The sequence below is a fragment of the Phaenicophaeus curvirostris genome, chromosome 8, assembly GCF_032191515.1.
Source record: "Phaenicophaeus curvirostris isolate KB17595 chromosome 8, BPBGC_Pcur_1.0, whole genome shotgun sequence".
NCBI classification, from domain to species: Eukaryota; Metazoa; Chordata; class Aves; order Cuculiformes; family Cuculidae; genus Phaenicophaeus; species Phaenicophaeus curvirostris.
In genome coordinates, this window is record NC_091399.1 from 20,159,610 (window position 1) to 20,393,683 (window position 234,074).

At 51.3% G+C, this 234,074-nt stretch overlaps 1 protein-coding gene across 2 annotated transcripts; it reads left to right on the forward strand.

The window, feature by feature from the left end:
* The first annotated feature begins 68,016 nt into the window (after window positions 1-68,016).
* Window positions 68,017-198,613, forward strand: PBX1 (PBX homeobox 1). 2 transcript variants are annotated; one of them, XM_069862719.1, is made up of 9 exons: window positions 68,017-68,231; window positions 70,599-70,672; window positions 169,496-169,740; window positions 172,725-172,915; window positions 173,814-173,949; window positions 177,522-177,681; window positions 185,019-185,131; window positions 186,628-186,717; window positions 193,901-198,613. In XM_069862719.1, exons 1-9 carry the CDS (start codon window positions 68,041-68,043, stop codon window positions 193,991-193,993), a joined length of 1,293 nt encoding a protein of 430 aa, XP_069718820.1. In that variant the 5' UTR covers window positions 68,017-68,040; the 3' UTR covers window positions 193,994-198,613. The 2 variants fall into 2 exon arrangements, with proteins under 2 accessions (XP_069718820.1, XP_069718821.1); XM_069862720.1 differs by lacking the exon at window positions 185,019-185,131 and having other exon boundaries at window positions 68,018-68,231.
* The last annotated feature ends 35,461 nt before the right edge of the window (window positions 198,614-234,074 follow it).

Sequence of the window (234,074 nt, forward strand, 5' to 3'; positions counted from 1 at the left end):
GGATGTTCTGCCTGGGGACTGCCCTGAGAGGAGTCAAGACTCCCCTCACCCTCCTGCCTTCCCCTGCAGCCTTTCTACCAAGCCCTGAGAAGCCACCAGCTGGGCTGGAAAGTGTTTATTTTTCTTCTCAACTTCGCCCACTGGTTGGGTTGGAGAAGGTGGCGGTGGCATCACCATGGGGTTGCACCCTGGGTGAAGCCAGCAAGCTGAACTCAGCTTCTCAAGAGGTGCCCAAGGATGAGATAAGCCTAGACATGCTGTGAAATTCTGAGGGCAAAGCTGAACATCGCTGGCTGACCTCCAGCAAGCAGACACCTCATGTATTCCCCGTGTGTTGGAGGGAATTCACTCTTGGTTCCAGCACCATCTATTTTTCCCACCTAGATATGTCATGAAGCAGTGAGATCTTATCCTGGTCACATCTCCTCTTGCAAGACCATTCTGGTACCAAATAATAATGTCCCTGCTGTTTATTGTCCCTCCTGCTTTGCTTAGGAGGCCAGCGCAAGTCACGGTCGAGAATTTCTGCACTTCTACTGAGAAATCTTGGGTAACCACAATTTGTGCAACGCGGCATTCAATCCTTGCTGGGTGGACCACGACCATCCCTTTCCATTTCTCCAGCCTTAACGGGCACGGTGGTTTATTGACAGATTAATTGAGACAGTGAAAGGGCTGATGGCCCAGAGCTCGCAGTGCGCCAGCAGATCTGGAGATCTTCTATCACACATGTTTGTCCTTGGAAAAAAGACAATTGACTCAGTAAATTGCTTAATCTCTGGCATGCTGGGTACCAGTGCTGCCCTTTCTGCTAGAGCCTGGGCCTTTTTCTAATTCCCAAGTATTCAGTGCTGCCTGGGCTCTGCTGTTGGAGCCATCGGCAGCATAGTGGGAGCTCGAGGTTGGCTGGAGATGCCGCGCTGTGGACAGGGATTGGGGTGAGAGCTCGGTGCCAGCGCTGCTCCTGAACCAGCTCCCACCCAGGGGATCAAACCTCTCCTACCTGGTGCTGCGGGGCACAGGAATGTAGATTTAGTGTCTCTTGGAGACAAGGCGCTGGGTCAGCTGGGTCTGGGATCCGATTCGGAAGATCTGGGGGCTATCCAGCCCTGGGGTGGTGCCTAGGGTGGAGGAGATGTTAGCAGGCATGAGCTGCATCCAAAAGAGGATGACAGATCGCTGATTTGGGCTGTGATTTCCTGTTAATTAACACCAGATCTGCACATTACCCGGCCACCCCATGGGAGGAATTGGGTCTGAGTAAAGGGGGAGCACATGATCGCATTTTTGCCAAATTACCCGGCTCGTACAATATGGTGCACATCTGGCTCCCCGCCAGTGGCAGGAACACAAAACAATACCTGATTCAGCAGAAAGTCTTCCTGCCCCCTTTGGAGATCTTGTGAAGCAGCAGAAAGAGTTTATATCTGTTCAGCGCTCTGCATTGTTTTCAGACTTGGACTGGGTGCCGTAAAATTGGATTTACGGTCTTGGCAAAGCACGGCCAGAGGAGCACAGCCTCTTGTGCCAGTGCAGTTGAAAACTAGATGAGGAGATGGGTCCAAAACCAAGTCTTCCTGACTTTCCATCCAGACATGATCTTTGTTGCCTACTTCCATCTGTTGTTGAAGCCTGGTGATCCTCGGAGGAGCTGGGCGTGCTGCTGAGATCCCGAAACAGGGATGCTCAGTCACGTTCTAGTTAAAGGGCTCTAACAGTCAGCCAGGGGACTTGTGAAAATGTTACCACAGGGTCTCCTGTTTATTCTTGCACTCTCCGTACACAGCTCGCACATTAAAAGATGGCATTTTTTTAGCTGCCAGTGCTGCTGTCTGAAGAATCCAGCTGTTTTCTTTCTCCCTCTGAAATCATGACATTTATAACCAGCGTTTAGTGGAAAGCCTCCTCAGCGATGTGCTCTGCCCTAGTAATCAGAGATGCCGAGTGGGCCTGTGGGGATGCTGGTGGGTGCGTTCCCTCCACCTCCTTCAGCCTGGGCTCCCCCAGCCAGGCTGGCTCTCTGGCCGCTGTGCTGAGAACAAGCTCCTGCCCTGGGCAATTCTCCACCCACAAAGCACGCTGCCAGCCGGGGGGCAACTGGCTCTCGCTTGTCTTGCCAGGGTCATGAAAATCACCCTGAGATTTGCAGTCACCTGAGCAATCTGGACTCTCCTCCCCTTCTCCGTGCACCCCTCTGTCAGGGGAAGGAGGCAGGGAGACCAGCTTGGTTTCCTGGTGCTGCCTGTCTCCTCTCTTCACGCCTGCTTGGAAGTTCCCAAGGGAAGGCAGAGGCTGCCAGGGTTTTCTCTGTCTGGGCATGGTGGTCAGGAGGAGGTGGCTGGGATTAAATCTCTGATGTGGAGTGTTGGGTGTTTCCTGATCTTCCTGTCTTCCAGAGGAAAAACAACCTATCTCCATTCCAGCTCTCCCTAGCCCCCCTCTAAGCCCCCTTCGAGAGCAGCATCTTTGCTCCCCCCTTGCATCAGGCCAAGGAAGAGTCCTTACATTTTATGCATGTAGAAATTCACCTTTTTACACCTGTAAAATGGGTGGGGCTCAGGCTGAGGGAAGCGGCGAGGATGCAGAAGGTGGGCTTGGAAGAAATAAAGCCACATGGTACTAGCAGCAGGTTGGTTACTGATGAACCATCCGATGTGCAGCAGAGAATCTGCATAAAACATTCCTTGTGGAGCTTGGATAGCCAGTTCCAGCCCAGATAACAGTCTGACAGTCGCTGAGGAAGGATGCCTTTAACCTTCACAGAACTGAGAGGACAGCAGAGAAATGAGACAACCAGTGGTGTCATAAAATTCACAGCCTCAGAGGTCTGGAAGCATTTTGCCCTGTGGTAAGTTCTCTGCAAAGGAGGGAAAGTATGCAAAATGTTAGGAGGAAGCTGTCTGGTGGGCTGGGGACATCTCTCCATGAGAACTGAGGAAGCCCCTTGCAGAAGGAGATCTTTGCAGAAGTGGTGGTCCCGCAGAAGTGGAGATGCTATTGCTGCCAGATACTCTGTGGTGCACAAATGTTACGGGTTTAGAGAAAGACCACTCAGCAGAGGTGCTGTGAGACCATAACACAGCAGCCCAGCCCCTCAGGATCACACCCGCCAGCTCTGCCAGGTCTGCCAGGGTGGCTGCTCACTAATGTGAGATTTAAACCTTTTGGAACAACCGTTTATATCACAGAAAGGGTATCTGGAGGCACATTCTGGGTCCGTGCATCAGGCTACGTGTTTATGGTTCTGTTCTGCCTGGTGATCCCTGCTCAGCCTGGTCTGCAAAGGATCTGTGTGAGTTCTGACTCGCTCCCCAGGGGCCTGTTCACAGATCGTGGTGGCAGAAGAGGTGCCAGTTCAGGCGGGTATGTGGTGCAAAGAGGCTGCAAGGGACCAGGAGCACAGTAAAACACGCCTCGCCCTCCCATTGCACCCAGTGAGTTCCTCCCCACTTGCTTTTGCGGCAGCTTTACCATCCACGCTGTCTCTTGTGCACAACCCTATAGTTTTCTTCACTCTGCCTCCTCCGGTTTGGTGGAACGGGAAACCCACAACAATACTTGGGAAACCCCAGTTTGTTGTGAGTTGTAGTGCAAACATCGATGCTTTCCTTGCAGCAGAGGTTTCACTGGGTTTAACACACCAAGATAACTTGACAACCAGCAAGAAACGCTCAAATGTGTGCTCAAAGGCTTTTGCCTTCTTCAGTCTTCACAGCTTTTTTTGTTTGCCAAACCACATCTTGGGTCTGTGCCTCAAAGCAGAACTCACCAGGGCTCACGCTGAACGTGCTGTATTTGCAGCCACAGGTTCCAGCCAGGCTTGTCCCGCAGGGCCCTGGGGAGGTGGCATCTGGCTGTCCCCAGGGTGAGCTGCTTCCCACCAGCGCCTGTGGAAGACAACGCTTCGGAGACCGTCTTGTGACACCGAGACACCAAAAACAAACGAGGAGGATCGGCTCTTCATCTGGAATGAAAATAAAGCTGGTGAAAGGATGGATGTTTTCTCTTTTGCCTTGAGGTTAGAAAACAGCAGGATATCCTTGCTTGAAGAAAATCCACATGGCCACCAGTATGACTTGTGCAGGCTTTGCTGCCTTGAAGTCAGCCTGGAAACAGAGTTTTGCGGTGGATACAATTTCCATGGTTTCTGGCTGCAGCTTTTCCTCGTGCCTGGTTTGCAGCTAAAGCGAAATTCTTGCCGCATTTGCACAAGCTTGGAAGGTGGTGTTCATGCAAACAGCGTCATGGAGCTGGAAGAAATTAATACTGGTTTATCTCTACAGCTTTACATGTGGCAGGATGAAAATGCCCACAGGGGCAAGAGTTTGCAGAAGCAGCTGTAGCTGGAACCCTTGTTTTTGTCCAGGCACCTGAGCCCACAGAGTCTTTAAGAAGTAAGTGATCCTCTGACCAGTGGCCCCACAGCCTGCAGAAGGATCTTTGCCCATCTAGCTTATTAATAAGCATCTTCTCCAAGTAACCGAGATGTATTGAGTTGGGACTCCCCCAGTGTGAGCAGCCAGAGATAGCTTTGACTTTTCCTTTTCTTTAATTTACCTTGTGGGGCTGTGGGAAATGAGCAATCCTTCTGGCTGTCAGTATTGCCAGTGGTGCTACCATCGCCATGACAAGGAGAGGGGGGGCAGTGGGGAGCTGGAGAAACCAGCCACCCTGGGACCAGCGTCTCAGCCTCACACCCAACCAGAGCTGACGTGTCCAGGGTGACGAGACTCGAGTCAACGGCATTATTGCAACTCCCTCCCAGAAAATGTCATTCAACTCTTTCCCCTTCCCAACTTTTCCAGGCAGATTTTATTTATCCTTCCTCAGTCCTTCTCTCTCCTCTCCCTGCCTGCAGTCTCCTCCTGGGGGCTCAGCTACCTTGCAGGGGGGGCTTCTCTTTACGTCTTGCTTCTTGGCAGAGGAAATCTCCACATTCACAGAATGCTAATTGTAGTGGGGAGGAGGGTGGCTGTGCTGATCTGCACCCCTGTCTCTTCCACCACCCTCTCCTTTCCCTTGCAGCCCAGGCTTTCACCACAGATGGTGGTTTTGGGGTGGACTGGCCTTGGTGGTATCATATTATGGTTGGACTCGATGATCCAGTGGGTGTCTTCCAACCTGGTTATTCTATGATTCTATGATTCTATATTATCTCATCCCATGCTTTCAGGGCAGGAAGAAAGCAACTTGGGCTGCCAGGTGGCCAGGGAGGGAAGGGCATCACCTGTATCTCAATTAAGTGATAATGAAGTGATAAAGCACATCTCAGCTTGGTGTGGCTGCAATGAGGTAGATGAGAAGGTGATATAAGGAGTTCTCAGCCTCTCACTAATTCTTTGTGCTCCCTTCCTCTTTCTTAGGATGTTGAGGGGTGCTCTGAGGGCGTTCATTGTCCTAGGAACTCTTTTTCCACACCGCGCTGAAGGCCTTAGGGCAGCAGAGCTGTTGAGACCCATGGCCAAGACTTTCCTGCTTGAAGATCGGAAACCGTGAGTGGTTGTGCAAGAGTTTTGGGGCAGCTCAGGTTTGGCTTTGTCTGATAAGCAATAGCATCAACAGCAATGAACACACAGAAGGTTTCTTCCTATTGCATCTCTCTCTAGCAATGCCAAGGAGGGATCCTTTCACACAAGCTCACATCTCACTTTGTGTTGTGTAACTGCGTTTTCTGGGATTCCTGTGCTGCAGATCCAGGCAGCTGCTGGATCAAATGGGCGTGTGCTTTGTGTTTTACTCCTTCTGCCAAAGCAGAGATTGACCCCATTTTGGGGATGGGGGCAAGAGAAAGGATGGAAGGTGCCGCAGGGGCGGTGTTGCTACTGATCCAGGCTGGGACGGGCAGGAACCCAGTGGAGAGAATGAAAGAGGCTCCTTGGTGTTCCAGCACAGCTTGGTCAGGGGCTGGGGAAGCAGAAAGGCAGGGTGGACCCCCTGATTTGCCAGATCAGCTCTAGGATAAGGTTGCTGTTGATTCCTGCAGGCAGGACTCGATGATCTGGTGGGTCTCTTCCAACCTGGTTATTCTATAGGCTCTGAAGTAGAGAGTCCATTCCCAAAACCTTGTGGCCCAGGTGGCTTCAGGCACCCCATCTGATAATTCCTGAGGGAAAAGGCGATGCGAGTTTTGTGTGTTTCACAGTTTTGTGGTTGCTACAGCTGGGTCGCTCCTGCCTCGCGTCCTGCGCGTGGTGGGAGGCTCCGTCCTGCTGCTGTTCGTCTCCAGTACGTTCCATTTATCATGGGCAAGAAGCTTCAAACCCAAACCATCTTAAGTGATCTACAAAAGACAGTGATAAGTACCTTCCCCCATCATTACGGCTCCATTTTATCACGGTGGTGATAGCAATAATGGTGGTTGTAACCCCCATCAAGTCCACTTAACATGGTTCATTTTCAAAAGTCACTCAATGCCTCCTGACAGTCCGGCCGGGCGGTATGAAAAGATCATTTAACCCTGATGATCCGAGGGAGCCGGCAAGTGGGAAAAGGAGCCCCGGCAGCCAGAGAGGAGCCGGTGTGGGGTGGGCAGGGGAAGACCATTGATTTTATGACAAGGGGCAAAACCACTGTCAGCGTGGAGCGGTGCGGATCGGGGGGACGTTTCAATTAGTGCTGGCGGGAGAAATCCCAGGGAAGACAGAAAAGCCTGGGCTGCCTTGCCTGTTATTTCTTTTTAACGGTGAAAAATGAACCCAAAATTAGAATCCTTATTAACAATTAGCGTAATTAAAGGCGACACGTTATAATTTCAGCAGAAAGGCGCTTTATGATGATACGGTGGCCTGAGATAATTACACACAGCGCTTGGCTGAGGCGAGCGGTAAATGGACGGCGTGGTGGCCCACCTGCCACTCACACAGCCCTGCTATTATCCTGCCTGATGCTGTTCTGGTCCTGCCTTGTCGTTAAAAGTAAAGCCATCCCCTTGCCACCTCGGAGGCGTTTAGAAATTGCTCCTAAATTGCGTTTGGTTTTAAAGGATGGGGTGAAGCACGAGTGCTCTGGCTCGCTGCAGAGGTGCGCGGAGCCCCACGCGTGGTCGCAGCCATCCAGGCTGTGTCCATAGCCAGGTTTGTGGTCACGGAGGAGACCCCATAGCAGAGATGATCCTCTCATCTGCCTCACGCACCCGTGTCAGACCCATAGCTCTGACTTACCACTGCAAGGCATCCATCCATCGCACCCATGTCATATCTCAACCCCAGCGCCGCTCTTTGCGTGCGCTGTTCCTCTCCACAATGAAAGGGCTGAGGCTGGGGGGCTATGGGCTGCCCCCCACTTCCCCGGGGCTGCTGCTAAGGACGTTTCGGGGACCATAGCCCAGCAGCTGCCGCCTGCGATGGGGGGAGTTACCTGCGCTTTGAAAGCAAAGTCGCTCGCATTTGGCAAACGAACAGCACACACTCTCGCTTTCTTGGTTAGCTTATCTGAATAATTACATGAGTGAAGCTATCCCAGAGTGTCTTGGAATATGCAGAAATACATTCCATCTGTGTTTGCCACGGCATCAAAGTCAAAGAGGTCTCACTAATATTGGAATTCGGGATGGTGGAAGAAACACTAAACATCAGAATCATGCGCTGCCAAAACAACCCATTTGGGTTTAGGTTCAAAAGCTTGAATTTTGAGGGCTTTTTTGGGATTTGAGATCGTTTTGGATTACAGTTTACATAAGACAATGTGAACCTTGAAAGCGTTTAGCTAGAAGCAGAGCTGTCAATTCTGTGGCAAAGAAGCGCTTTGATCACTGGGAAAGGAGTTTTTTTGAGTTTTCCCTCCTCTGAGGATCTAGAAGTTGCCGGGGAGTTTTTCTTCACATTTGGAGCAAAGTCAGGAGAGTGACTTTTTTTGCAGTCCCTGCCCCTCTGGTCACCTTCTCTGGAGGATAAACAGAGGGGTTCTCAGGCTCCTGAGCGCGGGGGGGGAGTGGGACCGTGCTGGGCTGGAGTGGTTTGCTCCCAGTGGAAGGCAGTTACTGGCAATTTACAGCATGTTCGAGGAAGTCCCTCGGAAGAGGGTTTAAGAGTCGTTGAGTCAACATGAAACGATATATCAGTTAATGAAGTTTAATAGCACTGAATAAGAACTGCACTGCGGCTCTGGGATCCTCTTGCAAATGCAGTTACGGTCTGAAAAAGAGAGGCTGGAAAAGCAGTCCCTTGCTCCTGTCCATATGTTGTTCCCTCCGTGCTTTGCAACTCAGATGCCTTTAATCGCCAGCCAGTCCCACAGAGGTGATAACAGGAGCTGGCTGGCATCTCTTCTGCTCCTGCAGCATCAGCAGGAAGATGAGTCCTGGGCATTTCAGAAGAGTGAGTCAGGCCTTTCCCAGATTAGCTCCAAAACCAGCTTTTCAACAGTAAGGCCTAGGGAGGAGCTCTGCTCTCCTTTCCAATTCCTCTGGTCTTTGAGCTCTTCAGGAAAGGAACTTTGGAAAAACCGAGATTTTCCCCAAACACATGCCCTCAGGAATGAAGACCCTGGCATTCTGGACAGGGGTAGCAATTTCTTGTGGAAAAACTAAAGATGTCTTGGGATGCCTGTAAGACAAGAGAGTGGGGGGTTGGGAGGGGAGAAAAATGAGAGAAGACAAAAAAGCTGCACGAGTGTTCCCAGGATGGCAGATCCTTTTTCTACATCACACAGCCATGCCCTGGGTCATCGTATGGGACTGCTGACCGCTGAGCTGGTGGCACCACCTGCACTGGGAGAGCAGAGATGAGCCCTGGGCTTTGAGCTTCCTAATAGCTTGTTTGTTGTGTTTGGGTTTTGGCTTTTTTTTTTTTTTCCCCCAATTTTTCCCTTTAGTTTAGAAAAAGAGGTTGTGGGATTTGCTGCACGGCAGAGCTGTGCAGGAGAGAGTTCATGTGCCCCTCTTGCTCCTGCAGCCCTGGGGCAGGGGGGGCAGATCCTGCCATGAGAGCAGGGGGCAGCGATGACAGGAACAGCTCGTGGTCCATGCAGGATGGGGGTATGGAATCGCTGTCTGGTGACAGGTTGTGCCAAACCCATGGTGCTCCCACGTGCTGAGCAAAGAGGGCACCTGGGGGCTGCAAAGGCAGGAGCTGCCCTGCAGCCATGGAGTGGTGGGAGATTTAGGGGTTGTGTGAGATGCCTTTTTCAGGGGCCCATTATTCAGCACATCTAAATGAGACCTTAGAGGAGCTCAGCTGTTTGTCATGGTAAGCACCTCAGCACACATTTACGCCTAGGATGGTGCACAGTGATGCACCCATAAGGTGCTTGGGAAGGAGCAAGGAACAGAGCAAATCTTCCAGGTGATGCTCTAAGAGCCACTCAGCCTGCTTTTTCAGAGGTGTGCGTGTTGGTGGGAATTGCTGGGGGAGGGAAGGGCTCTCCTCGAAGCACCAGCCATCCTTGGAGCACCTCTAGCTGCAGAGAGGAGGGGGATATCTCACCCCTCTCCAACGGCTCCGTTGCATCTGGCTTCTCCAAGTCTCACTGCCCCTGCTCACCTCCTGCTCTGCCGGCGTGCTGCTTACTGTGACAGGGAAGCAGGCGTTGCAGTCCTGTGTGTCTTTAGAAAATCTTGACCCAGTTTTCTCTGGAGCACTCGCAGGCAGTGCATTTAACGAGAGCTGTGTCCCTGCCAAGCTCCGTCGTGCCGCTCTGCCAGCCTGGGCAGCGCCTGCCTGGAGAAAACGCTGCAAGAATTTGTCTGTCCTGAGGAGGGCATCGTCTCTCCCAGCCTGGCCTCTGCTCTAGGAGACTGGGCTATTCTTGCAAGAAATGCAATCAAAAATACCACCCCTAGGCAGGTCTGTTGGGGGTGTGGGAAAGGAATGATGCGTTTTTTGCATTGAAAGCATCTGAGACTCAAGTGAGTGCAGGTGCAGGGGACTCTTCCCAAAGTCCATAGCTTGTCCCTGACATGTTTCTTTGGTCGCTCTGCGCTCCCATGAGCTGCCTTGGAGGGAACGCTGTGCCTGGCTCATCATATCTCGCTGCTGCCATTCAGTGCTGGGGAGGGTGGTCATTGATGGTGACAAAGCGAGTCCCCGTGTGCTGCGTCCCTGCTTGGGAGACGCTGGCTGAGCAGGTGCTTGCGGGGCAAAGGTGTTCCCAGGAGGTGCCAAACCCCAGGGGAGGGCAGTATCGGAGCATTTCCACACCCGTGGCATGTGGGTCGGGGCAGCACCTGCTCCAGCATGTCCCTGTGCCCTGCACTGTCCCCTCTCCTCCCCAGGACAGGAGACACCTCCAAGGTCGCGTGGTCACCACCTCTAACCCCCTTGTTCTTGGGCAATATCCTCTCCATGAACGCTGGCTGTGGCTGAGAGGTGTTGCAGAAACTGGGGGGCAGAGTCAGTGCCTCGCACCCCCTTCATTCCCCAGCCCGTGGTGGGAGGTAGGCAGCGGGTTCCTCAGAGCGGGCACCCCCAGGGACGGGGTCAGCACCTCCAGTGAGCATCACCGCTGCAAACTGGTACCAGTCTGGAAGGGCAGGTGGAAAATCCAGCAGGGCTGAAGGCCCTGGATGTGTTTTTCTGGTGCTGCGCAGGGTGGGAGGAGTGCGTTGGAGATGAAGGAGGCTGCGGCACATCCAGCACCTCGGCAGTTTCAGGCGCACGCGTGTATCGGAGGGGGCACATACCCCTTGGCGCTCTCAAAGTTCAAATATTTAGAATAAATTATGCCTGACCCTTTCCCCCTCTCTTCCCTTCCCTCTCTCGCCTTCCCCAGTGCCAGTTCCCAGTAACCCAGGTCCAATAATTTGGTTGTAATAAAATGTGACTGCTGGGGCTATTTTTACGGAGCTGGCACTCATTTGCATGCCGGCTCTGTGTGGGGCCCCAGGCAATCTTTTTTTCCCTTCTCTCTTCCCCCTCCTCTTCCCCCCCACTTCCCCCACCCCGCTGGCATCCCTCTGATCAGAAGTGACAACAGAAACGCAGCCGTATTTCCCGGAGATTTACCGAGTTAGACGATGAAAGCTCAGAGGAACAGTAACAATAGGAGGGGGGACGCGGAGGGAAGAGGTGGGGGGAAGTTCCTCAACTGATCGTTTTCAAATGTCAGCTCTGCTCTGGGGGGCTCTGGCAGTTCTGGGAGCGAGCCCGTGGCTTACGGCGACGATGGGAGGCGTGCGGATGGAAGAGGCCAGCTCGTCCTCCGAGACTGGAGAGCTTTTGGCCCTTCTTGGTAGCTCCGTGGGGTTTTGTCTGTGACCCAGTGCTGGGGCTGCCCCCTGTGCCCTTGGGTGCCTCGAGGGGTGCTGCCCCTCTGCCTCCAGGTCCTGCATCCCCCGAGCAGCCCGGGAGCAGCTCCTTGCTCCGGAGCTCTCGCCTCCATCACCCTCCGTGCCTCTGGGGACTAGATGGTGGTGAGAACAAGGTTGGGACATGGCAACAGCAGAGGCCACAGGAGTGAGAGCGGTTGAATTTTTTCTTTTTTTTGTGATCACTTCTCTCCCAGCCTGAACAACTCCCTGCTAAAAGTAGGCTTGGGAAACAAGCGCTGCTCTTCCTGATGCCCAAGGCATCTCGGAGCGGGGCTTCAGGGTGCCAAGGAGGTGCCAAGAGTCTCCTTAAACTGCCCCTGATAGGCTGTGGCAGGTCAGATTGGGTAACTTGGATTGGGAAAGTGGTACGGGGAGGGTGGTCCCGAAGTGGATGTTGTGTCCAGGTACGGCACCAAGCCCTCCCCAGCTCCTTGGGGAGCAGCAGGAGTGAGGTGTGATTGCAATGTGCTCTCCTTTCACCCCACCGGCTGCATGTGGATGCCCAAGACCCTCATTCCAGCTGTTTTATCAAGGGGCTCTGCTGGCAGCGGGGATAAGCAGGACCCTCCCAGCTGGGGTCTGTAATGCAGGGTGCTTGGTTACCCCTGTCCTCCCACCTGTCCTCGCTCCCCCCCTCTGCTCCCTCTCTCTCTTTCTCTGTTTCTCTCCTCAGCGCCACTGTCAAGCAACTTGATCACCTGCCAGCCCATATTGATTTTTGCTTCCCAATCTCCAAGCTGGATGGAAGGAAAAGATTAAAAACAGTTTGTCAGTTTGAAGTTGAATAAGAATTCAGCACAAGGGACATCTCGGCAGCTTGCGGTGGGGGGGTGGGTGGGCAGTGAGGTAGAAAGGGTCAAGGCCAAAGCTGGTATCGGGGGAGAGTGTAATCCCTTTGCACCCTCTGCTCCGGTGATGCCCCTGTGGTGGCTCAATCCATCGTGTCTAATGCATCTCAATGACCTCCTGGCTGCTGGTGGGGATCTGCCTTCATCCCTTGCCCTCTGTCTCTGGGCATCCCATGTGTGATGCTCTGGGGGTCCTGGCACGCCTCACTGAGGCATCTCGGCCACCTCTCACTCCTTGTCTCCCCACTGCTCCACCAGCAGTGCCCAGCCCGGAGCTCCTGTCCCCACGTGTCCCCGCTGCCGGAGCCATTAGTATTCATGTGGTGGGTCCCCTGCTGTCCTTGTCAAGACTGAGTGGGCAGACTAAGGAAATTTGCCCTTCAAAAAATGAGAATCATTTGAGTCAGGGAAGCTCTTCCCTCGTGCGTGTGGTTTCCTTGCCAGCCCGAGGGATGACGAATGGTTCACAGCCATCCCTATGCAACGAGAAAGGGCTGTTCGGTTCCGAATTGGCAGGTGGCACCGAGTGCGAACAAGGGTTGTGTGCAGGCTGGGAGCAGAGCTCTGTTGAATTTGGGCAGCGTGAAGGGGGTGGTGCACGCTTGCCTGGTGTGTGATGCTCCACAGAGGATGCTCAGAGGCAAGGGGGAGCCTCGCAGGTTGGTTCCTTGGTTGGGCTCAGCTTGCCAAAATTCCCCAGCAGAGCTGCTGAGCCCGAGGCTTTGGGAGAGAGGGATGCCAGCCAAGGCTGGAGATGCCGTCCTCAGTGGATGTCCCTGCAATCGTGACCTGCACTTCTGCCATGGTTGAGAGTTTCTTGTCCTGTCATTGCTTTTCCCCCACTGTCTCCCTGTTTCTATAAGGGAGGACAAGACATCTTCAGGCTCAGGACTTTCCTTCGTTGCTGCTACTGTCTCTGGCCAGTATCCAGTAAGGATCTGCTGAGATATATTTGCCTACATAAAAAAGTAGGGTGGATTTACTTCCATTTATATCTGCAGGTGTATTTCCTTATCTAAATAATAGATGGTTATGTCCTCAGCCAGGGTACGCTGGCAGAGTTCCTCCAAGGTCAGCAGAGCTGTGCTGGCTGACATCCAGAGGAGAGGACCTGGTCGTTCCAAGAAATAGCAGCGTGTTGGCTGCTTAGGATGAGGGAGGAAAGGAAAGTGGCCCTATTTTTGGAGGGTTTGGAAGGTCTGGATTGCAGCTCCTGCCTCTATCCTGGGAGACGTGGGACAAATTATCTCAGCCACACGTGGGGTCTGGAACTGCTGTTGGAGGACCACCACTGGGGAGAGACTGGCACCTCCTGAGGGCTCTTCTGGGCCATGTGAAAGACAGCGGTGCTGTCAGCAGATGACCTTGGTCTTTTGATACTCTGCTTTGCTCTCTGGCAAAATCAAGGTGTTCTTTGAAGAACGTGGAATTGTGGTGCTGAGGACAAGCTCTCCGCTCTTTCCATCTCTTTCCTTCAACCCTGGATCCATCATCCACTTCCTCCCTGACGTGATACATACCTGAGGAACTTATTTCCTCCCATACCTCCACCAAACTAACAGCTCCGTTAAGGTCAATGACCAGCGGAGGCTTGAACACAGCTAGAGGAGAGGTACTTGATCTGCAGGATGTTGTATCCTCTTACCATCTAAAGGCTTTTTGCGGGGGGGATTATTCTCATTCCTTGCTGAACAAACAGGAGGTGCCATCTGGGGCTGGTGGGTAGGCAGATCTAGGTGAAGACTTCCAGGGCACAATGGTTCCAAAGCTTTCATGTTTCCCCCGCACACCAGAGCCCAGCCGTGGCGCAGGAGAGCTGCTCCAGCTGTATTCTCCCTGCTGTGTGGCTCCATGCTGATGTTCCCCCCTGTCTCAGCAACACACAGAGCTCGGGGAAACCCACGCTGTCTCTGCAGCTGCTGCAATGCCAGATGAGCTGATTTACCTTCTGAAACCCAGACCTCTGTCTTGCCTGCCCCCACGTTTCCCTGCAAGGGGCCTGGCGTGTCGGAGCTGCTGCTGGTTTGCTCTCCTGGGGTGCCTCTCGAAGCCGCGTGCGTGGCTGTCGGGGCACCAGGTGAGCACATCAAGTGATGTGCGCTGACAGGTTGAGGAATCCCTTGACTGAGGGAGCTGTGGGGCATTGATAGCTAAGTGTGCTCATGTCTGGGAAGAGGCAGGTGGGCTTGCTGCTGGGCTTGGCCACCCACCACTCCTCTGCATGAAACCAGGGTGGGCTGGCTAATGTCCAGGAGTGGCTGGGTGATGGTGGCTGGGCTTGGACTGAGCCAGGGATCAGGGCAGTGTGACCTACCGTAGCCCCAGTGCTGGAAGATGAAGGTAGCATGATGCAGCATTGCATCGGAAGGGTTGGCTTGTCCTCTCCAGTAAGGTAAACCCCAAAAAGCCGGGGCTGGTCATGGTGGATGGAGCCTATGCCTCCCCTTCTCCCCAGGCTGAGAGCGAGGCGCTCTCGGGGAGCGGTGGGCAGGAGACGCCAGAACAAGTGAAGCACAAGAGGCTCACAGGGAAAGGTCATGGAGAGTTTTAAGTGGAAATGTCAATGTTGTTCTGTCAAAAGGACAACAGAGCCAATGCGCAAGCGAAGAAGTGGCTGCTGCCGCGGCAGGATCACCAGCTCTGCTTTGCCCAGGCACTGGGGAAAGGGCTTGGTTGTGGTTGGTCCTCTCTAGCTGTCACCTCCCCAGCCTTGCGCTCCCTTCTCCTCCCTCTCCTTCCTTATTTTCCCAGTGCACATCTGTGCTCTCTTTCCAGCACCGTCCGTTTTGGCACCGAGGATGCTGTGGGGAGGTGGGGGAGCAAAGGGGAAATCCTGCATTTGCCAGTACGGGGCCGTGGAGTTGCTGCATGGCCATCACCAGCTCTGGAGCCTGCCTTTTCTTTTTTTTTTTTTTTTTTTATTCCCCAGCCTTAATTACTGAATTTCCATATCATCAATTCCCTGCAAGTCAGCACTTGACAGGGAAGGCTGTGGCTACTGTCCTTGCTGCTGCCATCAGAGAGCACCCGCTCTGTCCAGGGGACAGCTCTCAAAACGTTATTTTTATCTCTGTCTCATAAAGCCTGTTCTGTATAAATATATTTTAATTAATTAATAAATGGGACATAATGAATTCTGGCAGGGTGACATTTGAGCATAAAGCCAGGCTCAAACAGATCCTGACATGTGTTAGCTGGGAAAACACAACACACCCTCATGTGCACCGCACACACACATATACATACATACATATATATTTCTTTACTCCTCGGGACCATTAAGCAATGTAGGAGATGGGTTGTGGGGGTTACTTTTAGGAAGTGGAGGTGAGAGCTGCAAGCAGTGGTTCTGCTGAAAACCACACAGGCAGTCCCCTGGGTCACCTCTGTCCTGAGAGGGAGAGCAGGAGGGAATAGGTTTTTTTCCTCTCAGAGAATGATGAGTTATCTCCAAAGAATGGGGCTTGCTGGAAACACCTTGTCTCATCCAGCCTGTGCTCTGAAGGGTCCAGTAGCCCTGCTGCAGGTTGGAGTAGGAGGGAACTTGACTTTCTGGGAATACTTGGCATATGAGTCTTGGGCTCCCACTGGCTTGTGGTCAATCTTCAGTGCAAGCCAGAAATACAACCCTGTGGAGCCACATTTGCCTGGGTAGGCGATGATGCTGTGCTGCACTGAATGTTGGGTTTTTCCCCCCTAAAATAATGTTTTTCAAAACAATGCAAGTAAAGAGGTCACAGCAGGGCTGTACTAGGGCTCTCTGGCAGCCCCAGCATTGATGGGAGCTTCCTCTGGATCGGAGGAGTGGAGGTGCAACCCTGTTTTAGACGGAGGATTGGAGGCTTGAAGGACCAAGGATGATCCTGTGGTGGGTCAGGGTGATGTTTCTGACCTGACTTGCACCCGATGGGGAGGACATTGCAAGGAGTCCTGTGCTCACGGGGAGGGCTGACAGAGCTGGCACCTTCTGGGACATACTGGAGTAGTGAAAACTTAACCCATTTCCTTCTAAGACCTCTGTGCAGCTGAAAGTTGCTTTCCTGCTCAAAGCCAGTGGCAGATCTACTCTTATGTAGCTGGGATCCAAGTTTTGATCCAGATTTGGACTCTTGTTTCTCAAAGGCTGTCGTGACAGGGAGGGGGTTGAGTGCCCTTCCCTGGAGGGCTTTAAGGGACGGGTGGACGAGGTGCTGAGGGACATGGGTTAGTGATTGATGGGAATGGTTGGACTCGATCTGGTGGGTCTCTTCCAACCCAGTGATTCTATGATTCTATGACTTGTGTTGGATTCTCAGTACATTCCACTAGAGGAAGAGTAAGGTCCAATGGTGAACGTTGCCCGTCTTAGGAAGGGCGAAGCTTTCTGTTTTTAAGCTTGGAGATGTGATTTTATGGCTCCAATCTGCTGTAGCTCGAGGAAGGACAAGTCAGAAAATTATGTTGGTACCGACCGCATGTGCTCTAGATGAAAAGATTCCACCCATATATATTACAGCGAGTGTGTGTGAAGGTAACTGCAGCACGGACAAATCCTTCAGCTGCACAGAAGTGTTTCCCAAAGACCTGTAAGCCCGATAAAGCATTCCCCTGCTCTGCAAACGGCTGCTTCTGCAAGCCCTTGGCAGACCTCCCTTTTTGTGCAGCTGCCCTCGGTTGTTGCTTGCAATGGTGCCCACCGGCTTCTCCTTCCCCTGCCTCAGTCCCTGGCTGCCGGGGGACCCAGTGGGCAGAGCTCCACTCTCTGCCTCAAGCTTTGCAGAGGCAGCACGGCTTTTCTCCATCATGCGTTATCCCAGCATCGTGCCTGCATCCCGATCTGCCTTTGGGTGATTTTGGGAGATGAAAGGGCACAGCCAGGGCACTTTGACCTATTCTAGTTGCATATATATATGTATTTGATAAATACGAAGGGCTTGCTGTTTGGCTTTAGTTATGAGCTTTGGCTGCTGGAATGATCATGTGGCAGCGGATTTGAGGCTGGTCTCCATGCGGGAGGGGGTGGGTGGGTGGATTGGAGGATTTTAGTGTGTTTTTCTCTGTGGAATGGGTCAATATTCCTCCCCTCTCCCTCGAGTAGCTAATAATATAGTGGTTGGCTCTTCTTCGCCCAGCAGGGTTATTGTCATCCTTGCTAAAGTTTGACATTTTACACTTTAACTAAGCATAGCCTTGGGCAAGGAGCTGCTAAGAGACACATTTCCTTATTAAAAGAAGATGTCACCAAAAGAGCAAGTCAACAAATATGCTACTGCCCAGAAACAGCCATGTGGCTGGGAGAGCTGAGGAGGGCGGTGAGCAGAGCTGGCGTGGGTGATCGGCTGCGGAGGAGACAGCCTGAGCTATCTGGGGACACGCGGTGCCTTCATCCTCCGCTCCCAGAGCGGGCACCGTACTCTGTGCCCCATACATGTAGCACCTATAGCGATGAGGGTCTGGGGACCTCATGCAACGTGAACCGTCACCACCATTGTCTGTTAGCTACAGGGCGTTCATCTGGGTGTCTGTGCACGCAGGGGTTTTGTGTCTGAAAACATTTTCAAGGATTTTTCTCAATATTGTGGTTGCAAAATGCCAGACACACACAGAAAGCTGGAGGCAATTGCTTTTTTTATATATATGTATATAGTCTGAGCATGCCTGGTAATGTGCCTTTTCCCTATGCTGCTGACAATGGGGTTTTTGCTCCCCTTTATAGAGTTTAAGTATAATACAGTTAATAGCAGTTAGTGATGTCAGTGCTCTTTGGTATAGCAAATCTCTGGTGTGAGATAATCTTAGTTAATGATCAGCATAAAACAGATAGAGGTCAGTATTTTAGCGTTGCTATAAATCCCACATTTACAGTGATAGAGTTGGAAGGAGGTGATCCCATTAACCTTTTCACTGTATCGATAGGGTATGTGTCCTGCCATGGTCAGCTGGGGTGGAGGAGCAGTGTGGTTCAGCCCTGCAAACCTGCTGCCATCCTCCTCGGGCTCGTGGTCTTTCGTGAGGCTCAGTGGGGCTCAGGTTCACGTCCACGAGGTGGCTGCCCCATCTCCTGTTGCAGCCCCACTCGAGGTGGCACCACGGGATGAGTGGGAGAGCAGTGCCTGCCAGACCAGGATGGGAGGAGAGATGCTGGCAGGTTCTACCCCTTGCTTTGGGAAGGACAGTACAATAGGCACACAAGCCAAGCACTGTGGGAGAGCCCCACTGCTGTCAAAGCCTCTGGGAGAGCTCTAAACCACCGTCCTGGTTGGCAGTCCCTGTGGATTTTGGCGAGGAGGCGCTGGATGTCACCAGCTGTGAATCCACCCTGGTGCAGGGCTCAGGTAACCTGCGCGAAGAGGTGTCATGAAGGGGAAAAATAAGATAAAAAAAGTCAATGAAGTGTTAAAATCAAGAATCAAATTGCGTAAAAGTCAGGAAAGAAAACATTTAAAACTCCTACAGGAATCTTGAATGGGTGAAGCCTGTATTTGTGTTTTCCCTGTGTGTCGGTGCTGCTCCTTTCATCTGCGTCACGGGCAGTACCTGGGGTAACCCCTGCTGCTCCCCACACTGCTGCACACCTGGAGTAGCTCCAGGTTATCTCAACAGAGCCAGGAGATGAGGCTGCCCTCCAGCCTCGCTGCAGAGACACTGGCTTTGGGATTGCTTGCCAAGCCTTGGATGCATGTTCCCAGTGCATTTCAGAGAGTTCCTGGCCTCAGGGAAGAGCTTCTTCCTGAAAATCTCCCAAGGTTTGATCTGAAGGGGTGCATGTGTGCCCCCTTGGGAAGTCTTGACAGCTGGCATTAAAAGAAAAATATCCTGGCATGGTTCATGTGCCTTCAGTGCCCTCCACCTGCACGGCGAGCACAGGGACTGGGTGTCAGTTTTCCTGCTGTCAGGATAGTTTGGCTTCTCAGCCTCAAGTTTTAGAGTAAACCAGCGGGGCGGTGGGAGATGGCGTGAGTGGGCGATGTGTTTCTGGAGAGACAGCGCGTCTCAGGAGGAGCATCCATGCTCCCAGTTCCCAGAGCCACTGGCCACTGCCACCTTGGGGAGGGTTTTGGGGGAGAATAGAGAAGCCCAGTACAGGAATGGTAGCAGAGGATCCACAACAGGCTGCCTGCAGCGCTGTCTTCTCGCAAAGCCTCCCTCCCTGCTTCTTCATCCTCTCTTCTCCTAGACCGTATTAACAGCAAGGATTTGTCTTGCACCATTACTCAGAGACCCAGGGTTTCCTGCACTTCAAACCACACCTTCTCCCCGATGTCCTTGATTAGTTGCCTTGGTTGTAGGGGAGCGTTAATTTGATCAGTGTTAGAAATCAGTGCGGTGCTGGAACCTTTTTCCCTGTCTTTCAACTGAATGGATAGAGAGGGCAGAAATAAAGGCTCCCTCGGGTTCTGGTTCATATGTCACCATGAAGTGCATTAATGAATCACTGGTCCCAGAGCACATTTGCGGCTTGTTACTAGCAGATAATCCTGCACTGTGACCCAATTGCTACTTGGCTGCCCAAGAGGAGATCTTTCTCCAGGGCCCTGAGGAGCAAAGACGGGCTGGGCTGGAAGTTGCCTTCGGCTTTGGAGCTGAAGCTGATGCGTTCATTAGGGAGGTTTTTTCCTGGCTAGTCCTTTGGTCTGTTTTGTTGGGGTTTTTTTTTCTTTTTTTTTTCTTTTTTTCTTTTCTTTTAAATGGAGAAAACTTGGAAAAATAGCCCCAGAGAACTTGCTACCATATAGCAAAAAAAAAAAATCCTTGCCACCGGAGGATGTCTTGTGTCTTACTGTATTGCTTTACTGGATATCTCATGCCTTTGATAAGCTACGGAAAGGTGCCCTGATGTTCCCAGTTGCTTCAGGCCTCTTTGGCACAGGGAGATGGGGTTGGCACATAGAGGAAGACCCCAGGCACAGGGAGGAGGTAAGAGCTTCTGCAGCAGGAGGGGTGGTGACTGTGCTGGGGCAAGGAGACCACAGGATGTGTCAAGACCAGAGGTGCTGAGGGGCCATCAGCAACTGCAGCACAGCTGCACCCACCTCTCTCAAGCTGGCCCTGGGCTCTTTTACTTGGTAGGGATGTGCTGTGCATCATGCCACGAGGCTGGCAGCACATGCCCAGGCAGCAGCGCTCTGCTCTCAGGGAGCTGCCAGATAATTCAAGGCAGGCGATGCTCTTACTCCCCACCCTCCAAAAAACAGCCATGCACACGCTCTAAAAAAGGAGACAACATTTTCAGCTAAGGCACGTTTCTAATCCTGTAATTAGATGTTTTTATCTGGCTCCTTATTTCGCTGGGAAGGATGATGTTATCTCTGGCCCTAGCAGGGAGATCTGGGTGCATTTCCCAGACCTCAGCCGCCTTCTCTAACCTTGAGCAAGGTCACTTCAGCTCCTCTCACCCCAGTGTCCTGCCTGAGAAAAAAAAACAACAAAAAAACAAACCAAAAAAAGATGTGTATGCTTTATTTCACCCCCTCCTCATCCCTCTGGGCCAACCCACAGCTCTGCAGCTCCTGCACTCCAGTGGCCACGGCTTGGAGCAAGATTCTCCAGCCTCAAGACCTTCCTCCAGCCACACTCCTCAGCAGGGGCAGGGCAGGCAAATCCTTCTCCAGTCTTCAGAGAGGTGCCCTCTTAAAGGAGACTCTTACTCTACTAAAACTAGAGGAGCCCCAAGGAGATAGAGGTGCGCAACTCCAGATTTGCTACCTGGCAGATAAGTTAATATTTTCTTTTATAAGAAGCATCTTTATGAGCATTTTCTCCGTGCGTAACAGCTCAGTGGAAGTGACTGTGCAGGTCAGGAAAGTCACCAGGAGTCAGCAAATACGAGCACCCCTTATTTATTGGAAAGTTTATCTCTGCATTAAATTTTTGCTGAAGAGGGTTTCATTGGGCCCACAAGACTGGTATAAACGGGGGAGGTGGAACAGTGTTTTTCGCAACCCCAGAGCTAATTTCTTGCTCTGTTTTTTTGTTCCTGTTGTTTGCACGCTGGGGCTGCCAAACACATTGAGAGAGAAGCCCGTATTCAAGTCAGATATTTTTTTTTATTTCCTGCATTTGAACAGGCCAGAATTTATATTGCTCAGGTCTCCTTAAATTAGTCCAAGAGGATTTCATTTTACAGGCCTGCTTGACTGGGATCCTTTTGGCACGATGGGCTCAGCTTTGTATACAACTGAGATTCATATTTTATGTGTGTATAAAAATCCCAGCCATGAATCTAGCGGCTTAAAACTTCACCTTCATTCTTTACAGCTCAATTCAGAGCACTCTGCACATTTCCAGCCACTTGGTCTTGTAGGCAGCTGAGCTCAGGAAAGTGTCAGGAGGTGGGGAAGATAATTCCAAAGGGCTGCTTTGCTCTCCTTGTTCACCCAAGGTTGCCTGAGAGAGCTCTGAAAGCTTGTGGTTACAGCAGGTATCCAGTTTATGATGATGCCCTTCCTCTGTTTTGAGTCCAGTTCCAAATTTGAAGTGAGATAACCCTGGGAATTAGGGTTATGGCACCAAAGTAAGGCTGTGGGGAACCAGGCTCTGCCTCTGTCTTTGCTGTACTGGAGAATGCATGGAGAATATCTGGGGCTGTGGTTCTCCATTGCCGTTTGTAGCAAATATCTTCTGATTGACTGTGGTTCACCAAGGCTGGATGTAGGTGTTGCAGCAATGTAGACAGTGATCTGCAAATTCCAAGTGCCAAATTCAGATCTGGGTCGAGAGGGCAGCTTTAACATCCTGGTGGGGAACAGTGAGGTTCTCTGCTACCCAGAGTTGTGGAGGGCTGGGAAAAATGAAGGTGCAGAGGATACGGATGGTGGGAAATACCAGACCAAGCTATTTGGGTGGTCGTGCATGGACCCAGCCTAAGTGCTGCCAGGCTGGTCCCAGCAGGGCTGCTTGGTTTGGGCTCAAGGTGAGCTGTGTACAGTCAGACTGTGCCCAGCTAAGACCCCCTCCTGCCATGCGGAGCCCCGGGGAGGCTGTGCCGGAGATAACACAGCGGCTGGGCTGTTGGCAGCTGCATCTGGCCCTGCACGGGTGGCCCTGGTCCCCATTTCTCTGCGTTACTGGTTCCTGGATCCACGTGGAGGGTGTCTCTGCCTTTCCCCTGCGTGCGTGCAGTGGTGCGGCAGGACCAGGCTTGAGTGGTGGCTCACACTTGGAATTACGTGGCACAGCCAACTGGATGGTGTGGGGATGCCAAAATTACTTCTGTGTGAGGACAGTGAGGATCCTGCAGGGTCCTCTGTGGTGTAGCGATGCTCTGAGTCTGCCTCTGTATGGAATCATAGGGTGCTATGGGATGTTGCTCCACAGCTCTTGCTGCTGCAATTAGCGGAGATGTGTCCTCATCAGTCATTCTCTTAGAGGTTTTCCTCTTGGCTGTGACTTCCAACAGGGTTCAGCAGAAATGAATTTTAAAGAAGACAGAATTTAAGAATATGGATGTCCAAATGTTGGGTTTCACTTCAGGCTTCTTGGCAACACCTGGCTGGCAAGCACGTTTGTGATTCTGCGCTGCCTTCCAGAGTTAACGTGGTTTGGCTTGGTAGGTGTGAATTCCCCCCTGCTCCTGTCAGCCTCAGCAGACTCATCCTGGCCCCGAGAGAACAGCAAAGGAAACTGGAACAGGGCAAGGGTTGGGGAGCGAGCCTGGGCAGCAAGTCTTCGCCTTGCTGGTGCAGGATGGCCGTAGCGTGAGCATCGCTGCCCCGTGCTCTGGGAGCACCAGCCGAGCAGGGCTGCATCGTGCTCACTCCTGGCAGCCTGGAGCATTTTCCCAATGTGAGTGAATCGCGCTCCTGTTTCAGTTGTGAGTCCGAAGCACATCCACTCCCTCCCAACCCATGTTTGGCTTTCCAGTGGTTGGGTTTTATCGAGCAGTTCTTTATTGGATTTATCATGCCAGTTGTTAAAGCTTCCAGCTGCTTAAATTTACTTTCTTGTTTTCTCATTTTCTCATCTGTCTTTTCTGTGTTCTTTACAACAAAATCCACACGGCCCTCTATATCATTAACTCCACGGGCAAGTTAATCAAATTTACTGTCAGGCACAGCTATAGCTGTTGGAATGTTTCTAATTTCTTCAGAGGGGGATATTGGGCTGTCGAAGAATCAGCCAGCACCTCCATGTCTGCTGGCTTTCTTTGTAATGTCCCCTGGAGTCACTGTGGTTCCCAAGCCAGCTCAGATGCTCCGTTTCCCACTGTGGTCTCTCTTATTTCTCCTTGCCACCTGCAAATTTTGAGCTGGGTTTTTGGGATCTTCTGTAGGTGCCGCATCTCTGCTGGGGTGATCCAGAGGACCACCCAAACATAAGACAAAGTCTTGTGTGAGAAGGCTGGAGGTTTATCTAGTAGGGGGACATCCTTTAGGGGTAGAGAGAGGCTCTCCAGCCCTCATCCCAGCCAGCACTTGCTGTGCAAGAGGTTGCATGGGAAGCATCACTGAAAAATCTCCGTGGCGTCCTTGGGAAGTGGGCCACATCACTGCCTTGGAGGCTACACGGCAATAAAGATGTTTATGGGCTCTCTAGCCACGTTTATTGGTCACAGCGGGATCTGGAGTTGGAACAGAGACTTGAGTGTCGCGAGCACTCCGCTGCGGTGTGACTGTTTGGCTTTTGCCTGCCCTCAGCGTTCAAAGCACATGCTCTGGGGCAAGGACTGGAGAGGGTCTCATGGCACAGAGGGGACCCTTGTCGAGGTGCCGATCAGAGTGACCTCGTGGTGCTTCTGCAGACTGCGTGGCCCCGGGGGTGGCTGCTGGTGTCGGAGCGAAAACGCCCTCCTGCGCCAAAGCCAAGCTCGACGCCGATACATGTCGTGCTGTTGCGTGCACACGGCATGGAGCTGCGGCTGGCATGCCGCCGTCTCAAAGATGCTCGAGAGCCTTACAAACGTACCTGAGGCAGCAGGCAAGGAAGAGGCTGTAATTAACCCACATCTGCAAACGCCTTCCAGCTTGGGAGCAGGGTGGTGGGACTGTGCGAGACTGGTCAGGCGCTTTCTCTATTTTATCTGGGGGTGACCACGTTGCTGGATACGCGCAGCCCTCGGTGACCCAGCTGGCTGGGCTGCAGCACGGCTTTGCCTCCAGCCTCCTTGAGAGCAGCCGTCGAGGGCTGGTCCCCGAGCCCCAGCTCTTGGAAAAAGAATCAAAGCTCTGAGTGCATGGGCTGTAGTTCTTGAGGGGGGTTGAGGCACCTGTGCAAATGTGGAAATAAACCAGCGTGCACGCAGCGAGGACGTGAGGCCTTGGTGCATCTCGTACGTGCGCGTGTTCAGGGTACGAGAGAGCCGGTGTGTGCAGCGGGAGTGACGTCCAGGGCTCAGCTCCCAAATCACCGGGGGCTGGTGGGGAAGGGAGGAGTAGAGGAGGAACGAGAGAGGGGCTGAGAGCGGGTGAAGGAAAAGGAGGAAGGAGGGAGGATGGGGGAGCGCGGGAGAGCGGGCAAGGGGAGGAGGGAAGAGGAGAGAAGTAAACAGGAATGAAATTGCAGGTAAAAATAAAGCTGAAGAAGCCCAGGTGGAATTCATGCAAAGTCTCCTCATCAACACTGCGACTCCCTCCTGTCACGGGAACTGTCATCCGGGCTCGGCTCGTAATGAAAGGGAAAATATTTTATTCAGATTTATTAATTTGAAAATGAAGCCCGCCTGTCGAGAGGGGGACAGTTCTTCTCAATCTGTCATCGTTGAACCACACGCTCCTGACACCGGGATTCATTTGTCTTGTCGGCTCTGACAGTCGGATTCTCCCAGAGCTGTTCCTGGTGGATCGCCCTGGGATTTTAAACCGGATGAAACACATTCCGACAAGGAACAGCCTCTTTATTAATGCAAATTACACGAGGAGGAAAGAGCGTGAGGGAGGGAGAGAGGGAGGGGAGGGTGACGCCAGCAGACGCTCTGGTTCCTCTCCCTGTATCAGTCATTTGTTATTTACATTTATACACATTTTTCAGGTTTAATAAAAGGAGACTGGGATTTTTGGTGACATTTATGGACGGATTGTTTAAAAAAAAATAATAGTGCCGTCACCACAAATGTATGCAAAAATACACACATATATATTCATATACGTGTGCGCGAGCCCCGTCTCTTGTGGGCAGAGCCAGCTCCAGCCAGGGCGAGTGCGTGTGTTCGCCTGGGGTGTGGGAGAGGTGGCTGTGAGCTGGGAAGGAGACCTGTGGCAGGTGGCATCAGTCCGGTGAGGTGGATAACGCTGGGGCTGTGACATCTCCTGGGGTCCCCTCCCTGGTCCCTGGCAGGGTGAGCAGCCGGAGAGGTCTCGCCTGGGAGTGCTGCCTGCGCTGGGGTGTGTCTGTGGGGCAGGGGGTGATGGCAAGAGAGTCCTCCTCCCTGCACCCTCGCATCTGTGCGGGATGTCTGAAGGGATGCCCCTCCAATTTCTGCTGCTACTCTTCAATGGGGAGGATAATGCACCTTAAAACCCAGCATCTTCCAAACCCACCTACTGCTCTGCCCTCACACGGGTGGTGTCAGGGCCGTGAGGCTGTTTTAACTTCCAAGCCATAGCTGCCCCTGTGGAGCTCAGCTCTGCTAACGGGGGCTGGCACCAGCCCCTCCCTGAGTCCCCTCGGCTCATCAGCGCAGCGTAAAACAAATGCCAGAGCTGGGAGTATGGAGAGCCGGAATGTATGTGTCTAATGATGTCTCCACAGTCTATAGAATGAATATTTAATAGCGCTTGTCAGCAAGATCTTATAGAGGGATTTCTTTCCTAAAATGCTCGTTAACTCTTGTGATTTCCGTGGCGGCGTCGGTGTTTCTGGTGGCCTCGTGCTGGTTTCTCACCTGGGTTCACCTCCTTGGGCCCCTTCCTCAGCCACAGCTTGGCAGAGGTCACGGTCACTACCCTCAGCAGCCCCGTCCCCAGCCAAGTGTGAGGCTGAGGATGAGCAAGTTGGAGCTGGTGGGCGCCCTCCGCCCCAGGAACAGACGTACCCCCCGTTTTAGGGTCCCAAAGCCTCTAACATGACCTTATGTGTTGTGCAGCTTCACGTGAGTCCAAGGCTCTCGCTCCCAAATTTCCCCACCCTGCTAAAGCTCTGTTGAAGAGATGTTCAGGCTTGACTTGAAGGCTGCTGGTGATGGAGAATCTACCACGTCATTAGGCAAATTGTTCTGCTGGTTAATTAGCTTCACTTTTAATGTGCTTGGAGCAATGAGAACAGTAATTCATGGTAGGAACAGGGACATGCAGCGAGGGCCTGGAGAGGTGTGGGAGGGTGGAAAGCCAGAGAAAAAGGATACAAAATTAGAGCAGAGACATTTTCCAGTGATTCTTTGATCTGTGAGAGGGACAATGAGAAAAGAGAGGAGGAAAAAGAAGAGAAAAATGGAGAGAAGCGAAGGAAACACTTCAGAGGGACCAATGTTATTTTTGAATTTGGGTTGTGTTTTGTGAATGCTATTTATGTCAGAAAACTAAAGAGTAGGAATGCCAAAATGCCATTTGGTAACATCTTGAAATGCACCCTTCCACTTTTCATTCTGAAATGGCAAGTTTTAAATTTTAAATCTTGATGTAAAACCTCTTTTTATAAAAAGGAAAAAAAGGGTGGGGTGGAGGGAGGTGAGGCTTGACGCTTGTACCTTCCCCGAAGATTTTCCCGGAGTTAGTTGGTTCTTCTCAGCTTTTCTACCCCTACCTTGATATCAGGCAGGTGCCAGCTCAAAGAGGAGACCATAGCAAAAGGGTCTTAGATTCTGCAGGCTTCCTTCTCCAGACAGACCCATAAGTTGTTCTGAGAGCAAATTCAGTGTTAAGTCTCGTTATGCAGGAGCATTAGCCCAACATGGGTGGCCACAGAAACAGAGACCTCGCTGGCTAGACAGCACGGTGGCTCGTTGGAGCTGTGCCTCGTCTGTGCCTCCTGGGACTGAGGTCCAGAAACAGAGTGTGTGTGTTGGGGGGAAACATTTGCTGAGATGTCTGTAGATGAACGTCCCCAAGAGCTGCTTGCTTGCGGGGGTGAGGAAACCCCCAGCTGGGGAGATGTTTCTGCACTTTGGTGGATGCAGATGCCACAAGCCATGGACATACCTGCACCCACCTGGCAGAGGTGAAAGGGACATGGCCCTAAGAGCAACATTGGGAGCACCTTGAGGAGCCGGCTGGAGTCCTGGCCCAAACCCCAGCCCGGTCAAAGCCTCTCTAGATACTTCTCTCAAGAAACTTCCCACCTGGTCTATGGGGACTGTATGAAAAATCACTTCTGTCCTTGAATTCCCATTTCCTTGCAAACCTGTGGCTAGGGCTCAGCCCTGGTGTAATAGTCATCTGCTTGCAGCAATCTCAACACCCCTCCCCAAACCTACTTATAAAATAATGTACCTTGCACCAATTTTATCTGTGACATTGCATTAGAAAAAAAAAATCCATTAAAAGAAATAAAAGCAGGTGCTGCCTGGTGCTGAAAACACTCCTTCACTCTCATTCTCTCCTCTTCGTTCTCCCTCTCCTTCACTCCCGGTGTTTGCTAGTTTGTATGATTAATTTTATCAATTTTCCTGACCTGCTTTGCCACTGAAATAAATATGACAGCTGCAGTGCTGCCTCAATTCGTTCTCTTGCCAAGTGAGCTGCTGAGATGTGTTTTCTTGTTGATCGCAGACTTTGGTAAATATCAAGTAAATAGACTGAAGAGGATTCATTTCAGCAGCTTGGATTGTCAGGACTTCAGCCTGAGAGCACATCCTTCACCAGGAAGACAAAGGGAGAAGGAAAGCTCCTGTCCCTCCCCAAAAAAGCAATCAGGAAATTCTTGTGGTGCACCACACCACTGTCAGCCCAGCCCATAATTAGTGGTGTCAGCAGATGTCTTGGAGGAGACTCCTGAAGTCCAGGTTCCAAAAAAGGAGCCCTGTGGCCAGGCAGCCGCTGTGATGTGTGTGAATCAGGGTGGCAGCAGAGACCAATGTGTGGGGCACTGCCATTCTGGTCCTTTCCTGCACCGCAGTAGCATCACGGAAATGGTCCATCATCAGCTCTCCTGTCATCTTGGTATTGTCTTGGTATTGTGTCGGGTTCACAAAAGGCAGGTCTTGCCAAACTAACCTGATCCCCTTCTATGACAAAGTGACTCGGCTGCTGTATGAGGGAAAGGCTGTGGATGGATCTTCCTGGACTTCAGCAAAGCCTTTGACACAGTTTCTCCCAGCATTCTGCTTCGGAAACTGTCACCTCTGGCCTGGACAGGCGCACACTCTCCTGGGTGGAAAACTGGTTGGCTGGAGGGCCCAGAGAGTGGTGGGAGATGGAGTTAACTCCAGCTGGAGGCCAGGGACAAGTGGTGTCCCCAGGGCTCAGTGCTGGGTCCAGCCCTGTTCAAGGTCTTTATCAATGACCCGGATGAAGGCATCGAGTGCACCCTTAGTGAGTTTGCAGACGACACTAAGCTGGGTGGAAGTGTGGATCTGCTGGAGGGTAGGGAGGCTCCAAAGGGATCTGAACAGGCTGGATCCGTGGGCTGAGATCAATGGGATGAGGTTTAACAAGGCCAAATGCCGGGTCCTGCACTTGGGGCACAACAACCCTGAGCAGCTCCAGACTAGGAGAAGTCTGGCTGGAAACTGCCTGGAGGAGAGGGACCTGGGGGTGTTGGTTGACAGCGACTGACCATGAGCCAGCAGGGGCCCAGGTGGCCAAGAAGGCCAATGGCATCTTGGCTTGGATCAGAAACGGTGTGACCAGCAGGTCCAGGGAGGTTCTTCTCCCTCTGTACTTGGCACTGGTGAGACCGCTCCTCGAATCCTGTGTTCAGTTCTGGCCCCTCACCACAAGAAGGATGTTGAGGCTCTGGAGCGAGTCCAGAGAAGAGCAACGAAGCTGGTGAGGGGGCTGGAGAACAAGAGGAGCGGCTGAGAGAGCTGGGGGTGTTTAGCCTGGAGAAGAGGAGGCTGAGGGGAGACCTCATTGCTCTCTGCAACTCCCTGAGAGGAGGTTGTGGAGAGGAGGGAGCTGGGCTCTTCTCCCAAGTGACAGGGGACAGGACAAGAGGGAATGGCCTCAAGCTCTGCCAGGAGCTTGCCATTTAGGCTGGACGTTAGGAAAGAATTTTTCCCAGAAAGGGTCATTGGTCCCTGGCAGAGGCTGCCCAGGGAGGGGGTTGAGTCCCCTTCCCTGGAGGGGTTTAAGGGACGAGTGGACGAGGTGCTGAGGGACATGGGTTAGTGATTGATGGGAATGGTTGGACTCGATGATCCGGTGGGTCTCTTCCAACCTGGTTACTCTATGATTCGTGTCCCAGCGTGGAAGAGAGACATCTCAGCAGACAGTAGTTCACTGGGCCATGGGAGCACCAAATTCATGGCCAGTGCTGGTGACCCAAGAAGGGAGTGTTGATGACTTTGACAGCCGGTGTTGCACCCCGTATTCAAACGAATCACCTGTGTCTGGTACAGCAGGGGAGTAGCATCCCCTACCTTCCTCATGACTCCTCCTGCATGGTTTTGGTTTGATGGTGATGTTCACCATCTGCTTGCCTGTTTTCTTTCACCGTGGCTGACCTCTAGAAGCACTCCTGCCACAGAACTGCATGCAGACCTCACACTTGGAAATTGTTGCCCAAATACCTGATTTTTCAGTTCCACCTCTCCCAGTGAAATTCAGCCACGAGTGAGCTGAAGGCCTCATAGCTTGCAAGGAGTGTCTCCAGATCGCCTTTGGTGAGGCTGCTCAAACTCTGCTGTGAGCGTAGCATCCAAATTAGCACATTCTCCATCCAGGTGCAGGTTTGAGTATGGTCAAGGCAAGACTTCCAGTCCATGCAGATGTTATAGGTCAGTAGATATCCGACAGAGCCGAGCACCCTGCATGGGGACATCTAAGTCCCAGGCAGAGGACCTATTTCTGGGCTGGTGCTGATCTTGCACGAGGTTTCTTGTAGATGGTGCAAGTTGCTGGGCTGCTGGGCAGCATTTGAAGGCAAGGCTCAAGCTCTCTTGAAATCTAGAGGACTTGCGTTGTTGGTGTGTGGTTATGCACATAGGGGATTTAAACCATTAGGATACAAATATCATTGCTCAGTGTTGGCCTTTCAGGTAGCAGTACCTCTAACAATGGTGGGTCTTTGTCTTCAGGACCTTCAGGTGCCTTTCAGACACGTCTTGGAATCTTCCTGCCTTTCTTAAAGCAGGCAGAAGCTGAAATCCAGCAGCTGCATCTCTGCTGCATGGTGGCTGTGCTTTTAGGGGATCAAAAAGTCAGGGCCAGAGTATCCAACTAGCACACAGTGTTGAGGGTGGGACACAGGAATCCTTTCTGGAGCAAGTCTTGGTCGCGATGTGGACAGGAGTGGTACTGCTGGGGCAGCTCTCAAGCACTCTGTGCTCTGCCCTCCTACACGAGGGGCTTTGATCTGGATCGTTGGGTGTATTTAAGGCTATGCCTATGGAATTAAATCAAGCAGTGCTGAAGAGTGCTGAGCATGTTTTATTTACTAGTATAAAAATATTTAGTAACGTAGTCTGAGCATCCAACTGTCTAAAAGTCCCTCAGTGTGTTCTGGTGTCCTGAGAAGATGCTCTCAGTGTTACCAGCCGAAGCCTCCAGTGTGCCTACTTTTCCCTGAGAAAACATGAGATTTTTAATTTCATTCAATTCAGGGACGTTGGAGAAAAAGCCAGAGGTAGTTTTGTGCCTTTGCAGATGTTAACCTTTGGATCCAGGCATTTGGCTCTCCCACGCTTTTCTCAGCAGCTGCGTGAGTTTGTACACAAGCTTTATTTCTAGAAATAAAATCTTTTTGTTGATTTCTACAAGAACTCTGTACCTTTAAAGACTTTGAATGAAGAATGTCATCTTGAAGATTTTGCAGTCTAATCGAAGATAAACAGTTGCTGGTGTTCATGATCCAGTTAACTGGCAAACAGTAATTACTGGTACAACCCCGCGGCCAAGCCCTCTGTACCTGCAGATCTTCACAAAGCTGCCTTCAGCTGGCATATACAAACAAGGGGAGAGAGTAGAAAAAATAGAATCTTCCAGCCTCCAGAACCAAAAAGATAATTTGTAAATGTGACCCAGATAAGCGCGGCGCAGGGTGGCTTCCTTGAGTCAGCAGAGAGCCTCGAGCACCAGCTCCTGCGAGCTCCTCCACCCAGGGTGCGGGAGAAGCCTGCAAAGGCTGGGTGGCTGCTGCACCCCATTGTCCCCCAAAACTGCCACAGCCCCCAGTGTGGTTGTGCAGTGCTGAGCCAAAGCTCAGCAGCTTCAGACAAGGGAGGAGGAAGAGAAAGGGAACACCATGAAATACCTGTGAGGATAAAACCAAAGACTCAGGGCTCCCCTGCTGCCTCTGCCCCGATTTCTTGCAGCTTGACTGTGCACCCATAGATTTACCTTTTGGAATTCCTGTATTACCATTACTAAGGGGATAATTTCTGTTAACGAGTTACTGTTGGAAGTTGCAGCAGTCCAGGTCTTCTCATCAGAAAGAAGATCCAGCTGGCTGCAGGGTCCCCAAGGGCCATGCGGGAACTCCTCTCTCCTGGTGTTTGAGGTCTGATGGACCACTCTTTTGGGGAGTGGAAGCTCTCCTGCCAGGAGTAGTTGGACTTAGGTGGGCTGAGTTGTTTCATGTATTGCAATATTGTCATCCTTGACCGTGTATTTAATTCAGCCAGCTTTGGTGCTGCCCAGAGCACAGCCACGTAGGCCAGGAGGTGACCCCAGTGGATACAGGGGAGCCAAGAGCTTGCACTCACCATCCCTGCACCAAAGGTCTCCAACTGGTTCCAGCTCCAAGTTTTCCCAGACACCACAAGTTCCCGGGGTCGCTTTTGGCCATCGGTAGAGCTGCCCAAGGGGTAGTAGTGCCACAGCGTGGTGCTTCCCAACAAAATCTTGGTCCAACAGCATCCATCCCACTGCTGATCCAACCGTTGGCTGGTGGGAGGTGCAAGCACAAGTGCCTGGGAGCATCACCAGGGATCAGAGGGCAGCAACACTCCCATGCTTCCCACCAAGATGATCAGAAGCTCGTCTCTGTTGACTGGGCGTATTTTTTACTGATGCAGATCACCTTGGTCCAGCAAGGAGTTCACGCAGCAGTCACTCATCATCAATTCAGATATCCCCCTCCCCTCTTCTCAAGGACTTCTGAGAGCAAAAGGCTTGTGGCTACAAAGATTTACACCCCCTTGGCAAGGGTTAACCTCATCTGGCAGCCACTATTGTCTCAGGACAACTTGTCAGTCTGTGAGAATGTGCTGTAATGGATTTGAAGTGGATTGCTCAGCCCACGGAGAGGGTGATGCTGTATTTATTGAATAGACATTAAAAAGAACATTTCTCAATTTCTCAGCACTGAACTTGAGGTCAATGGATCTTTTTGGCACTGACATGCTGAGTCAACTCCTAGCTTAAAGCTTTTAGAAGGACTAGGGTTAGATGAAAGGATTAGACTCCGTCTTTAGCGTTTCCCTGGCAAAATTGTTGGGTGCTAAATCATTTATGTTGCTTTGCGGTGCTTTGCTTGGCCTCTTCCCTGTTACCTTGGAAAAGAAAAAAAATATTCCTTTTTTTGGGTTGAAATGACACAAGTTGATTATTTCCACTGTGCTGCACAGATGAGGTGGTTACAAGGCGTTTTGGACTCCTAACGCTGCTGGGCAGTTGCTGAAAGGGTGGTAAAGCCCTTTCCACTGGAGAAAAAAGCGGCTCTGCAGAGAGTTGTGGTGCCACCCAAACCACCTGATGCTGGGAGGGCACGGGGCTCACCGAGTGCTAACAAATTCCTTGTGCACCAGCGAGACGGCTTTTTAAATAATTAGCAATTGATTCCAGCAGCCCTGACAGCAGTCGCTGGCTTGGCAGTCAGTCGGGAGCTGATGCCGGTGGGAGCACAGGCGAGGGCTTCGCTCCAGGCACCGTTCCCTCTGCATCAAAGGGATTTGTGCCCACGCGGTGGGCAGCACTGGGGAACCGTCGGAGAGTTTTGGAGTTTAGGGGATGTGGTTATGCTCTGCTGGCTGTTACAGCAGGGTAAATCCGGAGCAACGCACTGACTGCGAGAGATGTTTTCATAGATGCTGACCTCCTTGGTGTCAGACACATCGCTCCCGTTCCCTGTGGCTTATGACAATTTTGTTAAGGTACATCGGTGTCACGCTGAGGGCTGCGCTGGACAGGCGGGTTTAGACAAGCCTGTCTAGCCTGAGACCAAGCCTTGGGAAATGCATTTGTGGGAAGAATACCGACCGCAGAATGAGTGGTGAGCGATGAGAAACTGTTGCCGTGTTTCTGCTGCGCCTCCTTCGTCAGTCCCGCTGGCTGCTGGGCATCGAGGCATGGCTCCCACATCCATCCCAGACCCTCTTGAGAGGAGCTGGACTACACAGAATCTCCTCTGGCAAAAGAGGAGGAAGGCATCCTTCCTCCAAAGCGCTACCTGCACCTGCATCTCTCCCGCAGCTTCCCCGGGGTCTGCGGATCCCCATTCCGCAGCCCTTTCTCAGGACGAATCCCCGCTGCAGCCAGCACTTCCCTGCAGTTTCAGACCTTCTAGTAGCGGTGCAACAAATAAAATGCAATCCGCCTGTATCATAAAGTCCAATAAAAATGAAACTGAACATCCACTTTGCAGACAGCAAGTACACTGTAAATTTATGAGATCATATCTCGTGGAGGACAGGGTAGTTAAGGGGGGAAGGAAGGGGCTGGCAAAAATGGGAGAGAGCGGCCAAGGGGTAGTAAATATGTTTTCAATAATGAAGAGGCCCGATTACCCTCTTTGCAATAAAAACGTGCACAAGGCAGAGCTGCTGTAAAAATTACTCCTGAGCAGCCTAGCGTATTTGCACCTTGTCATCTTGTCAGCTCCATGCAAATTTGCACGGCACCCACAGTTGTGCGGCGCGGGGCTGCCGGGGACCAGCCCCCCCTCCCACAAAAGCCATTTCATTTACAGCCCCCGTCACCCCGGTCCTGTCCACCACCCTGCAAAACACACTGATTTGCCCGTAACCGTAGCAACCAGCGTGGTTGCAGGGATGGAAAGGAGGATTGCCAGGGTGCCACGTGTCCTGGGATTCTCCCCAGGCAGGCAAGGGTGGTGGGAAGCACAACAGGGTTTGGGATGTGGCTCCAACAGGCTCCACAGTGCTTGGCTTTCTCCAGGCAGGAGCCCTGGCCACAACCTAATGCCCTGAACCCATTGCTAGGAGGCATTTCTCTTTTTTGGGGTTCCTTACGCCTCCTCTCTGAGACTCAGGGTACCACGTGCTGCCTGGGACACACCAATAGCACTGGGTGAAATTGGGCTTCATTTATTTAATGTAAAATTCAAGCATTTTATTTTCTCTCAGCAAAGGGCTTAGGCCTCACCTCTTTAAGTATGGGTTTAAACTGATTTAAGCGAGGTGATGTAAACAGCACAGGAGCAGCTTCAAGTTGTCTGAGAATCTGCCTGTGCTGTCCTCAAATAAACCACTGCTGGACCCAGAAGAAAGCAATTACACACGAGCTTAATCGAGCTGATTTAACAAAGCTGCAGTAATTAAACCTCATGCACTTCAGGTTGGGGATTCAGCTCTGAGTGCTATCAGGATCCTGCTTCTGGAGGTAAATCATTTTGGTACGAGCAGCTGAGTGGATTTAAACCAGTCTCACTGGGGGTAATTCTCCCTTCTCCCCTGTCTTTTGGCTTAGACGTCGCCCTTGCAGGTGCTGGCGGGGTTAGCAAGGATTTCTCTTGCAGAGCAAAACCAGAGCAGGGTAGAACTCTAAGGTGCATCACCTGGAGGTGTTTAAGGGACGGGTGGACGAGGTGCTGAGGGACATGGGTTAGTGATTGATGGGAATGGTTGGACTCGATGATCTGGTGGGTCTTTTCCAACCTAGTGATTCTATGTGTCAAGGGTACGTGTTTGCATGGAGGCTAGAAAATGGGAGGGGATCAGGCATGCTGGGGGTCTCCAGGTGGTGGTTAAAAGGGAAAACACCAGGGCAATTACCTCAAGGGTGGGTCTCCAGTGCAGCAGCTTTAGTGAGAAGCTGGCAGCACCTTTAAATTAACATGGGATAACCATCTCCATCACCAAGGGTGGAAGAATAGCCAGTGAAAAGCCTGTCTCTGGTGGTAACTCCTTGCAGGAGAAGCTGGCTAGGAGTGTAGAAGGAGACCTGTTAGAGTTGCTGGGAATTACTGAAGTGGTGCTGAGGAGCAGGAAGGATGCAGAGAACACTGGAGCTCTGGGCAGAGGTGGGGACTCCAGCGCAGGCTGATGGTGCACAGGTAAGACCTCGTGGGAAGCTGCTCTTTGCGGGGAAAAAGTGGTTCATGAGAGCCAGTGAACACTCCTTGTGTGCACAGTTCGGACTGTGGTGTTGCAGGAGAAAGAAGGCATAGAGAAAGAGCTTGGATCTGAGAAACAAACCTGAGGGAAATGAAAAGTAGGTCAGGCCATGGGGATCAAGTAAAGAAGTGCATCGTGCACATGCAGAGACAAGATCAGATAAGCCAAGGCACCTGGTGAGATGCAATTAGCAGGGGACATCAAGTGTAACGAGAGATCGCCCTAGCAGTACATCAGCAGTTGCAGAAGGACCACAGAGCTGTTGGTTTGGTACTCGGGGACAGGGAAAGCGTTCAGCAGATGATGCCAAAGAAGTGGCATCACATTTATTTTCCCCCAGGAAGGTCAGTCACGATCCTAGTTAAGTATTGGAAAAGGGATACACCCATCTTTAAAACAGGAGAAAAGGAGGAATGGGATGATTATGCAACTTTCAGACCAACTGCACTTCCCAGAAAATTTCTGGGAGCTGTAATCAAGCTTGTGAAAATCTAGGAGAAAACAAGGGATTGAGAACAGGTAACACAGGTGACTTCAAAGCAAATTGCTTCCACCCAGTAGGATCTCCTTGTGTTACTGAGCAGCAGGTTTCGTGGAGGGAAGGCAAACAGCAGAAGACAAATGTCTTGAGTTTATCAGGTGTGGTAGACAGGGTAGTCTCATAAGTGGGGTAGAATTGCCTAGATGAAATGCTAAAGGTTGCAGAAGTGGCCAGGAATTCACACTCAGAGGGCACCTACCAGAGGTTTATTGTTGTGCTGAAAGGAGTAGTCGAGTGAGTGTGCACAGCGTGGCTGGCATCTGGTGATACTCTGTGTTTTCATTAACAGCTCCGGGTGGTGGAATGGGGCTATGCTTGTTTCCAGATGAAACCAGCTTAGGTGAGAGGGCCAGTGTGCTGGAGAACAGGGCTGGCATGCAAAATAACTCTAATAAATTGGAGATGTGGTCTGGGTCAAAAAAGGCTTGACTGGAACAAGGATTGTTTGGGGCTTTTAGAAATAATCTTGGTGGGTGGTTTGTTCTGGCAAACGCAGGGGCATAGTTGCTGTTTCCATCCAGGTGAGTAGAATGAGATAAGGGTCTTAAATAAAGTCATTATATAGACTGAAATAAATATTTAAAATGTGGCTGGGAAAAATTACGCTGTATGGAGTGAGAATGGACACTGTCAGTTGGCAAACAGGACGAGGAAGGTGGCTCGGGTAATCCGCCTGCTCCCTCCTCCCTTGGGAAGGACAGGAGACCACAGCTCAGTCAAATGGTGAAAGGTTTGCAGCCCATGCAAGGAGATGTTCTTAATGCTTTGTCCTCCTAAGCTGACAAAACTCACTGCAAGGTCATACAGAAGTACAGAAGATAGTGCCTTGATTTAAGGCTGCAAAAGCTCAAGGTGGGGCAAGATCTGATGGTTACACAAACAAATATGGTAAAATTAACCATGGTTAAGGCGTGGGGTTCTCCCCTTCCCCATTTTGACCTTGTGTAGAGGAGGCCCATCAAAGTTGATGTGAGATACTGTAATATAAACGAAAGGACCCGAGGGAATGGCAGGGGAGGTTTTTGGTTGGATATTGGGAAAAGGTTCTTCATCCAGAGCGTGGTGGAGCACTGAAACAACCCCCCAGGGTAGCAGTCACAGTGCCAAGCCTGGCAATACTCAAGAAGCATTTGGACAATACCCTCAGATATATGGTATGAGTTTTGGGGTTGTCCTGTGCAGGGACAGGAGTTGGTCTTGATGATCCTTATGGGTCCCTTCCAAGTCAGATCATTCTGTGATTACATGGTTAAAACTAGAGCTGGTAAAGAGAGTGACTGTACCATTGCAGAGACGTTAACAGCAGAGAGCCTCAGAGACGTATCCAAAGTTGCAGAGTTATTAAGAAACCTGCACTTCACAAATACTGCACCATACTCTGAAACTTGTAGAGATGTCATGGAGACAAACCACTCCGATCAGGTGCTGGTGTCTGTGTGCTGGTCCTGTCTCAGCTGAAAAAAGGCTGCAAATTTACATCATGAAAACAGCTGTCGCAATATAGAGACTGACAGACCTTGGAGGTGTAGCTTTAGGATGCTGAAATTTGGAGAGAAAATCTGCCTGGCCCTTCTTGTGGTGATAGGATGAGGGGGAATGGGTATAAGCTGGAGAGGGGCAGATTTAGACTAAACATTAGGAAGAATTTCTTCACCGTGAGGGTGTGAGGCAATGGCACAGGCTGCCCAGGGAAGCTGTGGCTGCCCCATCCCTGGAGGGGTTCAAGGCCAGGTTGGATGGGGCTTGGAGCAACCAGATCCAGTGGGAGGTTCCTGCTTGTGGCAGGGGGGTGGAACTGGGTGATCTTTAAGGTCCCCTCCAACCCAAACCATTCTATGGTTTTGTCTTCAGGAGAAGGAGGTCACAGCAGGTTACTGAGGTTCAAGGACAGCTTCATAATGGGCCATGCTGGTGTGAGGGCTGCATCCCTGCGGGGACACAGATCTCCAGCACAGCCTTGGCCTGGTCCCCTGGTGTTTTTCAGTCCCCTTGCCTGAGCAGAAAAGGGCTCTTGCCTCTGCCTTGGAGGTAAAAAAGGACCTGGTGTGAAGACCATCCCTGTGGCTGCACCCAAACCAGAGGGGTCTCAGCTGCTTCTGGGGCTTTTAGATCTTGCTGTGCTGAATGGAGGGAGCGTCAGCCTGAGCTGGAGCTGCAAACCCTGCGTTATGGGAGAGCCTGGAGTAGCAGTTTTCACCGAGACACAATTATGCCTGTTGCAGGGAGAATATTTAATTTCAAAGCCCGATAGATCAAATGCAGCTGGGGGGCGGAGCTGTGTCTTATCTCTCGCCTTGTCCAGAAGTTTGAACAGCAGAACAAATGATTTGATCATGTTTTCTATTGTGCTTCTCCCCCTCCCTCCTATCAGGGAGCTATAAACCACAGATAATCTACAATTCTCCCTGTCTAATTTGGTTCCCGGCCACCTGAACGCCATCGCCTTGCGGAGAAAATGCCCTCCATCTTCTCGGCTCTTCCCGAGACGCTCGGAGAAGCGGGGCACACGCCGGCTGCCTTTGCAGCTGGCTGCTGAGTCCTGAGACTGGAGTTTTCCCCGAGGTAATAATTTACTGGGATGCTAATTGGGCCGTCCACAGAGTGAATTAAAAGGACGTTCTTCCATCGGCTTGGGAGCTGTGGGAATCCTGTGGCTGTGCCCAAAGGGTAGGGGGGATCTCACGGAGAAGTAACTGGAGCCTGGGAGCCTGTTTGCAAGGAAATTAAACTAAAAATGTGTAGAAAAACAGCCGTTGGGCTTCACATTTCAGACTCAGAGTGGTATCCAGTAGGTCTGAAAAGCTGTTTAACACTTGAGTGCTGGCAGGCTGCAGAATCTTATTTTCACTAAAATATTAGCTTTTGTTTCCCATTCACTATAACAAAATTAAATGGAAAAGTGACCATTTACAATGTGCTTGATTCAATCCAACTAAAAACTGACTGCAAACACCCACTGCTGGGCAAACCATCTCTTTCCTTGTTCCTTTCCCTCTGCTTCTTTCAAAACATGTATTTCCAATAGGTTTAATCCTGCAAAGCTTGTTTTGCTGTGAGGGGAAGGGGAAAAAATATAAAACCAACCAAAACCTCAAGAACTTTAAAATCAATAATTTATATTGTCTGGAAAAAAAATATATAAATAGATATGATTTTTTTTTTCATAAAGCTCAACACTTTTGATGAAAAGATGTCAACCATGTCCTGCTCCCCAAGGAAGCTCCCTCTGTGGGCGATGCTGCAGCAGCGATACTCCGGCTTCACTCCACGGCCACGTCCTGTGGGTCAGCCCCACACAGGGGGCATTGACCCTGCAGGAGCTGCTGAGGCTTCCAGGCTGTGCAACTTTTAGATTAAATCTTCTCTTTTATTATTTTTTTCTTTCCTGGAAAAAAAAATAACTATTAAAAAGGAATCACAGAAGTCGTTCTTCTTTATCTGAAGCAGTGGGACGGTCTGGTAGCCTGAGAGGTGGTATTGGCGTGGGGTGCAAGGGGTTGTGCACGTGCAGGGCAAAGGGATGGATGTGTCCGCACCAAATGAAAATTTTCATCATGTGTTTTTATAGGTAAAAGCTGCAAACGTGCTTTTACCTCTCTGCCTCCACCAGAGCTCTCGCTGTGCAGCAGGATGGAGCCCAGAGGTAAGGACTCCAGTGGGTCTTCTCCCTCCCTGGTTGCAGGCAGCCCTGGCAAAATTTGTGATGGCTCCAAATGTTGCGTTTGGTGGGACCAAACCAGGTGCTGATGTCCTGGGGTGAGATGGGGGCTGATCAGAGACACCCACGCGCTGCTAGTGTTGCTGGGGACAGCAGGCAGGGCAATGTGGGGTGACAGCAGCCTGTCTCCCAGCTGTGTGCTGTCCTGCAGGCACACTAGTTTTGACTCTTTAGCCAAAATTTAACAGACTCGTACAGAATACACTGAGTTTCCCACCCCAGCACCTGGGGTGGACGCTGCTAAAGCAGCTGTTTGCTAGGCGGTGAGGGAAAATTTTGAATTTTAATCCCATTTAAAGGTCTGGAAAACGCTTCTACTTAGCATTTTGATTTCAAAGTTGCCATCAGAGTGGGCATAAAATGCTACAGAGATGCTTTGATTTCGCTGTATTGACATGTCCTTAGTGCAAGCTCAGGGTCAAAGGGAGAAGCGATGTGGCTGTGAAATCTTGCCTTCAAAATTCCCTGCTTTTGTGGAAGATCTGGTGTTTGCAGGGGGCAAGAAAACTGTTGGAGCACTTTGCAGTGCGGAGCGGAGGCTCAGCAAGCTGAAGCAAAACAGTTGGTGTTGGTGGCAGAAGGTTTGGTCCTTTAAAAGGTTTATAGGTTTGTTGGTACTGAAGAAAAAAGTTGGTGCGTTTTCCTGATCTATTGTTGTTCTCCCCTCCAAGAGGCGTTTCCTCCGTGTGACGATGTGATAGTTTGGGCTGAGGCTGTGCTCACCGTACCAGAGCTCCTCCGCAGTGTAACGGCTGATTGTGGGTCACAGCAGGCTGGATGTGAAATACAGGCTTACCCCTGTGATCGCCAGTGCAATTTTTCCCCAAGTTATTGGGGTGTCTGGGTGCCCCAGAACTCTTTAAAATGCTTGTCACCCGCTCTGGGGACAGCACGAGGCCCTGGAGGTGGCAGTGATAGGGCAGACTGGATGGTGCCTCAGCTCCAAGATGTCTATGACAACTCTGCAAAGCTGAGTTATGTGGAGTCGTCATGTTAACGTACAGTCAGTGAGAAAGATAGGAGAAATACCGCCACGCAGAGATCCATATTTTTCCCCACTGAGTAAAATACTGTGTAATTTTATCTAGTTACTATAAAACAGTTTATACTCCTTGTTTATGAAAAAAAGAGGGGGGAGAACATATTTCACTTCCTCTGTTGACAGGCTATGGAGGAAAAATAGATGGTTTCTTCTGCATTTAATATTTCAAACCAAGTAGACCCAAAAGAAAAGGGAGCAATTAACCACAAGTACCAGCAATGTGTTCCTTGTGTTTCTTCTCTCTGGATTCAGCTATGAAGAATCAGTTTGGCACAAACTTATTTACAGAGACGTTAAATCTTTCAGTAATAATTTTCCAAGCTAGGAAAGCAGCTGCTGCGTTCACCTTTCAAACTACAGACCTCTGCAATGAGACCTGCATCTCGCATTTAGTCAGGATTTAAATCCGTTACACTCAGGCAGTTAGAAACAGTTAGGAAATGATTAGCAGATATCTGACCATATGTTGGAGAAAGCTTAGACACATACACGGGGAAGTAAATTTTATAAGCCCAACAAAACCCAAAAGTGGGACCGAAAGGCAAAAAAGGCGTTGACTGTGGTGCAGGTTCTCTGTACCTAAGAACAAGCAGACGTGTGCTTGTACACACAAAGGTGTGCAGGGCTACGTATTTTCTCACTTCCACTGTTAATTCCATGCTAAACCACTTGGCTCCAGTGACAAGAGGAGCGATACCTGAGCATCCATCTCGCCCGTGTCTCCTGAATCACCTTGCAGTTGCGGCTTAGGCTCTTTTCACATAAACAGCACGGAAGTAAACAGCAAGTAAGACCAGAGGTAGCTGAATCCGCAGCAGGAATCCAGCAAGGATGCAGAGCTTCTTGCCTGTCACCTCCTCCTCTGCATAGCCTGCACCCAGGCTGACAGCATCCTCTGACTAACTCTTCTAGACTGGATTTCTCCAAGGGAGGACCAGCGCTTAATTTGCCTGACTCTGCTCTCTGCGGGAGCTCTCATCCATGCCAGCTTGAGTCCTAGCAAAAACCCATCATCATTAGTCCTCGAAAGGAACAGCTCGGATATTCTCCACCCCCGTTCCTGCAGGCTGGGATGTACTGTGCGTTCCCACAGACCGAAATTCCCCTGGTAGGCTCAATTACAGCAATCAGCCTTCACGCTCTTTCCAGTGGAGCTTCTGCCTCTGTGAGGCCACCGTGGTGGGGCCAGAAGGAGCAGCTTTCCCACAGGTGTTGGGAGAGGTGACACCGCAAATTCAGCTTCATGAGACGTGCAAGCAGGACTCTGTGGGGTGGGCGTGCAAAGTGGCACATGGGGCTGACAGCCTTGTCTCTAGGGTTGCCCTAACGAGAGCCATTTGGGATGAACCCTGGCTCTGTCCTCTAACGAGGCGGTTACAGCAGAGAGCAGAGCTCTCTTTCGGTGGTGCAAAGCAGGGCTGGAGTGGGGAGAATCAGGCCAGTGTACATTTCTCTTTGCTAACACATTGGCAGCCTCTCAGTGAATAAACCACTAGAAAACAAATCTGGAGCAGCCCTCGGCTGCAGTGGCCAGACCTCGTCTGTTAACTGGGCTGAAGAGCACCAGCTGCTCTGCTCCTGCCCCGGGGAAGAGAGGCCCTTCTGCTGCAGTCTGGGGACTAGAAATGAGCCTGAACCAACCCCTGCAAACTGGGATGGCTTTTGGACTCCAGCTCTGGATCCAAGTCCAAATTTCATGGCTTTACATGCTGCCTGAACCAATGTCTTGGCTCCAAATACCTCCCCACTCTAAAGGGGCAAATAATATGGTGGTGAGAACCTTATTTTTCTGTCCATGACTCTATACGATGTTGACTTTGGGGTGTTCTGACTTGGGTATTGCTGTCCTGGCATTATAAATCCCCTTTTCACCCTTCTAGCAGTGGGTGCTGACCTGGCAAAGTGACCTGCATGTTTTCGCGTAGCAAGTTGGGGATGGGTGGCTTATGGTGCTTGACCCATGGGTGCTTCCCTGTGCCAGGATGCGTTGAAAGAAGAGCTGTCCTCAAGGCAGGCAAAGTCTCCCTCACACAGGGATGGGAAATCAAGGCAGCGGAAGAGCAATGTGCAGGGTAGGTGATGCTGGAGGTCCTGTCCCAGGATGGGCTTGGCAAGAGGGGGAATGAGGACAGAAGAGGGAACGTGTTGTTTTGGCTCTTGCAAGGCATTAACTAACACTTTTTCAGAAAAGGACCAGGCCTGGAAAAGCTCTCACTCTTCCTGTGCTTTCTAGTAGCATCTGTGGAGCAGCAGTGTAATGTCAGTACTTACACACCAGCTGCGGTCAAGGAGGGCTCTGTCTGCTGGGTAAAAAAAAAAAGAGATATCCTGATTGTAAATGGGAAAGATGTGGTAGCAGGAATTTATTTTCCCATTTTTGTCCCACTTTGCCTAACTTCACCAGTATTTTGTAGTTCAAAGAGGTGTCGTCCAACCTTGCTGTAGGTTGAAATACTTCTTTTCTCCAAATGGGAAGCGTTGGGTTAACTGCTCACAGTAGCTGCAGGGGTCTCCAGCCCTCACTGGCCTGGGGACCCTGATCAGAAGCAACAAACGTTCAGGGTGTTGCAAGGCTCCTGCCCTTTGTGAGTGGCTGAGGGCACAGTTGTCCCTAGACAAGAGGATGCAGGGGCACTGATCTGCAGCAGAGGAAATATTGCAGATGTTTTGCAAAATCTCAGGAGTGGTGGAGGAGATGGGTCAGCCAAAATCCTGAGCAGTCCCGAGCAACATCTCTGAGGTCCCAGTGTGACCCTGAAGCAATCGCACTAGGTGGGCTCATCCTTTGAGCATACTTCCAGAGTGAATTGTTGCTCCGCTCTCACCCTGCTGCTGTCTCCCACCTCTTTTCTCCTCCTAGGATTCCCTCCCTGAAGCCGCCTCAACCTGCTGTGGCACCTTCTGTCAAACGCTTCACACGTTTGTCACCAAAATGTTTTGGCAGCAGCAGCATCTCTAGGTTTTGACATAATCCCGACAGGAGACTTTCTCAATTATTACTAATGGAACATTATGCTCCTCTTTGGGAACTCCTGCATGAATAAAAAGGGTCATTAATGACATCTGCGCAGAGCCCGGAAATTATTAGTCAATGCTGATACAGTTTTATTTTATTTTTTTTTAATTTTTACATATATATTTTCTTAAGCTCCTGTTAATTTCCCACTTTGCCTCCCACCCCCTTCTCCAAAGTCTCCCATGCAAGCTGGAGGTGAGCTGGGTTATTGCCAATGTTCTTGCTTTTGTGCAGGTAAATGCTATTCCCCTCCCACCTTTCCTTCCCTTTTATTCCCTTTTGGCTTCTTTAAAGCTTGTAGCTCTTGTTTCAGTCCCAGGAGATCCCATCACACCTTCCTCTGGGCTTGATTTTATTGCCAGTCAAGCTCAAATACTTCTTGGACTTGGAGAAATCAATATTGCCCTGGTCCTAGCAAGACAGTGGCGGAGGAGTAGTAGGACCGTGCCCTGTGGCCGTCAGGGTGGCCTGTGCACCCTCCTGTGCAGGGTGCTCGTGGCACACAAGAGATGCTGGGAGGAGGTCTGGAGGTGTCCCCAGGTGCCACATAGCATCATACAGCAGGGAAACTCAGATTGGATCATTTTGGAGGAATTTCTGGACAGCAAACTATTGTTTCTTCTGTTCTTCTGCCAGGTATTCCATTCCCTCTCCTTGGTACCCCTAAAAATGGCCCAAAGAAAACTGCTTTTTTTTTTTTTTCTCCTCCTCCTTTCAGATTAATGTAGCAATTTGAGAAACTGCTATTTTGCCAGAGAGCAGACCCAGGCAGTGAGCTCTTTCCCTGGTGGAAAGCAGAGAGCTCATTTCTAGCTGGGAAGATGTGAGCCCCCCACCACTCCTGGCCAGTGGCTACTGTAGTTTGAGGGATTGACTGCCAGCATGTCCCCGTGAGCACTCGGGACTTAAGCAGCACCTCGCCGGGTGCTTCTTTTCCTTCACCCAAGGAGATGAGAGCCACAGAAAGGCACTGTCTAAAACGTAGAAAGGTTTGGAGGAAGGGAAGAGCCTGCCTTAAGGCCAGCTCTCCTCCCTGCTGGCAACTGTCTTCTCTCAAATAAGTCATCTTCTGACCCAGGTCCATCTACTAATGAACCATTACTGGGAAGACCGAGAGACTTGGCTGTCACCTCCCTGTGACAGCGCCCTACAGAGATGTGAAAAAAAAGGTCTCTGCCCTGAACCATGTCAAATAGGTCTGCAAGTTATGACTGCTGAGGAGTTGATTGCTGCAGGGCTGTGCGTGGTGGATTGGGGGTTGCATCTGTCCCATGTTGATGATAACATCTGGGTGTAAGTCCTGGGATGGTGGCAGTGTCAATGGCACATCCTACAGGACAGAACCTTGAGGTCACCCCTTGGAGGTGTGGGGCTTTCTTTTCCCCCCAAAGAGGGAAGGGAGAGGTTTGGGTTGATGGCTACTAGGCTTTCAGAGTGATCTCTTGTGGCCTGTGGAACAGGAGAAAAGCTGATATCTTCAGTGAGTCAAAGCTTGTTTCTATTTTCTGGGTTGGTATCAGCCAAATAAGCTGCAGGGAAGTTGAAGAGAGCGTTGTTCCATACCCAGCAGGGAGGATCTCTGCTGTGATGAGGATCTCTTGATGCCCATCGTTGTAGTGAGCATCTCTAATGCTCTTAGATCCAAGACTTCTCCCCAAGCCATAGTCTGTAAGTGGAGGAGAAGTGGCTGCTGGGGGACTTGGCTTGCTCAGCAAGGCAAGGGCACCACCTGTGGTGAGGAGGTTGGCCTGGGTGGGAGCTGTGCCTGTTCTCCCACAGGACACCCAGGCCCATCGCAGAGCTGCTGCGTGTCCCCGGAGAAGGTCAAGCAGGGATTGACCGGTCACGATTCTAACCTGGCACTTGGGGTAAAATGTCAAGGCAGTAACTCTAAAAAGAAAACTGCTAAACAAGAAATAGACTCTTTTTTTTTAAAAAAAAAAAAAAAGTCCCTTGGAGAAAACATATTTCAACCCCTTTTTGATTTATGACCTACTATAGGATATTGAGACGTTATTTACAATCGATATATGCTCCTGCAAGACTCCCGCTGGAGCCATAGACCCTGCCTGTTAGAGTGGAGCCTGGTCAGCCTGCTCCACTGGAAGTGCCAGCCATGTCCTGCTGGAACAGGCTATAAAGCTGGACGCAGCTGTATATCTTTCAGAAAATGGACCTGGTTACACATGTCTTTGGGCAGCTGACACAAGGATATAGTTTAGGGCTAAGAAGGCAGTTCAGTAGCAGAAATCAGCATTCCTCAACCTTGCCAATAATGAAATCTCTTGCGCAACATAGAGAGCTCCATGGCCTTAAAGGTGCAAAATGGAGTTGTTCAGTTGACTTATAATGGAATTCGGCCAATTTTGAAGCAAGTGCTGGATTTTATTCTGGGATTTTATCTTTAAAGGGGGATTTGCAAACACTTTCGGGGGGGAAAAATTCATTCAGTGTAAAATTGCGTCCTGGCTGAATTCCAGTTTGGGTAATTACATTCTCTTTCTGTAGTGGCTGCAGGACAAAGGGCCATTCATCATGCTCCAAAGTGCTGCAAAGGGCTCCCGTGTTCCACCGGAGAAGTGCCTGCGTTTGAATCCAAGCGAGAAAGTTTTCTCCCCGTGCTTGAGGCCACTCCAGAGAGCAGTGGAGCTTGGCGCTGCTTTAGGATCCTTTTGGGTGAGATCTAGGGGCAAGAACCTTGTCATGTGCCACTCAGACTTCAGCAAATCTGGGTAAGTAGGGCGCTCAGTAAAATAGGTTCCTTCCAGAATCTCGTGGCTCACAATTTACCCCGAGGACACGCTTGGCTTTGTAGAGTTCTGCTGGAGCTCCAGGGGATCTTGCTGGAGCAGAGGAGCTGGATTTCCTCTCCGCAAACCTGCCACTTTGGAAATGCCTGTAGGCAAGAGGTTGGGTCACATCCAGCTGAGCAGGACTCAAGGACATAGTGTGCATTTGGAAGTGATGCTGGGGAGACTGAAAGGATGCGAGCGCTCCGCTTTCCTCCTCTCAAGTCTCCATACAGCCAGAGAAGAAACATTTCCCACCCTTCCTCCACCTCAAATACTAGACTACAGCTTTCAGCAGAAGCAATTTAGCAGCAAAGCAGCAGAACGTTGCTTCCTTATCTCCCTGGTAGCTCTTCATGCAACCTCTCTCTGTGTGTTGAGGCAGAGTGAGGTCCCATCGCGGCAGCCCCGGTGCTCAGGTAGAGACCACGCAAGGAGGAAGCAGCAGCAGCTCCATGGAGCGAGGTTGTGTGTCTGCATGTCACCCACCAGCTGACCTGCCAGGGAGCATCCTTGGCCTATGTGCCTTGAAAGTGTCCCTTTAAAGCAATTTGTAGACTGTTATCCTGTATCATTAACCTAATTAGTGTAATTGCTGCCATTTATGTAATGAGTATAAATACTGGAGGAATCCCATAATTAGAAGATGTAATTAGGTAATTAATAGATGACATGGTAACAAAAATCGAGGGGAAACTTTGCAAGGTGGACAGTGCGTGTGTTTATCCGTGTGTGCACGTGGCTATTCAGACACACTGGTCCTGCTGGGGTCTGTTGCAAACCTGCTCTGTGGTTGCCTTCAGGCTGGAGCCCCTCTGTATTGCACTGGCAATGTAAAGGGACCTTCATGTGACATGAAAAGGCTCTCTTGGATCTCTACAGGTCTTGCAGAGGGGCCCTGGAAAACCAGATTTGCTTAGGAGGAAGAGCAGAGCTGTGGCCATTGTCTTGTCGTACAGACACTCTTTGCTCTCAGATCCTGGGAGAAGCAAAGTGAATTGGTGAATTGAACAAAGATCCGAGACCTTCTGCAGCCCTAGTCTGGAAGGTGGCTTCGCGTCATTCGTCCCATGGTACCTGTTTGCTACAGTCGGTGCTGGAATAGCATGAAAGCCAGCTCCTGCACATAAAACAAGTGTCTGACTGGAGGGACGAGAAGGAGCCCCAGTGTTGTGCTCAGCTGCAAGGTAAAGTCCCGTTCTAGTTCTCTTGTGAATTTGGCTTAGAAAAGTGATCGGAGCTGGAGATTGTGTTTGTGCTGTGGGGAGCTGATGAGGTTCCTGCTGCACCCAAGGAGCGTTTCTTTCAAAGGTTTGTGAGTATTTTGGCTGGACCCTTTCTAGGCGTTGAAATGATGACTTTTTCCTGGTGCTCTTTGTCTCTTGCTCCTCAAAGCTGTTTGCACTTCTAGAGGACTTACATGTTGAGATGCATCAGATTAAAACAAGTAGCAGCTAAGGAAAGTGCGTTTTTTTGCTGTTGAGGGTTGTTTGGATTCCCAGTTGGCACCCACCGGGAGGAGCCCTTACAGCTGGCTTTGTGGCAGGAGGAGAAATCTCTGCTTCTCATGGACACACACCCCTCTCCAACCCTGCTAAGCAGTGACTGGCTGACGGGACCATCAGGGTTGAATTTGCACAAGTTTTCTCCTTCCAATATTAATTTATAAGGAAGAAACTGGCTTCAAAATGCCAGTAGGACCAGCCAGGCCAACTCTGACCCATGTGACAAAAGACATCTTTCAGTCACCAGACTTCATCTCCCCAAATCAAATCTCCTGTCCTATTCTTCAAAAAAAAAACCCAAAAGGCTTTGCATCCTCCCACAAAGCAGCTTCCTTCGGCACCCTGTGAGGCACTGCAGAGCGGCTGAAGCTCTCGGTTTTCTTTCTGGCTGTCTCTGGAGGGGCCCCTCTCCTCCGGCCATTCCCCCAGGAACTGCAGGGGGACTCTGTGGAGGAGCCGGATCCCTTTTCCCTCTGACCCTCCTACCCACTCATTGACTCCTAAGAAGACCCAGTGATCTTTAAGTGAACCACCTCTATGACTGAGGGATGAGCTGCTCCTTTGGAACAGTTGGACTCGATGATCTGGTAGGTCTCTTCCAACCTGGCTATTCTATGATTCTATGATTCTATGATTCTACTCTTGCTGGGACATATTGGTGACGGTGATAACTACCTGTAGCCTTGAAGATGCGAGTCATGCAGCAGCCTCGTACTGGCAGGATGGAGACCTGGGGCCACCAGCCTGGGGAACGTATTTCTGGGAAGGTCTGTCTGATGCTGAGCGCTGCTTTTGTCCTGCTGCATGCCAAAAGGAGAAACGTAACTCAGAGGTAGCGTTTGTGGATTTTAGGTGGGGTAAAAGGGGGAAATGAGCAGCCAGTATCTTGGCTGTGGGATGTCTCTTCTGCAGAGGACTCTGGGCTCTCTGAATGCCATGCTGAGTAATCCAGATGGCTTATTTTGAAGAACCCATTGACCTTGTGGCTTTTACTCTTGGAAATACTCCTTTTTGGAATATATCCTCTCCAAAAGTTGAGCTGCTTTGCACCCCTTGGAGGAGCACTGCAGCCAGCAAGAAGTGACCCCAAGACCTGCAGTGCTGGAGATGCTGGCAGAGAGGAGAGGTCAGGGGGGACCTTGTGCAGGGACTGGGTGGCCAAAGGCTGCTGAGTGCCCAGGACCAGCAGCTAGAGGGAGATACGACCTCACGCTGAGGGCCAGCCTCGTCTATGCCATGGATTCCTGACGTGATGCCAAAGAAAATAATCCTCTGGCTTTCTAGTGTTTAGAGTCCACATAAAGAACAGCCGTAGCGCAGCCTTCGTTACAGAGCATAAGTAATTCTCGAGATGAAAGACTTCTAAAATGGCTCCTGCTGGAATTTCTGCCAAAGTATTTCTTAGCTCCTGTCTTCATGGGAAGTTTTATCAGGTGTGTCACGACCTGCATACTCAGGTCCAGTTCTGCCAGGAAGGCTCTGTCTAGACATTTAATTCCAGTATAAAAAGGGCCCTTTTTTCCTTTAGCTTAAATTCACTTGCAAATGTCCTTTACAAAGCCAGGGCTTGCCTCATCAGTGCAAGAGCCTCCTGGTTTTAGCACGATGTTCAGGTTTGTTTGAATTCCCACCCGAGACTGCATTAAAGCCCACCCTGCCCCAAAGCCAGGGGCTTTGCTCCTGCCTTGGCCCTGGCTCAGGGGAGCGGGGCTGGGTTGGGTTTGGCAGCTGGGCTGGAAGCGGCTCTTCATGCCCAACAGAAGCACATGGTCTTGCAGGGCACTTCTGCCGCCCCTCAGCTTAACGCTGCTCTCTTCCTCCCTGCTTCCCAGCCCCTCGTCCCCATCCTCCCACCCCAATGGGATGTAACCTACGGGGCACTGTTCAGCAGAGCCTCTTGTTTCATTTAGAAATCTGGTTTGAGGATTTGCCCACCAAGGCCAAACTTTGCATGCAGCAAGCTCTGAATCCCAAATGATCCCAGCTTCAAAACTTGCTTTGAGGCCTTGCAGACTCTTGAGATCAGCCCATTGGCTTTGCAGAGCTGAGTGGAGGTCCTACAGCTCCTGCCCTGCAGTCACAGAGAGCGGCTTCTAGATGCTGGCTCTCTGAGTTATGGCCTATGAGGAGCATCTGCCTCCCTCTGGTCTGGACCATCACATGGATGAAGATCACAGCTGTTTCTACAGATCTGAATACTCTCCCTTTGCCTTCACCAGGCACCTAGCATTGATGTATTCTTGAAGCCACGTCCAAACTACCTTAACACAGGCTTCCACCTTGAGTGCAGAGCAACCATACTTTGTCACTTGCTCTCCTTTTATGGTGAAAGCCCTTTTTGCTGTGTCTCTGTCTCTCCTTCAAGGTCTAACTCTGCCCGAGTCCTGCCAAGTTTCATTTTGTTCACTTTGTTCCAAGTTTCATTTTATTTCTTCATTTTCGGATGTGTATTCCTTTGCTGATCTCTCCCCCGTCTAATCTTTTTCCTTGGTAGTCATGATGCTGTCTGAACACCCTTTTCCTATTAAACATGGCTCTAGGTTCAAAGTCTTGCTTGAATGGTTGTCCCACCTGCATTTCACACTCTAAAGAAAAAAAATTTGATATTTCCTCTGTGTTCACGTCCTTAAGCTCTTCAGTCATGCTAATAGTGTTGTAGTTCTGGCTTAGCTTTGTGCATCTTCTCCAGTGGATTTGATTTATCCATCCACAATCAATCTGAAGTTGTCTTCTAGACAAAGCTGTGGCTAAAGAGGTGTGTGAGGAAAGCCCCCAGAGTGCCTTGGGTGTAAGGAGCCAGTTGGGAGCAGTTGTCTGGAGGAGGAAGGGGGAGTGCAAAGCTTTAATGAGGACCAGTTAATTATGTTCCTTTTTAAGATTTGTCCTAGTTCAAAACAAAATGTATCTGAGGAAGTTGTGGCTTGTGTTTGGTGAGAGGATCCCAATGCTGCCTTTTGTTTTCCTCCTATCTCTGTCTAGAAATTTATTGGAAGTCAGGTTACCAGGAGAGCGTTACCAAATAATTACCTTGTGCTACCTCATCGTAACCTTTGCAAGAAAGTGTTTAGTTAGAGAAACCGTGTGAACTAGTCATTAACATCTTACAGGTCAGAGTTACAGATGTTGGATTGTGATAAAATATGTATTTCTTCCTATTTCTTAGGAAAACAGGCTTATGAGAGTAAGATTTATGACGATCTTAATTAGTTATTTCCTAGCTTTCAAAATGTTTGGGTTTGAGAGATGATATGATAGATAATTAACTTGTAGTCACACAGTGACTTTTAAAATGAAATGTTTGTTCTCAAAATATTATTTATCTCAATATGCATCGTACATATGCTGTAGTACATACACACACGTATATAAACACACGCACACGCAGCGCTGCAGCGTTCCCCCCACGAGCCCCAGGAGTAAGGAGCATGGGCAGTGCTCTCATGTCGAGTATCATCCCGGGACCCGTATCAGGCTGAGCAGAGGGTCTAGCAGTTTTTGGGAAGCCCTCCATACCACTAAGCTCCAGGGACACCTGCTAGTAACACGGTGCCACAAAGAGATGGGAGATTGTGAGTTTTGGGGTTTTTTTTTTGCTGAACTAGTAAACTCTAAATGAAAGGAACTGTATCCCTCACTGCTGCATCCCTCAGGGCCAGAGCGAGCTGGAGAGAAACTCCAGGGAAGGCAGAGGGCAGGTTTGCCTTGACCCCAAAGGATGCTGGATGTGGTCCCTGATGCTGTGGCTGCTGTGATGCCTCATTGCTGCTGGGGGCAGTGCTGCTGCAGGAGGAGACAGGTCACCTGGAAGTTGATTTATTTTTTTCTTTCCCTTTCTTTTGCATTTTTCATCAAAGCTTTATAAATAACAGACAAAACCCCTGGGGAAAAGCCTCCCAACCAGCTGCCTGTTGCAAATACTCCAGGAAATGGGAGGTGGGGGGAAGAAGGAAGGAAGGCTAAATTTGGTGGCTTTTATTTTTGACAAGGGCTATTTCAATCTGTTATAAGCCCATGTAAAAATGAAACAAAAATCAGAGCCATGAGAAACTTCAGCCAGTTGGAGTTTGTCGAGCCGAGTGCTCGCTCCAACCAGCCCAGTACAGACGTGGCATCTGCACCGGCCCCAGCGCTGGGAGAGGACTGCTTGGACACGGCCAAGGCCGAATTGTTGTAGGGACAGGGAGCTCAGGGACAGAGATGAAGCAATGCTTTTTCAAGGCCTCACAAGATTTCTCTAGCAAAGCCAAGAGCAGCTTAAAATTTTCCAAAGCAACCGAAGGATGCAACTGTGAGCCCTCGCTTTTCTGCAGGGCTGTTGTATTCGGCTCCCCGGTGCAGCATGTGAAGTTTAGGTTCAAAAGAAAAACAAGCAAACAGCCAAGCAAAAAGCAACCCTCTGCTTTTATTTCAATATTAAAAAAATTCCATGAGACCCTTTTCCTCCTGACTGGCCCTTGCTAAATCTTGCTGTTTGCAACACCTGAAGTCAAGGCGTATAAAATTACTTGGCAGCATCCCTCTAACGCTCCCCTGGCACTCTTTGGAGATCGCGAGTGTTAACCTTGGTGTCCGGGCCATGTGCCAGGATTAGTAATTACATTCGGCCTCTATAAATTAGCCCCATGATCACAGCCGGGGAGCTGTAGCGTCACCTTATTTAGGCTGGACATTAGGAAAAAAAATTTCACAGAAAGGGTCATTGGGCACTGGCAGAGGCTGCCCAGGGAGGGGGTTGAGTCACCTTCCCTGGAGGGGTTTAAGGGACGGGTGGACGAGGCGCTGAGGGACATGGGTTAGTGATTGATGGGAATGGTTGGACTCGATGACGCTGTGGGTCTCTTCCAACCTGGTTATTCTATGATTCCCTCCCAGCTGCGTGGTGCACGATGCCCAATACACTCCGCTCTGGCCCTGGTTGCATCTTGGTGTATGGGGACGTGTGGAGGACGGGCACAAGGTGCAACGTGGACTTGCTCGTGCTGATGCTCCATTGAATTGCTCTGGGGCTATAGGTGCTGTACGACAGCTCTGGTTCTCAATGCTCCTGCTCCTGCATTTGGAAAAGGGAGAACTGAGAGGGCAGAGCTGAGTCAGACCAGGCTCCATACCCCAACAGGGTGACCTGATAAATTGCCACCAGTCAGCTGAACCTCAGTAACAGCCTCTCAGCTCGCAGCTAAAATTAGCTGAAATGGCATGAAGAGAATTGCTGAAACCTCCATGAAAGTGATTTAAGCCGAAGCACGTGACCTTGCATTTGTCACGGACTGAAGCGCGCCCAGGCCTGCGAGCGCAGCCCAGGTGAAGCCCCACAGCGTGTTAAGCCATGTGGGTTCGAGCTGTAACTAGCTCAGCAGTTGGGTCGCATCTTCTACCGGTGACTGGTCCCGCTGTTCCCCAGCACCGATCCAGGTTAACTCTTTCTGCTGGGATCCCGCTTAAAAAGGTCTTCAGCTGGTGTCTGTTTATATCTGAAGGGGACCTCAGTGTGCAGGAAGGGTTAATTTAAGATTAGGTTCAACATCTTGACTAATCGTGCTGTATTTCCCAGCGCAGATGACAAGCTAACCCTGTCTATTTATGTCTGAGCTGGGATGGAGTGTGTCTACCTGGAAAAAATCGATGATATAGCAAACAGGGTTGGAAGATCTAAGCAGGAGAAGGTGTGGTGGCACATTCCAGACTGTCTTGTCATTGTCCCTTTCTGAGGTTGGACACTAAGGGCTGTGGGATCACTGTCCCTCCTCTTTGGAGAATCCAGCTGCCCTGGAGTACGTGCCCTTCCCAGGCTGGCATCGCAAGCTGCGACTCCTGGGGTTGCTTGTGGTGGAGCAGCTCCACCTTTGCACGGCTGTTCTGTGTGTGGGAAAGGATTTCAAGAAACAATTGACCAAATGAAACCTCCATAATGCTTCTAAATACTCAAACACATTAGCTATGCCTGCCCAGCTCAGAGATAAATTAGAGCTATTATCACTAGAGCCCAGACAAACAAGCCGAGGGCTCTCTCCAAACAAGCCATTCACTCAAGAGACTGGATTTACAAGGGTCAGGGAAGCAGCATAAGCTGCAGGCACCTGCTTTCTTCTGAAACCTCTGTAGTCTGGCTATATTAACTGGTGCAGAAAGAGGGTAGAGATCACAGCTCTGCTCTTTGGGATCTGAGGAGTTGCTTCCATGAAGGGACTGCAACACTGAGCTGGCGTTTCACTCTCTATGTCCATTATCCAAGCTGGAAGTCAGACTCTGATCCATTTTGCTTTTCTCCCAACATGATGGTTGGGAAATTGAGATGCTGGAGCACATCAGGGATGCCAAGGCTGCTTCGCCCTTGGATTTCTGTTTCTGTTTCCAAGAAGAGATAGAGAGCTGAGTTGGTGATAAGGTGGCGCTGAGAGGGAGGTCAGTTCAAATCAGCATCTTGGGCATCAGGGAAACTGCCTGAAAGGGTAAACAGAAGCCAGAGCATGTGTTTTAGTCTTGGTTTTGTGTGGCAGCTAAAGGAAGGAAGGAAGGAGCAGATGTAGAGACTAAAAGGAGTAAAGAAAAAAAAAAAAGAAAAAAGAAAGAGCTCGTTATTCTGCTTCCCTGGCTGTATTGGGCAGTCAGTGCAGGCAGCGTGGCAGCAGCATCGTGCTGGGGGTGTGTGGTGGAGGCTGGGGCTCAGAACCCAGCTGAGGTGGGGCGTCTGGAGAAGGGCAACGATCAGCACAGGGTTTCAGCCTTGGTGGAACTTGTAGCTGGAACTTGGTGGAGGCGGGGGCTCTGCAGCACCAAGACCCTCACCCGCTCTCCTAGCAGCTCAGGCCAGCATCACCCACGGAGGCTGTGATGGAGGGTGTTGTTCTCCTCCGAGAGATGCTCTTGAACCCAAAAACTTGATGCTGAACCAGAGTGTCGCTTTCTGGAAGACATCCAGTGTCTGCGCACGACCTCTGACTGATGATGAGTTTGCCATTTCCCTTGGTAACGGGACCTGGTGATTAACTGCCCTCACTGTTCAAAATTGTCTTTTATTTCCTATTCAAGGTTCCCTCACTCAGTGTTGTCAACTCACACTATTTATTTTGGGTTTTGCTGCTTACTGTGCCTTTTACCTGCGAGCCTAACGAACATGCCAATCTCAGCTATTTTCACTCTGTGAGTATCTGGGATCAAGTCACGACAAAGATTTTCTTTGACTGCTGAGCAGACAGAGCCCTTTCAGTCTTTTGCAGGGTTGAGCACAGGCAAAGCAGAAGCGCTGCTCACCACTGCCTTGAGCATCTCCCAGTGCGTGGGATTTTATTTAAAGCCCCAGCCTCTGGATTCACACCATTACAAGGACCGTCCACTTTATTTTTGCAAAGACCTGAAAACGTGACCCAAAAGACAAAGAAAAATAATAACAACTTTGGGATTATTTTTTTTAATGCATCAAGAGTTTTGTGATGTTTTGGTTTATTGCAAGCAGAAGGGGTGGTGAGTCCTGGCTTCGTAACTAATTAGCAAAGCTGCAGACTTGCTGGGGAGGCGTCACGGGGCCCAAGGGGTCTTCTCCCATGTGTCTGTGTGGTTGGTTCCTGCAGAAATTGACCCAAAATTCCCACAGCTCTTCCATTTGTACAGTACCAGAGTAATTTAGTTTCTTTATGCCTCTCTTTATATTTCTTCCCAAGAAAACCCTTATTTGTGAAGTTGGATATAGAGCAATTGTAGCTTTGATGGCTGAACTCCAGCTGGTTTTCTGTTAATTTGAAACTTCAGCAAGCACTACTGATTGCAGCCTACTCCTCTTAAGTTTCTCTAAGTTTCAGTGAAGCTCTGCCTCATTCACCACTTCCAGGCTTTGGGATTTGGGTACCGTTACCTGCCATTTCTGCTTCTAAAAGGATTCTGGAGGCTGGGAGTTTGGCGGCGTGCTTCCAGCTACTGTTATCCCTTCCATAGAAGAAACAAGCTCATGGTCAGCTCCTGAAATGCTTGCACGTTATTTATTATTATTATTGTTATTGTTGTTATTATTAAAAGCTGCAGCAAATTGGAGTCAATGTCTTAGGGGCTAGGAGGAAAAAAGAGGGAAGGGTATTTGTGTACATGCCCAGGTTCACGTGGCATCTTACAGTGTGAAAGACCCGCTGGTAGCATATGCCCATGGCTAGTGTGTTTGCTTCTCAGTTATCATTTAGGGCTTAAATGAGGGTGTCAACAAAACATTCTGTGATGGGCATGTAAGACAGCGGTGACCTGTGTTTTATGAAATGAGCAGAGGAGGCAGGTTGTGTCCATCTGGCACAGCCTGATGAACCATGGACAGGCTGCTTTGTCCCAGTTTTCAGAGAGAGAGATGCTTGAAGATGCCCAGCTCTGCTCTCACCCTGGTACCCAGGTGCTAAGGGACAGGAGAGAGACTGCTTCAGGCTCAGCTCCTTGTAAAATTATCTTGCTAACTTATGTGATGGTCAGGGAGAAGTTTGTGTTCAGATGTTGGTGAATTAATGAATCAGAAGATAAAGAATCAAACTAATATTGTATATTTTCTGAAAATCAGATACAGGCTTGGCTTTCATTTACTGTGTGGGTAATTGAGAGGTTTTCCTCGCACAGATCAGAACTCCAGCTAGTGAAACCCTGTAAGAAAGAGTCTATGCCTCGGGCAGGAGGCAGGCAGACAGACAGAGGGAAACAGAAGCAGCGACTGCTATTTCAGCACATTTACAGGAGCCAAAGAACACTGCAGGGCCAGCCCTGGGAACCCCAGGCCACGGAACTGGCCTCCTTCATCCCGCAGTAACGCTCTTAAACACTGACCAAGACATGTTTGTTCACGTGTTGCCCCTGGAGTCACTGGCTGAAAAGCACTTTATGAAGCAATAGAAACACAATGTGCTATTATTTTTTAGGCTATAGCCATTCACAGATTTTCTCTGCAAAATGGATACACTCCCTCTTTTTCTGCGTTAGCTGTTTGTGCTTGCCTGCTATTCCCTGCCCATTCAGCATCTAGCAAAATGAGATGCTGATCTTGTCCAGGGAGGTAAAATAGTGCAAATTACCCTCATCTGGAAACCCTTTGGGTCTGAACCTGAGTGCTGCGCTTCTGTTGTAGCTCCGTGTCCAAACCCGTGGAGCTAATGACCTGAAACTGCAGGGAAGTTTGGACACGGGCTGCAACCGAATCTCCCCGTAATGCACTTCTCAGTGGATTAGGAGAAGCTTCCCTGGCAAACTGGGAAGGAGTCCAAGCTGGGGAGCTGGTGTGATAGGAACTGACAGGGCTGGAAATTTGATTTCTGACTCTTTGTGTGTGTATTTCTTGTGAAAGAAGAAGAGGGAGAGGGAGCCAGGAGTACTTTGAATCCTGCAATCATTAAAACCAATTCCACTTTTCCTGCCCCTGCCCACCTCCTGATATGTGTGTGAAACAATCTTTACAGCTACACAGCCATCAGATGGTATCGACCGGGTGGTGGAAATTGCTATTGACTGCTGCTGGTGCTGCTCTCTGCACTTCCGTGGCTTTTAAAGCGACACTCTTCAGGTGATTTCACTTTGCACATGATACAGCCTGGGAAGCTGAGCCTCAAACAGACCTGAGAGAGCATGTGTGGGATTTGTGTGTGCGACAAACACCGTAACTCACTCCTCTTTAGCCAGGGGGGGGGGTGTCACAGCAAGTGAGAGGAGACTTTCACTCCAGAAACAGTTGCCTAATGGGAAAATTCCAAAATTTGATTTTTGTTTTTAGTCTTTAGTCCATCACAAAGGGATTTTTGTGTTCCAGCACAGATTTTTCCTGCTGCAATTCCAGTACCAAGCCAAGACCATTCTTCTGCTCTTATGAAAGATCCATCTGGACCTACACTGGCTGAGGACTAGATATATTGATTTCTTGTTTTAAAGAGGACCTCTGATTCCACATTAACGAATTCTCTCTCATGTGCTCTGGGTCCCAAAGAAAAAAAACAGGAAATAATAATATTTGCCTTTTAATGCAAGTGTTTTGCGCAGCATGAAGAACTCCTTTCATCATGAAGCCTGAGAACAGGGCTCTGGCTCAGGACTGTAAGACATTTTATTTCCTCTGAGGCAATTGAATTGATGGTATTTTGTTATTCCAGCGCTTGGGGTTGGAGTTAAGGGCTGGTGAAGGGAGATGATAAGAAAACTGTGTAAAAGCTAGGGTGAGAGTCTGATCACAGCTCCATAGAGTAAATCTAGTGCCGTGCGGTTCTCATATCACTGGTATCTTTGGGGTTTCTGGTGTAGAGAAAGACCCGTGGCTTGAATGGATTCGGCTTAACCGTGTCCACACAGTGAGGGTTACTCTAGCCTGTTGCTGGAATGACTCCCTTTTATAACGTGACACAAAATGCAGGTATGTCTCCACCACTGTGAACCAAACTTTGCTCCCGGTGAAGTTCCCTCCTGTTGTTGCGCGGCTCCATCCCTGCACAGACAAACCGTGCGTGGTGCAGTGAAGGTCCCTGTCCTGCACGAGAGGAAGATGTGTGGGGGCTGTTTTCTTCCAGAACAGGCTGTGCTGGCAGAGCCTCCCGGGAGCTGTTTTCTTCTGGGGTTATGAGAGGAATGGATGTTGCTACTTCTCGTGAAGCTCTGCCTCTGCTCCTCCTCCAGTCATACCTGTGATTTTAGCTGCATGGCTGTGCCCATGAGCAGCACCTGGCTAGATTTGTTCAGAGCACCTGTGTAAGGAGACTCCTTTCTTCCTATCTGGAATAGTGACTGCCTAAAGCTTCCAAACCAACCCCTTACCTCAAATGCAAATAACCACTGCTATTAGCTCTGAGCGGTCCCTGGCAGCCTTGATTCCAGGTTGCAGGACTGACAAGCTGCTGAGGTTTCAGGATATGTGCCTGTTGTTTCCCCACCCTCCAGCCCAAGCCCTGGGAGCTGCTCTCCCTGGTTTATGTTGAGCCTTGGGGTTCACATGGTGAATTTGACCCTTCTCAGCCTGGCTCTGACTCAGATGAATGGGAGCAAATCCAAAAGGCTGTGTCTCCCTTTGCCTCTCCTCTCTCTGCTCGTGGCAGTCGGCTCCCATTTCTCTTCTCCAACCCAGATTCTGGGAGCCCAGTACTGCCTGTTCAATGGGGCAATGGGAACCTGAGATGATTCTTCTCCCTGCTCCTCCCTGGGCTCTGCCAGTACCTTTCTCTCTGTCCTAATTCTTGTAACGCTTTGAACCAGACTATCCAACCAGGGACAGAACAGTCAGCTGGAGGAAGGGGCTGAGCAGCCTGGAACACAGGAGGAGTTTCAGCTCATTTATTTGGGGCCAGGATAATAGGAGCCGAGTGGGGTCTTTCCAGACCAGGCCTTGAAATTCAGGCTCCTGTGCACACTCATGCCAGGTCTTAACATTGAGTAAATTAATACTGCTTCAATTAATTGTTACCTTTTGAGGGTTTTTGACAGTACGGCACTGGGGGAAAAGCACCATGTCAGAGTTGTCGGTAGCTTTTTGAGTTTTACATATCCTTTTGTCTTCCCCATTGCCGCGACCACAGCACCCTCATCATTTTTCCAGCCCTCTGGCAAATATCTTCTGGCCCTTTCCCAAAGATCCCCATCCCTTGGACAAAACTGACTTTTGCACTCATTGAATGGAGGCTGGAAAGTTTAAAACTGCTGCTAAATAGAGCAGTCTGGGAGGCTGTGAGCTTGTTCCAGAGCAGTGTCTAAGACATCCGCCTCCTTTGGCTCAACAGAACCTTCTTCCAAAGCTGCAGTCCCAGTGAACTTGACTTCCCATTCTCAGGGCTGCGTCTTTCCCTCCCTAGAGGATGCTGAGCTGCGCTAGTGGGGTTGGTGGGCACCCATTGAATGTGAGTGCGAGGTGGCTTTGAGCTCACTGAAGGATGCAAACAGTTTTTGCTCCGCAGGATGCACTCATTCAGAGTTAGTGATGATCTTTCTGGCTTCCCTGCTGGAGAACAGGGCCGAGGGTGGGCAACCTGCTCCCCTAGCCCAGCTTCCATCTCCACGTATCCCACAGTAACTAGGTGCTGCTGGAGTATAGATGTGCCCTTATCAAACAAGCAGCCTTTGATAGTTTCTTTTTCTTCCGGGCTTAACCTGCCTAAGTCTTTTCGGGGTGAGATACGATATGCAACTTGACAGCAATTCTAGGTGAGATTTTTTCCTCCTGGGAAAGCGCGGTAAGAAATTAAGCTTTGCAGGTTTCCTGCCCAGTCAACCAGGGAAAGAAAAGTCCTTGGTGAACTTGAGTTGGGTCTGGGGGCAGGAGAGCTGCTGCTGTGGATTGTGCTTATACTCTCTGCAGCGCTGCCTCCTTACTCACAAGTGAGAAGCAAGTGGTTTTGACACCTCTTTATGACCTGGGAGCCACAGGGAAGTGGTAGTGACTGGTGTTCTGGAAAGACAAGGTCATTGACAAGGATAGTGCAAACATCTATGGTTCATCTGGCTGTATGGGAACCCAAATATTTCCAATTCATAGGTATTAAAGCGAACATCCTAGCTGTAGGTTGCTGGTTATTTGTAGCTTGGTGCTTCCCAAGGTGGTGTGAAATACAGGAATACTAATGGGAAAGCTCTTGATAAGAGCAATAGTGAAAATAGATGTCTGTCTGTGAAGCCTATCTGTCCTACAACCTTCAGGGCCTGCCAGGGGACGTGTTTCCTGGGCTGTGAAGAACCAATATGGGACACAATCATATATCAGCGGTTATATCGATCACTGTCTCAGACCCATTCAGTCAAGGACACCAGCACCTTTCCGAGAGGAGGTGTCACTCTTGCTCTGGGAGCCTGGGGAGCATGTTGAATGCATGGCAGGGACTGCGTGCAAGGAGAAGTGACTCCTTTTTTAAGGAAATGTTGGGTCCATGCTCAAACCAATTAGGAGAATGGAGCTGAGCAAAGTACAGGAGGGACCAGACTGATAATAAGCAAAGTGCTCAAATATGGCAAGTTGGGGAAGAAGCCAAATGAAAATGAAATGAAAGGCTAAGGTCCAACTTCAGCAGTTGTGTAGAAAGAATGGGACAGCTGATAACAGGAAAGCCTGCAGGAACACTGGGTCAAAACCCCTGTGAGAGGGATTGGAGGAATCTGTGAACAAGCCAACGGGGAGATTTTATTGAAAAGCAAGTCAGCAAATTGGAGCTGTTGGCTTGCTTAATGCCATAGAGACCCGAGTCTCTCGTTGTGACATCTTTGCTTTGTGGTGTTGGCCAGCTTGCGAGGTGCATGGGATGATAGGGTCCTAGGCAGCTAGAGTCCTCTTGGCAGACCCTTGCATGGAGGGACAATTCCCACCAACTCTATGCTGCAGAGGAGCAGAAGGTGTTTGCTCTAATCCCTTGATTCAGGGCTGGTGAGAACTGTCTTTGGTAAAGCTTTAACCTCCTCTTTATGGGGGTGAAATCAGAAACCTGTAGCCAAGACACTTTGATCTAAGCCTTTCTGAACTTTGGAAATCTGTGGAAAGCTTAAGAGATGAAAACCAACTCCTGCCTGCAGATAAACTCCTTAAAGACTGCTTGAAGGTAGATGATCTGATGACCCTCAAACCATGAGTCTGCATCTGAGCCACAAAGTCATTCTAGATACCTATAGTTCACACGAGTCAGTAGGGATTTCTTTCAGAGACCTTATTATCAAGGTAGATATTACACGATCACCTTTGTGTGAGAACCTCAGCTCTTGCTAGTGGTTCACAGGGATAAAGGCCTTTTTCTTCTTGTCCCTCCATTTCTCCTTGTGTAAAAGAAGGCGAGGGACATACCGTCTTGGTAACTCCTCTGCAAATGGGCTTACTACAAAAGCGAACCCCTACTGCTGGGTAATGAAGAGGACGTCTCATTTGGAGGTCTGACCTGTGAGATCTCATGGAGAAGCTGTGGAATACACTCATGTAATCGTCCCTCTACTGTGGCTTTCTCTTTTTAAAATTGCTGTGCAGAATGTGAGACACACTAGATAAAAGTGAATTTAACGGCTATTTTGTATCCTTTGAGGAACATCAGTATTGGCTGAAAGAGGGAAAAAGACCTTTTTTGTTGAGTCTGGAATGGACCTGTTTTTATTGGAGGATTCTATGACTGCTTTTGTTGATATTTCCTCTGATAGCTTTTACCTGACTTGTTTTCAAAATCCTTGTTGGATTTTTTGTCAGTCTTCCAAAACTGCATTTCCTTGCTGAAATTCAAGTTTGGGGTCTGGAAAAATATCCAAAATGGTTTTGCGGATGGCTTGCTGCGATGAAGAAGTCCCAGAAACAGGACATTCTATAAGGGAAGTCACCTGTTTGTTTCCAAGAGGGCAGAGAATTTCTTTTAAACAATGTCATTTTCTTTTCAGTTATAGATTTTTTTTGTGGAAAAAAAAAAAGATGCAGCAGTCTCTAAGAAAGAGCACATGATCACAATTAAAGGATGTGTTGTGCTGTATCAGAAGGTAGCATTTAAACTGGGGAAAGACTGAATATTGACTATAACTCATTGTAATTATACCATCTATTTCAAACATGTAAATATGTTTGGTGGCACTTAGATGTTTATGTCAGCTATTGGGAAAAGTCATTTTCCTTTTTGACAAACTTCTGCTGGTAAGAACTTTGTTACTGGCATTTGAATAAGAAACAAACAGCAAGTTTTTGCAACAGATTTTTGCACGAACAGAAGTTGATCCCCTCCCTCCTCTGGCTGTAATATTATACCCATGTTCAGGTTGTTTCTGATAATTTTGTGAATAGGAAACATTAATAAGCCATGCATTAATTAAAATGTGCATTTCATAACAGAATACGCCATGACCATGGAAAAGTCAGTGTGCTGCAGGGGATTGAACGTGAGGTTGGGAATGGAAACCCATGTCTGTCTCTCCCACTGCCTGGCCAGTTCCTCCCACCTCCCTTAACTGGGATCAGCACTATCGAGCTCTTTTTAAAAGGGCTTTGAGATCTACAGACTGAGTTTGCTCCAGAAGACCCAGGTACTTTGCTGAAGCCTAAGACACAAACCTGCAAAGAAACCTGAATGCTGATTTAACCTGGCATCGTGAGTGAAGCTGTGTCTCTGCTAAAATTGATGAGAAAGCTCCCTTCGCTTCTGGAGACTGGGATCCTTCGCCAGGGGAAATCATTCTAAGCCTATTTCCCTTCCCTTTGACATTTTCTGTCTTAGCAAAAGCCAAAGGAGTAAGGAAGAAGGTTAATGACTAAACTGACAAACAAACAATCAGTTCAAAGCAGCAACACAACATTTCTGGGCAAATGTAAGTCTCCTCTAAAAACAGGTTAGTGACATCCACTCTGGTGCACTTCAACCCAAGAGAGACATCCGCGTGGATCTCACTGTGTTGTGGGAAATAAGCAGGGCTTTGTTTGTCCTGTGGAATACGTTAGAGGAAAACTGCAGAAGAGGGAGGGAGATTAATTTGGTCGTGGTGAACAGAGAAGGCCGTTAGCCCAGAGGTATCCCAGATGAAGACCCTCCGACAGGGTTGGTACAGCTCCGTGCACTGTCTGACTCTGGGATGGCAGGTTTTGGACAGCAAAAGGAAAGAGTCCATGGGTCTCCTCTGCAAAAAGAAAACGCTTAAGGAGTCACAAGACCGGGGACAGCTTTTTATCCCACTGCAGCGTGAGCATGAGCGGCAGTGATGGGGAGATGCTTCCCTCGTGCTGAGGGAAATAAGGGTGTGTTTGGCCTTTGTCTGAAAGGGCTCCGCTTCGCCACAGTAATGGTGCATTAGCAACAGCTTGATTTTCATTTAATAAATAAGAGGAATTATGCTGTGATGGAGCCAAGATTTTAAACAAGAGGCTCCCATAAACATTTTCTTCAGGAATCTCTGATAAACCAAAGATAGCGCTAAACGTACTTGGAGGGAGTGGGGACGCCAGACTTGGAATCCGTCCATCTGCTTCACCATTGAAACAAAACCACTTTATAACAACCACAGAGGAGAGGAAGCGATGCAGCTTGGCACATACACTTATGCTATGTGTGGTGGAAATGTTTATTCTTTATTTCAGAAAGATTTAGTGGGTGTAGGGGTAATAGAGCATAGCGCTCGCTTGTGTCTTGGGGAAGGAGGGGTGATGGCGTTTGGGTTTTAAGGGAGTCTTGTGTCAGCTCCCATGGGGAATATTTTCGGTAATACCTATTTCAATCTCATGCACTTGGAAGGCTGGAGGAGACAGAGGAATGAAATGTGCTTTTCAGGAGAGGAGGTGTAAAGGCCCCAGGATTAGTTATCTCTGGCAGGAAGGATTTTACAGACTCCAGCAGACAGCAGTGGCAGAACCCTGGCTGTTTCTGCATTGTCCTGATGCTTGGAGGGACCAAGGACCAGTCTGGGATGTCTCCCTTGGAGCAGCTCGGATCGCTCTGACCTTCTCCTTGTGAGATGCTGCCGAGGGCTCACCCGAGACAACTCGCCTCACCCCATTTGTGTCTTCTCTCCTGCCCAGGCCAGCTCCCAAAAGGGTCTTCTGCCCCCTGACCCATCTCGCATCTGCCTGAGGAATGCCATTGGGACATGGGAAACAGGGGAAGGATGTGCAACGCAAGAGTCTGTGTGGTCAGCAGGCCACCACAGTGTGGTCCCCAATGTCCCTGTCCGTCCCCCTGGCAGCCACTGCTCCGTTTTCCACTGTGCACGTTCAGCTCTGCTGCTCAGCCTCTCGTTGGAGCCGCTCCAAATCAAACCTGAAAGGCCCTGGACTGACCTCTGGGGATGGGGGAGTCCCTGCCGGGGTTGTCTAGACTCGGTGTGTGAGCAAGCAAGCAACGGGATGAATAAGTGTCTGAAAGTTCAGATCTTTGGAGAGGAGTCCCTTGGCTCCTTGTTTCTTGGATAAAGTTCCACTTTTTGGGTAGCCATGGAGATAAAGGATATTTTTTCTATTTTTCTTTTCCTTTTCAAAAAAGTGAAAAAAATATATAGATACATCTTGGGTGAGAAAGCAGAAACCTTTGAAAAATTTTGGCAAATCAAGAAACGCAAAGAATGTGTTGAGTGAAACATTTCATAGAGACGAAAATCAAAACATCTCACTTCGCCTCCAACCACTTTAAAACATTTTAATGGTTCAAAAGGAAATTTCAAAATGAAAAGTCATGTTTTGCGTAAAACACTGGAAAGTGTTTCATTAAAAAGGAAGAGTGGAAGCAAAACAATTGCCTTTTTTTTTTTTTTCTTTCCAATCAACGGGATGGCTCTTTCCCCAACCTGTGCTGAGGTCAGGGACCAAGGCTGGACCTGTCTTCTCCTGTGGCATGAGGGGCCTGGAGCTGACAGCCCTCAGACCTGAGGAAGGCACAGGCTGATTAAATCATCTCCCACGCAGGAAATTCTGATATCATCATCACTGCCTTTGATTTACTCTTTTTAAAATACAAGTTTGCAGGCAAGTCCGGTCCCAGCGCCGTCCCTGCTTACCAGCTCATGGCTTCAGGGATTTCTTTGGCCATGGGACAGTCTCAGACCCTGAGGAGAACGCCGAGAGGGGCTGGGGAAATGCTTCCCCTCCGGGATGCCATAACCTGTAGATCTGCGCGGCAGTCTTGGTGGCCTTGGGACCTCTGCGAGCTCCTCCGGCAGGTGTGGGATGTGACACCACCAGCCTGCGTGATGTCCTTGGTCGGGTCCTGCTTGTTGGTCAAGAAAAGGAGAAAGGGCACAGCTCTGAGAGGGCACCAGGGGCTGAGGGGAGCCTGCAGGATGGCTGGAAGGCTGAAGGGAAAAGCTTTGAGAGGGCAAGAGGGGGCTGCAGGGTGGTGGGAAGGCTGAGAGGACCCCGAGGGTGGCAGGAAAGCTGAGGGGCACAGGTCTGAGGGCATGTGGGGCTGAGCAGAGCCTGCGGGGTGGCAAGGGGGGCTCAGGGGGCAACGAGGGGCTGGAATGTGGCAGGAGGGCTGAGGTGGGGAACATGGGACTGAGCAGAGCCTGTGGGGTGGCTGAGAGGAGTCTGAGGGAGGAGTGGGGGGCTGAAGGGCAGCAGGAAGGCTGAAGGGAACAGCTCCAAGGGGGCAACAGGGGGCTGAGGGGCACAGGGGTATGTACTGGGACCCGTGCTGTTTAATATCTTCATCAATGATCTAGGCAAGCGAGATCGAGTGCACCCTCAACAAGTTTGCAGATGACACCAAGTTGAGTGGGGCAGGTGCCACACTGGAAGGATGGGATGTCACCCAGAGGGACCTGGACAGGCTGGAGAAGTGGGGCTATGAGAATCTCATGAGGTTCAACAAGGCCAAGTGCAAGGTCCTACACCTGGGTTAGGGCAATCCCCAGTACTCAGTGGGGGATGATGTGATTGAGAGCTGCCCTGCAGAGAAGGACTTGGGGGTGCTGGTCGATGAGAAGCTCAACATGAGCCAGCAGTGTGCGCACAGCCCAGAAAGCCAACTGTGTCCTGGGCTGCATCAAAAGCAGCGTGGCCAGCAGGGCGAGGGAGTTGATTCTGCCCCTCTATTCCTCTCTTGTGAGACCTCATCTGGAGTGCTGTGTCCAGTTCTGGAACCCTCAACATAAGAAGGTGATGGAGCTGTTGGAACAGGTCCAGAGGAGGCCACAAAGATGATCAGAGGGCTGGAGAACCTCTGCTATGAGGACAGGCTGAGAGAGTTGGGGTTGTTCAGCCTGGAGAAGGCTTTGAGGAGATCTTATAGCGACCTTCCAGTAGCTGAAGGGGCTGCAAGAAAGCTGGGGAGGGGCTGTTCACAAAGGCTTGTGGTGACAGGACGAGGGGCAATGGGGATAAACTGGAGAGGGGCAGGTTGTGATCCCTGGAAGGGACCTCAAAGCCCACCCAGTCCCACCCCGGCCGGGGTGGGACTGGGTGGGCTTTGAGGTCCCTTCCAGCCCAAACCATTCCATGATTCTGCGGGGGCCACCTGGGGCTGGGGGACACAGCTCAGAGCCCTCACGGCGACCGGGCGCGCGGCCCCTTTAAGGCCGGGGCGGCCCCGTCCGCCGCTCTGAACCCGGAGATTGACGGGCGGGCGGGGCGGGGGCCGCCATACCGCGGGGAGGAGGGGGCGTGGCCAACGCGAGGCTCAGCCAATGGAGCGAGGGGGCGGGCGTTGGGGGGCGGGGCCAAGCGCGAGGCGCAGCCAATGGAACGAGGGGGCGGGCGCGGGGGGGCGTGGCCAAGCGCGGCGGCTCGCAATGGCGCGGGGGCGGGCCGAGGGGGGCGTGGCCAAGGCGAGGCTCAGCCAATGGAGCGAGCGGGCGGGCCTAAGGGGCGGAGCCAACTCGAGGCGCAGCCAATGGAGCGAGAGGGCGGGCGTGGGGGGCGGGGCCAGCGCGGCGGCAGCCAATAGCGCGCGGGGGCGGGCCGAGGCGGCTGCCCCTTCCTCCCGTCCTCGCCCCCCCCCCCACCCCTCCCCGGGCCCCGCCGCGCCAGTTCGGGGCGTCCGGAGCCGAACAAAAGGCCCGGCGGACGCGGGGCGGGGGGCGCCGGGTGCTGAGCGAGCCCCGAGGCGGCGGCGGTGGCGGCGCTGGAGGGAAAGTTCGGAGCTGCTCGGTTCCCCCCACCCCGCCCACCGGCGCTGCCCTCGGCGCGGCGGGCGCCGCCTCCCCCCGAGCCCCGGCCCCTGCCCGCCGCCTCCCGGGCGCGGGGCTCGGCTCGCCCGGCGTTCGCAGCCGCCGCCGTTTCCCCTCCCTTCCCCGGAACCCCCTCCTCCTCCCTCTTCGCCTCACTCCTCCCTCCCTGCTCCTCCTCCACTCTCTCCCTCCTCCCTCCTCCTCCAGCAGCCAAAGGGATTTTTTTCCCCCTTTCTTTTCTCTCTCTCTCTCTTCTTTTTTTTTTGGGGGGGTATTTTTTCCCTCCTCCTCCTCCTCTTCCTCCCCGCCGCGGAGCCGGGCGCCAGCGTGAAGGATAAATAAAAAGCGAGGAGGAAGAGGCTGGGGAGGAGGAGGAGGAGGAGTGGTGGTAGCAGCAGCAGCGGCAGCAGCAGCAGCAGCGGGGGGGAGGAAAGAAGAAGAAGAAAGCGAGCAAGAAAAGCGGTCGCGGAGGCAGGCGGGCAGCCCGGGCGCTGGCGGGGGCCGGCGATGGACGAGCAGCCGCGGCTGATGCACTCGCACGGCGGGGTGGGGATGCCGGGGCACCCGGGCCTGTCCCAGCACATGCCGGACGGGCCGGGCGGGGCGGAGGGGGAGGCCGGCAGGAAGCAGGACATCGGGGACATCTTACAGCAGATCATGACCATCACGGACCAGAGCCTGGACGAGGCGCAGGCCAGGTGAGAGCTCCGGGGGGCTCGGGGAAGCGCCCCCTCCCCGCCCCGGCCCGGCCTTTGTTGTGCGGGGCCGGGGGCTCCTGCTCCCGAGGAGCTGGGGGGGGTGGGGGGGAAGGGGAGGCCGGGATCCTTTTCTTTCCCCTTTTCTCCCAAGCCTCTTGGCTCTTCCCCCCTCGCTCCAGCCTCATCCCCGCCCCCGGGGGTCCCAAACTCAGCTCGGCCTGGTTTTCCGTCTCTTTTGGGAAGGTTCTTGGAGCGGGGGGCTCCGCTTTGTGCCTCTCACCCAAACTGCTGCTCCATTTTTCTTAGGGAGCTTAATACTCTTCTTTTTTTTTTTTTTGTTTTAGGGCCCTGTAGTGTTCTTTAAGGTCGTGGTTTTTCACGCTTGGAGGACGCACGTAGAAGCTTTCTTCTTTTTCTTTGTTTTCCTTAATTGCGGAGGTATTTAAAAAGGAAAATAATAATTAAAAAAACCCTCTGTAGAAGCCGGTGACCGCATCGCCCCCGGCCGCAGGGAGAGCAAACCGACCGCTCACCCTCCAAGCAAAAGTTTAAGGAGGGAAGGAAAAAAAAAAAAGAAATCCCCGAATTGAAAGCGCGGTTGGAGGGATCAAACCAAATAAAAAGTTGCCTCGAAGGGCCTGGGGAGCGGTTGGGATCCTCTCTGGGCTGCAGAGCCGCGAGGTGCGGTGCCCCCCCCCCCCACCCCAGCTGGGGCAGAATCGCTGGAATACATTGTTCTGGGGAAAAACCGCCCCAAAACTCGCTCAGTGAGAACTTGGAGAAGGAGAGAGGCGCCCCCCAAACCGCAGCTCGCGCCTCCCCAGCTCGGAGGTGGCTCCCGCGTACTGAAGAGGCTTCTCGCCGGGCTCCTCGCCTTCATTTTCTGATGTTCTTGCAGGGACAGGGTAGCTGGGAGGAGGAGGAGGAGGAGGTGAGCATCGCTTTCTCCTCGGGCAGCCGGGGGGATCCGCTCTCGGAAAGTTGCAGGAATTGTGTGTGTTCCTGCGTGGATCATCCAGTCTAGCTTAATCAAATCAGTAAAGCCACAGCAGAGCTAGGAGAAAGCTTTGACTTTTGCCTTGCTGGGCTATTTCAGCCTCTTCCTCACAATAGTTTGGATTTTTTTATTTTTTTTTTCTAGTTTTTATTATTATTTTTAATTCTGAGCTGCCAACCACGCCGTATTTATCGACGATGTTTGTCTGTGCGTTTCCTCCATCCATCCTCCCGTCGCACGGTTGTTTTGCTGCCTCTTCTCTTTTTGAAAAAATGAAGTTTTGGGAGGATGCAACGTGCCGGGTTTATGTGTGAGAGGGCCCCTCCAGCATATGTCCGTGATTTGTGTCTGGACCCATCTGGGTGTGCTGATAAAGGGATGCTGTGGTGCTGCAAGGGTATATACCTTTGAGAGAATTCATCAGATAGATAAATCTTATTAACATGTGGGTGGTGGGGTAAGTAGTGTGAATGTTTGCCAGATGTTCACATTGTCTTCCGCGTGTAATTTTGGTTGGTAAACAGAAATCCCGTACGCGGTGCTGATAGCAACAGCCCTTTATCCAACTAAACCCTTGGCTAAATGATCGTATGGCTGAAGAGGAAAAATAAAATCATAGTTTCTCTATGGTGTGTTTTAAACCCAGCCAGTTGAAGCCACCAACACCCCCAGCCCCAAGCTCTTTCTTTTCCTCAAAACCCACAGTCGAGTGGGAAAAGGAAGGTGTGGAATAGCCCTCCCTTCCCAGGAGCAGCCAGCCAGGTTTTTAAATGCTGTCCCAATTTTAGAGAACTGTATTTTAGCACCTGCCCGTAAGCTGGGTGTAAGGGGCACGGAGGCAGAGGGAAGGATTCCTCTCCCCATGCGTGTGTTTCCGCGCTCCGAGTTGGGCACTGAGATTCCCCAAATTGACAGCTCTAACCAGGGGATGTTTCCAGCGCTGGGACAAAGGGGGGTTATTCCCCCTTTGCCTTGCAGGATGAGCCTAATAAGGCACGTCTGGGTTTAATATCGGAGGTGGGGGATGGAGGGAGCCCAGCGCTCGCTCTTTATTGAATAAGACAGTTGAACCCAGCTTGGCTCCCGAAAGCTGCTGGCTTCAGCTCGGCGCGTCGCCTGGCTCGCGCCGGCGGTGGGAGCTGCTCGGTGGCAAAGGCAATTTCCAAGCCGTTCCTAAATTGGCGTAATTCATCTCCTCTGCCCTAGGTAGGTGGCTGTTGGCAGCGCGTCCGCTCAGGTCCGAGCAGGGATGGCTGAGGAGGCCCCAACGCGTCCCCCGTGCCACCCGCGCAGCAGCCAGCGTGGGTCTGGGAAGTTGTTCCTCGTGGTGACATCCTAACCTCACCCTCCCCTCTTTGCTTTCTTTCCAGGAAACACGCTTTAAACTGCCACAGAATGAAGCCAGCCCTTTTCAATGTCTTGTGTGAAATCAAAGAGAAAACAGGTAGGAAATAAGTGCTATTGTTTCTGTATTATTTTTCTTTTTGCTCTTTGAAGGTTTTATTTCACCGAGTTTGTGGCCCCCTCTCCCCCTGTAGCAGTATTTAAATGGGGAGGTATAACTTGCTGGTATTAAATGCTTCTGGCAGTGGACTTGCATGATGCGGTTTGTGTCTGGAAGGAGAAAATATTGTGGTTTAATTTCTATTGTATAGCCTCTTTTTATTTTTTTTTTTTGTGGAGAAGAGAAAATCAAAACCCTTGCAATTTCTTGCTTGCTCTGGTTTCTTCTTTAAGACATGGCACTGCTTGGGAAAAAAAAAATAAAATCTGAGTACGGAGTTTGGCGGGGGGACCCAAGAAAATGAAATTGTGCAATTTTTCTGCTATTGCTGTTCAGGTGAATGTACAGTTTTCTTACTTTTTCTTTAAAGAAAGGGTTAAAATGCTCTCATCTGCCAATCATCCAGGCTAGCTCACATAAGAGCGAGTTGTCAGTTGCCTTTAGTGAAAGCAATATATTAGATTGTTAGTTACTTTAGGGTACTGTTGTTTTATGGCACGGGGTGTTCTCAGGCTTCTAAAGAAGCTAATGGCATGAGAGCGTTGGTTCTGCCGTTTCCCACTTTCCAGACCTCCTACCATGTACTAACACACTTATAACACATCCCAGGGGGGCATTTAAATTTTAAAAGCAACAATTAAAAAATAGCAGTCATCAATCAAGGGTGATCTTAAACAACAGATGCTCAGGGAAGGACATTTAGCAACATGCACTGCTTATTTATTTGTTGGAATCTTTTTTTTTTTTTTTTAATTAAAATAATGGGGGGAATGATGGAAATTTGGTGCCGGGGGTGGGTATTTGTCTCTGCTGTGGGTTTCTGAGCCAACCAGAGTTATCAGCGGGCTTTTCCATGCCGATCCAGCTGCCGTGTTTCAGCACGCTGCAAAGTACTTGACTTCTCCCCCCCTCCCCTTTTACAACAAGGACTGTAACAGTCAATAATTCATATCTAAACCATATAAGCAAGGGCATGACATGAATGAAAGCGACAATAAATACGATTGCACACCCAGTTGATATACATTGATAGTTACACATAAAAGGGGAACAGCTTTCAGAAACCTGAATATGGGTCTTTCTTTTTTTTTTTCCTTCTTTCTTAAAAATATATATATATATGTATATATATAAAGTCTCTTAATGTGAGCAGCTGATTGGAAATACAATTACTGGACTCTTGCTATATATATAAAGTGACTAAAGGGGCCCTTTGTTAAGCGTTGTTTGTGCAGTGTGTAGCCCAGACAAAGCACCTACCGATGGCATTCGGCTCTCAGAACTCCTCACGGCTGCATGGCCGGGTCTGACCTTCCCAGGGAGTCCTTTCTTACGGAGTTACCATCATATCAAGCAGTGGGTTCAGTATGGGAACCTTTGTAGAGTTCACGTCGTGTAATGTGAGTCTGCCTAGAGATAAATTTTGTGGGTGGTTTTGTAGCCTTTCCCTGGGTGCCACCCCAAAAAAAAAAAAAAAGAAAAAGGAGCCACCAAGTTCTTTTCCTGCCTCCCTCCATTTATTTTGTGTGAGCCAAAGAAAATGTTTGCCTTTTCTTTGCCTGTATTTGATGCTACGTGTGTTGTTCATGGGGGTTACTTTTTGACAGGAGTATTGATTAATTCTGATTTGGCTTTGCTATCGGTGCAGTCACAAAGTTAGGACGTGAGGAATCTACTCGATCCGAGCCTGGTGGGAAATCCCTGTGACCTGGGAAAGATGGGGAGCTGTATATATTGGTGGTGCCTGGGTGTGAGAATTCCTCTCCGCTAAGTAAAATTGAGCAAGATGCTGTAGGGAAACATATGCTGCTGAAAATAAAGGATATTCAGGGGTGGGCTGGGGCTGTCTTATATTTTAAAATTGTATTTGTTGCTCTTGTGCATGAGCCGCTTGACTATGGGGCCGCTGTACAGAGGTCTCCGAAGAGGGTGAGTTGGGATGGATTTTGGAGTGTTGTTTATCTACCCTCGGATAGGTTTACAGTGAATTATTTTACTTTGCAATTCAAAGCCCTCCTCCCCTCTTCCCTGTCTGCATCCCCAAAAGTCACACTTCGTAAGGAACCAAACGGCCAGATGGCTCTGGTTTATTTTCTTTGATTTTTATTATTTTTTTTTTTTTCAATTCTTGCTTTCCGACCCAGTGCTCGGAGGGAGCCAGCCTTGTTTTTCTGGGGCCGAGGTTACCGCCTGCTTCTGTTTGCTTTCCCCTTCCTTGTGGGCAGCGGCGTTAAAGTTGAGCCAACTTCTCTCTTCCCACTTTCCATTTTGCTTCCCAGCTTTTTGCATGTGTTGCCTTTGAAATCCTAATGATTGTTTGTGGTCACTGGTGGGTGTTTGAAAGTGTGTGTGTGTACATCTTCCCCCCGGCGTTATGATGTGCAGAAATGTGCGTTCGGTTACCCCGCTGCCTGATTTAAGTGACTCCAGAGCCTTACGGAGACTTTACCACAGTCTCTCACAACATTATGGCTAATATTTCATAGCGTTAACGTTGTCTCGAGCAAACCCAAAGTGTCCATAAAGTTCTTAGGAAAAGAGGCTGTCTGTATTGGCCAAAGAGTTCCCTTTTGTGCTTGGGCTCTTCAGTTATTTTTTAAAGCATTTATAAACACTTTTAAAAATAATAATAATGGTGATAAAAGCTCAGTAGGTTGTCTTTTGTCTGCAGCCTGGAGATGGGGTGACGTCTGCTTAACAGTAGCAGAAGTTGAGAGGTTTGATCCAAGCAGAAACATGTAGGGGGAGGAAAAAATTGCCGCTTAAATATCCCTATAAGTTGTCGGCGTTCATTTGGTGCGTTTTCACTTGCTGTTGGTCGCTTTGTTGAGAGGGAAGGGGCAGGACTGCCTTCAAATGGCTGGCTGCCTTTTTGGAATAATAATTATGGAAATGGGAGGCATTGTTGTTCTAAATACAATCGATTCTTCCATCAATAGGGATCGAAATCGGAAATTGCTCTGCTGATTTATAAAAGTTTGAAGGCAGGGGTAGGGGCTCTGTCTTTATGGCCTTTCCCTCCCTTTTTTTTTTTTCTCCTCTCTGTATGTTTTTTTTTTTTAAAGCTGCTCTCTGCATGAGCAGAATAGCTAAGCAGAAGAAGCAGGCAAGGCGTACACAGACGTGGGGTCCTTGGATGGCAAACTGGAAAATATCTGCTGTCAAAATGCAGCAGCATCTATTTCAGCTGTGAGCCTTCCCCAACTCCCATCTCGTTCGGCGGGGAGAGGCTGAGCGCAGGATATATGACCATTTAATCTGATTCCTCCTCCTTAAGAGCTTTTCCCATCGTTTCACTTTCTCTGCTCTTTTGGGGGAGGTGAGGCCATCAGGCAAATCCGACTCCTTGAAAAGGCCCTGACTTGGTATCTGAAATCCCCCGATTTTTATTTTTCTTCCCCCCCCCGGCTTCACCCTTGTGTGTAGAGGGAATTGAGGTCTAAAAGGAAACTGTGCATACCACCAGTGGGGGGGATTTACGAAGTGAAATATTTATAGACAGCCCTGATTAGCCGTGCAATTGTTGAATAATGGGTTTGTGGCTTTTTTTTTTTTTAATTTTAGAACATAATAGCTGTATAAGGTGCCTTTCCCCGTGCATTATCTTCACCAAACTTAACTCAAATCAGGTCTTTGGAGGAGGTAGGATTTTTCCCCTTCTTTTCTTCCTTAACACCCCTTTGTTCTCTCCAGCTCTGTGTTCAATTAACACCCCCATCGCAGAATGGTAGTCTTTTTTTTTTTTTTTTTAATGTCTGTTACTGTATTTCACTTCTGACACCTCTCTTATTATTCTTGCCTGCTATTTCTCTTTAATATAGCAATTACGATATAGGGTTTCGTTCTTTCTTCCTCCCTCCCTTTTCTTCCCCCCTCTCCCCACTAGAGCCCCACCGAAAGCAGCATGGGGAGAGGGGCAGCCGTGGTGTGTGCAGTGCTGCTGGTTTTGGGGTGCAGGGCAGAGCTGTAAGTGGGGTGGGAAGCCCAAGGCCCCTCGGATGACGTGTTCCGTGGGGTGGGATGGGGTGACCTGCTTTCTTTCGCCCCGACCCTTCTCTAGGGTTTCAAACCCTGCCCCCTCCCTCTTACCCCCTGTTTCCACCGAGGCTTCCTAAGGCGCGGGGGAGAGTTAAACACCTCGATTTCAATTTCAAGGCAGTTCTAGCACCTAAGGTTTCCTTCTATGCTTCTGCAATAACTCATAAGCAAAGTGCTGGGTCTCCAGCCCCGGAGGATCGGGGTCCCTCACCCGGCTGCTCTCCCTCCTGCCCTTCAAAGGAGAGGACGCATTTGCTTTGCTTTTTCTCTTCCCCCCCTCCAGTTGAAAGGCTTTGAAGGCAGAGGTGATGCTTCTTTCTCCTAGCCTGGCAGGGTTTTCCAGGTCGCTGGTGTGGCTGCTTCGGGGGGGAACGAAACCTTTTGGGAGAACAGGGCCTCCAGCACTGCCTAAGGAAGCCTCTTTGCAGCTCAACATTTAATTGCTTCCAGAAACCTGATGCCTTCAAGGGGAAGGAGGGAAAGGAACATTCGAGGGGCTGGAAGGTAGGGATGTTTTGGGAGGGAAGGTTGCATCTGGGAGACCTTGGCTTGGTGGAGAGCTGTCCTGCTGCAAGAGGAGTGGACGCCTCTGGGGACTGGCTGGGAGAGGATGGAAACCAGTCACCCTGGGGGCAAGAGCTGTGTGTCCCAGTGGTTGGGAGGAGCAGCAGCCTTCTCCAGAGCACAGAGTTTTCAGGGTTGGACCTGTGACGCTGCAGTGAGTCCTTTCTGTGGGCTTTCCTCTTCCAGCACAGTGCTGCCCACTGGGGATCTGCTTGGAATGGATGGCTTTGGAGGAGAGTTTTCTTTTTCCTTTTTAATTTTGTATTTTCTTCCTCTCCCCTGGTAGCATGTGGTTGGAGCTCTTTGAACGGAGCAGGCTTAATTAGTTTAATCAAAATTGGCCTTCTGCAATACTCCAGGGGAGGAGGTGGGAAGCATGGGGCTGCCAGCAGGCTCTTCCTCCACCTCCTCCCCCTCTGCGAAGGAACCAGGTCCTGCTTTGCCATGGTGTTTCTGCTCCTGAGGGACTCCCCGTGGTTTGGGGCGTACAGGGATAAGCCTGTTTAATTTTTGTTTCAAGGTTTGTTTTCTGTAGGTGCTTGATGTCGGGTAAATTTTGCTGTGATCGCAGCGGACCGGGAGGATGCTCTTGGAGGGTCTGCTGGGTCTCATCGCTCGCTGCCCCGTCCGTTTGATCCTGGGGGATGCGTGACCCCCAGGTCCCATGCTCCAAGTGTCCCAGCCTATTGCCTGCACCATCCTCCCCGGCTTTTGGGTGCCGGTGGCTGTTGGACGCGTGTGTCCAAGGGGAAGGAGGGTGTTGAGGAGGTGCTGTGCTGACAGCTTGCTCTATGGATGCTGCTGATGGCACCAGGCAAGGCACAGAGAAGGAGTTCAATTAACGCATGCCAGAAAAGTATATTAACTAGATGTGTGCATAAATAACGCAGCTCCCTGGAGCGTCCCCTTCCATGAAGGTTAGGTGTCCTCCCTGCTGCCACGGGTCTCCCTCGGGTCCATCTCCTCTTGCCTCTGCGTGGTCTTGGCAGCAGTCAAAGTGTTGTGGGTGAGTCCAGGGAAAGCGATCATGTTATCAGGCCTTGTAGCTCCAAATGAGAAACTCGGAAGATCTTTCAGGCCTAAATTTCTCCAGGGAAAAATGGTTCAAGTTCCCTTATTTGAGACCTGCAAAGGGATTTCCCCCTTGGAGCGCTGACTGTCTGTAAGCAGAGCTTTGCTAAACGATCTCAAATGTTAGATTTATTCCTGCTAGCAGGCTCTCGTGCTGTGTGCTGGCCCTGCGTTTGAGGGCAGCGGCTGTAAACAAAACACAGAGAAACTCTGAGACAATTTCATCACGGCTTCTTTTTTTTCCCCGTCACAAGGAAATTACTGCATGCAGCAATTCTTTAGGGGAGCAGGGTAGTGGTTTAAATGTAAACAGTTTCTTTTGCAGTGAGATACACTAGACTATGCTGCTGTTGGGGCTTCTGCTGAATCAGAGCTGGGGATTTTGATGGAGAGAAAGGAGAAAAGTGGGATTCCTCCTCTGCCTTTGGTTCAGTATCTCATTTCCCAATTCCTCCGTCGATCCGGGAGTTGCTGCCTTCTCTGCTAATGAAGCTCTGCAGAGGGTTGTGTGATCTCTTGGAAATGTGCTGTTAAGCATTTTACTCTGCGTTTTCCGTACTGGCTTTAGAGTCAGGGTGCTCTGGGAGGCAGGAGAGCTATTCGCTCTGTCATCTATGAACTAGGGGGATGGCTTGCCACGTTTGCAGCTGGTGCAAAATACCAGGTGGGAGCAGGGGGTGAGTTTGTGCCCAGAGATGTGATATTTTATTTTTTCCACCTTTTATGTTGTCATCCCCCACCTTGTGTTCCTGGGGCAGTTTTCCTACACAGTTTCATCCTCCTGGTGACGCGTGCTTTGCTTTCTTTTGAGGATGTCTGTGAGGCAGACAGGCTGCGTAGTGCTGGCTCTGCAGACCCCAGAGCAGGATGCCCCTGCCGGGCTCCAAGCCTTTCGGCTGAGCCTTTGGGCTTTAGGGTGCAGGGCCGGGAGAAGCGATGCTGCAGGGATGTGCACTGTACAACGCGTAGCGCAGGGGAACTCGATACTGGGCTGGGGTTTGGAAGGAGGTAATGTGATTTACAGCAATGGATCTGGTTAATAATCTCCAGCAGCTTCTGTATACTCAGGGGCTGCTTGTATTCCCAGCCAGGTGTTTGCAGACCGGATCAATATGGCCCTATTTGCGTGGGGCTGTCCATAATCTAATAAACCAGCCTCATTCTGCATCCTTCGCTGTCCCCAAGCATCCAACCCAGTCCAGTCAGACTGGCGAGTGTTCCCTGTGGTGAGTGAAGCTGTCGGTGAGTGGTGCCTGGCCCCAGGACAACCGGCCTGGGGTTGCACGTGGCATGGGTACCGGCTGCCTTGCCGTCCCCGTGCCAGCGTCCCTGCCTTTTGGGCTCTCTGGTCATTTGCCACGTGGTCCTTTGCCAGGCTGTCACCTTCCTGGTGTGCTCCAGAGGCACCGGGATCAGGGCTTTTCCAGTGAGATGCTTCCTCTCACCATGTTCCTTTTGGGCAGCATCTGCTGGGAACATTGTTTGAAACCAAAACTGATGGTTTGGAGGGCTGGCTGGTTGGTGGCTTCTCCTGAAAACTGTCTGGGAGGTGTTGCATCCCATGGAGACTTAAATAATACAAGCTGGTGGGCAAGATAGGGATAAATTACAGAAAGCTGTGGTCTGAGGAGGCTGCGGGCTGAATACATTAAAGTGTGGTGTTGTCAGGCCGGGGAGGGACTCGGGCGATGCTTTCTCTCTGGGTGCTGTGGGATTGATTGGGCTGGAATTGGTTTGCAACTGTGTCGATTTAAAAAAAAAAAAAAAAAAAGCACTAAAGAATCAAATCTCTTCGCCTTGTGTTTGTGAGCCCTGCCCTGTACTTTTTTTTTTTTTCCTCCAAGCTGGAGCAGGAGGCCACCTTTACCAGCTCCTTTTCCTGGCAGAGCAGGAGAGGTGGCAGGAGAACCAGCAGCCTGGTGGAGATGATGGCTTCCAAGGAGCGATATTGCTGCTGCTGCTGCTTCTTGGGGTTTCAGGGAGGTCGCCAGCATGGGTAACAAACCTCCTTGGATACCTTGAGCAAGCTGGATGTTGTCCCTGTCCTCTCCCTGTGCAGCCTTTTATTTATAGGAGAAGCCTTACCCAAAATAGCTTTTTTGCTTGGCCTAAGCTGACGGGCTGTTGGTGTTGACCCCCCTCCCCCTTTTTTAAATGTACTGATACATTGAAAGCCCTTGGAACAGCCAGCGCTGTGAGGAGCCGCACTAATCTGAAATGATAACTTTGCCATTTTACTTCAGCCTCGCGGAGCTGCCTTTGCAAGTGGGATCAGCGTGTCTTAATGCTGGTGGCTGCGTTTTTGTCTCGCCTGAGTGCAAGCCCAGAAACTCGGTTCATCCCTTCCACAGCCCATTTTCGGTTTCACAGGCAGCGTTTTGTAACGCCACATTTGGCCCAGCCTGGCTGCGCTGCCCGTCCTCGTTATCGGAAGAGGAAAATCAAGTTTCTCTCCTGGTTTGATAACATTTTCAAATTCCAGAATGCTGTTGTTTAGCAAAATTAGCAGTGACAGGCCAACGGGCAAAAATTCTAGTTGTGAAGTGTTCAACGCTGATCGCTGCTGTTTTCCCAGCTCCAGTGGTCCCGATCCTGGATGTGTCTCTGCCACATGGGGATTTTTTTCTCTCTTAATTCAGTATGGCCGTTTCCTTTGACATTTGATATTTACGTGGCTGGAGCCAAAATGAAAGTGAATCTGCCCATAACTCTCTGAAATGTGCCTTTAATTTCAACATTAATGTTTCAAAACCCAAGGTGCTGGTGGGTGTATGTTTGCTTGTTTACACACATCCTTCCCCACCTCCCCCTCCCTTGGAGTGATTCTCTGATGAAACATTAAGAATGATACAATACCTGGAGTTTCTGGGTAGATCTGTTTCTGGCTTTAAGCTTTGAGCTTGGCGTTTTAACTCAGTCTCTAATTTTAAAAGGCTGCAAGTGTTTTAACTTGGTCTTTTTCGTTTGGGAAGGGAAGTTTACATGCAAAATTATTATTGCAAGAATGGGATTATTGGAAATGTCTAGGCAAAAGGCACAGTTCAGAGTGAAAAAGAAATGAGTTGGAAGGAGTCACAGCCATCAATTCTGACTTTGTAGCACAGGACACAGCCTCTCCAGTATGTTTTGTGTTGAGCTTGTACTTTCCAGGAGAGCGTTTGGCTTTGTGTAGGGAAGTAGCAGGCAGTGGGATGTTCTCCACCACTCTGGGAGAGATGGTATTTTGAAGGGAGCTTTGCAAAGGGTCGGCTATTTACTTCTGATATGAATTTGTGAAGCTTTTGGCTGCCACGTTCTCTTGTGCGTGTGCCTGCTGAGAGCGAGGAGCCTTCCGTGGCCCTTCTCCCAGTGCCATTGCCCATCTAGGGAGAGCAGGTGGCAGGAATGGTGGTTTGGGGGAATGTATTATTGCCCTGGAAAATCTTGGCTGTTAGATCTGGTCAGCAGATGTGACGTGTTGATCTGTATCGGTGGTGGGAAGGAGCGCGGCAATATACCTCACTGATGGAGAAAAACCTGAGGAGCAGTTCCCTGATTTACACTTTCAGCAATGTGAAATGAAGCTGTCTGAAGCTCTTTGCTCAGCAAGCTCTTAGCTGACTGCTGCTTCTTCCCTACTTCATGCAGATATTTCCAAAGAGGTTGTTTCTCGGCTCTGTCGCTGGGTTGGCAGAGGTGGCTGGGAGGGCACAGACCCCTTAAATGCATCTGGAGGCACAAAGCGTCAAACACAGGAGCAGGGAGCGAGCAGCATCCGCTGTAGCTCGCTCCAAAGCCCCGATGCAATTCTGTCCCCAAGCGGCTGAAAAGGTCATTTAGCACAATAGCAAACATTTCATTTATTATTTTTGTTAACTCCCTCAAATAGTCAAATTAGCATCCTTCCTCTGTGACAGGAGCTTCTGGAGGGGGCGTCCTGAGCAGGATTAGCAGTAGGAGCGCCTAGACCCGGGCTGTTCCTGTCCCGAAGGTCCCTGGCTGCTATTTGCACATCCCGGGGCCTGCCTGCAGCTGGCATTTCCCCCGTTCAGTGGAATTTACTTACCGCCTGGTGAGGGCATCGGGTAACATTTGCGCACCTGGGCTGCTTAAGCTGTGGAGGGGCTGGGGGGATGCGGTGGAGAAGGTCAGGGGCCTCTGCTTGCCTAATGGGCAGGAGGGAGCTGGAAGAGCAGCTGTTGGGTGCTGTGCCCTCTGCCAAGGCAGCGAGCAGGAGGAAAACGATGTTATGGTACCTGTACAACCATCTGGACCCTGCTCAGATTCCTCGTGTGGCTGATGGATCAGTTGGGCAGTGGGTGCTTGGTTGTTTTTATTGTGGAAAAGGGGTGCTGTGCTTCCCTTCAGATGCGTTTGCAGTGTGTGCTTGGGAGGTGCTCAGCGTGATTTCTCCTTACAGATGGCTCTCCTGCATCCGGGTCTAAAAAGCTGTGGGTCCTCACCTGTGGGCTCTCACCTGTGGGCTCTTGGGGGCAGGATGATACGCAGCAGCACGATGGCGTGGCGGGAGGGTTAGGGAGACTATCCCAGGGGCAAAGGGGAGGCAGCCAGGCTATTGTCACCACCCCTGGGTAGTGATGCTCTCATCCTTTGGGTAGCTTTTTCCAAGGATCTCCTTGGCCTCTTGGCTATCACATGAACACCTCCTCCTGCTGCGCTGACACTGGTGCGGACTCTCATCCTTGTCAGCGATTGCCCTCACAGGCTCCCTGGGGGAAGCCTGACCCTGTGGCTCCCTGGAGGGCTCTCGTAGGCAAAGTGAGGAGCGTGGAGGAGACCTAAATGAAGAACAAATAAGAACCATAATGGGAAATGGGAATCAGATTTAGGAAGCAGATGAGACAACTCTTTGGAAGGGATGGGGGGGGGGGAGGTGTTTGCTTTAATCAATCCTCTTTGATTTGGGGCAATAATAAAGTGGATTGTTTTCTTTTACCTTCTCTTCCCTTGGCCCTGTCTCCTTCCCTCTGTTCCTCTTATTTGCTGTTTTCAAAACAGCCCTGGATCCAGTAGCACCAGCATCTCCTCCTTGAGCTCCCACCTTCTGCAGACGGGATCGCTGGCCAATCCAGCAGGCATCTTGTCTGTTTTTTTCCCTTCTTCTGTCAGGGGCTCGGTGCCTGGAGTGAGGCTGCCTTGGCCGGGCTGCTTGGAATGGGTCCCTCCCACTGCCAGAGGAGCTTTTTGGCCTCTCTGGAGCAAGCGGTGGAGCAAACTCCTGCAAACAGGTCGAGGGTTTCTCTGTGGAGTAGGTTTGTCCTGGCGTGCTCTGCTGTGTCATTTAGAGGCTGTCCCCAGGGACTGACCGTGCTTGGAGGAGATCAGAGTTTCTCTGTTGGTGGTCTTGGTCAGTGCGTCCAAGGTGCACAAGTTACTTCCTCACGTGCACCCCTCTGGGAGATGGTGGTGGCTGGAAGGAAGGACCCTGCCTTCCCAGCCTCTGTGGATGGGTTGTTTCCGTGTGGAAATGCGCTTCCTTGCTCCCTCTCTTCTCCCTGATCATTGTCTTGGAGCTCAGCAGGCAGGTCATGGGAGGGCTGGGGCTGTCCATAGCTGTGGGTCAACGAAACCAAGCCTGTCATCCTTTCCACTTCCAAAAGTCCTGGAAGTGAGTAATCTTCCCATGCAGAGGGGCAGACTGGGGCTGGGATCAGTGGTTCCCATGACCATCTCTGCAGCTTTCTGTCTGCTGTGCTGGGCACCGTGCGAGGGCTGAAGTTTCGCCACCTTGAAGTGGAACGTGTGCCCAGCTGGGGGGTCTCCCCGGTGCCTTCTGTGGCCGGGCTGCTCCAGCACGCTAGGCTGTTTGGTTGTGTCGCAGGCAGAGCTCGCTCATACAGAGTGGTTTTCCTGTTTGCTGGTGGCTGGTAGAGGGTCAAGGGGTCTGGGGTAACCTCTGGCATGTTGTAGCGGATTGCTTTCAGGTGCCTTCCTGGCTTTTGTAAACAATTTAATCTCTGTTTTTACATAGGATTCCCTATCCTGGAGACTAAGATCACTTTGTTGGGATGTGCTGGGAAGCGTGTTGAACAGCCCCCGGTGTGGCCTTTGGATTTCCAGCTGCTCGTGCCTCAGGCAGAGGCTTTCAAAGGGCAGAGCCAGAGCTGTGTTCCCCGCTGGCCCTCAGGCTGTGGGCCCCCTCCCGCGCTCAGCGGGTGATGCTGCTGCAGTGTGGTGGGTGGTTTGTCCAGGGCGCCTGCACCTCCAGCGCGCAGCAGCTCTCCTGTGACGCTGTGGAATCGCACGTACAATTGCAATCACTTTCTCCTGTGGCTTGGCACACCTCGCGCTTGGGCTTTGCCAAGAGTCCTCGACAGAAGCTGCATCTGATCCCAGTGTGGGCATCTTAGCTGGTTTGCAAGAGCCATTTGGGAGATGGTTTGTGGTGGCTTTGCTGCCCAGGAGGGACTGATTTAGTTAACGTTTGCCACAAGGCTTTTCAGTCACAAACTGGTTTGGCTTTGCTTTGAAGAGCAGAGTGAAGCAAAGGAGCCAAGCATGCCCTGCGGTGGCTTTTCCAGGTCCCAGAGGTTGGCGTGAGGGAAATTGCCTCCATTGCGGTGCAGACTGAGCCTCCTCCCTTGTTCAGCGCAGCAGAAATTGTGGTTGAAAGCTTTCACCCTGGCCATCGTCTCCCCTGGCTCATGCAGGTGGGTGTCAGGGAACCACAGGGGCGCTTTGACGCCCTGGCCCTGGATGCATCCCAAAGCTCCCCATCCTGCGCTGCATTTCATCTTCCTGTGCTTCCAGAGAGGTCTGTGCGTCAGATACTTCTTACTGCTGCCAGCAAGCTTCCCTTTAATCGTGCCATGGTGGTGCTGCTTTTTATATTTTATTAGGAAATTCCCATTTGGTTGCTTTAGAAAGCAAGCCCTTGTGGCTGGCCCCTGGCCCGCCGCTAACAGATTTGTTTGAGAAAAGGCTGTGCTGGCATCCTACTTTATTGAACATGCCTCCTGGGAAGGCGGTTTGAATATCCTTCTGTCTCCTCGGAGCAGGGAGCTCTCTGGACTGCCTGCCGCCGTGGGGATGGGGAATGCTCTCCTCTCCCTCCCACCCCTTCCCCTTGTCCAAGCCTCCCTTGTCTTTTTTTTTTTTTTTCCAGTTTTTTTCTTTTTTTTTTGGAGGAGAGAGAGTGCTATGCATGGTGTGCCCCGCTCCATGCGGCTTTTCTCTTTCCCCACGGAGTTCATCCAAAGTTCGTATCCAGACATGAACAAAGTAGCTCAGACCTTTTCCTGACTCCTCACCCTTTGTCCTCATCACTTAGTGACAGACAGGAATCAAATGCCACAGACAGGCTGACGGGACAGGGCTGTGTGAAAGTCCTTGGGAGAGGAGGAGGAGTGGAACACTGCTGGGTAGATGGGGAGTCATGTTTGAACTCTTCTTCCTCTCCCCGGGTAAAGAACAGAGCTGCTTTTGCTTTGAAGGGCAGAGGGGAGTGAAGCTTGCTTTTTTTTTTTTTTTTATTTGGCAGAAACCGGATAAATTTTCAGCAACAATGGCCATAGGGAAGAAGAACCGGATGGAGTTAGACTTAGTGTTTAGCACTGGGTGTGCCTCCCATCGGGAGCAGGGGAAGGAAGGGGCTATGGGCTGTTAGATCAGAGGAACCGAGGCTGCTGGTCTGTCAGCATCTCCTCTCTGCTGGAACAGAGGCTGCACAGTAGGAAAGAGGGAGTACCTGGTCCCAGTCCCCATCTGTTTATAAGGGCTGTGTTGTCCTGGCCTGGTCTCCTGTCTCTCCAAGAAAGGTGGCTTGGTCTGGTGCTGATGTGGTCCTGCCTTTCACCTGGCTTCGGGGCTCTCCACTGGGTGGTGGATGGATCCCCACTGAGGGTGCTGGGCAGCGGGGTTTGATCCCGGAGGGCTCCCTGTGTCGGTGGGCAGCGCGTGCAGGCTGCTTTAGCTGGGCAGATGCCTGGGTTGGGATTCTTGCTGCTACCAAAAGCTGGGGAGGGACTGTTTCCTGAGCTGGTGTTCGGGGTGCTTAGGAGACTTGGTTCAGCCTGTCGGGAAGGGAAAGGAGCAATTTAGCCTGTTTGTTTGTTAGCACTTGTCTAACTCATTCAGCTGTCAGAACTGAGATGACTCTTGATGGGTATTTATCCCTCTTCCAGATGTCCTCTCTACCGTTCACCTTCTTTCCTTTTTAAATGAAAATAATGACAACTGAAATGTCTGGAAGTCCCAGATGAGGAAAGGATGGTTAGCACCTCATGGCAGAGATCTTGTGGGTGCTTTTGTGGAATCTGGGTTGGCTGTAGCACCGAGTTTGTCAGGACATCGAGCCTCCAGGAAGAGGTCTTAGTGGAAGAGTATGGTGACCCTTTCCCTGGGGCTGCTCCTCAGTAGATGCTCTTGATCCTGTGGGGGTGTGGTGGGCAAGGGCTCTGCTTTATTCAGTCTTGGATCTTCTCATGATCAAATGCCTTGCATCTCTCTCTGGAAAGCAAGGACCTTCCCTGTGATTTCCTGAGGGGATCGTCCTGGTGCAGACGAGCGGATGCAGTCTCCCATAACAAGTTCTCTGTTAAAGCCTCTGGAGCAAGCTCCAGGGATGTTGTGCGAGGCAGGGCTGGGGACTGCGCCTGCTTGGGGCCACCCTGTTGGCAGGATGATGTGGATATCCCTTGTGTGGACAAACTCTGTGCCCAGTTCTCGGGGCATGGGCAGGGAGGGGAAGCAGTGCTGTTCAGAAAAGGGCTTGCAAAGGAGCATTTGTTTGGTCCTTAGATCCTGGCAAATGCCCTGGAAGCAGTGGGCGAGAGGAGGATCTCTTGAGTTCAGTCTGCATGTGGAGAGAGACTGCTCACGGCTTAAATGAGCAAGAGCAGAGTTGTCTCCTCCCAGGACTGAGTGGGGAGCTGAGGTGAGCAGCTCACCCCAAGACATGGCAGGTTGAGTCTACATCTGTGGCATCCCAAATGGCTCTGGCCACTCTCATCAACTCGGCTGCTGGGGCCACTCACAGGGGTCATCTCGGAGGCAGCAGGAAGGAGCTGGGGAGGTCCAGGTTTTGCTCTTTTGTGTGCTGATTTTGCAGAGCTTGCTGATCTGGGCTCTGGCCAGCTTGTCTGACTCACAGGAATCATCTCGCAAGTCTCCTACACCCTCCATTACCTGATGTGAGCGCTTCCTGGCGTGTCGGCTCTCACTGCTGTTTCATTGCGGAGCAGCAGCCGTGAAGGGAGCTGTGCATTTGTGCAACGTGTGAACGCTGCAGGCTGCAGCATGTGGTGCTGGAAGGGACTGGAGCCTGTGTCTCTCCTGTCACCCTTTACACGCTCCCTTTGCTAGCGATCATCTTTCTTGACCCTGCAGATGGTCTCTAATTTGCTTGCAAGTTAAAATACAGATCTTTTTGCTTGTTAAGAGGAGCAAACTTTTGGTGGCTTTTTTCCTTGTGCTGTGTTGCTGGGAGCAGCATCAGTGGGTGCTGTAGGAAGTAGTTCTGGTGGGTCCACGTGCCTTTCCCTGGTTGCTGTAGTACAGCTGTGTTTCCATTCATAAATGAAACAAGTTGGATTTGGAGGAGGATTGTGGTGATGCACACAGGCTCCTTTCGGCGTTCCCTCTCTCTGGTAAGTGCAGTGGGTTAGCAGGAGACTACCAGAGTTGAATCAAAACTCCGTGTGCTGGTGCTGCAAACCCCGAGGTCCCTGTCGAGCAAAGGCAGGTGTGACACGCTTGGAAATTCCCCGTGTTGCAAGCTGGGAAGTCTTGTGGAAATCCTGACTCGCTCATTGTGCCGTGAGTTTTTTGCAGGTGGCTTTACCTCCTCACCCCTGCAGGGAAGCAGCTGGGGCGTGTTCCCATCCCAGCCTCGTACGCCTGCGAGGTGCTTGGTTTGGCAAAACGCTGCGGTTGCGTCAGGCCAGGCTGTGCCCAACGATTGCAGGGGGGGAATATCCCTGTGCTTCTGTCAGGAGCAGAGCTCAAACAGCTCCATACTGTGGCTCCTCAGAGGCCTTGGGGAGGTCTGTGGTTTTGTGGCTTGTTTCTGTGTGCCGCATATGACTTTGTGTCCTGTGGGTCCTAGTGACTTGGAGGATTTGGGTATTTTGGTGGCTTTCTGGCCTTTGGCTCCTAAGCCACGTGATGTTATGCAAGTAGTTTGCATCTTGCATAAAGTTTGCAGGTACCTCATGGACTGCTTAAGAGAACAGGAAGGTCCTGGTTTGATACAATCCAGGATTTGCATCACCTTTGGACTGTGGAGCAAACCTTTCCTCTGGACGCGGTGCCTGTGGACAGTCCGGCTTTGTATGGTGGCAGGGAGGCGTTTTGGGCTCTGCTGAGCAGTGTTGGGGTGTCTCCTTATGTGCCAGGGAACTGTGAAGGTCCTTCGCTGGCTGGTCTCCCACTTTTAAGAGGAGTCCTGGGTGCCTTGGGAGTGGGAGCAGCCTTCGGCAGGACTGGATGCTGGAGAAGCAGCACTCTCCCCTCTTGCAGAAGGGTTAAGAGAGTGGCGGGGCATGCTCCTCTGGGCTTCCCCTACCCTGAGCTCCCTTTTGTGGGTTTTTGGTGCAGCCTGTTGTTAAAAAGGGAAGCTTGTGTCCTGAAAATGTCCTCCCAGGTGTCTTTGGCACTGATATTTTACCACTTTTTCAACAGAGCCGGAGTCCCAGGGCTGGTTAAAATTAGCCACTTGCTTGCGGTTGTGGGTTCCCCCCTTAGCAGGAGTCTATGTGCATGCGTCCCCCCATCAGAAGGGATTTGGGGTGTGCTGGAGCATTGCCCTCTGCCTCGATACATTCCCTATTGTGTGTCCCAGCCGCGTAGAGTCCAACAGCGTCGCACAAGATGCGTGATCCGTGCTGAGCTCTCCTGCTGTCTCCTGCCTTTGTCAGCTGGTCAGAAACCCGCAGCGCCGCAGCCAACCTTCCCCAAGTGCCAGCGATGCAGCGTTCGGTCCTGGTCCCCCTCCCCGCCTCTGCCCCAGTATTTATCAGCAATCTCCCTTCCCTCCCAGCCGCCAAATTCTTTCTCCGTGCCGTCATCCTCCGGCCAGAAGCCGCCCGTCCCCACTCTCCCTCCCTCCAAAACCAGCCCAGAACTGCTGGGCAAACATTTCGCCTGTTGTTATTACAGTATTCCCATCTGCATACTTAGTCATAAACCCCTTTTAATTCCAGCCTTTTTCTGGGGCGGGGTTAAGAGTTCAAACCCATCATTTTTCTTTTGGGGCTGGAGGCTTACAAAAGCAGCCCGCGGCGAGATTGTTCGGGAAGACTGGGCCTGAGAGCGAGTTTACAGGGAGGGAGAGGGGAAGGGAGTGGTGGGGAGGGGGGTTGTGCTCAGGGATGCTGTGAGGTTTGTGTGGGGGTGCTGGCTGCCAGCCCCCTCTCCTTTCCCTGGCGTGCTGCGCGGTGGGAGGTGGATGGGGCTGGCCCCTTCATGGGGAGGCTTCGAGTCAAGTCATGCCACTGCTGGTCCTGCTGCTGGTCTTGCCTTGTTTGCTGGAGTGCCGAAAGCCAGAGAGGAACATTCCCAAGCACGAAGGGAGGAGAGCAGTCTGGCTCTGTGCAGTGGCCATGCCGCTGGTGCTTCAGTGATGCAAAGGATGCTGCTGGGAACCCTTTGCCCAGCTTGCTGTGTCCATACTTTAAAAGGCCCTCACCTGGGCTGGTGAGGCGCTCCAGAAGCGCTGACAGATCCTGTGCTCACCTCCTACCCTGCACAGGCATCCCTAGGGCTGGATGAGGCCTGGTATCTCTGTGTTTCTCCCAAAAAACATTAGGGGTCAGTTGCTCGTGAGCCTACTGGGACTCAGCAGGTGGCTGCAGTAACTTAGCCCTCCTCCCCGTTGGAGCCCAGCTCCTTTTGATTCCCTGCGTGGCAAAGGTTCCTAGATGCTGGTACTTCCTGCCAGCTCAATTCCACCCCTTTGTGAGGTCTTCCTGCACTCGATCCACTTTTCTGTGACCTGAAGTGGACTGGGCAAGGCAACGGAGGTGGCAGAGGCCTTGGAATGGCAATACTTGATTCCTGCAGAAGGTTTGGAGCTGGTATCCTGCCTGTACTGCTGCTGCTGAGCCTCCAGACTGGATGCTGACCTGGGTTCAGTGGGAGATGCTTCCTCCTCTCCCTCATCCATTGCAGATGTCGCGCTGCATCTCTGTGGGATGGGGTATGGACCAGTTGTTGTTTATGGGCTTGAGAGGCATTGACATCTCCATGTATTTAGGCACGATGAGGTCTTTTTTCTTCCCCCTCCAAATTAAAAGGTCTTGAAGAGGAAAAGAAATAATAATAATGTGTATTTGGGTTGACAGAGACGTTGTATAAATTTGTGCAGCTCGATTTCCCAACATCTTTCAGTAAAGAAGACTCTTGCTTTGCTTTTGGGAAGCATAAAAAAGATGGAAAGGTCTCATATTTACATATTTTTAAATTAAGCCATCGTCTTTTTTATATTAAAAGTATTTCTCTGAAATTTGACTTTGGTTTTGCGTTACCAATACCTTAATGGCAAATCCAGCTCTCAAGTGATGCTGTTCTTAAAAAAAGAAAAAAAAAAAAAAGGCCTAAAAGAACAGGCTGGAGCACCAAAGCAGAGTTTTTCAGGAACAGCCTCTCCTTCTCCTCCCTCTGTGCGTCCACCGATTCGATCTGGCATTGTTACCCCATATGGACTGTGTGATGGCTTATATGTACTTTTCTTTGCCCCCTGGTTTTCTTAGATGGCAGGGACTGAGGATTTCATGGCACTATGGATATTTAATACCCACAGGAGAATAATCTAAACAACATGCTCTGTATTTATTCTTATTGAAAAGCTCACCCCACTGTCGGTGGGCACCATGATCTTGTGGCTGTGTCCAGCTGGGTGTGTGTCTGGGGGTATCCCAGGAAGGGCTGAATTTGCATCTGAATTAATTTTACTGCATGATCTCCTGAATTGCCCCAGAGCTGCTCTTCTGGGTGGAGAGAGGATTGTGTGGGGAGGGTGGTTTTTTTTTTTTTATGCTGGATGGTTATTCAGCTGCTGTAGAGGGAAGGGAGTTTGTCACCTAAGAAACTGGGGTTTAGACCCCAGAAATGTTGTAGGCATTCATTCTTCTGGCCTGAACGGTGTAGTCCTTTGATGCAGAGACTCAGCATGTGTTGGACCTGTGCTTCTCTGTTTGCAAGTGAAAGGGGAAAGGGCCCACTGTGAGCAGAAGTGGCTTGTGAGCCTTTCTGCACTCCTGTGCCATGGGAAGCGGGAGGGGAGTGTGTGGAGTTGGAGGTCTGCGGTGGCTTTTTCCAGCTGCAGGCATGCCTGGGATCGTGTGCTCGCAGCGTGGGGCTCTGCCTACCTGCCCTCAGCGTGCTTGGCAAGCTGCGGCTTGCAAGGCGCGGTGGGTCCTGTGTGCATTCTGTGTTTCTTGCTGCATCTCTCCCACTCTTATTTTGGTCATGACCTGCCACCTGCTTCGTTTACCTTTCTCGGGGGTGCTGATCTTTCCCCCCAGCTGTGAGGAGTTTTCCTCTCTTGTGATCCGAGCCAGTGGTGCTTTGCTGAGCTGCGCTGGCCGCTTGGAGATACCTGAGCAGAGGCTTTACAAAGGTGCTCACAGCGTTCATTAGACCTGTTTAGCAGGAAGCTTACGTCTCAAAAATGGACTGGCTGGCCCGCCTGCTGTGGGATAGGAGAGCAGGCTTGGCCCTGTTGTGGGAGCCAAGAGCTGTGTAGGCTTGGTTTCTGGGCACAACGTCTTGTTGAGTGGTGCTGCTCAGGTCACTCTGCTTCCTCGCTGGCCTGCCTGTGCAGCAGGGACATCTGCATCTGCAGATCTCGCAGCTCTTTGATCGATTAAAGCAGCTCGTGTTGTTGCAGAGAAGGCAGCCTGCCTGCTCTCCTCTGCTCGCAGCCTCGTGTTGTGCAGTGAGGGTCTGACTGGGTGGTGTTACTGGCAGGGACTGGGGTGATGTTGGGCACGAGAGGAGTACTGGTAGAGTTGGGTTTGAGTTTTCTTATGGGGAACAGAGACTGCTGTTCTGAGGGGCATTTGAAACCTTTTCCCACGTTCACATCTCCATCCTCAAGGTAGATACATCCCTGGGATTTGGGTATTTGCAGGCATTGCTTTCCCAGTGTGCTAGAGCTCTGCTTTGCAACACCATCTCCAGCCTCCTGCGCAGAGCTGCCTCCAGCAGGAGAGATGGTGCGTAGAAAGGCTCTGGGCTTATTTGACCTATGTCTGAGAACTTCATTAAATCAGGATGAGTTCTGTGTTGTTTGTGTGTACGGCTTCCTGTCCTTCTGCAAGCAGGGGCCTTGCCTTCCCCGGGAGCTGGATGTGTGGAATACACACGTTCCTCCTCTTCCCATCTCTGTTTTTTGTGTTGCAAGCGAGAGGGCTGGTGAGATTTCTCTCCTCCCTGCACTCACCTGCACCTTTTGCCTTTCTGCTGCCTGATGCCTTCGTTACACCTGATGAAACGGCTTGCCAGTAAATCTGGGGAGAGGTTGCCCCTGTCACATGCCAGCCCTGGGACAGGGACGTGTGTGACTACGAACACATTTCCATTGCTGCTCCTTCTTCCTCTCTCCCTCTCTTCTTAACGTGTTGCTTGTGTAATTGTTGGCTGTTTGTTCGCTAATGATTATAAATTAGCGGCCGAGTGTATAAAAAGTTAATGAAGTTCTGTTGGTGGAACCATTATGCCTCCCCAGGCTGGCACGTACAGGTCGGCCGAGCTGGTAAGAAAAGCCAGACACTGAGTCCGGCCTTTTGGGGGATCAGGTTTCAGCTCGCTTGCTCTTTCCTGCTGTGTTTTTTTTTCTTGCTGGATGGAGCCAAAGTTGACTGCTGGGAATGCCAAAAGGTGGCAGGTGATATTTTCTCTGCTGCGGAGTGCAAAGTCACCAAAATGCATCCATGCCCCCCACCATCTCTTCTTTCCAGCCCTCTTGTTCTGCCTTCCCCTACTTGTCCCCCTTCTGGTGTGTGGCTGAGGACTCCTTGGACCCCGCAGTTCTGGTCTGTAGCAGCTTTTCTTCTGCACATGAGCTTCTTGAGGAGAAACCCAACATCTCAGATCCCTTCAGCTTCTGCTGCTTTGCCTCTTGAGCATCTGACCATGACATGGCAAGAACAGCTTCTCCATCGCAGTGCTCATGGGCAAAGGTGTAGGAAGGGTGTTGGAGGAGGCAGCATGATCCTACAGGTATAAATCTTACTGCTATAAACCTCCCACCCCTTGTTTTTTTTTCATCATCGCTCAGAACTTGGCAGGACTTGAACTGTGTGCCCTGGCGTTTCTCAGGGTGGAGGCAGGTTGGGTGTAGGGCTTGCTAAAACGAGCCGAGTGGCTTCAGGGAGAAAAAGCAGTGAAGAGAAAAAAGAAAGCGTACTCCGTGCTGCATGCATGAGAGAGATTTTCGGGGGTGTCTCTCCGGCTCTGGCACCCCTTCTCTCTGGAAGAGATGTGGAGACTTGGCAGTGGGGCTGTCTTGTGTCATCCTCATGAAAATTCAGTCAAATTGGGAGCAGATATGCTTCTGCTCAGCAGATCTCTGAGGAGCTCATGCAGTACTTTTGTAGCCAAGCCCCAGAGAGCGGCTGCTGCCCCTCAGGCACTGCAAGCTGGGCATCCCCTCTGGTCCTTCCTCAGGAGAGACTTTTCCTGAGCAGTGGCTGCCACAGAGTGGGAACAAGTGAAAAATATGGCTTGTATGGAGCTCCTGAGAGATAAGACAAGGCCTGCAGGATCAGAGAGACTGTGGGACACTGCAGCTGGTGCATTATTTGGGATGAACTGTAACCTGGCTGTGCCTTGCAGTGATTGAGTGCCTCAGAGAAGGTGCCATCTTTTCCCCTAGACTCAAGTTTTTCCCAGATGGGGTGATCTGTGCTCTTGTGGCGCTTTTCCTGAGTTTAAGGGTGTGAACACTAGTCTCCTGGCCTTCTTCCAGGCTGAATGATTGCTTTCGGCATCTCATATTTTACCCCCCTCTGCTGCTGGGCTGTGCTCAGCAGGGCTTCACCCCTGCAAGAGCAGCCGCCTCCGTCTCTGAGGAAGGTGCTGGGAGGGATGGCAGGAGGAGCATGAGCCTTGCTGGACCTCTGGGACATGTTTTGGGGTGGGCTGGAGCCACCAGCCATGCTGCTTGTCCCTACAGCCGGTGTGTGTGGGGAAGCAGACCGCTTGAAGTCAGCGGGAGCCTTCCCTTTGATTCGGCCAAGGCTTGGATCAGCCTGTGGATTTTGGGAAGGGCTCAGTGAACTTCCACATCCAGCTGCTGGTGTTGGGGATTAACGCCGGGAGGCGTGGGTGAAAGCTGGAGCTGCTGCTAGCGGTGCGGCCGGGCCTGGTGGCCGCGGGCGCGTGGTGGGGATTATGGGCGGTTGTGCTCCCTGTTGGCGCTGCCTTTGGGGCTGGCGAGGAGCGGGGAGGGAGCTTTCTGGGGTGTGTGCACATCCTCGCAAAGCGGAGAACACCTACCCTCTCAACAGCAGATGAAGGAGGAGGGGACCCACAGATCTCCGATGTCGGGTGCAGACCACTTGCCAGCAACCCCATGGAGCAGACGACAGCCAGGAGCTGCCGCTTGCCGCTGGAGATCGGCCCTGCGATGAGGAGGGGAGGCCACGGAGGGCCCCCCAGCCCCTGTTCCAGCGACCACTGCCTGCCTCTGCCCTGCCTGGGACTGGTTTTCGGGGGCGCAGGCATTCCAGGAATTTGTAAGGAATTAGGGAGCGGGCGGGGAAGAGCAGGAAGACTCCTGCAACATGAACCATCTGGCCTCCTCGGTCTCTCAGTGCGCAGTGTCTGGGATGAAGGAACTGATCGAAACCAGACATTGTTTGAGACAATAAACCCATATTACACGTTAATGAGAAAATACATCGGAGAGCCGAGGGCCTGGGGCAAGCCGGGTGTTCTCCTCCCTCTCCCCTCGACCCGTGCGTGGCCTGGTGCTGCGCTGCCCGCGGGCAACGGCAGCTCCTTTTCTCTCTGCTGTGGGTTTGCTCCACGAGCGTGGTGTGAGCGTGGCACGCTTTTCTGAGGAGCTGTGCCCCCGTCCCCCCATCTTGTGGTGGAGGGAAGTGTAATCCCAGCAGGGAGGCAGAGAGCAACCCTGTCCTGAACTGAGTGTGGTCCAGGGGAGCTCGTTCTGTTTGCACCCCCTTCATACCTACTTGCACGCTCAGCCCAGGAGCCTGTGGGGCCTCAGGCTTGTGCGCTGTCTCTCTCCCAGTAAATAAAGCAGGTTAGGGCCCCTTCCTTGTCTGTGGGGTGAGTAGCACAGGCTGCCTCCCACCCATCTGCCCAGCACAAAGCACCCCAGGAGTCCCCCAGCCTGTGCTTGGCCCTGCTGAACTCGAGAACCCCAGTGCTCCCCTTTCCTCCTCAGCTCGTGTCTTTCCCCTGGGATGGGTAGGCTCTCTGGTGAGGCACAGGGAGGGGATTGCTTGGGTGGCCGTGGCTTGGCAGAGCCCCTGCCAGCTCCCATCCTCACTGTTTGGGTCCTCGCCTTCCCCGTTTCTTGTTCCTGGAGCTGGGTGCAGGCATCCGTGTCCTCTGCTCTACATCCCCTCCCGTGAGGGCGTTGGGTGCATTTGGGGGAAGAAAGCCAGGATGGATCCTTGCCTGGAGGATACTGTTGACTCATCCAGGCTTAAAGGCAGGCTTTAGTGATCCTACAACAGGGCTAGCGCGGAGTTTGGGATCCTGGTAATGGCAGGAGCTTTTAAACATGGGAGAAGCAGGGCTTTTGAAAATGGGGACGGGGAAGCGAAGGGGCTGTGGTGGGACGTGTCTGGAGTCTGTCCTTCCCAGCCTAACATTTTCAGAGATCTTTCTTCACCTCGGGCTGGAGTGGGGAGCTGACGGTCCGTGACAAAGGCCCCTTTTCTTCTCTGGGCTGGTGTTTTTGTAGTGTTGGGTTACATCCCTCGCTTTGGGGGTGGGTGGGAAGGGGGTATTGATAGAACCTGACACAGCCTACATGATGTAATGTTATTTTTTCGGTACCGAAACGAGGCAATTTTTCACTTGAGGTCAGCAGAATTTATGTCAAGCCTGGCCTGAGGGAGGGAGCCTGGGCTGGAGCTGTGGGATGAGGTCTCCAACCTGACCCTACGCAGCCCCGCACCCCATTCCAGCCCTGCCGCAAACCCCACTGCCTGTGCAGAGGTAGCGAGCACATCGCCCTGGACCCTTCCTCACTCCCCCTACCCTTCACCTCGTGCCTGAACTGAAATATTTTAATTAAAATGGATTCTGTCGGGAGCTTGGAGCCAGGGAAGCCCGCTGCAGACCCTGCTTTCAGTTCTTGGGCCCTCGACATCTGTTTCCTATTGAAAACTCTTTGGAAAGGAGAGCTGGCCCCTCCTCCCATCCCCAGTTTCAGTCCCTTTGGAGACCAACGTGCAGCCTGGCTTTCCAGGGGTTTGTCCCCCTGCCTCACTAAAGTTTTGTTCAAATAAAAATAAACAGATGAAGCTGATTGCGGGCAGCAGGGAGCCTTATGTCTTGCCACATGCATGAGGTTTTATCAGCGTGGTACCCATCAGTGCAGCCCAGGGTGTTGAGGATGGGATCTCCATGCTTGCCCAGCAAAGAGGGCAAAAAGTCAGCAGTCTTGCTGCTGAGATAGCTGCAACAGAAGGAGTTTGGTGGTGGAGAAAACAGGGAAAATTTTGTGTCCTATAAAGAAAAGCTCTGCCTGCTCTTCCAGCTAGGAGCAAGTGCTGACACCAGTGTGAGCCCTTCTGCTTGTTGGTGTTTTGGCTGCTACGGATCACAGTTTGCGTCTTTGCCATTAGTATCTGCTCTGCTTTCTTTCTATCCTGCTCTTCCGAGCCGGAGTCGTCTAAGGTGGGGGGAGCTCTGGGTTGCCTTGGGCAGCTGCGGTCTGGGTTGGGGGATATTGGGAAAAACAGGGTGATTGATTGCGGGCGCTGATGGGATGAGGTCTCCAGTTCCATAGGAGCATCGCTGTGGTCTTCCAGCAATACATTCATATGTTATAATTGTTGGTATTTTGGAAGAAGCAGCTCCCATGGAGAAAAGTGTCTGCGTGAGTTATGGGAAAGCTGGGGTACAAAGAGGAGGGAGTGCCAGACCCGTGTGAGGCAGGGGGTGTGATGTGGTATTGGCAGTGTCTGGCTTGGCCCACGTGTGGCTTGGGAAAGCCAAAGCGTGGACCACCTTGTGCTGGATTGGCCAGGGAACACTGAGGCACGTTGGTGTGGCTGTAGAAGGCGGTGTTTTACTCAACAGCCTGGTGAGATCAGGTACAACTCCTGCAGCATGAGAAGGAAGACGACCCACCACGGCTTTTCCGCTGCACTGACAGAGGTGTTGATGGGTCTGTAACCCCTCCCGGCCTCTCGCACGATAGATGCGCTGGGTAAGAGGCAGTCCGGAGTGGCACGTGCTCTCCAGGTATTTCAAAAGTGAAATAGCTCTAGGATTTGAACAGATTTGTTGCTGCTGAGACTGTTTGCTTTGTTTAGTTAAATCTGGCTGGTTTGCTTTCTAGATTCTCTTCCTCTTCTCTTTGCCCTCCTGTGTCAAGGCTGCATCCAGAGGAGTTGTGCCCCTGGTGAGGGGGTCCCTGTCCTGGCCAGGGTAGAGAGTGGTGGAGTTCAGCAAGAGGGATGGGTGAGTTGCAGGGGGTGGGGGTCAAAGGACTGCGTTTCTGGAAATGTTGCTGCACTGCCTGCGTTTGCTGTGGAAAGATGGAGATTGCAGCCATGTCCAGATGTGGAGAGGTCGACCCCAGCGCCCTCCTGCACGGGGAGGGGAGAGGTTCCTCTCTGGCCATTTTAATAGAGTGCTGCCGCCATTTGGGAGTGCGGGAGGGAGTGGGAAGAAGATGGAGCATGGACTGGGGAGGTAAAGATGGTTGAGAAACTACAGGGAAAAATATAAACCTGTGAGAGCTGATTCTCATTGCATTAAAGGGTTTAAAAGACTGTTGTTTCTCTTCCCTTTCCTGGAGCTTTTTCCTGACCCCTTTCAAATTATAAAGCTTTATCAAAGTATTAGTAGCTTTTCCTTTTTGATCATTGCTTTTGGCTTGAAATGCAGGAAGCAAATAAAAGCGGTATGTGCTGCGCTGACTGCCGTAACCCTTCTCCCCAAAACAGTGGATGCTTTCCAGTCTCCATATTTCAATGTAAGGTTACAGTTGGGGCAGCAGGGAAGGGAGGCTGCTCGGGTGTGAACGAATCCATCTGCTTCCTTCGGGAGACCAGGGCCTCCTCTGGGGCATTGCTGACCTCCTTGCAAAACGCCTGAGTGAGGGTGGTACTGAGCTGTGTAGTGACTTAAGAAGGGAGGGTGGGCTAAAATAACAATGTGATGAGCAGGTCTTGATTTCCTGGTCCCCCTCTCTCTCCCAGTGCAGGCTGGGCACCTGTAGCACCATCCTGATGGCAAAAGGCGAGGCTCAGACTTTCCCTGAGCCTTTTCCAGGTAGGGATGGTGGGGAATTAAGCCCCTTCCCCAGGATTGCTGTTTGGTAGGCTACCAACCGATCCCACACTCTCCTGTCCTGTATTTTATCTTCCTGGTGATAGTTTCCTGGCTGCAGTGCTCCTCTGGTGTCGGGACCAGCTGCTGCACAAAAACATGCGCATGTGCGGGCCACAAAGGTTATGTATATGAATGAGTAGAAACTCGGAACGAGTCTTAACACCACCTTTATCTCATGGAAGAGGAATTTTTTGATGAAGAGTCGCAATATCATCCATCTTCCCCCTGTTGATTTGGCAGTGGTGGCACCTATGAGGATGCCTCCTACCTGTTTCGTAGGGGCATAGAGAGGTCTCTTCAGATGTGTGCGTAGAAGCCCCTGGGCTGCCTTCACCGAGCTTGTTTTATGTCTTTGTTCTAATAAAGTTTTGTGCTGCTTCGTATTTCCAGGCCGTTGCTGCAGTGATGGTCGTGTTTGCTCTCAGCAGCTGAAGAAAAGCTCTAGGTTGTTTCCTCCCCTCCACACCTTCGCAGTAGCACCGGAAGATAAATGCACGTGCGGGTTGGTTTCGCAGCATCCTCACAGCCTTAATGTAAACATCATTCCTAACGTGGAGGAACGGTGGCCCAGCCTGTAGTGGGGTTCACTCCTCACCTCTCCTCAGACAGCGAGCAGTGTGTTGGGAACAAACTCTGCAAACTTGGCGCGGGCGGTGTAAGTGAAAGCTAATTGGAAGCAGCCCTGCCTTATGCTCTGCTGGAGCTATTTACAATATCTTTCATGCAGTGACTTATTGAGTTATTTGCTCAAAGAGGGGAAGAAAAAAAGTTCCTGCTTATTTATAGCAACGGTGGTAACCACTGATACACTAGCTGGCTCGGACGCAGACGCATCTGACCTGGTCAAACCTTTGGCCATTAATTCACATCCTTCGCCCCCAGACCTGGATGCATTGAAGTACATGTGCAGATATTGCTGCCTGTGGGTCGCATTTGGGTCCCAGAGACCTTTCAGGCCTTTCTCTTGTGTTCCTGGCCAAGGTCCTGTGTCATTGCACTGTTCTTGGCTGCTGTCTTGAGCACCCTGCTCTGTGATGCCTGGTGGGCGGTGGATTTTCATCGTCGGTTTAACTGGGGTGGTTGCTCAATATGGCTTAGTCTGAGCTGGCTGGGTGAAAGAGGTGCCTGGCACACATCGGACCTGTTCTGTCTTGGGGAGAGGGAGTGCTCGGTGCTGGTTAGGGGTGAAGGGTGTCTGTCTCACACTGGATTTTGGATGCAGGGCGTCTCTGTGTGGAGCAGGTCTGGGACAAGCAGGGGCGAGGGGTGACCTCAGGTCAGACAGGAGGGGTTCAGCTGGGGACGCAGGGCTGTGCCGTGGGGCAAGAACCCTGGCCATCGCTGCTATTTTATCCAGGCCCTGATAACGATGTGTTCAGGTCTGCAACCCTGACTCTTTCCTGACCTGTGCCGTACCCAGACCATGGGAATGTTGTGTTAGTCCAGGGAAGACGTGTGGTGTACATTAAGTGTCTGCCTGCCTAGAGATGCTTGTTCCACCTTCCATGTAACCCCAGTTTCCCAGCAATTGGCTTCTGCCCTTGCATCCTACTGATCTTGTTGTTATTTTTGTTAAGCCTGGCACGGATGCTTTTGATGTTCCCAGCCTCCTGTCTCTGCACCGCTCCTGCAGTACCAGCCCTGTGCCTTTCATTACCGCGTTAACAAACTCAAGTCGTGCCTACCGAGGATGCCTCATACGTTATGCTAATGATCAAGAGACATGTTAATGATATTTTAGAAGCCTAATTAGTGGAATATATAACTATATGCAATTTGGTAATGGACTGTGACAAGAAGTTGTTAAAAAGGGGCTTGACAAATCCAGTTGCATGTGGCCTCAGACAAACAGTTGCCGAGAATAGATGAGGAGAAGCGGGGTCTCTGTGCGTGTGTGTGCTTGCGTCTCGCCACCCCATGTGATGGGGTGTGTTTTTTGGCGCCTGCGCTCGTCAGCCTGACTGACACAAGCTGGTTTCTTGGCTCTAAATTTTCTATTCTATTGCTTGAACTGACGTGACCAAAACTTCAATTTATGGGCACAGTAATTTTCTCTCTCCATCTGTCAATATCTGCATGCATACGTATAAAATACAGTCAGTCTGTCTGCGTGGCGAGGCTGTGCTGTGTACGGCTGGAGCTGTGGTGGACCTGCTGTTCTCCACCACTTAGAAGAGCCAGAGGAGTCATTGGAGCAGCACCAGATTTCTTGCGTGCTGTTTGTGTCCCCCGGGCATCTCAGTTAATGGTAGCTCTTCTCAAGATAGATACGCAGTCATGCTTGAGCATGCATGACTTGTGGTCCATGGGAGAGGACCAGAGGTCGTGCAGGACTTCTGCGAAGCACATCCTGAAAGCACCGCCTTAGATGTGAATGCTAGCAGGACATGGGCTTCCTGGTACCTGTTTCTCTTTTGTGAACAGTGGAGAGAGTGGTCTGGCTCATGTTGCAGTCTCTCAGATACTTCAGATACTTCCCCTGCTAGAAACTGCAGATATTTCTCAGGTTTTTTTTGTTGATGTGCTTTGTGCAAGACTTTAAAGCTGGTGGCCTGGTTCTAGGCCAGGGTTTAAGTGTTTGGAAATCTGACCTTCTGGCTTGGCTGGGCTGGATGTGGACTTGAAAGAGTGCCAGCTGGAGGGTAGGGATTGGTGGCCAGTATCTCTGATGATTGGACTCCATGGTTTGTCTGTCCAGTGGAGATGTGAAAAATGCAAATCTGTGTCTTCCTGTGTCACGGATGGGAGCAGAGATGACCTGCTAACAACAGCAGGATGCTTGTTATCCATCCCATTTCAGACTCCTTGAGGTTATGGACTGCTTCTTTGTCTGTACGGCATCTCTTCTGCTTAGTAGCAGAGGAGCCATCCTCTGGCATCCCATGGAAGAAGGAAAACCTGGTTTCTTCTTCAAGATCTGCTCCATCACTGCCACATGACCCGGGGCAACTCATGTTGCTGCTGCGCGGGGGCCTCTCCTGTGGGGGAAAGGTGACTGCCCTTCTCTGACAGCAACTGAAAATAAGTTGGAGTGGGGGCAGAGGGTTAACAGTATTAATTCCCGTTGCTTATGAAATAGTGCCAATTACTAAATCTTATTTCTTGATTCAAGCCTGATTTTTGTCTGTCCTTAATGACTTCCCAGTTTTCCCAGCTGTATCCTGAGAGCTGCACCATTTCATTACTGTGTGCCTCTTCGTATCTACGACTTATATACCTGCCCTAAAATCAAGACTTTAATAAGAAGAAATTCCCATTTAAACTCTTCACTTTCTTATGCTGTGAGTAGAGGCACAATGCCTCTCTCTGGGAAGGCAGCACTGAATTGAAGGAACAGGGGAAAATGCGCATGGCCTTTCAAAGGTTTTTTTAAGCGGGGTGTTGGGTGAGAGGAGTGGGATCAGGTGGTTCTGGTCAGCATGGAGATGTGCTTCTATCCCAGGTGTCTGTCTGTGGTTCGGGGGATCCTGCCTGTTCCAGACGGGAGCGCGATGGATCGGTGATGGGGAGCTGACCCCAAGGCAGCTTGCTGTCCATGGGGCTGCCCGGGATGTTTGAATTGGGAATTTGCAGCTGCCTTGAGGCATGGAGAACTTTCATTGTGTTGATTTTTCTCCTCCCTTTAAATGTTTTTTTTAAGATGTTGAATTTCTTTTACTTATTTGGTTTTTTTTTTCCCCTGCTAATAACTAAATTATAATGAAGCTCCCAGTGGGATTTAAAAATATATGAAAAAAACCACTTAAAAAACCCTGCAGAAATTATTCCCCCCGTTTTTATCCTTTCCAGTGCAATCCCTTCTGCATAATAGCTCTTTGTCTTGCTGGCAGGTAGGCACGGGGGAGGCCAGGGATGAGCGTCGAGGCAGCGGTGATGTACAGAAGAGTTGCGTGCCGTCCCCGGCCAAATGACACTGAGTTCCCCTTGTGGGTAATTGCAAACTGGGCACCCCCAGGCCTCAGGCAGCGTGCGGGCTTCGTGCCTGGGTACCACCCTGCCTAGTTTGTGCAGGGACTTGGATGAGCTCACCTCACCCAGCATCCCTGCCATGAGACAGGTATAATAAAGCAGGAGAATCTTTACACTCTGCGATTTCATTCCACGGATCAAAGATCAAAGCAGAGGAATACACAGTGACCATAAAATTAACTGCTTTTTCAATTTTACAATGCTTTCAGTGATAAAGAATCATATAAATTTAATATTAATTAAACACTTAGCTTTTAACCTCCTCCTGCATCTACTTTTGGCTCCTTGTTGGGGAAAAATTAATTGGGCATCTTAAATCTTGCGTTACTAAATGCTTTGACAAGGGGTTTCAGAAGCACTTAGAACTCGAGCAAAATGTATTTGCGCCATTCGTCCTTCCACTCACCTAATTGAAAATCTTCGAGGGGAAAGGGAGGGGGCAGGGAAGAGGGAAGAAAAAAAGTACCATTTTATGGTTTGTTTCTTAAGAGGAAAAAAAAAGGAGGGAAGGAAAAAGGCATAACTTATAGCTGCTCTTATGGTCTCGGCTTTAATTCAATCCCCGTCACACTTAACACCTCGCAAAATGGAAGCGATTGATCTTCTATTACAGATGGCCTATCGATCGGGAGCGGGGTGCTGGCGGCACCCTGCCGCTCGCTCCCGGGGCGTCAGCATCTCCCGCGCTTCCCTCCGTCTCCCAGTTCTGCTCCGAAAAAACTGCCTGTGTTGCGCATTGGTTGTGTGGGGAAGATACACCCACGAGTGCACGTCTCTGCCTGCGGTATGGTAATGTATATGATTAGCTTCCTGACCACTGGGACGCAGCTGCCTTTAGGGAGAGCCCAGCAAGCGGCTTTTTAGTTGCAAACAGCAACACTTCATGAATGCGCAGGGAAGGAATTGCAAAATACTACTGTCGTGATCCAAACCAGAAAGATTCAGAGAGAGGAAAGCTCTTGGAAATCAGTAATGTTGCAAAAGACCTAAGGAGCACAGTGGAGAGCAAATTAGATGTGTTATTTGCAGTGTGGTTTGGCAAAAAGGGTAGCAGTGGGCTTTCTGGGCTGCAGAGGCCACACTTGATAGAACAGGAGAGATCTTAGTTCCTTTTCCTAACTGGATATGGCATGTGTCTCCAGACATCTTATTAATGCAATGATACTGGAGAAATAAAGGGAGTTTAAGGAACTCCAGATGTATGGAATTGAATCTAGGGGGTTATGGAGAGAAAGTCTTCCTTCGTGGTGGAGCCTCATTAATTTCCACAGCAGAGCAGGAGACCCACCAGCATCCACTGTCCGAGGGCGTGTCAGGTACTACCATGTGGTAGGAAACACCTGGATTGAGAGTTCCGGGCACTCAAGCAAATAAAGGAATGAGCAACTCCAGTATACTGAGTAGAAGCTCATGAGCTGAATGGCACTTTACCTGCTTGTACCATTTCTTTGACTTACATTTTTAAGAGGGCATCTCCTCGATGCTGCCCCTGGTGAGGATGCTGAGAACCGCTTGGTCCAGCAGACTGATACAAGACTGATGCTTTGAAGGACCAGTGTGACGGTGCCTCAAGTGGGCAAGTCTCTGCTGGGGAGGCACAGTCTGCACAGAGCAGAATTCACATAACAAGGGAGGCACAGCTGGATCCTTTCTGTACCATTTTGGGCTGTTGGAAAAACACCAGAGTTGTGGCACTTGTCCTTTATGGCCAAACAGTGCCCCATCTCCTCTCTCCTGGGCCGTACGCCTTGGAAAGCAGGGGCTGCATCTCTTCCCAAGCAAACCCTGGCTCCCTGAATTCAGCCCTGGGAAAATGAACTGTGATGTGTATGTGCATTTTGCCTGCTGGGGTGTCTTCCTCTCCTCGTGAGCGAAGGGGCTGACTCCAAAGTTGCTTGGGTTAGATGGGAGGCGTCAGTGAAGCACTGGGTAGCGTTGATGCTGCAGTGACTCTGTGTGGGCTCTCACAGATGATGTTGGTGGGTTGAGGAAAGCTCCCACCTTCAGGTGTGTCAATAAATCCCAGGCTCTGCACGTTTTGGATTTGGAACTCAGTCCTTACTTGTAGACTCATTGTTGATGTGTTTAATAAATGTGTTGCAAGGCAGGATGCATTTTCAAGCAGGACTAGACGAAGAATGTGCCAATACCCAGAGCCACCTCTGAAGTTTGGTGCTAAGCATCTCATCCCACCATGAGCGGTTGCTTGCTTCCTTCTTCCCCCTGAAAACTACTGACTAGTGCTGGGCTAGAGGCTGGCAGTTGCTTAAATAAAAGGCTTAGGTTATCCCTAGCTCTCTGTATGCAGTGGTGGAAATGCTTTGGTATGGCGTTTCCTCCGGGATCCATAAGAAAAGTCACTGAGAAACAGCATTGCACCAGCGAGGGTTTTCTGAGGAGTCCTTTGTGCTTCAGAGTGTAAGATATTGGTAAGGGGAGGGCACGGCACCGTGCTGCTTGCCCGCTGTCCCCAGTACTGCAATCAGGAACAAGGTGCTGCAGGGCCCTGCTCTGCTTCCCTTGTCCTGGTGGTTCTGGTTTTGAAGGTTTCTATTTTCTGCTGCTGCTGGCAGTTGTAAAAGGTTTCATGGGTGAGAAGGTGCCTTCAACGCATGGGTGGAGACCCTGCTCTACCCTGTGATGGCACAGAGGGACCTGGTGCCATGGCACAGCTTGTGCTGGGGCTTTGTATGGTTGGAGGAGCTGTGAAGGTGATGGAAGAGTTTGTGAAGGTCTTAGGAGGGATCGGCAGTGGCTTAAATCAGGGTATTCCTGCTGCTGCTGAAGGAGCTCTACCCATTTATACCAGCGGGGACTCATCTTGTTTTAATGCCTCAGGGCAGCAGGAGCAGAACTGCTGGGTTTGGCTTGTGTTTAAACACCTTTGGTAACGTCTCTGGATCATCCAGGTCTTGCTGTCAGGAGATGGTGCGAAGCCTCATTCCTAGCCAGGTTAGAAAAGCAGGCTTGGGGTCTTGAGCAATTGAAATGCTTTTAAAAAATGGAGGTGATGCTTCAGGATCTTAATTCTCCAGCAGAGGTTACTAAGTGTGTGCCTGCAGCGTGGGTATGTGCTCATGTGGCTTGGGGCAGGTGTAACTTGAGCCTTGTGGAAGTGATTTCAGGCCTTAATGAAACTTGGAGAAATTCAGATTTGTATAAGAGTGGAAATGTTCCAATTTTAGTTGGTGCTTGAAGCAAATCAGCTTTGTGTGGTGGAGCTGGGAGAGGGTCATTATGGTGCCGAAGAGGCTGCAAGTGGCGAGGATGTTCAGGGCGCATTTGCAGATTCAAGAGATATTACTGTATGGGTTTCTCTTTTAAAATCAAACCCTCTTGAATTTGGTGGGAGCAGCGCGTGTGCCAGACGTGAACCTTCTCCACCCTGTGATCCTGTGGCACACTGACTGGCTACGAGGAGTGCTTGAAAGTGGAGCACAGCTCACCCCACCAGCCTTTACACTGGTGTGAGACTTCCGTCCTGGCAAAGCTCTTCTGACTCAGCACATCCCCGGACACTTTTATTTTAAAGGGGTTATAATGAATCCTGGATTGTTGCATTTCTTCCTCCTGTGCTCAGGCTCTTAGCAAGGGCCTGAAGGCGGATACAGTTCAGTATCGGTCACTTTGCCAGCGCTGGCAGGAGGAAGAAAGTGTTTGAATTTGGGTCAGTCACTCACCGATGCTCCTCAGGGAGGCTCTGGTTTCTTGTTCATGGCTCTCCAGGAGAAGCAAATCGCCTGGTTACATTCAGAAAGGCTTCAGAAAGGCTTGCGAAACGTGTGGGAGCTCTTGTTACCTGCTCCAGCCATGGAAAATTAACTCTGTGCTTGCAGTTTGCTCTGGGGAACTTCGCAGTCTTTTGCTCTTAATTCACAGTATTTTCTCTGGCTTCTCCCTCCAGTCCTTTTTCCATAAAAGTAAGTAAAAGCAAAAAAGAAGGCAGGCAGTGAAGAGGAGAAAGTGGCTGCAAAAGGGCCGATCCACCAGCAAGGGGCATAGATCTGCTCATGAAGCCCTTGGTTCTGCTGCTGAGAGCAGGAATGGAGCGTAACTGAGCTGGGACCAGCAGCCTGCAGCTGGAGGAGTGGAGCAAGGACCATATCCTCCTTGGCCAGACGGGGTTGTTGAGCTCTGAAAGGGGAGTTGAAGCTGGCCTCGTCCTTTCAGCAGCAGCACCTACAGCTCTGCCTGCAACCTCCCCCTGCACCTGCTGCCTCGTCTGAGCTGCATCTCCATCCCCACCCACCCAAGGCCATTTTGTCTTGACCCCAACACATGGGGTGTCACATCCCCCTCATATTCCCGTGCCTCTGTAGGGTGCAGAAAGCTGTGAGTACAGAGTGGGAAGGAGACCCTGCCACCCTGCTTGGGCAAAGCCCCATCTCCAGCTCCGGGGACATTGGCACCGACCTTCCCTGTGTGCCGCTCACCCCCCTCCGACCCTCCTTCCTGCCATCGGAAGGAGGGAAAGAAAAGGAGGAACAACCATATAAAAAAAATGTTAATTTATTAATCATGGAATATATAGCAGTTCATCTGAAATGCTGTTGCTATGCCAACACCCTGGGAGTTTATTTTCTTAATCCAGGAGCGAAGCGTTTGGTCCCCCGCTCTCCTGCTGAGCTATTTGAATACGTTGCTGCTGCCGCCGTATCTGTTTGAAAGGGGGAAGGAGGGAAAAAGCGAGAAAAAAAAAATAAAGTAGGCTAAACCACCAAAGCAGTCAGATGCAAAGCAGTAAGAAGCCTTTCTCAGTACGACTTAGTAAAAATGACACAAATTAATATACTCTACTTAAACCAGACCAAGATTAATGCTTCTCTTTCAGAGCAGCTTAGTCCAACTGTCACTCGACAAACGTTCGTCGGACAAAATCAACACTAATCAACATTTATTCCTCTCTTGCCCTTGGGTCTGAGGAGCGTAGAGCGGCCTGCGCCATTCTCCGGCTCGTCTCGCCACGCTTTTCACCCTCCATCCAGCTTCGCCATATATCACCCTTCCTCTCTGTGCTTCTGCTTGTACGGATCCACACGCTCAGCTATCAGGCTACATTAGAGGCATGATAGATTTTCTGTTTTAATTTACATCTATTATATTACAACATAACAGACCTTGATTCAGTGGAGACCAGTGTCTCCTATAGCCAGGCTCTTTGGGAAGATCTTTGCATTAACTTATTAAGGCTGGTTGGATGGTGGCTTTGGATTGACTCTCCTTCTCTCTGCTTTCGCCTCCAAGTGTTGAGCAAAGGTGTCGTAGTGTGCCTCGCTCAGGAAAGCCTGTGGATGTCTCAGCCAGCTTCCCATGATGCTGAGAGATGATGGGGACGGGCTGTCGAGCACCGCCTGCTACTGTTAGTACTGGTTGGACACCAAGGTCTGGAGGAGACCTTGCCCTGCCTGGTGGTGCTGCCCTGTGCCCTGCACCCCGTGACGGGAGAACGGCTGAATCCAGGGGTTGATGTTGGGAGGACGAGGTCCCAAAGTACCTGTTGTGTGTCTTTCTGTCCCTCATGCAGCAATGCTGAAGACATGATGTCTGGTATGTGTAGTGCGGCAGGGTTTTGCTAAGATTCATGGTTCATTTCTCACGGCCAGGGTACCATTTCCTGCCGTACCCTTGCAGCACGGGAGGGACAGGTCTGATCTAAGGTCTGGCTTAAGATCTTGGTGGTGCTGCACTCCAGCTGGCTTCCCCTTTGAGCATTGGGTCTGTCTGGTCATCCAGAGAGTCTGTGGGGAACAGAAAATGGCAGGAGAGTGGAAGAAACTGGAGCACGTTGTGTTTGTTTCCCCTCCGATGAGCGGAAAACCGGTGAAGGTCATGATGCCGCTGTGCCCGGCTTGGTGTAGTTTGACAAGCGTTTCCTCTCCACGTAACCTTGGGTTATTAAAATGGGAGGAAGGGGAGTCCCTCCTCCACATTCCCATTTTTGCACTTGGCATTAAATGCTGTTTTTGATGATTTACCTGACAGAGCACTTGCGTGGGGTTTAGCTGATCTATATTTGACTTTCTTCCAGTGCTGCATAAGCTTGGACAGGACTTCATCTTAGTGTCCTAGTTGGGACTGTATGGGAGTTAGGCTCTTGGGCAGACTGAAATCAAGATGATTTTTGCTCTCCCTCGTCCAAATAGGACAGGAAAGATAATCTCACTTCTCAGACTGACAGAGTAAATGTAAGACCAAAAGCCAGGTGAGAAGTAGTAACAGACACAACGTTCAAGCAACCCCTTCTGCAGCTGTGTGTGGAGGTGTAAATCCATCAGAGGAGGTGGTAGGCCCATCTTTGTGATGGATGTCCAAGAACAGGTTAGAAAATGATCTGACAAGGATGCTCTTCACAGAATCACAGACTAACCAGGTTGGAAGAGACCCACCGGATCATCGAGTCCAACCGTTCCTATCTTGTTGCACTGTTGGAAAAGGCATCAGTCCATGTGTGTCTGCCTACCCATTCCACCCTGCAGTTCTGGGGTGTGAGGGGCTACTTGGCATCTCTTCTGGTCTGGCCAGTCATGGCTGCGGAGTAGAGGGGTAGCCCCAAGTCTGGTGACTGTTCTCATGGGTTCCATGCCCCTGAGGGTCTGGCACGTGATGTCCCCATTGCTGTTACTAAGCTTGTCTCCGTAGCACGTTGTGGGTGACGGATTGGTGGTCCCAGGGATGGGATCCAGATAGAAAGTTGCAGTCGGTGTCTCAGGTCAAAGCACAGCTTGGCGATTTTGCTGGGAATCCCATGGCTCTCTTCTGCCATAGGTTCTTCTTGCCTGTGGTGCTAAACCTGCTTTGAAAATTAGTCATTTCTTCCTTCTGGGAGTTCTTAGGTCTGTGAAAGCTGTGACATGGAGGCTTTTGCTGCCCTTTTCTGCCATTGTGGCCTCTGTTACAAAGTACTGGAGCACGCTTCTCCCGAGCCCAGGTGGACTGCAGGCTGGGCTGGGAGAGCTGGTGGGATCTCTCTGCCTTTCCCTCTCAGTTGGTGTGAACGAAGATTTGATTAATGTGGGCACTTTAGCACAAGTGCCATTTTCCAGGCTGTAGCTCTTGGCATGAGGAGCGCTGCCGGATTGGAGCAGAGAACCACAGGCAGCGTCTGCGCGCTGGGTGCTTGCGGTGTGCTGGGAGGGGAGCCCCCTGCTTCCCTCCCTGCTCCTCATTGCTGAGCAGTAAAGTAAATGACGCTTGGTATAACTTTGCACTTACAGAACTGCAACTCAATTTAAAAACAACCCCAAACTCCGGGAGCAGGAGGGGCTCTGTACTGAGCTCGTTTCTGCAAACCCACCTCGTTAATTTTAATAGTGGGAGAAATTCTCTGGCTGGGAAGAGATGCTGAAGTGCCAGCAGCCCTCCGGGGGTGGGAGGACAGGGCTAAGTCCCAGCCTGTGGGAGAGTGGCTCGGGACAGACCTCTCCGGGGAGTCCTGGCCCTTCTGGTGAATTGTAAATTAGCCGGACTCCGGCTCCAAACAATGGGTTTCTTGAGCAAAGGCGTGGTGGGAGCTTGGAAGCATGTGGGGGACCACAAGGCTGGGGGGACCACGAGGCTGGGTGGGGACCGTTCCCTCGGAGGCTGCTTCAGTCTGCGGGACTTTGCCAGCTCTTCAGGGAGGTTTTTGGAAAGGAGATAACATGCACAGGAATTAATGCTGTTTGTAAAGCGCTTGGAAGATGGGAAAAGCTGTAGAAGTGCTGTAATTAATAGAGGCTGGCTAATTGAATGTTCTGCCTGGACATCATCTCAGCTGATATATATGTAAGGAAAAGCACCTCCATTAGCATGAGGGAAAATCGTTCCCCCTTCCAGTGCTGGGGCTAAAGCAGCCAGATTTATTTCTCTTAATTGTCTCCAGGAACTGAAGTCCAAATGCCCGAGTCTTGGAAGTGGCTGTGCCTGCGAGACAGCGAAGCTTTGCAGGGCATCCTTGCATTTGAGAGAAGCCCCCGCTGCCCTGTGGCAGAGGGCAGCCTGGGTTGGGGCTGCCAGAAGAGCTTGGGCCAGTGTGATCCTTGAGCTGTTACTGTGAAAGCTGCATCAGCCTGGAACAAACTGGTGGTTGATGGGAAGAAGGGGGCAAATTTGCCGTGGGGATGGCTCTGCGATGGGTCAGGATGGCACTGGGAACGAGATCTTTGTTCAGATCCTGGGGAGACTGAAGAATGAGGCATCTCCTTAGCGGCAGCGTGTGAAGTAGCAACAGAGAGAAGATGTTTCTGCTCCCCCCAGTGGGATACCCAAGGAGATTTGGAAGCAACCAGTATGAAATGGGTGAAAAAGAACTGTCCTGTTTACTGAGCATGGATTGGGATTCTTGCAAAACTGAAAGATTTAGGTGCTGTGTTTTGCAGCCTGGATGTCTCACGTTAAGCCAGATCTGGGCTGTTGTGAACATCTGCTGCTGCAGTACTGTTTCTAAGGGCTGTGCTTTTTAATGACATATTTATACTGCAGAAAATCTTGCTGTTGTTTTGTTTGAGGACCCTAGTGTAAGCTGCGTCTGTTTAATCCGTCCTCTCATTTATCTCGCTGTGCTGGGGATGGGGTGCAGTGAAGAAGACCTCCACCTTTTGCTTCTCTTTTACGCCTCTGCACCCTTTCTTTAGTTTGTGGTAACACTTCTCTGCAGCCGTGTGTTCCGGAGTGCTGGTCAGCACAGTGCTCCTGGCCTCTTCTCCCCCGGTGAACGGGGACTGGGCTCCAAAATCCATATATAGCTCTTGGAGAGGTTTTCTGAGATGCTGGCTGGTTTCTGTCCAGCTTTGGATGTGCTTGGCTCACTGGGAAGCTGGGTTATTCCTTGCGCCTGAATATGGTGTTGGGGTCTGCCCAAGTCTGAAGGCATTGGCCTTATATGCATAGGAACAGGCAGCTTCTATATAAATGTTTTTATAAGGGCTATAAACCGCGGTGCTTTGGAGCGCGAGCCAACAGCTGCATGTTGAGCTCAGAGGAAACTTCCCTGCGAGCCGTTCATCCTGAGCTCCTTTTCCACTGGGCTTGTTGTGATGGTGTCTCCCCCCAGGAAGGGGAAGGCAGGAGCGAGCAGGGGACGGCGAGAGCCGGGGCAAGGCTTGTCCTGCCGCTGCCGATGGCTGGAAGCTGCTGGCATGGGGAAGCAGGGTGCTGGGAAAGAGCTGGAGTGCTAAACCAGCCACCTCTTGTAGGAAGTTTGTGGGTGTCCAAGTGTGCGCACATATCGCTGCCCCCCAAGGGCATCGGCTGCCCCTGGCAGCCAGGGTGACTTTGGAGGCAGCAGGACCGAAGAAGGGACATTCTTCTGGGTTGCTGCCTGCCAGGGTCAGTTGGCTGCTCCACTGCATATCAGGGATGTTTTTCCCTGATGGGGAAAGAGCAAAGGAGAGATCCCGCTGGAGGAGGAGGGGAGGGTTGGCTACCGCATGGACTGGACCCCTGGGCAGGCGATGTCTGGAGGTGCAGGAGGAGCCAGGCTGGAGGGGATAGGGAAGCGGGCAGCTACGTGGCAATCAGGCTGGTCTGTGCTGCATTTCATGAGCCTGAGGGTTGCCTGTGCCTCTGTTTCCCCAGCTGTAAGTCAGTGATCTTACAGGCCACATTACCCTTTTGTTGGTGCCAAACGCTGGTGAGCCTTGGTTGGAAGGAGCACCGGGAGCCACTGTGACATGTGGGCTCTTGTGATGGGCCAGATAGAAAGCCTGGTCACCAAGGTTTTTTTGTGATGGGATGCAAAGCCTCGGCTGGAGCAGGTCTCCCCGTAGGAAGCAGTCTGACCCATCTGTGTTTAATGGGGACCACACAACACGGCAGTGAGCCCTTGGGCTGCAGAATTCTTGTAACTTAATAGCACCCTGTGGAGAGAAACAGTGCTATAAAGGGGATACAGATTTTTTAAAAAGTACTTAGGAGCCCAGGGCTACAGAGTAGGGTTCTCTGGACTGTTTAAAAGCTGTGTCCTGCTCACCTTAGTTGTCCGTCCTTATATATTCCCAAGCCACCGGGATCATGTTCCTCCAACGAGTGCCTGGCTCGAAGCCGCAGGGATAACAGGTGCTCTCCCATGCTGGGGCTTTGCCGCCGGGCAGGGTGACTCAACCCGAAAGGTCTCTGAAATCTGGGTCAAAGTGACTTGGGAGCCTGTGATCTCAGGTTTCCAACGGGATGGGTACTCCCAGTCACATCGACTCCTTGTCTGATGATTTTGCTCAAGATGTGTTGGGACCTTGTTTACCTCACATGAGGTCTTCTCCACAGCAAGTGTATGATGTGTGGCCTTGGAAAATGGGGCGATTCGAGGTGATCCACCAGGGGTGGTGCTCAAGGCTGTGTATTTTTCCTTTTCTTTAAAGCAGGACAGGGGGCAAGCTTGGGGTGTGCAGGGGGCCCAGGCTCTGCCCAGTGGCCTGACACAGGGATTGTGGGCCACGTCCTCTGAGTCTGAAGGGGCAGTTCTCAGGAGGAGCTGGACATGCCCAGCCTGCCAGGTGGGGACGTGGGGAGTGCTGGGAGCTGTGGAGACATCCATCAACCTGCCCAGCTGGCTGGGGGAGAGGTGTCAGAAGGCAACAGCTTTCTGTTGCTGCTGACCTGGGCTGGGGTTGAACTTCTGACCCGGAGATAAAAGCCTTTCTCCTCCCTCCCTGGCTCTGGTGCCCTTTTCCTTGAATTGCCCAGGCTTTCCTGCCTGCATCCGGCTGGGCTTACAATGGAGAAAGGTCATTTATTGTGTTGCCGCCCTTCTGCATCCCATTCCCCTTGGTACCTTCACCGTGAGGCCATCTGGCTCCACCAAAAGCCTACCTGCCCCCTGCTTTCCTTCCTCATCCTCCGTTCACCATGACTTTAGCTCTCAGCCCATGGAAACGTGCCAGTGGATGTGGTGTGCCAAGGACAAAGGGGAAGGACTGTTGGTCCTTTGGCTTTAATGGGAGCCGTTGGAGAGCCCTGATGGATGACATGGCTGGGCTTTCACTGGTCCTTCAAGCTGCAGAGGCACTTCATGAAATCCATGTGATTTTTGGGTTTCATTGGGTCCCCAGAGCCTACAGAGTTGACAGGGCTTAGGCATAGAGATGGGAGAGGTCTCCTCATGTTTCCCTTCCCTCCCCACCCCGCAGAAGCAAGGGCTGAGCTGGGGAAGGAGGAACAGGTCCATGAAAACGCACGTTACGTCTGCCGCTAATTTGTGATTGGAAACGAAGCAACAAAGGGAGGTGGTGCAGCGTGAGGGTGGTTTAACCTTGATAAAACAGTGATTTCACCAAGGATGATGTTCTCCCATCTATCTTCATCCATCAAAGCGCTGCTGAAATATGCTGATGAAGCCTGTGGATAGAACAGTGCAGTTAAATGGGGCGTTGCAAATGCTCTCTGTACCCCTGTGACAGGGTGGCGTTACTTACTGTCCAAATTTAGTACAGGGAACAGCACGAACCACTGCTTTTTGCTCTGTGGGCCGGGGCGGGATGCGGCCGGGGCTGTGTCCCCTCTGCAGTGAGTCAGAGGTGGTGGCATCTCAGCAAATCGCTTCATTTTCCCCTTTTCTTTAGAGCTGCTGAGAGTTGTGAGTGCAGGAGCAGTAAACAAATTTAACTTCACTATACGATTGTCTTCCTCTCCCTAGCAGAGGGAGAAATTCGATCGTGAAAGATGCCAGGCTTGCAGGTAAGGCGATGGTCCTCTTGGCTTTGGTTGGACGTCGGCTGGAGGGTCTGCTGTGCGGAGGAGTCAGGGAAATCCCAGGGCTTTGCTGTGTGTTTGGCTACCACGCGTATTGCCTGGGCGCGCTGTGTCGGAGTAGTGGCAATTAAGATTTATTTATATGGGGTTTCCCAGCTTGCAGGGTGGGAAGTGGTGGTACGTGGGTGTGAGCGCTGCGTGTGAACTTCTCACGTTTGGGGATTAGCAGCACGGGCTGAGTGCCACAGTCTTTTTTTGGTCAGGTATCCGAAGGCGGTTTGCTGTCTGCATGCGAGTGTAAATGTCGATAGGTCAGCGGTAACCCAGCCCTGTAACCCAAGCCACCGTTGTACCCGACCCCACTGGGACTGACGGTGTTCTGCTGGGATATGCTGCGTTGCACATGGCCCCAGTGCTTCCAGTTGAGTTTCAGTGATGATGTTCTCGTGTCTGAGCTGAGCTGTGCCAGTGCTGGGGTGAGCTGGGATCTCCTCACCTCGGGAAGGAGCCAGGTGGAGCTGGCAGGGAGAGTGGCTCCCAGAGTCTCCGAGAGACTGGGCGCTACTGGTGACCTGGGCCCATCCTGACACCAGGAGGAACTGAGGATTCAGAGTCCTCTCCAAGTGCAGACATGGCTCATCTCCAGCAGCTCTTCCTCATGCAGCTGGGTTTATTTCCCTGGGTTGTCCTTCCAAGAGCTGACAAGGTATGATTGTCACCTCCAGGATTCTTTCCAGACTTGTGCTTGCAATAAGGTAAACCTATCTGCGAAGCCTGCGCGGTCAGCAGGGCTCTGTCACGGCTCCAGAGCTCTCCTCCGTAAATAACCCAGACGGGTGGATGCCTCCTTGCAGTCTGTACACGTGGTGAAGGCTGGATAGTTCTCTCTGGGCCCAGAAAGGCTGCCTGCGGAAGGACATGGCCATCCAGCAAGAGCGCAAGGCTGGTAGATCCTGCTGTGAGGAGGACAGAAAGGCTGGTCGGGGCTGCCACCGTCTCTGAGCCAGAGCACTGTGATTTCACACCTTCAGAGCTTTGCTCTTCTGGGCACCCTGGTGCCCCTGCTCCGTGCCAGCCCCAGACCACTCTTGGGGCTCTCAGTTGTCCCTTGAGACACCGCTCAGCTACAGCGAGACTGTCCTCAGCTCGGCTGCCTTCAGGAATAGACAACAACATAGACAGCAGCATAGACATAGAACAAACTTTCATCCCACGAGCTTTCTCTGTCCCTCCAGCAAACTCCCGCTGGTTATTGGCAGCTCAAACTTTGCGGTGGCCTCCCTCCTCCTCCAACATCTCATGGGACACCTTGTGAGCCGGGGGCTGAAGTGATGGGATGGATCAGGACATAAGCTGCTCACCTTACAGTTTCTTCTCCCCTCAGTCTCTTGTGTTTCCATTCTTCAGTTGCTGCTTCCACTTCTGATGCATTCGGGACCATTTGGGGAAAAAAAAAGTTGACAAAAGAAATGAATTATGCATAAGGAATTAATTTCCTTGATGAATAGGGACTTACAAGCTCAATTGCCATTCGCTTTCAAGGGATGCTTGGGGGAGTGGGGGAAGGGAGTAAAAGCAGAGGATGGAGCAGAGGGTGAACGGCTGAGCCTGGAAGTGTTCCTGGCTTTTGAGTGTTCCTGGCCTTTGAGTGGACTTTGGGAAACAGCCCTGGGTCATTTAAACCAGATGACGGGGCCCCTATTCCCATCAACGCATGGGGTTCTTTGCTGGAGGGAAAATCAGGGTGGTGGAGAGGCAGCAAATGCGGCAGCGCATCTGTCAGTGAGTGCTGCCCTGTGCTGAGAACAGGAGGACAAAAGGCCCAGATGAGGATTCGGCTGCTTTAATAGGAGGGAAACTGAGGCAGGTGTGTACGTGTGATTTGTTCAGATGGGGTACAGGCCAGGGGCCAAGTGCTTGGGACACAAGAGCGCTCTAGTTTGCCTCTTTTCCCTTGTGTCCCCTTGCCTCCTGCACGCTGCTGTGTCCTGGGAGCAGAGCCAACAACTGGGAGCACTGAAAGCGCTGGAGTGAAGATGCTGTAAAAGTGCCTTCTGGAAACTTTGCCCAGCCAGAAAAACTTGCCCCCAAGCCCAAGCAGTAAATTCAGATTCCTGATGGGGAGAGAGCATCTGTCACCCAGAGCAATCTGAGCTCTTGTGCTGCATGGTGGTGTGCGTGGGCAGCAGTCTCTGCCCTTAGTGGAGGGATGAGGCAGGTCAGTGTTCTGGAGTAAAGGAGGAGCCTGCCTGTGATGCCAGTCACTCTTGGATTGGGAAATGTTTCACCTTGGAAAGCATCAGGAATGCTGGAGGAAAGTCTGACCTGGCTGTTGCACTGGCTGATGAATGACTTGTTGGGCAGAGTGAGGCACGAAGTGGAGCTGTGCTGGACCCCGAGCTCAGCCCAGCATCAGGTGCAGTTAGTGCTGGGCAGGTTGGTTTGGTGGCCCCGTCTTCCCTGGGATCTGGTTTCTCAAAAGCCAGTGTGGCTGTTCCTCATCCACTGCAAGAAACACCTGGTTCTCTGACCCTTCTGTCACCTGTGCAGCTTGGAGCAGCCCTGTGATAACAAAGAGCCTCGTCTCCCTGAAGAGTAACTTCAGGAGAGGAAACTAGGAGTGGGGCAGGAGGGGGCTGGAAGCAGAGTTTGGAGATGGAAAGGCTGTGCTGGACACTCACCTGGGCAGCTGGGCTTTGGCTCCTTGCTGGTGGGCAGCAGTCCTACAACCATTTCAGACATAGTAGAAGACCTCAGCATCGCGTTATAGTCCTGGGGGCCCAGATCCTGCCAGGGAAACAGGCTGGGACCATCCTGGTCTGGTATCTCTGCAGTCCAGCATCAAAACTGATGGCCTCAGGCTCCACCAGGGGAGGTTTAGGCTGGGCATCAGGAAAAAATTTTTCACAGAAAGAGTCATTGGTCCCTGGCAGAGGCTGCCCAGGGGTTGAGTCACCTTTCCTGGAGGTGTATAAGGGACGAGGTGCTGAGGGACGTGGTTTAGTGATTGATGGGAATGGTTGGACTCGATGATCCGGTGGGTCTTTTCCAACCTGGTGATTCCATGATTCTATGATAGAGATAGTTTTCTCCCAGAGCCTGCAGTTCTCCTGCACTTTGCAGCTTGCTTGTTGCCCTTTAAACAGTGATGTCTCTGGGTGCTCGTGGACTCGGGATGAAGGTTTGCGAGCGGTCAGAGAAGGACATTGCTGGCTGCCTGGCTATTTCCAGAACCGAGGTGGATGGTGAGGCTTGGCAGGAGTTGTGCCGGAGCCGTGGTGCTGGGTTTGTACCAGGAGCACCGTCCGTGCCTGTTGAGCATCCACCCCAGGGCACAGCAGAGCCCGTTCCTCTCCGGCCTGTCCAGCGGTGGGATGAGCCTGGACGGTGGAGGGATTTGTGCAATACTTGTCTCACCTCAATGCCCCTTCCCTGTACAGTGCTGGGAGGGAGGTGTGTGTATCCCAGGGAAAAGAGCATCCCAAACCCCCACCACGGGGGCTGCTGTGTGGAGTTTGGGATCGCACTCGCTGGAAGGAAGCGGCATGAGTGGGGGCCTTCCCACCATGGAAGGGGACCAGAGGAAAGCGAGTGCCCGGGGAAGGGTGGTTTGATCGTGAGAAGGGTAGTTTGATCATGGGAAAGGTGGTTTAATCACAGCTTTTCCATCCCCTTCTCAGCCACCCTCCCCTTTCCTGAGCAGAGGGGATCTGCGGGCAGGGGGCTGTGGAAGCTGTCGCTTTGCATTGTGCGGCTGGGGAAAGGTCTCTACCTGCCTTATTTTGTCCCTTTTGCTGTCAGGGCTGACAGTGCTCATGTTTATTTCATCCAGCGTGGCGGCTGTCTCGTTTCCCTATCCTCCGATGTCATTAGCGTGCCGAGAGCGGGCCCTGCAGAGCTCAGCCTAATGAATTCCGCTGTGGCTCTTCTCTCCCCACCTCGTTACCAAAGCTCAAGGTGTCAAATTAAACGCGGCCGGGGAAAGGAGAGAGAGAACAAGGCATGAAAGGAGGAGGGGAGGAGGAAGACAAGTGTTGTAGGGGTTCCTTTGGTTCCAGGGTTTCCCCCTTTTCCAGCTATTTTTCCTTTTAAGCTGCTTCCTTTGCAACTGGGATTTCTCTTTGAGGCTGGAGGTGGTGTTGCAGCAGAGGTGGGGACTTTGTCCGTGACCCTGGATCCTCTTCTGCTGGGGCTGGAGGCGGGATGTCCTCTTATTTTTGTCCCTGCAGCAGAGCACTTCTTGACATCTCTCTGCCACTGCTTGGTCTTGTCCATGCCGTGTGGCCACACGGGAGACAGTGGTGGGTGGGAAAGTGCCCCCTTAAAAAAACAGATGCCTGTTTCTGGGCTCCTGGTCCACCTCCTGGTTGTGCCCGTCCTGAGAGCTGGGCTGCCTCGAGCCGTGCCAGTGTTCCCCGACTGGCTCCACGGCCATGCTCTTCTGGGCCACATTTGATTTTAATTTATTATTTCTCACCCCTGGTTCACCCAGCCCCTGGCCCTCTAGAGCTGGGGTACCCAGCCATCAGAAGTGACCAGACCGTGGTGAAACACCCGGAGTGACAGCAGCCTGTCCCCAGCAGCCCCTGGCCCACTTTGGCTCTCATTGATTTAAAATAGTTTGTATTATAATTATCTCCTCGTAGACAGGCTTTTTCGTTACATCGGCTGCTTGAGCTGCGGTGAGTGTGTTAATGTGGGGTTGGTGCCACGGCAGAGCACGGGTGGGCAGTGGGGAGGGACAATCCTCTCCACTGGTCCTGTCGCCGCCTTCCTTGAATTGAGGTGACGGGAGGCTGGGGCAGGAAGAGAACAGGGGCCAAGGGCTGCCCTAGGGACCGGGTCCATCCTTTCAAGGGCATTTGGACTATTTTGCATGCCAGGTTTGGCATCTTGGGGCCGCTGGTGGGTGCTGCTGGGAGGATCTGTCTTGGAGAGCACCAGCCTGGGCGACACAGTGGCCCCAGGGTTCCTCTGGAGACCTGTCCTGAAGTACTTGCTGTGTGTGAAGCTGTAACGGTCCATGGTGTTCATTTTTGCTCTGTCTTGTTCTCTGGGAGGGGATGCATGGTGAGAAGAAGGGAGAGGCGCCTGTCCCTTAGCGCAGGATGGAGCTGCGTCACTGCCTGCCTGGGGGACCTGGATCTTGGACCCCAGACCTGCTTCTGCCTCCAGCTCCACCACCCACAGCAGCAAATTTTGGGTGCAGAGGAGGGAGAACATGCAGGCTGGGTTGTCCTCTCTTCCTCGCAAGTCGCAGGAGTGAGTGTTGGGCACGGGACCCTCCAGGCGAAGCGGGTCACGCTGTGGGCTGGTGACTTGGAGCTGGTGGTGGCTTTTAACCCTGTGCGGGTGGCCGGGGCGCAGCTGGGCGCACCGGGAAGTGAGGAGCAATTTCACGTGCAATTGGAACTGCTAAGGGCGAGCGGAGGGAGGTGCGATTTAATCACCTCAGCTGGCCCTGGGCCAAGACCACCAAGGTTCAAACACCTCTCCTTTGCAGGAGATGCCGAGAGAGTATTAATTGGCATAATTCAACAACCGTTTGGCATCTCATGGTGTATTGCCTATGCAGTGTCCAGGTGATCCAGGCTAGGGAGATTTTGGGAATCTTCGAGGCTTTTCTGGAGAATGGGTGAAACCTGCTGACCTGGGCAGCTCTTGAGGCTGTGATGTGGTGCTGGGGGTTGGTGGAAGGGTCTCCAGAGCCACCCACCTGCCACTGAGGAAAGGAAACCTGGTGGGTTTACGTGCGGCTTCTGTTGCTTCCTCAGCAGGTTGGGCACAGGGCTTGAGTGGGTGTTCTGAGCCCAGCCGAGACACCCCCCTTGCCTGACCCAGCGTAGTTCTTGAGAGGGACTTGGTGCCAAGGGTGCTGTGAAGGCAGGACAAGCCTCTCTGGCAATAGGGTTGGCCGGTGCACGGCTTCTGGCTGCTGTGTTTTGCATGGCCTTGGTGGGCTTCCCGGACCGGTGTGGCACTGAGGCTCTTGAGGGAGTTAAGTGTTGTGAATGCTTGCTGAAGGGGCACTCTGAGATAAAGAAAAACTATTTCTTCTGCACCGTCCTGAAAACGGACAGAACAAAAGAAAAGCAAGCATACCTTCCGATGGCCTCTCTGGTTAAAGGCTCAGCCTGATGGAAGAACAAACAACTCCCTGTGCAGCACAAAGAGAGAAGTGTATCCTAATATGGACTCAAAGTGACTATCAACCTGGTACGTGGAGGTATTTACTGGGAAAGCATGAAGGTATTGCATGATGAGTTCTCGTTTGGTATCAGTGAGTGTTGCTGGTGGTTTTAGGGCAGCTGTGCCTGGTGCTGAAGGTGTGTCCAGCCAGGCTGCCCTCATTGCCAAAGCCTGGTGTCAGCTGCCAGGGAAAGGAGCAAAAAGGGACAGGTCAAGAGTCAAGGGTCCCTTCTCCGCTGTCTCTCTCGCAGCAGGCAGCGAGAGACCTGGTGATGCTCAGCACAAGGTTCCTCACCCAGTTAGGTGGATTGGTTTGCTCTGTGTGTAAAAGTTTTTTATGTTCCCTATACCGTGTCTCCATTTCCCCATCTGAGCAGAGAGGTGAATACGCGTTTGCTCTTGCTCTGGAGTGCAGTGGAGACAAGTTCGTTCAAGCACTTCGAAGTCCTCTGACGAAAAGTGCTGGAGAAGGACAGAAGCTTATTAATTGCTGTTGAGAATATCTGTCAGTCCCACATGAGGAGCTGCTGGCTGAATTTCTGCTGTCTGCTCTGTCTAGAAGGTAGTGACAGTACTGAGACAGTGTGAGTGGGGCTGTCATTCTCACAGAAATCAGTCCTGCAGGCTGAGAACCTCCGGATTTACAGGAGCAGTTGTATCCACGTTGTGATGGGCGATAAGGCTCTGTCCTGGTGCGTCACTGTGGAGGTCTGGCCAGCCTTTGGGTTCAGGCACTGGTGGAGCCACGGGCGCATAGGTACTGTTTGCTTCGTAGTGGCCTTTCTCCTCTGGGAAGGAGCTGCCAGCTAGGATTTAGGTACTTGACGTACCTGTTGACACCAACCCATGGGAGACTGGAGGTGCAGGTCAGTTGGCAGCGAGGGGGACCAGATGGCTCTTCAGGGTAACGGGTTTTTGCTTGGCCAGTACTGGGACTCAGCCTCTTCAGAGCACCAGAACATGTTTCTTTGCAGCGTTCAGACCTGTGATTGGCCTCTTGTCTGTGTCATGCTCTGGTTTGATTGACACACATCTCAGATTTTGGGGCCCTGCTGAACAGATGCTTGGGCTGACAGTGAGGACGGAGAGCTTGCTGGTGTGTGTGATGCTGCCCAAAGAGCTCATACCTTATGACCTGGGGAAGGAGGCACAGGCTTGTCTTGGAGAGGCATGGAGGAACGAATTACTGGGGGACAGTGAGCTTTGTTTCCCCAAAGCTGCTCATCATCTCTATGCTTTCACCTTGCTGAAGGGCTGTAGTGCTGGCCTGTCCTGTTGGGTCTGACCCTTCTGATGGGCTGGTTTATCTCGTTTGATGTGAAGAGTAAATTCAATGATGAGAACACAACCCTTGCAGATGATGTGTCTCATAGTTTTGAAGCAGGGAGATCTCCGTGGTGTGAGGTTGAGGCAGATGGGGAGAGTGGGAGAGCTCTGTGGTGACAAATATTGGAGATATTGGACACTGGAGACAGTGTCACTGCCAGTGAAGGCCACGGAGAAGTGGCTGACCTCAAACATCATGTGGAGATGAACACTGACCCTGTCTCTGCTGGAACACCTCCTTTCTCCTGGGATGCTGCTGCACCTGACATCCATTCCCGTCCACCGCTGTGGCCAGGGTTTGAGGTGTTCCTCTGCTGCAGATCAGGATCTCCCAAACTCGTCTCCTCATTTGGTGATGGGTAAGAGCCTTGAGAGCCATCTCCTTTCTCCATCCCCATCCCATGCTCTCCCACGCCTGCCATGACACTTAACATCTTTCTCATGGATGAATTTGGCAGTGCCAGGCTGGACTTCCTTGCCAGTGTGGCAACAGCCACAGCTCCCAGCTTGTTAGACTGAAAGAATGTGCCGTTTTAATTAATGATATGTAAATATCCTTGAATGGGCCGCATTTGCATATTAAGAGAGATTTGCAGAATCTGCAGAGTAATATATTTTAATTAAGGATTAATTAAAAATAATGGGAATTTCATTTCGCCTGGCAGAATCCGTTTAGATCTTCGCACACGTCTGCTCGGAAGCCCGGTTGGAGTGCGGTGCCGGTGCAGCTGGGGCCGGCCGCCGGCACCTCTCCTGTCTCGGCCAGGTCCCGAAACTGCTGGAGGAGCCGAGTGGCCGGAACCCTTGGCCGTACAGCCCAGCTGCGGGTTTTCGGACTGTTTTTTGATATTCTTTATGGCAAAATAAGCAAATGGCTGTGAGACACGGAACACTAGTTGTGTTGGCAATTATGTTAATAGCATGCTATTAGGCTATGATTCTATATGAGCAATTGGGGAGAAGAAATGCCTTACTGAGAGAGAATGATACAACAGACGTCTGTCTTATTGATATAGCTCCAGAGGAGCTTTCTGCATAATTACACCCGGCCACTTTTTGGAGGTGGGGGATAGGCTGTGACCATGGGGCAGAGGGGAGAGCGGCCCCCAGCGTGTGCCTGAGGCAGGGATGCATCGGGATGCCCTCGCGATACTTCTGGGAGGGATTGGTTACCTGGTTGTGATGGGCTGAGTGTCCACTCATCCTCTGAGCTCTTTGATGTGTTGCTCTGGATGGTCTTGTAGAAGGGATGTGCCCTGCATTGGTGGCCAAAGGGACATGGCAGAGCTCTGGGGTCCTCAGCAGGAAGCCTGGTGCTTGGTGACTGAACCCAGGGCTTGGTTGCTTGAACCATAGAACCATTGAATGGTTTGGCTTGGAAAGGACCTCAAAGCCCATCCAGTACCAATGCTCTGCCATGGGCAGGGACACCTCCCACTGGACCAGGCTGCTCAAAGCCCCAGCCAGCCTGGCCTCGAACACCTCCAGGGATGGGGCAGCCACAGCTTCCCTGGGCAACATGTTCCAGTCCCTCACCACTCTCATGGTGAAGAAATTCCTCCCTCTGTCTAGTCTAAATCTACCCCTCTCCAGTTTATAGCCATTGCTGCTCATCCTGTTACCAAAAGCCTTTGTAAACAGTCCCTCCGCAGCTTTCTTGTAGCCCCTTCACGTACTGGAAGGTCACTATGAGATCCCCTCGGAGCCTTCTCTTCTCCAGGCTGAACAACCCCAACTCTCTCAGCCTGTCCTCATAGCAGAGATGCTCCAGCCCTTGAGATCATCCTTGTCGCCTCCTCTGGATCCATTCCAATAGTTCTGTATCCTTCTTGTGGAAGTATGGTGATGGAAAGCATCAATGGGGAGCCTCACAGCTTCTTTGGGAATGTTGGCATGGCCTGGCAGCTGCACAGGTGGCCCTGGAGGGTCTGGCAAGGAGCGAGGTGGCTTTGGAGGGGTTGAGATGGGTGGGAGGCTGGAGAGGAGAGCAAGGGGAAGGGCAAGGGTGCTGATCCCTCCATCCTGCCTGTCTTCCTCCCAGCGCTAAGCCGGCTGCAGCATATCGAATGCAAATGGAGGAAATGCAGTTTGTGGTAAGTGTCCGCTAATAAATAACCTCTGAGTCTTCTCCCTATCAGGCGGTGACATCCTGCATTTCTCTTCCCTGCCGCACCAGCCCAAGACATTTAATGATGTGGTGCTCCTTACGGGATGTGCCGCCCATGCTAAATATCTCCAGCCTTCACAAAATGGTGGGCAGCGCGCCCAGCCCGGCTCCGGCAGCCCCGCGCCTCTCGCCTGCAGCCCTGGCCTCAAAGGTTGGTGACGCGCAGCATCCCCTTCCCCAGCCACGGCGCCGGGCGCAGACCCCTGCTCTGCGCTTGCCCGCGATCGCTGGAGGATTTCATTAACTGCACCGAGTAAAAAATAATCAATTTCAGATGTTCCCAGTGTTTGTGGTAATGGGCTCTCTAACCGTTCTGATTAGCCGAGTGAAATGGAATTTTTCTTTTAAATTACAGCGCGTTGACATTAAATATCGGCAAACTTTGTGTGTGCTGGGGGAGGGGACAGGCTTTTTACATTCATCCCTGTCCTCCTCCCTCCCTGTCCATCGCTCGCTTATCTTTCCATCACCCCCACCCCAACTGGGCCGAAATCTCCAGTGATTTCTCTCCGCTGCCCGCCAGACTGGGATTTTTCTTACCCCTGGGCTTTGTGAAATGCTTCCTGGGGTTTCTGAGGTTATGGGGGGACGTTTTCCCCTTTTTTAGATGTTTTCCATGACATTTTGGGCTGAGACAAGTTCTGCCACCAGCCTGGACTTCTTCTGCCATCCTCCCGGTATCTCGCCTCCATCCTCTTGGTCACGCATGCGGTTTCACTTCAGTTTTGCCACTCTCCCTGTTTCCGTTTGACGTCCTGAGCGGCGCAGTCCGCAGTGAAATCGATAGCGAGAGCCGTGGCCGTGGCTCCTTCTTCCTCTTCCTCTCTCTCATACCCACGTCCCCTCCCTGCACCCCTTCTCTTTCCTCAGGGTGATTTTTTTACACTCTGAACAAGCCCACAGCAGCCCCTCCATTATTGATCTTTTTTTCCCCCTTTTTATTTATTTTTCATGCCTTTCCCCCTCCCCTCCTCTGTTCCGCCTCTCGCCGTTGCGCGGCGGTGGCTGCGAGCGGGCGCAGCCCAGCCTGGCTTTGGACTTCTCCATTTGATAAGCTGTCATCCCCGGGCCCCGTGCGGGGATTTGATCAGAGCCCTCTCTCGACCCCGTGGAAGACATTAAACACCCTCCCAGACCCTTTTTGCTGTCTCCATCTCTAAACCTTTCACTCTCCTTTAATGAGAATTTCTCCTAATTATTTCAGTGGCTGCAGCCCAGGGACCGCAGTGTAGTCAGATCCTGATACCGGGACGTGACTGTTATGCTGATAAAGGCAAAAGATCAATAATTTAGGCCCTAACGTTAATGGCAGAGCTGAGAGCTTAAGTGTCTGTATTCAGGTTTAGTCCTGAAGGTTCCTGGTGTATTAATGATTTCCAGAGGAACTGCACCCCCTTCCCCTTTCCTTGTGCTGCCGTTGCTTTTTCCTGAGTCCTGTCTCTTTTTAAAACCCCTCCTCGTTTTTTTATTTTATTTTTTGGTGGAGGGGGGTCACAGTTTTCCTGCTCTGCGGCGTTCAGCTTTATTTTCAGGTTGCATCAGAATTGCCCTTACAGCGATTTATCTGGGGATGTGGTGGTGCATTAGAAAGAAAAGGCAGGGACTGGAATCTGGGAGTGGGAAACATTGAAGGTGGAGTGTAAAATTAATCCATTCTGTTCAGTTTTGCATTGGAGACTGGAGGACGGGGGCCCTGCTTGGAGGAGCACGGCTGCATCCAGGCGATGGCTTGGGCCAGGTTGCACCCAGGAGGGTGCTCCGGCAGCACGATCCCTGCCTGCTTTCCTGCCCTTGTCCTCTGGGAAGGGTCCTGGCACCACTCAGTGCGGGGCTGGGTTTATCCCAGAGATGTTGAGCTGTTTTGGGGTGGGATGGGAGAATAGGAAACGTGTCAGCTGGAAAGCCCGGTGCCTTTTGCTTCTTTCTTCCCAGCACTATGATCCACCTGCATTCTTGCTTGCTGCTTTTCCTCCCCGAGGCGAGCGCATCTGAGCCAATCCGTGGCTGTCCAGGAGATGTTTGGAGGCCCAGGGTGGAAGTTTGAGAGGAGGAGAGAGAGGGGTGGGAAACATTAACCAGTTCTCTTATGAGTCGCAAGCACTTTCCTCCTTGGGGTTTTATTTTTTTTTTAAGCCAGTTAATACTTGAGGATTCAGGAAATACTGAGTTGATTTGAAAGATGACAAATGATGAAGGGAAATTGGGGGATAAAGACTGTTATTTAGCTACGAGGAGCCCTGGCTGGGAAACACTGCTATATACATTAGCTGGTTAATGGAATTTTGCCTGGGTTATCTCCATCCTGATTAGGGAAGAGGGGCTGGGGGTGCGTGGGTTTTGTGGCTTTTTGGTCTGTTTGGCACCCGGGGCTGTCCTTTACTGCAAAGGGAACAGCAAGGATCCTCCAGTGCTCCAGGACTCTCCCGATGATTACTTCCCCTCTGGCTCAGCACTGAGCTTGCCAGTCCTCCACTGCTGTCCCCGTTCCTCGATCTAGGCAGGAATTGGCAGAGCATCCTCTGTCCCTAGCAGTGTCAAGAAGCATCATGTATGTCCTGAGTGCCACAAACCAGACACTCCAGAGAAGCTGGAAATACCAATTTGTATTTTCTAAGGATGTCTTAAGTGATGGAGGGAACTTCATCCTTGAGGTTGGTCTTTGCTGAGGATCAACGTTACTTTGAGTATGCTTTGTTTTCCAAATGCTGCGAATCTTATGCCTCCCAAGACACATGGAGCTTTGAGGGGAACGGTGACCAAAAATGTGAGTATCCCACTGAAGTGGAAGCTGGCAGGACAGTGAGCACCAGTGAGCTCTTGCTTCCAGCTGCAGAGTGGAGATATCGTCTGGTTTCTTCCCTCTTTCTTTGCCCGCAGCTGATGGGTCAGGCTGGCATCTGGGGGACGACGCGCTCCTTTGCTTACCTGTGCTGGGCTTGGAACAGCAGAGCAGTCTGGGGCTTGGTGAACAGTCTTGTAGCTCCACGGTCCAGCTGGCTCCTCCTTGCCTTGGCAGGGCTAGCCAAAGCATAAATTATTTCAACTTATTGTAGTCACTGAAGTATAGAAATGTAGCTGAGGACATGCAGGGAAAACATCTGGGCAGTGCAAAGGGCTCGCTGGCTTTGATGTGATGGTATTAGTTTGGGCTAGGAGGGAACAACCTTAAAAGCAGATTTTTTCAAAGAACTCAGAGGTGTTTCAGCAGTGCCTGGTTCCATGCTGGTTACAAAAATGCATGTATATGTGTTTGTGTAGATCTGTATACGAACACTTGTAATCACTTCTATAGAAATGCAAATGTGGAATATCGGGAGCATGAGCTGTTGGCCTGGTAGGTAGAGGCTATGTTGTTAGAGGTGCTGCAGGGAGGAAAGGAACCCCATGGTTATGTTTCTTAGTACAAGGCAGGGACTGTGTGTCCTGATCCCAAATCCTTTCTTTGATTATTGAAAAAACCTTGTTGGAAACGTGGTCGTGTGGAACTCAGGGCTAGTTTTTTGGTGTTGCAGGAGGTCATTTCCTGTTATCCAGGCAAGAAACTGGAGCAGCGTCTTCAAGGTCACTTCAGCTTCCCTTCTTGCTTTTCCTGGTGGGTCTCCGTTTCTCCTCCTGGGCAGGAGGCACAACAGCCACCTGATGTTCCTTCCCAAGCGTTTCCCAGTCAAGTTCTGTGGTTATACCCAGGTGTTTGGGTGCCAAATTCCGTTGACTTTAGTAGGATCTTCCTTATCCAAAACTGCCTGGGGCACATGTCAGATTTGCCAGGCTTGGTTAGGAGGTTTATTTCTCGATGCCCTGGCCTTAGGCTGTGTGGGTTGAGTATTTGCAGAGCTCGTCTCAGCAAACTTTAAGGAGGAGAGGACGTCAAGGACAAATATGAGTAGCTGTGGGTTGTTCTGGCCACCAAACTGGTGGTGAAGTAGGGAAGGATTCCCGAAAGCTCTGCTGATATTTGTTGCGAGTAGCCCTGGGGAGCAGGTATTTGTATCTGAAATGCTAATAGAGAGACTGAATTGAATTGCGTTTGCTGTCGGGGGAGCGGTAAAAACCATTTACAAAAGGAGCCAAGAGAAGATCAGTAGAAACACACACAAACTCTAAAAATCCCAATGTGATGCCTGAATAATCGGCCGTTTGTCTGGGGAAAGAGATTAATCCAGCCAGGGTTCAGTTTAACAGGATTATTGAATGTGGGAGGGGGGCAGAGGGAAGGAAGGCTCTGGGATTTTCCATAGCACTTCAGGCCATGGATCTGTCTCTTCAAATGGCCCCAGCTGGATGGGAAAGCTTCATGAGTTGGGGTGGCTTTGGTAGATGTCAGTGAGTGAGCTGTTGTGAAACAGTTGGGATTACAGAAGTCTGTCCCTGCCCTTCTCTCCGTTGTCCTTCTCCGGCCTCTCTGGGACAGAGACTGTGCCTGATCACAGAATCATAGAATGGTTTGAGTTGGAAGGTTCCTCGGAGCCTTCTCTTCTTCAGGCTGAACAACCCCAACTCTCTCAGCCTGTCCTCATATGGGAGGTGCTCCAGCCCTCTGATCGTCTTTGTAGCCTCCTCTGGATCAATTCCAACAGTTCCATATTCTTCTTATGTTGAGGATTCCAGAACTGGACACCGTTCTCCTGGTGAGGCCTCACAAGAGCGGAATAGAGGGGCAGAATCACATCCCTCAGCCTGCTGGCCACACTCCTTTTGATGCAGCCCAGGGTACGATTGGGCTTCTGGGCTGCGAGTGTGCATTGCTGGCTCATGTCAAGCTTCTCTGATAGCTGTGATCCTTGTGGGGAGCTGACATTGGAATTTTGGCAGGTTTTAACCCTACCACAAAGAAATACCTGTTTCATCCAACCAACTGCACAAAGCCTGTCTCCAAGGGGGCTGCCAGCAGGGCGCTCGTGTACATTGCAGTGCTACTGGAAACATCTGTCTTTGGAGAAGTCAAGACAGAGGCTTTGGGAGGTTTTTGGGAGGGACACAGACCCTCTTCAGCCAAGGAAGAGACTTTTGGTGGGGCTGGATTGACCATTCAGTACCAAGGGACGGTCCTGCCTGATGAAAACCTTTTCAATGGGATCATAGCCTAGAAGGTGTTTGGGGACAAGATTGTTTTCTGTCCCTCAGTGCCTGGCTGCCTTGTGGCCCTGATCGTCACAGCTCCCCCGTCGTAAGCTCCTTTCGAGGCATTAATGTGTTTTCTTCTTAGAAGAGCTTTCTGCCCTTAAAACCAAGGAGATGCGTAGATGCAAAGGGAGACAGTGCTGCTGCCTCTCTAACATCCTCACAAAGCAGATCACACAAAACAAAGTGAAGGGAGAAATGTTTTTATGGCGTTGCCTGCATTGATGTGGAGCTGGATAGGAGCGTGTGTCTGTGTCTCTTTGTGTGTGCTTCGTCATATAAAGCAACCACAGTGTCTCTCTGGTGTTCCCAGAGAGCTGTTGATGTCTTGTCATATGCTGTAATTTCTTTTAAGACTACCTTATGGGTAGGATATTTTGCATATTTGGTGATCAGAAAAAGAGGCAGGAGAATAAAGGTGGGAGGGAAAGTGAGGGGGCAGCTCTGGCTGTCCTGGTGCGTGGTGTCCCCTCCCTGCCCTCGCTGCCTGGGCTTTTCAGCTGAATATTCTATAGCCTTGTGATGGGACCTCTCTTTTCTAGAAGGTGTCAACTGCCCTAGAGCTTCCCTCTTCCTGGTGGGTGGGATAAGCAGAAATCTTGGTGTTCACGTAAACGATGTCACTATTTCATAAAGGCACCATTTGCCTACTTTGCTATTTCCATGAATCTTAACCCATAGATAATTTGTAAAAAGCCCTTATGCCAGCAGCGCTGCCTCTTGTAGACACGTGAGTTATAAAAGAGGTGATGTCTTTCCAGTTGCGCTTTCTTCAGCCTGTCCTGCCCTCCGCTGTGCAGCGGGACCTGTGTCCTTTTGTAGGGCGCGTTTGCTCCCCATTTCCCCAGCCTTTTGCCCCAGGTCCCCTTGCTCCCTCCGCTGTGCAGTTACTGCCAGCTCCATTTGTTCAGCAGTGCATTCGAGGAGCCAAGGGATGGGAGTGGAGAGAAGACACAGCCGCCTGTTTCTGTGCTTGCATTTCCCTGGGGAATGCTGTAGGTATTTTCTTAGGTGCAGCCTGTACATCTCCAGAAACCCATTGGGAGTGCAGGCTGTTGATGAGCAGATCTGCCCGGAGAGTTGGAGCTGGGAGCTGGCTGCAGGTGTTACCCCAGAACCACGTTTGGTTTGGAAGGAGGTACGTGCGACAGATCCTCACCAGCGCATCTGGTCTGTCCCAGCAAGACAAGCTGCGTGCACCAGACAGGTTTGGCTTTTGGCACCAGACTGAGAATCCCCCATCTTTAAAAGATTGCTCTGCAGTAGCCCCTGGAAAAAGCCTTGCTGTTATTTAATAGGGATACAGAGATAGAAGGCACAGGAGTCCTGGAAGATCCAGGAGTCTTTCAGCACAGACGTTCGTCTTCCATCTCTGGCATGTCCTGTGGTTTGTGATAGCTGCAAATACCCTTTGGAGCCTGTTCTCCAGGGATGGCATTTCCCGACGTAGGCTGGGAACCTTCCTTTGATGAGACAGGGGGTGGCTGAAGGCTGCGTGCCAAGGCAAGCAGCCAGGTACAGCCACCTTTTTCCTAGTGTCTGGTCCTTCTTAAGTCACTTAAATAGCAACTAGACTCCAGCAGGCTCTGCAGGAGGTTGGGGCTCTGCTTGTCCCTTGGTTCCCCGTGCCCGGGCTGTGCTGAGCCAGGGATGAATGATTTGGCTCAACAAAGTGTTTAAACACCAGAATTGAAATTAATGTCCCCTCATTGCTGGTGAGGCTGCCAATACATTACAGCGAGCACCTTCCCAAAGTGAAATGAATGTTTGTTTATCCTCATGAAATATACATCAAAACATGTTGGTGGGAGAGGCCACTAACGAGGGAACAGGCTGGTGCTCTGTTAATTCCCGGCTGGGAGTGGATGCTGCTTCCCTTCTCTTTTCTTTCCTCTGTGGGCTTTATTTTTGAAACCTAACCTGTCCGCAGCTGTGTATCCAAAAGCATTAATATGGCTTTAATGAAAACTCCGGTTGATCTGTCCAAAGATATTGATGAGTGGTCCTCAATCGTATTAATCTTCTCGTTGTGGGAGGAAATGAAGGCGCTGAGCGGGGCCGTCAGGTGCCACTGGAAGAGGAGGGTGAGCCGGGAGCAGGGACGGCCGCTGCCGCCCTGTCCTGCCCCCGGGGTTCAACCTTTTCCGGGTTTGGGTTGATTTTTCCAATTTTTCAGTCCTTTCAGAAACTGGAAATAAACTGACTGCCCCTTGGCTGGACTGTGCATTGCAATTCCAGGCCGGTATTTAATATTCAAATCATTAAGTTTCCGCCAATAAATCCATTACTGTTAATTATACTGAAGGGGCTAACGATCCATTGACAATATTCCTGCATCGATTTCCATTCGCATCGAATGACTGCCTCGCCTTCAGCCCATGCTGGGTGTGTTTTGGGGGGTTCCTCACCTCCTCTGCAGCTTTCACAGCAGCGCGATGCCCCTGCCATCCCCTTCTCCCAGAGCGCAGGCTGCTCCTCGATAGGAACATGCTACACTTCTTTATGGCTTATGGCAAACTGCCTTGATTACTTCTACTGTTGTACCCATTATGTGAATTAAATATGTATTCAGTTGCATGCTGCTTGCGTTGTTATTGCAGGGTGACATATGGTAGTGACTCAATTAGAATGAAACTAGCATTAGATAACCCTTCTGATTACATGCATCCCAGCCCGCTCGGCAGCCTGGCTGCTGCTGCCACCGCCGCTGCCTTGCCTGATCTCCTGTTATCAGCGGGCCGTGGGGTTCGTTAGCTGTTATCATCTCCAGAGGTGGGCGTCAGGCTGGAGCACAGCAAGAGGAGGGGGTCCAGGATGCGGCCATGGCCCATGGGTGCAGCTGAGCTGGCCCCATCACCTCTTGCTGGTGGGTGCAGGAGTGATGCTTGCAGGGATGCGAGGATGCTCACCGCGATGCTTTGCTTGCATGCCGGGCGTCCCCCGTGGCTGTTCATCACAACCTTCTTTGCCTTTCCTCAGTGGTAGCGCCTGGGTTTTTCAGAGCCCAGAAATGCCCCGGCATGAGGTCTGATGGCCGAGTCCCAGCTAGATGTGCTTTGACGGGTAGTGCTGATGAAGCTCGTGGTGTTTGGGGATGTCCTCAAAGCAGCAGCAAAAAGAGCTTACGTTTGGTTTGATTCACAGCGGCTCCTGGCTCTGGTAAGCAGCACCAAGCTTTCTGTAAAGAAGAGGGATCCAACAGCCAGTGGTTGTCTTTTCCTGCCACCTCTTTCTCTGTGTAGCTGTGAGAAATGTCCTGATGGGAGCTGGGTGTTCTTGGCTCTGCTGGAAGGGTGGAGGTTGCGGGTTTTAGGGCAGGGTTGGGTGTCTTCGGCACTGCTGCCTGCTCCCTTGGGCTCTGAGCCTGGGCTGCAGAGGGGGGCTGCCTTTGCTATACTTGGAGGATTTTCTGCTTCCTCAATTCCCTCCTGCCCTGCAAAAAAGTGAAGCTAGAAAGGATAGGTTTCCTTGCCCCCATGCATGGCTGTTTCCATCATTTCTGGCCATTGGAGGATTCTGCTTTGGGCACAAATGGAAGATGCTGCTGGTCCTGCAAGCAAGTCTCCAGCCTTGAATTCTGGCAGCAACGAACCTAAAAGGTTTGTGTCTATCCACAGGGCACTGTGTCTCCCCAGAGTTCAGGGAGTAAATACAACAAGTTGTGAGGTCTTCCCTAGAACTCCCAAATCCTCCCTTTTTACTTTACAGCTTGGTGAACTGTTTGTCAGCAAATCCTGATGCAAAGGTAAATAGGAAATGGATTAATTATATAAACAGGAATGGGTTCTAGAATAAATCTCAGCCTGTGAACTGTTTGCAAATGTTTCTCTCCAAGGGCTGCTCTTCGGTCACGCTGTGATCGGTCCCAGTACATGGTTTCTCCTCTTGTGTTGGGCAAAGGGAGGTTTTTTTTTATAAACAGAATAACAGCAGCGCTCAAAGAACAAATAACATGCTTCCTGGTGACAGGGCTTAGCTAAACACAAATTTTATCTGGGTACATACATAGTCGTTGAGGGGGATATCCATGAATGGGAAATAATACAGCTCGACAAAAAAAAAAAAAAGGCATTTATGCATTTTCTCACATCAAAGCTCGGAGTTTGGTTTGCGCTTTTCATTGCTCCTTAATTCTTTGTATTTCTATCGCACGTTCCCCGTGTGCGCGTGCCGGTGTAGGGGGTGTACACGTGGGCCTGCCTGCGTATTATGCTGTCAGACCTCTGCGGGAAGCTTTATTCCTGCTTTTGCAAGTGGGAAGTTTCTTTTCGCAGCGGAATAAAGGCCCCGCCAGAGGACTGGGAGTCTGTGGCAAAGATAGTTGCTTCTGGAGTCCTAATCCTTTAGCCCATTGCAGCCGGTAGCTCAAATCGCATTAGCATCCTGCCTGGCTCGGGGCTTTCTGAGCAGCTCCGGGGGCTTTGCAGCAAAGCCCATCCCAAAGAGCAGAGGGCAGGCAGGGTCTGCCCAGCAAACCTGGACGGCGACGGGTGCCGCACGAGCTGTCTCTCCCCGAGGAGTCCTGGAGAAGATGCACAGGGGTCAGCGTCATCCATCTCTGGCCAAGTTCCCCGAATTTTGGATGCTTGGTGGAGCTGGGTGTTGGTGTTCCTCACGGGTGCCTCCCGCAGCAGTGATGCTCTGCCGTGCAAGGAATCAGAACATGCAGTTCATTTTCCAAACTCAGAGACTTTCTGGTTGCTCAGTGCATTTTCCTCCTTGAGCAGAGATCACAGCGTGAGCTGTGGGGGTGGCGTGGGGCTCTCGGAGCAGGATCCATCCTTTTATTGCTTGCCTTGCTATCGCTTGGCTTGCTTTTGGCTAGAAGACCGTCAGCTCATACAAATGACTGACAGCAGCCAGCGTCAGCCCTTGGCAGGTATGTAAACAAAGGAGGGAACGGCTTGCTGCTCGCTCTTTGTTTTTTTTCCTTTCCTTTCTTTTTTTTTTTAATTTTTTCATTTTTTTTTTTTTTTCGCTTGAAGGAGTAATTTCAAGCACACGTGGGAGACTCAGGGTGGTGTAACCCTGTACACATCCCTACCTGGGGCTGGTGGTGGTCCTGCCTGGTGTCAAGCTGGAGAGTCTCAGCTCGATTTCAGAGCTGTTGGACACAAATAGACCGGGGAGGTGAATAACTGAGGGACCGTGAGGATAGTTACCTGCTCCCTGTGTTTTGTGAGTCTTCCAAGTCCTCTGAGCATCCCCTCTGGCCTTCACACGCCTTTCCTCCTCTCTTTCAGCTGCTTGCGGGTGCATCCCCACTGGTTTCCATAAGCTGCCTGGTGAGCACAGCCTCACGCCTGCAGGGCTGTCAAGGGCTGTGTATCTCTCCGATTGATTGAGAAAGTTCTTGGGCACATGTTTATTATTTTTTTCCCGATGAAAAACACCACCTGAGCAAGTCCCTGTTTGCCCAGCCTGTGTGCCTCCTGCAGAAGGCAGGTGAGCTTGCAAACGGTGACTTAAAATCAACACCAACCAACACAGTGCTATCAGGGAGAGGCAAAAATATTGAAAAAAGCATTTTTCCTGCCTGATTTTCACTTTTTAAAGCACCAGGTGGTTTCTTAAGGTGTATTATTGTTATTGCCAAAATTTATTTAGGTGCAGTTCCCCTGTGCCCTCCCCGATGCTGGATGCTGGGGTCGCCCATGCAGCTGCGGAAAGGAGCAGGCAAACCCCAAGCAGCAGCCGTAGCCTGTTATCAGCTCCAGGGAATTTCACAGGAGTGAAAGGAGATGGAAAACACCGTAAGGCCGCTAAAGCCATAAGCTCGAGTGGATTATTTAAGTGGATTAGTACTTTCTGACCATGGGCTGGTGTGAAGCAGGTGGGGGTTTGCCTGCTGCTGGGTAATAGTGGGTTGAATCCTCCATCTCCGAGAGGGGGAGAGGCACCTCTGTATCAGAAGTGAGGGTCTCCTAGCCCTTCGTTTGGGTGGGGAGGAAACTCCTGCCCGTCTCTGCACGTTACATGCTTGCACTTTTTTTCCCCTTTCTCTCTCACTCGCCTTTTTTTCCCTTCCTCAAGAAAAACCATAAAATAAACCCCCAGCAGAAAGCAAGCTGTGATACTGTCGGGCCTGGCGTTGATGTTATTTATTTTCCTCAGTTGCTGCTCTGGAAGCCTGGAGTTGACAGAGCGGTTTTGTAGAATAGAAACATTATAGACTGTTACTGTCAGAGTGTTAAATGTGATGGATAGAGAAATACAGGGGAGGGAGGGGACTTTACACTAGCCATGTCTGCCAGCGAGGGTGCTCATGGGAGAATAAACCATCCGCATATAAGAAATGAATGAGGTAATGTGGCGGGAGGTAATGGACTCTTGCAACAGAGATGTGCCTTGCTGGCTGGACTTAACCCTTGCTGTTCCACTGGCATGATGGGGTGGGATGGGGGATGTGCCCAGCTAACCCGCAGCCCCAGCACCCAGCACGTTTGGGGCTGGGATGCTGCGGTGCAGTGGGAAGAGCTGGATTGTCCCCATGGAGCTCGGGGAGAGCTGCCCGAGTACCTGCAGCCCCGACTCCCGCACAGCGGCGCTTGCTGGGCTTGCCACGGACATCTTCATGGTGAGCACCAGGAGATTTATTCATCACTCGTTAGCAAAGGGGCTTGGGAGGTGCAAAGGGATGCAGCTGTTGGCCAGCAGCAGCTCGATGGCTCGCCTGGGGTCCTGCTGAGGGTGGGTTGGAGGGCTTAGGGGCTCAGCTGGTGAGGTGCACAAGCCTGGAGCAGGGCAGGAGGTGAGGTGGCCCTTGACCTGACGTTTCTCTTTTGTCAGTGGCAGAGGTGCTGGGAAGCCAAGGGGCTTCATCTTCCCTAATGGCTGGTTGTGCAAAGTGTTAAGCTGGGGTCTAGAACCTTTTGGTTATGGTTCTCTGTGTTTCGTACATAATTTCTCACGTCTGGAGGGACAAGTTGGGTCAAGAGAAGCTGTGGTGGTAGGTGCCTCTCCAGCTCCAGGCTACACCTGGAGAGGGCAAGCTGCATGCGTTGCTGACCTCCTCTTCTGGGTCATGTTGATGGTTTTTCCAGTCACCGATTTAACTTTCGAATTGTATTTTGAAGCCTGATGAGTGTTTGGTGCTCAGTTCCATCCCTTCTCCTTACAGAGTCTCTCGGTAGCTCCCCTGTGAAGAGACCCCTTGGTCAGCATCCTCTACTGCCTGCAGGACCACAGAATTACAGAAGCGTTTGGTTCAGAGTAGGGACCTTCAAAGGTCATCCTGTTCCAACCCCCCTGACAGAAGCAGGGGCACCTTCCATGAGATCAGGCTGCTCAAAGCCCCGTTGAACCTGGCCTTGGACACTTCAAATGATGGGGCATCCGCAGCTTTACCAGGCAGCCTCTTCCAGTGTCTCACCACCCTCACTGTAAAATATTTAACCCTTATATCTTATCTAAATCTCTTCTCTTTTAGTTTAAAACCATTATCCTTTATCCTGGCACTGCAGGCCCTGGTAACAAGCCTCTCCATCTTTCTTACAAGGATGATGGGCTTGCAGGGGGTGAGAAGCCTCAGGGTGAGGGGCAGCCTGGACGTGGGGCGTCGTGCAGCCCTGGCAGCTCTCCCTGCTCCTTCCCTTCACGCTTCACTAAGCGTCCGGCCTGGCTGCGCGAAGTTTGCCGTAGTCAGTGTGTGTGAGTAATTAAATTACTTCCTTGTGCATTTTACCCTCGCTGACTTTTACCCACCATCTTATCTCCAGCTCATGGAGCTTCATTCACACATCCTTGGAGGAGTATCCCAGCCCCCGTGAGTCCTTGCTAGCCCCCGTTGCTCATATTCTCCTCAAACTTCATGCTCTTCTGGCAATAAACTTGTTAAGCAGTGATGGGCAAACCTTCCACACCTTGTTGAAAAAGCCATTTATTATTACACTCTTTCATCTCTTAACTGGCTTTAGTCATTGCTTTTTTGCTGGAAGAAGAGTTAAATTTGCCAGCAGATGAAACTTTGGGGGATTCCAAACAACGCCAGCTGTGCTTTGTGTCTCCTGTTACTGGGTGCGCAGCAATTGTAATAGATTAGTGAGGTACGTTTTCTTCTTCCTTACGGGCACTAGTAGTTAATCTCGGTGGTATCGTGTCCATCTCAAGGCTTTATCCTATCTATTTATCATCTTAGCTGGTGCTGAAGTGAGACTCACAAGTCAGTGAGTCTGTGGCTCATCTCACTCCATTTTTTAAAAATAGGGTATGACACTTTGTGTCCTCCAGTGTAATGAGAGATTGAGCTGCTAATGAAAATATGCAATCATTTTATTTCTGAGTCCCTGCAGAACTCTTAGGCAGGTATTATCTGGTCCTGGTGACTCCTCATTTTTCATTTTCCAAACGTGCTTTAACATCACTTCTTCTGACATCTCAATCTCTGATTGAGCCTCATCGTTGCCACCTGAAAGATGCCCACAGTCAGGGGTCGCGTGGTGTGGTGTTGCGTTGCTGAGGGCTGAGGACGGGGTTACCCTGTGTCCTCACACCCTGTGGCCACCACCACAGCAGCTGCTGCAGGGATGGTGCCGAGGTCCGGGCTTACTGTAGGGCTCATGACAAGATTCATCCTCATTTTGGTTTGTGAGCTCCCGGCTAGTTAAAAATTGCAGCTGATTAAAGCATCAGCCGTTTGTGAAATGGATGGGTTTGTGGAATTTCCTTGTATTCACCTGCTATGTCTTTTGGAGTCTGGGTCGGATATTGTAGGAATTCAGTGAGAATCCCCAAAACCTTTCTGTCCAGCAGGCATGTGGGTGCTCTGACTCCAACCACTGAGACTGCGGATGCTGGTACTCGAACTACCCCGACCCTCAGATGGTCCAGGAGGAGCCAATCTCGAACTAAAACCTTTTTTCTGTTAAAAATCATCAGGCAGATGTCACCGATAGAGGACCCTGCCTGCCCTGGGGAGCTGTGGGGGCCCTGGCACCTTGCAAACTGGTCCACAAATCCCATGGGTTGTTTTTTATTTTGTGCTCCAAATGAGCTTGATTTGGTAAAAGGCTTCCATCGCAGCACGTCACAGGTAATTTATTCCCGGGTGCTGTAATCTGAGGAAAAGCAGAGCGAAGGACCTGCAGTCACAGCCGTGCGCACACGCAAAAAGTTAAGTATTCCTGCTTTCGCTGACAGTACAAAGGTGTCATATACGAGAAGGATTGACACAGACCAAAGGGTCTTGTGGGAAATATGATAATAACTATAAAGAAGACAGATTATTCCCCAGTTGCCAACATTCAAACCTTTTTACAGTCAGTTCAAACATATAAAACTTTATTGCTGTAGCAGAAAGGGGAACAATTTCTGGTTGCACAGCTTTCCCAGGGCTGGGTTTATACTGTCTGTGTTATTGCTCTATAGTGGCATTTTAAAGTTTATTGAACAAGACTTTTACAATTGAAGGAAGTATATAAAACTGTAAATTTATTAGATTTTTCAGGATAAGTGCCCTTTCTAGTTGTGCTCAAGAATTCGGAGCTACGAGAAACCGCTAGTTACAAGACTTATTAATATTAAAGACTGAGAGAGCGCACATTTTATACCTTAACTGATCTAAAAAATAATATTATGATATTACTGAAAATCTGAGCTGTCACCGAGCAGGGTGCGTAGAACGTTTGTATGGTTTGTGTATGTATAAATAGTCTGAATGTGTGTGCGGATACGTATATACGTGTGCGCCTGGGTCTGCCTCGCGGGGGGGTGTGCACACATGCTCTATGCACACGCAATCCCTTCACAAACAAGCGCATGTGTGTTTGAGCATATGTGTAGCTCCAAATTGATGTGTTCCTGTCCAGTATTTTATGTTTAGATGGATTTTTTACCCTGTGTTGTGCAATGCCTTCTAGTTTGGAGTCTCGGTGCAAATATGTGTAGGTGATGTGGAAATACAATTAAAATAAATGGCTTTTAATTGGAGTGGGGAAGATTTGCGTTAGGCATTAGGAGGAAATTCTTCATGATGAGAGTAGGGAGGCTCTGACACAGGTTGCCCAGGGAAGTTGTGGCTGCCCCATCCCTGGAAGTGTCCAAAGCCAGGTTGGATGGGGCTTGGAGCAACAATAGGAGGTGTCCCTGCCTGTGGTTGGGCATTGGAAGTGGATGGGCTTCGAGGTCCCTTGCAACTCAAACCATTCCAAGATTCTATGATTAATAGGGTGCTTGGGTACACGTGATGCTCAATTGTTTGGGGTGATCCCAGGCTTCTCCGTGTAACTCATGTATGGACACCTCCAGTATGTAAACTACACAATTTATACCATGTTCACCATTCATCTGATATTTCGTACCTACAACCAGTGAGCACATAGGGTGGCACGTTCCAGAGGCTGGTTGCCTGCCCCCATCCCCTGCTTTCTCCTTAGGGCTGAAGCTGAGTAGCACTGATTGTAAATTTGCAGGGACTGGATTCTCTGGTCGGCACGTTTGCTCAGGGCTGCTTATGCAGCAAAACCAGACATCAGTGCTGCCAGAGACAGCCCTCGGAGAGCTCATCCTGAGTACGATCCAAGGGAAACCTGCTTTTCAGGGGTCTCTGCTGGAGGGTCTTTTTTTTTTAACAGCTGTGGGATAATTTCACCTGAAGGTGTGACTGGAATTAAAGTGACTCGTAGATCTGCTTTTCTGCCCGTGGCATGTGGAGCATCACCACCCACCGTGGTGGCCGGTGCTGCCGGAGTGGCTGTGAGGACATCTAAGAGGGTTTGTTCTGGGTAGGCATGTCCACGGGAACAAAAGGTCTCCTGAAGGGCCCCTCTCCAGGGCTGGGGGCTTGGAATACATGCCCCAGCTCAAGGGAGAGGGAGGAGAGCCTTCTGCAGAAGTCGATATCTTCAACTTCGGCATCTGCAATGGCAACTTGCAAGGGGCAGTGGGTTTGGGAGGCTGAGCAGGAGGAGGCAGGAGCACCATGAACCAGCAGTAAAGGCAAGGAAGTCAATAAGCCCTGAATCTTTTATGAGACCTTGGATATTCTGATCACAGCTCTGCCGGCACCGAGATAGGAATACAGATTATCAGAGAAAGCGTCCGTGACTTGAAGCTCTGTCCTGAGTCCTCATAAGGTTTTTAGCTTGCCTTCCATATTAACATCTTGCTGTTGGTTTTTGGGGAGCGTTCCCCTTTTTCTCCTGCTTTTTACCTGCAGAGGAATGGAGCTCAGACATGATTTCTGGGAGCCGGGGCTGGCTGGAGAAGAAAGTGGGAAGAAGGTTAGTGCAGCTAATGGGGCTAAGAGCTTTATCCCTGCATATTGTTAATAACAAAACCGAGCAGCAATACTGCATGCCATGAGTCGGAAGAAAAGGAAAGCCCTTGGATCCCTTGTAATCCTGCATTGCGCAGCGCAGCGGTGCTGGAATTGCAAGGGTTCTCACTGAATTCATTTGGGTTTGGAGAGAAAAGAAGAAGGGAGGAAAAGAAGGAAGATGGGGAGGAAAAAAAAGCTAGGAAAAAAGACCCCTGCGCTGAGATGAATTTATGCCTAAGCTTGTCTTGGGAATGCAAATGTGTTTAAGACTCTCTGAGCTAAACCACCCCTTTTGGGAAGAGGGAGGGGGGAAAGGGGGGAAAAAAAAATAGAAGTATGACACAGAGGGGACACCAGAAGAATGTGAAATGAGGGTTTGCATCCCCTCCTCCTGCACCCTGCCTGCTGCTGAGCTGGCACGCGGGCAGGCAGCGAGCAAACGTCGGGATGCTGCACGGAGGGGTCGCCGGCGGGTGGGTGCTGCGCTGTCTGGTGGGACCCCTCTCTCTGCCTCCATCCCCGCAGAGAGGAGCGTGCAGGTGCCTCCGCGCCTTGGCAGGGGCCCTGGGCACCCTCTTGCTCTGTGCTCCCTCCAGCCTGGCCGTAGGCACATCAGGGGTGATGTGGCCACACCGGTGCCACCGCTACCCAGTGCCTGTTTTCCAGCTGCGGAAACAAGGAGGATGCTGCCTGCCTGCTCTCCCCTGGCCCCGCAGGTCGGGGCAGGGCTCTCCCAGCACTGCAGGGACGCTCGCTTAGGGGTCTGCAAAATGGAGAGGAGGAGGGCAGTGTGGAGAGGAGAAAACCAGCGGCAAGCGGGAGGGAGGAGGGATGCAGGAGGAGATGCGAACCCTCTGCCAATTGGGCAGTTGTGTCTGTTGTCTGGAGGCTGCTGCTAACCACTCGTTACAATTAAAATGAAGTGTCCGTCAGCGGCTATCTTCGCTGTGTGGCCCATATGTTTCTGAGCTGATACTGTCCGGATTATTCTGTTTGGGAGAATGATAACGGCTGTTTATAACCTTGGCAAAGACTGAGCCCTAATCAGGCTGGAGCACATTTTCACCGACTGGCTGATAACGGGCTGTTAGCTGCCTTATCGCTGGGGAGAGATAGTCCAAAATAAGCAGATCTGCGAGCACAGGAGCCCAACCAAGAGGCACATACTCTGGCCTGGCCTTTATTTTTAGATGCTCTTTTCTTTTTCTTCTTCTTTTTTTTTTTTCTTCCTTTCCTGGCCAGTTTCAGAGAGAAAGGGGGATTATTTCAGCAGAAGGGGAGGGAGGCTATGGGTTTTGTTCACGCCAGTAAACGGGGTGGCAAGAAAGGGATGCAGAAATAATGGAGGGGTGTTGTACTGCTTTCCGTGTGCCCCCTGCCTCGTTACCCCATGTCCCCCCAATCCTGTGGGGTACATACAGGCATCTCCATCTTTGGGAAGAAGAGTGAAGTACGTCAGTCCTCCCCTGCAGCATCCCTTGTTCCCTCGCTTTCTGCCCGCTATGTCCTCTTTTCTCTGTGCTGACTCTCTGAAATAGGGCAATGGGCTGGTTTTGGGGTGGAATTGGTTTTGTGTGGAAGAAAGGCGTTTTGAAGGAGGCAGTTCTGCAGAATTTGCTCCCTAAAATGGGGCTGGATGGAGAAGATGATGCATGGCAGTGAGACCTGGGTGTTGCAGGCACCACATTGGGCCAGAGCATCTTAAATCATGTATGCCTGGTTACCTAACAAGCCCAGTTTCCCTGAAGGAAGCCTTTTAGTGAGGGTGGTTGGAGCATCTTCCCAGTCTCTGCACTGGTACTTGGCTGTTCCCAGCTGGGTTAACCTGGTGCTGTTAGTGGTGCAGGTATGTGATCTTGCCTGTGCCATCCTCTTCCTTGGCATAGCCCAAGTCTTGCTCCATTGCGCCTGCATCTCTTCTCTCGAATCTTCCAGTGGAAATGGTCCAGATCTCCTGGTGCTGCTCCTCCCTTCCTCCCTTTGCTGCTCAGGCTCTGTACTCTGCCTTGAAGTCTCAGGCAGGTGTTCAAATAAATAATGCAGCTAAAAATACCTTTTGGCAGCAGCTGGGAGTTGTTGCGAGCGGCACTGCCGGAGTGGTGGGAATACAGCATCCCGGCTCTGCAGGCAGGTGTGTCTGCATGCTCTGGAAAAGCAAGAGCAAGCGCTGTGGGGACGAGGGTCTGCCTGCCTCCTGGGCCCGCTGTGGCTCTGCTGACGAGCCGAGGCATTGATCCTGTCCGCTCCGGCTTTGACGCAGGTGTTGCCTTCGCCAAGGTTGGCTTTTGGTGGAAGGATGCTACTGAGGGGACCTGCCAGCTGCATCCTGCCTCGCGGAGGAGTGCCACGCCGTCCCCGTGCTCCGGCTGCATCAGCAGGCATCAGGAATTGGTCTGCGCTGTGGTAGCACCTCAAACCCTTTCCCCTTTGGGGAGCACTTTTTTGCAGGCTGGATCACGCAGGTGCCTCCAGGGAAGGCTGCCAAACCCTTCCTGGCCACCCGAGTGCTGTAAAAGCCCTCGGCACTCAGGCTTTCAATCCACTTGCTGGGACCGGCTGTTTTAAAGTCGTCTGAAAAACCCTTCTGTTCCCTGCCCTTTCCTGGGAAGTTGTCCCAGCTGAAGGCAGCTCCTGGTGGCTTTTGCCCCCTCCTTTCACCTTCCTGCGCCTGGACCCGACAGCCCGGTCCCGACGGGTGCAGAGGGTCCATCTCCACTAAGCGCTCATCTCCTGGCTCTGCTTGGAGACCTTTTGAGAACTCCCCTGGCAGCAAATTGTCAGACAACAGATTTAATTATTACAGCAGGAACGTTGCTGGAGGCAGAACATCCTTCTGTTGACCACAAACAAAACTGACCTTGGTTTCCTCTCACCCATCTGATAGCAAACTCTTTGCTGCGGGTCAAAGCTGCTGCCACTCCGATGCGCGGAAGAGGAGAGCTGCTAGGCTGCTTCTCTCCTGTGTCTGTGTGTTTTGGAGAGCGTTGGCCACCTTCTGCGCCAGCTGTGGGCCTTTCAGTGCATTGTCCTTGTGCACCTCAGCTTGGAGAGCCAAGTGGCTTGTTACTGAGTCCCCAGGCAGTCATGATGGAGAGCAAGGAGAGCAGCTGGGGAGCCGGGATGTTCCTGAGATTCACCCTGCTCTGCATGCACTGAGACAGGGTCCTGCTCATAGGGCTGGCCAAAAACTGTGACAGCCCTTCAGTGCTGGCAGCCCTTCTTCACCCTCCCTCTCTAGGAGCAGGAGAAGGTGCTGATAGGGCTGATGTGGTGGCTGAGGGTCACCCCTGGTCTGGGCATTGCTCAAATCCTGCAGTGCTGCTGCCTCGTTGCCGTCTTGGCCACAACTCCTTTTGAGGTCTGAAAAGATGAAGCCAAATGGTGTGCTGGAAAGCCTTCCCGGCTCCGAGGGAGATGCTACCTAGGAATTGCTGGCTGCTCTTCCATGCTTTTTTGGGTATATTTTGTCTGGTTTAACAGCAGAAGTGCAAGCAGAGTGCAAAGTCATCTAAGGGCTGGACAGCTTTTGGAGTGGAAACAGGGTCCAGCTGTGGCGTAGTGGGTCCGGCTACGGTGTGGTGGTCCGGCTATCATGTTGTGGTCCAGCTGTGGTGTGGTGGTCTGGCTGCTGTGTGGTGGTCTGGCTGTGTTGTGGTGGTCCACTTACCATGTAGTGGTCCGGCTACGGTGTGGTGGTCCGGAGCGTGCCCTGCAAGCGCATCCGCGGTGCCTTATCTCCGTCCCCAGGGCTGGGGGGTTTGCTGCGGCTCAACAGCCTGCTGCTGGCCCGTGAAATGCAATCAGAGCTACGCGGCTGCCACGAGCCAGGGCAAGCTGACTCTTCCCATCTCATCCCACAGAGAACAAACAGAGCTCAAGGTAAAGCGCTGAAATTTCACCGTGACCTTTTCTTAAAGCATTATAATCAAGTTGAACGTTTCCAGTTGTCCCACTAATGTTTGCCCCATGGGAGAAGGCGTCCTGCTTTGAGGGAGAATGTTTGTGGCGACGAGCGTGCCTGCCCTGGGAGCTCGTGGTGCTGGATGCCAAACGCCTGCTGGGGAGCAGGGAGGAGGGGGGCTGAGGGCCGGGGCTGCTCCCTGCCTCCCGCTGTAATGCAGCCAGGGGAGTGAAGCTGCTGAATGCTCTGCATCTGCTACAGCCTTTGCTCAGGGCTCTTCGACACATGGACTGTAAAACACACACCACCCAGCGTGTCGCTGGCCACCCGTAAGGCTTCCCGAGTGTGATTTCAAGGCGCTGCTGTTGGCTTGGGATGGGAGATCAGCAGCTCCTGCCTGGGGGCATGTGGGGATGGCTTGAGGGAACCTGGGACTGGAGCCCAGGGGGACTTGATCCAAGGATGTACGTGCAGAGATATGGGGACAGATACTGCTTTCCAAGTCCAACTTGGACACAGCAGAAGCCTTTCTGGGGAGACAGGATGAGCTGTGTTTATGCTGCTGTGTCTGCTAGACCCGTCTTTCTCATGAGGTCCTGGCCTCTTTATGCTGGTGTCTTGTCATGCTGGGTCTGGGGACATAGGGTTCAGCATTCTGCATGCAGGAACGTCTCACTTGAGCTTGAACAGGCAAGTGCCTGTCCAGTCCCCTGGTCCCTGTGGCTTGCCTGGCACAGATACCAGGGTTCCTGTGTCCCTCAGCAGCATTAGAGAAGGAGATGCTGTCTTCCTGGATGATGAAGGGGACAAGGTCCACTTGGTGTCCTGCTCTGTCTCCCAGAGCCACGCAGGAGGAAAGGATGCGGATGCCCAATGGAGGCTGCCCATCCATGCACAGCTCTGAGTTTCCCGCAGGACTGGGAAGGTGGCCCAGCTCACACTGGGGTCGAAGATGGTTTTGCAAACCCTTCCCAAGCCAGGATGCTCTCATTTGGCTTGGCTCAACATACTCATGGCCTCCAGACACACCTTTTTTTGGTCTCCACCGGATTTTTTGAAGATATTTGAGGGATGGAGATACTAGAGTGTCAGGGAGTGGTGGTGGTGGTGGGAGCAGCAGTATGGAGGTGGAAGCACAGGGGCTGCTGCACTCATCCAGGCATCTACAGGGCACGCGTGGCTGCAGGCAACCCTTCACTGGAAACGTGCTTCAGCCTCACCAGCCTTACCAGCCTCGCTGGCTTGCAAGGGCCCTCTCAGAGAAGCTGAGCGCCCACAGCCACATCCACGCGTGGGGTGAGTCCTTCTTCCCTCTGTGCCCAGCTGGTCCGTGCCTCCCGTACCCCAAAGCACCCGTCATTGTCCTGTGAAGCGAGGGTTCCTTCTGGCTGCGTGAGCGCGCTGGCACTGCTGACATTTAGCTCTGGCTGGCTTGCCATTAATGATGTGTATGGATGGGGAGGGTGGTGGGGGGTTGGCCCTGCCCCACGACCTCTGCAGACACAGAACTGCTGCCGCATGGGCTTCAGGCCGCTTGGGCTTATTTTTTGAGATTTCTCATTGAAATGTTCCAGCAATCCCATCTCAGTTTTGCTGCTTTCTCCTCTCCCTCCATGGCAGTCAGGTAGGCGGGATGGCCAGGTGGGACGCTGCTTCCCAAGGGTTTCCTCTGCTCTTTGCACAAGGCATTGGATTCAGCTGTAATGTTCCCCAAAAGGAACTGTTTTAGGCACGGAAAATCAAGTTCACATTACTGAAGTCTTGTCTGAACCGGCTGCCGTGCAACATCTTTGGATACTGCAGTCTGGATGATGCTTGGGGACCTCTGGAGAATCCCGTCTGCCTGTGGTTGATCCCAAATGGTGGTACAAGCGCGGTGCTGGTTCTGTGCGGGTGAGTGGCTGCGTGCTGGGAGGTCTGCTGGCACCTGCACAGTGATTTTATAGAACCATAGAATCACTAAGTTGGAAAAGACCTTTGAAATTATCAAGCCCAACTGTACCTGTCCACTACTAAACCATATCCTTAAGCACTTAATCTACCCATCTTTTAAACACCTCCAGGGATGGTGACTTAACTCCCTCCTCCTGGGCAGGTCTCCCTTGCACAAAATGGCTCCTTCCCCTTCCTCCCCCTCCCAAAAACTTTCTCGCTCTGGGGTTCGCCACAGAGCTGTCCTCCGTCTCAGTTGTTCCTGGCTGTCAGAGGTTATATATATCCGCTCTGCTCATGCTCATCCTCTGTAACCATTTTCTGCTACAGAATCTTCTGGCTGCTCGTTGAAGCCTTAATCCGTAATGCAGCGATCAATGGGTGTGCGCCTTTACCACTCAGATGCTCATTTTTTAATCCCCACTGCCTCCTTCAATGTCATCCCTTCCCATTTTTCTTTATAGAATTTCAGGTCTACTGTACCTGCTGATTACTTAGCGGAGACCGCTGGACATCTCCCTTAATTAATTCCATCGATTTCTCAAATCCCACAAGGTTTGGGGTCCTTAGATTTCTGAAGCAGCTAAATGGAATGTCTAAATTCCGACATTTTCCCTCTATAAATTGTTTTGCCAGGGAGACGCTGGGAGGCAGCGCTCGGGCTTTATTTATTTGGAGGTGATGTTAGCCCCGCAGCCTTCCCCGTCCTTGCTGCGGGTGGAAGGGGGATCATCACGCTCATCACTTGGCCATGCCCCCCATCCCAGCAATGCCTTTGCGGACTCTCTTGCCTCCGCTGCCGCACATCCCGGAGCAGCATCCTCCAGGCGAGGGAGCGGGGTGGGACCAGCCTCGGGAAGGGAATAAAGCTCCTGGAAGGGACCTATTTACCAGTTGGGCCCTCACCGCGTGCTGCTGGGGAAGACTCTGTTGCTATGCGCAGGGAGCTTAATTTTATTATTACTCTCTGCTATTTAATGTCTGTCTCTCAGGCAGCTGGTGATGTTTTAATGAAGCTGGAATTGCATAGTCTGTAGCGCTGGATAATCGTAAGCTGCCGAGTCAGAATCAAATTAATAATTCATGAAATTAAAGTGTATAATTAATTCGAACTGTGCAGATGAGGAGGGACCCGAGTCTTTGGCCTGAAAGGAGCATACACATGTCCGTAAAACGTGCATGCGTGCGTCCGTCTGCAATGACGGGGCATTCGTGTCGCGTCCCTGGCGGGGCTGGGCAGCTCTGCCGCCTCTCGCCTCCCCAGCCCCACGTCCTTGGCAGTGTTGCCTCCGGGGCTGTAAGGCACAGAGGCTTTGTTTGATTTGGGAACTTCACCACGCGCATATTCTGTTCTCAGGTTAAAACTCCCACACTTGTGTTTGGGCCCAAAATGGTGATGTTTGGTGGCTGGGGAGTCCCGCCTGGCCGTGTTGTTGGCTATGGCTACGTCTCCCTGGAGAGGACAAGTGAGATGTGCCTCTCCTTCATGGTTTAGTGTTTGATAGGAATGGTTGGACTCGATGATCCGGTGGGTCTCTTCCAACCTGGTTATTCTATGATTCTATTAGTTTCTGGTTGTGTTTGTTTTCTCATTTGACCTGTCGTGGAACTACTGGAAACAGAGGAACCGCAGGGTTGCTCTTCAAAGGACTTCTGCTGCAAAAAGTCTTGAGGGGCTGTTTGAGCTTTAAAAGGAGGAAAGGGTCAGCTTGGTGTAATTAACAATCGCCCCGCCAACATGGGAGAGATGTTTCCTTTGGTGGTTTCCCAGTAAAGTAAAGAGTAGGGACACGGTCCCAGTCACACTGGTGAAAGCCAAAGGGGCTTATGTTGCTACTTATGCAGGCTGGAGGCACCATGAAGAATGTAGGCTTGAAAGTTTGAGCTGTACCACTTGGAAGTGGGTAGAGTTACTGGGCTGAGCAACATTTGAGGTTTAGGAGCATTTAGCTTTGAGTGTAGTTAGGATGAGAGGACACGGCCTCAAGCGCCAGGGGAGGTTCAGATTGGACATCAGGAAAAATCTCTTCACTACAAGGGTTCTCAGGCACTGGCAGAGGCTGCCCAGGGCGGTGGTTGAGTCACCATCCCTGGAGGTGTTTAAAAGATGGTAGTTGAGCTGCTCAGGGATATGGTTTAGTAGTGGACAAGTACGGTTGGTGTTGATCTCAAAGGTCTTTTCCAACCGAACGATTTTATGACCCAACAACAATATTGCTGGTCCATCTTGTAGGGGGCCCTGACCCAGTCCTGCTGTTCTTGCAAGTCTTGGCCAGCACTGAGAGGAGCAACAGGCAGGTGAGCAGAGGAGGTTGCACCACTTCACCTACGCTGTCCTCCTGGGAAAAGTGGTCTTATCACGTCCCAATCCATAGTGGGACAGCTTAGAGTTGTCAGAGCTGTTTCTCTTGAGCCTCTCAGTGCATGGGGAAGGGACTTCCTCGTGCATGCATAGATGAAGCCTCACAGCCAAGTGAAACTGCAGGAAATTTGGATATAAGGATGTGCACAAGTTGAAGTGACATATCTGCTTGGGTCCAAAATGACTGTCTTCCCATGAGTGCCAAGTTACCCATGTGGTGAAAACTTGGTTATTTGCCCAAGCTGAGATGTTAAATATTTTGCAGCTTTGAAGGCCGTATCTTTAGCACCTGTGGTCTGTACACATAGCTGTTCGCTGATAACTGCGGAGGAGAAACGGGCCCAACTAGGCTTTCCTGCCTCCCCCATTAAACCATTTGAGATCATTACCACTTCTGCAGCAGAGCGATGCGCTGAGCTCCTCTTGCCTGGCTGGAGCAGGCTTTGGTTGCAACTTCCCAATGTGTGTTACTTCTGTGCAAGGCAGAATGTTGGCATTGAGGGTTTGGGGAGATATATTTCTTGAAGACATTTGTGAGGAATATTTTATTCATATGAATTTAATTCTTTTCTTTAGCCAAAAATCTGGCTGCAGCGAGAGAATGTGATTTGCTGTAAATGCCAGAGCTGTGAAGGAGCTCAAGCACAAAGCTGATGGAAAAGCTGTATAGAAAACTACTCATTGAAAGCAAAATTGCGCTGAAAGGCCAGGGTGAGTTCATTTAGGGGCTGTGAATCAGGAATCCGCCACACTCTTTTAAGTTGACAGCTAAATTCTTGCCCATCCCCGGCAGGTACCTGTTGTTCTTGCACCAGGTGCATCCATCTCCAGGTACCATCTGTGTTCAGTGACCTGCCCTCTTGGGGAAGGTGAGATTTGGTGGAGCATCACTTCAGTCTACTTAATTTTTCCTGCTGTTTGGTGGCTGGTGGCCCTGAGGGCTGATGGACGGCATCTTTCGCCTTGGGAGGAGAGGAAAGCTGTGAATTCCCATTTCTCCACGGGAGACACAGACAGCAAAGTGCATTTTTGGGGTGGACAGGTGTTGGATATCGGCTGGCCAGTGACTGTTTCAGCTCCTGACTGGGTTTCAGCTATACAGGGAAATTCTGCCTGATGCAGAGTAAAGCGGAAGTGGAGAAATCACATTTTTTCTGCAAGGCTCTTGTGTGTGCAGGAAATTCAGAAGATTGCTTTTATTTTGCAGTTAAGGGCAAATGTAGCTTCTTTCCATGTGTCATAAAATGAGGTTCTTCTGATCGTTTCCAGGGCCTGCTACAGCTGTTGACTTTGGCAATCCTGAATGGTTTTAGTTCCAGAAGAGAGACAATATTTCCATATCGAAGGGTTTTTTTACACTCCCTGCCTAGGCTTTGGGAGCATAGATATGCTGCCCATCCACCCTGTACTGTATGATGGAAATGCATGATACACAAGACCTTCATGCTCATTAATTGTGTGCAGTTAAGCCCTGAAGCTTTTTTGATATCTACTAAAATCAGACAATTGTATTCGGATCATCACGGTTGCAATTCTGCTCTTGAAATCCCACTGGCATCTCCATGCCTTGATGGAAATCCTTGTCCCAGAGTTTGAGGTGCTGGCGAGTGGCGCAGTTTGAAGACCAGAAGAGTGTAAGGTATTTTTATGAGGCCACAGGACTGAGCCAGGACAGCACGGTTTGCTCCCCTGACTTTTTCTTTCAGCATTGAAACATGACAAGCTGTAGCTGAGCCTCTTGTACCCTGTTTCGTCTCTTTGTCTTGTGGTTTCTCCATTGTAGGAAGAAAGGGAAGGATTTCCCTCTCCCTGTTAGCATGGCTAAACATCAGCAGAGATCTCTGAGGTTGCATGGCACTGGGTAAATGCTGAGTGGTTTTAATAATAACCTGCCCCTTTTTGCTAATGTGCTCTACTTTGGAGTCCAGATCTTGTATTATTATTATTATTATTGTAGCTGTTACGATGTGGGAAAGCCAAGGAGTGAAGCTGTCTGCCTCCGTCCTGCTCAGTTATCCCCTGCCCAGTGCCTGCGGGGTGGGTGGTTTATGTACTACCCTGAGCAGCTCCTGCTCTCTGGAGGGTGCGAGGGAGCCTGGTGGCTCCCTGGCCCTGTGACAGCTCATCCCACCACCCCGGGATAGCGGGGAGACCCTTGGCTCCCAGCTGGAGCTGCTCCCACCTCCTCGCAGCTCCGTGCAGCTCTTTGAGGGGGAGATGGGGAGGTGGGGTGGAGGTGAGGGATGGGAGCCCGGCTTAAAGGGTTACTGCCAAATGCAAACAAAAACACGATGCAAATAAGCTGCTTGCAACAGGTAGCCTTAATCAGATGCTGTCAGATGAATTCAGCATCTCTCCGATTGTCGCCTGCACTAGCCTCCCGTTCGGAAGCCCTCATCTGCTCCAGATGTGGTTTAATTTACTGCGACTTGGCTAATTACTGTAATTAAGGATTAATTACTGTTAATTACTTTCACATAAACTCAACGCCAGTCAAAGAGCGGAGCCTTATGAAGCCTGCCACAGCAGCGAACACAAGCACAGCAACCTGGGTGGGCCCGCTGGCTCCTTGGGGCGATCCCGAGCTGGTACCCAGTGCCCGGCCGGCCCCCGGCCCCAGCCCTCGCCCTGCGGGGTCACCCTCTTCCCGGCCCTCCCGGGGTTGGCGGGCACGCGTGGCAGGGCTCCAGATGGCATCCAGCGAGCCAGGCGCCGTTATTATCGTTAATAATTAGATAAAGCAAGGATTTGCTGTGCTATCCCCGGTAAGGAAGGGGAAGCCAGCAGCGTCTCCAGCAGGCTTGTGAAAGATGCAGTGGATTAACCACCTTTCCCATCCCCAGCCCTTCCCGATGCTCCCACCCGCTGTGTCTTCTGCCACCCCGTCCCCAGGCAGGGACCTTGCTGGAGACACTTAATATGCGAGAGACACAAAATGACGATGCTTCCTCCACGTCATGCCTGCAAAAAGGTGCTTTAGCAAACACGGGAAAGAAATCAAACCTGTAGCTAAGGGAACAGGAGCTGGGAAAACCTGCAGTGGGTGCGAGAAGGAGCGCCAGAGCGATTCATGGACAGCGTGGTGTGCAGTATTCCCATGGGAAGCAGGGGTCTGCTGGTGGCCTGCCCTGCATCCCTGGCTCCATTAGACTTGGTATCTATCAAGTTCATTAGTTATAGATGTCCTGGGGCTTTTCCCAGCACAGCAGAGGGAGGAAGACCTTGGCGTGGGGTGGACAAGGTGCAGTTGAGGTGGCAGAGCCAGGAGCTGGCCGTGCCGCATCGTCACCCTTCGCCTGCGGCCCTGGCTTGGTCTCGTGACCGCGCGTGTAATATGAAGGCAGGATGGGGAGAGAAAAATCGGCATGATTAGATGGGTATTGTTCTATTAGATCTCTGCCTGCTTGCTGTTGTGTCTCAGCATTTGAAGATGAAACATATTCATTTAGCTCCCAGGATGAATGGTTTTAATAAGGGGAGCAAGATGAGGTGGGGTAGTCCTGATGACTTCAGAGACCCATCAACTCTCCCCCTAAGGCCATTTTGGTGATGACATGGGCCACACGGCCATTAATGCCTCAATCAGGACAAGTTTTCCGTGTCCGTGCGAATCCTTCAGCTGGGAAGAGCGTGTTTTGGAGCCCAGGAGGAGATGTGTATCAGCAGTAATCCGATTGAGCCCGCGGGGAGGGCAGGCAGGGGGTGACATGGGGGCTGATTCCTGAGGGAAGGCGAGGGGGAGCAGAGATACAGGCTGGCCTGGCCATCCCAGGGGGCTTTGGGGAGCCATTTGCCAGCCGGTATCTGCTGAACTGCCACCTTCCCTATGTCCTAGCACCTGGCTGATGCCATCCTGCACGGGGGCTGAGACCTCACAGTGCTCATTGGTTATTTCAGCCTGATCCGACATCATTTTCTGCCGTCCCACCCGGCCCTGACTGCTCTGCTGCCATCCGCCTCCAGGCTGACCATGCCCTGCTTAAGCCTTAAATCATGATAATTCCCATTATTAGAAGCATCTCGGGGGGCAGGGGAAGGGACGCTGCCCGCTGCTGGTGTCCGCGTGCCCCAGCCTTGCTGGTTTGGAGCCGGGGGTGCGCGGGGGAGCGTGCTCCGGTGAGCGAGACGGGGAAGCCAGCCGGCACTCGGCTGTCAGCTCCGCTCAGCCCGCCTGTCAGGCGTGGGGATGCAGAGGGCCTCATTGCTTTAATTGACACCTTCCCCTCGCATCCCGTGCTCGGCCATCCCAGCATCATCCTTCTTTTCATCTTCCTTCTCCCCGAGAGGAAGCCGGGTGTAGTCCAGCCCTCCTTCTTGGCCCCACGCCTCTGGAGCCAAGGCTGGAGAAGTGGGAATGGTGGGGTTCAGGAGTGTGGTTGGCATCCGCCAGTGACAGTTTTGTGTGTGCTGATCCTCCTGGGGAATCCCAAGTGGATTTCTTTGCCCCTGTCCTTTTCCAAGGCTCTGCAGAAATGTCTTATGGCAGCATTCCTGGGTAATTGCCAATGGAAGGACCAGAGCCGGAAGACCCATGGGATTGCTGGTCATGTCTTGCTGTTTTGGAGGTGTCTTTCTGTGTCAGCGAGGAGCGAGGGCTGGTTGCTCTGCAGAGCATGTACTGGCCATGCTGCAAGGCCCTGTGAAGCCCAAAGGGGAGGGCGAAGGGTGGAGGCCAGAGGAGCTGGCACGATGGCTTCATCTTCCCTGCTCATCTCTGATCAAATCATGCCAGGAGAGGCTGCTGCTTCTGGACCAGGAGTGGGGACAGATGGCCATGGGATGCTGGTGGTTTGGGGCTGGTGCTCCTTTCCTGGAAGGGACAGCAGGGGCGTCTGATCTCTGACCCAAATAACGGGCAGCAGCAGAGCTTGGGTTTCTTGTCCCTCAGGTGCAGGCTGTGGCTCAGCCCGATTAGTGCCAAGTCTTTGTCTAGAAGGTTGCTCTTCAGGGTGAAGGACCTGTTTGGAAAATGCCATCTCAGGAGCTCCACGTGCAATGAGTGCATTCTGCTTGGGGGAACGGAGGCACATGGTACCCAAGGCTAGTGCTCGGACCAGCTGTGGTGGTGGCCACTGCTGCCTGGCAGGTGGCGGTGACTCCTGTCCCATTCTCTCCCACAACCTGGCCTTGGCTGCTCCATCCAGCCTCCTGTGGCCTCCTCACCCAGCTAGCAGGCAGCCTCCAGAGTTGGTCCTTCCTTTGTGTAGGGGCCTCAGAAAGCTTTGCTGCATCCATGGCTGGTCCTGCAAAGGACCAAACCCCTCCTCCTTCTCTCTGCCTTCTTGGAATGTCATGCAAGTAAAATCTAGCTGCCCCCCTCCTCCTCTGCCTTTCTTTGCCCAGTTATCTCATGAACCAAGTAACCCTCAACGTTCAACCCAGGCGGTCAGCACAAGTGACGGAGAGAGGTCTCCTGTGGACCACGCTGTCATTGCTCCCTATTTACTTTAAAGTTGGGAGCCCTTTGATGTCTGCCTTTGCAGCGCGTATTCTGCCAGGAGGCTCAGAGCAGCCCATGTAATTAGCCCAGAAAAACGCTGCTTTCATGTGGGTCGGGGGACCCAAGCAGAGAAGAGATTTCCAAGGGCTTTGTTCTGCTGCAGAGAAATGATGTTTGGGGTTTAGTGCCTTTCGACAGAGCTCTTTTCACCCTTTCCTTTTTCTCCTACTGGAGGGAGGAGCGCAGGGCTCTGGCGGGGAAAGCCCACGTGGCAAACTGCTGCTCTGCGGGAGACAGGCCCATTGCTCCTGGGCTGGTTTGCTGGGTACGCGCGGAGGATTCTTGTGCTTGAGCAAGGGATCAGCCAGAGCCACGCTCCAGGTGGCCCAGGAGCAGAAACAACCCAGTTGCTGCAGGATTGCTTCCCAGGGCTTCATTCATTTCCTTATTTGCCCTAAAAAGCATCGAAGGCAGGGCGCTGCTCTCCCAAGCCCTGTTGGTCCGTTGCTGTCTGCACCGGCGCGCACCGAGGGCTGTGAAGCAGAGCGCTGCAGCCTCTCGCCAGGGGTGAGTCCATGCTTGCAGCTGGCTCTTGAGCCAGTGATTCATAGAATGATTTGGCTTGGGAGGGACCTTAAAGGTCATCTAATTCCACCCCCCTGCCATGGGCAGGGACACCTCCCACAGGATCAGGATGCTCAAAACCTCGTCCAACCTGGCCTTGAACACCTCCAGGGATGGGGCAGCCACAGCTTCCCTGGGCAACCTGGCCCAGGGCCTCAACACCCTCATCGGGAGCAATTTCTTCCTGGTGCCTAGTCTGAATCATCCCCCCTGCAATTTAAAGCCTTGACCTGCCACAGTCAAGGGTGGCAGGTCTGTGTTCGCTGTCCTGCCGAGGTGGTGAGAGCTGCCATGGTTGTGCTCTGACTCTGAGCATCCTTTCTTGCACCAGGGCTCTGCCGAAGTGCAGGGCTCTTTCAGTTGCCGTGGCACGACAGGTTGGCAGGCTGGGGGAGCTTTTGCAGCAGCAGGGGTCCTGGGGTCTGTGTCCCTGCCTGCTGGATAACCCCCGTTATCCACTGCTCTGCTTGTCTCACTGCAGGATGCTGCCTCTGCTCAGGGCACTCCCCACAGCACTGAGGCTTTCTAGTGAAGCAGTTTTCCTTCAGCTGTCAGTGGGCATAGCCCAGGTGTCTTTTCTCCCCTGCCTTCTGGGCACATGGGGCATTTGAAAACAGGACATTTGCTTTTCTCCAGCTTTTTGGTGCAAGTAGAGCAATGCCAGCCTCACTGCACCACTGCTTCCACCAAGCCTTTTAGATTCATCCATCATCGCAGGTGGTCCTGGGTCAGCAAAAGAAGCATCTTCCTGCAGCTGCTGCTGCCCTAGAGGTGCTTCTACCCCTTTCCTGGGTGTTTGGAGAGGCAGTTGCATTTCTTTTCAAATCTTTTCTGAGACCCATCCAGGCCTTCCCAGTTGCAGTGGGACCAGCAAAGAGGGGCCGAAGATGCTCCAGCAGGAGAGGTGGAGATGTCCTCCCGCCCGAGGAGGTGGATGCATTGGCAGACTGATTTTCAGGGTCCTGGGATCTTGGCTTGGGAGCGTATCTGTGTCAGGGTGATGGTGAGCAGGTGCTCTGATCTTCCCTGTGTGGCTGCGTCTTCACATGTTGAAAGCAGTAAGAGGCACAGGGCGCTTTTAGCCCTGAGCAGCAAGTGGGTTTTATTTTCCCCACCACTTTTTCTCCCCTGGGACTTGAAAAATACCCCACAACAAACAACTCTGACCCGCCCAACAAATCCCAAGCTAACAGGTAATTCTGTTTCTCCCCAAAAGACTGCCAGTGTGCAGAGCTGGCTGCCGTGGGTGTAGGTGGTCTTACCTCCTGCCTCCTATTTGTTATGTTCTTTTGCTTGAAGACTGTTTTCCTGATTAGAAGGGAGCCCTCAAGCTTTCCTGGGACTCCTCCCTTCTCTTCCCGGGTCTGATGGCTTCAGCTTTGGTTTGGGAGATGAGCGGATATGACTGAGCCCCCTGCGGATGCAGCACGTGTCCCCAGTGCCAGTATGTGCCAGGCATGTGGATGTGTGAGGTGCGGGTTGTCCATGGGAGTGTGGTATTTAGACCACGTTAATAAGCCTACAGGAGAGCGGGGAAAATGGATCGTTTATGGTCACGATCTGGCTACTGTCAAAATACCGTGTTATTTTGATGGTTGCTTTGTCTTTGCTCTCCAAGCAATATGAAGGTAGTTTCTTAGCAACAAAACTGTTCGCAAACAACACCAGTGAAAAACAACCCCCCAGAAGAAGAGAAGTCAGCCCCAAGAGCAGCGTTCCCCTGTGTCCCCTGGCCACGCCGCATCTGTAAATTAGATGAGGAGCGTCTTAATGAGCAGCAGGTGCTTGTCCGTGGTTGTGGTCACCCCTGCGGCAGGGAGCTTGGGGTGCGTTCGCGGTCCCTTTTGTAGAGGTGTAAACTGAGGCAGCCAGAGGGGGAAGAGTGTCCTGGGAGGGCCCTTAGGTGACATGGGAGGGTACCAGCTTCTGCTGGGTGATGCTGGCAGGCGCCGGGCTGGACCTCTCTTAGCCAACCTCTTCTCCAGGGTCTTGTCTCTGTGCCTCACATGGATCCCAGAAGGAGGGCGGGAGGGAGCTGCCTGCAAACTATTTTGGCAGAGGTTTTCCTGTGCAATTTGGAGCGTCTCTCCTTTGAAGGCGGCGCTGGGCCTGGTGTCTGTGCTGACGTTGGAGTCCGTGAGAGCAAGCGGTTCCTCCAGCCAAGTATCTGCCAGGCTGTGTCGGGAGAACTTTTATCATTTCTGTCACAGACATCACAACTCGCTTGTCTTACCATACATCTTCCTAAATGTGACAGAATATTCAGCTGTTATTAATTGAATACTCTCTAATTTAACTGCTTAGCAGGAGGGAAAGCGACTGGTTTGTCTCAGCACGGAGAGCTGCCATCAGGCGTGCTGGAGGTTTTGGGGTGCGGAAGAGTGGTTTGGGGAGCAAAATGGGATTTTTGGACTTGTAAGCATGGGCAGTGGGGGCCTGCGTGGGCCTGATCCTGATCCTGCCAGGGAAGGGCTCCAGCATCTGCTGTAGCTTCTGGTCCTAGAGCAGGTGCCTAAGCCCAGGCTGGTGATGCTGAGGACATCACTGTCTCTCCATCCCATGCCAGCAGTATCTCCTGGGGATGGAGAGAAAGGGACACCGTGGGAACATGGCCAGGAGCCAGTGATAGTCCCTGGGTGCCTGGGAGGGAAGGGTGGCTAGGACAGGTTTGTCACCACATCCATCCATCCAGGTACCCAGAAGTGACACCTGTGATGGGTGAATCCCTTATTCTGTGCGGAGGTGCTGGAAGCAATGTTCAGCCCCTTCGGTGCGTTCCTGGCCTGAACCGTGATGCTCATCATGGCTTGGCTGTCCCCTCAGTCTCTGGCTAATCCCAGTTATGGTTCTTTGTCTTCCTCTTCCTCCTCCTCCTCTTCCACATGCACCTACAGAAGCTCCAGAGATGTCCTGCATGCAGACGGGTTGTTATCCTATGGTTGCTGAGAACCTCAGCTTCTTTGGAGGATGCTGGAGGTCAGCCCTCCCCGCTCCCACCTATGGGGCAGTGTCAGGGGGTGCATGGGATCATCCTCTCCAGCCACCCCAGCCCCATCCCCACTTGCACACGCGTGTGCTCACTTCTCTCTGCTGCTTTCTTAGAAAGTTCAAACCCAGAGTCAAGTTTATTGTTTCTATCTCGTTTATTTTAAGTATAGTTTTACACTTTATTATATGCTGTGACATCTTAAATGGAGCCTGTCACTCCATCTTGACTACTGCTAGGGGCTACAGCCACTTACTGTGTCAGGCTTTTCGGCAGCCCTGATTAACGATATCAAAACGAATGGATCCCTGCGCAGGCACAAGCACAGAAATCAGGAGTGGATTTGCATATTCAAATTATGCACGGCTCGTGCAAGCGTTGCACCAATACACCCCATGGATGCACGCGTGTGCTGCTGCGCATCCCTCCGTATGGGACCTGTGCGTGTTGGTAGGGTTCATGCACACCTACATCTTTTTATTTAGGATCTTCAGCCAAATGGACAAAGCCTTTCCCTTTTTCCCCTGAGTTTTTTTCATCTCCCTGGACAATAGATCAATTAAGATTGCTAAATGGAATTTAAATATTTTTATTCTTTCCTTGTGAGCCTGGTGGGATGTGTTGCAGCATTACCCATGCAAATGCTTTTTTTTTTTCCCTGAAAGTAACATTTTGTTAGGTTAATTCATGCACTGGAAAAACAAACTTTCTGTTCTTCCAGTCCAATCTCCACTTACAAGTCAGGTTTTTGTAACCCTGTCATTAAAATGCGAGGTAGCCTACAGTAATTTGAATATTTCATTCTGCCGGCTGCTAATGCACTCTGCATTACAGATGGTACTTGCTCCATCCTTCTGGACTGGGTTCAATTATAAATGAAAGTAGGGAGCTGAGATTTGTCTTTTTGTCTCTGCTTAGTTGGAATAACACAATAAAGCTTGATGGGTAGGAATTCCTCAAGCTGCCTCCTCTTTGCCTGCGACGTCTCCCGTGTAGCTTTCTCCTCCCGATAGTGGAGGCTGCTTGCCTTTCAAGTCGAGCCTAGAGTATTTGGGTTGGCAGTGGTGGGGGTTTGCACAAGTCATTCTTGGCTCAGATGCCTTGTATCCCCTTTTTGGAAGGGCTCGGTTCAATCCTTCTCTTTCTTTCTGTTTATTTGCTGTCTTTGCATCCCCTTTTATGTCCCAGGCAGAGAGCCGTGGTGGGAGAAACCTGCTTGGGCAGGGGAGGAGGTTGCTGCGTGGCTTTTGTGACAGTGGGGACACTGCTGGGGTGCTGGGGACATCATCCTCTCCCACCACGTCCCCTTCTAAACTGGGACAGGGAGGACAACATGGTCTTCACCTGGAGAGAAGCGATGAGGATGCAGAGCAGCTCTCCTTCATCCCAGGGTTCTGTCGTGGGCTCTTCCCCAAGCCTCTGTGTATAACAAGGCCCCTGGAGATCCAAAGAAAACATTTACCTCTGCTTCGTGATTAACAAAAAGGGGGGTCGCAAGCCTCTAGCCCAGCTGCGTAGGGCTCTCTATTACATACAGATGCCCTTTGCGAGCTCCTTCCCTGTCCCTGGCCAGCAAAAGCAATATTGCCGAGGGAGTCAGAAGAGGTGAGGGCAGGGCTTTCAATTTGGTTTTACATTTACAAGGACCAGATGGCCTCGCTGGAGATGATCTTTGATCTGGGGCGCAGCCGGAGTTGGGCAAAGATTTTTTTTTTTTTGCTCCCTTTTTAATCTCCTCTCTGTTTATGGCAGGGGCCTCTTGTAGGAGCAGGGGGGAACTGTGTGTCCTTCTGTCTGGCCCTAGGGCTGGGTGTCAGCCCCTCTTTGCCTGCTGGTGCTGCCAAACAGCGCAGGAGGGTGGGCTTGGTGGGAAAGCCCTGAGCAGGGTTGTCTGAGGTAGGAGGCAGAACTGGATCCCGTTAAACCACTGCCCCGCAGCACAAATAGCTACATTAAGAACTTCTTGCGTGGAATATATACACACAGGCACCTTGAAACACAAATGCCAGTAATTGATCCTTTTTAATTATTTTTCCCCATTTTCTCTGGTGTCTCGCACCCTGCCAGCAGTGCAGAGGTGTAGGGTCTCCCTCCTCCCCTCTTGCCTTGCCAGTTTTGTGTTTCTTTCTTCCCTGCACATGTTTTGAATGGAGCGGGAGTGAAGGCAGCCGATCCTATTTCACAAGGACTTGGACTCTTGCAGCACTCTCCCTCCTGTCCAAACAGATCGTTTACAGACGGGGCCTCCATTTAAAGAAGGAATTGAACGTTCAGAGATGGGTTTTGGCCTTAAAATGCTGCCTACCGGCTGTGGCCTTTCAAAGAGTCAGGCTTTGTCTGGCACACTCGAGGACCAGGTTGACGCCGGGCTCAGCGCGGTGCGAGGGATTGAGCGTTGTGCAAAAAATGTGCTCATTTCTTTGCTGGAAATGATTGAATCCCAGCGAGGTTGGGCTCAAGATAGCCATGGGAGTTTGATGGACCATCTAGGCTTGGGGAGCTTGACCTTTGTGGTGCTGTGAGTGGGACAAGCTTGGAAACCAAGCAGATGGAAGAGGAGCACTCAGGTAGGCTTTGTTGTGATCTATGTATAACAGAGAGAGAAAAGACCTTCTGTGTAAGAGGGACTTGTGAGAAGTTAAGAGGAACATAAGTCCTGGAGAGCTTCAAAAGCACACATGGGTGACATGCATATGAGCTCCAGGGAAGTAGGTGACATCTGTAACACCGCGACGTGGCCCAATGTTGTCCCAGTACAGGCCACCACTTAAAGCAGGTGCCTGCAGTTGTCTAGGGGCTATTGTGTTGCATTTAAATGGTGGCTACGCTACATGAGTCAAGGTGGGATTTTCGATACCTTTGGTTATGGTTGCTGCTTGTGCTTTGCACTTGGTGTATCCTCATTGGTATATAAATTTTGGATTTTTCATGGGGAGGGCTTTGAGTTGCCTGGTGTCATGGCCAGGGGAGAGGTAGACATGGGGCGGGATGGTTTCTAATGCATCTGGAATGGGAGACACTGTCTCTCAGGGAAGAGCAGTGTCCAGCCTCCACGAGACCCTGACCTGTGGTGACCTCAAAGAAGACCATCACTGATGTAGACACTTCTGATCCTCTCATACTCCGCAATCTCCCCTTTGCCAAGGCGGTTGATTTCCTATTGCAAAACCCAGCTGTGAGGTTTCATCCCGGGAGGACAGTCCTTGCTTAATGGTTGCTTCCTACATCTCTTCTACTTGCCTTTTGTCCACTTGCACCAAAAAAAAAAAAAAAAAAAGGATATAAGGATATACTGATTCTGCAGCCAGCAAGCACCGAGGAACGAGGCTGCCTTCAAGTAAACAGGAGAATCATAGAATCACAGAATAACCAGGTGGGAAGAGACCCACCGGATTATAGAGTCCAACCGTTCCCATCAGTCACTAACCCATGTCCCTCAGCACCTCGTCCACCCGTGCCTTAAACCCCTCCAGGGAAGGGGACTCAACCCCCTCCCTGGGCAGCCTCTGCCAGGGCCCAATGACCCTTTCTGGGAAAAATTTTTCCTTAATGTCCAGCCTAAACCTCCCCTGGTGGAGCTTGAGGCCATTCCCTCTTGTCCTGTCCCCTGTCCCTTGGGAGAAGAGCCCAGCTCCCTCCTCTCCACAACCTCCTTTCAGGTAGTTGCAGAGAGCAATGAGGTCTCCCCTCAGCCTCCTCTTCTCCAGGATAAACACCCCCAGCTCTCTCAGCCGCTCCTCTTGTTCTCCAGCCCCCTCAGCAGCTTCGTTGCTCTTCTCAGGACTCGTTCCAGAGCCTCAACATCCTTCTTGTGGTGAGGGGCCAGAACTGAACACAGGATTCGGGGGATGACAGCAGGGGCTGTGCTCAGCTCTTCGGGGGCATCAGACGGTAACTGCTGGCAGTGGGAAGGTGTCTGTGGGCCGAGAGGTGCCTTGGCCGGGCAGGGAGGGGACGTGCTCCAGGCCGCTCCAGTGGGAGGCTGTTGGGCGTCTCTCCCCGGCTTTTGATAGGGTCTGCCGCGGGTTTTCTCAGGAAGGGAGGGAACGCGAGTGTATTTACTGCGATGGCCTGGCCCGGGGGTGGCCTGGCCCGGAGCCGCGGGTGTCGGGACAGTGTAAACCGCAGCCCCGGCCCGAGCCAGGCCGTCGGCCGGGCAGCAGGTGCCCTCACAGCACTCAGCAACGCCGCGACCTGCCGTGTGGCCATCTCCACAGCTCCAAGCCGGCTCTCCTTGGATGGAGCCTCACGGGGCATCTTTTTGGGAAGAGAATTGGAAATTTCGCTTTTCAGGTCGGGCTCTTGCCCGGCTTTTCACTCTTGGTGCCCTGCCCCGCGGGCGCCGGGAGTCCCGGGGAGGTGGCCTCTCCCGAGGGGAGCCGGCTGAGAGGCCGCTCCCTTCTGCGGGGAAAACCTCCCTTTGTTTGTTCTCGGGTTTCAGGGCTTGGCCTGGGGCGGTCGAAATGGGACCCTTGTCCTCAGAGGGGCTCTGGAGGCCCCGGCTTCTCATTAGCGGATTCAGCTCATTCAAAGGGCCCGTTTCTTTTCAGCGAGGAGGATTCATATGCAAAGCGCCTCGGGAGCAGGAGGCACATCCCAGCCCCGCTGCCGTGGGGAGGGGGAGCTGCGGCTCGACCTGTGCTGGGAGCAATCCCAGCTTTTGTTTGCTGCTTTGCTCCTGCGGGGCTTAGGGAGCCCCTCGTCCACTCCCTGCTCCAGGGGCTGGGATGTGTTTCCAGGTCCGAGCCTCCTCCTGGGGTGGGGACCCTGCTCTGTCCCTCGGGGACGCTTTGCTCTCCTGGCTCCATCACCTGAACGCCAGCAGGACAAGGTGAGGTCCCAGCACAGCAGGGACGAGCCCTGTGTTTAACCGCCGTTCTTCTCATCACAATAGCAAAATCTGATTCTTTTGCCCCATATGGTACTCTAGGGTTGGAAGAACTCTCAAACATGCTCCAAGAGGGGTGGGAAGAGGGCACGTGTGCAGGTTTGTGTTGTCCTCCCCTCCGCTGCCTGTAATGCCAATTTACCATCCCAGCCTTTCTCAGGGCAGATGCTGCTGCTCCACCGAGTGGGACCATCCCCAGGTCACATCTACTGAAACCCGGCCCAGCTCAAGCTCACTCTTTTCCTTTATATCCCATGGCTGCTGCTCCAGGCAGCTGGAAGTTGGTGCCGGTCCCCATCCCTTTGGGCTGGGCTGAGATGGAGGAGAGTGAGATGGAGAAGGCTGGGTGGCCGCGGACAATCTCTCCCTTACAGTGTGGTCCATGCAGCATTTGAGACGTGCTGGGTTTGTCTATGCAGATAAGGGATTGATTACGCTTCTCAGCTGTAACTGAAGCCGGCTAATCCTGCCTTGCTTAGGAAGGGGAAAACTGCTGCTGGAGATAAGCCGGTGGCAGGATTGCTCCAACATCACTCTTCTGTATCAGCCTGCTTCGTGAGCCTGGCCTGGGGGTGTGGGGGGTGCTCAGTGGGGTGGTGAGGAGACCTCTGCATGGCCAAAATTTACCCATGCTCTTTGAAGGGATGAGTGCCAGTAAGGCAGGGCTGACCCCTCCACGCCCAGAGGTTGGTTCTGGGATGATGGGTTGTTGGCATAGAGTTATTAAGGAGCAGTGAAGTCCATTTGCTTAATTAGGTGCAGTTGTGAGGGTTGGCTGCTGGGTAGGACATGGTGAAGATGGGCTTGAAGCTGCTGTACTTGAGAAGGAGGTGGTTTGTCCACCAGCTCGGTTTGGCTTGAGTTGGCTTGTTTTTAACATTTGCAAGGCCATCCAGCCTACTTTTTGCTGCTAAACTGCCACTGTTCAGCGATCTGCTCATGGTGCGAGAGGTTCAGTCTGCCCTGGCTTCTGAGCGCAACCTGCCACCAAATTTCAGATGTGAAAAGTCCTGCTGTGAGTTTCGCTGCTGAAGCCCATGGGAGCTGACCACCAGCTTGCAGTGAAGCCTCCATAAGTGGGCTCGCGGAGTCAGAACTGTGAAGAGATGAATAGAAAATGCTTGAATTTGATCCACAGTGCTTCTTTCGATCACAACAGAGCAAACAGGGCATGTGGGGATGGGGTCAAAAGCTTCCGTACCTGGCTTAGTTACGAGCCATGAGCTAAACTGGTCAGCAGGAGGAAGATGTGGGGAAGGACTGGAAAGATGAGCTCGTCTGTGTTCATTCGACTTCCCAGGGAGTCGCATTTCTTGGGGAATCCAGTTCCCAGTAATTAACCCAACTTTGTGCCTTATTTTTGGGAAATGGGGTATTCTAGATCATTTTCCATTTGGGGAGGGGATTCCTTTATACCAAATGTCTCAGTGATAATTTTCCCCACCTTTGGAGCATTTTGCTGCCATATCATTGCTCGCTATGGCACCCGTTTGGCATTTGGGAAGGGGTTAGGAGAAAACTGGTGCAGACTCTTTGCCAATGTGCTATGAAATAAGTGTGTCTGTTCTGCAGCTTCCGTGGCACACGCAAGCTGCGTCTCCTGAGGTGATGGAGAGCTGCTACTGGGAGCTGAGAAACTTTTTGGCATGTGATAAATTCCCTTCTCCCATTCCTCACACCCCAAAATTACGACTTGAGGGTAATTCAGACTCTTTTTCTTAAATCTGGGTTGAATTCAGCAAATAATTTGGACTCTTCCGCCCCAGAAAGATGGGAAGTTACCTTTTTTAAAGCAGTTTGGTTGTTTTAAAATTGACCCAAATTTTGATTTAGAAAAAGAGGGAGGGAGGAAGATTCTAACATGAAACAGGAGTGGAAGATTTCATTTTTGATTCAGGAAAGACTTTTGATTGATCTGAATTGGTTTGTGATGCAAGTTCCCAAAACTTATGGTGGGCAGGAGGGTGCTGGGGGAAATGCCACTGCCCTGAGCAACTGATGCTCCTGCAGTTGGTCATGGACTTGGTTTGGCTTATTGGCCACCTCGGGAGTTGTCCTCAGGCTGGACAGACCAGTATTCTGAAATGATTTGAGTTGCTTCCATCTCTGTGGGACTACATGGACTGAAGGAACATTTCTCTGCCTTTCAAAACATCCCTCACAAAGCTGTTTGAGTGCTTTGTTTCCAAACAGCTCTTATGGACCCTCTTGTGTTGGGCGAGGAGATGGGTTTGCAAGTGTCCGAGATGGATTTGCATTGCTTATGCGTACAAGCCTCTCTCTCTCTTGGATTTTGGTTTGTTATATGGCTTAAGACTGTGAAAATTTGTGACAGAAACAGCCCATCAGTTTCACAGCGTTCCTCCTTTTTCTGGGAAATAAAGAAATGCACAAAAAGCCATCTTGCCAGCTGAAACTTTCCATGCCTCATCTCACGGCAGCCTGTTTTGGAAAAACTGAGCAAAATCTGTTCATCCAGTTGTAAGTTTTGGAAAGATTGGAGTGAGATGGGGAACTTTTATGTCAATTTTAAGAGGAAAAAAATCCCAACTTCTCTTACTTCTTGCATCCTGGAAGGGTGTGAGTTGGTGTATTTGGAAATTCCAGCTCCTGTTTATCTTGGAAATAGGTATTTGTGTTTTGATGTTGATTTTCTCAGTGTTCTTATGTAAACATGTTGAAAATATCCAACCTAGGTTTAAAACTCCCTGTGATTACTTAACATTGAAGTGTTCCACCTTGGTGGCTGAGATTGTTGATACCCAGTTAAGGTGGATGCCACTTGCTTTGCTAAGGAGACATTTACGTCGCCATCTGTGAACTGACAGCGTGAAGACCCAGCCAGAGGTGCTTTAGTATCTCTCACAAAGCTCTATGAGTTTATTTATTCCTTCTGAGCACAGGGTCTTGAAGGTGACTTTGTGTTTAAAGAGGTCCAAGACACTGGATTTTCCCTTGTCTCTAGGGTTTGCTGTTGTAGAAGAAAATAGGCTGCAAATATACTTGTGTAGGAAAAAAACCCCGTGAATTTAGGTTGGTGCATGAGGGCTTGTGGCTTTTCTACCGAAAGGAATTTGGGGAAGAGCAGCTCAAGCCCATGCTATCATGGATCAGTCAAGGAAACAAACACCAACACCCCTGACCTCGCGGTGACTAAAGGTATGAGTACGGGGATGCAGCCAGCTAGCCGCAAGCCACCAGTTGCGTAACTGTCCTTAAATATGAGGCAGATGGGGATATTTTTGTACCAGGTTCAGTGCTTTTGATCTTCAGTGTTCACAAACGTAGACTTGGGCTCCAGGGAGTAATGAGATCAGCTTAAAATAAGGTGATTAGTTCCTGGTTTTGCTAGCAGGGGCTTTTGCTGGCATCGCGGCTGTCCCTCTGATTGCTGGCTCTTGCTTTAGACCTGGAGGTGTAAAACCATATGTTTAAAGAAAAACAGCGAGCTCATGTGCCTTCTGACACTGGGGCTCCATGAGCCCATGTTAATATTGTGGAGGGTGCTTAAATTTTAAACGGGTGGAAGAGGGCTTCAAAGTGTGTGTGCTTCAAAGCCCAGCTGTGTGCTGCATGGGTCCATGCAGGAGTTTTGAAGTTCCCAAGGAGGAGCTGCCCACCTTCGTTGCAGGAGCACCCACTGATCCAAGAAAGGATTTGGGCAAGACCTTGTTGATCTTACGCTTGAGTGAGGCATCCAGTGGCAGATGAGTGTCTCGGTGGGGAAGGAGGCATCTCACCTGGCTTGTGGTTGTGCGAGGACAGTGAGAGCAGCCAGCACTGCCATGCGGGGCAGCTCAGGTTTTCTCATGGGAAAGTCACACCACAGGACAGCTCGCAGCCTGGTGGCCGTGTCAGAGGAATCATCCACATCTCTCAAAATTCTGTTGATGGGTGGGTTGTTCCCCCCTCCCCGGTTCATCTTAGGCACAGTGGAGGCAGGAAAGAAAACCCTTCGGAAAATCACAACCTAATTGCTCCCATCTGCTCCAACATTGCTTCCCATTTCTGCCTGCCAGGATGCTTGTCTCTGATGCTAAGTAGCACATTATTTTTGATAACTTGCAATCATTTACTTGAAATCTCCTTCTCCTTTAAAATGTCCCACTGGAAAGGCAGTTCTGTGAGTTGGGCATGGGCAGAAGCAACCATGAGAAAACCCATCCGGAAGCATCCTGGCATGGATGGGAGCGCAGGGGCTCCTTCTGTACCCATTAAAACCACACAGTAGGTTTCTTTTTAGGGTGGGGTTGTTTACATGTCCAGCCACTGGGACCAGCCCTTGGCTGGTGGTGTCGGCAAACAGAGCTGGAGGAACTACCAACTCACGTAATTGGAGGGGATCTTAACCAGCTGGTTACAGCAAATCTATGCATTGGCAGTGAAGTTAGTGGATAGCTGAGGAATGCTGGCCCCCTACAGCAAATCCCTCACGAGCGGCCACGGCAGCTCTGGAGACTTATTCTTTCATCATCACAACCAGGGTTGGCTTTGTGTCCTTCACTGTGTCTTCCTCCAAGATATCCCAATTGTATCCCTGGAAAGTCAGTTCCCACGGCTCCACCTTGCTGTAGCTTCCTCCAGTGTCTTCAGCTTGGTCGTCAGCTTCCACCCCAGAAGACCTGGCTGGCATCTAAGTGGGGATGAGTGCACACACGTGCAGTAGACACAAGGATGAGAGATGGTGGGGAGTGCTGTACCTGTGTCCCCTCGTGAGCAGATAAATTGTGTGCTGGGAGTCCGGCTGGGAGAGGCCCCTGCTTCCCCCATCTCCTTAGCTTGGGGACACTGACTGCAGTAGGATAAGTTGTCCTTTCTAGACGACAGAGTTTGGAGGTTTGAGCATCTTCTTCTGCTGTCTCTGTTGAGCCACAATCTCCTGCTAAGCTGGTGCCATCACCTCCATCATGTTTGATTTGCTTCGTGATGTTGTTCTGCCTTGCGTTGCCTGCACACCTCTGATCTGGCGGGTTTGGAAGGGATGGAGAGCAGAGCTGCCGAGCTGGGGCATTTTGGGTGGCCTTGGAAAAGTGGCTGTGATCACAGCTCCTGCACTGAGCTGGCTGTTCAAGTCCCTTTGGAAAAATGCTCCTAGGAAAATGGAGTGCATGAGATAGGGGATGGTGGCATGGAGGGCCAGGAGAAGCCTTGTGCCCACCATTGTAGATTTCTTAGATGTCTTCACAGCCCCAGACCATCTGCAGAGTGCAGTCCATTTTGAGGGCACACGCCAGCACCGTGTCTGGCAAGGGCTCTTCTCCTGCCCCGTGCCCCAGCCCTGCATGGGGACACCAGGCACACGAGTGCTGTGGGGAGCTGGCTCTTCATCTCATCTGAGTGTGGGGCTGGTGGCTCTGCCCGTGCTCCTCAGAGCTGCCCAGGTCGGTGGGAAACATCTTGGAGCAGGTGAAAGCTTTGACGACTCGATGCAGTTTCCATCCCGTGTCCATGAATCGCAGGGCAGGCAAGGATCAGGGAGCTATTTTCAGCTTTCTCTCCTCACCTGATTCTCCGAGGCCACCAAGCCAGCCCTCTGTGTCCTCTGTGGACTGTGGCTGCGATACCTCGCTCAGGAGGAACAAGGAGCGAGCATGTGAGCCGGGAGCCATTTCCCAGCTGCTGGAATGGGTCTCTGTGACCCTGATGGTCTCCGTGGCTGGACTGCAGGCGGGTGGCTTGGCGGGTCCCCAGCTGCTGCTGTGGTGACAGTGACCCTGCCATGAGCCGTGGGGTGGCCACGCTCCTCCGTCTCCTCGAGGGTCACCCCAGGAGCGATTCGCAGCGGGGACAAGGCGCGTGGCTCGGCTTTGCTTTTCAAATACATCCATGTATATTCACATGTGTGCATATGGATATTTATATAAAAATGCATCTTGAGGAGCGAGGGACCTCTAGCGGCGTTTGTTGCAGCCCTGGGCGCTGCCGAGCCAGCAGGAAAGCAGCCAAGGACAGAAAGTATTGCATGAATTTTCCTCCCTCCGGCTGCCAGGCACTATCTTTCCTTTTTTTCCTTCCCGCCCCCCCCCCTCTTTTCATCAGGAGCAGCAAATGGCGGGTCCTGGGGACGCTGTGGCTTGAGCTGGGGTGCATCCGCAGCCCCTCGACTCCAACTTCTGCTGGACCACAAGGATCATCCCGCTTCATTTATTTTGTTTTAAGTTGGTGGGTCCCTGGGGCCATCGGCTCCCAGGCACCGCGGGTCGGGTGCTGCCTGTGCCGCTCACCCCGAACTCCCAGTCCCTCTCTCCCGGGGGGTATTTTGAGACGTTGGAGCTGTTGGGGAGCCCGACACCCCTGGCATCCTGACCGGAGATGCTCTGGAGCTGGGACAGCGCTGGGAGGATAAAAAAGGAGCTTTTAAATAATCAATTTGTCCAATCCTCGACTGAGCACGGCCTTCCAGGGGTAAATAAGCAGCATCAGTTCTGCTTTGACACGTTGTCCTGTCCATTTATTCCCTCCCTCACGTTATTCCGCGCTGGCAGCCGAGCCCAGGCTGTCTCTGTGAGGAGCCAGCGGGATCCGGGTCTCTGCAGCAGGACAGGGGCCCGTGGGATGCTCGGGATGTGCCACGCAGCGGGTGCTGGTCCGTCTCTGTGTTGCACGGTAATAAAGCTCAGGGTTACCCAGTGCTTTTCATCGGGAAGCAGCTCTCTAAACATAGACTAATTAATCACTCGTGCCTACCTGTCAGGTCAATGATTCTGGAGATTTTTAATCTAAAAATATTTCCCTTTGAAATCCAGATGCGTCTGCTTTGGCAACTCTGCTTTTGATTTGTTTATTTGGGTTTTTTTAATGATTTTTTTTTTACCTGTGTTGCTTTCTGTATTTGGGCTTTTGATGTGCTTTAATTTAGTGATTTTTTTTTCCCCCTGTAAGAATAGGAGTTTATTCTTTTTTTTTTCGTACCCAGTTTCTCTCTCCCCTGTAGCCTGTCCCCTTTCCTCTTCTTTTTATAAGATTTTGGCTCCGTTTCCCTCTTGTTTCAGTTTATGGACCACAGACCCCAAACCATTTTCTTGTCGAAGCCTCTCACAGTGGAGGGAGATGCTGGATCTGTCTCCTCAGGGCTTGGCAACTAGCACCCACCTTCAAATCTGGCACCGTGCCCCCATCCCTCTGTAGAATGATCCTCTGGTGTAGAATTATTTATTATTAGCTCATCTTATTGGCAAATTCACCATTGTTGGGCTTCTTTCTTCCTTTTCTTTCTGCCTGATCTTCCCACCTTTGCTGGCAGTGAGTGTTTTAATCACAAAAATGCCAATAAATTTCGGAGTCCTGAAAACAATGATTTCAGAAGAGTTCGAGGCTTAAAAATAGCTCTTTTTAGTGAAAGCCAAACCTCTCCACAGGGTCTTGTACTTCAGTTTTATACTGATAATGGCTATATCCTTCTCTAACTTATTTCAGAGTAAGGAGGAGCTTCTTAGCTGCTCTGGTTTTACTTCTTATTTTAACTGATTTTAGACTTCTTTTTTTAATTGAGGGGAAAGTCGCTTGCAATTCTTTCAGGGAGGTCAGATTCATTTTGGATGTAAGCTTTACTAAAACCCACGCGACATTACCCAACCCTGGATGTGCCCGAGCGTGTGCTTGGGGTAGGGGGGGTGCGTTCCTAAAGTGCTTTGAGCTCCTGTGCCAGACGGGATGGGGAAATACAATTTGTTCCTCTTAGGAAATCCCTCCTTTGTTCACTCATCAAGGGTTTATTTTATTTATACATTGTGTGTGGGTGGGGAAATACAGGGTTACACTGCTGTGTTCAAACTGAGACCATGTGGGTGCACGTGGGGGGCTCACAGGGCACCTCCATCCTTCAGACATGGGATGTACCCCTTTGCTGAGCCAGCCCGGAGCGGTCAGGAGGCTCCTGTGTGTTTTTTCCAGGAAAACCCTCGCAGAAGGACTTTTACTTGAAGCAGTAATTGAGGCAGAGAGTACAGAAAGGGGAGGAAAATTCTCTCCTTGGCAAGTCACTCCAGGAGGATTGATTTATTGTCACCCTTTTTCTTACCATGGTTTAGACTTCACTGAAACAACTGGATTCTTAAAAAAACAAAAGAGGTGTTTCACAAAGAATAAAACCCATTTCATACTTTTTTTTTTGCTTGTTTTTCCACTGTCTGGCTAAAAGCACGGCTTTGTAAGTCCTCTGTGTCTGTATTTAAAGATGGGGAGACTGAGGCACAGGCCAGCCCTGGACTCTGTACTTCTTCCACTGCCAGCTGGGGCTGACAACTGATGTAGATGGTGCAAGATGAGATGTAAATGATGTGTTAGGTGCCTGGAGAAGGACTCCCAGGAGAGCTGAGGTCTGGGCTAGAGACTCCCGACTTCCCATCCCGTGCTCCAGTTGGGATGTGGTCCCTGTCGCTTTTGGCAGCAAGAATTGGTGAATATGTTGGGTTTTCAGTTGGTGCTGCTAGCAGTTCCCCTGCATATTTGAACACAAAGTGTGTTTTTGTGGGTTCCCTCTGCAGTGAGCTCTCTCCCGGTTCTGCCTTGCTTCTTCCCTGCAGGAAGCGGGGGAGGAGGCAGGGAGAGGAGCAGGGAGCTGGAGTTCCCCATCACTGCTGGGCTGGAAGACCCAGGAGCTGCGCTTGCACCCAGAGCACTGGGATGCAGACTGCGTGTTGGACTGCCCTTGGGAAGGGGAGGAAAGCCCGGTGATGGGGACTTAGTCCCACCTGTCCAGCTTGGGATGGGGATTCGCTCCCCTGAGTTAAACCTCAGGCGTGACTCAGGCTTCCCTGTCCCCTTTTTGTCTCCTGCAGTGCTGAGCATCCGGGGAGCCCAGGAAGAGGAGCCCACGGACCCCCAGCTGATGCGGTTAGACAACATGCTCCTGGCCGAGGGGGTAGCAGGCCCAGAAAAAGGAGGAGGCTCAGCCGCCGCTGCTGCCGCCGCCGCTGCATCAGGAGGAGCCGGCTCCGACAATTCGGTGGAACACTCTGACTACAGAGCCAAACTCTCCCAGATCCGGCAGATCTACCACACGGAGCTGGAGAAGTATGAGCAGGTAACAGGCTCCTTCGTGGCAGAGGGCTGGGCTGCCTTGGGGTGGTGGTGGGAGCAGGAGCCAGACCCAGAGCAGCTGGGGAAAGCTACCATCCAGTGCCGGGTGCTGGATCTGGATCTGCTGGGAAGAACTCCCATCCGGTGCCGTATGCTGGATCCAGATTGATTGGGAAGAGCTGCCTTCCAGTGCCGGCTGCTCCGCGCTGGGTGTTCGCAGCCTGGATCGCTACTGACATCTATTGTTAGGAGTGTACGGGCAAATGCAAACTGTTACTTGGTACTGGAGTGAAAAATGTGCATTTTTAGGGTTGGGAGGGTTGAGGTTTTATGTTAGGAAGTGGCAGGAGAATAGACTCAGCGTGGGTTGCCCCTTTGATGTTTGCTTTTACTCCTCCCCTAACATCTAGCCAAAAATTGGCCCTGTGGTGAGGGAGTCCTCTTTGAGGTGCTGACCTCACTGCAGGCAGTTTTCCAAGCAAGGGGTGGAATCAAAATCTCAACTGAACTTTTTTTCTGCTTGAAAAATTTTTTCCTGAAAAAAAAGTCTTTTTTTCTTGTGGAAAATGATGCTTACAGAAAAAAAAAAAAAGAAACAAATGCTATTTGGGTTATGAATGCAGCTCTTGGTAACACTGACAACTGCAAGCTTTGCAGGCCAGCTCTCAAAACCAGTTTCTTTCAAACAGTTCCAGATGTTTTGCAGACCTCACTTTGCCGCTGCGTGGCTTGCCCTTGTGATAAATGTGGTTTCTTCCCTGAGGTTGTGGTTTGTGGAGTGTGAGCCAGCAAGCATCCCTCCTTTTTGGGTGCCGGACGGGCTCCGTGGCCAGGGGCCAGGCGGGGAGGGGGCAGATCTCTGGTTTAATGCCGTCGGCCGATGCGATGGAGCTGTGAGCCAGCCCAGCACCCTTTTTACTGGGCTGACTGGGGGGGCATGGGGGATGGCTTGCCCCTTCCAGTGCCACGTTGGCCAAGCTGGGGCTGCTGCTCAGCATTGTCAGGGTGCTGTGGAGCTGCCTTAGGTGGGTGCTTCTGCGCTGGAGCTGGAGACACGGTGACCAGTCAGGGTTCTGGTGTGGGAGTTAGTCGAGCACGGTCATGCTGTGAAAGGCATTTTGGTGGTGTTGGAGGAGGAAGAGGTGGCTGGGCCCAGGGAGCAGTTTGGAAGGGTGACCTTCAGTGGCTGCCCTCAGCCCTTGCTGTCACTCCCTTGAGGCGTGGAGGCAGGATGGTGTGACAGGAGGGAGCCTCAGCCCCCTCACGTGGGTGGAAGAGCGTGTCAGGGCTCATTCTTCAGCCCCCAGGCTGAAGAGGCAGAGAGACCCCCATGTCCTCTGCCACTCACGCCCAAGGAGAGACCCACGAAGGGCAGAGCCAGCAAGGACCTTTCTCCGAGGGCACAGCCAGAGACAGGCTTCAGAGAAGGACCTTCTGCTCCTTCCTCCCCTTGGGTGCAAATACTGTTTGTTTGCTTTTCTGATTTTGTTTCTGCATCATTTGTGCTCCCCAAAGGGACGCTCAGGTGAGAGAAACCTTTGCTGCAGCCCCTTCCGTTGAGATGGGCCACATCTTTCCTTCTCACACAGCTGGTTTTGCCCCCAGATTGCTTTGGAAATAGCTGTGCTACTCCACATCTCCGGTATCATCACCTGTAGTTGGGCAAAGCCAGGGTTCAGGGTTTCTTCATCCTCTTCCCTGCAGTCCTATTGTTGGTGGCTGGGGGAGCTCAGCGCCCAGCTTCTCGTGGTGTCTGGCTGCTGCTATGACAGCACAACGCTCACCAGCAATTTTGCTTTTAATGCTCTTTATTTCACGCCAAGAGGAGACGAGCTGAAATTGCTCGGGTGTCTGGGAGCAAAGAGGCACCCGGCTGAGAGCTCTCGTAGCCGGCGCTCGCCCTGGGAGGTGGGAGCTGTCAGCTGAAGCTGGTGATGGGCAGTTGGAGGGGCTCTGCTGGCCTCAGCAGCATCTCCCTCTTGGATCTGAGCTGTGGGTGTGAATTCAGCTTGGAAAGATAGGGTGGGAGATAGTAAGGCAAGCCCATGTTTTCAATCCACAAAATCAGTGTTTTGTTTCCCCTGCTAACCCCTTCCTCCCCACTATGGGGTGGCCGCTGGGGATGCTGTCCCCAGAGAAGCTGCCCACATTGCAGGAGCACTAAAGGCTTCTTGAGCCACCAGGGTCCAAGTGCTGCTCTCAATCTGGTTTTCAAGGCTTGGTCGTGGGAATCGGGGGATTCCGTCATGCCCACAAGGTGTTTGATGGGGATGGAGGAGAGGGCAATGAAGTGACCTTCATGCGCCCTCAAAATCCCTCCCCTGTGCCCTCAATTCCTCTTGCTGCCCTGTCCTCTCAGCATGACATGGGGACAGCAGGAGCAGCCAGACAGTGCTGTGCCAGCAGCAAGCTAATTGGGATTATTACCTGCTTGCCCTTCCTTGTCAGGGCTCTTGCCTTACTCGGTCTTTAATTATTATCATTATTTACTTCTTATCTGATGTGCTAAGAGCACAGAGCAGGGCCGTGTCTCTCTGGGAGCTGCTCCTGTGAAGCACAAGGGACTCTGCAGGACACATTGTGCTGGGGTCCAGCTGGGGTAGCAGGAGGAGGGACGGTGGCTCAAAAGGTTCATTGTCCTCAGATACATCTACAGTTCCTCCAGTCACAGCCAGAAACAGTAAGACTTATTCATGCTTTACATGAGTTTTAGGGCTTCACCTGCCCCAGCTCCATAATCAAAGAAATTGGCTCTTGCGTTTCTCTGTGTTTGTTGGGAGTCTCTGATGCCCTCTGCTTGGCGAAGGAGAGAAATTTCTCTCTCCCCGACAGCCAGCACACTCTTGCTGTGGGTCTGCTCAAAAAGGCTCCAGCCATTGAGGTCTCCACTTGCTTCTCCTTCCTTAGCAGCATTGCCTCTGTCTGTCCTTGACACCATCGAATGACCTTCCGATCCTGGGGTTTCTTTTGCTTTTCTTGCCGTCCCAGGCATGCAATGAATTCACCACCCACGTGATGAACCTGCTGCGTGAGCAGAGCCGGACCCGACCTATCTCTCCGAAGGAGATAGAGCGGATGGTGAGCATCATCCACCGCAAGTTCAGCTCCATCCAGATGCAGTTGAAGCAAAGCACGTGTGAAGCCGTCATGATCTTGCGCTCCCGATTTCTGGATGCACGGTGAGTCTACACAACCCTAACTTTTCTTCGCACCTACTGTGCAGTGTTGTTTAGGCCTGGGAGAGGTGTTTCGAGGTTCTGGAGTGAATCCAGGTCCTTCTGAAGGGCAGGGTCTCGTGATCTTGAGCTGCAGCGGTTGTTTACTTTCTTTCCCTTTAGTTGTCTGTGGCTCAGCAAAGAGGGACACAGCAATTGAAGACATCCAGCCTCTGTCTCTTGGAGGCTCCCAGCAGTACCTTGAGAAATGGCACATGCTGGTCTTGCTCTGGCAGAAGGAAATTCTGTGGCATATTCCAACAAAGCTCTGTGGTGAAAATGTGCTCCTCAGCTGGGGAGGAAAGCTAATCCTCCAGCCTGTCGTGTCCCCTCTAGGCTCCTATTCTTTTCCTTCTGTTTCCATTGTCTCAGTTTTTCAATCTACTGTAGAATTTTTTCGCTCCCTGAGCTGGTTACATGGAGACTATGTCTCAGGCAGGCAGATACTGCCCAGTTGTATGGATCGAACTGCAAGGTTGTACCCATTGCTGGTTTCTCAGCACAGAGCTTTGCAGAGTAGCAGCAGTGTCTTTGGCCAGGGTAGCCAAGTGTCGGGACTCACTGTCCCAGGTGGAGGAGCTGGGTGACGGTTTTAAGACTCGGTTTTAAGACTCGTCTGTGAGCTGGGCGGGTACAGTGGTAATTTGAGGAGACTTAACTTGCTGTGGAAGATGCTGAGAGAGGAGTCACCAACAGAGTGCAGATGGCTATGATTCTATTGCACTCCATGCTCCCAGGAGCAGGGAAAGGAGGGAGGGAAGTGGCAAAAGTCAGAGTATCTAAAATTACATTCCAGTTCTGGGTCCCTGGCACTGATTCCCTTTCGTTTTCCTTCTGTTTTTCCCTCTTTCTTCATGCTAAGGCGGAAGAGACGAAACTTCAACAAGCAGGCTACGGAAATCTTGAATGAGTATTTCTATTCCCATCTCAGCAACCCTTACCCCAGTGAGGAAGCCAAAGAAGAGCTAGCCAAGAAATGCGGCATCACAGTCTCACAGGTGAGAGAGCCCAGAAAGACAGTGAAGATGGCTGCTGCTAACAGGAAACCTTAGCGTGGTGAAGGGCACACAGGACCTCAGTCAAGTCAGTCCTATCCCAACGTTGAGCATTTAATTACTAAATGAATTTAGTGCTAGTTAGTGTAAGCTGATGGGAGAGCAGACAGCAGACTTGCAGATGGAAGCCAGGAGTGGAAAAGGTGAGTTTGGGAGAGGATTTAGAAGGGGTGAAGACTTCATGGAGCTATGGCTGTGTGTGCAGCCATGGTGCTAACAGCACAGAAATGATGTGGTGTGACCCACAGAGGCCAAGTCTTCTCCTCAAGGAATTAGTGCTGATCTGGCTTGTAGGAAAAGCTGAAAGTCCATTCTTCAAGGCAATAAGAAGAGCTGTGTGGAATTTGCTCAGTAAGGTAGAATGGACATGGTCCTAGTGGGAAGTGTTTGGTTCAGACAGGCTAATGGTTATAGTCTGTGCTCAGGGAGGGTGGGCTTTCTCATGGTCTTCCTCTCTTGTCATTACTCTTGCACTGCGGAACATGACATCTCCCTGACTTGCTTATCCCTCAAAGAAAGGTGGTCAATAAAGACAAACTGAATTATTTCCAGACATTCAAGGCAGCCACATAGTTCCCGGAGTCTGTAGTTTTGACCTGGGAGCTGCTGGGATTTGTGAGGAGCGCAGTCAGTCCTTGAACTGTTCAACCATACATTGCTCAGCTCTGCCCTTCTTTATTACCTCTCTTTTTGGAGCAAGCTGCATGATTGAAAGCCAGTCTATATGGTCTCTGGTAGTCTTGTTCTCGTGTGAGTTTAGTGCTCCCTCTAGGCTCCCTTTGCATTCCTCATCTTGGGCCACTTCCCAGCCCCAGGCACATGCCTGTTCGTCACTTAAGTAAACTGAAGACAGCAGTAGCATCTGGTGTCCTTGTGAGAGCATGTCTGCCTTCAGCAGGAGCAACAGCATCCGAGGGTAGGTGTCGTCACCATGTTGAATGCCTGCTGAGTGACTCCGATTGCTTCCCCTGGGTCAGAAGACCCAAATGTTGATTCTACCCAGAATTACCTATGAAAGACAGCACATATTGGCTTAAGTAAAACTACAGCTGTCCTAATGCTTCCCCTCTCACTTTTAATTCATCTGTTCACACTTACAACTTCTCCCTTGCAAAGAGAAAATGCCCAGGAGAAATGCTGCACTTAAGATGTTTTTGACCATGCTGTTTCGAGGCTGCATTGTGCTGGTCTCCAGGATCTCCCTCCTTTCTTTGCCCAGAGAAGGCAGAAACAAGCACACATCCGAGTCTCTGGTTTTACTGAGGCTAAGTGGGAACAGGGGACAGTATAAATCTGTGCAAGTCAGAAGCACAGTTCATCTGAACTCAAAGCCTGACTGGGGTAGGCATGTTCTTGGCTTCACAAGTTTTAAGTTGAAGATGGATTGTGGTAGCTGTTATCCTGACTTCCCTGTGGCCCTCAGACTTCACCCTCCGGTTCCAGCATGTGAAGCCAGAAGAGCTGTTGTAGAAAGGTACAAAGGAGCACATTGTCATTAATAGGAAAGATGGACCAAGAAGTGGGATGGAGCTCCTTGCAAAGAGTTCCTGCTCCTGGTGCCACTGAAATATTTACTCCCAGATCTGGGTTGGGTGCTTATCTGAGTTACTGACTTTTGCCTTCTGGGAGTCTCCGCAGGTTATATTTTTTCTGCTCTGCAGCAGCATAGGATCAGATACATTTAGTTCAGTAGCAGGTGAGTTGGTGGACAAAGCCACCTGCATAGAAGCTACTGGAGAACTGCAGATAGAAAACATAGGAATAAAAGCATATGGGTTTCAGTTATCAACACCCAAGCCAAAATAGTTTCCCTAAGATGAGGAAAAAATTGTGAGCTTCCCAGGATGAATATCCAGTATTGTCTTCCGTGTCTTGGTGCTTGGGCATTCCATTTGGAAGGGGGAACACTGGTGTACTTGCTCACCCGCAAGCAAAGGGAGAATGTCCTTGGCCTCTCACCGAAGAGTTTGATCTGCTAGCTCAAGATTGCAACTCCAGTAAATCCTAGAAGTGTGGGAGCTCTCCTGAGATGGTGGCAGCATCCTATGGTGTTTGCCCATCCTCTTCATCCTGATGAGCTTTCTCAAACAAGGTCAGTAGTGGCTGGAAGTTATCTTCTACTTAGAGACCTGCATGTAGGAAGAAATTCCCCTGATTCTCGTGTGTTCAGTGTTGTCAAAGAAGCAGCTGAGAGCTGCTTCCCAGACTCTAGGCTGAATATTTCCTACATCTTCTCTGAAATTGTCCACAAGTGAAGAAGTTTATTATCAGCATGGTACTGAGCAGGATTTTGCAGACACTGAGTACATGGTGGTACCCTGACATTTTCCCTGGCAAAACAGCTCTGACTGGATATCACAGCCTGATTTCACAGACTTCAGAGTTTCCTCTTGCTGTGCTGATCCTCTGTCATGCAAACTTTGGGATATTTATCTGGACACTTGGCAGGTTGTCCAAGCAATGTTTCTTTCAAACATTCATACTACTTACCCCAGGGTATCACCCTGATAATCTGCAAGGATCACCTGCTCAGACTTCTCCTTGGGGCTTTCTGAGTTTCTTGCATTGTGCTGCTGCATGCACAGAGAAATGACTTTCACCAGGACTGGCATGAGCAAAGTTCTACTACTTCGTTCTGCCTTCAGGTCTAGCCTGTTCTTCTCAGGCACTTCTATGACTTCTGAAGGAGTTCAGCCTGCTTCTTTATTTTTTTTAACTAAATCCACTATCCTTATTCAGCGCAGTTCTAGGCACTTGGATGCAATGACTTCGGCCACCCCGGTGGTCTCTGGGCAAACACAATGGAAACATCCCCCCCACCCCGCTTTCCAAAGGTCACGATTGTTCCCTGGGACCAGAGTTAGGTCTTAGAACCAGCTCCGTGCTGCCTCTCCAGCCTTCCCCGAAGCTCCTAGTTTATGTAGTGGATCAAGCTAAAGCATCCAAAGCTGGGTTCAGCTGGAAAAAGTGCATCAACTTCAGGCCTTTTGCACCGATTTCACTCCATGGAATCAAAAGTAGAGCTTTAATAACATCAAGGCAATTTTGTGTGTCAGCCAGTAAATTCATTGGGTTGTCTCCCTAAAAGCCACACTGGTTTCTCCAAAGGGAGGAGAAGGGGCATATGGGAATCAGTGTATTTGTCCCTGTCAAAGGGACACAAGGAGGAGTAAACACAAAGTTTCCAAATGACACACACTCATTTTCAGATTGTGCAGTGGGGGTTCATTTCACTTTCTGAGGTTTTTTTAAAGCCACATGATGTTTTCCTGAGATTGGTCTAGTGGTTCATGTGGAGCTTCCTCTGAGTGGACATCCCATCAAACGTGGCCCTCCCAAAGTTGTGCCACCACCTTTCCTGGGCTTGGCGTGGCACGTGTGGTTAGAAGGTCTTCCTTTCACCGCTGGGAAATGGGGGTGAGGGGAGAATGTGCAGTGCTTAACCTGAACTAATCCACCTTCCTCACCCAGCTGTGCCCTGTTAACTTCTTTGTCTTCTCTTAAACTCGCTCTAGGTATCAAACTGGTTTGGAAATAAGAGAATCCGGTACAAGAAGAACATAGGTAAATTTCAAGAGGAAGCCAATATTTATGCTGCCAAAACGGCTGTCACGGCTACCAATGTGTCAGCCCACGGAAGCCAGGCTAACTCACCCTCAACTCCCAATTCAGCTGGTTAGTTTTTGGTTTTTTTTAATTTTGGGTCATTAGTGTTCGGTTTTTTGTTTGTTCCCCCTTCCCTTAATCTCTCTCTTGTTTTCTCCTTTTGGTTATTTGAGTTTTTATTTCCTGGTTTTGGTTGTCTCACTTTTGTGGACTTTAAAATAAAAACAAAAAGAGGTGGGTTTGGTCTGGGGGATTGGTTTTGGGGAGGTGTACTTTGTTTTCTTTGCCTTTTTTATTTTCCTCTCTTTTTTTCTCTGTTCCCCTTACCTGTTCTGTTTTTCATTGGAAAAACAATGTGATCAGACCTTGTGAGTGATGGTGCCACATTCAGGGTTGTGTGCATGGGTGGTAAAAACAAAACCAGAAAAATTATCTGAAAAAAAAGTTGTTGGGATGGCTTGCACTTTGGGAAGGAGAAAAGAAAATCATTGAAAAGTCACTGCATAATTATTTTATTTCACTGGGGCTGAAAGCATGAGTGGCCCTAATGGATAAACCCCGTAATTTCTGAGATGTCCTAACTCATGCCATTATTGGGGGGTGGGTGGGCTAGATTTTTGTCCTTTGATTTTCTTTCTGTTGTGGTTACCTTTGATCGCTTACATGACAGTGTCTGGATCACCTGCAAGAGTGTGCTTTGTGTGAATTTTATTTGCCGTATGTGTCAGTGCAATCCAGGAAAATCCACCGAGTGTTCCCTTCCTTTCCCCCTTTCCTGCCCATCTGCTGTGGTTTTCATTTGTTGGTTTGAGGATCAAAAGCACAGAGCACTTTGCCCAGATTTCAACTCCTCCGCTAGAGAACGATGCTTAGTTCATGTGTGGTACCTGCCACGGGCACAGCCAACCCAAAAATGATCCCCGGCTGCGGTCAGCTGGTTGTGCTTTACTCCCAAGAACGATGGAGAACTGGGATTTGTTTAAAAGGAGGGGAAAAGGTGAATTTGGTGGGTGCCATGCGCTTCATTACCCATGCGAATATGTGTATGCCTGTTCTCATTTTAGGGGTGGGAGGGAGAGGGGGAACATGCCACTCTTGTGCCTTTGAGCGCAGTGTCTGCTCGTGGTGCCCTTGCACTGGGGCGTGATGGTACCAGGGGAAGGAAGCAGTGGGGAAGCAAAGAGGGTGGTGGCAGCAGGAGAAGCTGGATGTTAAGCAGACCACAGCGGTGCACCATGTGAGTGCTGGTTGCTGTCAGGACATGCTTCTCCAGTGAGTGCAGCCCTGCCTGTGACGGGTGTCAGAGGAATTGCATCCCAGAATCACCCACAGGCCTGAGTGGAAAGTGGAGAGTCCAAGGCTTCCTGTGCTGCGCACTCTGGCTTGGCTGAGGAGCTCAGAGGGCTCTGGTGTGTGAGGCAGAGTTTTGCAGGAAAGATAGTTTGTAGGAATTTTATTTGATTCATTTCTATTTGCTTTGTTTGGGTCTTTTTCCCTTTTCCTTCCATTGTTTGAACTGCTGAAAATCTAACTGCAGTTTTTAAAACATAATCCTTTCCAAACAGCTCACTCAAAAACACCTTGTCAGGTGGGGTCTCTTGGCATTAACACCCCCCTGTGAAAAAGGCTGGAGGGCAGAGAGCAGAACTGCGTGTGCGGAGGGAGGTGCCTGCTGCCTGCGAAGCTGTCCTGCAGTCCGCATCAGCTTGGTCCAAAGAGACACAGCTTTCCTACTTTTTCTCTTTCTTCAACTGGAGTCAGATCCAAAGGTCTGGAATAGCAAGGGAGAAGCTTCAGATCACGTAAATGGGTTTGGATCTGCCTGCATGTAGTGGAATAGGCATTTCCCCAGTGCCTGCCCAGTTAAGTAGTGCTCTGGTGCGAGGCTGTTTCTTTGCCTTCCCCACAGGCAGTAACACGGCTGTTTCAAAGATAAATTGGCCGGTACCCTGCAGTAAACAGCTAAGATAATCCCTGGATAGCACTACACTTTCAAGGAAGGACAAACAGTCGTGTTATTACCGGGTAAGACTTGAGCTCCTGGGTCCACTTTCTGGCTCACTTGTCTGCACTCCAGAAACATCAACCTCTTTTCACGTGCCTAATGTGGCGGCTGTGCTGGAGCAGCGCATCAGTGCAAGGGAAGCTCATGGGCTGTGGAGATCCTTCTTCTGCTAGAATCCAAGTGTTTCTAACCTGGCCCACATCCCACCACCATCCCTGTATGCTGCAGCAGTGCCTGGGAAGCACTACATTAGTCTCTGGGTCAGCTTGCAGAGATAGTGGGTTTGGATGTCCTTCTGTGTCCTCTCCTGAGAAGACAGCTGGAAGGGACTTGGGATCTCCAACAGTGGCACCTCATATTGAGATCTCCCCAGCTGAACCATACAGATACAACAGCTCAGTCAAGCATCCCTACATTGTCACATTGTGGAGCAAAGGCCCATCCTAAGGACATCTGGAGTCCTGTGATCTTCCCTGCTTCAGGTTGTCATGTAGGTGCTAGGAACAAGAAGCACACCTGTACATGCTAGGTGTGAAATACCTGTCTGTGAAAGACTTGGAGGATGGTGTTGGGGGCCATGAGCCATCCAGATGTGCTGAATTGCCCCAGGAGGAACGTGGAAGTGAATGAAGAGGTGAAGTACTGAAATGGATGATGCCTCATCTTTTACACCATGGACTTTTGTCTCTTTTCAGATCATTGCCTGGGACTTTGCTAAAGAAGGAGCCTGAACAAAGATAGGATTTGCTGAGAATTTGTAGGACTTTCTGGTTTAAATACATTGTAGAACATGTGGAAAGAAAGAGAGTAGGCAGAGGACAGAAAGAAGCGACCAACATTGTAGTCCCTGGAGGGCCGTGATGTTGGAAGAGGAGGTGGAACTGGATGCAATGGAACCTGGGACAGGAACTAATTTTCTGCTGTGGCTGCACAGGCCCATCTGTTCTCTGCATTGATGCCCATGTTACTGAAGATTGGTGAATGGCTACAGTCAGTCAAAGAGATTGGCCACACATTGACAAGGGCAAAGATTGCATCTGTCTGGCCATCTGGCACGTTCAGAGCAGGGTCTCACGTCCTCAGTCACCCAGGCCTGAATGTCAAACACCTTTTCATCCTGAATACACACAGTTGGGCTTTATCAGCCAGATGTTGAAATAAGCTGAGATGTCTGGCTCATTTGGGCTAACAACTCCCCATCCTCACTTTGGGACTATCTCAGCACAAAAACCACATGGCAGAGGAAAGCTGGCTTATGTGGGCAGACCTTTTTGCTAACCAGAGTCCTCAAGGGCCACACACAGGTGATGGCATCCAGTGAAACCTTGCGTGCAGAGCAGCCAAAAGTGCCCTGAACTGGTCTTTTCCTGCTCTCCCTTTTGTTTTGTAAAAATCTTCATACACAGCTGCTGATGGAGGGAAATGTACTACATGAGGCAGAGGCCTGATGGCTGCATCTTCTCTTCTCTGCCTTCCTCTGCTTATGGCAATCACTTGTCTAGAGCACAGTGCTGGAGAGGACCCAGCAGAGAGGCTGTTCTGATCGTGGTCTCACTGTCTGGGGTGTTGGTTGGCAAGTGAAAAAGAACAAAAATCTTGCAGGATCATCTCACTCTTTAAGACCTGCCATCGAACTCAATGGCTTTGTCCAGCTGAGGAGCTACATGGTCCGTCAAGTTCTTCCCTCATCTTTGGCCATGGTAGAAACACAAGGAAAAGTTACAGGGTGGGTAAATTCTATGCTTTCAGTGCATATGTCATTGCCACTGACTTCAGCTGGGAGTCTTGTATACATTGCCAAAGTCACTTCCAGTGCTCCAGGACATCTGACTCACTGATGGTAGGTGATGTGAGGCAGCCAGATGAGGTTGGCTTGCTTTCAGCTCCAACAACCACCATTTCCATGTCTGTTTGTACCTGATGCCATATGAATTATCAGGTACTTTAGAGAAAAGGACTTGTTTGAAGTCCTGGAAAATTTGAGGTGGAAGTTGAGAATGTCAGTACATTAGAGAAGATACTAGAGAAGCTGCAAAAGAAGCTCTGTGAAGAGCTGGAGAAGTGCTGCAAGAAATACCGTCAGTCAAGCTCGTGAAGATTTTTGAACTGGAGACAAACTGGAAGTCAGTTTTGCTCATCTGAAATGTTAGGGGTGGAAGAGATCTCTTTACAGACATTGTTTTGATGTAGGTTTTCATCCAGTGAGAAAATCTTGACTGCCGTAGCTCTTTTTCTGAAGCTGGTGATGAACAAATAGAACCTCAGCTCTAAGGAAAAGAGGTGATAGGTCTTGGGTTTGATAAGATGCCTGGATGCTGAAGATAGACCCCTGTTCCACATTGCTGCAAGTCATTAAAAGCATTGGGTTTTCTGGCATTTTTTTGTCTACACATAGTAGCTTCGAGGGACTTCCATGCCAGGATCAGAGGCCTTTCCTCCTGCGTTCACGAGCTCAAAGATGGTTGGTGCCTCTCAGTTCCTGAAGAGCCACAGATCAAATTATGACCACTGAAAACCTTTGATGCATTTACAATGGATCCTTTCAGAGGGACAGATTATATTTATGATGGAGCCTCCTCTAGTGGAAGAATTTGACTTGTATTCCCAGGTTTTGTCTCTGTGGAGGATACCAGAGTCTTCATTTTCAGGGCTGTTCATATTCCCCTCTCTCGCCCCAGCGCACTGTGCCTCCTTAGCCACGTCTCTCAGACTTTGGGCCATCGTAATTGTCATACAGGGCTGGGACGTAGGCAGCAGAGTGCTGAAGCAGCAGAGCGGCAGCGCAAAGGGCCCTCTGCAATTATGGCTTTGATACAAATGCATCCATACACGCAGGGCCATTGGTATGCGCATATTTATCTTTGCTTCCACATCAGTGGCAAGACATATTTACCGTTTAGATATGCACATATATTGTAAAAATACCCTGTGCCAATAGCAGTGTATATCTTGTAAGTGACATCTCCAGCGCTCCTCATGATTTCCAAGACACCGACGCTCTTCAGAACTGGAGTTTGTGGCTGTTTGTTTATTTTTATTTCCTCCCTCCAAGTCCCCATTTTACAGCCAGGTTTGTTAAGTTTCAATAGAATATCAGTTAAGTTTTTGGCATTTTTATTTGTTACCATTGTTATAGTTCTCTTTTGGTAGGGGAAGGTGGAATGAAATGTTGCTCTGCTGGGGGTGGAGCAATAGCGCTGCTGTGTCAGGTGCTCAGGGATTCCCGAGTCCTCTTCCCAGCTCTGCCACTGATTATTTGTGTGATCTCAAAGGTTTCTGCTCACCTTAAAAGGACAGGAGAATATTCTCTGCTTTTTGTGAGCGGTAGCCGCAAAGTCCTTTGGTTCTCAGCCACCGCAGAAGTACAAAGCCACGTTACTGCCGTGTGCTTTTCGTGCTGGTGCTCAAAGTGGTTATTCAGAAAAGCAGGTAGGAAGCATCTTTGTGTGTGTGAAAAATGCCCATCTTCATGCTTAAAGTGGAGCAGTGTCAGGGTGGGCTGTCCTCCGTTTGCCAGCTACTTTCCCAAGGATTTTTGCCTTTAAAATAGCAAGTAACCTGAGAGGTCGGGAAGTGACAGGAGCCTTTGCCAGCTGAGTAGAGGAGGTGATGGTTCCAGCTGCCTTCTGACTGGTCCCAGTTATTTTACGCAGCGCTGTGGGATTGCTCTCTCGAACGGGTTAGGCAGGGTTGACAGTGAGCGCAGACAATGAGCTATTCCTGGCTCTGCTTTTCAGGCACCCCTGGGAGGGTCCTGATCCAAGACTCACGGTGCTCAAGATGAGTCTTTCTCTTGACTGTCTTGGGCATTGTATCTAGCAGTGATGTTTCTGCTTTCCTTCAATTCTGAGAATTGCCAGCACCTGACAAAAGAGCTGGTAGCAGAGAGCTGTAGGGAGTTCAGTGAATCTGAAGTCTCCACTATAGACCTCGCACCTGCTCCTTGTTTTTTCTTGGAGGTGACTTCCTTCAGAGACTCCTTGGTTTACCTTCAGGGCAGAGCTGGGGTCTGTCCAGAGTGTTTCTTCCCTGTCCTGTGAAGGGAGAAAGATTGCCAGGTGTTTCTCAGAGTGTACGCATGAGCCATAGCTGGGCAACTCCACCAGGACTGTGGCTGCCAGTCTTCCAAGTTGGAAGTGGCAGCGTAGATGATGAGAGTGTATTTTTGGGGTTGGAGCTGAAAGCGTAGCTCACCTGGGCCCCTGAAGTCTCTCCTTTCCAAGGCTAACGTCATGTGTATAACCAAACCTTGCACGTTGAGCTGTCTCACACTTAACGGGCTGATCTGCACGATAAGTTCTGAAATAATACCATAAAACCTTTTTATTTATTTTTAACCCCCTTCCCCCCTCCTTCACCTTCCAGTTACATGATGGATTTGTTTTTCCTGTTCAGTCGTTGAGGAGGTGCTCAGATACCTTGAAGATGGAAACAGAAAACCTTGTTTCTGCAGAGGCGGGATTTTTTTGTTGTTTTTTTTTTGTTGTTCTCATTTGTCTTCTTTTTTTCCTCCTGATCTCACCCAGTTGTCTTCACTGTTATCATTTTTTAGCGTAACGTTGCAGACTGGTGCATGCGGTGGGGAATTTGCTTACAGAGCTTGTTCTTCTGGGGCAGCTGGCCCACGAGGGCTGTGATCACGCCCTTGCGTTTTCTCGTGGCCCATCACGGTGAAAGACACTCACTACATAATAGGTACTGGGAGTCTAACCCAGGTGCCTTCATGTTTTTGTGAGTCTTCGCTCCTTGTGCCCCGCACTTCCCACCAGTGATGGGTTCCTGATGTCCTCAAGGCAAACCCCACACGCTGCTCTCTTGCAGAGCTCCCTGTGCTCCGCAGGAGCTCCGGCCATGGAACCGGATGGTGTCTGGATGTGTAGACTTGCAGAGACCAGCGTGGCATACACTTAGCCACCCTGATCTGAGCTGCTCGGAAACAGCAGTACCTAGTGTACCCTGCTGATAAGGCTTCTGCTCTCGACAGCGAGGCTTTTTTGGGTAATTCTGTTCTCCAGTGCAGTATGATGGGTGGACACCTCCAACAACTGAGATTTTCAGAGCTACCTGAAGGATTTTGATGCCCTGAAAGGAAGGGAAAGGGCTGTCGGTGTCCTCCGGGCTGGGTTTTGTTTGTCTCAGTCCAGAGCATGAAGAATCCTTCCTCCAGCTGAGGAGCTGTTGAAGAATGTTCTTGGCATTGAGCTGTAACAACATGTGGCTTTGAATAACCCCAAGAGTGCATCCTTTTTTGTTTGGCTTGCCCTGTTCTTCATACTACTAACCTGACTGTGTGTTTTGTTTTTGTGGTTGCTTTGCATGTTGTTCCTTCCTCTTGGCTGAGAGTCATGGGGTGGATCTTTTTCCTTTCTGTGATTCAGGTGCCTCACTCTTTCCTTTCCAGGTTCTTCCAGTTCTTTTAACATGTCAAACTCTGGAGATTTGTTCATGAGCGTGCAGTCTCTCAATGGGGATTCTTACCAAGGGGCCCAGGTTGGAGCCAACGTGCAGTCACAGGTAGGGACCCATCCGATGTACTGCCAGTGAATGCATTAGCGTTGGAGGAGCCTTTGATTGTATTGGCACTTTTCCCTCCCGTCCGAAAAGAGCAAATCTCAACCAGCACAAACGAACCAACCAACCAACACTTAAAAAAGGCAAACCAAACTGAAAAACCAACCAAAGAACCGACCAAAAAAAGCAACAGCAACAACCACCAAAAAAATCAATCCAAAAGAAACCAAAACCAAACCCCCAACCAAACCAACAACCATGGTCTTGAGGAGACTTGCCCACACTTTGTGAATGCATTTGGCTCTGGCTTGATAGTCGTACAAGGAGGAGAGGAGGTTTAGGAGAACAGGCATGAACTCAAACAAAAGCAGCTGAGGTTTAGGTTCTGCTTGATTTATTCCAAGGGAAGGGGCCAGATGTTTGGACTGGTGTCTCGTTTTACAAGGCTTCCACTTATTCTTTTGATGCCAAACCAGGTGTCTGCTGAAAGGCGAGAAATGCTCAAATACACACCTAGGTTATTTTGCTTTTTTTAATTAAAAGCCACCCTTCATCATCTTCCAACCTCCCCAAAGCACAGGCACCCACACCACCCACGTACGTACCAGCAAGGCAGAGCATGGGAGCTTTGAGCAGCATTACTGAGATGTCAACCCGTGCTTTGGGCAAACAGAAAGAATTTAAAGTAGCCAGGAACTCACTCAGATCTCCCGCCTCCCATCTGATGTCCTGATGTGCCTTGAGTCTGCTCTCTGGTGTCTAAGGCTCTGTACACTGTTGAGAGATGACAGCCACTCTGACACTTCTGCATCAGGGAAGGAGAGCCCTCGAAGCTGAGGTTGCTCCCCTCACAGTGCTGGATGCAAGCGAGCCATCCATGGACCATGAGATGCGCTTGCTGTGCATTCCGCTGCAGGGACTGGGCTGGGGGAGTGGAGGGAGAGGAACGGGGTGTCTGGAGGAGAGCGTCCAGTGCCTTTGCCGTGGTAGGTATATTGTCTTTCTGGGCCCTCCAAAATGAAGGCGATCAGTTGACTCCGAGGATCTCCTTCAACTGCTGTGGGCGTCCCAGCACTTGGGGCTGAAGGGCGGAAGCGGGTAGGGATAGGAATGTGGGTCCTCGAGCACAGTGGAGGAGCTGGCAGCAGCGATGTGCTCCAGGAGGTCCTACTCCACACTTGCCACGCTGTTCTCCCTCTCTGCTCTTTTTGTCACAAGACTTGGGACCAAGGAGGGTGTGACAAGGCTGCTGGGGCAGGTCTGGGTTGGCAAGGGAGGCAGGAGCAGCCCTCTGGCTCAGCACTCATTGTGAGACCATCTGAGGGGATTCTTTTCCTCCCTCTTTAAGTGTATGCCTTCATCATTATTATTATTATTATTATTATTAATTATTATTATTACTGTTTGGTTTTGTCATGCCAAAGATGAACTGAAGCAGCTTTGCCCACTAACCTTTCATTCACTCTAATTTGTGTCTTTGTTGTCGTTGGTCTGTTTAGGTGGATACCCTTCGCCATGTTATCAGCCAGACAGGAGGATACAGTGACGGACTCGCAGCAAGTCAGATGTATAGTCCGCAGGGCATCAGTGTAAGAAAAAAAAATAGGCTCGGGTTCTTGTTTTATTTTTTTCTTTATTTTTGTTCTCTCACTACCAATTATTTCAAAGCCATAGGGCTCAGAATGCCACTTAGTAGGACTTGTCTTTGCTTTTACGGTCACCTAGTTTATTGCTTCTGTATCGGTCATGCCAACGGCAGAGCTTTGCCCACAAAAAAAGTGGCGACCGGGCAGGCTTTGCGCAGGCAGCTGGCGTCTAGGACTGTCAGAGCCGATCAGCGTTCGCCTGGCACCTGCGGCCACACGCGCTCGGCCGAGAGGAGCTGCTAAACAGGTGACACCTCGCGTAACTGCAGTGGGGAATGTCACTGCAAACACCCCGCTCCAGAGATGGCTCCATGTGGAAGCCAATGGCACCATCCCGGAGTGACCATCTAAAAATAACCCATCCCTGGCTGGCATCCGAAAGCGTGGCAGCGATGGGGTTGGCGGCAATAATTGTGAATAAAAAGAGGAAAAAAAAAACTAAAGCCAACCAATGTCAACCCAAGAAAACCTCGCCCAACTGGACTGGGGGAGGATGCAAGGGGGAGGGCGGTCTCCTGAGCATCTTCTCCTTGTTCTTGGGTGCGCTGGCGGGTTCTGACTAGCATGAAAATTCGTAGCGACAAGCTGTGTCGCACAGGGGGAAATCGATCAGACACACACAAGGAGAACCCAGTGTAGATTTGGGACAGCAATCCAACTTCATTTCTCAGATCAATCGTCCGCCATCTCAGCGGCGATGACAGCAAGCTGGGAGAAGAGGGCAGCCTGGAAAAGGAGGTTGTGAGTGGTGGCGGTAGCATTCGAGGTGGCATGGAGGAGGGGGCAGCTGGCCCTGGACGTGGCTGGCTGCTGTGGTCCCCACCAAGGAAGCTGAAGGTTGAGGTGGGATGGTCTTGGGCTGGGCAGGAAGGTGGGGTAGTGGTCCAGTAGTCAAGCTCCTCAGCATGGTGCAGCATCCAGTCCCCTAACCCTCCTGGACAAGGCTTGTGCTGTTTGTCACCCTGTGTGTGACCGTCTTGGGGCCATTGGTGTGCAGCCACCACCAGCGTGAGGAGAGGGTGCAGCGAGAGGGGTGCAGCGGGACGAGGGGCTGCACTCCCCTCTCCTGCGGGCGCCGGGGCTTAGCGGGCGGCTTGACGTCAGGAGGCAGAGGCAGGGAGGATTGGTGAAGTAATGTAATTGAACATGTGCAGATAATTATGTCTCATTACATAAGCCCATTGCAAAAACGGCACTTGGAAATGCCACATGAAAGAGCCTATCGTTCCGCATTAATTTCTCCATGCGCTGAATTTATTTCCTTTCTGGCTTTTTAATACTTGGAGAGTAAATGAATCGCAGGCTGATCATGATAAGAGATGATACTTTTGTATAAATTAAAATACCCCCAAGGAAAGAGGCTGAGCTGATTATGGTTGCACTTGGCTTGGAAAATAACAGTGGGCTGGGTTAAGCCAAAATTTGAGGGGGAGGATTGCTGCTGGGCGTTACGAGGCAGGGAGGGGGCGATGAGGGAGAGGAGACGAAAGAGGTAGTGGAAACTCAGATCCTGAATAGGATGGGGAGGGATGGGCTGATATTTCTGGCTGTGGTAGTGGGAGAACCAGTATTATCATGAGCAGCACTGGGAATTGGTGAGCTGAGCACGACAGAGGGTCAGCAGTCCTCCCGGCACTTCCCAAGCGGGGGCCTGGGACCCTGGCAGCTGATCACTCCTCAGGCTGGTTTTCAGAGAGGTCAGGAGCCCAAATTGGCCCAAACTGGATGTTGTTCAGAGAGGGGCAAGATGGCCAGTGGGCAAAGAAACCATGTGGGTTTTGGGGTGACTCCTTGTTTCCCCATAAAGCTCCTGATGGGCATGAGGAGCAAGGTATGGGTCCAGAGCTGAGCAGATAGTTTAGGAAGTATCTTCTGAGTTGTCTCACTGTCCCCAAATGTTTTGCTTCCCCTGTGTCTCAGGCAGCACGCTTCTGCCTGTAGCTTTTATTGTCACTTAATGTCTATCCATCCTCCTTGGTCCCTTGATGGACTCCAGTTTGTCCACCCTGAAGTGTGGCTGCCCTCTGGGAAGTGCTGGTCCTGGGCAAGGTCCTAGGGAGCTGCTCAGCGCTGGCAGAGCGCCGGTCTCATAGCAGGCAGGGCTTCCCTGCCGTTCCCCTGAACCCTTTAGTGCTAAGGAAGGGCAGCAGGATGCAGAGAGAGCTGCTGGTAACACAGAGAGCTGCCGTCCCCGCATCACCCGAGCATCCCTGTGAGCTGCTGGAAGGAGATGAGCCGAAACCTAGTCAAGAGGCCTGTCACAAAGATGTCTGCGCGGGGCTGAGGTTAAGTCATCCCCGGAGCCCGTCAGGGCTGGAAAGTCAGCGGCAGGTTGCCCAGCTCCACCGCTGCAAACCTTGGCAGGGGAGATGATGCTCGGGGTTTGCCTTCCTCGATAGCGAATGAATTTTTAAATGCGTGTAAGTCATGACAGCTGAGAACAGGAATCTACCCAGAGCCCAGCTCCCTCCGTGCCTCTGCTGCTCGACGGCTGACAGACCGCTCCGCAGGGCGAAGAGGGCTGGAGTTGGTTCCGCATCGTTAGCGGGATAATGGGCGATGTCCCAGGCATGGTGATCTCTGTGGCCCACAGTGATGGCTGAGATAGCAGAGAGCAGCCGCCCTCCCCTCTGCAGATGGAGACGGCAGCAGGCAGCACCGGTCCCAGCAAGGGATAGTGATGTTCTTGGTGATGGAGTGGTGACAGAGGCAGGAACCTGGCCTTGGGTAGCACTGAGAGGATGCAGGGACTCCCTGACCTGAAAGGAGGGGATGTCTGGGACCTGATCCAGCCCTTTTTGCAAGGTTTGAGGTTCAGCAGTTTGCCACCACTGAGAGGTGTTAAAAGAGTCAGGTCCCACCTGGACAGATCCTGTTTGTGGGGGTCTGTGTGTGCACCCAGACAGGAGCTCTGCGGCTGGAGGTTTCAAAACATCCAGATGTCCAGGTTCTGGTGGGTTCCCGTAGAATTTGGATCTTTATTGCCATAATCCTCTGAAGGGTCTCAACCCAAAACAGCCACTCCTGCTGATTCTTGAAGTGTTTCAGTTCGCCTGCCTGCTAATGAATGCATGAGCTATAGTTGTCTTAAAGAAAAGCCGTTTCAGAAATTTCTTTTTGGACTTAATTTAATTGAATGTTTAGATCATGTAAAGGTCTAAAATGGGGGCTATTTTTGAGGTTCATTGGAGTGCAAGATTTTTTATTTTAAATGCAGAGCTGTGCCTGTTTACAGAGCAATGTGTTTGATCGTGGTGGTGGTGCTCAGTGGCAGGGTGTGCCACTGAGTTTTGCAGCCACTCTTGATGGCAGTGATCACCGGCCACTGATACCTGTAGGTGGTGAGACCTCCCAGCTTGTGCTGAGACCCTTTTCTATAAGGATTTAAGCCTTGAAAAGAAAGTCATTGCTCTGTTCCTCAGCAAGCTATGGTTTGCTGTCAGGATCGTGAGCTGGGATACAGAAGTTGGTCTAGCAGGGCTTCAGTGCCCAAGCCACATCCATCAGGGTTGCCTTAATGTGTCCTGAAGACTTCCACCATGACCCTTGGAAAGTGATGAGGAGGCAAGACTGGATTCTCTGGTGTGTAATAAGAGCTTCAGTGCTTATCATAAGGAGAGCTGATAGAAGCTCTTAAAGCTCAGAGGTTTGAAACCTCTTTGAGGCTACACCCCGTCTCTCGGACTTGCCAGTGTCTGGTGTGTTTGGAGGCTGAACTGACCCTGCCCCATCGACGAGGGTGAGGATTTGGTCACAGAAGGTGGGGTGCTGAGACAGCCTCCATGTGAAGCAGAAGGCGCTTTTAGAAGTGGGCATAAAGTCATGTCCTAGCCCCACGTAGGAGGCCTGGGCAGAGAGCCAGACACGTTTCCTAGAGGTGACAAAAATGTTGTGAGACCTGTGAAAATGGGCACAAAACCCAGTTGCTTCAGCAGTCTGTCATCAGGGCACCGCCACTTGGACAGGCACCACGGCCTTGCCTGTGCTCTGTCACCAGAAGATGACATGAAGAGGTGTCCTGGAGAGCATTGCTCTGTCTTTGGCTTCTGCCTCTCCTGAAGAAATCACATCTGTATGCAGAGGATCTTCAGAGGGTCTGTGAGGAGCAGCAGCCTTCTCAGAAGACTCTGTTGTCTTTGAAGAAGTTCCCAAGGGATATACTACAGTCAGATCCTGAGGGATCTCCTTGCTATGGAAAGCAGCAGGACCAGCTGGGTAGAATTGGATGCATTCTGCACACGGCTGAGTCCTTGCAGCAATGGAGTGAGCTCCAGGAAAGGAGACTTGAGTGTGGATGGTGCCTACATGCTCTCTCCCTGGGGAAAGGATCCAGCCTCCTCATGGAGGGCTTGTTGATACCAAAGGATGACATCAAGATGATAAAGGACTCCTTTCCATCATTTGACTCATAACTTGGGAGCCTTCCAAGGCTGGGGGAGCAAGAGGATGTGGGGTCTGTGGAGGGTGCCTCGATCTGGGTGAACCTCTTCCCAGCATCCTCTTGACTTTCCACTGGATGCAAGTGAGATGGTCCTTGGCAGCACAAACTCCTGCCACACACAGAGGCTGATTCCCATTTGGAGTCCGTAGGGCTCTGCAGCATTTTGGGGGGCAGGATGCTGAACACCGAGGCTCCACAGTTGCTTTCTGCAAGACACTCTCCCTCTCTCTCCTTCCAGCTGCAGCTGGCACGCAAAAGCCGTGCTAAAAATAGTTGAGCACAATAGGGATGGAGCCCTGCTCCGCGCAGCCCCCTCCACTTTCCCCCCTCCTGCTCGCCGTAATGACCCTGCAAACACTAAATGGCATCTGAGTGCATTAAGCAGCAAACTCTCCGGTGACATAGCAATTACAGCTCTGAAATAGATTTGGTGCGTCACGGAAGATAAGGGTTTTGAAAGTTTCTGTTGTGATTATAGCTTGTAACTCCAACAAATAACAGGCTTGGTAATAAGAGGCTGCCAGCACAGCTATTGTGGTTCTCTCTCACTGATGGCACGTAAATTGCTATTAATGTCCTAAGTGTACTTGAATATGCCAGTCTCAGGGCGGTGGAGTTGGCTCTGTGTCTCTCTTTACGCGGCCTGTCATTGTCGGGCTGATAATCTACAGTAATTGCTGCGTCTTGCAGCGGTCCAAGATGTGGATGGGTGGATATTGCATCGCGGGGAGCGCAGGGACAGTGGGTCAGGGCCTGGGTGTGGATGGAAGCTGGTGGCCCCGGGGTCTCCACAGGCTGGGGGCACGCAGGTCAGATAATGTCCGTGCGTAGTCTGGTTCGTGTCTGCACCTAAAGTGAAGCGGCACATGGTTTGCTAACCTGCTAGCAAGTGCTGCTCACCATTCCTGTCTTAGAACCATAGAATCCTTAGGTTGGAAAAGACCTTTGAAATCATCAAGCCCAACCATACTTGTCCACTACTAAACCAGATCCCTAAGCACTTCATCGACCCGTCTTTTAAACCCCTCCAGGGATGGGGACTCAACCACCTCCCTGGGCAGCCTCTGCCAGTGCCTGAGAACCCTTTCAGCGAAGAAAGTTTTCCTAATATGCAATCCAAACTTCCCCGGTGCAACTTGAGGCTATTCCCTCTTGTCCTATCACCTGTCACTTGGGAGAAGACACCAGGAAGCACCTCACTATAACCTCCTTTCAGGTAGTTGCAGACAGTGATATGGTCTCCCCTCAGGCTCCTTTTCTCTAGGCTTAAAGGTTTTCCCTGCTGTTACCTGAACCCCTTTCCCCGGGGAGCGTGCTTGCACGTTCCCGTGTGCAGATGGAAGAGCACACAAGCCCATTGTGTGTGTGCACACCTCTGTCTTCTCTGCTTTGTGCATGCCCTGCTGCAGGGTGGTTTCTTCCTTCAAAACATGTATTCTCATGGCTCACCTCTGGTCCGCTCTTTGCTCCTCTCTTGGACTGGCTCTTGGGCAGGCAGGAGCTTGATTGGCACTGTGGACAACGCGTCCGTGAGTCCTGGATGGCTGCTCAGGGCAATGAGGTTTTTCCTACTCTTACCCCACGCTGGGGGTCTGGAAGGTCAGAGCTAGTGATGGATTCGCTGTGCCAGGAGGCAGCAGGACGGGCAGCTAGAGGGTACATCGGAAGCGGGACGGCGGCTGCTACCGACTCGAGCTCAGGCAGCGGTTGGGAAGGATTAATTAGCCAAGCACTGAATCAATGTCAGAGCAAGCAGAGGAGGTTGGGTGCGACATCTGCTCCTCTCCAAAGGGGATGGCAGCTGCAGAGGAGCAGCTTCTGTGCGCTGCCGGTTCCTGCCTGTGGCAGCCGGGGCCCTCTGGTAGCTCTGCTCTCGAGAGCATGGAGAGTTTGGCTCTGTGACTGTTTTTAGAAGAAGCAAGTTGCCCACCCTGTGTTGCTGTGCCAACCCTCGGATGAGGCGGCGTGGTGGCCCCTCCGCTGCACTGTGGCTTGGGGTCCCTCAAGGAGGGGTGATGGAAGGGCAGAAGACCAGCCCCAGAGTGGCAAAAAATTGTGGTTTTACTGCAAAATGAAAAAGGGAAGGGTTTTGCATTAGGAGCAGAGAGCCCAGACCCCCAAACACAGCCTTTGCCTAGGCAGGAGAGGTGTTTGGGCACCTTGACAAGGCTTGGTACGGGTGGCTTCCCCCCATACAGGGACCATTCCTGGAAAGGCAGCAAGGAAGTGATGCTGAGGGACACAGCACTACTCACAGGGCCCCTTGGGACTCATTGCTTTTTCTGCAATCTGTTAATGATAATGACCTGAGATAGGGTTTCTGGATGGGTGGGATGTTTGCCTTCTTCCATATGAGGAAAGGTCCTGTTTAGGGGTAAAAAAAAAAAAGAGGCAACCAGAGCTCAGGGTTTCTGCAGAAATATATATATTTTTTTAAGGGACATAATTTCCATGAGCACTTGCAATTTATCAAAACCCCTGGTTTTGACAGAATTACTTCTGGCTCCATCCCAGTGATGGAGCCCTGGGGGCTGCAGTGGGCTGGGGGAGACAGAGGGGAACACCTTTGCCTCCTACACGGGCTTCTGAGGAGGGAGAAGCCGCGGGACTGAGGCGGGTGGGTGGCTTGGGTAAGGCTGGGGGTGCCACTGGTTGACTGACCTCTCCGTGTCTCCCTTCCTGCAGGCTAATGGAGGTTGGCAAGACGCTACTACCCCGTCGTCAGTGACCTCCCCCACAGAAGGCCCTGGCAGCGTTCACTCTGATACCTCCAACTGATCTCCCAGCAAATTGCATCCCTGGCTGAGCCAGCCCCGGCGGGGGCGGGAGGGGAAGGGGGCCTCTCCTAACACCGCAGCAGTCAGACTGGAGGTGAACCCAATCAGCACACACAAGAAGACTCCTTCTCTTCTCTTCTCTTCGTCGGGATGCTTTTTTCAGCCAATCTGGACACTTCTTTATACTCTCTTCCCTTTCTTTTCTGGGTAGAAGCCGCTCTCCCCCTCCCTGCCACTGCCACAACACCACTCCCATCCCCTCTCCCCTTCCCACCAAAGGATGTGTCAACAGATAGAAGGATTTTAAGGAGGAAAAGCAAAAATCAACTGCTGCCACACAAAACAACCCCAAAGCAGCATACAGCCTCGCACTAGGCAACTTTCTGAGGAGCCACAAACGTACCTCAGTCATGTCTTGCTCTTTTACTAGCTGGCAGCCCCTCTCGCCCCCCAGTCTCTCACGCTACCTCTCCATAGGGAAGTGCCACCACAGCCCTGCTGCCTCCTTGTCTCCACCAGCCCTGGCTGCAGCCGGCGTGTTGCCTCCCCGTGGCCAGCCCTGTCTCAGCGAGCTGCCCCTCGGGCACTGCCCGTGACAGGGCATGTGGACACAGTCCCCTGTGCACACGAGAGAAGGAGCCGGCACGCTTCCCTTTGCTTCCAAAAGGTACCAGCATATTCCCAGCCCCAGGAAACCAGTGACTCTTACCAGTCCCTGCCTTTCTGTGCTGCACATCCCAAAGGTGGCTGAGCCTTGATTCCCCACCTTCCTCCCTGCCCACTGCTGAACGGGAAGAGAGGAGGGAAGAAATTGAGACAGAGGTGGACGAGAAATGACCATCGCTGATATCGAAGTCGTGTTGTATGGGATCAGGCATAGATGATGGATGGGGCCCCAGCAGTTTTCTCACAGCACCCAGGGTGGCCAGCGATGGAGTTTTTTCTGCCAAGGAAAGCATCCTGGAGTGTTGGCTCGTGGTTTGGGGAGTGTGCCAGGCTGCCAAAGAGGAGGAGGCGGGTTCCCCAGTGCAGGCAGGACCCACAGAGGTCGGTGGCACATGCTGGACTCCCAAAGCTCTACCAGGCAGGCAGTGAGGGACAGGCGGCGGGATCTCTGGATGCGGTGGGGTGAGCGCATTGCGTGCTTTTGGTAACGTTTAATGCAATAGGTTTGCTTGAGGGACAAGCCTCTGTGAGATGCCCTACTTGTGGAAGTCTTTCATCTGACAGGTTTTATAAAACCGCTGGCTTTGTCTTGGCATCCCAAGTTGCTGGAGCACTTGTGGGGTTTCTGGTCCATTTTCTGGACAAGCAGTGATGGGTGTTAAGCAACGCTTCATCCTGCGGAAACACACCTTCGAGCAGCCCGCGCTGGGAGGACGTGGCTCTTGTTGAGGAGCGGGGTGCAGAGGCGCCCGTTTGCCATGGGCAGCACAGTAATTTCAGCCTCCTGCTCTTCCAGCGGGTGCGAGGAGGCCGAGTTGGCCTGTGTGAAGACCCTGGGTGTCGTGGGAACTGGGGTGAGTGCAGCATGTCTGGCACCTTGTGATGGACCCCAGTACCTCCTGGCCACATCTCATGCTCTTGCACAGCCGTGACCATCCTGCCCGTGCTGCTGGCAACCATCCCAAGATGGGAACTGCCAGTGCAGAGCAGCATTAAACAGGATCCCTTTAAAATTAAAGCTCTGCCAGAAAATTCCCACCCTTTTGTTGGAAAAAGGACGTGCCTCTGGCTCTGACATGCTGTCACCTTGCAGTGTGGAGCCAGCAGTGTGACTCGCCTGCAGTGGAGTTGAAGGCTGCCTTTCCTTGGGGAGCAAGCCCAGTAAGCTCCAAAACACCTGCTCTGAAATTTGTGACCTTCCCCAGAATACCAAAAGTCCCAATTCAGTGGATTTTGTTTCTGAGCTGGTGGGTGCAGAGTAGGACATGAAAGGTGGACAAGAAACAGCACAAGTTGCTCCTTGCTTCCTTAGATCTTACGTCTCCAGCAGTGAGCCACTTTGTGCTCCTCCTTTTGCATCCGTGCCCAGGGATGGGGACCGTGCTGCAGAGCATGATGTGACACATGAGGTCTAGGGCAGCCTCCCGGCTGGAAATGTATTAAGAACAATGAGAAGGTTGGTGGTTCCCCACAGGGATGAGAAGGTTGGTTCCCTGCCGGTTCGGAGGTGCTGCCCATCTTCCCGAGCTGTGCGCTGTCCTGCTCTCCTCCTCCTCCTCCTGTGGCCTTTCCCGGTGCAGCCTTTTAACTATTTCCAGTTTATTTTACATGAAACCGTTCCAGCAAAGCGTTTCAGGGACACGGGCCTGGGTCAGGTCTGTTCTCCGGAGCAGCAGCAGCGCTGTGCCTGCAGGAATGCCACGGTACCTCTTGGAAACCAACCGGGAAAGAGCTGAAGCCACCTGCTCCCCGGCGCCTACCCCTGCCCTGCAGCCGCTGCCCCCTCCCTGGGCACTCGCTCCTCCACGGTACTTTGCAGATCACCTCCTTGGGTTCCCTGGTTGGTCCCTCCGGTTCACGTTGGCGTAGCTGCTTGCTTGCCTTTTTTATTTGCTTTTTTTACATTTTGGGTTTTGTTTCTCCTCCCCTTTCCCCCAGAGCCCTGAGTGTTGTGGGTTTTTTTCTTTTTTTAATTTTTTTTTTTCTGCCCAGAAAAACCTGACTTCGATACCAAAAAAACAAAACAAAAAAACAAAAAACAAACAAAAAAACCTGCAGAAACTCAAAAAAAATAAAAACAAAACAAAAAAATCCACAAAAAAAACTCGACGATTCTTTCAGCTTTATTAACATTTTCCATTGTTTCTTGCGATTTGTGTCTCGTTCTTTGTAGTATTGATGATAACGAACATTTGATAATGAATGTTCTTGTATATTCAGATAAAGGAGAAAAAAAAACCAAAAACGCAGTCGGAATTTAATAGTGTTTATAATAAAAGAATAAAAATGACCCTCTTAGCACGCAAAATTGGACAGGGGGAAGGTCCCATCCCTGTTCTTTCTGTGGCAACAAGCGCTTCATTCCTGTATAGTTTATAACATCAAACTACCTACATTCATCATCTTTTTTTGTTTGTTTGTTTTTCCCATGGTTTGTTTTTTTCGCCATTTTCTCGCATTTGTGAATTAGTTCAAGAATGCTAGAAAAGTGTAGAGTTGTGCACACTCATTTCTTCTTACACAATGTTTAAAAAGTGACGGTAATTCATTTTGTAAAACTTTAAAAAGAAAAAAAAATGGTTGGAATAGCGAGCATTAATAGGTACAGTCTAACACTTTATGTTTCTTAACGTTGAGACCCAGAAATTACCTTCTATTTTTTTTTTTTTTTTTTTTTGGCATTGTATGGGAGGGGAGAGGGGGCTTTGATGATGATGCTGAGTTTATTTGGACCTGTCCGAGATGACGGCCTTGCTGCTTCCCCTGCGCTTTTGAGCTGTGACCCAAGTGATGTGAAAAGCAATGGGGGTGTTCTGGGGGGAGGGTGTTTCTCCCCACTCACTTTGACACCCAACCCCAGAAGATCCTTGGGATTACGTCCCTGGAGGGGTGTGATCCTGAGGGATCTTGGGGAGGAGATGCTCCGGGGGGTGATGGATGCTGAGCCCCTGCGGGTCTCCATGCCTGAGGGTGATGCTGAGCTGCCTGGAAGTGATGAAAGGACAGGAATCCTCAAAATGTGTAGATGTGGGTTTCAGTGCCACGATTCTCTGCTCTGAACCCCAGCAGCACCCTTGCCCCAGGGCTCCACTGGCTTGGAGGTGCCCATCAGCCCAACGGCAGCTCTTGCCCTAGAACGAGGGATGGGGAGCACGGAAGGGTCCAACCTCCTTTCCATCATGGGCGTTCTTGAGGATGGGGTCTCACAGACCAGCCGCGAGCCCTGGCTGCACGGGGGGCTGGGAAGGACGAGGGACAAGGGGTGGGACGTGGCAGCCCCCAGCCTAAATGCCCCCAAATACATCCCAAAATCTCGGTGGCTGCAGAGTAGGATTCAAGGAGAAGCGCTGAGTGCCATCGATTTAGTTTTCTCTTAAAACAGTTTCCCTGCTCCCCACCTCCCATCCTCCCAAAAATCTGAGCTTTTCACATCACTGACCGGTTTCGAGTTTGGGATGTTGTTTTTAATCCTAAGGTTTCCTGAGTCCTTTTGTTTTCATACACCTTTATTATAATTATTATTATTATTATGACAATGTAAATCAGACATTGCCTGGGGGGGTTGGTTTTGTCGGTTTGCTCTTTTTGTTCTTGCAAAGCCCTTTCTATCCCGTGTAAAGATGACCCCATTGCTCTGAGTTGCTTTTTCTTTTCTATTTTCTGCCCCCCTCCCTTTTTTTTTCTCTTCCTAATGGATTCCAAATATAAAAAAAAAAAAAAAGAAAAACCCTAAAAAAAAAAAAGACTCTCTGTTCCGACCTGGTTTTGAAACTTTAAGCTTTTCTGCTTCTGTAAAGAAAAAAAAAAAGGCCTCTGTCTTTCTGATCCCAATTGAGACTTTTATGTTCTATGACGATACTAACAAGGTGTAGGTTTTACAGTTTCCTGATTTGTACTGGTAATGCATATTCCAAATAAATAGTTTCTTTTGTTGCAAAAAAAAAAACCAAAAAAAAAAAAATCTGAAACCAAACGTGGTGTATTTTTTGGGAGAAAAAAAGAGGAAAGCGAGATGCTCTGGGGGTTCCCTCCCCAGGGCTGCGAGGGGCAGAAGGGTTTGGGGTGGGGGGAAAAGGCGAAAGCCCGATGCTGGGACTCCTGGCACTAGGAGGGATGTGACTCAGGGCTGATGCTCAGCATCCCTCCTGCTCCCAGCACCCCTCCCCGTGCCTCAGTTTCCCCAGGCAGAGGGACACAGATTTGTTCATGCAAAAGGACCTTTTTCAGTCTTTCATTTTCATTGCTCATTTACTGCTGTATTGATCTTCTAGTGCCGTTTCTTTCCAAAAAAAAAGCTAGAATGGGGTTTATCACACGCAGGGCTGGGGAGCAAGGCAGGTGTTGGTGGTTTCTTGCGTTTTCCTGTGGGTTTTAATTTAAAAAAAGGAAAACATTTGAAAATGTATGTGTAAAAACTGTCATTTTAAACCTAAGAATAATTTGCAATTTAAGAAAAGAGTCTGTACATGGGATGAAAACCAGGACAGCTCTGCCACATCCCCAGAGAGGGAGGCATTAGATGAAGAAGTGGGGGGTGGGCTGGAGATACTGGCTGCGTTTCCCTGGCTCTGGAGCTGGAAAAAGGCAGGCAGGGTCCCTGCCACAAACCCCTGTGACACCCACAGGGCCGTGGCGGAGGGGAAGGAGCCCCAGGGGAGCAGCACAAGGATGCTGGAGCTGCCGCCCCGCTCCCCCATGGATTTCTTGTCAATGATTATTCAATCTCCAGCCTGACCTTTCTCTTCTAAATAACACGGCAATATCAGCGTGGGCCAGCCTCCAGCTCCGGCTGCAAATTAGCTGTATCGCTCTCTGGCAGGAGACCCACCGAGTCCCCCAGCCGCGGCTCTGCCAGAGCGCCCCAGGAATTATCTCCCTCCAACGGTGCTCTCCTAATACCAGTTTAAATATCATCTTGCTCCCAGCTGTTTAATTTTAATAAATGCTTATCCCGGCTCCAAACAGAGAAATGCTACCTCTCAGCAGGCCCCGATGAGAAAATTGCCGCGAAAAGGCGGGTGGCAGGAGGTGGTGCTGGAAGGAGAGGGGGTGCTGGGGGTCCTGGCACACATCCTCTGGCTGCCAGGGTGGGTTTGAGCACGTCGCATCTCTCCCAGCTCCAGTCTCCCCAAGCTCCCACCAAAAAAGATGATTTATAAGGTGGGAAGGGGGCCCGTGCAGCCCCAGGGGTGTTTGGGGCGGGTGGAGGAGCTGTGCTGGGGGCAGCGCCTTCCCTCCTTCCCTCTGCCCCTGCTTGTGGCTGGAAGCGAACTTAAATCCAGGTGAACTGAACTGGATTGTTTGCTTCCATCTCCTTCCCCCTCTCCCCATCCGCACCTTTTCCTTCTGCTGGTGCTGCCCATCCTCCCCCAACACTCACTTCACCGATGGGAATTTCTTTTTCCTGCTTTCCTCCCATTTGGGCAACAAATTTTTCGCAGAAAGGGTCATTGGGCACTGGCAGAGGCTGCCAGGGATGAAGTGCTGAGGGACATGGTTTAGGGATTGATAGGAATGGTTGGACTCGATGATCCAGTGGGTCTCTTCCAACCTGGTGATTCTATTAAAATTCTATTAAATTCTATTAAACTTCAGCCTTAAGCGAGAAGAAGCCCTGAGGGCAGCAGGGCCCTGCACTTCTTTCCCAGTTCACGTTACAATGATTTTAGGTCAGAAACTGGGGGTGAAACATCCACGCGTGCATTGGGTCCCGCTGGTGCCCACGGCAAGCGCTGCAAGAGGCTTTCGGTGAGCAGAAACCCAGTGACGTGGGCTGAGCCAGGTCCTGCCGAGCTCCCAGGGGCAAATCCTGACCCTGAAATTCCTCTTGCAGCTTTTTCTGCCGGGCTGGGGTCCCCCTCGCCCTCCCTCCCCGCTCCCCACGCCTCGAGCTCCAGCACCGACAGCCGAGGGCTGCCAAGCACAGCCGGTTATTAATAATCCTTCCAAACTAACCGAGTGGTTGGGAGGCATTAAAGTTATCGCTTGCAGTAAAGCCCCCGTCCGCTTGCTGGAGAGTTTAATATACAGCAGGAAGTTTCGCCTATAAAAGGAGAGGGTTATGTTTTCCTCCAGTTCACCGCGAGTCTATAACTTACGACCTCCATAAACGTGAGTGGGTCTCACAAGTCAGCCCATCAGTCTTTGGAGTAATTCAGCTTTGTAGTAAAATGTTTTATGGTGCCTCGGATGCAGGCGGCCCTGAGCCTGCGGGCGGGCAGGGGGTGGTGGCCGTCCCTGCATCCCTGCTGGCACCGCGGGGATGGCCTGGAGAGGTGATGCTGCCCAGCCTTTGTCCATGGGGGGGTTAGGAGCCTAGCAAACAAAATAAAGTTAGATAAATAAAGAAATAATAGTAAGAAAAAACAAAATTGTAATGTAAAGTGTGCGGTAATAGAATAGAATAGCATAGAATAGCATAGCATAGCATAGCATAGCATAGCATAGCATAGCATAGCATAGCATAGAATAGAATAGAATAGAATAGAATAGAATAGAATAGAATAGAATAGAATAGAATAGAATAGAATAGAATAGTTTGGGTTGGAAGAGACGTTAAAGCCCATTCAGTCCCACTCCTGCCATGGGCAGGGACACCTCCCACTGGATCAGGGGCTCCAAGCCCCATCCAGCCTGGCCTTGAACCCCTCCAGGGATGGGGCAGCCACCACTGCTCTGGGCAACCTGGGCCAGGGTCTCACCGCTCTCACGGTGAAGAAATTCCTCCTTAAGCCTAGTCTAAATTTACCCCTCTCCAGTTTATACCCGTTGCCCCTAATCCTATGTTTCCATAAGTTTGGAAAAAGTCCCTCCCCAGCTTTTCAGTAGCCCCTTCAGGTACTGGAAGCTGCTCTAAGGTCTCCTCAGACCCTTCTCTTCTCCAGGCTGAACAAGCCCAACTATCTCAGCCTTGCCTTGTATGGGAGACTCTCCAGCCCTCGGATCATCTTTGAAGCCTCCTCTGGACCCGTTCCAACAGCTCCATAACCTTCTTATGCTGAGGATTCCAGAAGTGGACACAGCACTCCAGAGGAGGTCTGATAAAAGAGGAATAGAGGGGTAGAATCATTTCCTTTGATCTGCTGTCCACAAATAATAAAATAAAATAAAATAAAATAAAATAAAATAAAATAAAATAAAATAAAATAAAATAAAATAAAATAAAATAAAATAAAATAAAATAAAATAAAATTTATTCACCCCCAAAATCACCCGAGTTTGCTGCTGCCACTGCTGACTCCAGGGTACAGAGGCCTAGAGGCACTAGGAGAGCCCAGCTAATTAAAAATGCAAATGAACGAGGGGGCCACGTGGCTGCTGTCGCCTTCTGAAGGTGCAAATTAATAGAGGGGAAAACATTTCTGCCTAATGTATGATCTAAATCTCCCTTCTTTCAGCTTAAAACTGAAGCTTGAACCCAGAGACCACACTCACTGCTCCGTCACGACGTGGCATTGCCCCTAAATATTCAATATAAGCCTGGAAACGCTGCCCTGGCTCAACCCATAAAAATCTAAGCTGCAAAGCAGCAGCACAGAGATGAAACTTTAGTGTAACCCGTGTCCGTCACAGGCCCCCGAGGGGAGCTGCTCGCTTTTATCCTTCCAGAAATGCAGCGCGTTTTGCCCTATTATCCCTTTTTTTTGGGTGATGGGGAAGCGGTGACGGCAGGATCTGCTACGGCGTTTGCTGAGAGCCACGCCAGCGCTTCTCCCACTCGCTGACTCAGCTCCAGCGCGGCTCCCTTATCCTGCTGCTAATTAGGCTCCAGCCTCTCATCTTGTTAATAAGCTTCCAGTTCATTTGCATACAAAAAAAAAAAAAAAAAAAAAACCAAGAGTGAAAGCCAGCAGCTCGTTTTACCTTCAACATGTGGCTAATGCTTATTAAAACAGTTAACCTTTTATTACGGCGCAGAAGCATCTGGTTGGGCTGTTGGGGAGGTGTGGGCAGCTTGGTGCTCCTGCCACCAGCCGCTGCCACTGGGGGGGACACGGCCACGGCTGCTGGGGGGACACGGCCACGGCTGCTGGACGGGACACCCTTCGGAAGGGCCGCCCTGTGCCCACCGTGCACAGCGGATGCCAGCCCCGGGGTGATGGGAAGATGCTGCGAACGAAACCCAGGGAACTTTGGCTCCTGAGATCTGCATCCTTGATTTGCAGCATTTCCTGAGCCTAACTGGGCGATTAAGTGGGTAAATCCCACGGAGCTGCCTCAAAAATCTCCCTCTGGGCCACATGCAGCCAGTTGCAGAGAACACATGTCCCAGCTCAACGGAAAGGGCCACGCTAGTGAGACCCCTCTCCTAGCAAGAACCTTCTCCTACCAAGACCCCTGTCTTAGTGAGTCCCCTCTCCTATCAAACCCCCTCTCCTGTCGAGACCCCCCCCTCCACGGGCTGCATTTCATAGAATCATGGAATCACCAGGTTGGAAGAGACCCACCAGATCATCGAGTCCAACCATACCTCAGTGATGCTGCTCACCCCGCTCTGCTCCCAGGCGTCCCCACCAGAGGCAGCAGCATCGCAGGTGCGAGCAGCGGTGAAGGCGAAGCTGCCATCCCAGCTGTGGCCGTGCAGGTTATTGGATGACGATTAATTAACCTGGGACTAAGAGGTTTGCGAGGGAAGCAGGGAGCGCTACCTGGAGCCCAGCCAGCCTGGGGCTGGCGTGGGGACGGAGGGCTCCCAGCCACTGCCAGCTGCCTGGTGTTGAGCAGGGGTCTCCGATAAATCGCCTCTGCTACCAGCATGGCTGGGCTGGTGGAAAACTCTGCTGTGCAAAAAGACTGGCAGCTACACAGCTGTGACCTCTACATTAAAGAGAAGACATTGATACAAGCATCTATGTAATGTATTTGCATGCATACACGTGTTTGTAGAAGTGGCTTGGTGCTGTGCTGGCTCCCAGGACCTACAGACCTCCTGGGATTTGTAACCTAGGTGAGCCCCAGCAATGTGTTTCATGCTTGGAAAAGCAAGAGGGAACTGCAATGAAACTGGAGGTGCCGCCACCACAGAGCAGCAGGTTCAGCAGCCACTGCAGCCCAAGCCATCAGTGCTGGGGTCACCCCATTCCCCTGCCTTTGCCACTGGCAGTGTCACCCGTGGGGACCAGGCTTCCTCCTGCACAGCCCGTGTCATGATAGCATCAGTGCTCTCAACGCTGCTGGCAGCGCAGCCCATGAACCTGGTGCAGAGGAGCAGCTCCTGGGCAGGGGATTTGATGAGAGGGCAGTGGGCTTGGGAAGGGTCATGCACTGGAGGAAACACGGAGGGACAGGCAGAATCCACAGCCACTTACATCTTGGACTGGTTCCTCCATCCCTCTAATGACAGGCAGTGCTGGTGGCCAAGGAGGTTGCAGGGTGCTGGGGCTTCACGCTGGCTGCAGGGCACTGGGAGGCGATGGCCCCACGTGCCTCAGGTAGGCAGCCACCCCCTTGCTCTGATGTTTCACATGGAGCTGGGGCACGCCAAGTGCTTTTGAAGCTCATCCCCCCAACCAGGCAGCGTTGGACATGGTGGCCAATGCATCTCTGGGGTCCCCCACTATTCGATGGCGCTTCTCTGCTGTGCTGTCCCTACCCAACCACCCACATCTGCACCCGTGTTTCAAGACCCATTTTGCTCCCAGTTGGAGGAAAAGGCATTCAAGCAACCTCCCTGCCTGTGCACCACAAGGCAAAGTTAATTAAGCTCTTTTCAGCATATGAGTGGAGACAGCCTTATTAGAGATATTCGGTGCTAACGATACGCATGTACCCCACTCCCATAGAAAACTGCATTTAAATAAATGTACGGACTGTTCATCTGCTACCATGCCTTTAACCAGCACTTCTCTCACATTATTATTATATAAATTATTAAATTTAATTGGCTCCAAAGTCGAGATTGGCTTTTGGGTTTTGACATTTGCTGACAACCTACTCCCCCGCTTCATTCAGCCTTGGACACTCGCTTCTCTCCAGCTTTAAATGGGGAGCTGATGGGGATGATGATGCCCTGCTCCTGCACACAGCCCCAAAAACCTCCCCACTTTAAAGGCAGAGACCAGAAACCCAGGTAAGCAGTCATTGTCTGCAGGTATTTTCTCACAGTGGCCTGGGGTGCCCTCCGGTACCTTGGCTCTCGGGGCACAAGGACACCAGCCTCTGGTCTGGGTGTCCCAGAGCCGAGCTCTGACCACGCCGGTGTTTCAGGCTCCCAGAACACAGCCAGGAGATCCTGACCCACGGCCTCAGGGTGAAAGCCCCGGCTGGCTCCCCAGGGCTTTGGTGCTGTCACCTTAGCCTGGATCCCTAGTTATCATCATCAGGCTCCTTGCTAAGCTCTGGCTGCCAGGCGGGAGCTGGAAAATGATGCTTTGCAGGGAAGTATCCAAACTCCAACATGAGACTGGGTACTGGCACCTCGCAGCAGCTAAGCGCCGACAACAACATCACCTCTGCCTCCTTGCAGAAACCTGAAAGCTTGACGTGCGCTGGAAGGGGAAAATAAACCACTCAGGCCAGGGGCTGGCGAGGAGGTTTTGAAGCTGATCTCAGCTGAAGGCTGGTGGGCAGCATCCTGGGAGGCTCCTGCTGCGCGGGGCCAGGTGGAGGGGTGCCCGCAGGCATACCTGTCTGGGGCGATCAGGGCTGCGTCCTGTCTGCTGTGTGTCCTCTGAAGGTCATCAGGGCTGTCCCTGTCCTCCGGCTCTCTCCTGGCTGTGCACACGCTGCCTTTTGTTGGGAGGTAATAGCTGGTGTGTGACTGCAGCAATAACTCTTCCTCCTTTGCTGTGCTTCTTGGCAGGGTGGCTGCGGCCAGGGTCGCTCCTCCAGCAGGCTGATCCCTGCCCCAGCAGCCCAGACCTCTCACCTGGCTTTCCCGAAGCCTTCCCCGCAGATGGAGGGCAGGGAGCTGCTGCCCCGTCCTGCCAGAGCAGGTGGAGGGGAGAGAGGCTGCACCCAGGAGCAGGATGGTGGGGAGCAGCTGGGAGCGTGAGCACCAAACCAAATACAAACTGGGACAATGCTGGCACTGCTGTGGAGTGGAGGAGTGGCGGCTGCAGCCCCTGGGGACAAGTGCAGCCAGGAAGGGCACCTTGCACTGTGCTGCTCTCGGAACGGTGCAGTGTGCACGTGCGTGTGCCGGGGCCTGTCCTGTTGGCCGCGTGCGGAAAAGCAGCTGGACCCTGCTGTACCTCTAAGCCTCTAGCCTTGGTGAGATGAGATCTCACCCAGGTCTTCCCTTCAACTCTTCGTAGGTGCCGACAGCCCAGGCAGGGCAGCAGCCAGGCCGGGGCACCGGAGCACACGGTGAGCACGAGGGGACAGGTTGGTGTCCCTGTGGCTGCCGCAGGAGCCACGCACCCACCATCCACCTTCACAACCCCGCACCCAGGACACCTCCCCATGGCACAGGAGACAGCAGAGACCATCTAACGCTGGTCTGATGACACCAGCAGCATGAGCCCTCCCAGCCCGTGCCAACATGGAGCTTCAAAAGCCGAAGGAAAACTTTTCCAGGGGTTGTGAGAGGGACCAGCACTCTCCGCTCAGGCTCTACCTGCACCATTCATTGTGGCAGGATGATTTTGGGGCCACAAACCCCCACGGGCGCTGTCACCACCCCTGTGTTGGGCACTTGCATCTCCAGCAGCAGTCCCACCCTTGGCAGTGGGACGGCCCCTCTCCGTGCCCTTTGATCCCCTCGCTGCTGACAGCTTCCCCGAGGATGTTTTGTTGGTGGTGTCACCCTTGACCATTAGCTCTTCACGCATGACTATAACGTGACATCTCTGATGCAGCCGCCAGCAGCCCGCGACTTCAGAGAGCAATTAAAGCCAAATGAGTCACTGCGGACGAGCGCGTCTTTGACCGCACATCTCCAACCACCCTCCCAGCCCCATGCTACTTTCTTTCCACAAACTGCCCCAGAATGCCTTTTCCCCACCCCTTGGGGCGAGGTAGCCAGAGGGAAGGGCTATGAGATGGATTCCATGGTTAGTAGCAAGGTTCACCAGGTGACCCATCACTGAACACGGGGTTTCGGGGGCATCCTGGCCTTGTGGATTTGATCAGGATCTTCCCCACTCCTGCTCACCTGCCATCATTATTTTAAGACCAGGGAGGCCAAGGCAGTGGGGTTTTCATGCGATTAGCTGCTGAGATGAATGTTAATTAGTTTTCAGTTTCCATGAAGTACCCCACGGACAGAAAGATTAGTTAAACCTGCTCACCCTTCTTGCGGAGGATCACTCAGAAATTGGGAAGGGTCAAAAGAGGGGAGACAGGTACTGGGTGTAAGGATGGAAAAGGGCGTTCAAACATTGTCACTAAACCTTGCTGGAGGCGGGGACATTGGGACTCCGCTGGCTCCCGCCGTACAAGGTGAGGGCTATAAATACATGATGAGAGGAAGGGAAAAATAAAATCCAGGGTTATTTCTGGAGCCAGACCCCACAGAAAAGGTCTGTTCCTCTGCCAGGTCTCCGCTGATCCCCACCTTGTCCCCTGAGCCAGGAGGGGAGGCTCATCCAACAACAGCACCCATGGAAAACACAGCCCCCGAGCTCTGTGGATGGGGTGCTCGTGTTCTGATGTTTCTCTGCATTTTCCCCCCTTCCCCAGGCCCCCTCCAAAGCGACACCCCCGCCCTGTGTGAGCTGGGGCACCCGGGGGTGCTGCGGATCCGCCACGTGACGCCGTAGAAGTGAATTGCAAATGACATTTCATTAACGGCTTGAATAAAGCTGTTTTCCCTCTTTTCCACTATGCCCAAAAGCAACTGTAATCTTTCACACAAAGTGCTCTTCAAACCCCAACTCGGCTGAGCAGGGGCAGCTCTTCTGGGAGATGGTTTTGCCCCCATGTCCTCTCTCTCCCAGTGCTTGGCTTTTGGGACAGGGTGATGCTCCTTGAAACGGCGATGAAAACAGTGGGTGAGAAGGGGCAGCCAGCGTCAAAGGGATGTCTGTGCCCTGGCGCAGAGGGTAGGATGATGCTTTAATGCTCTGAGGGCAGTTCTGGGCTCCAGAAACGGAAGGAAAAACAACTCACCTTGGGAAAAGTTGTTTAGAGCTCAGGGCAGCCCAGCAAAGGAGCAGCTGCGTGCTGTTGGGTCGCGTGCCTGGGACGTTGAGCACATGTTTGATGCCAGAGCCGGAGAGATCTGGAGACGCCAGGGCATCAACAAACCAAGCCAGGACCACCACCTCCCTCTTCCTCGCTGCCGGAGAGGAGGGGTCTCACTGGGAAGCAGCGAGCACCCAAGGGGGCAGGTCCCAGGCTGTGTGCCCAGCCGGCCGGAGGGTGTCGGGCAGTGGGAGGAAGGGAGGGACGGGGCCTCTGTGCCCCTGGAGAGCACGGCGCGCAGCTGGGCACCGCGCGGCATCCCCGCCGCGGTCCCTTCCACAGCCAGCTGAGACCCCGGGCATCTGCCTGGCGCTGCCCCAGCCAGCATCCCAGTGCACCCACCCCAAACACCCCAGACACCAACGACGAGGGGTCCCTAAAGCCACGAGTGTGTTTCTTCTCCCTCCACGTGGTGGCAGGGACCCCACTCCGTGACCCACGGGGCCAGGCAGGGACTGGGGCCCCTGTCAGGGTGAGCGGCTCCCGTTCCCGCTCCTGCCTTTGACGTTATTCGGCTGGACAGAGGGATGTCTGGGCGAATCATTTTCAACGCTCTTCCATATTCATAATGGGCTAAATATAGGGGAGCAAAGTGGGCCCTGGCGGGCAGAGCCCTCCCCGTGGTCAGAGCCGATGACTTCTCTGCTGAGATGAGATGCCGGCATCAGCCCCTCCGCGGGCCCGGGGGGCGCGGGAACCGTACCCCCCAGCCCCCAAACCAAGACACTCTGGTTTGGGTGGAGCTTTCTTAGCTCCCGGTGGCCAAATTCAAAATCACATTTTCAGCCGGTTGAGGGATTTGGAGGAGCAGCCTGCGAGGGGGGCTGCCAGCCCCCGCCGCCCCTGCTATCCCCCCCAAGTCCTCTTCTTCATCAAGCGAGAAGGTTAACGATTTCAATTAGGGAGAAGGCAAGCAGCTAAATGAGTATAAATAAAGCTTTTTCTAAGCCTTGGTGAGGAGGGGTCAGGAAGGGTGCGGGGGAGCAGGGGTTCCCATGAGAAAACGTCCACCCCGAGGATGCAGGAGAAAGTCCTGCCCATCCCTCCATGCTGGGGCCGATGTGCTTACAAAAAAACCCAAAATAAAGCGATGGCTTTTGCCCCCACACCTCTCCTCCTCGAGGTCTCCATCAGTGGGACCTTGGCTTTCCTCCAGCCTGCGTGAAGCCCTCCTCGGTCACTGGCCCCAGACTTTCCAAGCCATGCGTGTGGCCAAAATCAACCTCGCCTTGATTCCCACTGACAAAAAACACTGCAGAAAGTTAAAACTGGCCCAGTGACGTGGAAAAAGGTCCCATCTCCCTGCTGCGTCACAGGGACCTCGCTGCTCTAACGAAACCGGCATTTGCTGCAGGAAAGGCCACGAATAATATTGACCCTGGCAAACGGTGTCAGCAGCGTTATGGATGATTTTTAAATAAAGTTTATTCAGCAGTAAGTCTGCTGGTTTCCCTCAGTAAGGTGTCCCTGCTGGTTTGTGGGGAGGGGTGGAAAGGGGAGTCCTGGGCAGAGCATCCTGGGGGTGCTGGGGGCTGCCCCTCCTCGTACCCCTCCTCGTCCCCACCACGATAAACACCATCATCGGTTTGCTGGCTCAGCAGCAGCTCCTGTGCTGGTTTTTTTAGCAGGTACCCAGAGCCTGGAGTTCAGAGCTCCCAAGTTAAGAGTTCCCAGCCCAATTTCCAGGTCTCCCAGCTTCACCCCGTGGCACCAAAAATGCCTTTTCCTGGGTAGAGAGGGAAACCCCGAGCTGCAGCAAAGGTGTGCTGGATAGTCATGTGTGGGGATAGAATAGCTCGAAGCAGGTTTAATTTCTGCTCCCGCTGTGAGCTTGTAATACAGTGTGAGACAAAGTGAGAAAAAAAATGGAGAGGGTTTATTTTCTGGGGTTTGAATTAACATATTTTGGAGCATCTGTTGTTCAAATAGCAGAGCGTGTCCCTTCCAATGCAAACAGATCAGCTCCTGCATAGCTTAGCAGAAACTCAGAGCTTATGTTTCATATGAGCTGTTTTGCTGAGTGTAAAGCACGAATGATACAGAAGGTTGTTTATGGGTGGGAGCTCCTTCATTTACAGCACAGAAACACGGGCACAAACGTCCAAACCTGCTAGAAACAGCCCGTCGCTCCCTTGAGATGCTCAGGGCAGGTAGGTCTGCTTGTGTCTCCAAGATCCTGGAGCATCTCTGCCTTCTTTAACCCAACCAACGCTCACTGGCAGCAGACGGTTCCCGGTTTAAGAACGTGGAAACCCCTAGATTCATCTCACCAGCAGGGATGGAAACGGGTGTCAACCACCAAGGCATCTGCAGGGCCCCGGGACGGTGGCAGCAGGAGGAAGGCCGAGGCGCCTCGTTGCTGCAATGACAAGTCGTGCCCTCATTGTCCTCCAGCACATTTTCCCTTTGCGAGAAACTCAGCAATAGCTTTTCCCTGAAATAAAACCCACATCCTGTGCCTCGTAGAAAAGGTAAAGTACAACCCCCACACTTGAATAGATAGGTGGCTATTTTAATAGATGAGGCAATAAATAAACCCGGTACAGATTTTTCAGGTTTTCATTCATTTTTGATAGAGAGAAATTATTTCTTTTCCTCCATGAATAGAAGTTCCCACTAGGGAGCTGAGAGCTCCCAGCACAATTTCCAAGTCTCCCAGCTTCACCCCATGGCACCAAAAGTGCCTTTTGAAGCCCCGGCTTCAGGAACTGAGGAGTTAGGTGAGAACAACTTTCATTAGAAATCCCCTGGTTTCCTGAAGGGCTGCCTGCTGATTTTGGAAAGGCTGAGCTCGGCAGCATGGGGTGGCCGTGCTTGTCTTCTCATTTAACTGTCAGACACGGAGATATCTCAAGAGGCTCAGGGAAAGCAGCTCTTTACTGCATTGCCAGCAAGAACTTTGTCTGTGCCAGCTGCAGCGCAGCAGAGTCTAGAAACTCAGCCTTGGACCTCCAAAACGCCTTTCAGTTCACCTTTAAGATACATTTAGTAACTCGCCTTAATATTGATGCCCTCCATAGGCATCGCTGCAGAAGGACTCTCGGCCTTGGCCAGCGTAATTATATGTTCAATATTAACAGTCTTCATCCGTCAAAGCTTGCCAGCGTGTGCCTGTCCTTGTCCCGCGGGGCCTGGAGAGCACTCCACCATCCCCAAATGCTGCCTCCCAGCCCTTGGAAAACCCTCTGGAGAAGAAGCCAAGGATGCTTTTGAGACCACCTTCCACCACTGGTTTAGAACAGAAGAAAGTGGCAGCCCCTTCGTTCAGAAAGGCTTGTTTCTCTCAGCTCGTTAGCCTTCTCCCACCTGATGGACCAAGGAAGCACCAAGGTGGCTGCTGGCATTGGCTACATCAAACAGGACTGATACTTAATGACTCTGACTTAATGGTCAGGACACTCAACTGAGATGATGCAGCTAAGGACCTGCAGCCATATAGAATCATAGAATAACCAGGTTGGAAGAGACCCACCGGATCATTGAGTCCAACCATTCCCATCAAACATTAAACCATTCCCCTCAGCACCTCGTCCACCCGTCCCTTAAACACCTCCAGGGAAGGGGACTCAACCCCCTCCCTGGGCAGACTGTTCCAGTTCCCAATGACCCTTTCTGTGAAGAATTTTTTCCTAATGTAATATCTCAAGTGGCATCAGGAAAAGACAAAAAGCCTTTCTTGGCATGGCACGCTGCACGCCTGGGAGACCTTTGAGGGGCTGCACATAGTCCCAGCCATGCAACCCCGATTTATTTTTCCCCAGTACCTCCATTGTGGTCAGACCTTGCCTGTTCTGACACGCGCTTGCTAAGCCCACGCAAGGACTGGGCAGCCTGGTGGCCATGGAGAGGGGCCCAAGGGCTCCCCCTCCACCCTGAGCACAAACATCTTGTGCTGCACAGGGCGATGCCAGTGACCTTGCCATGGACACTCATGCTGTCACCATCAGCAAGTCATAGCCGGACCGCTGGCACGAGCATCCCCCATGCCAACCAGAACCCAAACCCACCGCCGTGGGTCCAGTGCAGGCTCAGGACGGGCACTACGGTCTCCATGGGGATGGTGAGATAAAAAGGGGTTTTTCTAGTTGATCTTTTATGCTATTAGGCCTTTTTTCCTCTGGGTAAGCATGGAGTCTGCCTCTTTCCCGGCTGTTATTAAAAGTCAGGGCTAAAATCCCTTTGGGAATAGGGAAGGCAGATAATCCCCGTTCCTCTTGACCTTCTTTCCCTCCTCGCTTTGCAAGGTTATTGCAACATCCCAGGAGCAGCAGCTCTACATGATATACTCCTCCTCAAAAAAAAAAAAACCAAAACCAACCAACCAAAAACATTTGCACCCCAGGAACCCTTTTGCCAACAGGGTCTCTGCAGCCCCAACTGTCCCCTCTCTCCTCTAGCCCCCCATCACCCACCACCCTGGAGGGTTATTCCTCACTGCCTCTCCGTAAACAGAAGCCACAGAGTCAGCTGGCAACATCTTATACCTGCTGGAAGGGCAAAAGCAGGGAGAGAAGGGAAATAAGGAGAAGGCAGTGGGTGGGAACTGCCTTAAACCACCAAACTTCTATCTTATTCCTCTTCTATAGAGAAAAAAACAGCTAAAAGCAGTTTGCTCTTCTCTTTTCCAGTGTCGCAGACGTCTGTCCCCAAGGCTGAGAAGCCACATGATGAATTCCAGCCGTAGAGGGGATTTTTTTGCCTCCGCTTTTCAAAAGCCCCGAAACTACAGGGTTTACACCAAGAAAAGCGCTGACGCAGCTCCTGTGGTGGAGGGGACAGAGGGATGCAGGGAAGGGAGAGCGGCAGATGAATAACCTCCTGCTTTGGGATATATGCCATTAATGGTAGGCTAATCACTTATATCGATGCTGATTTAAGGCTGGGGATGTGGAAATCCCGGGGCCGTCGGGCAGGTTCTGCGTGGCTCCAGCTACCTCTAGTGGAAAGCTGGCAGAAGAGGCTGCCTTCAGAATTATAGAATCATAGAATAACCAGGTTGGAAAAGACCCACCGGATCATCGAGTCCAACCATCCCCATCAATCACTAACCCATGTCCCTCAGCACCTCGTCCACCCGTCCCTTAAACCCCTCCAGGGAAGGGGACTCAACCCCCTCCCTGGGCAGCCTCTGCCAGTGCCCAGTGACCCTTTCCATGAAAAATTTTTTCCTAATGTCCAGCCTGAACCTCCCCTGGTGGAGCTTGAGGCCATTCCCTCTCGTCCTGTCCCCTGTCACTTGGGAGAAGAGGCCAGCTCTTCAGCTTCACCTCTTCCACATCAAGGGTTCGCTGTCCTGCGAGGGGCTTTGTATCTGCCTGCTTGGAATTCATCCTGCGATATTTAGCTGTGAGAAACACTTCAACCCATCACTCGGAGCCCAAACGTAGATCTGTGTGAACAAGTCTAGCAACAGTCCTGAGTCTGGGTGGCCTTTCTCTTCCAGAAGAGACCTATTTACCCTACACGATTGGGCTGGGTGCAGAAGCTCCACGTTGAAAGTACCTCAATAAACTCCTCCTGACAGCCCGAACACCTTGAGCATCCCCTCAGCAGAGTGGCCGGGGAGGGTTGCAAGACCACAAGCAGGATTAGAGACCCGTTTTTCCCAGCACGTGGCAGAGGGGACTCAGTCCCTCGATGTCTGCGACCTCCCCGTAAAGCCTCCAGCAAGGCTGGGTGCAGAGGGGCTTGTACCTTTCCCTTCAAGCATGCTGTGCCACGACTGAAGCTGGCATCGCAGCGTGGGTTTAAATCAGGGAAATCAGCGTTCAGTGGAGGAGCCTTCACCATCACCACTACTACAAGCACAGCCTTGCTGAGCACAGTCGCAAAGAGCAGACAAAAACATAAGGGAGGAGCAGAACAAGCTTTCCTCTGCTAGCAAAGCACTTTGGTGACATATTGGTGTCTGGGGTGTCACCCAGCAGCCAGGGGAGAGGCCCCTTTGCTGGGTTTTCTCAGTGTAACCCTAGGAGAGACCAAACCAGCCTATTGCTCCTTTCTAGCCTCAAAACCTATTGTATTTTCCACATGCATCCCTGCTGCAAGGGCTAAAGTGCTTTGTATTTAAAAAAAAAAAAAAAAAGAAAGCAAAATTGTTTACTTATTCATGCAAATCTAGGAGCTGGTGCTTTCTGAAAGGTCCCTGGATAGGCTGCCCTTAACATCAGCAAGGCAGCAAGAGGAGGCGGCCACTACAGCCTCAGCAGGGACCTGTTCCTCACCTGTCCTACCAGCGCACGGTCCTGCACCCAGAAACAACTCAGCCTATAGCTGATAAAGAACCAGAAACATTCTTCAACACCTCCAACGGGCTCTGGCCTCGCAGCCTTGGGGTCTGCCTGGGAGATACCTCTTGCAATAAACTTGGGCACATGGATGGAAAGAGCAACACCCAAATCAGAAACCACTTTTTAACGCTCTTCTTTGTGCCATCACCCAAACGCAGAGGAAGGACACGATCCCGTCTCCCTCCACTTTCAGAAGTCCCTGAAAACCGTCGCAAAAAATGGTTAACAAGGTGTAAGTGTCAGGGACAAGTGGGGCTGATGGGAAGGATGAGACATTAATGAGATCCATCTTCCAAAACATCCATCACGCCGCTTTCATGAGTTTCTTAATGTGGTGGGAACTCTGCCATGGCTGGATTCCTTTTATTTAAAGCAGAGAGGAAAAGCTGGAGGAGCATTAATATTAATTAAGAGACAGACATTTGCAGAAACTTTCTTTACCCCACATCACACCCAGCTCTCTGTCCCATTTCAGGGAACAATCAGATTTTTTCCAGAAAGAACTAAATTGTTCTGCAGAATTTATGAGCCTTTGTCACTTCTGCTGTGACTTTTATCCCACAGGGTAGGAAGTGGAGGGTGCACAAGATAAAAGCTGCTCACAATCCAGTTCTCTGTCCCGGGGCATCGCAAATACTTCCATTTTTTCTGGAAATTCCCTGTGGAATTTCTAAAATGGGAAAAGAAACACCGCCCTGATGCACCCAGCCCTGCTCAGCGTGCTTCGCTTTTTGCTGCCGTTTGTTTCTTTGTTTTTGATTTGGTTTGGTGGTGTTTTTTTTTCTTCCCAACTTTGTCCTTGATCCGTGCAGAAGGAACTTCCCAGCCAAGCGCTGTCTCAGGCAAACATCTCGGATGACAGCGGGGAAGCTGATGAGCTGTGGTTGGGAATTGTTTAAATGAAACAACATCGTGGAAGCGCCCGGGCAGACGCTCCGTACCTGCGCCAGCGATAACAGATGGGGGAGGCGAGAACCAGGAGAGGCCACTTCTCCGTGAGAGCACCACAAAACCTGGGCTACCCCTCCCAATTTTCTGTATTGAGCTTAAAGATGGAAAGTAGAAGGCGGCTACTGAGGTTAGCAGAGGATCCTGCCTGCAGGTGTCCCCAGGGCCATGGGGATGTCCCCAATGTTCCCAGGTTTTCCAGATCTGGAAGCAACCCGTGCAAAAATCCATCAGAGGGAAGAATTAGACTAGAAAGTGGGTAGCATCGTGGTCTCCTTCCCCTGCGAGTGTGATTGGAGCTGGAGTGCTTATTAATTAAAGGAGCTGAGGATTTTAGGTAAAATACCTGCAGAGTTAGCCCCTGTATTAATTGATGAGGTTAGGGAAAAAGCAAAGGCAGAACAAGGTCATATGAAATAGGGAAACTGAGGCACGCAGACCTGCCTAGACCCCCACCAGTAACTGTGACGCTAGCAGAGTTAGCATCCCACACCCTGCTCGTGTTCACATTTAAAGGATTAGAAAGCAGGAATGCAAGCGTTGCAGGAGACCTGGCTGTTAAACATAACAGGTAAATCATGCCCAGGTGTGTCCCTGTCTCTGATGCTCCCAGCAAGGGCCAGCGGAGCCCGCGGGGATGGGAACCCCACACAGGGAGAAGTTGGTACTTGCTGGTCGAACTCCACTCCCTCATCCCACTCTTGAGCACAATGCACCCCAGGAGCAGGCAGGGGGGTGAGGAGTGCACCCCTGCCTAATTTCACCCCACTGTGGGGTGAAAAAAAAAGAAAAATAAAAAACAAACCAAAATAAAGACCTTGTAACCTTCTGGAAAACGTTTTCCTGCTGAAAATAACATATGCATGAAAGATCAAGAGCAATAAACAAAAACATCCAGCTCAACGTTGAGTGGTCAATGAATTTGCAGCACGGGAAAAGTTATTATATGGTCAGTGATGAAGGAAAGGGCTGTGGGTCAGGGGGCCCCTGAGGCAAGGATGCAACCCCAGGTCCCATCCCTCCTCTTGTCCTGCATCCCTTCTGTTGTTCGAGGCTTGGCCACGAGATGGAGGCTTCTGCCCATAGAGAGGAGCCAGGGCAGCCCAAGACAGCTCCCCAGGCAGCTGTGGGGTCCCCAGCCGCTGTGCCCCATCTCCTGGGGACATGCCAGGGCTACCCCAGGCTCTGTCGCACCTTAAGGCTGGGCGGGACCTTGCCCCACAGCATCCCTGAAGGTGATGGTTGCATCTTCACCCTCCTCGTGCATCAGCCCTGAAGCCAGGGTTTGCTGTAAGATGCTTCTTTCCCACCCCAGCGCTGCTGCGCCCCTTGGGCAGGCAGAGGGGTCTGGTGTGGCCAAGCCTCTATGCGATGGTCCTAGCTGGGGGAACAACGTCAGGAATTTCAACGAGACATTCCCAGCAAAAAAAAATCAAGTTTCAGCAAAAGTGTGACGCTGCCCACTTGGGATTGTTTTCAGCTGGTCAGCAGGGAAATTAGGAAAAGGCAGTTGGGTTGGTGCTTGCTATTCCCATGCCTCTTTGGCGAGCTGAGTTGGAGCAGCTATCCCTGCCTTCTGCTGCGTGTGCCCGGGCACGCAGGAAAACAACCCAAACTGCCAGTTTGGTCAACATTTTCCTGCAAAAAACATCCTCCTCTCTGCATTATTTAAAAGTTGCAAGTCTTTCCAGTGCCAAGGGAATCCCCTTTCCAGCCTTCCCCTACTCCTTCCACCTGCAAACACAAGCACTACATCGGCATGGTTTAGTGTTTGATAGGAATGGTTGGACTCGATGATCCTGTGGGTCCCTTCCAACCTGGTGATTCTATGATTCTTTGTCCCCAAGGGTGCAGGCGAGGTGCCTGGGTCCCGGGCTGCCCCATTTCCCCTGGGGTGTTGCCAGGGAGTAAATCAGCAGGTAGCAGCATCTATGCCAGGGGCGAGAACAAAGTGCCCTGCCTTTCCATCTTCTTTCTTACCCAAGAGCATCGACGCTTGCTTGCAGCGTGACAACTCATCCTGCCATCCCACGGATGGGATGATGTGGTTCAAAGGGACGTCGCCACCCCTGCAGGGCCACCACAGCCTTTGCGTGGGGCAGGGTGGCCCCACGGCGGAGGTGATTAATTAGCGGTGTGGCGGGGAACATGTGTCAGCCTCCACATCTGCCCCTCGACAGCAGGGTGACATAAGCGAGGTGTCACTGCTTTCCCGCTCACCTCCTTCCCCGACGTGATCGGCTGCGACATCCGTGCCAGCTGCTCCGAGAGGCAAAAGCACCGTCCGGTCCCTGCCCAGCACCCCAGGGGCAGCAGCTCCCGCACGGCGCGGGAGCCTGGAAGTGGGTCCCCACCATCGGCTGAAAACGGTGGCACCTACGTGTCACTCCCAGTAGGTCCCTTACACCATGACAGGAGGGGAGCAGCAGCCATCCCACACCCTGGTTTTCAAACCTTTAGAAGTCAGAGGAGTTTGGTAGCACACAGAGTTCTCCTTCTGCATTAGCAATTAATACAACTCTCTACAACTACCTGAAAGGAGGTTGTGGAGAGGAGGGAGCTGGGCTCTTCTCCCAAGTGACAGGGGACAGGACAAGAGGGAATGGCCTCAAGCTCCACCAGGGGAGGGTCAGGCTGGACATTAGGAAAAAATTTTTCATGGAAAGGGTCATTGGTCCCTGTCCGAGGCTGCCCAGGGAGGGGGTTGAGTCCCCTTCCCTGGAGGGGTTTAAGGGACGGGTGGACGAGGTGCTGAGGGACATGGGTTGGTGTTTGATGGGAATGGTTGGACTCGATGATCCGGTGGGTCCCTTCCAACCTGGTGATTCTATGATAATACGAATGCTAATAGCACGCTGGGGGTGACTGGCTCAGCAAAGCCGTTTGCAGCTGCTGTTAGGTGGTGTGGGATGATGAAAAGCACTCGAATTCTCTTAGCTGGTGCTCTGCAGGCAGAGAGAGAGGCAGGGCTTAGGCACACCAAGCTGTGCTGGTATCTAGCACACAGACACACAGGCAGGGCTTTTTATCCTTAAAAAAATTTCTAAGGACTTGATGGGACAAGTTCTTCATTATCCCTATACAAGTTCCTTCATGGGATGCAATGGAATCTCACCATTCCTGGCCATATCCAGTGAAATCCTACCCCTTCTCTGGCAGACCTAAAAAAAAATCCCAAATTACTCGCCAATCTCAGGAAGGTCTTTTCATAAGCTCCACAAGCAAAGCAGCCCCTGTTCCCTGGCGTTCTCATCAGGAGCCCTCCCCTCCACAGAAGCCCTCATCACATCCCTCTCGTTCGCCTGCCTGTTTTCACAAAACTTGTACCAACTTAATTATCTTTGAGACTTCTCCCTCTGTCAAAGAAGCCAGAAGCCTTCAAGAGATAATAAAGGGGGTGGACAGGCGGTGAGCACAGGAGCCTCGTCTCCTCCACGAGCAAGGTCAAACCGCACCTCCCTCCCACCAAAGCCCTGGGCCAAGCCCAAGCACAAGGGTAGGGAGATCCCTTCCTCCCACAGCCACAAGTGGGAACTGGGAGGATGACGAGGCGAGAGATGCTGGTGCCGGCCGTCAAGCAGCGGGCCAGTAATAACCTCATTATGAGGCTGGAGATGCTGGGGCAGGGGGGCAGATGCCGTCCTTCTGCCACCCGCGCGCCGCTGGCAGCTTGCGGAGCCAGTAAGTTGTCAGCTTGTCTCCTGCCTCTCACCTTGCTTCTCATTAGCTCCCCGCCGAGCTGTCGTGCAGGCAGATGGGGCAGGTCCCGTGTCCGCCTGCCGCTGCCGTACCAGGGAGCGTGGGCGTCCGCACGGCTCCTGGCCACGTCCACGGGGCAGAGATGTTCTCCTCGGGGCTGGCTGGGGGCACGGCTGGTCCACATCGTGTTTCCCAGGTTGCAGATGGGCGACTGCGCTCACCAGCTGCCTGGTCGAGGCGAATCGGACGCAACAACCTCAGCAGCTCTTGCACAGCCAAGATGCTGGAAGCATCCCGGCATCTCCACCTGGCATAAGGCAGCCGGCCCCACGCCCCGGGATAAGGAGCCACCCCGCTGCGAGACAGCCTGGTGCTGTGCCTTGAGTGCCCTGGGTGTTTAGCACAATAAGTCACCTTATTTAGGCTGAACATTAGGAAAAAACATTTCACAGAAAGGGTCATTGGGCACTGTCAGAGGCTGCCCAGGGAGGGGGTTGATTCACCTTCCCTGGAGGGGTTTAAGGCACGGGTGGACGAGGTGCTGAGGGACATGGTTTAGTGTTTGATGGGAATGGTTGGACTCGATGATCCGGTGGGTCTCTTCCAACCTGGTTATTCTATGATTCTTACGGACCAAAGGTGCTCTTAGGCAGTCCCAATCCCTACCACAACATAGGATTGACTCCCTGCCAGTGCACAGCAGAGACATCAGCCACTAATAGCAGCCAGAGCTCTGGGATACAGCCCGGGTAGCCCGAAAATGCAGGAGAGGCACCGAGAGAAACATGAGCCCAAGCCAGGAGACACCCCCAAGGATCCAGCCAGAAAGGAGGAGCACAAGCAGAGGGAAAAGGACATGGAGACACTTGTCATTTCTTCCTAGATATCATCCCTGGGAAAGGTCCTACACAACAGCCCTACACACCATCTATCTTCCTAGGGCAAAGACCCATTTCCTAAGAACACAAGCCTGTGCTTTGCCACAAGAACAAAGTGAAATACAAACCCCTGCATATACCCATAACGCACAATCCTTCCGGGCTGGACAGATATTCCCAGCCAGAGGCATAATATCCAATAGCATTGCAAGAGTACATTGAGGGCCAGGGCTCCCCGCATTTGTTACCCAAGTACCAAACCGCTTAAGCATCTCCTGCAGGCCAGATCTGGCAGGAGCACTGTCTGTTGTTGCAGTTTCTGGTCACTCTAACTGCAGGGTCACCGTTCAGTGCAATGGGCTCCCAACACTGCGACGTGACCCACCACAGCCACGCTACCAAGGTGACAGTGCAAGGTGCCCAGATCTATGTGCCATGAGAACAAGAACCTGCAGAAAATATGAGTGTTCTGCCCAAGCACCCCATAGCGCTTCTTCACTGCCTTTTAGGACTTGCTGTGGTCATCTGAAGGAAGAATGTTGAGCCGCTCCTAGGCAGGAGGGAGCTGCAGGAGGGTGATTGTGGAGCCCCATCACCATGGAAAGAAATGATGCCGTGTATTCCCTTGTCTAAGCGTCCAAAGCCTGTACAGCTTCATCATTCTCAGGATGTTCAGCCACTCTAATAATATCTTTGGTATTGGCTACCCAGCACCCCTGGATCAGAAGCACCAAAATATCAAACTACGATGCGGGTAGAATGTTGGGGACATTCTTCTGCATCCCTGCCCAATCCCAGCCATTCCACATTCTCCAGTGCCCAAGTACTTCTGACACAAGCCTTAACAGAACAGTACAACTTGCTCCCTAATCATGACAATTTATCTATCTCTGTAGGGCATTTGTGAGCTGCTCCTGCTGCAGCAACCCCTGCAACCCTCCCAGCCGCACCGAGGGCTGCCTGGGCTCTAGCACCGGTGTCTCTGCAGAGCAGCAGCTCAAAGCAGGCATCATCAAGCTAATATTCACCTGAAGTAGCATTCCAGGCTCAGCATGGATGAGATCTCCCTGTTGTCCTAAAGAAAACTGGGACAAGTCCACACCAAAAAAACATAGCAGCTCCACCAGCAGCCATCTGCCAAGTCGTGGTCATTCACATCAGGGGAGAATCTGGCCATGAAATAGGGATTTTTTTTTTCTGATGTTATCATGTACTTAGCTAGGGAGCTTTTTTTTATTATTTTTATTTGGAAGAGCAGTATAATTGCCCCCTCATTGCCCTTCGATTCCTCAGACACAGCCCATAAAGCAGGCACAGCCCCCCAGCCCCCTGCCTCTCACAGGCCACCACAGGAATGCCCCAACTACCAGCAGAGCTGAGAAAACACACCTCCATCCCACAGTCACCATGTTTATTGAGGTCCTCACCCCACACAGGAGAGGGGGAATGAGGGGACAGCGAGTTCTGGTTCAGTCTGGGCGCCAGAGCCCCAAACAAGCATCATTTCCCCGCTAACTGGGACAGAGCAGGGCTTTTTTGCTCCTTTTGTCCAGGCTGCAACGCAAAGGAAGGAGCTTTAAAGGCATGCGGTACCTGTGTGAAGCAGAGGGGGTAGGGGGGTGTGTGCGAGCGTACAGAGCTATTAATTAAAATTGCTCAGTCAGATGCTATAGAGAGATTAGTTGTCACATTGTGTTAATGGCAAGCTTGGCAACACTGCAAGAAGGGGCAGGACTGCCTGCCGTCCCCTCAGCTGTTCAAGTGCCACGTTTATACCCAGCCAGAATGACTAATTGGCAGGTTTTGTTGAACAGAAGCCCCCTTGTTATTGGGAAGAGGTTGGTGCCTTAATGAAGGAGAGGGAGGAAGGGGACACGCAGGTACCAAGCTGCTGCAGCCACCTCTGAGGCAGAGGCCCCACCGGGAAGGACAAGTGTGGTCCCATCCTTATGGCAAAGGGGCACTGGGAGGCTTGAAAAAGCTCAGAGCCACAGGGCAGCTCAACAATAGGTTCTTCACCACTGCTAACCCTCAGCTGTCCACAGAGCTGGGCCCCAAGGAAGAGCTGGAAATTCTTCCTGGACTCTACAACCACAGGGGATGAGCAGAGGACAGGGCACCCCTTGCTCTGCAGTTCATCTTCCTTGGCAAGGAGCAGATCATCTCTCTTTCGTTTCCTTCCCTGCCTCCTTTTTCCTGCTGCCAGGAAGAAGGTAGAACAGAAAAAGTCCTGAGGAACCTCCCACATGGGAGCTCCAGGAAAGCACCACAGTCTTGGCTGCTGAAGGATGCTTGAGCACAGCCTGGGCAGGTGCAGCCCACCCTGCCTTGCATCAGGGCACAGATTAGGAGGCCCCCAGTACCTGCTCTAGCTGTCATTTCTCCCCTTCTTCCAAACTTCTACCCCCAAAGTTAACTCCTCTGTGACATGAGAAGGTCCTCTGGGCCCTCTGCCCACTCACTACAGAAACACGCTGAGCTCCACGCCTGAGCACAGACCCTGGCAGAGGTTTTTGGCAAACAACAACAGTAAAGCAGGAAAGCCCAAAGGTATTTGGTATTAGTGCCACAGACCTCAAAAGGTTTATCTGCAGTGGACAATGTTTCTGCCCCCTGATGGGCAGCCTCGCCCGAAAAGAATAAGAGCAGAAGAAAATGCACTTCTCGTTTTACAGCAGAAAAACACAGTGAACCACAAAGCCATACAGGTATCCAGCACCCCCAGATTCTACGAGGTTTATACACCTTGAGATCTTGCCCTAGTTGATTTGACAGGGTGTTCTATCAAAAAGTGATGGGTAGAAAACAGGTACAGCGTGACTGTTCTTCCAAGCCCAGCGGCTTGCCTAGATGACCTCATCCAGGTATTTATTTGAGGTTTTTAGTGTGGAGATCCTCCTGTTTAGCCCAGCCAACATAGACTCGACAGACCTGCTTCTGCCTTGGATAGTTGGTTTCCTGCTCCAGACCCAGACTGGGCTTTATTTTGTGGACTCTGGGTGTGCTGGAGGGCAACAGGGAGCAGCACATGGGGATGTTGCTATAGGGAAGCAAGGTTTTTCTTCTCCCACCAGCACTAGTTTGAGGAACAGTAGATAAGTGAGTCTTGTGTTCAGAGCATCAACAAGTTTCCAAGCTGACCTGCTGCCCCAAGTTGTAACCTCCAATTGCCATGAGTAAGGACAGATGAACCCCCACTGGTGCTGAGCAGGGCCTGACACTCAGGGGGAAGGTGGCTTCCTTCCCATGGAGGGAGCAGTCATCCCTCTGCATCCTCCAGGCAGCTCTCGAAGCTAACACCATCTCACTGTGCCAGGCTAAGAGACTTGGGAGAGCCTAGAGTTTAGCAGTAATCTTGGCTGGGAAGCAGCTTTCTACACGGACATAATGACATGACACTGTGACAAGAGGAAAGCAGTTCAGTCATGTGTGCGCAGCAAAACTGCAACTTCTGCATAGTAGACATTCTACTCCAAGTCTGATGTGAATTGAACTTAAGATCATAGCCAGGTAAAGTCATTTCAGCCCAAATCTGAGCTCTGTGCTTCCATAACCATTTGTTGCTTCCCAGCTAGGCTCTCAAAGTTAGCTCAAATGCATCTACCTCCATCCTTAGGAACCTCAGCTGCCCTTCACCGTCGAGACTGAAACTTGACCATTTCAGCCAGCCTCCAAGTTATCTGCATATGAAGATTAGGCAGAGAGGTTGCCATCAACACCATTTGCTCCCCGAGGCCAGATTTGTGTAGGGTAATACAGTAGCTGGAGATGTAAAAATGCTCTCAGCACTGGTGTCATTCACACCTTCAACCAGCCTGGCCCTAAAGTTTTTGGAAAGTCACTGTATAGCTCCTATATTCAGTCCTGCAAGTCATCTCCTCTGTCCCCAGGGTCTGCCTGCAGAAGACCAATCAACCTGGTCTGACAATCCTCAGCACTCCTTCACGACTGCTCACAAAACAGAGTGCATACCTCCTCTGTGCACTCCTCCAACCACTAGTCTCCTGCTGTTTCACTTCTTTGTGACTTTACCATTTCACAAGTCCTCGCTGAGCAAATTTGTGCAAGTTACTCATTGCTCAGTGGCAGAGACAGTAAAGGAATGTGTCTCAGAGGCTTTGCTCCCTTTGCAACTGAGACTTGTGCAAACACGTACTTAATCTTGTTCCCAGGGTGTCGCACTGACCTGAATAGACCCAAGCAAGGAGAGCACTGCAGCCCACTAACAGTGCTGGACCCAAACATTTGTTCTCTGCTTTTGATCACTTGAAGTCATGCACTGCCATCGCCTTTGCAGGAGTTATTTGTCACAGAAGACACTTTGTTCATCTATTTAAAGCCAAGTTCTTCTAATCATCAAATGTAATAGAGCACGATGAGTGATAGACTGACAAAATTAATTTTCATGTTCCCACCAGTAACATGGATTTTAGTGCATTTGGTCTTTAAGTCACTGAATGCAAGGGAAAACTTGGCCCTGATCTTTTCAGAAAAGGTCAAACAGGTGCTCAGTTCTTCATACAGGAGCTCAACTGTTTCAGTGCCCAGGGTTTTGAAAACTACCCCATTCCTGTGAACCCAGCAACTGTCACTGACTGTATTTGGTCCGAGAAGACCCACTGAGGAGGTCACGTGGACACATCCATGGTACCATTCAATCCTTTTCCCTCTTGATCCAAACAGGGGCTGATAGTCACTAACCCTCTAATTTGGTTCTGCTGGAGTGGCCCTTACACTACACCATCAGGTCTCACTAGCAGGATGTCTACCTAGAATTTCCATCCCAACCTAACTGGAAGGGCACAGGTCCCATGAGATCAGCCATGAATGATCAGTCAGTGGATGCACAGGAGATGCATCCCACCTGGCCTTCACACTGCTGAAAGGTGTTTAGTATTTGATGGGAACGGTTGGACTCGATGATCCGGTGGGTCTCTTCCAACCTGGTTATTCTGCGATTCTGTGAAATGAGCCAGTCAGGAGTCTATTCCAGCTCTGCTGGAACAGTGTCCTGGCTTGGGGCCTCCCATCATGCCTTCTGGCCTGATTTTTCTCCAAGCAGAGCGCTCCACAGTCCAATGATGTTCAGTAAGAGAGCGGAGAATGCAAAATGCTGCTAAAGCAGCCTATGAAGACAGGCTTCATGTTTCTCGTAAGTATATTCCAGGCTTCAAAGAAACAGAGAACAAATAACTAAGGTCCACACAATTTACAGCCTCAGCCACCTCTGAGGGAACTCTGACACCCGCTGTACCCTCTCTGTACACAGTGTCTTTGTGACCTGTGTTTCTCTAATCCTCCTTCCCATGATCCTAGTATGCAAACTTGTTAGGACAGCCCCAATCCCAACCTTGTGACCCACTACCAAATTCACCAAACCCCTACGTAGTTTCTCAGAGCTCTATTACCCTCTTAGCCTGTTGAGCGCAAGCCTTATTTGCAACCATTTTCTCACACATTTTCTACAAAAATCCATCATATCTCTTTCGAGACAACAGCTTCTCAAAGATGCATTTTCTTCTTAGCATAGACATTCATACAGGTACCTTCCCTCCACCACACCTTTCTGAAAGCAAGGATCCCAGGCCAGGAGACCAGAGAGCTTTCAACACAAGCAGCCTGATTCTGGTAACAAAGAGAAGCAGATTATTTTCAAATACAGCCTGGATCACCTCTTGGAGCATCCAACACAAGTTGCTGTCCTCACCAATTTGCTGCCCAAGGTTGCTCCCTGACTCTATACCCCCTTCTATCCATCCCCAAGGATGCTCCCTGACTCTATACCCCCTTCTATCCATCCCCAAGGATGCTCCCTGACTCTATACCCCCTTCTATCCATCCCCAAGGATGCTCCCTGACTCTATACCCCCTTCTATCCATCCCCAAGGACGCTCCCTGACTCTATACCCCCTTCTATCCATCCCCAAGGACGCTCCCTGACTCTATACCCCCTTCTATCCATCCCCAAGGATGCTCCCTGACTCTATACCTCCTTCTATCCATCTCCAAGGATGCTCCCTGACTCTATACCCCCTTCTATCCATCCCCAAGGATGCTCCCTGACTCTATACCCCCTTCTATCCATCTCCAAGGATGCTCCCTGACTCTATACCCCCTTCTATCCATCCCCAAGGACGCTCCCTGACTCTATACCCCCTTCTATCCATCCCCAAGGTTGCTCCCTGACTCTATACCCCCTTCTATCCATCCCCAAGGTTGCTCCCTGACTCTATACCCCCTTCTATCCATCCCCAAGGATGCTCCCTGACTCTATACCCCCTTCTATCCATCCCCAAGGACGCTCCCTGACTCTATACCCCCTTCTATCCATCCCCAAGGACACTCCCTGACTCTATACCCCCTTCTATCCATCCCCAAGGATGCTCCCTGACTCTATACCTCCTTCTATCCATCTCCAAGGATGCTCCCTGACTCTATACCCCCTTCTATCCATCCCCAAGGATGCTCCCTGACTCTATACCCCCTTCTATCCATCCCCAAGGATGCTCCCTGACTCTATACCCCCTTCTATCCATCCCCAAGGATGCTCCCTGACTCTATACCCCCTTCTATCCATCCCCAAGGACGCTCCCTGACTCTATACCCCCTTCTATCCATCCCCAAGGATGCTCCCTGACTCTATACCCCCTTCTATCCATCCCCAAGGTTGCTCCCTGACTCTATACCCCCTCTATCCATCCCCAAGGATGCTCCCTGACTCTATACCCCCTTCTATCCATCCCCAAGGATGCTCCCCGACTCCATAGCCCCCCAGAAATTACCCTAATAACACCCAGGCTGCCTAATTCTGCCCCCATTCTTTCCTCTCCACCCTTCCATCCATGCCCTGCTGTTAAATAACGCCCATCCTAAGAAAGCCGCCCCACAAGCAGGTGAGCAACAGCAACAAAGCAGCCCTGCTATGCGCGGCATCCCTGCTCGCGAGCCAAGCCGGGAGATTCACCTGTGCGGCCCAGACAGTGAAGGATTGTTTGGAGCGAAACGCTGTGCAATCAAGTGGAGATAGCGGAGGCAATGGGGTCAGGCAGGCTGCCTGGGGCATCTTTCATCTCCGACTCCAGGAGGTGGGGTGTAAAGTGCACGCTGGCCGGGCCCAGGGGGGCTCAAAGGCAGCCTTGTTCTGCCAGCTATCTGCCATCTCTCTGATGTCACACGTCTCGTTTGGGCAGCTCACTTCAAAGGCTCCTCCTGCTCCCTCCCCTCGCCCCTCTCTCTCCAGGTTTGGATTTTGCTACAGGAGGGATAATAGCCCAACTTTCCAAAAAGCATTTTGCGGTGCAATAAAAAAAAGTTAAAGATGCTTAAAGAGGAGCTGCCCAAGTTAACCCAGTACAAGCAGGGCAGGGCTGGGACAGGCAGCGGGAACCAAGGTCTCGCTCTCCTTTCCTCTCACGCTAACGCTCCCTACAAGCAGCAGCAAATCTGTGCCTACCTCCAGCTCCCCCAGCACCCCAAATACTCCTCCGCTGACAAGGGGCTCCCTCTTGCGTCTGCATCCACCATATGTTTCCTACAGGGACCTCTGTGTCCTGGTTCCTGCCGGGCACACATGTGGCCCCGAGCTGAGGTCCAGTTTTGGCTGGAGTTTCCAGGGCAACTGCAACCACCCCCTCCTCCTTGAGCCACATCAAACCCCACCTTGGCATACCCATGGCAGCAGGGCACACGGCATCTGCCTCGCAGCACTCGCTGGGTGCCTTGAGGCACGTCCTGCAGGCAGGAGGCCAACATACCAGCCATGAGGCTTTGGCCATGCCAAGACAAGACATCTTGCTCAGCTGCAGCCTCTTGTTGAACAACTGTGTCTCTGCCAAGCCACGCAAACTTGCCCAGTGCTGCATAAAAGAAAGACAGCACTTCAAAAGGCTAATAAGACTCTGTATGCAAGATGCCTGCTAGGAGAACGCTCATCCCAGTAAGCAAAACCTAAGCAGCAGAGTGTGTTCAGATACAGCCTGGGAGAAAGACCTTGGCCAAAAGTCATTTTTAGCTTTTGTCCCAAAGCACACAAAAAAAATCATATGCCCTTAATTAAGTACTTCATCTGGTACTGCAGGTAAAAACAATTTAGGTAGTTTGACAAAGGTAGTTTCAAGCTTTATTCCACAGCTGGAAGCTACCCAGCATAGCAAATACACATCTTCCTGCACACACCATGCTTCCAGAAGCTGGGGGGTTTTAGAAAGTGAAAAAGCTGTGGGCATGAAAGAGGAGTGGTAGGCATGCTGCTACCAAGCAGGAGCCCGTGGATCCTGGAATTGCACCCCCACACAGTTACCCCCATCGGCACACCCACTGCAACACACCACCCTCTTCACCACACGAGCACATTTGATGGATGTTCCTCGGCTCACCTCTACACAGAGGTTGTTCCAGTTTTAGTGACAGTAGGAGAAAAAGGTGCATCAAAATTCAAATATAAAAGGTGTAAAATTCAGAATAAGAAAGAAAAAAAACATATCCATTCCAGAGCAACCAGCCTGGTGACCCTCACTCCGGGTGCCTGGACTGCAGGCTATGACTCCCCTCGGTCAAACCACACCTGCCCGAAAGGCAGCTCACTGCTGCTCCCATGAGCAATGGTCTGATCCCAACCATCAGGCTGCACAGAGCCCCTCAGGGTCCCCCCACATCACCTTGGCTTCTGCTCACACCCCTATCCTCCCATGGACAGGCAGGAGCAGGCGTTCTCGTGCCTGTCCTCTGCCTGAGGTCTCCTCCTCGGAGACCTCCAGTCCCAAGCCCCTCTCTGAAGCTCCCATGGGGAGAGGGGGATGCAATTTGCATTGAGGAAGCTCTTTGGAGGCCTTGGGGAACAATGTCAGAAATCCCTAGAGGTCATTTCTTAATGCTGACAGTTCAGAGAAAGGCAGTGGTACCCTGAATACCAGCAGCAGCCTTTGCTCCCCAACCCAAGCTTCCACAGGAGGATTTAAAGGACTCGCAGAACTTACTGGCAGGTATTAAAAGTTCACTGGGGCTGTAAGAGCAATCTGTCAGCTTGCTGCTAATCCGTTTTGACAGAAACTTTATAAAAAGCTGAAATGTGTTAAATAGTCCTGGAGTTTAAGCAGAGCAAATGCATGGAGGCTGGTGGTTTAAAGCAAAGGCTGTTTTCCTTGGGCCTCTGACCAGAAGCCCAATGGCCAGCCCAGGATTCGACTCTGTAAACAGATTCTCTCATGGGGGATAAAAAGGAGAGACACCTTTAGAAAGCACAGTCACCCAGACAGCACCGAGCAACACCCTGAGCACCCAGCGGGCTGTTCCATGGGCAGCTGGCGCACAATAGCGGCTCTGTGCTCCCCGCGCCCCAGGAGGTGGGGGAGAGGGTACCACAGGGTGCTTGCGGGGACCATCTGATGCACCTGCGCTTACCTCGGAGTCAAGAATGCAAATAATTCACATCTGCAAATCCTGGGAAACCCATTAGCGCTGAAACTGGATCCGTTCACCCCGTAAGGGAAGTTTGCCCAAGTCTGTGTGTCGCTGCGGTTTCAAGGATGGTTTTATCGGCTGGTTATCACAGAGCCCTCAGTCTGGGCTGCATCATGCAGGTGGTGTCAAGAGCAGCATTTTGTGTCCTCCATTCCATGGATGTTAACAGACAGGACAACCAGGTGCACCCTCCAGGGCAAAGAAGCTCAGAGGGTCTCTCCAAGGACAGCCAACGTCTAAGCATGGCACACCAGTTATCCACCAGTGTACAGCCCACCAAAAGCACAGCTCAGAATAGGGCTGCAGCCTGCCTGACACTGCAGGACAGCTTCCCATCTCCCTCCAGCATAAAGGTGAGGCTTCCAGGTGCCATGAAGCTTATATTAGGGATAAGTGGCTAAGATGCCACATGCCGTATGTTCCTGCACCAGCAAGACTGCAAAGACATTGCAGGAGCAAGATTGCATGTGTTGACAGTGCTCTGAATATTTGCTGCAGCTGGTTTTCTCTGGAGCACATGGCAAAGCTTCATTACCATCTCTGTTTCACTACTGTTTCTCATGGACTTCCCAAGCTTTTTGTCTCTCAGCAACAGGTCCTGTCCTCTCACGGAAACATTCCATGTTCCCTATCAGGAATACAGTTATTAGGGCAACTAAAGACACCTACACAGAAGGGAGTTTGCACGCTTAAAGCCTCAGTGAGAATTCACAGAGGACTTTCTCATCCTCCAGTTCACTAGAGCTTGCTTCCAAAAGAGGGGTGGAGTGCAAGACCTTTTAGCTAGGAACAGTTAAGGGCTTTCTTATGACACCAGCCAACAGCATATTCCTACCTCATTCTGGCCAGATCTCCCAACAGAGGGAAAGAACAGACCAGCAGCAGTAATGCTTCTCCTTTACGGCTCCAGCACACCAAGTGTCCTCACGGGTCTCGGCTCAGCAGAGCAAAACTCAAGGGAGTTCCCAGCCAGGATAACTCGGTAGCAGCCCAGCTAGTGGGAAGCCTGATCTCCCATGGCTCTGTGCATCCCTTTGGTAGCAGCGTTCACCGACGCAATTCCTGAAGGGCTTCGGTCACGCTGAAGCCTCCCCATGAAGGGGAAGAGAAGTAGGGGACAGGTTTGTAGGTCTTTTGACTGTCCCCTTACACAAAGCCCACAGAAATCTATTTAACTTATAAAAATGTCAACATTGAACAAAAGCTGAAAAAATGTTGGCAAGAAGGCAACAGAGCAGACAACTGCCTAAGCTTCATCTGAGGAGAAAAGCAAGGTAGAAGCATTTACTGGGAAGGAAAAAAAGCCATCATAAGTCTTGCTGGGAATGAAGAATAGGACCTGTAGTAGCAGTTTAAAAAGAGCACGTGTCTTGGAGAGGCTGCAGTACAGCACAGCAAACTCCACAGCGGTAAGGTAAGAGAGGTGGGTTCTCAGCACGTAATCCGCTGACTTTTTACTTAGAAAACACCTTGAAACAATCCCTAGAGGAATTCGCAAACTGGCATTGTCACTTTTTTTTCCAAGCCCTGCTCCCCCCCATTCTAGGACATTGTCATCATCTTCCCCAGGAGCAGATTTGCTGCCAAGTAACCAGATCTCCCCCAGCCACAAAGGACCCTCTGTGTTCCCCCAGCGCGCCGGGGGGGCTGCCCGGGTGCACACGGTCAGGCAGCACCTACGCTCGGGTGGCCCAGGGCTGTGGGGTGAAACAGGACTCCTCCTCCTCCCCCAGCACCCCACAGCTTTGAGGCCATCATGGGGAGGACTGGAAAGGTCGCATCTCCTCTGCTTATTAAGATTTCACAGGGAAGCTTCTCCCCACCAGCTCCAGCCCTGGCCAACAGGCTCTCCACCCTGTGTTTGTGAAAGCCAGCTCTGCCACAAACATTGGTTAGCTCCTCACGAGCTCCTGGCTGGAGGTGAGCTGGTCATATCAACAGCAGATTTGTATTTCTAGGAAAGGAAGAAAGCAGCAAGTCAGGGAAACAGCTGTTAAACTGTAGGAATAATCAATCAGGAGGCAATTTCATCAACTTGAACAAGCTTCCTTGCACTTAAAAGCATTTTGAAGCAAGTGATTAAGCCTCTAATTGATGGGAACTGTAAAGCCCAGGAAGGAGGTGAAGCAGTTCAGTTTGCACAATCATTTCTGGGGCACAGCATGGGCTATGGGTCCCATACACATTGAAACTCCTTTGAGGATAGCATCTGCCTTTGGACTTCTTCATGCATCCAACTCCTGATACTTTTCTCTGGATTCATCTCACACTCCCAGGTACCCCAGCTCGACACGGGGCAGCCACTGGTCAAACACCAACCACACTGTTCCACTTTCTGCTACCAGCTGCAGAAGCCTGGCCACGCTCAGCTGACTGGTGCTGAGAATCAGCCCCATTTCTCATACCTTTTACATTAACTCTGAGGACCAAGACAGACCTTCAGGTGGTTCTGAATGTCTTTCTAGGCCTCCTGGCCATCTATGACAAGGCTGCTCCTTTTGTCCTAACAGTGAAATGACAGCCCCATCCTCCCCCACCCGGCTGGTCCCACCTGCAGCTAACATCACCTCTTTCAGATCAGTTGTTCTGCCACATTTGCTACTGTCCTTTATCCACTGTGTCCCACCTGAGCTTCTCAGCCCATCTCCATCTCTCCCCCTTTGTCGAAGCGCCCCTGGCAAAGGCAGCCTTTGCTCCATGGGATGATGCTTCACGTACCCCAGCCCCCAGGTCTTCTGCTGGCAGTGCTGAGATGTCACCACTCCTTCCTCACCCCTCCACCTACTCCTGGAGGAGACAGGGCAGCCAACAGTCAGTTATAGCTTCTGACAGGCTCCAGCTAAGCCTTTTGGAAAAGTTTCACCAGTCTCCTCTTCCCAAACTCCTCGGGAGCTCTCCAGTTACTTCCCAAATACCTACATGTACTTGGCTGCAGAGCCGAACCCTCCAACCCTGGGACACCAGCACAAGGTTGTCAGGACAACATAATCAACCACCCAAGGAACAGGCGTTACACTACATCTCTAGTTCCATGATCTCATGCTATATTTTCCATACATTCCCTGCCTCATTCAACAGATGAGTAGTTGCTCACTGTTTCCCATCTCCTCAACTCTGTGCACAGCCTCAGGGTCTTCTGTGCTCACATATTATTTTGAGCTTATGTTGAGCACAGACTTACTTCTTCATAGATGCTCTCAGGAAAGCAACAGAGAAGCCCGAGGCTCCATGGATACCTCCCTTCCCAGCCTCTCCTCTCCAAAGCAAATATTGTCGCATCCGTACCACAAGGAACAGAGGCAAGAAGAGAGTCAGAGCTGCAAGGGTCAGCCAGTTTCAGAGCACTGGTCCAGGATACCAAAGATCAGGTCTCCAGAGCACTAGTACTGTCTAGACTTTCCAAAAGACCTAAATAAGATTAGTCAGAAAAGGGTCATTGGCTTGTTACCCCACTTGAAGCCACCAAGTCAATAAAGAAGCCAGGTCATTGCCGGCTGGGGTTCCCTGCTACCTCCCTGTCTTTGTGCCACAGGGTCTGCTCGCCTCCTGCCATGGATTTACTCTGCCCTGAGACCGTGATTCAACCCACCAAGCATCCCTCTGAATGAGCCCCCTGTTCATGGGGTCATCAGAGGAGAAATCTGATCTCTTCTCTGAAGCAGCAGTTCAGATGGCCCGAGGCAGCGGGAATCTGCTGTTCTTCACTGAAAGTGCTGTCAGTATTTGATCATTTGGAGTGTTTTGACATGGTTTGCGGTTGGATACGCTCATCCTCAGCCTGTGAACTTACACACCAACCAGGCAAGCGCATGTCAGCCTCGACATCGGTGTCTAGGGGTCCACAGCTGACAGGATAACCTTTCCATGACCAACACATTGCCATTCAGAGGAATGAAGATGAGTTCAGCCTTATCTCCAACAAGATAAGGAGCAACTATTCACCTTTTTACACCTGAAGAGCTTTTCCTTTCTTTCTATTGCAAGGCTTTACCATTTCTAAGGGAAATTTTTTATGCAGAAGAACAGTGGAAGAAAATGCTTGACAAATGCAAGTCAGATTTGGACAGCTGGTGTTACCTGGGATCTTGCTCACAGACCTACCATAAGGCCAAAGCACTCATCCTTAGTGGTTTGAGCCCTACCACGTGTCACAAGACAAGCATTTTCTAATGATAGGTGACATTTTGTGCCCCAAACAACATCAGCGTAGGTAACCGACATCTGGCAAATAGTTTCACTCTGGAAAGAGGACGGGAGCAACCCACGCTGTGGTGTTTTCCCCACCAAAAAGGCAGCACTTGCTACCTCCCATTTCCAGGGAAAGACCCTGTGGCTTCCCTCTGATTTGTGCCTTCTCCACCTGGGATGTGCAGAAGGATGATCCATATAAGAAACTCTTGCTGGTGCTTTTTGTACGTGTGCACACCCACATCACATTCCCACCCTGGCAGCCCACAAACACCCCGTGCGGCAAAGGGCTGGGGAGACCGACAGCTCTGCACTGGGGTGCACCCAGGGGCCTCCTCACTGCCCCGAGCCCACAGCACCGCCGGCAGGAGCCTGCACAGCCACACTGGCTTCAGATACATCCCAAGCCAGGGCATTTTGAAGGCAAGGATCTAACCCTTCATCTGGAGGTGGTTTTCCTAAACAGCATCTGCTACCAAGGTGACATGATTCCAGGAAGGTTGCTTGCTCCAGCTCCTCTGCCTGTGCACTACAGTTCTCCCACAAATATCATCAAGCTCTACACCGCTCCAGCCTGCATCTGCTACAAGCTCCTGTACCGTCCATTCACAAAGAGCAAATTAATTAACATAATATCACTCAGAGCTGGCTCACTCCTGCCTATCAGTATCATCTAATCAGTGTCCTCAACTGAAAAGTAATCTCTGACTTGATCTCTCCTTGGCCACCAAGCGGTGCCTGAACAGAGGGGGCCTTTGTTTGGAGTCACTGAAGACGCAAAGGTCAGCTCCCAACCTTTTCTTGGCATCGCCCTGCCTTGGAGAGCAAG

Coding starts and splice junctions, on each gene's coding strand:
- PBX1 (XM_069862719.1), top strand. CDS start 68,041: ATGGACGAGCAGCCGCGGCTGATGCACTCGCACGGCGGGGTGGGGATG. Junction 173,950..177,521: donor GCGGCATCACAGTCTCACAG/GTGAGAGAGCCC, acceptor AACTCGCTCTAG/GTATCAAACTGGTTTGGAAA. Junction 186,718..193,900: donor ATAGTCCGCAGGGCATCAGT/GTAAGAAAAAAA, acceptor CCCTTCCTGCAG/GCTAATGGAGGTTGGCAAGA.